The 288,358-nt window shown below is 39.9% G+C and overlaps 4 protein-coding genes and 1 long non-coding RNA gene across 8 annotated transcripts in view; 3 read left to right on the top strand and 2 right to left on the bottom strand.

Annotated features, from left to right (window-relative positions):
- Positions 1-22,635, top strand: part of DYNC2LI1 (dynein cytoplasmic 2 light intermediate chain 1) — a 43,255-nt gene extending 20,620 nt beyond the window's left edge. Inside the window, exons 3-13 of one of the 2 annotated variants that reach the window (XM_082427837.1) lie at positions 621-655; positions 1,999-2,068; positions 4,211-4,299; positions 8,331-8,517; positions 9,451-9,519; positions 10,116-10,193; positions 13,405-13,481; positions 14,082-14,152; positions 18,906-19,003; positions 19,407-19,499; positions 22,329-22,635. In XM_082427837.1, coding sequence (XP_082283963.1) covers positions 621-655; positions 1,999-2,068; positions 4,211-4,299; positions 8,331-8,517; positions 9,451-9,519; positions 10,116-10,193; positions 13,405-13,481; positions 14,082-14,152; positions 18,906-19,003; positions 19,407-19,499; positions 22,329-22,391 — 930 coding nt within the window. In that variant the 3' untranslated portion in view covers positions 22,392-22,635. The remainder of the gene's footprint in view (positions 1-620; positions 656-1,998; positions 2,069-4,210; positions 4,300-8,330; positions 8,518-9,450; positions 9,520-10,115; positions 10,194-13,404; positions 13,482-14,081; positions 14,153-18,905; positions 19,004-19,406; positions 19,500-22,328) is intronic. The other variant, XM_082427838.1, reaches the window with a different exon arrangement.
- Positions 22,636-32,224: 9,589 nt separating this feature from the next.
- On the bottom strand, positions 32,225-66,426 carry ABCG5 (ATP binding cassette subfamily G member 5). Its single transcript, XM_082427746.1, has 13 exons — positions 66,269-66,426; positions 65,455-65,576; positions 57,698-57,834; positions 57,516-57,614; positions 53,256-53,388; positions 51,541-51,680; positions 50,653-50,782; positions 49,597-49,810; positions 49,309-49,514; positions 48,356-48,494; positions 43,067-43,252; positions 33,622-33,734; positions 32,225-32,821 (listed from the first exon to the last, which is right to left on the bottom strand). Exons 1-13 carry the CDS (start codon positions 66,412-66,414, stop codon positions 32,628-32,630), a joined length of 1,959 nt encoding a protein of 652 aa, XP_082283872.1. The 5' UTR covers positions 66,415-66,426; the 3' UTR covers positions 32,225-32,627.
- Positions 66,427-66,777: 351 nt separating this feature from the next.
- Positions 66,778-86,999, top strand: ABCG8 (ATP binding cassette subfamily G member 8). Of its 3 annotated transcripts, XM_082427719.1 has the most exons (13): positions 66,778-66,870; positions 71,278-71,365; positions 73,005-73,155; positions 76,633-76,871; positions 77,337-77,469; positions 77,560-77,829; positions 80,084-80,246; positions 80,336-80,419; positions 81,309-81,508; positions 81,936-82,012; positions 82,681-82,948; positions 83,936-84,063; positions 84,149-86,999. In XM_082427719.1, the coding sequence occupies exons 1-13, from the start codon at positions 66,794-66,796 to the stop codon at positions 84,284-84,286; spliced, it is 2,016 nt and encodes a 671-aa protein (XP_082283845.1). In that variant the 5' UTR covers positions 66,778-66,793; the 3' UTR covers positions 84,287-86,999. The 3 variants fall into 3 exon arrangements, with proteins under 3 accessions (XP_082283845.1, XP_082283843.1, XP_082283844.1); XM_082427717.1 differs by lacking the exons at positions 66,778-66,870; positions 71,278-71,365 and having other exon boundaries at positions 71,452-73,155; XM_082427718.1 differs by lacking the exons at positions 66,778-66,870; positions 71,278-71,365; positions 83,936-84,063; positions 84,149-86,999 and adding an exon at positions 83,829-83,927 and having other exon boundaries at positions 71,452-73,155.
- Positions 87,000-96,292: 9,293 nt separating this feature from the next.
- LRPPRC (leucine rich pentatricopeptide repeat containing) lies at positions 96,293-204,620 on the bottom strand. The gene is made up of 38 exons (XM_082427656.1): positions 204,417-204,620; positions 184,918-185,117; positions 183,491-183,613; positions 177,506-177,627; positions 177,343-177,401; positions 176,563-176,649; positions 175,814-175,940; positions 175,335-175,479; positions 174,876-175,021; positions 174,514-174,619; positions 174,325-174,432; positions 168,520-168,638; positions 166,709-166,802; positions 163,532-163,598; positions 155,433-155,460; positions 153,606-153,663; positions 152,427-152,533; positions 152,135-152,212; positions 151,345-151,389; positions 150,870-150,983; positions 149,679-149,809; positions 148,882-148,967; positions 147,263-147,470; positions 139,138-139,262; positions 138,534-138,640; positions 128,770-128,838; positions 127,876-127,966; positions 120,599-120,741; positions 120,353-120,458; positions 116,600-116,726; positions 110,508-110,596; positions 106,661-106,865; positions 104,441-104,580; positions 104,189-104,304; positions 101,763-101,837; positions 100,417-100,501; positions 98,691-98,833; positions 96,293-96,451 (listed from the first exon to the last, which is right to left on the bottom strand). The coding sequence occupies exons 1-38, from the start codon at positions 204,563-204,565 to the stop codon at positions 96,395-96,397; spliced, it is 4,185 nt and encodes a 1,394-aa protein (XP_082283782.1). The 5' UTR covers positions 204,566-204,620; the 3' UTR covers positions 96,293-96,394.
- Positions 204,621-204,692: 72 nt separating this feature from the next.
- LOC309644270 lies at positions 204,693-222,941 on the top strand. Its single transcript, XR_014254334.1, has 2 exons — positions 204,693-205,870; positions 218,388-222,941. It is a non-coding gene; the product is annotated as an uncharacterized lncRNA (long non-coding RNA).
- The last annotated feature ends 65,417 nt before the right edge of the window (positions 222,942-288,358 follow it).

The following is a 288,358-nucleotide window of genomic DNA, read 5'->3' as shown; positions in this document are numbered from 1 at the left end:
TTAAACCACTGAGCCAGTCCCTGGTTAAGATGTGAAGTTACGTTTCATGATTAGTGGCAGAGATGGGATATCCTATATGCCATCCTATATATCCTGACTCCTAAAAAGAAATTTAGAATAAATACATCTCCTAGAAATAAAACAAACCCAAAAAAGTACTCTAACCTGGTATCTGGATTGCTTACTTGGAACATACTTTCAACATGTCCTTTATTTGTATGTTATCTTTTTTTATTTCCACTTCAACAAATTGGAATTAAAACATTTTAGAAGACACTAATCATCAGCTTAACCAGTAATTAGCATTGATGAGTAGAGAGAAAATTTAAGACAGCTGCCAAGTTGACCACTAAAATGAGGTTTGATTTGCTGGTATTTGTCATCTGCGGGACTTTATAATTATAATAATAGCAGTGTAGTTGCACTCTGATGGAAAGTTGACAGTTAACTTGTTCTACTCATCAAACTTAGGAATAATTCTGAAAGTTTCTAGTTTCTAGTTTCCAGGTAATTTATCATTCAAGTGATTAAAAGCTATTTTGGGCCACAATTATGAACAATAATAAAATTTTACATGTGGATGACATTAACACAGTATTTCTTTCTTTTTGAATTTCCAGGGGAAGACTACTATTATTCTAAGGTGTCTTGACAGGTAAGTGTTATGTTAACCTCTAGACTACATTTGCTTATTCTTGTTGTGTAGGGCAAGTTAGAATCTAAAAGACATATGGAAAGAGAATAATTTTGAGGCCGAAACAAAATATTTTAATTCTTAGTGAATCCTTATTATGGATTTTACAATCTCCTTTAAAGATAAAACCAAGAACAAGCAAAAAGAAATTATACAGGATTAATATTGGATTTCCTTATTTGGGGGGCGAAATTAACATAATTACTCAGCCTACCATAGTATTTGCTTTTTTTGGCTATGCTACTCTGATATTTAAACTTTTTAGTTCTGTCTGGTTCATGACTGAACATTAATTATAATCTTCGAATTGCTCATGGGTATACTTTTTTTTTAAATTAATTTATTTTTATTTTTGGCTGCGTTGGGTCTTCATTGCTGCACATGGGCTTTCTCTAGTTGCGAGCGGGGTTGCTCTTCGTTGCGGTGCTCAGGCTTCTCATTGCAGTGGCTTCTCTTGTTGTGGAGCACGGCCTCTAGGCGCATGGGCTTCGGTAGTTGTGGCTCTTGGGCTCTAAAGCGCAGGCTCAGTAGTTGTGGCGCACGGGCTTAGTTGCTCCACAGCATGTGGGATCTTCCCGGACCAGGGCTCGAACCTGTGTCCCCTGCATTGGCAGGCGGATTCTTAACCACCGCACCACCAGGGAAGCCCTCTCATGGGTTTACTTTTGAAGCACATTATTGGTCTTTAAACTGTGCATGTTACCATTTGTTTTATATACTTTCTAATCTTCTATACCATAGAAGCATGCCACCAGATTAAGATTTAGGATTATGATTGGTAGGTGTTGCAGGAAGTTGATACGGAAAGTCTTGTTTGTTTGTAGCTCTCATTAGCTAAATGATGCCTACGTTTGAACCGTGATTTCAGATTGAGAACTGTATAAAAATCTTTCATTGATGTCACCGTTAAATTGATAGTCATTAGGTTCCCAACTCCCCACATCAAGGCTGAGCACAAACCTGCTGTCAGTGCTTCCCACGTGGCCTGGATGCAGAGAGCTTGTGCCCTAACACGGCCACCAACACTGCCAGCTCCTTCTCCACTCCCCCAACAGTGTTGCTAGGCGCTGCCACTACATGCAGGTGCCATTATTCTCTGCAGTTGCTACTAAAGATGGTATTTTGAAGGCTTATTTAATTTTTATATAAATTCTTAATCATTTTTATCTCAATGTGTTATACAAGGTGTAACTTCTCTACTAATCAAAGTTTTTAAGAGGAAGCAAAAATAAATCAGGTAAGATGATAGCATAAGAAAATAATTCCACCCATGATGGTAATACTACCTGTCTTTTATTGTGCAGGGATGAGCCACCAAAACCAACCTTAGCCTTGGAATATACGTATGGAAGGAGAGCAAAAGGACATAACATAGTGAGTGTCTTTTTGGTGATGCTGCGCTACACATACATGGAGAAGTGAGGATGCTGACATTGTTTTATATTTTCCATCTTACCTACAACCGATGCACATATCCAGCTGTACACTTCATAGCTATGTACTTTTTAACTCAAATGCAACTCAGCACATATGAAGCCAACCGAACTGAGGGGAAATATTTTGGCCTTCTCATTTGTTATGTCTTAAAATGCTTGAATCGGATTCCTTTGTAACTTTATTGTACAGTTTTTTGGCATATTTTCTTCTTTTAAATGAGGATAACATCGTGAGTTATCTTCTGTCTCCAAAAAATCTGCTAAAAATATGAATTTGACCTGTGGAATATTTATGAAAAAATACTGGTCAAAATCCAGATTATTAGCATTTTTACAAATACATCTTGAAGTTGGTAATGCTGTTTGAGACCACAGGCCCTAATTGGCTACAATCCTGTTTTCACTTGTGTTAGTGTATCTACAGAGGAAAATTAGAAATTGTTCAGGGTACAGGGAGAACTTATAGTGTATGTTAGAGGAGTAAAAATTCCTAAATGGAATTCTCTTTTGGAGTTCTCATATGAAAAGAGGTCGTTTTTTAAATAAAATTAGATGTACGGAAGAACAATCTAGAATACAGTAGAAGGTCCCGTATCGCCCATAACACAGGCAAATTTTTATAGATTGATCCAGTCCGAGTGTTTGATCATTAGACAATGTATAAACAGTTAAAATTGGCTGTTGCTGCTTCCTGGATTCACCAATGCCAAGCTGGTTATTAAAACAGTGAAATTAAAAAGGGAAAAGAAAAAAAGTAATATATTAAGATGGGGGAGGACTTTATTTTTGTGACTCACATGAATTTTTGCATGAGTGATAAGCCTAGAAATGGAATTATCCTTTTCGTGGGAAACTCTGAGACAACTTTTCATAAGCTTAACTTTTGAGAAGAGCTCTAAAAACTTTTCTTCATCCCGTTGTGAATCAAGGGAGATTATCCAATGCAAACTTATTTCCCCCACAAACATTAATGATTCAAATAGCAACCGCAAAACAATTTTAATGGTTGAGATAACTTGTCAAAAATGCAAAATATATATATATTCATCTAAAACTGCTTTAATGACCACCTGCCTCTTCCAAGTTCATGGTATTAGACACATAAAAACTCATGTGATTCTTTTTCACCTATTTGTTTCTGCTAAACTTTGTGCTATCAAGTTGGGCTTTTCCATATTCATTCTAGAAGCCTCACATCTTTCTCAGATTTAATGTCTCCTAAAAGTTCCAAATGGAAGAGCTTTATCAGCTCCTCACACAATCTTGGTGTCCTGAAGGTTCCTCAGTATCTGGCCAGAGGCAGAGATGCCATCAGCTAGCCGGTGGTCTAGGAGAGCTGTTATGGAATAGATGGTCTTATTTCCAAGCTACTTGGCTGCCCAGCCCTTTCAATCCCCTAGTGTTGGAGTCCTCTAAAAAGGGAAGCAGTTGTTGAGTCTCTCCTTGTTCCCCCACCTACCGCTTGTATGGCCAGTGCCAGCCGGTCACATTCCGCAGGGAAGTCAGGCACAGACCGGCTGCTTATATACTCTTGCCCGGGAAATCCCGGTCTGCAGCCCGGACTGCCATCTGTTCTTCCCGTTTCCTCATGTCTTGTCTGTGTGTCTGATTTATTTTGTGAGCTTCTGCCTCCCTCGATTAGGATGTTTTCCTGTTCAACTGTTTTATTTCTATCTAAAATTATAACTGTTTTCAAAAAGACAATTCCAAATGTGTTCAATTTGTTAATTTTATTTCTAATTTGAGTGAGTGTCTGCTACATGTGATATTTACAGAATTGGGGCACTGTTTAATGTCTTCTATTAAGTAGGGTAGAATTTGGGCATTTAGTACACATGCACATTCTTAATGTTTCATTGTTGTTCTTTGGAATAGAGGTTTTGATGCATTTTGAGGGATGGAATAGAGAAAGGTAAAAATTTCCTTTCCTTTCCTTTCAAAAAATTGCCAAGAAATGGTCTTGAGGACTATAATATCTTGTATCCATAATTATTACTGGCTGGTACTAATGAAATATAAGAACTATTTAAAATTTAAAAACATCAAAGAACATTAATATGAAAAAACCCTTTTTTTTCAGCCAAAAGATATTGCTCATTTTTGGGAACTAGGTGGAGGAACCTCTTTACTGGACTTAATCAGCATACCAATCACAAGTGACACCTTACGGTAAGTGTGGCCAGCTCCAGGAACAGTTGTTAGTAAGTATCCAGTGGAGGCCACAGGATGAATATGAGTAGGCTTTTGTGAACCAGAATTTGCTGGGACAATTTTATGTTGCTGAAGGCTTACGTTCACTTCCTTTCTATGTGCTTAAACTGTAATGCTGTCAGAGATTTTAAAAGAACCAAGGTTCTGGCCTGTGCTGAAGTGAAATAGTTGGCATTCCAACTAGTAACATATTTTGCAAGCCTGCAAACAAACAGAATACGTCAAATAACACTTGGGCAATGAATTCACTTGGCAAAAATAAATTTGAAAACAATTATTTCTAATACCCATCCAAGCGTGAGCTAATTCAGCCCTGAGTTTTTCCTGCAGCTGGACATTATGTCTACTTTGAATATAATGCGAATTAATACCATTGAAGCTTCATCCAAGGGAAGTCTATGAGTCAGAGGAGGAAGAAAGTCTCTATTTGCTGACCTAAAAGAAACAGAACCTGGGGGAAAACCTCAAACCCTTTGGTGGTGTTTTCCTGACAATGACTCCCACTCGTGGCCAAATCAGATGTGGAAAACTGTCATCTTAGCCAAGGAAAACAAAATCTTTAAATCTGAAATATCTTACTCCTGTCAGCGTTTAACACAAACCATTGCTGCTGCCTGGACCAAATACAAAGAGCTTGACAATTATTTGTTAAATTTCAGCCATTAAGATCTTTAGAGTATGGAATTATTTCTTGTTAGCAGGATAATTGTTTTTCTATAACTAGCCGGTAATGTTGGCTTCATTTGTCCAGTGATTTTTTTTTTCTTTTAAAGAAATATGATTTACTGTCTTTTACTTATTACAAACGTAATGTATGCTCATATGGAAAACTTGGAAAAATACTGAAAGGTACATAGAAAGTAAAAGCATCCTCAATCACATGAAAAAGAACTACTCTCAACATACTGAGGTATTTCTTTCAGTGTTTTCAGTGTTCGTAAATATACTTTGTACAGGTATGGGATATTGTATGTATATAGATTTAGATCTTGCTTTTTCACTTATAACCACCGTTTTCCCCTGACATTATTTTTCAGAATCATGGGATTTTACAGCTGTGTAGTTTTCATTTGTCCTCCTTTAACAGAGACAAATAATCGAAGCTGCCTGGGAATTCGGGCAGCTCACGGTGGTGTGGTTGTGAAGAGATGGCGAGGACTGGGGGCGGGGGGGGGGACCTGAAGGATCCAGAGCTGCCAGCCAGCCTGGCATGAGGCTGACAGGAGTGAAGAGGCCGGGAACAGCTCTTACCTGGCCGTGAGCTGGCTCCAGTGCTGGCCCTGACTTGCACATCACCTTGCCATATTACCTCACTTTCCTTCTCTAGACCTCACGGGCTTGTAGAAATTCTGGTTTCTGCAGGAAGCTAAATCTTTCCAGTTTCTTTAATGTCTCACTTTGTGAGTTCTTGGTCTTCTTTCCCTGGAACCCCAGGGCAGCTGGAGCCTGCTTTAGGCGAGAAGAGGGGTCAGGGTTATGATGAACAGAGGGCAGGGGCGCCATAGGCCTGGGTCCAGAGTGGCTTGCTGAGTGATTGAAGAATTCATGGAAAACATTTCACTCCTCATGTAGCTGCAAATCTCAGAGTGTTTTGTGGCTGGAATTAATTTGACATATAATTTCCTTATGTTGGACAAAGCCCAGCGACCTCAACAGCCGTACCAGTGCTCTTAGATACTGTTTAAGATGCCTGTTCATAGAATAATTATAGATGCACTGAACATTTCCACAGACCTTAGATAATTTGTAATAGAGCATTTCTTGTGGTCCATTTCCCTGTTTTAAAAGGTCGTGTTTTTAAAAAAAATTTTTTCAGCTGTCATTTGCTATGAAGGTAAAAGTAACACAGATATTTCCAGTGCACTGGAAACATAAATTTTAATCTTAGAAAAAAGTTGAATAATCCATTTCTCCTTTGCTTAAAAAAAAGTTATTTTCATTTGGAAAAAATGATAAATTTTATGTTATATATATTTTACCACAGTTAAAAAAAGTTCAACCATAGTCCTCTCTTTTTTAAACATTAACCATACTAAAACTCTGAAAATATAATTAGTTTCCTCACTTATATATATATATTCTGTTACAATTAAGCAAAACTGGTTCTGAGCTTATTAAAATGACATAGATGTAGTTGGCTAGAGAATTTAATGGCACAAAAATTTTATAGAAAATCTTGATAATTAATGTCTAAAAAGACTACTTTCTGGATTTAGACCTATAGTATAGAATTTAGCTACTGTTCTGCTTTAATTACACAACACAGCTGATTTGCTCAGACTAAGCAAAATAACTTGACGATATTATAACTAGCATGTATTATAATTCCTTTCTATATCTACTAGCAGAATGTTTGCCCTGTTGATCAAAAATATATTGGCCCATGATTATGGTTCTACATACTTATTATGACCATTTTCTGAAATACTCCTATATTTGTTTGTTTTTTATTGTAAAATATCATAACATAAAATTCAGTTTTAGCCATTTTTAAATGTACAGTTTAGTGGCATTAAGTATATTCACGTTGTTGTGCAGCCATCACCACCATCCATCTCGAGAACATTTCATCTGCCCAAACTGAAACTGTACCCAATAAATAATAACTCCCTATTTCTCCCTTCTCCAACCCCTGGCAACCGCCATTCTAGTTTCTGTCTCTACGATTTGACTACTCTAGGTACCTTATGTAAATGAAATCATACAATACTTGTCCTTTTGAGTCTAGCTTATTTCACTTAGCATAATGTCTTTAAGATGCATCCATGTTGTAGCATGTATCAGAATTCCCTTCCTTTTTAAGGCTGAATAATAGTTCATTGTATGTATATACCACGTTTTGTTCATCTCTTAACCCATTGATGGACATTTGGGTCATTTCCACCCTTTGGACATTTAGGTCATTTCCACCCTTTGTCAATTGTTAGTGATGCTGCTATGGACATTGGTGTACAAATATCTGTTTGAGTCCCTGATTTCAAAACACTCAGAAGTGGAATTGCAGGATCCTCTAATTTTTTGAGGAACCACTATACTGCTTTCCACAGTGTCTGCTGTACTATTTTATATTCCCACTGGCAATGCACCAGGGTTCCAATTTCTCTATATCCTTACCAACACTCGTTATTTTCTGGGGGGTTTCATTTATTTTTACTTTTATTTATCATAGCTATCCTAATGGGTGCGAAGTGGTATCTCATTGTGGTTTTGATTTGCGTTTCTCTAATGATTAGTGATATTGGGCCTCTTTTCATATGTTTATTGGCCATATGTATACCTTTAAATAGAGAAATGTGTATTTGAGTTCTTTTCCCTTTTTAAATTGGGTTTTTGTTGTTGCTGAGGTTAGATTTACATGAACATGAACACACATGCATGTGGTCACAGTGGTGGTGTGTGTGGTGGCCAGGGGTGTGCTTTCAGACAGGCAGCAAGGTACAGCAGAAAGGCACATGGCTCTGGATCTAGATACCAGCTCTACAATTTACTAGTTATATGAATCTGTGCCTCAGATTTCTTATCCATAACATGGCCACCATAACATCTTCTAGGAAGTGTTGTTGTTAAGAGTAAGTAAATAAGCTAGGTAGTCCCCCTAGCAAGGACCATCAGTAAATCTGTTTTCTTCTCCTTCACCAGGTTGTTGCATTGTTGCTGCTGCTGTGATTATTATTTTTGCTTCCCTTCTTTGGAGCACACAGCAAAACTGGATCTAAACATGGCATTGTTGGACCCAATTGCTTGCCGATTATTTGAACTGGATTATTACTAGTTCAAACAAAAACTTCAGTTGTGACACTTAAATATCACTAGGGAAAAGCACTAGAATAAATAAGGCTATAATTTTAGCATTTTTTTCTTAGAAAATTGCTGGGGTTTTTTTTCTTAAACTATAGTGTTATTTTTAGAAAATAAATTTTGGTATAGTATGGTTTCAAATAGTAATTATTTTGAGTCTTTTTTTTTGAAACATGTTTTTATTTCTTTAGGACATTTTCTATTGTTCTTGTTTTGGATCTTTCGAAACCTAATGACCTTTGGCCCACCATGGAAAATCTGTTGCACGCCACAAAACTTCATGTAGATAAAGTGGTAATGAAACTGGGGAAGAAAAATGCTAAAGCAGTTTCTGAAATGAGACAGAAGATATGGAGCAATATGCAGAAGGACCATCCAGTGAGTTACTGTTGGGATTATCCCTAGAATTCTTAGCCCCATATATAGTTAAAGATAACATCACAAACAACTTCTTTAGATCTTTATGCATGAGTTGAAATTCATTTCATGTAGATGAACCTGTTCACTGGAAAATTATAGCAATTTAATAAAACCTCAGTAAGGGCAAAACAAGGAAAAAGATTTCATATGTCTTCTTGTTAGACATCTACTGTGATTGTTATGGCATATTACACCAATGAAAAGGAATAGAGTTTTAAAGTAGTAGTTCGATACTGATTTTATAATCTCTGTAAAATGAAGATAAAAAACCAGGTTGTACAAATGTCACCTGGCAAAGGCTAGATAAGACTACAATTTTAAGCAAGGAATAGAATTTTAACAGCCTTTACCGTCACTATACTTTACATTCATTTAGTGTCTGTCACATAATCAATATCTTTTTATCATCTGATAATTAATTAAACTATAAACTCACAATATGATAACACAAGTAAGTCCTTTATATACGATCATGAATGTCATCTTCTAGAAAACCAAGAGCAGTATTTTATATTGCCCAGAGTTTATGTGAGTGCGTTTTACAAAGGTAATATCAGAACAAAACTGATAGTTTATGGTTCCCATGTATAAATGTTATTGTAACAAACAGTTAATATGAAATAATAAAAAAAAAAAAAACAGGAAGGTGACATATTTAAGAAAATAAAGGACACAACATGAAGAATAAATATCATAGTTTAGGGAATTGTCATTTCTAGTTTTATGCTTGAGAAATGTATTGATAGTTTAAGAAATTAAATATTGAAACAACCTCTATGTCAAGCAAACAATGTCAACATTATGGGAAGATTTAAAATGATATAAGTAGACATTGATGAATACATAGTAATAAACAATTATAATGAATCAATGAAATATGTTTGTTAACAGGATCGTGAATTAATTGACCCATTTCCAATTCCTCTCGTCATAATTGGAAGTAAATACGATATTTTTCAGGTAAGCTCTTCCACTTCTAGTTGAGCTTGTTGTACATGCATGCCTAGGCTTTATAGGAGAGGAACAAAAGTAATAATGAAATGAGAAAAATGACTGGGAGGGAAAGGTCAAGGGGTCACATATCTCAAAGATTTTGGAAAAGAGGATATAGTTGGGAAAGCGAAAATAGGTAAGGAACAGTAAATACAGTGAAATGGGGATATGGCAGAAGATTTAGAAACTGAATCCAGTCCAGTCACCAAGGGACAGGGCTTATGTCCCAACTTTTAAATCGCAGAAAGTAGAAAACTGGTTTCTTCTTATCTTTGCTTGTCAGAGAATCCTTGGGGTATTCCACACTATAAAATGTGTGCTTATATCTAAATTCTATTGAGCTAAGTGTTTAAACAAGGAAAGATCTGGTAGCTGCAGCTCTAGAAGGCTGCAGCTACTGTTCAGCTCTCTGTAGAAACAAACGCCAAGGTAATGGAATCCTACTCAAGGTATGTTCCAAAAGATAAATAAGAAAATCTATTTCCGTACTGAATAATTTGCACCTTTCTGCTACAGACACTAGTTGTCTCAACTTTTTTCTTTTTAATAACATATTTCTTCAGGATTTTGACTCTGAGAAGAGGAAGGTAATATGCAAGACACTTCGATTTGTTGCACATTATTACGGAGCATCATTAATGGTTTGTACGTTTCCTATCCTTTGGGTTTGAACGGACAGTAACAAATTTGGAAAGATTAACAGCTTGGTACACAGTTACGAATGCTAATGCTTTTACTAATGCATGTCATTCTCTCCTTTCCCATTGCCTCAAAACCCTCTTTTTACAGAGTGTTTATAATGTATTTCTAGAACACACTCTGCTAGATGGCCTACCATTTCTTTGAAGCAAAAGTTCTAAATTTCTAATAGCCATAAACCCCCATCAATCTTAAAGAGATAAATTGGTTGTTTATTTATTCGTTTTAGTTTCCCCTTAAGAATTAGAATCTATGTTCTCTTAAAAGAAAAGAGGAAAAGACTAACAATTTTTTTAAAACTTAAAAAAAATGCTGTTTGTTGTAGAGGTTAAAAATATGAACTTGGGAGTCATGCTGCCCGGGCAACCATTTACTAGATATGTGGTCTCAGACAAGTCACTTAATCTCACTGAAGCCTCAGTCTCCTGGTAAAATGGACAAAACAATACCTTCTTCATAGGGTTGTTGTGGGGATTAGTAGCCCGAGTACTGTGAAATGCTTAGCACAGGGTCTGACACAGAGTTCAATAAAGGCTGGTTCTTATAACTACTGTTATCATTATCTTCCACAGCAGGACCAAATGTTGCTGGATATCCTCTAACGCAATAAAACATAAACGCATTTTTTATTAAAAAAAAGAAAAACTTTCTTCCCATTTGAATGGTCTCTTTTTCCCTCTAAATCAGAGTGCTCAGAGGAACCTGTAGAAAACATGGCCTAGTCCCCAGCCTTCGTGGCTACTATATTAAGACGAAAAGTAATAAATATGATCTGTATTTAAAATTTTTATACTTTTCAGAATGCTCCAAATACATTTTATTATGTATTTTCTTAAATATCATTACCTTTTATGTTTGTACTGTATCTGCTTACATATTAGGTTGACAGAGTACTTTGGAAATATTCTTTTTTTAAAATTCTTTTTCATATTCTTTTCCATTATGGTTTATTATGGGATATTGAATATAGTTCCCTGTGCTGTACAATAGGACTTTGTTGTTTATCCATTCTGTATATAATAGTTTGCCTCTGCTAGTCCCAAACTCCCAATCCAACCTTCCCTCACCACCCCCCCCTTGGCAACCATGAAAATATTCTTTATTGTTTTGAAAAAGATATGAGGAATTTAAAGTAAATTACTCATTCAGAGTACAGAAGCAAAGACCATGGATCTTGTAGTTTCTTACTTTCACCACTAGATAAGGCCTCATACTTACTTCTGGTTAGTTCGCTGAGGGAAATCCCTGTCTTTCTTTAGGAACAGATCACATTTGATGATCCATCAGGGCCAGTCTGGTCTTACAGATACAAATTTAGGTGAAGTCAGGTCAACCCAGGCCACAGCAGGCCTGCAGTTAACCATGGTTCAAAAGACCCTAGAAGGTCGGGGACTAGGGAAAGGATTTGAGACTCCTTCATCTCAGCTTTCAGTAAGCCAGAGGGTTCAGAGGTTGGGGTTATAAGAGCACTCTGGACCACCAGGGGAACCATAAAGCTTTTCTAGCTTCCCACACCAAGAAGAAAGCAGCCAGAGTTATCAAAGCCCCACCTTTCAGTTTCAGTTCCACTCTTACCCTACAGCCCAGACTTGGGTACTGCTTTACAAGGTTCAATGATACTCAGCAGTCTTTTTTTTTTTTAAACACTATAGTTTATCCTTTATAATTCAGTCAAGAATACTGGTTCAGTAGTATGAGCAATCTAATCAAGTTAACAAAAACAAACAAACAAACAAAAACATTGGTAAGTAGGACCAGATTCAGTGGAGAGCCAACAGGATGTTAGGGGGCTTAGAATTATGATGTATGAGGAACAGTATAAAATTATATTCTGGCATCGGGATTGTGATAACACTCTTTAAATATTCGAAGGACTGATCCACGGAAAAGGGATTAAATATATTCCTTGTTCTCTTAGAGTCAATAACAAGGAATCAATAGAGTTTAGTTCAAATTAAGAAAGAAATTTCTAATACTACCATTATCTGAAAATGGAATGAGTTGCTTTTGGAGATTATGAGTTCCCAGGCATTGAGTTCATAAGTAAAAGCTCTACAGCTATTTCTGGAGGATGTTTTCAAGGCAGTTGATGCAGTAGATGGGGGCGGGGGTGGGGTTGAGTTAGAAAACTTCCCATGTCCTATGAAAGACATTTGTGACGAGGCTTTTTTCCTCACCATATAGGGAACATAATAGATAATATAATAATGATGATGATGAAAACTTGTGTTTTTAAAATTCAACTAAAGTTTTCATATTAGGAAATTGTCTCAATAGAAGCCTAAAATTTTTCAATTTTTAAAAATAAATGTATCAAATCTTATATATTCACATGAGTGTTCTCCTTTGAATGTTTTCCCTGGAGCCTGTTCTTAATCCAGAATGAATCTTATCCTGAAAATTGATCTCTGTACTTTATAATTACATCTCATTTTGGTTCAAGATTGTTTTTCCCACTTTTCATACATCTTGGTCATTCTTATTTGGCTGGGTGACTTTGGTATTTCCAAAAACCAAATCAGTCTTAAAAGATTTGTAGGGTAACCATATGTCCTAGTTTCACCTGATTTCTCAGCTTAATGATTAATAGTACCCACCCCGTTTCATTCTCTAAAATGTTCTGGCTATGATCACTCTAGTTATAGACCACCACTGAGAATATTCAGTAGCTTATTTTGCAGGTTCCAAAGGCAATTCAGAAAAGTTAAAAAATCGTTTTAGTGAGTATCAGTATCTGTTGGACTAATCTGCAACTCCCACATTAACTGCTTTGAAGACAGTCATATGCCCTTAGATGAAAAAGTTATTTATGATGCATACCTACCTCCTATTTTTTAACCAACCAGATTGCATTCTGGCAATGATTACGATCCATTTGTGGGAGTACCGGAAATGATCAGTGCATCAACACAAGTCCATTCAATATCATGCACTCATGAAGTTTGAAGAGTAAGTTAAAACGAATTTACTGAGATTTTTCTTTCCCTTTATTCAAAGGTTTTGTTTTGCTTACTGAAACACAAGTATTGTTGGACAAATAGATAGTAATTCTCTCTGCAATCTGTACTTGTTCAAAGCCGTATTTATTTTACCTGTTTCTGTGATTTGAAAGCAGAGCATGTAATTTATTCTCCTGATTTTTTTTCTTTCTAGTTTACCAGTAAATCAGAAGCTCTATTACTAAAAATACGTGGAGTTATTAACCAGTTGGCATTTGGCATTGACAAAAGGTACCATTAAAATATTTTTTAAATATCTTTTTATCTTTTTGTTTGTTTGTTATTGTCTCGTCTGATTATCGTTCTCACACGTCTTTTGTTTCTTGACCAGGAAAGTGCCTCAGATGACTGTTCTTAGAGATAATTTCATATTGTCTCCTGCTTCTTATATTGTTTAAATATTTTCAAATTTTACAACTAAAATGTTATATAATACTTAGTTTGAGACTAGACTAAAATAATACTATTATACTTGTTTCCCTGATTTCTTTTACTTCTTTTCCCTCATTTCAGTAGCTTTCCCGCTATTATCACTTTTTTATATTGATTAGAAGTGGAATGAATCATTTTAGTGTGTATTTTTCTTAACCTTGCTACTTTCCTTGGTTTTGATTTGAAGTAATTTGGGTCTGTCATTTTTTTTCTCCTATAATACCTTTATTAGTGCTCTACTTTAATTTTTAGAATCATATTAATATTCATTCATTCATTTTGAGCAATGCTCTCACCAGTGGCTAGATATAAAACTTGGCTCTTGTATTTACACTAGAGAGTGGCGGGATATTTGATTGTTAAACTAAATTGGATTCTTTTTTCTTCTTATCCATGTAGCAAATCAACATGTGTGGATCAGAATAAACCACTGTTTATCACAGCAGGATTGGATTCTTTAAGTCAAATAGGTTGGTGAACTTATTAAGATTGTTCAATGGTTTTTTAATTGCTTATTGATTTTGTCCTACTCCCTGTTCACTTCATCTCCAACATCTCCTAACGCTAACCATCATTTCCAGTTTCATAATTGTTGCTGTTATTCTTATGTATTTATTTGTATACACAGTATTGATGCAAAATGCATCACATTGACATATTTGTGATGGAAGGGATGTTGTCACATAAGAGACTGATTTCTAATCTATATTCCACTAAAAATTTTGCATGTATTTTCTTTCCCTCACTGATTTCCAGATACTTTTAAATTTTAGCTCCTTGCGTTTACAAGAAAACCAGAAGCACAGAGTGGTCAGGAAATTCAAAGCTATATATTATGGGCAATGATGAAAAATCTGAGATTCAAGTATTGGAATAAATCAAAAAGAACACAGTTGTACTAACTAGGTATGCCTTAATTTTTCATTATGAAAAATTGCCTCTCATCTAATGGGATATGTTTCCTAAACTTACAGATGTCCTAGACTCATGAAGCAAAAGAAATTTCAAGAGTTTATATAGTCAAGCTCCTTATCTTCTCACAGAAGCTATTTTCATTGTGGAGATTTTCAGGCCTAGCAACTCTATATGCTGGGGTTGGCATAGTTTGGTTTTAACACTCTAATGGACAATAATTTTCTTTTTTATTTCCCATCCCCTATTACTCTTACAAGCTAAAGTTGACTTGACTTCAAATGTAGAGATCTTTGTCATGAGATTGTAGATTGAATTGGAATGAAAAGAATAGAGGTGTTAATGAGTGATTATAAAGACTGATTTTTATAATAATTATTATTACCAACTTAATTTCATTAGCAGTGAGAATCACTGTGTGTAATGATAGATAATGCTGATGGAAATCTTTTGCCCACGTAAGTAGTTGGAGGTCAGAAAAGGGTTGAAAAATACTGAATTTAAAAAATCATGGAGGGACTTCCCTGGTGGTACAGTGGTTAAGACTCCACGCTCCCAGTGCAGGGGGCCAGGGTTCGATCCCTGGTCAGGGAACTAGATCCCACATGCATGCAGCAACTAAGAGTTCACATACCAGAACTAAGGAACCTGCGTGCTGCAACTAAGGAGCCTGTGAGCCGCAACTAAGGATCCCGCAAGCCACAACTAAGGAGCCTGCCTGCTGCAACTAAGGAGCTGGTGAGCCGCAACTAAGGAGCCTGCCTGCCGCAACTAAGACCCAGTGCTATCAAATAAATAAAATAAATTTTTTAAAAATCATGGAGATTGGACCTCATCAAAATTAAAAACTTTTGCTCTTAAAAGCCCATGTGAAAAGGATAAAAAGACATGCTACAATCTGGGAGAAAATATTTTCGAACTACATATTTTACAAAGGACTAGTATCTAGTATATATAAATAACAGTAAAAAAAAAAATCCAATTAGAAAATATGGAAAAGAGGACTTCCCCAGTGGGGAAGACTCCACGCTCCAACGCAGGGGGCCCAGGTTCAGTCCCTGGTCAGGGAACTAGATCCCGCATGCGTGCCGCAACTAAGAGTTCACATGCCGCAAGTAAGAAGTTCACATGGGGCTTCCCTGGTGGGGCACTGGTTAAGAATCCTCCTGCCAGTGCTGGGGACATGGGTTCGAGCCCTGGTCCGGGAAGATTCCACATGCCGTGGAGCAACTAAGCCCGTGCGCCACAACTACTGAGCCCACATGCCTAGAGCCCATGCTCCGCAACAAGAGAAGCCACCACAATGAGAAGCCTGTGCACCACAACAAAGAGTAGCCCCCGCTCGCTGCAACTAGAGAAAGCCCATGCGCAGCAACGAAGACCCAATGCAGCCAAAAAAAAAAAAAAAGTCCACATGCTGCAACTAAGAAGTCTGCCTGCCGCAACTAAAGATCCCACGTGCCGCAATTAAGACTTGGTGCAGCCTAGATAGATAGATAGATAGATAGATAGATAGGAAGAAAATATGCAAAAGACATGGACAGATATTTCACTAAAAAGGATATACAAATGGCAAATAAGCACATGAACAGATGTTTAATATCATTAATCATTAAGGAAATGCAAATGAGATATCACCACACACTTATTAGAATAGGTAAAATAAAATATAGTGATAACACCAGATGCTTGTGAAGGGGATGTGGGGAAACTGGATCACTCATACATTGCTGGTGGGGATGTAAAATGGTACAGCCGCTCTTGAAAACAGTTTGATGGTTTCTCATAAAACTAAACTTGCAGCTACCAAATGACCTAGAAATTGCAGTATTGGGCATTTTTCTGAGAGAAATGAAAACTTATGTTCACATAAAAATCTGTACACAAATGTTCATGACAGCTTTATTTGTAATAGCCCAAAAGTGGAAACAACCCAGATATCATTCAACAGGTAAGTGGATAAACTGTGGTATATCCCTACCATGGAACACTACTCAGCAATAAAAAAGAACAAACTATTGATACATACAGAAACTTGGGTGAATCTCCAGGGAATTATACTAAATTTTCAAAGCCAATGAGAAAAGGTTACGTACAGTATAATTCTATTTATATAAAATTTTGGAATGAAAAAATTTTAGAAATGGAGGAAAGATTAATGGTTGTCAGAGGTTAGGGACAGAACTGTAGGTAGGGAGGTAGGGGGAGGGATCGAGAAGGAGGTAGGTGTGGTTATAAAAGGGCAACAAAAGGGATCCTTCTGGGAATGGAACTGTTCAGTATCTTGACTGTGGTAGTAGATACATGAACCTACAAAGGTGATAAAATTCTGTACAACTTAATACACACACACACACACACACACACACACACACACACACACACACAAATGAGGACAAGGAAGAGACCTGGGAAATCTAAATAAGATCGGTGGATTATATGTGTCTTACCCACCAAAGTGGTAAGGAGGCCCTGAAAGATCAAGAGTGAAACAGTCTTAGTGAACAGTGTAGATGCTAGAATAGAAAGAATGACAAATCTCAGACTGTGGGTTGAAAATTGCCAAGAAGTGGCAGCATATTTTCAAATTTTTCATATTAACTTAATTTTAAATTAACTTAAATTATACAAGCAATACATAAAGACATTCTCCTTATAAAATCTTGAAATAGTACATATTAGGATCAAGTTTAATATTCCAGACCATTTTCTATATATGTGAATGTGGTATAGAAAAAACTATTTTTTTGTTTTTTAATGTAATTTTTATTTTATATAGGAATATAGTTGATTTACAATGCTGTGTTAGTTTCAGGTATACAGCAAAGTGATTCAGTTATACATAGACATATATCCATTCTTTTTTTCAGATTCTTTTCCCATATAGGTTATTACAGAATATTGAGTAGAGTTCCCTGTGCTATACAGTAGGTCCTTGTTGATTGTCTATTTTATATATAGTAGTGTGTATATGTTAATCCCAAACTCCTAATTTATCCCTCCCCCACCTTACCCCTTTGGTAATCATAAGTTTGTTTTCGAAGTCTGTGAGTCTACTTCTGTGTTGTAAATAAGTTCATTTGCCTCGTTTTTTTAGATTCCAAATATATCATATGATATTTGTCTTTCTCTGACTGACTTACTTCACTTAGTATGATAATCTCTAGGTCCATCCACGTTGCTGCAAATGGCATTATTTCACTCTTTTTTATGGCTGAGTAATATTCCATTGTATATATGTACCATATCTTTTTTTTTTATTGGAGTATAATTGCTTTACCATGTTGTGTTAGTTTCTGCTGTAGAACAGAGTGAATCAACTATATGTATACATATATCCCCTCCCTCTTTAGCCTCCCTCCCGCCCGCCCCCATCCCATGTGATGACCCCATGCTCTAGGTCATCACAGAGTGCCAAGCTGATCTCCCTGTGCTATACAGCAGCTTCCCACTAGCTATCTATTTTACACATGGTAATGTGTATGTATCAGTGCTACTCTCTCAATTCATCCCACACTCCCCTTTCCCCACTGCGTCCATAAGTCCATTCTCTACATCTGCATCTCTTTTCCTGCCCTGCAAATAGGTTCATCAGTACCATTAGAAAAAATTATGTTTTAATATAATTGTATCATTCTATATCATTTTGAAGTTTTCCTTTTTTACTCAATACACCTTAGTGATTTTTCCATATTAATGCTACATATAAGTCTATTTGGTACTTTGACTGCTGGATAGTGTTATAGAGCATGACTGTGCATAGTAATTTAGTTCACTATACCTCTATTGATGGACATTTCGGTTGTGGCCAATTTTTCACTAATACAAGTGATGCAGCCATGTGAAATCCTTAATGCATGTATGCAGGTATTTCTAGGGTAAACACCCAAAACTGGAATTGCTGGTTAATAGAGTTTGACCTTTTTTAGTATTTTCATAGTATTCACTAGTGCCTTATTACCCTCTGATTTAGCTGCCCCAATTTTCATTCTACTCATTAGCACATAAGAATAACTGTTTCCTTACACATTCATGAACACATGAGAATATCAAACTTTATATTTTTGCCGAGCAGCAATTTAAGTGTGGGGAAAGAGGATTATAGTTTATTCATTACTCTATCTCTTCCTCTGGTACTAGAATCTGCCCCAGTGGCCTTGCTACACTGGGTCGGGGTAAATTTTCATAGTGACTATAGGAGAGGAGAAATGAGTGATCTAAGATTTACATTTTTATAAGTATCTGTTTTATTGATAGAGTTTGTAATGTTTTAGTCAATGCAGTCATTTGGAGTAAAACTTCCAATTTTAGGATCTCCTCCTGTTCCTGACAATGACATTGGAAAGCTTCATGCCCATTCACCAATGGAATTGTGGAAAAAGGTGTATGAAAAGCTCTTTCCACCAAAGGTATATATTTCTAATTCTTTTAAAGCAAGAATTTTCAGCACTATTCAACAGTTATTGGGAAATGTTTCAGCAGGCCTATTATAGTAACTTTGTTTTCTACTCACATGCTCAAAAATCAATTAAATATTTGCTAAAAATCTACTGTATATGAGGCACTGTGGGGCTTAAAAGATGCGTAAGACACGGTTCTCACTCTGCTTCCAAACAGAGCTCTCTCTGATTGTTAGAGAAGGGAGAGGCAACATCTGAAAGACGAGGGAGAGAGGACCTGGGGGAATTTGAACTGACCCTCAGCAGCGATGGCCGGCTGAGGAACGAGAACTTGGCTTGCAGGGTAGTTGATACCCCGCATTGAAGGTTTTGGACTATGAGCATGAAATGATTTGAAGAATTGTGATTTCAGAGTACCAACACACTAAAAGATGTCAGGGACCCTGCAAGAGACCCTCAATATGCTGAAAGCGAAGTTGATGAAATGAGAATTCAGAAGGATCAGGTATTATCCTAAACATTTATTTTATTTCATCTTGAGTTTTATCACAGAAATATCCTTAGAATTCCATAAATTGTTCTCAATTTATTTACTTAATTTTTTACTTTTAAAATTATTTACATAGTACATCTTCACTATATATTAAAAAATTCTGATATTCATGAAGAGGAACTAAAAATCACCTATCATTCTACCACCCAGAGATGACTTAGTGTTCACATATCCTTTTTGGACTTTCCAGTTTACTTTATGTTGAAGATGGGTAGTGATTCTTACCTCACTGTTGGGGAGACACTTCCATAATATTCTTTTGTTTGTGGGATTATTTAAAAGGTTTTGTTTTTTATTAGGACATTTAGATGTATCTATACTTTTCTTGTATCAGAAAAATTAAGGACTGGCTAATCTGAAAGCACACAAACGCAGCTGACAAAACCCAGAGTCTCTCAGGAAAGTGATTAAAAGTGGAGACTGCTTTCCATATATGCCAGATAGCACCACTTGTGATGCACAGTCTAATGTAAGAATGCAAAAGTTGGTAAATTCATCATGATCCAATATTTAGATTTTCCCAGATCTCCTTTTAGTTTGATAAAATGAGACACTGTACAGAACATGCCCTTACTATAAGCACAGTAAATTGAATGCCCTGACCACCTCTCAGGTGGGATTTATAGAGCTGTGTAACTTGGGCAGTCACATTGTTGCAAGGATAACCTGAAAGCAACCACCCAGTGCAAGCGGGGACCAGCGTCTTTTTCTCAGCACTAGCCTTTCACCTTCAGGGGCTCTAGAATAAGTAAGCAAAACATTTAAGTACAGAAGACTTTTGAAAAATAGGTCATGAATATTTAGAGGGTGTTGTAGCTGTAGCAAAGTGAGAGGCATGTTGTAGGGACACTAAAATGACCTCATGTAAACCCTTATTATGTGTGCAGGTTGGCTATAGAGATTAGTTGGAAGTCATCTCTGAATTAATATTTATCTAGGAGTTAATGACTAACTGCCATTGTTGATAAGAGTATCTGTTTATATTATATAGTGATCCCTTTTTTTTTTACACACACACACACAAGATTATTAAAGCACTAGAGTATTTCTGAGCATCATGAGTTTTCACATTCAAATACATCTTCCCTAACTGACCTAAAACCATATGAATTTTGAGTGGAACTGGAAAGCAGCCCCACAATATCTTTCTTTACTCAACCCTTGTACCTCACTAATTCTACATTCTCTTGACTGAGAGATTTTTTTTTAACTCACCTGAAAAGTTATAATATCCTAATTTTGCCTCTTTCATAGTATTTTATTCATGGTATTTTAGTAGATGAATTGATTTTAGTTTGTACATGTAGTACCTTAACATAATTTTATGCTTCTGCTTTAAAAGTCATGCTAATGATTACCAGTTGATGCTCAATTATTTTATTGAGGTCCATTTCCAAATTGTGACATTCTAATATCCAAAACTTTAAATTTATATATTCTCTCAGTTTGCTGTCTGTAGAAGAGAGAAACTACTAGCACAGAATCTCAAAGCAATGCCCTCACCATTAGCATTGGTAAAAATAATTCAATTAAAGAAAGTTTGTGATAACTGATTACTGTTTATTCTTTATGAGCTAACAAACAATCTTTGAAACCATAAGTTACTGGTAAGGTAACTGGTGAACTGAGTTAACTTCATTAGAAGAAATAAACGAAGCTATAAAGACTACTTCAGAGTTAATACTATAAAAAATCCTTCTGAAGTCTTTATACAGTTTTGAAACTTTCAACATTTAAATTTTAATAACTTATAGGTACGAAAGAGACAATCTGCAATTTTTTTCTGAAAATGAGAATGCAATTTTCTTTTCCTAGCAAAAATGAACTTCAGTTACATTAGCCAGAGGGCAGTGATTGCCTTATCTTGCAGAGTAATCACTTTTTGCTTATCTGAAATAATAATATACTTTGTACACTTAGACATTGAACAACATGTAAGAGGCCAGGGAGGCAATCCCCTTAGATGATCCCTTTTGCAGGTCAGTCATCTCATGCAGGATATTCACCCCCACTAAAAGTTATATCTGTTTTATGAATTGTGAAAAGAACATATACTCATTGTGAAAAAAATCAAGACACAGAAGTATATAACATAGAAAATGGAAGTGTCCTGCCCTCTCTCCACCTATTTGCCTTTTTCATGTGGCACATAACGACCACTATTGTTTTTGCTGGCTGCCTATGAAGTCAAGTGTGAATGAGCACTGATGTATTTAATCAGTCCTTACTGGGAGATGTCTAAGCCATTTCCAGTTGTGTGCCAGTACACACATTTCAGTGAATATCCTTCTATTGCTATTCTTCTGCTCTTCTCTATTATACTTATTGATAAAATTCTAAAGGTACAATCACTGGGTCAAACGATATGTACATTTATGTACATTTTAAACATTGATACTTTGCTAACTTCAACCACAATCTGACAAGAGTTGAACAGCAAATATTTAAAAATAAGATCACTTTTATATACTTAAAGTATGTCAAATGCTTAATTTTGTTAGTTGAAAAACAACTTGTATATACTATATAGTGTATATTTTGTCTGAAACTTTAATAAATTCATCTGCAAGTGCTGCTTTGGTGACACAGAAACTCTGAAGACTGCATTTCTAGAAAATAAATCCTAAGTATAATTATTTATAAAACAGTTGTCAAGAAATTTGGAGAATGATAATGTTATAAAGGATACACTGTTATACCCAAAAAAATGCTAAGGCAGTTTTAAGGTGCCTAGTTTTAAAATTTTAAGTTTTTTGCAAGTAATACATATTTTTGTTTTAGGAACTGGAACAGTACAAAAGAAGTTCTTCCAAGTCTTGGAAACAAATGGAGCTTGATTCCTGAACCTAATGCAACTATAGGGTATTTATTTCTTCTTTTCCAAATACAAGTAAGATTATTTTATTACTTAATATTATAGTAATAAGTGAGGAAAGTCTAGATGTGTAATTTGTTAAAGGAAAAGTGGAATTTCTTGTATTAGTGCAACTCCCTGCATACTTTCAAGTCTCTTAAAAGGGAAAAATTTGTATAATTACATGCAATATTTTTTAAAAAATAAAAAGAATCTTGCAGGACCTACCTTTAACATGTTTAAGTAGTGTATACTTGGTTCAGCGTCTATAAGTTTCTGCTTATGTTTTCAGGAATATGAAAGCAAGAGCATTTAGTAACAGTTGTGAGTATAAGGTTGAGCATTTATATTAGACACATTCCTTCTCTAAGGGGTTCTCAGCTGTGTCTGGTAAGAAAAGTAGAATTGGGGTCACTTTCACAGGTGTCATCATTTTACTCTAATTAACGGTGAGGCACAAGAAGTATCTGAAGTACTTTTTTAAAATGCACATTCCTGAGCAGCAATCAAGATGGTGGAGTAGTAGGATGTGAAGCTCACCTTCTCCCACAAATGCATCAGAAATACATGTACATGTGGAACGATTCTCACAGAATATCTACTGAACACTGGCAGAAGACCTCAGACTGCTGAAAGGGCAAGAAAATCTCCAGGTAACCAGGTAGGAAAAATGAAAATGAGAAAGGAATCGAGATGGGACCTGCAACCCTGGGAGGGAGCTATGAAAGAGGAAAGGTTCCTGCACCCTGGAAAGCCCCTTCACTGGTGGGGAGATCTGCTGGGGCAGAAGGGGAGCTTCAGAGACTCAGAGGAGAATGCAGCAGCCGGTTTGTGGCAGCCACAGCAGAGGGAAAACTGCACAGATGGTCTGTGCAGTGCTGCTGCCCTGCACTCACCAGCCTGAGATGCAGGTCCACTGGTGCAGGTGGGGACTGGGTGCCGGAACTCGGGCTTTGGAGATCAGACCCAGGGAGAGGACTGGGGTTTGCTGTGCAGAAACAGCCTGGGGCAGCTGGAATCTAGTGCGACTGCAACTGATGGTGTATGGGGAGGAAGCCTGGGCTGCCTTAGAGGCCAGGTGCCATTGTTTGGGGGTGCACGAGGGAAGGGGTGGGACCGCCATTGTAGCCTTTTTCTCTGTGTGCACTCACAGAGGGCAGGACACCACATGCACTGACTCCAGGAACCACCTGGAGGGAGGCAAGCTGCCGCCTCCCTTACAGACTCTAGGAGCAGTCTCCAGCTGCCTCTGCTCCTGTCACGTGCTCTGGGGGCGCACCTGAGCCACCACTGCTGCCAAGAACCCCAAGACCAGGCACCAGCCGCTGCATCTGCACACCCCTATGAAGGGGATAACAACCAGCACACGCTGAGGAAAGAGTCAACAGGCATCCATACTAAAAACAGACCTTGCACCAAATATATTAAACTCACACAAGCTACACAGGGACATCCCCACATATAAATAGCTCTCCAAGGTCACAGTAGATAATTGTTTCTCCTAAACTCACAGAGTAAGAGAAATATAAGTAGAATGAAGAAGCAGAGGAACCACTCCAAGTTAAAAGACCAAGAGAATTCCCCTGAAAGAACAAATAATGAAACAGACCTCTTTAGTCTAATAGACACCAATTTCAAAAAGGAGATAATGAAAATAAATACTGAAGGAATTAAAGGCTATAAACAGAAATGCAGAGTACTGTAAAAAGGAACTAGAAACTATAAAAAGGAACCCAGAAAAATTAGAAAACTCATTTGCAGAGACAAAAGCTGAGCTAAAGACAATGAATAGCAAAATGAATAATGCAGAAGAATGAATAAGTGATCTGGAAGATAGAATAATGGAAATCACCCAATCAGGACAGCAGACAAAGCCAAATGAAAAAAAAAAAAAAAAATGAAAGCAATATGAGAGACCTATAGGGTAATATAAAGCATTCCAATCAATGCATAATAGGGATTCCAGAAGGGGAAGAAAGAGAAAAGGGGATCAAAAATGTATTTGAAGAAATTATGGCTGAAAACTTCCCAAACATAAAGAAGGAAACAGATATCCAGGTACAGGAAGCACAGAGAGTCCCAAACAAGATAAACTCAAACAGACCTACACCAAGACATATTATAATAAAAATGGCAAAAGTTAAAGAGAGGATTCTAAAGGCAGCAAGAGAAAAACTAAAGAGGTAATTACAAGGGAACCCCCATAAGGCTATTACCATCTGGCCTCTACAGAAACGTTTGCAGGCCAGAAGGGAGTGGCAAGATACATTCAAAGTCCTGAAAGGAAAAACTCTGCAACCTAGGATACTCTACCCAGCAAGATTATTATTTAGAATAGAAGGAGAAATAAAGAATTTCTCAGACAAGCAAAAACTAAAAGAATACAGCGATACTAAACCTATCCTAAAGGAAATATTGAAAGGTCTTCTCTAAGTAGAAAAAAAGTAAGAATCTATAGGAAAGAGAAGATTACAATTGGAAAGTAAATCACTTAAGTAAGCCAATACACAGATTTTAAAAAACATCAAAAAAACTCTGTGAAAGTGATGATAACCACAATGAACAGCAAAAGGATGGAGATGTAAGAGGACATCAAAATCATAAAATGTGGAGGAGGAGAGTAAGAAAATGTAGGGGTTTTTTTCTTTCCCCTAGAATGTGTTTGAGCCTATATGACTACCAGTCTAAGGCAAATAGATATAGGAAGGGGTTCACATACTTGAAAAACAGGGTAACCACAAATCAAAAACATACAACAGATTCACAAAAACCAAAAAGAAGAGAACATAAGTATAATACAAAAGAAAGTCATCAAACCACAAAAGGAAAAACAAAAAGAAAGGGACAAAGAAGAAATATAAAATTAATGAGAAAATGAGGTTTAAAATGGCAATAAATACATATCTATCAATAATTACTTTAAATGTCAATGGAGTAAATGTCCCAATCCAAAGACAGAGTGGCAGATTGGATAAAAAACACAAGCCTACGATATGCTGCCTACAAGAGACACACTTTAGGGCAAAGGACAAAGATTGAAAGTGAGGGGACGGAAAAAGATATTTCATGCAAACGGAAATGACAAGAGAGCAGGGGTCGCAATACTCAGACAAAATAGACTTTAAAACAAAGGCCATAAAGAAAGATAAAGAGGGATACTATACAATGATAAAAGGTTCAATACAAGAGGAGAATTCTACACTCATCAACATATATGCACCTAATATAGGAGCACCCAAATACATAAAACAAATACTAACTGATGTAAAGGGAGAAATAGGAATACAGTAATAATAGATTTTAACACCCATTCACATCAATGGACAGATCTTCTAGACAGAGAATAAGGCAACAGAGATCCTAAATGATACAATAGAACAGTTAGACTTAATTGATGTTTTCAGGACATTACATCCAAAAAACCTAGAATATACCTTCTTTTCAAGTGCACATGGAACATTCTCTAGGATTGACCACATACTAGGGCACAAGACAAGCCTCAACAAATTTAAGAGTATAGAAATTATCTCAAGCATCTTTTCTGACCACAACAGCATAAACCTAGAAAGTATCCACAGAAAAAGAAGTGAGAAAAAACAATTACATGGAGATTAAACAACATGCTTCTAAAAAACAGATGGGTCATCGATGAAATCTAAGAGGAAATTTAAAAAATACCTTGAGACAAATGACAATGAAAACACAACCATACAAAATCTATGGGATGCAGCAAAAGCAGTTCTTAGAGGGAAGTTCAGAGCAATACAGGCCTTCCTCAAAAAAACAAGAAAAATCTCAAACAACCTAACCTACCACTTAAAAAAATCAGAAAAAGGAGAACAAATAAAACCTAAGTCAGCAGAAAGGAAGAAAGAATAAAGATCAGAGAGGAAATAAAGAGATTTAAAAAAATAGAAAAAAATCAATAAAACCAAGAGCTGGTTCTTTGAAAGGATAAACAAGATTGACAAACTTCTGGCCAGGCTCACCAAGAAGAAAAGAGAGAGAACCCAAATAAACAAGATATGAAAAAGGAGACATAACAACTGATACTGCAAAAATACAAAAAAACATAAGGTAATACTATGAACAATTATATGCCAACAAATTCAACAACCTAGAAGAAATAGACAAGTTTCTAGAAACATACAGCCCACCAAAATTAAATCAAAAAGAAATAGATAATGTGAACCACTGATCACGAGAAGTGAAATAGAATCTGTAATTTAAAAACTCCCTACAGGGACTTCCCTGGTGGTCCAGTGGTCAAGAATCCACCTTCCAATGCAGGGGATGCAGGTTCGATCCCTGGTCGGGGAACTACGATCCCACATGCCATGGGGAAACTAAGCCTGCGCACTCTAGAGCCCGCGAGCCACACCTAGAGAGCCCACATGCCGCAACTACTGAGCCTGTGTGCTCTGGAGCCCGCGCACCACTAGAAAGCCCCGCACGCCGCAATGACTGAGCCCATGCACTCTAGTGCCCGTGCGCCACAACTAGAGAAGCCCACGTACCGCAACAAAGAACCCAAGTGCTGCAATGAAAGATCTCACATGCCAAAACTAAGACCCGAGGTAGCCAAATAAATAAATAAATATAATTTTAAAAATAAATAAAAATAAAAACTCCCTACAAACAGAAGTCCAGGACCAAATGGCCAATTCTGCCAAACATACAAAGAAGAACTTGTACCGATCCTTCTCAAACTCTTCCAAAAAATTGAAGAGGAACACTCCCGAATACATTCTACGAAGCCACCATCACCCTGATTCCAAAACCAGACAAAGACACCACCAAAAAAGAAAACTAAGGCCAATATAGATGCAAAAAAATCTCAACAAATATTAGCAAACCGAATCCTACAATGCATAAAAAAAGATCATACACCACGACCAAGTGGGATTCATCCCAAGTTCACAAGGATGGCTCAACATACACAAATCAATGTGATACACCACATAAATGAAAGAGAAGACAAAAACTACATGATCATTTCAATAGACCCAGAAAAAACATTTGACAAAATTCAACATCCATTCACGATAAAAACTCTTACCAAAGTGGGTATAGAGGGAACATAATCTCAACATAATAAAAACTATTTATGATAAACACACAGCCAATATAATACTCAATGGTGAAAAGCTGAAAGCCTTCCCACTAAAATCTGGAACAAGACAAGGATGCCCACTCTCACCTCTTCTATTCAACATAGTACTGGAAGCCCTAGCCACAGCAATCAGACAAGAAAAAGAAATAAAAGGTATCCAAATTGGAAGGGAAAAGGTAAAATTGTCATTTTATGCAGATGATATGATATTATATATAGAAAACCCTAAAGACTCTACACAAAAACTACTAGAACTGATAAACAAATTCAGCATGTAGCAGGATACAAGATTAACATACATAAATTGGTTGCATTTCTTTACACCAACAATGAAATATCAGAAAGGGAATGTAAAAAAAAAATAGCTTTTAAAATGTACCCCCAAAAATAAAATGCTTAGGAATAAACCTGACCAAGGAGGTAAAAGACTTATATGCTGAGAACTATAAAACATTAATAAAGAAGCCTGACGATGATTCAAAGAAATGGAAAGATATCCCATGCTCTTGGATTGAAAGAATTAATATTGTTAAAATGGCCATACTACCCAAAGCAATCTACAGATTTAATATAATCCCTATCAAATTACCCATGACATTTTTCACAGAACTAGAATAATCCTAAAATTCATACGGAACCATAAAAAACCCAGAATTGCCAAAGCAATCCTGATGAAAAAGGACAAAGCAGGAAACATAACGCTCCCAGCCTTCAGACAATACTACAAAGCTACAGTAATTGAAACAACTTGGTACTGGCACAGAAACAGACATATGGATCAATGGAACAGAATATAGAGCCCAGAAATAAACCCACACACCTATGGTCAATTAATCTTCAACAAAGGAGGCAAGAATACACAATGGGAAAAAGACAATCTCTTCAGCAAGTGGTGCTTGGAAAGTTGGACAGCCACACGTAAATCAATGAGGTTAGAACACACCCTCTCTCTCACCATACACAAAAATAAACTCAAAATGACTTAAAGACTTAAACACAAGATATGACACCATAAAACTCCTAGAAGAGATCATAGGCAAAACATTCTCTGATATAAATTGTACCAGTGTTTTCTTAGGTCAGTCTCCCAAGGCAGTAAAAACAAAAATAAACAAATGGGACCTAATCAAACTTACAAGCTTTTGCACAGCAAAGGAAACCATAAACAAAACAAAAAGACAACCTATGGAACGGGAGAAAAATTTGCAAACAACACGACCAACAAGGGCTAAATTTCCAAAATATACAAACAACTCATACAACTGAACAAAAAAAACCCACAAACAACCCAATTGAAAAATGGGCAGGGCTTCCCTGGTGGCGCGGTGGTTGGGAATCCGCCTGCCAATGCAGGGGACACGGGTTCGAGCCCTGGTCTGGGAGGATCCCACATGCCACGGAGCAACTAGGCCCGTGAGCCACAACTGCTGAGCCTGCGTGTCTGGAGCCTGCGCTCTGCAACAAGAGAGGCCGCGATAGTGAGAGGCCCGCGCACTGTGATGAAGAGTGGCCCCCGCTTGCTGCAACTAGAGAAAGCCCACGCACAGAAACGAAGACCCAACACAGCCATAAATAAATAAATAAGTAAGTAAGTAAGTAAATAAATAAATAAATAAATAAGAAAAATAGGCAGAAGACCTAAATAGACATTTCTCCAAAGAAGAAATACAGATGACCAATAGGCACATGAAAAGATGCTCAACATCGCTAATTTTTAAAGATATGCAAATCAAAACTACAATGAAATACCACCTCACACTGGTCAGAATGGCCATCATTAAAAAGTCTACAAATAACAAATGCTGGAGAGGGGGTGGAGAGAAGAGAACCCTCCTACACTGTTGGTGGGAATGTAAGTTGGTGCAGCCACTGTGGAAAACAGTATGGAGGTTCCTCAGAAAACTGAAAATAGAATTACTATATGATCCAGCAGTCCCACTCCTGGGCATATATACAGACAAAACTATAATTCAAAAAGATACATGCACCCATATGTTCAGAGCAGCACTGTTCACAATAGCCAAGACATGGAAACAACCTAAATGTCCATCAACAGATGAACTGATAAAGATGTGGTACATATATACAATGGAAAACTATCAGCCATAAAAAAGAATGAAATAATGCCATTTGCAGAGATTATCATACTAAGTGAAGTAAGTCAGAAAGAGAAAGACAAATATCATATGCTATCATATATATGTAGAATCTAAAATATGAACAAATGAACCTATCTATGAAATAGAAACAGAATCAGGGACATAGAGAATAGACTGGTGGTTGCCAAGGGGGAGGGGCTGGGAGAGGGTTGGATTGGAAGTTTGGGATTAGCAGATGAAAACTGATATATACAAAATGGATAAACAACAAGGTCCTGCTGTATAGCACAGGGAACTATATTCAATATCCTGTGATAAACCATAATGCAAAAGAATATGAAAAAGAATGTATATGTATGTATAACAGTCACTTTGCTATACAGCAGTAATTAACACAACATTGTAATTCAACTATACTTCAACAAAAAATAAATTAAAAAAAATAAAATAAAATATGACACAAATGAACCTATCTAAGAAACAGAAAGAGAATCACAGAGGGCACTGGTGGTTGCCAAGGGGGAGGGGTTGGGGAGAGATGGAGTGGGAAGTTGGGTTAGCAGATGTAAGCTTTTATATATAGAATGGATAAACAACAAGGTCCTACTGTATAGCACAGAGAACTATATTCAGTATCCGTGATAAACCATAATGGAAAAGAATATAAAAATGAATGTGTATATATGTATAACTGAATCACTTTGCTGTACAGCAGAAATTAACACAACACTGTAAATCAACTATATTTCAATTTTTAAAAAAAGAAAAAAAATAAAATAAAATGCACATTCCTGAGTCCCCACACCCAGAGATCCTGAATCAGTGAGTCTGGAATGGGGCTCAGTAATCTGCATTTTTCATCAGCACCTCTGGTGATTCTGACATACTTACTTTGAGTATAACTTTTTGAAGAACAGGCAAATTTAAGGAGATAGTCTATCAATAAGCAGGCCAAGACTGCATGAGTTAGTAATAACTAAGATCATTTCCAAGGTGGAATAGCCTTTAAGAAGCCTTCAGACTCCTGGAGACTTGTGTATCTGCTAGCCAAGTTCAGTTGGAGTAAGCATAATTGCTGTCATTAAACAGGAAAGTAATTTATTCTCTGTTCTTCCATTTCCACTATAAAATATGTTGACTCTAATATGCCATGCACCCAGCTTCAAATAAGCACACTTACTAACCTCAAGAACACCAAGATTGATGAGTGGTATCCAAGTGGATAGCAAACTACCTGGTTATTGCAGTGAAATACGACTTCCTAAACTAGTTACAATGCATGTGGTTCCAACACTCTGGAAAACAGAATTTCACCATGTCTACAAGGAACTGCAGTCTTAGGAGCAGACAGGAACCCTGCTTGAGTGCTGTGGAGAAAGAGCTCCCTTTAAATCAACAGTGAACGTTTTGATCTCAGAAATATCACTGACTTGGTGGGAACAGGAATTTTTATTACATATTTTGATTTTCTTATACATCACTGTCCATTTTTGACTGAGACAAACTGTCACATGTTGAAAGTCATTGTGTTTTTCTAAGATGGTATCACTAACATTTAATAGCTTGAAGTCACGTGCTATGTCAATTTTCCAAATGTTTCTGAGCTAGAATGAAATTCATCTGCATATGAATAGTAGAAAGTGTTTCCACTTACATTGTACACCCATATCTTTAGTAAGTTGAAATCAGTGATTTCAAAAGAGGTTCCTGTGGGACTCTCTTTGAACTACTTTAATAGATTATCATCTCCAGAATTGTCTATAACTGATGTGACATATATAATCTGTAAGACATTATGTAACTATTATACCATAATCATCAGTGTCAAAGACCTTTTATAAAAATTGACAATACTATTCTGGTACTTTACCAATGTCTGCTGATCGTTAAATACTGTTCTAAGAAATAGAATTTTACTGTGGTTTCCTTAATGAAATGATCTTTCCCACTATAATGTGAGATCTTTCAAATACTATAATTTATCATTCATTACAAGTTAGGTCACAGTAACTGAACAAGTTCATGTACTATCTAAGATATTCTCACTCAAAGTTACCATGGTAACATGAAGACAGTTTCATTTCAGACTTGTACATGAATTACTTGAAGATCAGAAAGATCAGTTATTTAGTCCAGAACCCACTTTTAGTAATCTATATACATCATTTAATCCCTAAAAATATGTATTTATCAGCATTCTTTCTCTTTACAATTCAAGAACATGAATTCCTAGTGTGTGACTCTGTTCTTAGTGTAAATGTTGTGTCAATTGAGCATCTTTTCTATGTGGACTTTAAATAACAGCTGCTCTCCAACCTTAAAAATGTCATTTCTCAGTGCCTACACTTTAGTAACATTTACTTTTAATTTTATAAGTAAACTAAGCGGAAAGTGAAAAATAGCAAACTATCTTTTTGTCTAGTGTGCTGTTCTCAGTTCAGCCCATTTCTGCCATTTTTCATTTTAACCATCAGTAAAATGAGTGGATGCTCTGTGTCAGGGGTCTTTATCCAACATCTGTCCAACATCCTCTCCATGTGATCAGTTAACTTATGTAGACGTGTGCACGTAAATAGGGTTTTTAAATGAAAATGAAAGCATTCTTACCCAATTCTGCATGATGCTTTGCTTCAATCAAACCACAACTCTTGTTCTGTTACTTACAATCATTCAAATGTTTTCTTTTTTACCAAAGCCTTTATCAAATGTAAGCATAAGCTTTAACCTATTTTTCTGTGTCTAGAACAAAGAAAACAAATAGTCACACTAGTCTCCCATAACTTTATGAATTATTATTTACATCTTTGGACCAGCTCAGTCACAATTTCCAAATACCACATGTCCCTCCTGGAATAGCATTCAAGGCCTGCATGGATCCAAGGGGCACAGGGAGTCTTAATGGTTAAAAGTCTTACAAGGTACTATTAAGAATCACGTGACATTCTTATTTCAGAAATTCAAAGCAGTCATGTACATCTGGGGGCTTAAGTTCCATTTTGCAGCAATGTTCTTTACTATCTGCTAATGAGATAATCCCTGATTTTAAAAACAATTATTCCTAGGATGACAAGAACTGGGATAAATGAATACAAAATCAGAAAGTTGGCTGTGAATCTGGATGTTGCACCTGGGCAGGTTCTCTCAATGAACTGAATTCCTTGACTGAAGGCACACATTGGATTAGTTGACATAGAACCATTTGAGTTGCCTGCCAGGGAAAAGATTGACAATGTCAAATATGGTACTTGCAAGGTAATTTAATCAACACGTATTTATCAGATGCCCACTAAATGCTCAGCATTCTGCTAAGTACCCTTCTTCATGAAGATACAGGAAATTTTAGAGAGCCCAAATTCATTATTAGATGAAACAATAGTGAGTGTTGGGGGCCTTGAAGATGGAAACGGGTTTGTTTCCATTTTGGGTGTATATTCAGTACCATAGTACTCATAAAAATTATGATCACTTAGCACTGAACATCCCAAGGTTACTAATGTTATCACCTAAAGATACATAAAACAACTACTAAATTCTGCCCTGTTCTTTAGGTGTCTTCAAGAGCGGCCTGGGATTTCCAATGGCCAGGAGGGCCTTGCTGTGCTCCCACTGCACTCTTGTGGGATTAGGGAACAGATTTTTGCCAAAAATGGCTTCACTCGGCTACATACTCTGTACATTTGGGGGAAGAAGAAGCCACTGCAGCCTGCTTCAACCTGTTCAGTAGGTATAGGAACTGATCCATCCAGAATATACTAGAGTTTACCTCAGTATACATTAAGTCTATCATTTTCTAAAAACATCAGAGTGCCCTTAAGCTATTGACCTTTGACAAGTGACTAGCTTGACTACTGCTTATTATTTTAAATATCAGAGAAAATGTTAGACTCTTCAAAACAAAGTTTTAAATCTATTTTACAATATAGCATTTACTTAAAAAATATATTGCCCTCAAGGAATTGTTTTTTTCAAACTAATATGTAAAAATAAATTCCAAAATTGAACACTTACCACAAGTGAAATTCTGTCCATAGAACTCATTGACTACAAGAATCTCAGAGCAATATTTTTGGAATGTAAAATAACTGAAGATTTTAAAAGGAAGGGGCATTTCTTCTGTGTTTCTTAAGAAAAAGCAAAAAGAAAGAAAGATGAACTTCAATAGGCTCTGGTAGCAGTCCTACCAAATGAAAAGAAAGGCAACCCTCATGTTTCCCATCAGGAATATACATAGTTTTTCATCTCTCATTATAAAACGTATGTTCACTAGAAAAACTTCAAACTACACTGAGAAGTGTAAAGAAATACCACTGCCCAGAAATAACTATTGTTAACATTTTGGTGATATATGTAATGTGTATTTATAACATTTTACATAAATGGAATTAAACTCATCCTCTTTCCTAACCTGCTTTTTCAAACAAACGTATACCTCAGACGTCCTTCCAAGTCAGTAAGCATAACACACCATCATTTTAAATCACAGCTTGGTGATCCATTATAGTAGGAACCTTAATTTAACACACCCCTGATGATGGATTGGTGTCTAATTTTACTGGTAAGCACCATTGATATAAACATAAAAGAAAACAAGTAACACACCACATTAGCGGAGGATGTTTGTGGTCAAACAGATTTGAGGGTGCTAATGTATGAAGTGAGAACTAAACTATAATACAAGGGGAAAAGGATGGCGAGAACAAGCAGACATTCGTTGTGAAAACTGTTTCAGGAGAAACTTCATGCTGACCTTGTGGCCTTCTCAGTCCACTCGATAGCTTTTATCAACCAACAAATATGTATTACATTCTATTTGCGAGGCACTAGTTCTGGGTGCTTACGGAATTCGAAAGAAGCATCCTACCCCTGAAGACTCATAATGCAGTTGGGAGACATAAACTATATATTCTCAAGGCTATAAAAAATACACAGTGGTGAGCAATTTGTGCTTAGAAAGTATAGAAAACCAGTACTACATGTCCGTGATATTCTTGTATTTAGTATTTATGGTTTCACCAAGTGATCCCCAAACTCCATGACTTTCGGTTATTGGCAATTTTCTGAGGCACAAAGTTGAATTCGCCACATTGAGAGGCTGCTGACTGGAAAGGACAGATCGGAGTCTGGGGAGGATGTAGGGGCAGAGGAAGGACACTCTAGGAAGGCAGAATGGTATGAGCACAGGCACGTGCGACTGGATGGGCTAGAAAGGCTGAGGATCCGAAGTGGGAGCGGTGGGAGGTGAGGTTGGAATGGTAGCCACGAACCGGCTCTTTCAGGGCCTTGCAGGCAGTTGGCATTGAAGGACCATGATAAAAGTCACATTGCAATCGATGTTTTCAGAAAATTAAAGTGGCACCGGCAAGTAGGATGGACCAGAATAAGAGTAGAGTAGGAACAGCAAAAAAGAGAGCAGGCCACAGCAGAAGTTCAAGGATGCGATGACAAAGGCTTGTAAGAGGATGATGGCCACGAGAAGACGGCTGCCCAGACGGCTAGAGTGTGAGGTAGGAGCCATGTGCCTTCATCTTGTACCCTACCACACAAGGCAAACTCAAAAGCTCCACGTGCATCTGTGATTTGACATCAGAGAAGAAAACCAACGTGATTTGGTGACTGATCCAGTGTGTAGGCAGTCCAAGAAGAGAGAGGAGTCATTCATTTATTCACTCGATCCAAATATTTTTGGCAAACCTAATTGGTTAAAGGCCTTGGGCCGGCCACTGAGAAGAGCTATAATGATGAACGAGACACAGCTGCTGCCCTCAAGAGGCTGACTGCAACGTGAGCAGCATGTGATGGGCTGTGAGACCCAACAAAGGGGCCCTTCAGAGAGAGCTCGCCCTGCCAAGGGAACAACAGCCAGGCTTCGTGCAGGCGGCAGAGGGGGGACAAATGGATCAGTGAAAGACACAGGAGGAGAACTAGGCTGCGTCACGGCAATCCTTGCAGTACATCCGAGAGGGAGGAACCACAGATCTAAATTTACTGATGTGGGACCATCTACATTATATTGTTAAAAGGGGGTAAAAGCACGCATACCTTACTCCTTCACAATAGTATGAGCTCATTTTAATCAAAGATTATATAAAAGTCTAGCAAAATACACAACAAAATTTAACTCTGGGTTGTGATACTTCAGTTAACTTTTACTTAACTTCCTACACATTTCTGTATTGTGTGCATTTTCCCCCCAAAGAACTTGCATTATTTTGTAAGCAAAAAGAACAACAAAGCTATTTCCACTTGTGTTTAAAGGAAGAGGCAGCCGAAAGTGCCCATGCTGCAGGCACTCAGTCAGGAAAGATGATGACTTGAGGGAAAATACATAAACTCAATGACTAGGAGGTTGATGTGGCCTTCAGGAGCACAGTTTCACCCCAGTGATGGAGCGGAACCCAGGTGAAGCCTTGGGATGTTGAGATCTTGCAAAGAACCCAACAGCATTTTGATAATGTTGGCCACTGCCCCCCTCTCAACAATAATCAATCCCCTTTCCTATAAACCAAATACGTGAAATAGTGCCAGACTGATTGCAGCACATAATGTTTCAAATATGAAAGAGGAGATGCTGCTGAAGATTGGGTCTGTAATTTGCTGGCTTGATCCCATGCCATTGGGGTGATCTTATCTGTGCATTTTTCATAGATGCTAACAAGCCAATTAAGCAACACAGACAAATACAATGTAATGGTGTCACTGTAAAAAAATATCCTCCCTGACTGGTCAAAACCGAACTCACTTGGCTTTATAATATCTCACCTTTTAATAACTCACTACAGTTCATGAAGTGTTTCCACGTTGCTGATCTCATTCGCGTCTCATGATCCCTTGAGGCAGGTGGGGCTGAGATCATTATCTCCATTTTATAAATGATGAAACTAATTTAGGTAGAAAAGTAACTTGCCAATGGTCACTTGGCAACTAAGTGGTAGGAGGAAGACTCTGACTCCAGGGTCGGTGCTGTCTCCAGGGAGCCACATGCCTCCTGGGAGAGTCTTTACAGGCGTGTAATCAGAGCAAAGTCAAGTCTGAGCTTAGTTTTCTTACCTGAACGTGGACTGCTCTGAGAGTTAATTAAACAAATAAATATGATTACATACAATAGCTGCTCAATAGCTTTTTTCTTTGAGTTTTTTTAACATCTTTATTGGAGTATAATTGCTTTACAATGGTGTTAGTTTCTGCTTTATAACAAAGTGAATCAGCTATACATATACATACATCCCCATATCTCCTCCCTCTTGTGTCTCCCTCCCACCCTCCCTATCCCACCCCTCTAGGTGGTCACAAAGCACCAAGCTCATCTCCATAGTGGTTTTATAAATTTATATTCCTACCAACAGTGCAAGCGGGTTCCCTTTTCTCCACACCCTCTCCAGCATTTATTGTTTGTAGATTTTTTGATGGTGGCCATTCTGACTGGTGTGAGGTGATACCTCATTGTAGTTTTGATTTGCATTTCTCTAATGATTAGTGATGTTGAGCATCCTTTCATGTGTTTGTTGGCAATCTGTACATCTTCTTTGGAGAAATGTCTATTTAGGTCTTCTGCCCATTTTGGATTGGATTGTTTGTTTTTTTGATATTGAGCTGCATGAGCTGCTTGTAAAATTTGGAGATTAATCCTTTGTCAGTTGCTTCATTTGCAAATATTTTCTTCCATTCTGAGGGTGTCTTTTCGTCTTGTTTATGGTTTCCTTTGCTGTGCAAAAGCTTTTAAGTTTCATTAGGTCCCATTTGTTTATTTTTGTTATTATTTCCATTCTCTAGGAGGTGGGTCAAAAAGGATCTTGCTGGGATTTATGTCATAGAGTGTTCTGCCTATGTTTTCCTCTAAGAGTTTTATAGTATCTGGCCTTACATTTAGGTCTTTAATCCACTTTGAGTTTATTTTTGTGTATGGTGTTAGGGAGTGTTCTAATTTCATTCTTTTACATGTAGCTGTCCAGTTTTCCCAGCACCACTTATTGAAGAGGCTGTCTTTTCTGCATTGTATATTCTTTCCTCCTTTATCAAAAATAAGGTGACCATATGTGCGTGGGTATATCTCTGGGCTTTCTATCGTGTTCCATTGATCTATATTTCTGGGTTTTTGCCAGTACCATACTGTCTTGATTACTGTAGCTTTGTAGTATAGTCTGAAGTCCAGGAGTCTGATTCCTCCAGCTCCATTTTTTTCCCTCAAGACTGCTTTGGCTATTCAGGGTCTTTTGTGTTTCCATACAAATTGTGAAATTTTTTATTCTAGTTCTGTGAAAAATGCCATTGTTAATTTGATAGGGATTTCATTGAATCTGTAGATTGCTTTGGGTAGTATAGTCATTTTCACAATATTGATTCTTCCAATCCAAGAACATGGTATATCTCTCCATCTATTTGTATCATCTTTAATTTCTTTCATCAGTGTCTTATAGTTTTCTGCATACAGGTCTTTTGTCTCCTTAGGTAGGTTTATTCCTAGGTATTTTATTCTTTTCGTTGCAGTGGTAAATGGGACTGTTTCCTTAAATTCTCTTTCAGATATTTCATCATTAGTGTATAGGAATGCAAGAGATTTCTTTGCATTAATTTTGTATCCTGCTACTTTACCAAATTCATTGATTAGCTCTAGTAGTTTCCTGGTAGCCTCTTTAGGATTCTCTATGTATAGTATCATGTCATCTGCAAACAGTGACAGCTTTACTTCTTCTTTTCCAATTTGGATTCCTTTTATTTCTTTTTCTTCTCTGATTGCTGTGGCTAAAACTTCCAAAACTATGTTGAATAATAGTGGTGAGACTGGACAACCTTGTCTTGTTCCTGATCTTAGAGGAAATGCTTTCAGTTTTTCACCATTGAGAACGATGTTGGCTGTGGGTTTGTCAAATATGGCCTTTATTATGTTGAGGTAAGTTCCCTCTATGCCTACTTTCTGGAGGGTTTTTATCATAAATGGGTGTTGAATTTTGTCAAAAGCTTTTTCTTCATCTATTGAGATGATGGTTTTTCTCCTTCAATTTGTCAATATGGTTTATCACATTGATTTATTTGCATATATTGAAGAATATATTGAAGAATCCTTGCATTCCTGGGATAAACCCCACTTGATCATGGTGTATGATCCTTTTAATGTGCTGCTGGATTCTGTTTGCTAGTATTTTGTTGAGGATTTGTGCATCTATGTTCATCTATGTGATATTGCCCTGTAGTTTTCTTTCTTTGTGACATCTTTGTCTGGTTTTGGTATCAGGGTGATGGTGGCCTCGTAGAATGAGTTTGGGAGTGTTCCTCCTTCTGCCATATTTTGGAAGAGTTTGAGAAGGATAGGTGTTAGCTCTTCTCTAAATATTTGATAGAATTCGCCTATGAAGCCATCTGGTCCTGTGCTTTTGTTTGTTGGAAGATTTTTAATCACAGTTTCGATTTCAGTGCTTGTGATTGGTCTATTTATATTTTCTATTTCTTCCTGGTTCAGTCTCGGAAGGTTGTGCTTTTCTAAGAATTTGTCCGTTTCTTCCAGGTTGTCCATTTTATTGGCATAGAGTTGCTTGTAGTAATCTCTCATGATCCTTTCTAATTCTGCATTGTCAGTTGTTACTTCTCCTTTTTCATTTCTAATTCTGTTGATTTCAGTCTTCTCCCTTTTTTCCTTGATGAATCTGGCTAATGGTTTATCAATTTTGTTTATCTTCTCAAAGAACCAGCTTTTAGTTTTATTGATCTTTGCTATTGTTTCCTTCATTTCTTTTTCATTTAATTCTGATCTGATCTTTATGATTTCTTTCCTTCTGCTAACTTTGGGGTTTTCTTGTTCTTCTTTCTCTAATTGCTTTAGTTGTAAGGTTAGGTTGTTTATTTGAGAGTTTCTTGTTTCTTGAGGTAGGAGTGTATTGCTGTAAACTTCCCTCTTAGAACTGCTTTTGCTGCATTCCCATAGGTTTTGGGTTGTTGTGTTTTCATTGTCATTTGTTTCTAGGGTTTTTTTTTATATAAATTTATTTTATTTATTTACTTATTTTTGGCTGTGTTGGGTCTTCGTTTCTGTGCGTGGGCTTTCTCTAGTTGCGGCGAGCGGGGGCCACTCTTCATCGCGGTGCGCAGGCCTCTCACTGTCGCAGCCTCTCTTGTTGTGGAGCACAGGCTCCAGACGCGCAGGCTCAGTAGTTGTGGCTCACGGGCCCAGTTGCTCCGTGGCATGTGGGATCTTCCCAGACCAGGGCTCGAACCCGTATCCCCTGCCATTGGCAGGCAGATTCTCAACCACTGCGCCACCAGGGAAGCCCCTGTTTCTAGGTATTTTTTGATTTCCTCTTTGATTTCTTCAGTGATCTCTTGGCTATTTAGTAGCATATTGTTTAGCCTCCATGTGTTTGTATTTTTTACAGTTTTATTCCTGTAATTTATATCTAGTCTCATAGCACTGTGGTCTGAAAAGATACTTGATATGATTTCAATTTTCTTAAATTTACCAGGGCTTGATTTGTGACCCAAGATATGATCTATCCTGGAGAATGTTCCATGAGCACTTGAGAAGAAAGTGTATTCTGTTGTTTTTGGATGGAATGTCCTATAAATATCAATTAAGTCCATCTTGTTTAATGGGTCATTTAAAGCTTGTGTTTCCTTATTTTCATTTTGGATGATCTGTCCATTGGTGAAAGTGGGGTGTTAATGTCCCCTACTATGATTGTGTTACTGTTGATTTCCCCTTTTATGGCTGTTAGCATTTGCCTTATGTACTGAGGTGCTCCTATGTTGCGTGCGTAAATATTTACAATTGTTATATCTTCTTCTTGGATTGATCCCTTGATCATTATGTAGTGTCCTTCTTTGTCTCTTGTAATAGTCTTTCTTTTAAAGTCTATTTTGTCTGATATGAATATTGCTACTCCAGCTTTCTTTTGATTTCTATTTGTATTGAATATGTTTTTCCATCCCCTCACTTTCAGTCTGTATGTGTCCCTAGGTCTGAAGTGCATCTCTTGTAGACAGCATATATACGGGTCTTGTTTTTGTATCCATTCAGCCAGTCTATGTCTTTTGGTGGGAGCATTTAATCCATTTACATTTAAGGTAGTTATTTATACGTATGTTCCTATTACCGTTTTCTTAATTGTTTTGGGTTTGTTATTGTAAGTCTTTTCCTTCTCCTGTGTTTCCTGCATAGAGAAGTTCCTTTAGCATTTGTTGTAGAGCTGGTTTGGTGGTGCTGAATTCTCTTAGCTTTTACTTGTCTGTAAAGGTTTTAATCTCTCCGTCGAATCTGAGTGAGATCCTTGCTGGGTAGAGTATTCTTGGTTGTAGGTTTTTCCCTTTCATCACTTTAAATATGTCCTGCCACTCCCTTCTGGCTTTCAGAGTTTCTGCTGAAAGATCAGCTGTTAACCTTATGGGGATTCCCTTGTATGTTATTTGTTGTTTCTCCCTTGCTGCTTTTAATATTTTTTCTTTGTATTTAATTTTTGATAGTTTGATTAATATGTGTCTTGGTGTGCTTCTCCTTGGATTTATCCTGTATGGGACTCTCTTCACTTCCTGGACTTGACTATTTCCTTTCCCATATTAGGGAAGTTTTCAACTATAATCTCTTCAAATATTTTCTCAGACCCTTTCTTTTTCTCTTCTTCTGGGGCCCCTATAATTCGAATGTTGGTGCATTTAATGTTGTCCCAGAGGTCTCTGAGACTGTCCTCAGTTCTTTTCATTGTTTTTTCTTTATTCTGCTCTGTGGTAGTTATTTCCACTATTTTATCTTCCGGGTCACTTATCCGTTCTTCTGCCTCAGTTATTCTATTGATTCCTTCTAGAGAATTTTAAATTTCACTTATTGTGTTGTTCATCATTGCTTGTTTGCTCTTTAGTTCTTCTAGTTCCTTGTTAAACGTTTCTTGTATTTTTCTCCATTCTATTTCCAAGACTTTGGATCATCTTTACTATCATTACTCTGAATTCTTTTTCAGGTAGACTGCCTATTTCCTCATTTATTCGGTCTGGTGGGTTTTTACCTTGCTCCTTCATCTGCTGTGTGTTTCTCTGTCTTCTCATTTTGCTTAACTTACTGTGTTTGGGGTCTCCTTTTCGCAGGCTGCAGGCTGCACGTTCGTAGTTCCCGTTGTTTTTGGTTTCTGCCCCCAGTGGGTAAGGTTGGTTCAATGGGTTGTGTAGGCTTCCTGGTGGAGGGGACTGGTGCCTGTGTTCCGGTGGATGAGGATCGTCTTTCTGGTGGGCAAGACTGTGTCCAGTGGTGTGTTTTGGGGTGTCTGTGACATCATTATGATTTTAGGCAGCCTCTCTGCTAAACGGTGGGGTTGTATTCCTGTCTTGCTAGTTGTTTGGCATAGGGTGTCCAACACTGTAGCTTGCTGGTCGTTGAGTGGAGCTGGGTCTTAGCATTGAGATGGAGATCTCTGGGAGAGTTTTCACCATTTGACATTACGTGGAGCCGGGAGGTCTCTGGTGGACCAATGTCCTGAACTCGGCTCTCCCACCTCAGAGGCACAGGCCTGACACCTGGCCAGAGCACCAAGACCCTGTCAGCCACATGGCCAGGTACGTGGGGAGTTTCTTGCCTTTTGGGAAGTCTCAGGTCTCCTGCCAGCATTCAGTAGGTGTTCTGTAGGAGTTCCACACGTAGATGTATTTCTGATGTATTCGTGGGGAGGAGGGTGATCTCCACGTCTTACTCCTCTGCCATCTTGAAGGTCTCCGGGCCCTTTTCTTTGATTTTTAAGTCAAAGAAACAGAGCTGTCTTCACATTTTCTCAGGGACCCATGGTTTACTTACTGGATCCCACTCGCATCACCCACCTGAAACCACTTTCACCCTTCTAAAATTTTCTGCCCTTCCTGCTACTTTTAAAAAATGTACAATATGTATGTATGTGTACATATATTTTTTCTTGGTTATAAAATAATGCTTGTCCATTATAGAAAATTCACAAAATACAGGAAAATATGAAGAAAATTAAAATAAGTATCACCCAGAGATAACTACTGTTTACATTTGGTGTGTGTCCTTCTAATCCTGATGCTTTCTTGTCTTTTATCCTGCAGGCTCTTTTCTTATCTGACTATTCTTACTTTCTTAAAGTAACTGAGAATTGAGAGCTGGAATAGAAACTCAACAGTGCCAGGGAAGAAATGAACTAAATGCATGCTATTTAGCCTGTAATAGGCTGTGAGTATTTCTGGAGGACAGCTTGGTTTTCCTCCTCTTGTTATAATGGCCTATGACATGTGATAACATGCTTCAATCGTCATTTCCTGATTCTCATTTTGAAGACGTTTTATTTAACAAATAATGAACAGTTCAAAGTCTAAGCAATACTGACTAGGAAGCACTATAAATACTCTGGACTGTAAGGTGATAGAATATCACACAGCGCTTCTCTGTAATGCCTTATAATAATCATTATTAGGTGATCATTAACATCAAATCATACCAATCTAAATCGTTTGAATTATTAGATCTTACCTCAGGAATCCAGAGCCCACAAGCACCCCAGCAATGCAGAGCAGGGCCACCATGCTGTTGACCACATTTGGGTTTTGGACCACACCAAGTAGCACAAGAGTTAGAAATTCACCAATTAAGTGGGGGGCCAAGATAGCAGCAGAGAAAAATCCAAATCTGGCAGCCTCAGGGTATAAGGCCAGAGTCCTAGAAAAACATAAGGTCTTTAGTTCCTCTCCAAGGGTTATCATTTAAGAAAAATTCCACACTTGACTTCTGTGGATAAATCCATGGTGGTTCAGTGGGTGGGGAGAGTGTGCAGGACAGGCCAAACTCCCCTTTGAAAGGCCTTTTCGGAACAGGGGCAACATTTGAGGCCATTTAGTCCCTCAAATTGTTTCTGTTGGCCCCAAGTCAATGGAGCCACCTTTTCCTTTTTACAGCTCCTCAGCTCTCACAGAAAAATACTAATACTCAGAGGACGGTCACAACCAACTGCAGTAAGTAGGGCTGAACTGTCCAGGCTTCTCCATAAGCAACCACATTCTGCCTGGCTGGCACTGCTCCCACCCTAGCCAGCCTACTCCCCTAATGCTAAGGACTCACCCACCTGCTTCTCAGCCTCTCCTTCCCTGAACCTCATCCTTGTTACATGGGGTTACTGCCAGAGTGAAAACCCTTCAGTGCTTTCATCCTCCAACGGATTAGCCCTCCCCAGGCCTGTTCCATTCCATTCTTGTCTTTTATTCTACCAACCCCTTCCACTGATTTGACCTTCATGTTCTTGTAAACAAGCTACCCTATATCCGTGCCCCTTAACCTCTTACATTCCTTTCACCAAATAGCATTTCCCTGGTGATAGCACGTCCTCAACAATCCTTAGACATGGCTGCTCTATCTTCCATTTGTAGAGTAAGTAAGAGGAGTTGGCATATCTTACACTCACCCCTCCCTACCACTCTTCAAGGCCATCTGCGTTTCCTCCTATACAAATCAGGAAGTTGGCTTATACTATTAATTCTCTGCCTCAAGGCAGTCCTCTGTGACTTTTAAGACATTCTCTCACCTTTGATGATTTTGTAGCTTTTAGACCAGGGTCAGTTTTGCACTCCTGTCCACCATCATTATCCTCAAGGTTTTTAACCTTGATAATCCATCAACACCAGTGCCTCCTAATTAGGGAACCTTATCAATTCCAGTGGCTCCACCCACCTAATCTTGGTCACTCACCATGTCTTGGATTTAAATGTTACTTGTTACTCAAAACTGTTCCACTTCCAAGATTTCACATTCTGAAAATGCCCTTTCTGATCATGGCCTCCTCCTGTCTCCCATTTCCCCAAAGCCCTCAATGCCTCAGATCCTCATCCCTTCTGCTATTCTTTGCCTTACCAATCCCCACCTGGGGACCTTGCTCTCTCAATTAAGCTGTGCTAATTGGATCCACTCTGCCACTTTGCCTCAGCTGATTCCTGGACCCCCTAATTCTTCCTCATTGCTTATTGGGTTCCAATGTCATGTCTCATCATGGCTAATAAAAACTTCTACTTTAAACTACGCCCTCTTCCCAGGGAATTTCAAACTCTCTCCCCAGTGCTCAGCAGATGGATTTACCTCTCATTTTGTGAATTTCTATCTTTATCTTCCCTACTTTGCATCTCCTCTCTTTCTCCCTGTCTCTATCTCTTACCCCATCTTTGCCAAGCTTTATCCTGTCTACTTGCATCCTTGGTACTATGTTAATCTGATTTTCCTATTTCTGCCTTGGTCTAATCTGGAAACTTGATCTGCGAATTACCCAATTTTTCTGTAGTTTCATCTACTCTCAATCTAATGGTTTTCCCTAATGGTCTTACTTACCGTATTGTAAAATAACCACTCCTTGAGTCTGGTAACCTTTTAAGCAACTGCCCCCTCTTCATCCTCTCCTGTACTACGAAGCTTCTCAAACAGCACCTGCTTCTCCCTTGTTCTCACTCCTTGTTCCCTTGTAAACCTGACTGGCACCCCCACCACTCTACTGAACCTCTTTTTTGGAAGAGCACCAATGACCTCCGAATCCTATGCCTCACCTCCTTGAACCTCTGCAGTACTGAACAGGTTCACTACACCTTCTTGAAACTCTCTCCCCTCTTGCCTTCTCTGATGCTGCCCGACCCTGCTTCTCTTTCCACCTCTCTAACCACCTCTCTGCCTCTCTCACCGGATTGCTTTCCTCTTCCCACCCTCTGAATGTGCCTCTTAAGATATTACCCTCAGACCGCTTCCTCCCTTTCTGACATTCTCGCCTATAGAATCCATTCCCAGGCCTCTACTCTCACTCCTCTTGCCTTTTCTTTCTACACCAACCTATTGTGCAAACCTCAGATTGACATCTCCATTTGGGTGTCCTGTAGCATCTCAGATGCAACATATTCAAAACCAAATCCATTCTCTTTCCTGGCAAACTTGATAAGGATGCTGTCACCTTCCCATTCTCCCAGGCTGAAAACTCAGGCATCATCCATGACTCTCTTTACCCCCAGCAAAGCCATTCCATTTCTGAGTCCATTCGATTCTACTTTCCCAGCATCTCGAAGTGAAACGCCCTTTCTGTTGCCACTGCTGCTCTCTTCACCAGAGCCTCTGCCTTTCCCAGACTCTTACCAAGGCTCCTCCCTGGGCTGTCCAGCATCTCTGCCCTAACTCTCCAGTCTGAGACCAAAGTGATGCCAGCCTCACCCCCCAGAGTCCAACACAGATGGGTCACTCCCTGGGGATCAAAATCCTCTACTATGTACCGGTATCTAATCCACTTCAGCCCCTTAGCCTGGCATTCAGCACCTCGCCTACCAGGCTCCAAGGCTGTCAGTCATATTTTCCATTACTCCTTCCAATCCTCTTTTCCCCACAGCACAACTGAATTTTTTCTCTGGAAAGGTCTTGTGTGTTTTTGCTTCTGAACCTATGCTCCTTCTCTCTCTTCCCCTGAAACGCCCTTGCTCCTCTTCCATCTATTCAAATGTTGCTCATCTCTCAAGTTCTCCTTTATAAAGCCTCCAAGAGCCCATCTCCCCATCCAGCCAAATGGACCCTTGGTCTCCTTTGTAATTCACTGTCATAATGAATGTGAGACGGGGAAGAGACATTCCCCATCGGTGCCTCAGCTTCCTCGTCTTCAAACAAGGATAATTAATAATGCCACCTTAATAGAATGGTGGCAAGGATTACATGAATTGATATATTTAAACCTTTTAGTGCCTGACATAAAAGCAAGTGCTCAGTGTGTGTCAGCCATTATTGTTATTATATTCCTCAGCATAGTGTTTGTGCTTCTTTATAATATTAATCTTACACTTTCTTGAATTAAAGTCATCTGGAGATTTATGTCCACAATCCATCATCTGAAATACTTTAGGGCCAGATGTGTTTTGGAATGCGGCAATTTACAGATTTGGGAAAGACTTCACACTGCGTAGACCGTACTTGCTGCAGTGGGGTCTGGGACTCCACCTGTAACATATCTACTAAACAGGAGTGTTGCTGTGGGAAAAGTACAAAGAACCTCATGTTGGTTCAGATCGGATTTTGCTACTGAGTGAGTTCAGGTCTGATGTGCTGCTAAGAGTCAGAAAACACTCCGGCTTTCAGGGCTGTCTCAGTTCAGAATTGCAGGCTTGAGGGCAGTACCTTCAGTTTACTCCCCTTTAAATCCCCAGCTGCACCTGGCAGTGTGCCTGGCACCTAGTAGGCATTCAACAAACTTTTCTATCATTGAATCAAAGTATTTGCTACATTGCTAACAGCTGTGCTGCCACTAGAAATGATTCTGTGTTTTTGTCAAAAAGAGTCATGACAATACTGAACCTAGTTTAAAACTGCCCTGTTTTCTCAAATCGTACAGAACTCTTTCTCATGGGCAGTTTTACAAATATTATATGGTCTTCAAAATCAGTGCTTTGAGAATTTTAAAGTGCATATAAATCACCTGGGGGATCTTGTAAAATGTGGAATCCAATTCAGCAGGGCTGGGCATGAGATTTTGCAGGTTAAACAAGCCCCAAGGTAACACTGACACTGTGCTTCGTGGGCCACATTCAGGAGCAAGGTTCTAAATTAACAAGGTTCTCAATTTCCAACCAACCTTGGCTTACTCAAAAATGGTCAGTTTTAAAAAATCTGCTACTGGATCATTTAGCCTAAACTAGACGGGCCTGTGGTTTACATCACAGATCGGAGATTCAGCATGTTCCTGAGTGTCAGAGGATAAGGAGGCTTCATCAGGACCAGCAAGGAGGGCCATGTGGTCCCTACCATCGCCCTTGGTTGCGAGAGTCCACCCTCTTGCTAACCAGAGCAAGCAGCTTTGCCTCTGTCACTCCCCAGGGTGACACCAACGTCTAAAGAGTCTGCACAATAAGACCTTCTAACTCTTCATCTTGGAGCTCAAACTAACCAGGCCCTCACTTATCTTCTACTTGTATTTCACTTGATTCATAATAATTATTCACATCATATATCATGGGTCTTTATACTGGTTATGGGTAGGAGCACCTGCACATGAATCCAGTGGCCTAAAGAAAGACAGTGTCTCCAGAACCGCCTGAAGTCCTCTCTTGGAACGACAAGCTGGGCACCTTTCACTACTGGAATCACAGAATGCCGGATGATTCCCCCCATCTTTTCTTAAGGGAAAGCCAGAGGGATTAGGGAAGGTACATCTCCCTATGACAACAAATCAACAAATAACTCTACACATTTTCAGATTTGCATCTGTAAAAAGTTCTATGAAATAAAAAGCACTGTCTACAAACCATCAATCAAAACCCAGCATCAGGGTGCTTCATGGTTCTCCAAAGCCCTCTTCCCACCGTCACTCTTGATTCCTCCACCCCCCATCACCGCAGCCCAACTGCGATGCCCCAGGTCGGTCAAATGGAACCTCAGGCAGCGTTGCTACTCCAGCTCACAGCAGCCTGGGAGCCACGCTGAGCTGGGCGGACAGCCTCGCTGCCTCTGCACCTGGTCCCAGCTACTCCAGAGCCCTCCCCTCAGGCCAGGCCCCGCAGTGAATGTGGGACGGGCTATTCCCTGGTGCATGTAGTCTTGCTGGTCTGCTCTCAGGTCCCATGTGGCCCACAGTGTTCCTCTCTTTGTCCTGAAGGACAGGACGTTGTACTGGACATTGGTGGGCAAAGACAGACTCTCCAGAGCAGAGAGCTCTTTACCCTGGGGCTCTCCCTCCACAGGTCCCACTGGCCATCTGGGACCCCACCATCCGGGAAGCATGGCCCGGGAAAACTGAAGGCCTCTGGACACCCTCTTCCTTACCAGTAGCACACACTGCAGAATATCATGGTGGCAATGACACTGAAGGGGAGCACGTGCAGCACGTAGGCTAGCAGCATCTGCCACTTCTGGTACAGGCCATCCTCGCTCTCCTGATCGCTGACGGCTCGCAACACGGGAACTGGGCATGGAAGGCAGGTTTCGGAACAGCCGGTCACCACACAGCTGGAGGAGGTGGGGTGCTAGCCCAGGCTGAACTTGAGATCTATCAGCGCTGGATGGTGAGGACCAGCTGGGGCCCCCTGGTCATGGAGAAAAGGAACCTGACATCCATAGAACTATAAATACCCCCGCCCCAGAAATCCACACTCTACCTGAATTACAATAGGATTACAAAAGCTGTCACAGTTTATTTCCGTCTCTCTAAAGTGGTGGGGAGGGGTGTCACCAATTCAAGAACACACATGCAAAAGGGACACAGATGAGTGACGTGAGGCACTCTGTCCTCTTTTCATGCAGGGTGTTGGCACAGAACATCAGGCAACTAGGTATTGCTTCGGGACTCCCATTGAGTTTGAAAACCGGGTGTCGGCTGTCCTAAAATAGGCTCCAAAAAGAACGTTAACAGTGCGAAGTTGGCCAGGCATCCGGGCCCCCATGGGCTGTGCCTCCTAATGGATAAGAGAAGATACCAGGGCTGATCTTCTAAAAACCCTGCCCAGACTCTGCCGCATCAGCGCCTCCTAACTTCATGCTTCCCTTAATCCTCAGAGACCCTCAGGGAGATCCACTCGGTGAGCTAATTCCCACTAAGGCGTTACTAATTCACGAGTTACCTTGTCCCAGAGAGAGAACCTGGAGGGGGCCAGGTTGAGCTCAGAGAAATACCCCTATAATGGTGGAGCCTTGCAAGGTGTTGGCTGGAGAAAGGAGATATTCAGGGAGACAGAAGTTCCCCCGACCCCGGGGACCCACCTCCTGGGCAGGGCACTTACACAAGTTCACAGCGTTGAGCATGCCTGTGTATGGGATGGCACCCACAAACTGGTACAGGAGACCCACACGGTCCTGGATGGCACCCTTTAGCACGTCGTTCTGGACCCGCAGAAGGAAGAAAACGATGAACAAACCCATGATCAGATTCTGAGTGAGACGCATAGCCACTGCCAGCTTATTTCTCATTAAGTTTCTCGTCACTCTCCTGAAAGCCAAACAACCCCGTTTTAATTGCTTGTCTTTTATGGGTGGATGGCTACCTATCTAAAATGGGGTGAGGCTCTTACCTCAAGAGAACACACAGTTTAGAAAGGGCTCCAGGAGAATCTTTGGTTTTGAAAGGAATCACTGGTAATGTTTTCAGGTGTTTTGTTCTTTCAATATCCTCCAAGGTTTTGCGATACATTGTTGATTCTTTGTAGGCAGATTCAATCATCTGGACTCTCTTGTAGGTTTCTATTTCCCGTTCTTTGTTTTGGGTATCCACTGATGTCAGGTCCACTGAAATTTTTTTCCCACAAAAAAATGACTAATGTGTTTTTAAATGCACATATATACACAGGGACTAATAATATATGTTCCATCATTGATTTAGGAGTGCTAGCCATAATACCTCATCTCATCAAAATAATACCTGTTGTTAATGCCCACCTATAAAATCAGAATATTTTAAAGCTACCACAGCAGGGCCATGAGGATCCTGATAGGCCTGTCTGGGAAAATTCAGAAGTTCAGCTAATTTTTCTCTGACAAAGTAGAAGTGCACCATTTCAAGAGAGATCCCCAGGACTTCCCTGGTGGCGCAGTGGTTATGAATCTGCCTGCCAGTGCAGGGGACACACGTTCAAGGCCTAGTCCAGGAAGATCCCACATGCCGCAGAGCAACTAAGCCCATGCGCCACAACTACTGAGCCCGTGTGCCACAACTACTGAAGCCCATGTGCCTAGAGCCCATGCTCCACAACCAGAGAAGCCACCGCAATGAGAAACCCGTATACCGCAACCAAGAGTAGCCCCTGCTCACCACAACTAGGGAAAGCCCGCGCACAGCAACTAAGACCCAATGCAGCCAAAAATAAATAAATAAATAAATAAAACTAATTTTTTTAAGAAAGTGAAGAGTAGTGGTAAAATGTTTTCAAAAAAAAAAGATTCCCCCACCTCATTCTGATAGGTCATCTATGGCAAGTTAATTGGCTCGGCCAAATTAATTTTTTGAAGAGTAAAAACACCAAAACAAAAGGAGAAATAAAACCCACTTGTGCTGGTGTCACCTAGGCAGAAATCTGAGATGATAAAGTTTAAAAAACATATATGATGGGGACTGTGAAAGAAAAACTTACTATAAAAATCAAAAGGGTTTGAATGTTCGGGACAAGGGTAACTGCAGCCACTGAAGAAATCAAGCATTTCCACCGGTGTCCCGCAGAAAACCAGCTCTCCGCAGCTCAGAATGGCAATTTTATCAAAGAGCTGATTGAACGACAGGCAGTGTTAGTGTGTAATCAGGTCACCATATCCTTATGTAAAATAAGTCTCAAGTAGTCAGTCCTTTGACTGTCTCAGCCATACATCAGTACTCTTACTGCGGCCAACGGAACTGCTCAAAATGCATCCCTCTTCCTTCCAGCCTGGGTTGCCACTGTGGGTCCTGCTGCCTCCCAGCCTGCACCCTGCATCATGTCTAGGATAGAGGACAGCTCATGGACCTGGTCAGAGGACCTGGGTTTGAGCCCCAGCCGTGCCCCGGAATGAGTGACCTTGGACAGAAAAAATTTTTTTAAATCTCAGATCCTCATCTATAAAAGGCAAATAATAGCTCCCTAAAAGGATCCTAGGAGATTAAGGTGAGATTTTGGGGAAGGAAATCTATATGATTTAGTGGAAAAACACAGCCTTGAAAGCCAACTGGAATATGAATGCCAATTCCAGCTTTTTATTAACTGCGATATTGGCTCAATTTTGTATCATTTCTAAGTCTCACTCCTCCCCTCTGTAAAGTGAAAATACTGGTACCCACCTCATAGGGTTGTTGTGTGGATTAAAAGAGCTAGTGTATAGAAGGTATTTGGTACATGATAGGTGCTGAAAGAACTGAGTGTCCATCCTTTGCCCTTCCCATATCAGGATTGCTCTGGTTTAAGTACTAATCTCTACTCCGAGATCCCCAGCCTGGCACACATATACCCACCCTGGCTGAGTTGAGCGGGAACGACAGACGTCCCCCTCACCTGGAAGAGCTCGGAGCGGGGCTGGTGGATGGTGACGATCACGATGCGGTCCCTGCGAGCCAGCTCTGCTATGAGGACAACGATCTGATTCGCAGTCATGCAGTCCAGGCCTGTGGTTGGCTCATCAAAAAGCATGACCTCTGCGGCAAAGAAAGTCAGACATCTGAGTCACTGCCGAGCCTGGGCTCTGTGCTCTAGCCTTGGAATTTTGAACAGTTCCTTAATGAACTGTCTTATCCCATCCAAACAGTGTGCAGTGAGCAGTACTTTAGCCTGAGCCCAGGAGAAAGCACCTGACCTGGAAGGGCCCAACTCCCAGCTCCAGAGCACATCCCAGCCTTAATCCTTGAAGGGACAAGGCAGCAACCACATCAGGCCTGTCATGGGGCACTATAGACTGTTTGGGCTCCATCCAGGGGACCCTAACAGGGAATGAGGGCTGGCAGGCTGGCACCCAGGTGTTTCTAAAAGGCTGAGAGGAGGCTGGTTAAAAAGACAAAATCTCACAACATGGACAGACCTAGAGATTATCATAGTAAGAGAAGTCCAACAGAGAAAGACAAATATGATATCACTTATATGTGGAATCTAAAATATGACACAAATGAACTTATCTACGAAACAGACTCACAGACATAGAGAACAGACTTGTGGTTGTCAAGGGGGGGTAGGGGAGGGTGGATCAGGAATTTGGGATTAGCAGATGCAAACTATTATACATAGGATGGATAAACAACAAGGTCCTACTGTATAGCACAGGGAACTATAGTCAGTATCCTGTGATAAACCATAATGGAAAAGAATATGAAAAACAATGTGCACATATATGTGTGTGTGTGTGTGTGTGTGTGTGTGTGTGTGTGTGTGTGTGTATAACTGAATCACTTTGCTGTATAGCAGAAATTAACACAACATTGTAAATCAACTATACTTGAATAAATTTTTTAAAAAGACATAATCTCACTTCATGTCTAACACTTTCCAACACCAACTGCATCTTTGCACTGCAAAAAACTCTGACCTGTGAAACAAAGTCTGAGATGGGACAGGTATTTGGATTCTTTAGAGGGTTTAACTGTAGCTTATTTCTACCCAAAAAGTACAGGGGCTCTTAAGAACATTCCTCTTATTTGTTCTGAAAAGCAGGCAGTCTTGGTCTACCCCAATGTGAAGAAAGTATCTAAATGTATCATGTCCTCTTCCAAGTGTATATAAGTGGCAAGGTTTCCCCAGACAGTGGAGAGAATGAAGCCAGGCAGGAGAGGCAGGTGACTGGCTACCCAATCTGGACAGCCCCTCCTTCCAATATATATACTTTCTCATGTATCACTTAAAGTCCTATTTTAATTCCTGCCGTTTCATAAATACTTCTAGTCACAGCAAAACTCCCTGGCTTTCCAGAGTAGACACGGTGGTGCTGCTCTAGTAAGAAGTAAGGAGGGACAGGGCATTCATGGAAGACCCTAACTGAACATCAACACAAACGCAGTGCTTCCAAGTCCAACAGCTGTTTTGTACTTGGATGATGGAATCGCATCAGGAACTACTTAGATTTCCAAAGAAACTGGGTCCCCAGTTTGAGAAACCTCAGTGACTTCAGTTCCCAACCAACCAACCCCTTTCCAAACAGAGACTGTGAAGAAAGGGCTGAAAATGTCTGCAGACACGTGGAAGATGCCAGGCAGCAGCCAGTAGCAGTTCTGGGTCCCACTTACTGGGATCCTGGAGGAGCTGGGCTGCGATGGAGACCCGGCGCCTCTCACCATGGGAAATTCCCCCAAAGCTGTAGTTGCCAATCAGTCGATCTGCCACGTGGCTCAGACTCAGCTCTGCCATGGCTGCCTCCACCTGTAAGAGACACAATGTCCAGGAAGGCTGGTCACTGCTGGGCTGTGTCCCAATTCATGGGCTGAGGATGGCAGGGGAGAGGCAACACACTTCCCTTGAGTGCTTGGGCCACTTCCGGACTCACCACATCCTAGGGAAAGCACGCCTATTACAAGAGAATCCAATTTGGTTTAAATCACAGTATATGTATCAGATTAAAATAAATAATATTGACATGAATTTTTTTTCAAAAGTCCTTACAGCAACAAAAAACTGTTTCAACTTGCTTCAGGGAAAGTCAGCAGGAAACAATGCAGACTTTGTTGGACTCCTGTTTTCAGATGCTACAGTCAGTCCAGCCCATAGACAAAACCCCCCTAAGGCATAGTTACAATAGAGCTTATTTTTTTAGTCTTTGGTTTTTGAAACTTTATTATAATAAATGTTTTACATGTAAAAAAAATCAATTTGGTTTGAACTAAACCTGGCTTCCCCTATGTAACCCAAATAAGTCCTGGAGTCCCAGGTGGCCCAATCTCACTGGGGTTTTGCATCAAATATAATCCAGCTATCAAAAGTAATTAAGAATAAAGCCAATCTTTACTGGAATCTCTTTAAGGACTTTAAAAGGAACCCAGTTTATAACTTACAGCCACACTTTTAAAAATTTCCTTTCCCCTAATTCTCCTCACTTTGCTTATCTTAGACCCTGCAGCTCGCTGAAACCCTCTGCTTACTCCTCAACTCCCCAAAACAATAATCACTAAAAAAAAATTCTTTACTGACTCTCTAATCAAGAAGTTTGGCCTTTTCCCTCCCTCTCCCTCTTTCCTTCCTTAGCTTATCTCCTCACCAGAGGCCCTTTCAAAAATCTCTATTTCTGGCCCTCCCCTGACCGAGTACCCCTATCTGCATTAGGCCCTGGGGAAAGCAGAGAGGAAGAGACTGAGAATACTTGCATACATGGTAATGAGCTTTGTTCCCATACATCTCTAATGAGATTGTGTTTCTTTTAGAATGAAAAAAGAGGACTTCCCTGGTGGTGCAGTGGTTAAGAATCCACCTGCCAACGCAGGGGACACGGGTTCGAGCCCTGGTCCAGGAAGATCCCACATGCCGCAGAGCAACTAAGCCTGCGTGCTACAACTACTGAGCCTGTGCTCTAGAGCCCGCGAGCCACAACTACTGAGCCCACATGCCACAACTACTGAAGCCCGTGCACCTAGAGGCCGTGCTCCACAAGAGAAGCCACCACAAAGAGAAACCCGCACACCGCAACAGAGTAGCCCCTGCTCACAACTAGAGAAAGCCCACGTGCAGCAACGAAGACCCAATGCAGCCAAAAATAAATAAATAAATTTATTTTTTTTTAAAATACCCTATTAAAAAATAACAGCAACAGCAAACTAAATCGGAGTAAAGGAGGGGATGATTTATGGAACAAAGTTCCAGAGGAGACAGGGAGTGGGATCAATAGATGAAGCTTTGACCAAAAGAAAGGGATACATCTGAAACAGATACAAAGGAATAAGGAGGAGGTTAGAAATGCGTAAGTAAACCAGTATGATTGTCTCTTCTTGCCATCAGAGTGGAAGGATTCTGGAATTGAGCGTCACTTGACATGGCAAGGTTTATGTGTTCACCAGCCAGGGCAGATTCCTGAGTGTCCCTTTCATCTGCTCTGCAACAGCAAGAAAGGAGTAAAGCTTGCCCCTTCTGGCTCAGAAGCAATGGACAGAGGAGACCTTCACTTCATCTGTCTCAGATGTCTCTGGCTAGAAGCCCCTCCCATGTTTTGCAAACACTGCTGGGAACAGAATTCACAGAGTCTTGGAAGGGACCACTGGGATCATCAATCCTCTCCATGCTATGTGATTTCACATAAACTGATTTGTTCCTCACATCAGCTCCAGGAGAGACGCATTATTACTCTATCTATTATAGAAAAGCAAACAGATCCTCAGACAGGTTCATAGATTGCCCAAGGTCACACCATTAGCAAATGGCAGAGCTGGGACTGAGAGTAAACCGTGTGGGTTCTCAAGTGGTCCAAGCAGCACAAGGGCGGACAAAGCCTGCCACATCAATCATGGCTTTATGTTCAGGTTCGCAGAGGACAAAAGCAGATCTGCGGCACTCTCTGCTCTGTTATCACAGGCACTTCCTTCTCCCTAAACTACTTTGTCAGGATTTTACATCCTGTGGACTGGATTTGCTCAGAAAGTACTCTCAAGCAGGGAGAACTGTATGATAGGAAACTTTGCAGGACACTTAGGGGCTGCCAGTGCCAGGGAGAGGGACCATTCACAGGGGGCAAATTTGCCATCAACCAACTGCAGGTACCTTGAATTTTCTGAATATTTATGCAAATATGTGCATTTTCAGAGGAAAAGTTTCGGTGGCTTTCTCAGATTCTCTCCCTGGGGTATGTGATGTAAGTGGATCACTATCTCAAAAGAATCTGCTTAAGACTTCATTTCTCCAACTCAAATACCAATGAGATCCTCTCCTACCCATTTTAGACACAAAAATACTAAAGCAGGCAGACAGGAAGCCTACATAGGGGCTCACCTGTCACTTGCTGTCAGGGCAGCTAAGTCATGTGAACATGCCTGTGCCTCCCCGCGGGCTGAATTCCGACCTCTGTCTTCTCAGACCACAGTGAGGCCCAGGGAGGCATGATGGAGCCAGAGGACCTGGGTCCATGTCCCAGCTCTGCCAGTCCGAGGTGTTGGATCTTACTATCCTTGGGGGTCAGTTTCTTGATCTGAAAGTTGGAGATAACGCCTCCCTCATAGAGCTGATGCCAGAGTGAAATGAGATGTGTGTGAACAAGGCCTAATGGATGCCAGCCACATGTGAGAGCCCAGAGAATAAGCTGGTAGAATAGCAAGAACCTCGCAATGCCTTCTGAGCACTCTAAGGTAACCTCCAGGTAGGAACAGGGCTAGTCCTCACTCTGTGGGGCTAATGGTCTTTCTTGAAGGTTCCTCTGGAGTGAAAGCTATGCTCCAACACGTCCAGGACTCTGAAACAGATGAATGCCCTTTCCTGACTTGGCATGACAACAAACAAGCCTGCTGGTACTCTGGACACAGTCCAGACCTAGCTGCACTCGCCAAGCCCTGTCTGAGAGTCCAGCACCAGGGACAAGAGGAGTAACTCCCTGGTGACAGGCTCAGAGGTGCCTGATAAAAATGGAGTAACCTACTGCCCCTTCAGCTGAGATGGAGGATTCCCTCGGAGCCTCAGTGGCATTAAAGAAAGGCTAGCTTTGGAGCCTGAAGTGCAGATGTAATTTGTGTGCCCAGGAGGAACCTTCACTGAGGCCTCAGAGTGGTGGAGCCTCTGAGGCAGATGTCACCAGTGGTCTCTGGCACCTCTGAGAGCCAGTTTCCCAGAGAACTGTGCCTGCTTTGCAGGTGGCACGTTGACCTGTCCTTGGTTGTATGTTTCCAGCCCAGACAGAAACGAGGCAATGTTTCCAGGTAAGGTCCCTGTGAGTTTACTTGCAGCCTCTTCCAAATCAGGTCCACTTAAAGAAACAGATTGGAACTTAGAGTTGACAATTCAATAGTTCCTCCTTCACCAACTGAATCCAGTTTGGATGAGGCACGTTCAAGATGCCTCAAAGAAAGTTGAGAAAAATCTCAACAGGGCTGCAGGGCAACGCACGGTGAGGAAAATAGCCGTATCTGTTCAAACACAGAGCTCTCAGGACAGCGCCACCCAACAGAAATATCACGCAAGCCACATTCAGAATTTAAATATTTTAGTGGCCACATTTTAGAGTGAAAAGAAACAGATGAAGTGAATTTCAGTGGTATCATTTCTTTAACCCAATACAACCAAAATATTTCCAATTTGACCAATAATCAATATCTTAAAAATTATTAATGAGATATTTCACATTCTGTGGTTCCAGACTAAGTTTCTGAAATCTGGTGCGTATTTTACACTCACAGCACATCTCAAGTAGGTCTAGTCAGTTTCAAGTGCCCCAAAGCCACCTGTGACTAGCGGCTGCCAGCGCAGCCCTAGACGCTTAAAGGGTGAAGAGCGAAGGGGAGGAAGGGGCAAGCGGAGGGACGAGGGGGTGCAAAGCCACAGCGGGGTGATCCCCTGGGTGGCCCCGGGGCGGTACCCACCTTCTTCTGGAAGAAGCCCTGGGAGCCGCCGCGGACGGCCAGCAGCGCCGTGTAGCACAGCGTCTCGCGGACCGTGAGGCTGCTCAGCAGAGTGTCGCTCTGCAGGGGAGGGATGTGTCAGCGGCGCCCCCGCTGGCTGCGGGGCCAGCGGGCAGCCGGGCAGGGGCCGGGGACGCGCGCACCTGCAGGACGTAGGAGAAGCAGTCCTGGAACTGCTCCCTGCGCAGCGCCCGGCCGTTCACAAACACGTCCCCGAGCAGCGTCCCCGTGCGCCGCAGCCTCCCGGACATGGCGTCCAGAAGCGTGGTTTTCCCCGAGCCTGGGAGGCGACAAGAGAAGGTCCTGGAGGAGGCCCTGCATGAGGCCTCGCGGACACTTCCCGAGACCCTCGGTGAACCCGCGATCCAGCCCTGACTTGTTCTCTCTTTGGCCTCATGGGACAAGCTCATGGCTGGAATGAGTCCTTCCAGCTTGTCTCCTCAATGAGAGGGGACAAGCTGTTTCCCTCCTCCACGTCAGGACTGGAGGAGCTTTGTCCGCCTGCTTATTTGTTTTTAAAGCTGCTTGAGGCTGAAAAAGAAAATACAGGATCAGAATAAAAGGAAAACCAGGGTTCTTGGAAACGTTTGGATCCTAGGACATCTGAATTTGTTTTTGTGACCCCCTGGGACCCTCTGGTGGTTCCTGAATGTAGGTGACACTGCCCAGAGCCTCGCTGATTTAATCAAGTGGGGTCTGAGACCGAGCAGCACCTGAGAGCTTCTGTTAGGAATGCAGAATCTCAGGCCCCAACTCCTGACTCGGATTCTGCTTTTTACAAGATCCCTGGGTAGTTCTCACGCATATTAGAGTTTGAGAAGCACTAGCTTAGTGAGTCCTCTGGTTAAAACCAAGTTGGCCTCAGCCTACACTGAGAGCCTTGGGCATAACCCAGCTGGTTGTCGCTAAGAACTTGCCCACAGAGGAGACGGGATGAACTAACTGCCCTGTGCTGAGGTGGCTGGAGGGTGAGGTTTCTCCTGGTTTGCTTTTTCTAGGGTGAGAGTGATCCTTTAGGGTAAGACACCAGCCGGCCCTTCCCATACACAAGCTTACATGGGCCCAGAGAGTTAATGGAGACAGGAACAGGAGTCACCAGGCCGTTCCTGACCAAGGCTTTTAAGCAGTTAGAATGAGTAACAGAGGAAATAGGCAGGACGTTCTGGGCTGTCTGAGAAGATGGCAATAGAATTCTATTGAGGATGTGATGACTTGTGCAAAACCAAAGCAAAGATCTTTTGTTCAAATATTTTAAAGAAACTGCTGGTTGCTCTGAGGGGTGCAAAGATGAATAAGCCAAGCTCCTGGAGCAGTGGTTTTCTTATCTAACCCATGACTGACAAAGCTCAGAATCAGCCCCAGTATGTTCAGGTAGAGGTCAGCGTGGGGAAGGGAGCAGAGTTTTTGTAAAGAAACAAAATGTGACTTCACTGGGGTTGTCTTTCAAAATGTGCTCTGAAGTGTCTCAGTCACGATATTAAGCCTTGTCTGTGGTTCTTCTAACTAGCAGCCTCCCTAGCCTTACATTTCTGGGATCCAATCTCAACTCTGACAGACCTTCCAAACCGCCTGTAACCTGGATTCCAGTTCCACCACTATCTCAAAACTAGCCTCCTTCTTTGTTGCCAAATCCAGTAGATGCTTCTCTGTATGTTGTTTGACTTCTCAGCAGCAGTTGATACTGCTGCTTGCCCTTCTCTGTAAATCTCTCTCCCTTGGCCTTGATGCCACCTCATCCTCTTGGTTTAATCCTGCTGGTCTGGCTGCTCCTTCTCAGCCTCTTGTGGGTGGCCCTCAGGGCTCCTCTCATGTCACACATCCTCACTGAGCAACAGTGAGCACCAACTTGCTGGACAGCATGTGAGGGAGCCACTTTGGAAGTAGCTTCTCCAGCCCCATTCAAGCCTTCAGATGATTGCAGCCCCAGCTGACATCTAACTACCACCTCATGAGGGACCCCAGACAGAAGCATCCAACCAAGGCACTTCCAAATTTCTGACTTGTAGAAACACTGAGAGAGAATTAATGATTTTTATTAAGTCACTTAGGTTGGGGATCCTTTTTGAAACATAGAAAAAGGTAACTAATATTATCCTTTTTTGAACGTGTGTCAAATACCTATTAACTCATTAATGATGGTACCAGCAGGATGACAAAAAAGGATTCATACCCTCATTCAAAAAAGGATAGGGCTTCCCTGGTGGCGCAGTGGTTGGGAATCTGCCTGCCAGTGCAGGGGACATGGGTTCAAGCCCTGGTCCGGGAAGATTCCACATGCCCTGGAGCAACTAAGCCCAGGTGCCACAACTACTGAGCCTGCGCTCTAGAGCTTGTGAGCCACAACTACTGAGCCCATGAGCCACAACTACTGCAGCCCGCGCACCGAGAGCCCGTGCTCTGCAACAAGAGAAGCCAGGACAATGAGAAGCCCGCGCATGGCAACGAAGAGTAGCCCCCACTCGCCTCAACTAGAGAAAGCCTGTGCACAGCAATAAAGACCCAGCACAGCCAAATATAAAAACAAATAAATTAATTAATTTAAAAAAAAAGATATAAGGGACTTCCCTAGTGGTGCAGTGGTTAAGAATACACCTGCCAATGCAGGGGACATGGGTTCAATCCCTGATCTGGGAAGATCCCACATGCCGCGGAGCAACTAAGCCCGTGCACCACAACTACTGAGCCCACACTGCAACTACTGAAGCCCACGTGCTCTAGGGCCTGCATGCCACAACTACTGAGCCTGCATGCCTAGAGCCTGTGCTCCACAACAAGAGAAGCCACTGCAATGAGTAGCCCGCTCACCGCAGCAAAGAGTAGCCCCCGCTTGCCACAAGTAGAGAAAGCCCATGTGCAGCAACGAAGACCCAACGCAGCCAGAAAAAAAAAAAAAAAAAAAAGGATATAAGAAATTAGTATGTACAAGCAGTGGAGAAAAGAAGATTGGAATAAGTGGCAAAGTTAGATGCAAAAATGGTTAATGCCCTAGGATGTGACACCAAAGGGACGGGTAACAAAAGAAAAAGTAGAGAAACTGACTTCATGAAAATTTTAAACTTATGTTTTTCAACCTAAGACACTATCCATGGTGCAAAAAGGCAGCCCACAGAATGAGAGGAAAATATTTGCAAACCTTATATCTGATAAAGGATTAATATCCAGAATATACAGAGAGAACTTCTAAAACTCAACAATGACAACAACAACAGAAAACAAACAACCCGGTTCAGGATTGGGTAAAGGACTTGAATAGACATTTCTCCAAAGAAGATACACAGATGGCCAATGAGCACATGAAAAAATGTTCAACATTACTAATCATTAGGGAAATACAAATCAAAACTACAATGAGATACTACCTCATACCCAACAGCTACAATAAAAAAAAAATAGAAAATAACAAGTGTTGGTTAGGATGCGGAAAAACTGGAACCTCTGTGCACTATTGCTGGGAATATAAAATAGTATAGCCACTGTGGAAAAGAGTATAGAGGTTCTAAAAAAATTAAAAATAGAATTACCATATGATCCAGCAATTCCACTTCTGGATATATACTCCAAAGAACTGAAAACAAGGTCTTGAAGATATTTGTACACCCTTGTTCATAGCAGCATTATTCACAATAACTAAAATGTGGAAGCAATCAAAGTGTCCATTAATGGATGAATGGATAAGCAAACTATGTCTCCACATACAACGGAATATTACTCAGCCTTAAAAATGAAGGAAATTTCGCAATATGCTGCAACATGGGTGAACAATGAAGACATTATAAGTGAAATAAGCCAGTTAAAAAAGATAAATACTGTATGATTCCATGTATATTAGGTACTTTGAATAGTCAAAATCATAAAAGCACAAAGAGCAATGGTGGTTGCCAGGGGCTGAGAAATGACAGAAGGGGAGTTATTATTTAATAAGAATAGTTTCGGGACTTCCCTGGTGGCGCAGTGGTTAAGAATCTGCCTACCAGTGCAGGGGACACGGGTTGGATCCCTGGTCCGGGAAGATCCCACATGCCGCAGAGCAACTAAGCCCATGAGCCACAACTACTGAGCCTGTGCTCTAGAGCCCACAAGTCACAACTACTGAGCCCATACACCACAACTAATGAAGCCCGTGCACTCTAGGGCCCGCGTGCTGCAACTACTGAAGCCCGCGCGCCTAGAGCCTGTGCTCCGCAACAAGAGAAGCCGCCACAATGAGAAGCCCACACACTGCAATGAAGAGCAGCCCCCGGTTGCCACAACTAGAGAAAGCCCGCATGCAGCAACAAAGATCCAATGCAGCCAAAAAAAAAAGAATAGTTTTAGTTTTACAAGATGAAAGGTTGTGGGGATGGATGGTGGTGATGGTTGCACAACTGTGTGAATGTATTTAATACCACTGAACTGTACACTTTAAAATGGTTAAGAAGGTACAGAAAAATATACTCAAAATGGCTTAAAGCCTTAAATACAAGACAATACACCATAAAACTCCTAGAAGAGAGCACAGGTAAAACGTTCTCTGACATAAATCGCAGCAATGTTTTCTTAGGTCAGTCTCCCAAGGCAAAAGAAGTAAAAGCAAAAGTAAACAAATGGAACCTAATCAAACTTATAAGCTTTTGCACAGCAAAGGAAACCATCAACAAAACAAAAAGACAACCTACAGACTGGGAGAGAATATTTGCAAATGACGCAACCAACAAGGGCTTAATTTCCAATATATACAAACAGCTCATACAGCTCAATATCAAAAAAACAAACAACAATCAAAAAATGGGCAGAAGACCTAAATAGACATTTCTCCAAAGAAGACGTACAGATGGCCAACAGGCACATGAAAAGATGCTCAACACGGCTAATTTTTAGAGAAATGCAAATCAGAACTACAATGAGGTATCGCCTCACGCCAGTCAGAATGGCCATCATTAAAAAGCCTACAAATAAAAAATGCTGCAGAGGGTGTGGAGAAAGGAAACCCTCCGACACTGTTGATGGGAATGTAAATTGGTGCAACCACTATGGAAAACAGTATGGAGGTTCCTTAAAAAACTAAAAATAGACAACCTAAGTGTCCATCAACAGATGAATGGATAAAGATGTGAGATATATATATATATATATATATATATATATATATATAAATATAAAATATAAATATATAAATGTAAAAATACACACACACACACACACACACACACACACACACGACATAATGGAATATTACTCAGCCATAAAAAAGAATAAAATAATGCCATTTGCAGCAACATGGACACACCTAGAGATTATCATACTAAGTGACGTAGGACAGAGAAAGACAAAAATCATATGACATCACATATGTGGATCTAAACGATGACACAAATGAACTTACTAACAAAACAGAAACAGACTCACAGAAATAGAAACAAACTTATGGTTACCAAAGGGGAAAGGGGGCAGGGGTAGGGATAAATTAGGAGCTTGGGATTAACAGATACACACCACTATATATAAAATAAACAACAAGGAGACTTCCCTGGCGGTCCAGTGGTTAAGACTCTGCGCTTCCACTGCTGGGGGTACAGGGTCAAACCCTGATCGGCTAACTAAGATCCCGCATGCCTCATGGCGTGGCCAAAAAAAATAATAAAGTAGATAAAATAAACAACAAGGACCTACTGTATAGCACAGGGAACTATATTCAATAACTTATAATAATCTATAACGAAAAAGAGTCTGAAAAAGAACATATATATAATTGAATCACTTTGCTGTACACTTGAAACTAACACGTTACAAATAAACTATACTTCAATAAAAAATAAAAATAAAAATAAATTAAATGGTTAAGATGGCAAATTTTACATTATGTATATTTTACCACAATAAAAAAAAAAAGAAAAAAAGGGTTAACACCCTACAGGGCCATAAAACTGTGACCTTTGGGTTTATCCTCTCTAAAAGGACAGAAATCACCTGTAACTAAATAGTCTTCTGCAAGGGAGCATGCAGCCTAGAGTCTAGGTCCTAAATGATCAAAAATAATGAGTCAAATAAAATTACCTTCCCCTGGAGTGTTGGTTGACCATAGGCAGGCTTGCATTATGCAGACCATTCTCTAGTGAGACTCTGAACACCTAAGTCATCTTTTGCCTCACTAGTAAAGATTTGATAAACAATACTGATTTAGATGAGACACCAGTGAAATCATGTTATTTTCTGAAAAACTAAGAGTAATTCATAGAATTCATTTGCTTAATCATTTATCCAGCAAATACTTATTAAGCACCTACGATGTGGCCAGCCCTCTCCTAACTGTTGAGGATACAACAGGAAAAAAAAAAAAAAAGACCAAGCCCCCACCCTCAGGGAACTTGCAGTCTACCTTGAATTCATGTTCAGTATAAAAGGATGGACAGTCATAAAACCATGATAAGGTATAATCAGACACCAGCCCATGAGCCCCTAGAAAAGGGGGCTCCACCCACTGTTCTGCTGAGATGTGCATGAAGATGTACATTGGCCTGTGGGACACACTTCCGAGAAGTGGGTTCAATTCCTTGTTGTGCTGCGTGCCACCCTTTTTTATCCTACACAAGGAAGGAAACAAGTGACACATTATTATAGGAATAACTCAGCTTTTCTTTTTAAAGAAGTATAATTATCAAAAGGAAAATTAGGATGACCCTGGATGTTATGGTACATGCATACAATTAGAAATGGTTAAAAATTGTAAAAAGAAAATAGAAGGAGGGACTTCCCTGGCAGTCCAGTGGTTAGGACTGCCAAGGGCCCAGGTTCAATTCCTGGTCAGGGAACTAAGATCCCACAAGCCGCGTGGCGTAGCCAAAATAGGAAGAAAAAAAAAAAAAAGGAAATCTCAGGGAAGTGTAACCATTCTCGCCAGTGAATTCCTTTTCATTTCATCTTAACAACACTACTGTTGCCATCCAGCTGTCCCCCGACTGCAGCAGGGGAGTGGCTGTGGATTTAACTCCCCAGGTCGAAAGAGGCTAACCATGCTTAACTTTTATCACAGACTCATATTGCTCACCTCTATTAAAGAGAGCAATGCAAGTGAAGACTGGCAGGAAGTGTCAACAATTTGCAAGCAAGAACACCATCAAGAGGCTCCTGGGAAGCCAATTTGTCCGAATCTTTCAACCTTAAAATGTGCAGGATAACCTAGTGTAGTGGACCTTGTGATGTGCCACACAGATGCCCTCTTCAGGGCCAACGCACCCGTCCCCCCATAGCTGTGCATCCTCAGCTGTGACCTTCACAGGGCATTGCCCCAGCCTCAAGGGGCTGCCTCCCCGGAGGCTCCACCCTCCCCAGCAATGACTTGCTGATGCAGGGAAAGAGGAGGGGAAGAATGAGATGGGGAATGGGCACATAGATAGCCTCAGTGGAATCTGTGATATTTAACTCCTTTAAAAAAACAAAATAGGATCTGAAGCAAAGACGGTATAATGTTAAGATTTGATAAAGCAGAGGTTAAGACACGAACATTCTTTATTTCCTCTCTATCGTGCCTGTGTGTCTGAAATACATCATCAGTTTTAAAAGACCAATGAATATGGGGGCTAGATGGGCATCTTCGTGCTTATTTAATTCCTTTTCCCAGCTCCAGGCAGGAAAATCGTGTTTACTGAGCACCCCTACATGCCAGGCACTGTGCTAGGTGCTTTCCAGACTGCAATATGAATTAACTTACACGTTCGGCAGGACTTCGTTTATCTTTCTAAAGATTTCACTTTAGCACCAGGTTCTATTCACAGTCACGCAGGTCATCAGATTTCATTCTAATATCAGGCCTATGGCCTCCTTGATACAACTTAAACCTGTTTCCTCAATGTGGTGTTCAAATCAAGCCACAGCCAATTTTGAGTCCTCGTGGAGAATTTAGGGAACTCCCTCCCCAGCTTACCTGAGCTCCCTAAGATGCACATGATCTGCCCACTCTCGACGTACAAGGAGACATCTTTGAGGATCTGCCTGGTCCACTTGTGTCGGCGAGATGCGATGTCCCACCAGGGCCCCGCGCAGTGGCTTTAAAGGAAACCCCGCGAGGGAAAGGCAGCATGGGGTTCTGGAAGGGCCCAGCCCCTTGTCCCCCAGCACCGATCCCAGCTCTGCCCAGCCCGAGTTGTCTCTGGACAGGTTCCTAAGTGTCTTCTAGCCTCAGTGTCCTCCTCTGTAGACCCTGGCAGGTAGTGACAGAAGATCATCTCTATAAAGCACCTGTCCAGCAGCTGCTCTGAATACCAGCTCTCTTTGGCTGGCTGGCAGATGGCAAACAGGACACTGTTTGTTTATTCCTTCGGTTGACCCTGCGTTCCTTCACCCGGTTTCATTGCACCTCATGCTCCAAGCACCCCCATTCCCCAAGTGCTCGCCACCCAAATAGGGAAGGCCGTTGACAAGGGAGACGCGGGGGGAAGGGGCATAAAGCAGGGGGAGGGGGCAGAGCACAGCCGCTGCATTTGTCGTGTGTCATAGCTTCCAGTCCTGCAGTGGACAGCAGGAGGGGCCGTTCACCATGGCTCCTCACTTCCCTCTGGCAGCCCTTCCCCTCCCCTCTCTCCACCTCCACCCACTAGAGAAGGAGCCCAAGCCTCCATGCATGCCCCCCATGAGTGAGGAAAGCCAGCAGAGGGCAGAGAGGCCCACCCACCTCAGGCCATGCCTGTCCCTGACCACAGCTCAAAGCTCCCAGCAGATGGGAGAGGCCCTGGCCTTACCTGACACTGTAGGAGGCGTGGAGAACGCCCAGGCTGTGTCGAGGCTTAGAAGCAGCTGCAGGAGCCTCCTCGAGGGAGCACGGGGAGCTTCTGTTTACCTGCAGTTCCGAGGACCCCGCAGGGGTCAAAAAGCGGAGTTCACTCATGGCCAGCGGGCAGCAGAGACAGGTGAATTTTCTCGCCTGACCTTCCCTGGGGCGGCCTCAGCCGAGGAGCCAGAGGCAGACAGTCCCGCCTGCCCCTCACCTGGCCCTGGAGGCCCTCCTCAGGCCTTCCCAGTGGCGGGCCTGGGGTTTGGCCGTGGATGCCATTATCTGATGTACCTTTAGCCGGAGTGTGTCTGTGTGTTATCTCGGCAGCGGGCAGAGCACACAGCCCGTGTTTGCGGGAGGGCTTGCCAGAGAGGAATGCTGGGAGCCAGACCAGAGGTTGCCTGGCTCTGGGAGACAGAGAACGTTGGCCCTGGCCGGCAGTGGTGAAGTCCAAAGGAAGCTGCAGAGACGGGCGCAGACGCCACTGGGCCCCATGGCTGAGGAGACCCCACAGGAGACAGGGCTGGGGGACAGGGCTGCTCCCCAGGATGACTCGGTGAGTGATGGGCGGTCACCACAGTGCTGGAGGGAGGGGGCGCATTGGACCTTTCTCTCCCTCAGGAACTTGCGGTCCTAACTCCCCAGCAGGACCACAAGGAGAGTGAGTATGTGACAGCCGGACGCCACTTCCTGGGCATCAGAGGGCTGAGGGGAGCGGACTCAGGGGCCAGGGGGTGGTGGGGGGCCTCTGAGGTCACTTCCTGTCCTAAGACGTGCTCCTACAGGGAAATGATGTCCTTGTTTGCGACCTGAGCTGATCTGGTTTCTTTCCAAATGAGGCTCCATCACGGAAAAGGCGCTCACACCTCCGGGGGACGTTGCAGTGTCTCCTCTGTCCGTGTGGCTGTCAAGCTCAGAGCCTCAGTGGCAGCAAACTGATGAGACAGGATGGCAGAGGACTCTGTGGGAACATCAGAATTTATGCTCCAAATACAGCAGGTGGTCGTAAGATCCCGGAGAGAGCTGGAAGGAATACCTGACACGAGGGGGCCAAGAGGTACAGGGTCTCTGCCCTCATTTTACATGAGAAATGTTTGCCTGAAAAATGGCCTTTGACTGAAATCAGGATGTGGGTGGGGTTTGAAGCGAGAAGTGAAATCGGAAGACAGAAAGGAAGCAGATGCCCACCCCCCCACCCCCACCTCATGCCACTGTCCCATCTGTCTTCTCTGGCTGTGAGTGGGCTGAGGGGTGGAGACAGAAAGACATGAAGGGCTGAGGGCTCCACACCACAGGAAGGGCCACAGGCCACCTGGACTGGCCTTGAGTGGCTAGGACCTGACTTCAGCCAGGGCCCAGGAACCCACCGCTCCCAGCCAGCTCTGCAGCCACAGCAGGTGACCAGCTGTGCTCTGGGACCACCCCATGGGGCCAACCGCTGCCGGGAAAGGATTCCTAGGAGCCGTGACTGCAGTGCTTGCTCACAGCCTGAACAGGAGACAAATTCCCCCATGGCTTCGGGGACACTTTCTAGAAGGTCTGACAATTCAGCCACCACCTCTTGGGATGCAAAAACTGCCCGAATCTGACATCCAGGAATGTGTGCAGGCCCTGCCATTTCCAATTGCCTTTTCTCCACTCCCGTTATTCAAGGTGCCAAGCAACAGTTTGCCCTTAACATTTATGGAGCCTGGAACAAGAGGCTGAGGGCTATGTACCCTATGTCGAGATATTTAAAAGTTATCAGTCAAGTTAAAAGCTATTAAATAAAATAGTTTTTATCCCCTTAGCTTGACATTCCTTCTTCACAACGTGGAAGGCCAGGTGTAAGTTGAAAACTTCTAGGATTTGTGGCTTCCAGCCCGAGCCACAGCCTGTCTCCCTTATCTGCCCACACCCAACGCCACACAGGACCACACACACCCCTACGTGGTCGCCCCATCCTGCCCACCCACATTCCATCCATACCCTCCACAAACAAATGCCCCTCTGGCCTGGGGTGCCCAGGAGGATAGGCCTGGGACGAAGTTCATGCAGCCCTGGGAGTGGGCTTGTGGCCACCTGCACAGGGCATTCTGGGGTCATGGGTACGCAGAGTGGCAGGTGCCCTCGGCCCACAGGCTCCTCAGTGTGTGGGCAAAAGCCTGGCCTGAGGAGGACAAGAGGGACGCAGGCCTCAGTGTGGAATCCTCAGCATGACACTGCTTCTCCAGGGCACGGGCTGCTCATCTTAGAGCAAGGAACTTGGGTTCTGCGCTCCCTGAGTTTCCTTCTCCTCTCTGCTTCTGACTCAGGAATTTGATCAGAAGTTAATACAAGGAGAAATTACAATGTAGCCCAGCAGCAGCCGAGCTGGTTACCTACAAATAAACCTGCTTTTGCTTTTTTGGGTGTCACCTGTCAGAAATTCAAGTGATGTTCTGACAGTCATACTGATTAAGATGTCAGCCGAATAGATATTTAAGCATTCGAAAACTACAGAGAGTTTGTCAAAACCTCAGGAAGGCTCTAACAAATCCTTCCTGGGAGCCAAGGAAAATATTTCAAAATGGAACAGAGGTGGTCCCCAGCCTAGCCACAAATTCTCTTCTTCTGAAAGTTGAGCGGTCTACACAGCTCTGGATGGCACAGGCCCTTGATGGTGGCTGGGGCCCCTGGCTGGCCTGCGCCTGCCAACTTAGCCCAGGGTGAAGGGGGGTTGGAGAAGCTGAGGAGCAGGGAGCATGCACCTCTCTCCTTCCTTTTATCTGTCTTCCCATCTGACACCTCTTTCCCCAGGGCCCCAGCACCCTCCACCTTCTCCAAGCTCCCGCCTGGAGAGTGGAAGCCTCTAGGCTTAAGGTCACCGCCCCATACTGTCCAGCCCTCCTTTCTCAGCAGCACCTCCACCTCCAAATCTAACCTGGGGAGATTCTGGCCCAGGTGTTTGTTGCAGAAGCAAATTCTGAGCTAACTCATACCTTATACAATTGACTAATGTTCCTCCTGCAGATATTTACCTTTTAAGAACAAACAAGCAGGATGCATGTTAGCCCAAATGAGTCTCTCAGCAATGGACAGACTTTCTGATGGTTTAACCAAATACAAGAGGAAAACTAGGCAGTGGGAATGCTGGTTGTGGAGGTGGTGACTGAGGGGCAGGGCTGCAGGGCTGACCCGCCGGAATCCAGAACTGCCCATGACCTCCCCACCAGCTTCATTCTCCATCTCTGAGGGTGTGACCCTCTCTCCTCCTCCACCTCCACCTCCGGCTCCTGCAGCTGGGGGTTGAAGTGAGAGTGGAACTCTGGACTTCTCCTCACAGACACACGCTCTCAACTTGAAAACATATTTTGAAATATTTCAGACAAAGCAGTTGAAAGAATGGTGAACTCCCATACCCATCACAAATTACCAATAGCTTTGAAGCCCATCCACTCCCCCTACCCACCATGGACCCTTCCCTCTTGTAACCCTTCCTATACCCCAAAGACAGTCCTTCTGCTGACTTAGCTGTTGATCTTTCCTATGTTTTTCTATATAATATAGGATCTTTACTGTACTAGTTTAAACATTAAACAAGGTAAGTAGCTATGGTCTGCTGTTTCCACACTCTCCCAGAACTCTGGGGGCTACTCACAGTGAGCCTGCAACAGACTGCCCCCCGTATTTACTTCCCTCCACTTCCATTGGTCTCAATGTCCTTTTTAAGGACCTTTTACCTCCAACATTGCAGGGATGCTTTGACAAAGACTGCTGGATGTTATTTTCACAGAAGCCACAAGCCATGTTGTTTTCACATAAAGCACACATAAACCTGTGGAGACAGTGAAAATATAGCCTGATCGGGTGCTCAAGGTCAGCCCGCCTCTACGTCTGGCCTGTCTTGCTCCATCCTCATCACCTGTCTCATCCACTGAAATCTAAGCTTCTCAAAGACTGTCCTTTTCACAGTCACACCCCAAACTCCAAGACGAAAGCATGATGTGGGCCCCCATAATTATTTGTTGGATGCTTGATTGATTGACTGAAGGAACACATCAGTGGGGGAATGGCAGCTCTGAGGGAAGATCGGAATCAAGAGGAACTTGTTATCAACAGGAACTTATTAATGAATGCGTACTTTCCCCTGCACTACTGCAATGGAAGAAAAATTGAATATGTTAAAAAAAAAAATAACAGAAATCTTATGACGCAGGTTCTTCCTTGCTTGGGCCTCAGTGATTTAAATGACTGAATTGATAAAATAGAAGGAATTCAGATCTGCAGGTGGTTAATATCATTCGAAGTTATCAGCTGATACCATGAAACATTGATTTGTCTGATGTACATTCAAATAAAGCAGCACTCCAAAAACAGCAACAAGATGGTGATGAGGATGAGATGACAACGATGGTGATGACAGGGACTTCCTCTAAAATCTCCCAACAGCATTTTGAAGAGCTTTGTTGTGAAAAATCCTTACCAAGATAAGATGCAACTTTTCTAATGGTAGTGTCTTCACAAGTACTGAGCACTAGCTTGTCGACAGCTGTCTTCCTCTCACATGCTGGGTATGGAAAGTCTGTTTGGCATCAGGAGATACTAAGCCAGATGCAGGGAAGAGAAAGTTAAAGGCCAGCCCCCAGCTCAGGCCTTCCCTGAGCACAGAGGCTCACAAAGCTCTCTCCAGTCCACGGTCTGGGTCTCTTCCACGAGAGACCTGCGTTCAGGTTCCAGCAGCCTGTGGTTGAGCTTCTCTGGGGCCAGAAGCCGTGCTGGAGGGAAGCCCCAAAGCTCTCTCTGCAGGGAAGAGGAGCCCTGCCCCCACGGATGCTCCTGTCTTCTCAGAGCCCTTGGGCTCCTCCTGCAAATCCATCTCTTGTCCACTCGGGATCTCACCTACGCTAGCTCCTGCTCTCACCTCTCTGGGTCTCCTCTCTCTGTTTTCTCCTATGTCCTCCTCCTTCTGAAGGAGCCCCTCACCTGTCATGTCTCCCGGCAAGGCCTCCAGGACAGCGTGTTCTCCTCTGAAAGTGACAACAGCCTGTACTTCACCTACAGTGGCCAGTCCAATACCTTGGAGGTCCGAGATCTCAGCTACCAGGTAGAGGCACACCTGAGTGCAGGTGGGAGGAGCAGGCAGGGAGGGCCAAACAATTCCCCAAGTGGAAGGGAAGGGTGAACCCATCTGGGGGCCTTCTGTCCCTAAGGACAGAGTCCAGGCCACAGTGACACCTCACATTTTGGGTGCAAGCACCACGGAGACTTCCCTCAACTACACATATTGGAGCTGGAGGTTGACAGGCATGAAAAAGAGAATGAGACCTTTGTTAAAACATAAAGCCAACCATGTGAACCCGTGGGAAAGAAATCTCTAAAACTCATTTTTAACTTTATATTTTGAAATAATTTCAGACTTTTGAAAAAGTTGCAAAAATAGTGCAGAGTTCCCATATACACTTTGCCCACCCTCCCCTAATTTTAACATCTTGCTTACCCATAGCACAGTGATCAAAACTAAGAAATTAACCATGATATAATACTATTAACCAAACTACAGACTTTATTCAGATCTCATCAGTTTTATATACATATATATACACATATGTGTGTGTGTGTGTATATATATATATACATATACATATATATGTATATACATGTGTATATATATATATATTTTTTTTCTTTTTGTAAAATGTACTTCCCTGGAGCTAATAAAATATGAGTGCAAGGACTTCTGCCCTTTCAGAGGCTCTCAGGAATCTCCTGGTCAGATTCAAAGACCCCTATTTCTCACACCTCCCCAGGGCCAGATACCAGGTGGCCCAGGCAGAACATGCTGAGACCTGGGATGGTAAACCTCAGAGGCCCAAGTCTGGCTTCCTGGGGAAGTGAGTTAGAACAAGCTGACAAGCCACACCATAACCTTTCTCTGCTCTGCCACTTACTAGCTGTGTGAACTTGAGCAAGGTACTTCACTGCTCTGAGCCTCATCTGTAAACAGGGTTTATAACAGTACATATGTTATAGTAGGTTTGCAATGAGGACTGAATGATAATGGATATAATAAGCAGATGAATACAATGCCTTGCACACAGTAAATGCTCAGTAAGTTATTAGTAAATTACTATTAAATAAAAACATTGTTTTGCTCCACGTTGTGTTTTTTAAAATTTTTTTATGTTGTGTATTTTTTTTTTTTTTTTTTTAGGCTGCATTGGGTCTTTGTTGCTGTGTGCGGGCTTTCTCTAGTTGCGGCAAGCGGGGGCTACTCTTTGTTGTGGTGCACGGGCTTCTCATTGCAGTGGCTTTTCTTGTTGCAGCACATGGGCTCTAGGCGTGCCGGCTTCAGTAGTTGTGGCTTGCAGGCTCTAGAGCGCAGGCTCTGTAGTTGTGGCTCACGGGCTTCGCTGTTCCGCGGCATGTGGGATCTTCCCAGACCAGGGATCAAACCCATGTCCCCTGCATTGGCAGGTGGATTCTTAACCACTGGGCCACCAAGGAAGTCCCTCCATGTTGTGTATTTATTTCTGTTCTGCTATTACACATGCTTCCCAAGTCTTCTCTTCAGACTTGGAAATGGCAGCTTCAGGTTCTCAGCATGGTGGGGTCCACCTCCATGTTTGATAGAACCTGAGTGGGGGACCCCCTCAGGCCTGTTGTGTATCAGCAGGAGGATGTCTCCTGGAGGGAGCTGGACAGAAGTGAAGCTCTCTGAGGAACCTTTTCATGTCTCCCCACAGACGGACATAGCCTCCCAGGTGCCTTGGTTTAAGCAGCTGTCTCACTTCAGGATGCCCTGGACATCTCACAAGGACTCTTGTGAGCTGGGCATTCAGAATCTGAGCTTCAAAGTGAGGAGTGGACAGATGCTGGCCGTCATAGGGAGCTCAGGTACCAATAAGGGCAAAGAGCGGGGCAATGGGTTCTCTCTCTCCTGGGATGCAGAGTGGTCCCTCAAACAAACAGATGCTCTTCATAGAACCCTTTGCTGACCAGCAGAATAATATAGCAGAGTGATAAGAGCACAAGTTCTGTGTCTGACAGCTGGGTTCAAATCTCAGCTCCTCCATTTACTAGCTCTCAGGCAGTCACTGCCCTTATGAATCATGAGTGGGCCTCTTACATCTACAGCCAGAGTTTTGGTCCTTCATTAATATCAAGGTAAGGCCTTTCCAAGAGCATCATGCAGCTTTGGAATTGAATGTTCTTTCCAGGGGACTCCTCCACCACAGGAAGCACTCATTGATTGCTCCCCCTGAATCAGATTCCTGTTTTGGTCAAACAGTGGGTAGGCACACCCCCTGCCGCAATTCACTTCTCAGATACCCCAAGTCTTAGCTCAACCTCCAACCATCTGCAAAGATCCAGATTTTTGGAGTGCTTCAAAAAGTCACTTCTGCAGGCCAAACTTAAAAGTGTAGAATGCCAGAGCTGGAAGGGGGCTTGGAGAACAGAGTTCATTCCCTTCCACTGTATTCTACCTTTCTTTCTCCTGACCAGCCTGGAAGCATCTTTAGAGGAGGGTTTTCAAATTACCTAGTTCTCAATATTGCTAGAGTATCTTCCTGCCCCATACCACTCCCCCTTCATCTGACAGGTGAGAAGACCAAAGTTTAGAAAAGAGGAATGATGTCTAAGGACATACATTTAATGCGGAGCAAGAACTAGAACTCTGGTCTCCTGGTTCTCAGATGATGAAACAAATTCAACTGATTGAATTTTAAAGATCTTATTGACTTTATTCAATGAGTCAGGAATTGGGCAGCAACCCATCTGGCAGACAGAAAGTAGCACTGGAGAGCTGTACAAAATGAAAGACTTTCATAGGCAGAAGGAGGTAGGACAAGGAAGTTATTCTAGCAAAGGGCTGATTGTTTTAGGCAAGGTCACCTTCCTTTGGGGGACAGTAGGGGTCTATCAGTGCTGACCAGGTAATGTCAGATGGGCTGGTTAAAGATTCCACTCCCGGGAGAGATTGAAACTGTAATTAAGTTAGGTATTAAGTCTCAGTCCGGTGGTGTGGGGCTTAGGACAAGTGACTCCATTTGGGGTTTGCTGTTTCTTCCTTCCTTCCTTCCTTCCTTCCTTCCTTCCTTCCTTCCTTCCTTCCTTCCTTCCTTCCTTCCTTCCTTCCTTCCTTCCCTCCCTCCCTCCTTCCTTCCTTCCTTCCTTCCTTTTCTTTCTCTCTCTCTCTCTCTCTCCCTCTCTCTTTCTTTCTTTCTTTCTAACACAGATCAAGGCATATTTCTCCCTTACACAGTGTTAGGGGGAGCACTTTATACCTTTCAATTAATACTTTCCAGAAGTAGAGATTACTCAACTTTTTGAACATTTTAGTCTTTAGTCTTCTGATGGGGAAGTTCTGTTTATTGTCTAACCGAAGATCAAATGCAACGATGTGTGCAAAAGCACTTTGTAACTGAAACAACTCCCACAAATCAAGTCCCGCCAACTTCTGGTCCTGCCCCTGCAATTCGGATCTAAACAAGAAAAATGTGGAAACTTCACAGGCCAATTTTGTTTTTGTCTGTAACACCTGGTGGCTTTTCTGGTTATACCTGCTTTTTCTCATGAACTGAGAGCCGAGCAGACACGTGGGCCTTTCTAGGCACTTCCACAAAGCTGAGAGTCATCACTGTTAATCCTGGCCACACATAGCCATGCAGCTGTTAGCACCCCTGATTTGCAGTTGAAGAAAAGGGAAGTCGGGAGAGGCCAAGCAGGAATCACAATGAGCGTCTCCAGAACTTTCGACTCTAGGCTCAGTGTTGTTTAGCTGCAGGTTTACTTGGCTGAAATTATTTAGATGATTTCTTAGAAAGGTTTACCAATTATACCACCTGTGATCTATATTCTGCTCACCAAAATTATAATAGTAAAATGAAATTAATTAAAACAGCCCCCCAGGCATTTTAGCTTCTTCTACAGAATCAGCAGTAGTGCCAAAGGCGTTTTCCAAAGAATGAATTTACTGATTTGGAGATTCCAGCCATTTTATAAGGGTCTTGCATGCCTGTGGGTGTTTTCTCCTGGTTCGCGGAGGATTTCCCCAAATATACTTGGCAACCTCCCCTGGAAAGGCTGCCCACACCTCCCACGGTTTTGTTTAGGAAATGTAGTTGTCCTGCTCCCTGACTGGGAATCCTAAGGTCCCTATAAATGTTAGCAAAGTCCCAGGCGCTCCCAGAGCCTGGATCCTATGATGTCCAAGGCTGAGCCGGGAGCAGGGCCAGAGATCTCCCCTCTGGTTTCTCTCCTGGCTATTTTGTGCCACCTAAGTTCTCAGATACCTTGAATGAGGTACACCTAGGAGGCAGCGTACAGGTCCCCTTCCACCCTGAGAACCTCCGGTGGGTAAGCAGCAGGATCACCGGGGAGGCCTCTGGAACTCTGTTTATTGCACTGGGGGCAGGGGGCTGCCTGCGGAAGGCCTGGACATGTGGCAAGGAAGCGCTGCTACACTGTGTATTGAAGTTTTCCCTGTTTAAAACTACTTGAAAAATTGGCCCTCCAAAAGGAGTTTGCAATAAGGAAACCAAAACCCCACCTGGGGGAATTGGACTGAGCTATTCCCAGCACCTTTGCAAGGCCTTCTCAGAGCCTGAACCCTATTTGCATTTACAGTTCAAATGGCTGCCAAAGAAAGAGTCTCATGGAATCTCATGGAACCTGATCCAATCTGACACTTACTTCCCCAAATTGATAGCAATCACTATGTCATTCAGAAGTGGATGGTGTTAATTTGCATGTCATGGATCCTTTTTTTTTTTTTAAGAGTGGAAGGTACTACTGAGAAAAATAAGAGTGCAGAGGGTGTAGAGAAATTCAGAACCCATATGTACACTGTACTGTAGTTTTAAAATCATTTCCACATTTATTACTTCTCTATTTTTCTCCCTTTCTGAAAATAGGTTCCAGTTTTGCATTTTTAAAAGACACCCTATTAATTCTCCAGAATTAGTTCTTCCCACAATGCCAGCTTCTGAGCCAAATGATGTTTGAATGATGAAATGTTGCTGGCATGTTTGCCAGGCAAAAAGAGTTAAGCTTCACAGTGCAATTAACACCAGCCTTGCTTGGAGGAGGGGGCATCGCTCCAGGCATAGGCAGTCATGCGGCAACCAGGACTCCAGCCGCCTTCTGTCACGCAGCCACAGGCCTACCGGGCCTGAACACCCCGCACCCTCCAGGATGCTCAAGTTGGCTGCCCCAGGCAGGTCTGAGAGCTGTGCCACCTTCCCTAAGGGCTGGTTACATCTGCAAGGACAGAGCGGTCTGGGGTGGCTGGAGAGTGCACGGGCAGCAGTGGCTTCCAGGCTGGCCCCCGCAGAAGCTCCGCTCTCAGGGATACTTCTGGTGGCTTCTCAGGCTGTGGGAGAGCCTCTTTGCTGGATGTGATCACCGGGCGAGGCCACGGCGGCAAGATTAAGTCAGGCCAAATCTGGATCAACGGGCAGCGCAGCACGCCCCAGCTGGTCAGGAAGTGCGTGGCCCACGTGCGCCAGCACGATCAGCTGCTCCCCAACCTGACCGTCCGCGAGACGCTGGCTTTTGTTGCTCAGCTGCGCCTGCCCAGAGACTTCTCCCAGGCCCAGCGCGACAAAAGGGTAACTAACAGACCCCAGTGACCCCCAAGGAGCCATAACACCCTTCCCCTCCCCGTCCCTCACTCCCTGCCTCAGGGTCCAGCCACAGGTCAAGTTTGAGCAATCCAGCTCACCAACTGTCCATCCGAAAACGTCCACAGTGTGCTCAGCCCTGCCCCTCCATCCCCCGTTTTCCTTTAAAGTCCCATCTTAGCCCCAAATGTGTGATGAATATTCGCTTACTTGTTTTCCGGTTCTCCGTGCGGGCTGAAAGCCAGGGCATGGCCACGTTCCCAGTAAGTGGTGCCGTGCTCGGCACGTAGGAGCTGCTCTGGATGTGTGGAAAGAATCAGGGAACAAACGTTGCATCAGGGAAATGAAGGCTGGCGCCGTAAACCCAGGCGTCTTTCCACTGCGGGTCAGCACAGGCCTGGCGGCGAGCAGGCCGGCGCAGCCCTCCTAAACCCGCAGGCCCCTGCCTCCCAGGTGGACGACGTGATCGCGGAGCTGCGTCTGCGGCAATGCGCCAACACGCGCATGGGCAACGCCTACGTGCGGGGCGTGTCCGGGGGCGAGCGGCGCAGAGTCAGCATCGCAGTGCAGCTGCTGTGGAACCCAGGTGAGGCCGGAGGGGCCTGCACCGCCCGCCTGGCTTAATCCGGTCCGGCCGGAGCCCTGCCCCTTAACCAGGCTTCTCTTTGTTGGGAAGGAATCCTCATCCTGGATGAACCCACCTCTGGGCTCGACAGCTTCACGGCCCACAACCTGGTGAAAACCCTGTCCAGGCTGGCCAAAGGCAACAGGCTGGTGCTCATCTCCATCCACCAGCCTCGCTCCGATATCTTCAGGCTGTTTGATTTGGTCCTCCTGATGACGTCTGGCACCACCATCTACTTGGGGGCAGCCCAGCACATGGTCCAGTATTTCACGGCAGCCGGCCACCCCTGTCCCCGCTACAGCAACCCTGCCGACTACTACGGTGAGCCAGCCGGGCCGGAGGCAAGGAACAGGGCTCCCCTACACCCCGAACCCCGCCAGGAGAGAAACTCTCAGAAGCTTCAGGAGAACAGGACCGAGGATGGAGACAGGGGGGCAGATGGGGTGTATTACAGGCTTCAGTTTGCCAAGCATCAAATGCTAGGAATGGGGGCCTGAAGAAAGCAGCTTCTGACATAGCCACCCTTGTGTGCATGACAGATAAGAACCTTCTGAGAGCTCCAAACCAGAGGAGATATAATCCAAGAGAGTTTGGATCAGTTTCTGGAACTGTGGTCTTTATTCAGATTCTGTAGGGAAACGATATTTGAGGTCGGAAGCCACCAGGAAATCTTAAAGCCGTGCCCTTGTTCCCCCACAAAAGCAGGGAGCCCAGAGGCTCTGGGTGGTGGAGGGGGACCCAGGGCCCAGGCCAGCTCAGGGCTTTTTGGTGGTCTTGGCCACTGAATCTCTAGATATGAAAATTGCGGTCAGCAACAGAGATGCCTTTCTGCTTGGGGTCCTGAGGCCTCAGCATATGGCCCTCAATTCTTGTGGGGACAGTTGCCTTTCCAGATGCCCACCCTGAAAGCAGGTGCCTGGATCCTGAGTGCTGAGGAATGCTATGGCTGCCGGACAGGCTGCGTGGTTGTACCAGGGCTGGGGAAGCAGCAGCTGTGGCTTGTCCCAAACATAGGTCACCTGGAGCCCAGCCTTCCTCCCAGGATGGCCTGGAGTAGCAAGGGCCTCCCCAGTAAACATGATGACAAGGACCAGCTCCTTGAGGGCAGACACTGTGCCCACAGGTGCCAAGCACCAGAGGGTGTCCCTTTGACCCTCACAGCCCTGCCAGGCCACGGTCATCTTCGTCCTTATAGATGAGAAAACTGGAGTCCTTATAGTCAGGTGGCAGAACTGGGCCTCCCACCTCCCAGCCCAGCCCCCCCAGACTCCAGGCCCTGCTGCCCACGCCTTCCTCCCGGTATCTACCTTCCAACCCTCCCCTAGGAGGACAGGCCACTCTCTCTGGCCCACCAGCCCTCGCCCTCTGCACTCACTGCCACTGTGTGAGCTCACCTAGAGGTCACCCTCCCTCCCTGTGCCCACGTGCCAGCTTGGCTCCCTGCCAGTGTGTCATCCTCTGGCCGGTCATCCCCAGATAAGGGGGTAGAGGGCACCTGCCAGCCTGGCCATTGGGAACAATATGCTGTAACCCTAGAGAGAAGTTGCCAGAAGTCAGGTGGCCAGATGTGAAAAAAAAATTTTTTCTTTTTCTTAATTTTATATTATTATCATTTTTTGGTGGCGGGGGGAGCTCTTGCCCACAAACCCTGGGGCAGATGGCCCTCACGGATCCGGGCCGCACGGTCTGGCAGAGAATCTGGCGTTTGAAGCTAGGGCCCCGGACACTGAAGGGAACTTCCATGGTTTACAAGGCCTCTCCGAGACGTTATCCTGCCTTGAGATGTGTCATGAAAATGGGAGGAGGGAAGAAGCAGAGAGGTTAAGAGGAACCCCCTGCCCAAGGGAGGGATGGAGGGAGGAGAGGCCTAGGAAGGCCCTGGCTGTGACTGGCGGGTGTGCCCTTCTGGCCTTTCAGGGGCCCCGGGAGAGGAGGGCTGTGGTCTGGGGCTACCAGGTGCTGCCAGCAGGGTGACATGGAGGTGGTGTGGTCCAGCCTTGTTCTCCAGCTGGTCGTGCTGGCTCCCTTCTCCCGGGGCAGTGAGAATTATACTTAGTATTTGGCCAGACCCTGGCACCCTCCAGCCAAAACATTCTTCCCTTTTGGGCAGGCTGCTTGGGAAGCCAAAGTGACTAATTCACATTGAGAACTAGAGCTGCCGGGAGCCAGACTGCTCAGCCTCCCCGCGGCCGGCCCGCCTTCTCACCGTGGTAGGCACACCCGGGAGGCTGAGTCCTCATCACAAGCTTCTTGGACGGCTGGAGCTGGAGCCAGGGCATAACTGTGCTGTGGCCTTGGGCTCCAAAAGCCCAAAGCCTCCTTCTCTGTCCTGGGGATGTCCCCATAATAAGCCTGCTTGGTGGGACCAGTGCCAGCGTTCACTGGCCCTTCTCCCGAGGAAGGCTCTCTGTAGACATCGGGGACAGCCCTGGGCATCTCTCGGCCTCTCTCTGCTCTGACCGTCACTTCATGGTCCACTCTCAGAGGGTGGGGAGCATGTCCCGGGGGTCCTGGGGGCTGAGCAGCATCATGGGCTGTGAGCACCTGCGGGGCCCGGGTCGCCCTTTGCTTACAGTGGACTTGACCAGCATCGACAGGCGGAGCAAAGAGCAGGAAGTGGCCACCAGGGAGAAGGCTCAGTCCCTTGCAGCCTTGTTTCAAGAAAGAATACGTGGCTTCGATGACTTTCTGTGGACAGTGGAGTCAAGGGAGCAGGGTGTGGGCACTTACGTGCGGAGGTAAGGCAGCCAGGTGGCCCTGCGTGGAGAGCGCCCTGCAAAAGGTGGCCGCCCCCCAAGCCCCCATGACACTCTGTGTCTCCTGACAGCCCGGCTTCCCTGAGGGACACCAACCCCTTACAGACTCCCACTAAGCTGCCTGGCCCCCTACAGCAGTTTGACACGCTGATCCGGTAATTGTCTGCCATTTCATCACACACACACCCACACTCCCCAAAAGTCTTTGTTGTATCATATTAAGCCCTTTGGATCTAAAGTGAATTTGAAGGAGGAATTTGAATTTGAAGAGGCAGAATCATTTGAAAATAACCAGCACCAGCCCTCCACGTGCTACAGAGCACTCCTCTTACTTTGGTTCTTTAAACAAAATCAAAATTTCCTTGACAGCCAGATGCTCATAGAAATCACCCAGAATCACTATGAAAAATTCAGTCGATACAGGAGACCCTCAAGTGGAAAGGGAAGGTTCCCTGATACACCGGCCCTTAGAGAAAACCAGACCTGAGTGTTTGGTGTGAGTCTAAGATGTTTCCATGCACATAACCATTTTAATACATAAATGGGATCATATGTGTTGTTCCATAACCCTCTTTCCCCCCCCCCCCCCCCCCCCACTTAGAATAGCACCTCTGCCTCTCATCTGGTTAGGTCTTCCTCAGGGTTTCCAAATCTAGCCATAATTCATTTACCCATTAAGTCCATATTGATGGTCAGATCACCTTCAGTCATTTGCTATTACAACTAACTCTATGACAAACATGCTTGTACATACGCCTTTACGCTCTTGATTGGTCATTGCCTCAGGATAACTTCTTTAAATTAAATCGCAAGGCGATACATTGGTGATAAAAGTCACAATCCTTGACTGAGTACCTACTGTGTGTGAGACAGATGCGTTCATCGATTTTCTCGTTTGATCCCTCACAGTAACTGTGAGGTGGGCACTGCCCTCCCCATGGTACACAGGAGAAAAATGAGCCTTACAGAGATTCAAGGACATTGCCAGGGTCACAGTGCTGGTGCCTATTGTCCCCTTGGCACATCTTTATTCTGTTTTTTAAGTCGTCAGATTTCCAACGACTTCCGAGACCTGCCAGCCCTCCTCATCCACGGGGCAGAGGCCTGCTTGATGTCCCTGATCATCGGGTTCCTCTACTATGGCCATGGAGCCGTCAAGCTCTCCTTCATGGACACGGTGGCCCTCTTGTTCATGATCGGAGCTCTCGTCCCTTTCAACGTGATCCTGGATGTCATCGCCAAATGTGAGTGTGGCCTGCTCTCCATGACCCACACGTGCAGCAGCGTCGGCCATGCTATGAGCTGGTCCAGGGCCGGCCTGAGCTCCTCTGAGCTCCTGGAGAAGACGGGTTTGCTGAATAATTTCACCGTGACTGTGAAATAAAAGATGACGGTTGTTTTTCAAGTTCGAACATTAGTATTAGTATGCAAATGAGAACAAATTACCAAGGAGTCTGAGGCATTCCTGTCCTAGCAGGAGTTACACTGACAGCAATGCAGAACTCACAAAATTACAAACATCTAAATTAGGATCTAAAATTGCCTGTTTTTTAAAAAAAATACATGACATTGAGGCAATAAAACTATTTTTAATTGTACTAAGAGAGACTCAGAAACAGAGACACTGTAAATTAATTTCGCTTTTTCATTCTCCTTTTCTCCCCTTTCTAGGTCACTCGGAGAGGGCGTTGCTTTACTATGAACTAGAAGATGGGCTGTACGCTGCGGAGCCGTATTTCTTTGCCAAGGTGACTGGTCAGGCCTGAGAGAGAGTGGCCACCCTGGGTGGGAGGAGGAGCAGGAAAAGCTGCTCCACATTGTACAGAAGTTACAGGGAAGCGTTTTGCTGAACTGTGGGGCCGTGCATCATCTGTGGTTACAAATGCCACGTAGCTCAGGGGAGTTTCAGAGACTTGATATTGTTTAAACATTTACCACAAGGCCAGGACCATGGACCAGGAATGACGTTTTTCTGGTCATCAGAAACCTAACAAAGAAGAGGTGGGAAACACCTAGCATACTTCACCTCTCCAGTCTCACCACGTCCCTGGGAAGCGGGTCAAGCAGGTGTGACTGTCCTCATTTCAAGGAAGCGGAGGCTCAGAGAGGTTATGTGGCTGTCTCAAGGCCACACAGCTACCAGGTCTGGGCAGGCAGGGTGGGGACTTGAAACCAGGTCTTAGGAGCTCTGAACTGCCCCAGAGGGAGCACCTGACATCTGCAGGGGGAAGCCAGCAGTGAGCTCATGCTTGAGAGTCCCACACACCCACGCCCACCAGCCCTCCGTGCTGCAACCCCAATCAAACCACCAGGAGGGAAGGTTGGTGTCACCGGGGTCTGCTGCTTTTGAACATTTAAAGAACAGTAGCAGATGAAGGCATTGGGTCCACATCCTCGCAAGGGCTGTCCTTCGCAGATCCTAGGGGAGCTTCCCGAGCACTGTGTCTATATCATCATCTATGGGATGCCTACCTACTGGCTGGCCAACCTGCGCCCGGGCCCCGAGCCCTTCCTGCTGCACTTCCTGCTGGTGTGGCTGGTGGTCTTCTGCTGCAGAACCATGGCCCTGGCCACCGCCGCCCTGTTACCCACCTTCCACATGTCCTCCTTCTTCGGCAACGCTCTCTACAACTCCTTCTACCTCACTGGGGGCTTCATGATAAGCTTGGACAACCTGTGGACAGGTGAGGCCTGCTCCCTTCACCTGGTCAAGCTTTTTGAGGCCTTCTGTGGCTGGATTAGCCTGCTTTCCCCTGGAGATGAGAGCTCATCCCTTAGGTCCAACTCAAAGCTGGCCCTTCTGGGAGCAGGTGCCAAGGGAGTGGCTCTACGCAGGGGGAGTGGGAGGTGGTGCAGATGGCACCTTCTCATACAGCCTGGCCGACACCCAGGGGCCACCCTTGACTCTCCCTCACCCTCCACGTCACCAGTGAGTCAAGTCAATTCTGCCTCCCGTGTCTTTCTGAAATGTCCTCTTGCCTTATCCCCCCACCCTGGCCCCTATCAGCCGATCTTGGGCCACTGTGATAGTCCGGTATCTGTGACCCTGGTTCCTCCGTGTCCCTCTCAACCCTCACCCCTGCAGCGCGAGCTTCCTAAGGTGCAAATCCAGCCACTGCTTTCCTCGAGTGCTCCTGGGGCTGCTCATTTCCTGCTGCCTCACCCAGCTCTTCTGAAGCCCCCAAGACACTCCATGCTCACACGATGGAGCCTGTGCATCCCTTCTCTATAGGAACTCCACTCCCTACCATCCACAGGCCTTTCCTGTCCCGTGCGGTCAGGGTTCGTTCCTTCCTCCTCCTCCCTGAACCATGATGCCTCCGCAGGGTCAGGGTACAGACTCAGTAATCTCTGGTTTGGGGCTGCTGAGTCTCTCCAGTCCGTAAGCTATGTGAAGCTGAGCACATGCTGGACACCTGATGAAATTACTCTCTGGGGTTATTATGGGTCAAACGTGCGGTGATCCTGCAGCCACTAGGTCCCTCTGCCCCAGTCCACGTCCCGAGCTTCCCCTCTGCCCGTTCACCCTTTTGTTCTCACCCCCACCCCTCCTTGCTCCCTCAGGGGACTTGCTGTCCTTGGGTCAGAGCCAGCATGGCCACTCTCCAGGCTCACTTCCCAGGGAGCAGATGATTAGACTGTGTGAGTAATGTGACTCTCACCGCCTCCAGTGCCCGCGTGGATTTCCAAGGTGTCCTTCCTCCGATGGTGTTTTGAAGGGCTGATGCAGATCCAGTTTGGTGGGCACACATATCACCTGGCAGCTGGCAACATCACCATCCCTATCCCGGGAGACACGGTAAGGAGCCAAGGCCTTGGATGCTAAAGAGATGGCAGCCATCTGAGCATGTTCTTAATGAGCTCACTGATGTCTCTGTCCCCAGATCCTCAACACCATGGGCCTGGGCTCATACCCGCTCTACGCCATCTACCTCTTCGTCATAGGCATCAGTGGTGGCTTCATGGTCCTGTACTATATGTCCTTAAAGTTCATCAAACAGAAGTCAAGTCAGGACTGGTGATTCATGCCCAGACTCCTGCCCGCCGGTGGGGGACTCGAGAAGGCCCTTCCGCTGCACTCCCTCCCAAGGAGCTCCTTCCCAGGCACAAGGAGGACGGTGGGAACACAAAGCTCAGCTACATCCTGTCCACAGTGCTGCAGTGGCACAGGCTGGCCACAGGATGGCAGTAGAATAAAGACAGTCGAAAGATATTTCTGAGCCCAGGCCGGAGCTTGCGATTACTGGGAATGTGAAAACCATACTTGGGGACACCTACAATGTCGCTAATTTATTTCCTTTTGATATGTATTTGCATAGGCAACTAATACAAGACAGGAGCAAATTAGGTATGAATCGAGTAGTTAGGCTATGCGGAAACAACAACATAATAGTTAGTGGAATATTTGGCTTCATCTTCCAGGGTCCTCAAACTCTGTTGAGCCATTCTCAGTACAGAAAAGGACCTAAAACATACCAGCAAGGTGCCATCCCTTCTTTTTGTGTGAGGTAATGGGCTCCAAAAGCCAAACTCAACAATTAAATATTTACTGAGCAATTGCTCCACACCAGGTTCAGGGCAACACACTTTATTTATGTGGATCACATCATTAATTTCTGTTAAAACAACCCTTTGTGGTGGACAGTATCCTGTTTTATAGATGAAGAAAGAGAGGCACAGAGTAATTGTTTGCTAAGTAAGGTCACAGGGCTACTATGTGGTGGAGTCATGGGGGGTCAGAAAGGCCTTCGAGGCCTTTAGGAGTTAGTGGGCAGAAGGCAAGTCTGAGCCACTGTGAGGCTTGGAAGCCAAGGAAGGCTCCAGAAGATGAAGAGGTTTATAGACACTGTGTCAGCTCAGCCAGGACTCTTACAGTTGCATCTCACTGGCCCTGGCTGAGTCTCAGAACCAACCTGGAACCTTTCACAGTGGCTCGGTATGGGATGGATCAGGCCCAGGTCACATGCTTCATGCCTGAGCCTTGAGGACAAGCTGACCCAAAACAGGTGCACAGAAAGCAGGCAGGGAATGATCCCCAAAGGAAAACCAGAGTCTGGAACCAAAGGAAGGGGGAAGGTGGATGTTTAAGAGGCAAAGAGTGAATGTTCTCCATAGGTTTCCTAGGCCCTTGCTACTTTGAGTGTGGTCGCTGGGCCAGCAGCATGGGTGTCGCCTGGGAGCTGGTTAGACTGACAGAATCTCAGGCCCCACTGAGACCCACTGAATCAGAATCTGCGTTTTAAAAAGATCCCCAGGAGATTGGAATGTACATTCAGACTTGAAGAGCAGTGCTAGCACACTTCCCTTATACAATACATCCATCAAACTTGGGATATTCATGTGGTGAAACTGTAACACTGCACATGTGTCACTTTTATATCGCCACCATCCAAAGGGCAGACATCATTCAAGACTCACTTACTTTGGCTATTTTGGCTATTGTGAGTCTTGAATGATGTCTGCCCTTTGGATGGTGGCGATGTAAAAGTAACACATGTGCAGTGTTACAGTGCCAAAGCAATCTTGAAAAAGAAAAACAGAGCTGGAGGAATCAGGCTCCCTGACATCAAACTATACTACAAAGCTACAATAATCAAGACAGTATGGTACTGGCACAAAAACAGAAATATGGATCAATGGTACAGGATAGAAAGACCAGAGATAAACCCACACATATATAGTCACCTAATTTATGACAAAGGAGGCAAGAACATACAATGGAAAAAAGACTGCCTCTTCAGTAAGTGGTGCTGGGAAAACTGGACAGCTACATGTAAAAGAATGAAATTAGAACACTCCCTAACACCATACATAAAAATAAACTCCAAATGGATGAAAGACCTAAATGTAAGATCAGAAACTGTAAAACTCTTAGAGGAAAACATAGGAAAAAGACTCTTTGACATAAACCACAGCAAGATCTTTTTTGACCCACCTCCTAGAGTAATGAAAATAAAAACAAAAATAAACAAATGGGATCTATTGAAACTTAAAAGCTTTTGCACAGCAAAGGAAACCATAAATGAGACAAAAAGACAACCCTCAGAATGGGAGAAAATATTTGCAAATGAAACAACAGACAAAGGATTAATCTCCAAAATATACAAACAGCTCATGCAGCTCAATATCAAAAAAACGAACAACCCAGTTAAAAAATGGGCTGAAGACCTAAATACACATTTCACCAAAGAAGACATACAGATGGGCAAAAGGCACATGAAAAGATGCTCAACATCATGAATTATTAGAGAAATGCAAATCAAAACTACAATGAGGTATATCACCTTACACCAGTCAGAATGGCCATTATCAAAAAAATCTAGAAACAATAAATGCTGGAGAGGGTGTGGAGGAAAGGGAACACTTTTGCACTGTTGGTGGGAATGTAAATTGATACAGCCACTATGGAGAACAGTATGGAGGTTCCTTAAAAAACTAAAAATAGGGGCTTCCCTGGTGGCACAGTGGTTGAGAATCTGCCTGCTAGTGCAGGGGACACGGGTTCGAGCCCTGGTCTGGGAGGATCCCACATGCCGTGGAGCAACTAGGCCCGTGAGCCACAACTGCTGAGCCTGCGCGTCTGGAGCCTGTGCTCCGCAACAAGAGAGGCCACGATAGTGAGAGGCCCGCGCACCGTGATGAAGAGTGGCCCCCGCTTGCCGCAACTGGAGAAGGCCCTCGCGCAGAAACGAAGACCCAACACAGCCATAAATAAATTAATTAATTAATTTAAAAAAAATTCAAGTCATAAAAAAACTAAAAATAGAACTACCATATGATCCAACAATCCCACTACTGGGTATATACCCTGAGAAAACCATAATTCAAAAACAGACGTGTACCACAATGTTCATTGCAGCACTGTTTACAATAGCCCGGACATGGAAGCAACCTTAGTGTCCACTGACAGATGAATGGATAAAGAAGATGTGGCACGTATATACAATGGACTATTACTCAGCCATAAAAAGAAACGAAATTGAGTTATATGTAGTGAGGTGGATGGACCTAGAGTCTGTCATACAGAGTGAAGTAAGTCAGAAAGAGAAAAACAAATACTGTATGCTAACACATATATATGGAATCTAAAAAAAAAAAAAAAAAGGTACTGATGAGCCTAGTGGCAGGGCAGGAATAAAGACATAGACATAGAGAATAGAGTTGGGGACATGGTGGGGAGGGGGAAGCTGGAGCAAAGTGAGAATAGCATCGATATATATACACTACTAAATGTAAAATGGCTAGTGGGAAGCAGCGACATAGCACAGGGAGATCAACTCAGTGCTTTGCAATGACCTAGAGGGGTGGGAGAGGGAGGGTGAGAGGGAGGCTCAAGAGGGAGTGGATATGGGGATATACGTATACATATGGCTGACTCACTTTGTTGTACAACAGAAACTAACACAGTATTGTGAAGCAATTATACTCCAATCAAGATGTATTAAAAAAAAAAAAAAAAAAGACTCACTGTTCTGACAATGTCCTTCATAGCAAAAGGATCCAGATCAGGATCAAGCATTGGATCTAGTCATCAATTCTCTTTTAGTTTAGAATAATCATCAGCTTTCCTTAACTCCCATGACCTTGACACATGAAGATTTTGTAGAATATATCTAGATTTGGTTTGTCTGATATATTTTCATGATTAAATTCAGGTCACGCACCTCTGGCAGGAATATCACAGAAGAGGTGTGCTTTTCTCATTACATCCTATCAGTGGCGCATGATTTCGATTTGTCCCAAACTGATGTTGTTCACTTTGATCACTTGATCAAAGGAGTACTTGCCAGCCTTCACCACAGTCAACGATTTTCCCTCCTTTTGTAATTAATAAGCATTTGTAGGCAGGTATTTAGAAACTGTGTAAATGGCCTATTCCTCATCACTTTCCATTAACTCATTTTAAAATCAATATCAGTATCAACTTGCGGTTTCCTGGTTTCTTCCATGGTTGTAATCTTTTACCATCATCATTAACTTGGATGTTCAGATTGTCCCTGATGTGGCAATGGGAGCCCATTCAAGCTGGCTTCTGCCTCCTTTGACAGGTCCCCATCGTTCTCTGAAGACTTTCACAACAAAGTGTTTCAGGCTCATCGTGTACTTTCCCAACCCCTAGTCATGGAAGCAGACGTTTCTCTAAAGAATCTTGGTTCCTTTCAGTGGAAAATGGTATTTAGAAGCCAAGATCTGAGTGATAAGTATGCTCATTGGTACTGGGGCATTACTGCTCCCAGGCCCTCTCAGTGGACAAAGCTAGGGACTATATGCATGCATATATATGTTTATGTGTATACGTGTGTATGTATGTGTGTACAGACATACACACACAGACACATCTGTCCAAATTTTTATATATATATAAATATATTTTTTCCCCACATTGATACATCCAATTCCAATTTTACCACCACAGAGATGAGTCTAGTTTTTTTCCCTTTTTGCAATTATAACTCCCTCCTCCAATTGTAAGAAACCTGGCTTCCACTAGCCTTAATATTTTCACTCATTTAATTAACCTCCAATACGTAACCAATCTCCCAACTCCACTGCTTGCCTTCTCCTGTGTGGACACCTTGCTAAGGCTCTAACTCCCAAATCAAGTTGTCCCTAAGTCTGCAGAGGTGTCCTCCTCACCCTACTCTGGCCCACCACAGTTCTCCCACCCCAGCTCACACCCCACAGCCACTCCCAACCACAGAGTGGTCAGCTAGTGGCTTTAGGCCTGAATGGAGAATGGAGAAGGAGGAAGAAGACTGGGTTTTTTCTTTAACTCTCCAGTGATTCCAGAGTGAAGTGAGAGTTGACAGCCACTGAGGTACATCATGTGACATCATGAGTGTTAGAACCATTCAGTCTTTTCTTCCTTTCTTTCTTTCTCTCTCCCTCTTTTTTCCCTAAGCAGTGGTTCTCTACCTTGGAGCTTTAACAGATGCCAATGTGGACCCACCCCCAGAGATTGGTTCCACTGGTCTGTTTTAAAAAAATGCTCCTCAGGGCATGTGAGGCCAAGGAGAAGAACCACTGTTCTAGAGGCGTGCACACAGTTCAGTGAGCCCTCCCTGAATTAGAAGGGTAGAAATCTGCTTCTGTGTAATTACCACAAACAGGGGTTGTGAAGAGAACATAGGAAAAACATCCTTGGACATAAATCACAGCAGTATTTTCTTGGATCAGTCTCTCAAGGCCTAAGAAATAAAAACAAAAATAAACAAATGGGACCCAATCTTTTGCACAACAAAGGAAACCATCAATAGAATGAAAAGACAACCTACAGAATGGGAGAGAATATTTGCAAATGATGCAACTGACAACGTGTTAATATCCAAAATATACAATCAGCTCGTACAACTCAACGACAACAACAACAAAAAACCCAATCAAAAAAATGGGGAGAATAGTTATTTATTTCGTAAATAATGGACATTATTTACAAAAACAGGGAGCATGCTGGATTTGGCCTGAGGCTGTAGTTTGCAGACCCTTGGTCAACAGGCACATGAAAATATGCTCAACATCGCTAATTTTTAGAAAAATTCATAACAAAACTACAATGAGGTAGCACCTCACACCGGTCAGAATGGCTATTATCAAAAAGTCTACAAATAATAAACGCTGAAGTGGATGTGCAGAAAAGGGAACCCTCCTGCACTGTTGGTGGAAATGTAAATCGGTGCAGCCACTGTGGAAAACAGTATGGAGGTTTCTCAAAAAACTAAAAATAGAGCTTATTTTGATCCAGCAATCCCACTCCTGGGCATATACCCAGAAAAGATAAAAACTCTAATTTGAAAAGATACATCCACTCCAACATTCATAGCAGCACTGTTTACAATAGTCAAGACATGGAAATAACCCAAGTGCCCATCAACAGATGATTGGTTTAAGAGTATGTGGTGTATATGTATACACAACAGAATATTACTCAGCCATAAAAAAGAATGAAATATTGCCATTTGTGTTAGGAAACTGTTGACCGAAACCACCCACCTTGGCCAGGCACAATAATAACTGCTCTATGAGTTGTCTCACAACAGGAGGTCCTGATAAAGAACTCGGTGCTGCCACCAAAAACTAACCAGGAGAATTCAGGAGGGGCCAATAGGAGGGAGGAGATGCCAGTCCATAATATGTCCTGCCAAATTCCTAGAAACCCTCACAATGGAATCCATCTTGGCTGAGAGATGCACATGCCACCAGGAAGCACCCTGAGTCAGACCACATATGGGCACAAGGAAGATGATTGGCTAGAAACAACCCAGAAACTAACCCCATTACCATAAAAACTGAGACTGCGAGTCACATGGCAGAGCAGTTCTCCTGGGTTTCCTTACCCTGCTGTTCTTCACCCAGGCGGCCCTTCTCAATAAAGTCTTTTGCTTTGTCAGTCCGTGTGTCTCCTCAGACAATTCACATCCTAGTGTTATACGAGAGCCCACTCTTGGGCCTCGGAAGGGGGTCCCACTCTGGTAACATTTGCAGCAGCCCAGATGGACCTAGAGAATATCATACTAAGTCAAGTAAGTCAGACAAAGACAAACATTATATGATATCACTTACATGTGGAATCTAAAAAATAATACAAATGAACCTATATACAAAACAGAAACAGACTCATAAACATAGAAAACAAACTTATGGTTACCAAAGGGGAAGGGGGGGTTATAAATGAGGAGTATGGGATTAGCAGATACAAACTACTACACATAAAATAGATAAGGAACAAGGATTTACTATATAGCACAGAAAACTATATGCAATATCTTGTAATAACCTCTAATGGAAAATAACCTTAAAAAAAATATATATATAAATGAATCACTTTGCTGTACACCAAAAACTAACACAATATTGTAAATCAACTATATTTCAATTGAAAAAAAAAAAAAGCAGGGGTTGCAAGCTTTTCGCATTAAGGGTCAGATAGTAAATATTTCCTTTGCAGGCCATATAGTCTGTCGCAAATACCCAAGTTGGCTGTCGCAGTGTGAAGGCGACACAGACAACTCTGAAGTATGGGTGGTGTGGCTGTGTCCCAGTGAAACATTATTTATGAAAACAGGGAGCATGCTGGACTTGGCCTGAGGCTGTAGTTTGCAGGCCCTTGGTCCACAGGTAAAGGTTTTGAAATTGACATTTTAAGCCCTCCAATTTCAAGTTGTGCTACTGACGGGGAAATTTTAATTAAGCAGAAAATAATTACCTATATTAACTCAAATATTTCCTGAGGTGATTTTTTTAAACGGCTTCCGTTCCTATAAAGATTATTTAAGACACAATCATGCCCTTGGTCAAGCTGATCTCCCTGGTCAGGCTCACAGAAGTAGATCTTGCATTTGTTTTCTTCTTTTCTTCCACGCTCTTGTTTTGATCCCAGATGAAACAGCTAGCAGCAGTGCTATTTAAAGCTACACCAATCCAAGTGTTAACTACAGACCTGGGGCTATAGGGGTTTCTACTGAGACGCACATTAGTCACTTGGCAGAGTTTAGCACAGCTGCCCTGAGCCACTCTCCTTTGGGTCCAGTCATGGATCTGGAGCACCGAGCAGACTCCGAGGAAGAGAGCGAGAGAATGGGATGCTAGGATGCAGGAGTGAGGAAGCATCTCACTGGTGGATCTGTGCTTATTTGGAAAATACATCCCATGCTCATGCCTGAAAGAAAGCATCCTTATTTGCAAATAGTCTAAACTAGGTAATTAAAATCTCATCTGTCATTTTTTTTTGATGAAACAATTGGTTCTTCTAAACTGGCCAGGGGATAGAGCAATATCCTGTCTTTTTTCCATGGTCTGCCTGAGACAGCCTGGGCGGAGGCAGGCAGATGGAGCACAGCCCATTTTCTGGTGGTGGCCCGGGAACAGCCGTGCATGTGGTGTTAGCAGCTAATAGTTAAAACAATGATGTTTTAAGCAGTGGGTTAAGATTTTAATACACCAGCTCAAAGGATGGATAACACTTCTCAGCTTTCCATGTAATAAATAGTCCTCACAGTTATCGTTCGTGCGGTGGTCTTGTCTTTTCGTAAAACTGGAGGTGTTCCTTTTCCCCCCAAACTCTAAAAAGCTCTATGGCCCCATGTTAAAAATGAAGCTTTGTTTTGGTTGATTCCACTCTTGCACTGTGCTTGTACTCAGCTTGAGGTTGTCTGATTTCATCACACATTTGAGAGCCCTCTTCCTCCTGGCAGCAAATCCAGAAATGCTAACACGTGGGCACACAGGGTTTGAAAGACTTCTCAGCTCTCAACCCCCAATATCCTAGCTCTGAGCTAAAAAGTGGCACCTCTATCTCCTATAAAGACATTTCTGTGTGAGGAAGAAACCCCCCAATGCACACAAACCATACATCTCAGAAAGAACATGCCTTGGAAAGGGGGACAGGTGATGTGCCCATTGATTCAATCAGTGATGCTCATTGGGCACCTATCAGTGCCAGGCTGTTCTAACTGGTGGGGCTGCAGAGCACTGGGAGAGCACAAGTTCTTGGGGGAGGAAACTACAAAAACAAGTAAATAATTAAGAGAATCTCAGCAAGTGCACACAGGGGGCAGGGTTGGTGAGATCTATTCTCTAGTGAACTCTCGAAACATGGATCCCAAGAGCCAACCATTGTCCAAATGAATGTGCAGAGATGGTAGATCTGAAGTTGGTTAAGTGTTTTTTCTGCTCTACCTGGACCTGATGATGTTTATTTCACGCAAAAAAAAAAAGACAAGTGCCTATTTTGAATTTGCTAATGCAGCTATTTTATTTGTACCAAGGCTGCATAATGTGGGCTTTGTAAAGTCCACAAGCCTGAAAGCAGGATACGTTTCTATTGGAAACACTCAAGCTCATGATTGTACAACAGCAAAGCGATAAATTACCATGATTTTGTACCCCCTACAGCTACTAGTTCGACCATACTTCAAGAATGTTGCTTTCACTTACAGAAACTACAAATATTGGTTTTTCAAAAAGGCAAATATTAAGTGAATATTGTTTGCTCGAAGACATGAGAAAAAATGTGCACAGCACACGCACTGCAGACAGACTGGAGAAATAAATTGTACCGGGAAGAACAATTTGCAATATAAAGCTTGCTTAATAATTTATTGGAACTTGAAAACTCAGTGATTATGCCAGGCACTGGGTATTTGATTAACTGGAAGAAAATACAGTGCTAATGTCCAGAGACTGTGAACACGTGTATTAATGTGAAAGGTTTTTAAAAATTATTCTTATAGTTTAGAGATTCCAATTTGACCATTAATTGGATTTTTAACTGAGTTTAGGCTGGATTCCATCGGTTTTTTTGTAACCTCATAGTAAGTACATGACTCTCAAAGTCCTGGCCGTGTGATATTATCGCTGTGATTCTGGGCAAATTAACTTCCCAAAGTTTCCTCACCGTGAATATCAGGCAAGAGGGGCACCTGACACATGGTAGAACCCACAGAACTGACCACTGACAACTCATGAATGTGCTAAGCTGGGGACACACAGACAGGAGACAAAGAACTGATCCTCAGGGAGTTTACAACCTGTGTGGTTGGTACCTGCTGCACTTTCAAGTGGCTTCAGGTGGGCCCTGGAGAGAGAACAATTAGTATTCCGGGTGGGAGAGGGGACACTGAAGCGGCCTCCGTGAGCATGCACAAGCGAGGACGGGAGGAAGACGGGAGTGTGCTGCAGACAGCCCTGCTGGAGCGGAGCCCGCTCATCCCTGCAGCTGTAAAACGCGCCCGCCGTCCGACACTTAACGCAAGATAAAACCCCCTCCCTTTTAAGTGTCATTCACCACACACCCAACTCTAATTCTTGCCAACTTTGTACCTCAGAGATCTCAGACTGAGTATCTGTCTGTCCTTAAAACAGATAAGCAGTGACTTCCCTGGTTCCCCCGCTCACAACCTGTACACCATTTAAAACAAGGAAATTCCGGCCATAACAGAGGCCACCACACGATTTTTAATTAAAAATTTTAAGACTCAAGTCCTTGAAATGGCTTAAAGTGGTTATATAAAAATTTAATAAGATAAAAGCGAAGAAGCCCACAGGTTGCTGGAATACAATTTATTCAAAGCATTTCACATTAAAATTATTAGGTTTAAATACACGAACATACAATTATATATAAAACACTGTACCTTCCCAAAGTTTATAATGACATTTACTTTTTAGAATTAGCTGTTTGCTTATAATTTGAATCTAAAAGGTACCATTGAGTGCTGCTATAATTGTGTTTATATTTCTATTTATTTCAATTTTGCTATTAGATATTTAGAAAGCATTCGTAAGCTCACCTAGAATATACAATGATTACATGTTAAATATTTACATTCAAAACAGGAAGCCAATACAGTGTTACAGATGCATGACTTGATAGTTCTTTAATGTATGTAATATATTGAATGGTCCAGCCTGCTGTTCAGAATGCTAGAAATGTTATTAAGCAGTAGAAAGCTCATCGAGGGATTTATATCTATTTCCTCTGCACTGGACCCACATTTTACCAGAGTCCATATACAAGGCTGGCTTGGAGTCACTTCATGCAAATGAGATTGTACTCTGAGCTTCCCTAAAGATAACTGGGAAGTCCAGATTATACCCCAAGGTTGTTCCTCATCTTAGAGACCTAATTCAATGACTATCAATAAAATTTAGCTCAACTATCTTATGGTTGGCATAAGTACAAAATATAAAGCCTGCTTCAGTGGAAGCCCTAATGGAGTGAGGTTCATGGTAAATCAGGTAGTGTCAAAACAACACGTACAGGTCCTGCACCTACCTGAGAAGTACACAAAGGAAAGCTTTACTAAGTCTTCTAGGCTGGGACTCGGCACTGGCTGAGCCCTATTCCTTAGGTCTAACTCTACAAAACAGAGATGAAGCATGGTTGATGCCACGATGACATTTATTTTTTGTCTTCCCTCCATCAACCCTCCCTCTCATGCCATCTGCAGGCTGTAGATGCAGAATGGTTGATCCCACAAGACACAGGTTAGCGGCATACAGTGTGAGGCTGGCTTACTCCCCAAGGCAAGGTCTCCCTTCACGTAAATGGTGGGAACCAAGTAACCTCACTGAAACCAAAACAGTAGCTAATCACCGATTTCAAATGAACAAGGGATACACCAAAGTGGGGATAACTCTCAACAAAGCATTTTCAACTTTTTAAATAATATAATCCCCAAATAGGTTAACATTACATTAAGATGGTAAACTGTCTTGACTACCCATCTTAAATTCTTTTATAGTAACTATTTACAGTATAGATATTAACAGGCATGAAGGCCAATTTGAGGATAACTTTGATAAAACTGAATACAAACAGAGGTTTCACTCCTTCATATACTTACTCACATATTCACTGATACGCGGTATGAAGTAACAAGTCCAGTGTAGGGTGTAGCTTGTGCTGATGAAGACCTGAAACCAAGACGAAGGAAATGCATTGCTCTTACTTCATGATCAAACTCACACTCAGATGCAGTTTTGGAGACTCCAGTGAACAGAGGTTTGTGGGAGCCTCCGTGGTAGAAGGGAAGGCATGGAGGGAGCACCTTGACCAAACAAGTCTCTTTGAGCCTTAGCTTCTCACTGGGAAATGAAGAGTGCTGGATTTGATGACTCCTGGGATGCCTTCTGGCGCCAACATTTTACAAAACTGGAAAAGTACGCAGGGCTTTACAGTAATAAAGAATTGTTACTTCATAGAATATTAAGCATTAGAAAGCCCACTAAGCATCATTTTGTCCAGCTCCAAAATTTTTCAGATAAACAATACTGACAAGCAAGTCTTAACTAAAGGAACAATCTTTTTATGAAAATAATAAATGAAATAGAGCTGGGAATCTGAAAAGTCAAATGGGAGAAGAACCTTGAAAAACCATGGCTTTTTACACCAGGAGCCTCAAGGAAAATGCCACAGACCTACATTGTAGGCAAAACCCAAAGAAGTCTAGTGACTTAGTATACACAGTTATTGTCAATAAGATGTTGATTATCATATATTATGAATAAATAAAAGTACATAAACAACGTAACTTTTCATTTGTTTATTTTGTCCTCTCAAATACATTTAAAAAGTAACATTTTAGACACAGAATCACAAATACACACAAACAAAGGAGTGCCGGCTTGCTTCACAAAGGGTTTTCCTTTGACTCCTTTAGCTGCTTTGCATAAAATTCAAAGCTTTCCTGTAGAGAAAAAAAAAAAGGGAGAGAAGTTACAGATAAAAGTTACCAGCAAGAGGTGATGGTACAAAACTTAAAAACATAAAGTACTGCAAACTGGTAGCAAAGACTGCTGGGCCCACAGCAGCTGCCGTCTCAAGCTTCAGCACTCCTCTGTTTCACGAAATCACCAGTTCAAGGGCCCCCAACTGAGAATTAAGGCACCAGGAGCCTCTGCTGTGTGTGTGCATGGGCAAGTGCATGCAGGTACTTACACCTGGGTATGCAAGGTCGAGGGGTTTGAAATAAACATGTTTTAGTGACTTTCAGTTCAATGAAACAATAAAAAGGAATTTTGCGCGCATGATTTCTCTTATTAAACAAAGCAAAGTAAAACAGAATTTCCTAGGCAACCTACTGAATGGGAGAAAATATTTGTAAACATATATAGCTGATAAGGGGTTAATAGTCAAAATATACAAAGAATTTATATAACTCAATAGCAACAGGGGAACTGAACAGACATGTGGCCAAAGAGGAACTACAGATGGCCAACAGGTACACGAAAAGTTGCTCAACATCACTGATAATCAGGGAAATACAAATAAAAAACACAGTGAGACATCACTTCACACCTGTTAGAATATGTATTATCAAAAAGACTAGGAATAACAAATGTTGGCGAAGATATGGAGAAAAAGGAGCCCTTGTGCACTGTTGGTGGGAATATAAATGGTGCAGCCACTACGGAGAACAGTATGGAGGTTCCTCGAAAAATTAAAAATAAAACTAACATATGATCTAGCAATTCCACTTTTGGGTATTCATCCAAAGAAAATGAAAACACTAATTCAAAAAAGATATATGCTCCCCCAGGTTCACTGCAGCATTTACAATAGCCAAGACATGGAAACAATCTAAATGTCCATCGATGGATGAAGGATAAAGAAAATGTCACACACACACACACACACACACACACACACACACACACACACACACACACACAGAGGAATATTATCCAGCAGTAAAAAAAATGAAATCTTGGGACTTCCCTGGTGGTGCAGTGGTTAAGAATCCGCCTGTCAATGCAGGGGACTCGGGTTCGAGCCCTGGTCTGGGAAGATCCCACATACCGCAGAGCAACTAAGCCCATGCGCCACAACTACTGAGCCTGCACTCTAGAGCCCGTGAGCCACAACTACTAAGCCTGTGTGCCACAACTACTGAAGCCCGCGCACCTAGAGCCCACGCTCCGCAACAAGAGAAGCCACTGCAATGAGAAGCCTGTGCACCTCAACGAAAACCCAACGCCTCCAATAAATAAATAAATAAATTTATTTAAAAAAAAAAAAAAATGAAATCTTGTCATCTGCAACATGGATGGACCTTGATGGTATTATGCTGAGTGAAATATGTCAGACAGAAGAAGATAAACACTGTATGATCTCACTTACATCTGGAATCTGAAAAACACAAACAAACAGAACTGAGCTCATGGATACAGAGAACAGATCAGTGGTTGCCTGAGGCCGGTGGGGGCAGGTTTGAGGAGGAGGAAGATGGGTAAAGGGGTTCAAACAGCACAAATTTCCAGTTATAAAATGGGTAAGTCAAGGGGATACAATGTACAGCACGGTGACTATGGTTAATAATACTGGATTGTATATTTGAAAACAGCTGGGAGAGCAGATCTTGAAAGTTTTTATCCCAAGAAAAAAATTTTTCTTTTGTGACTATGCATGGTGGCAGATGTTAACTGGGCTTATTGTGGTGATCATTCTGCTATATATACAAATATTGAGTTATTATGTTGTATAGCTGTAACTAATATAATGTTGTCAATTATATTTCAATTAAAAAAAAATCCTAGATAAAGAAAACCCAACTTACTTAAAATAGAAATGAACAAGTAATTAACAGTGACATAATATGCTTAGCTATTGAAATACAGGCCATTAAACCCTATTTCAAGTTGAAATGAAGAGGGAACTGCCCCAAGGACGTTTGATAAATTCATACCTACAGTTGAAGGTCTGAGACTGACCTTGTATTTTAAACCTCATCCCCAGAGGGCTATGTTCTCCTGCAGCCAAACCCATGGCATGACTGTTCAGTTCCCGAAGCCCTCTCTGGAGGATCCTCCACAGAGATTTAATCCTCATGTAATTAAGTATTCAACTTATTTTTTATACATTATTATGAAGCACACACAAATCTTTAGAGGTATTTTTTTCCCCCCTCTTAATTAAGAAATACTCACAGGGGGTTCAGTGAAAGGGACAGACTCTCCAGCATTCTTCAGCAAAACTGCATAACGCTTTAGAAACAGATCATTCAATTTTACATCCTTCGCAGTCAAATTTTCATATAGTGCTTTAGCAGATGCGACATCACTGTCCAAGACTAGAGAAAAACATATTAATCACAGATAAAGCCAACCTATCTTCTTCTTTTCCCAAAACACTTAGCCATTCAGGGACTCCTGGATCCCTTTATCCCAAAGCAAACGGATACTTAACTACCTTCAGCATTCATAATCTACAAGCTCCGCCCTTCCTTCCCCACACCTCTCATTCAGCATCACCCACTATGAAAGAGAAGGAAAATGACAAATACAGCTATTTTAAAGACCCATGCTAGTTAAAGTGACCACAAACTGAAGTCTTCAATCATAAAGTAAGCACACACCATTCAACCTTCTTCTGCTTAAAACCACACTTTGAAATTAAGCTAATCCAGGGACATCTGTGGTGAGGAGTGTGTAAAATAAATTATGTGGAAGTCTATGTCTACACCAACATCAAGATCAGCAGCTAAACAACACCAAAAGACTTTCCATATATTCTCCTATCCTAATAAACAAAATAAGCAAATGAGGAATACAGTTAGCTACAATGACCAAAAAAAATTTTATATACATTAATATACATTAAAAAATCTACATACATCTATACAAGTTACACTAATATTTCACTTAACTGGATGATGAAGTAGCCTAGGGGCTAAGTTTAGCTGGCTTTCTACTTGTGGCTGATTCGCAAAAATTTTAATATTTTCCCTTTTACTAAAACTTCCTGATTTCCCTGCTCTTCTCCCTCCCAATTCCCAAGTGGGATTACACAATTTAATAGTAATTTTACGCCGTTTTACACTACTTCATCTTAGTTATTATTTAATATCTGCCAATTCCTCAAACGAAACTTTAAGAAACTTTATGATTATAGCAGTATTTTGAAATATATCACGTCCCATTCATAAGGGTAGAAAAATGGAGAATTCTGATTGCTCAGTCTGGTGTCCTGCCAACAATAAAATCGACAAAGCAACTCTTTATTTACCCATTGCCTCAAGTGAGCAAATCAGTGGGTGTCAGATGGACAGGTGATCATAATTTACAAATCCTAACATTTATCTTGATTACTGAGGAAACTTTAGACTGGTTCCCTTTCATGATTGCCTGGCAATCAGGGAGGAAACTGCTTAAAAGACTAGAATTTCAGTTGTGACTGTAGGTAAAACCTTGGGGCTCACTTTTTAATTAAGGTGTTTGTTATTTCAAAGGAGCAGGTAGGCCACTGAAGGAGTAAACAGGCAAGTCAAGTGGCAGTCTCAAATATGTACCCATTTTACATTGTATTGGGTTGGCCAAAAAGTTCGTTCAGGTTTTTCCATAACATCTTGGAGAGACTGGATTGGTTCCCAATGTGTACACCCAAGTGGACTTCCAAGTCCTTCCAGGAACCTGGGATCTTACTCAACAAATCAGGGCCCCTCAAAAGATGCTCAGAGATACTTTATGTTAACACTATATGAATAATTTTGTATTTTTCTTTAATAGTTTTAAAACATATCCTAAGGCTAAATAAATTCTGTACCATAAGCAATTCTCTGATATTTAGGATTACTGCCTTTGAGCTGAAGACTTAGTTGACTATACTACAAATATTTAAATCACTTAAATAATGAAGTCAGATTAAACTTATTACCATAGCTTTTCATGATGGAATTGTATGCTTCTTCCTTTTCAGTTAATTCAGGAATCAATTCTAACAAAGACTTCACAGTTGGTGCCTAGAAAATTAAATATAGGTAACATTACTATGACTCAAAAGAACAGTGAAATAAAACACTGATATATGGACATTATACCCAAAAAACCTGACAATAGCACAACAGAACTGCCTATTCAATTTAATGGACTATTTTCCCTTTTGTATATCTTAGTACAGCCAGCCCCCTGTATCCAGCGGGTTCTGAATCTGTGGATTCAACCAACCACGGACCAAAAAAAAAAAAAAAAAAAAAAAAATCCAGAAAGTCCAAAAAGGCAAACATTGAATTTGCTACAAATATTTACATAGCATTCACACTGTATTGGGTATTATAAGTAATCTAGAGATGATTTAAAGTATACAGGTGATGTGTGGTAGGTTATCTGCAAATACTACACCATTTTATACAGTCTCTTTGAAAGGAAAAAAAAGGACAACTAAATATTTTCTAAATGATGTTTGTTGTAAATAAATACATGAGTCAGAGATAAAAAGTGCAATTAGGTAAATTTTTTTTTAAAGTGTGTGTATGTGTGGGGGAAGTATGTGAAAATTAAGGAAAACTAGACCTCCCAGAGTTGGAAACAACCTAAATGTTTCACATAAAACAAACATTACAATTGGTGCTCAGTTTAAAACTTCACAATATGCCCAAATAAACTAAGAACAGGGTTTCTGGTGCCCACTCACCATGTAAAATCGAATCTAAAAAAAAATTTTGAAATATGCTTTTATTCTTTTTTTTTTTTTTAAAACATCAAAAATAAGACTTGGCTCTGTTTCACACATACACACATACCTTTTAGTGTAAATAAGGTAACTGTACAAACTGAGAACATGAATCTGTGGCACATACCAGTTTTAAAGCTAACGGGTTCATCTACCTCATGGTTTCCACCTGAGCCACCTGACAGGAGACACTCTGCAGTAGGTGTCTCCCTCAGCAGTGCTCTGCACTGTGAAACTTACCCAGTGACCCAAGCTATGGGATTTGTTTCTTACATTTCTAAGGGCCCTTCCTTGGGGCTCAATGCATAACTACAAGGATAGAGAATTCACTGCATGAACTTGTTTTGCATTTCCAATACAACCAAGGAGCCAGAACTGACTCTGCATCAACATCTAAAGAAGTAAACAAGCACAGGCCAGCAAGCGTTCAATCTCTATAGTATTTTTAGAAAAGGTCCTGAACTGACAAGCTCTTACATGATACTCAATACCTTTGAACAAGACTAGCTCATAGCATTATTGATTTGTCAGCAAGTACAATAGCACCGTACCTTTCCGGGTCTCCGAGAATTCCTAATACAGAACACCAAGAAAATTGGGGTTTGTTCAGCAATTGCACCACATCTCTAAAAATTGAAACATTATTTGGTAAGTGAAGGTTTTTGATAAACAAGCAGACAAAGGTGAATATTTCCAGTTAAGAAAGTTCACAATAATACAGTAATGTATCATTACCAATAGGAAGGTCTAACAGTCGACCAATGTTTTTTAAGGCAAGAAAAAAGAAAACAAGTGCAAGCTAGGCCAGGCTTTCGTGCATGTTGTCCTTGGCGCTGCAAGTATAAGGTCTGTTTAAAAAGCAAAGGGAAAAATTCAACCAACGCTTCCACAACCACAGAATGAGGTTTAGGACTGCAAAGAAAGAGGGAAAAAAGAAACACTATTCCCCTCCAATTATACTGCCAAGCATTCACAAGTGAGCTAGGGATCATAAGGTTAATTATACATTTAATAAGGTGTCAGGGAGATAACTGCTCGTTTCTTTATAAAAATTAAAATGTACAAAGCAAGTTCTCTTTAAAGTATAATTACCTACACTTATGCATACAAAAGGACTGATTTCAATCTCTCTATTTTATAAAAGGCTTTCATTGCGATAGACAGCCAGTGCTTGAGAAAGAGACAAAAGTTAAACTCAAAAAAAAAAAAAAGTTTATATGACAGACCAGATAAATCAAGTGTCTATCCCATCTTAGATGCTACAGTAAAATCAAATATGGCAAGACATTATTTTAGTTTACACTCATCACAGATGTCATTCTCTTAAGTTTCTGAAAGCACATTGCTCTTTCAAAGCTTTAAAACACTGTCAATACTAAAATGACTAGTATAAAAAGAACTTTTGGGGACACACAGAACATTTACACTATAAACTGATGCTTTCGACATCTGTGAATAAAGTATTTTTCACTAGAGCAAGAATAATCTTTTACTGTTTGACAAGCAGGTAAAGAATGGGTAAAGGGCTTATCATCTGAAACCTCAGTCTACTGAAGGGATAAAAACGAAAAGACAGCTGTTACAGCAACACTCGGCTGTCGCCAAGAGCCCTCGACAGGCCACTGTGGGTACATGCAGCTCTGTAGGTGGCTGCCACATCCCCACTGTCTCCCACTCTGGACTGCTCGCTAAGAAGAGCCTTGATCAACAAGCTGGTAAATGAAATACCAAGTGTGACTTCCTAAAGAGCTATCACAGTAATGTGTTAAAGCTGAATGAATACCATCACACGTCCAGCTAGACATGCATATACCCTGAGTGGGTACACTTAGGTATGTACACACAAACATAAAGCATTAGAATTTATTCTTTTCAAGGTAAAAGGTAAACATACCAAACCAAACAAGAAAATTCTCAACTAACTAGCATTTCTCTCTCTCCCAGAACAAAAGTAAAAAAGCCTTAGAGGCAGTGCCAATTTACACTTTTTACAAAAATGTTAACACAGAGAAATTTCTCAGGAATTCCTTTAAAAAATGGCTTGGATTCTACTATCAAACTACATGAACCTTAAGGATCAAAAGTAGAGCCCCAGCAAATGAGTACAGTTTTACCTTCCCTATCTACTACTTAAGAGGTGTTGCAGCTTGCAAAAACGTTAAGTGAATATAATACTATTTACTACCAGAAATTGGTCCCAGGCCTCAATTTGACACAGGGAGTCTATACAAACACAGCCGTTGGCGGGATCACGGTGACTGTTTGACTGCCACCTGCTGGGAAGGGGCTCCCCGGCGGTGCCTGTTTGTGTACATTACCAGTGGCAGCTACGATCACCCACCGTTCTCTCGGCACTTGGCGCGCGGCTTTATATTTAGTGCTGTTAAAATGGCATGAATGCAGTTGTCTCCTTCCCTGAAGATTGCTAATTTAACTGAGAGAGTGCGGGCCACAGAGACCTGCATTTGTCATTTAATGTGTCTGTGACACACAAGTGAATAGAAAGCAAATTCTTAATAAATCTTGAATAAGGCACTGAGAATGTTTGAGTATTCAAGAAAAGCTGTACTTGAAAAGCAAACATTTCCTACTTTTTGTTTGCAAACTGTGTTGCCATGGCGATGCACGGTATTTATAGAGCGTTAGAGAAATTAAACTAGGAAATCAAAGGAACTGCTTTGCATTACCTATCTGCACAGAAACATTTGTCTTTAAATCATTTTGGCAAAACATGTCTTCCCCCATCCCCACTCAAATCTAAAGACATTTCTAGTCCGATTTGGCATCTTTAAAACCAGCAACCTGTAACTTACAATCCAGTCCCTGTCATGTAACCTTGATTCACGTTCAAATTTAAATGTGCAGGCAGCACCACACTTCATTTCCGGTATTCTACCACATACCTGAGTCTAGTAATTTCTCAAGTGACTTCTCACAAGCCACAAGCCCCACTGCTCCATGTGTGGTGGGTCATTACCTGTAGGAGAGCTCTGGCATCATCCACCTTGCCTGAATCCACAAGCTGAAGGAAAAGATCGGTGACAGGTTTGTAAATTGCAAACTGATTGGCCATTCTCTCCGCCATGATGCTTACTGAAAAAAATGACAGGTAAGAAAAATCTTTCATTTAAACAGTGGTATAACTAACTCATCCACCAAAGAAAGTCAGTCCAGACTCACTAGAGAGAAAAAGTGCTTCTGTGTTCTTTGGCTAGAACAGCTAACTTACTCTTTTCAAGTGCTGGTTCCAACCGCTCCTCTATGACTTTTCGGAATAAGTATGCCAAGCCGAAGTACTGAGGTTCCATGGTTTGGTTCCCTGAAGTAAGCATATTTTCAATGTTTTCTATTGCACCATCTATGTTATTGCTGTAAAAGAAAGTAAAATAAATTATAAGGAAATATTTGCTTTAGTATTAATGTTGCAGGCAGTTTCAGTATGAGTACTTTGGGATTCACACATGCAAGCACTTTAGGAAAAAAAGGAAATATATTTACAATTAACCAGATAAAAAACACTATGCAAGTTGAACCCAATCACATTTAGGTGGCAAAAGCAATCACCGGGTGCTTCATGCTACAGTAACTGAAGTAGCTGCTTATTTTAAAAAACTGCTCTAGAGACAAGATCAAACAACTATATAGAGTAAGAATTAAAGACGGTAACTTAACAAATTATTGTATCTCAAAGATTTGATTCTGCAGCTGTTTGGATGTAAAATGAAAACTTGTTTAAATGCTATATAACTCTGGCATTATAATCTGCACTGGTCACTACTGCATGAAGTAAAGATAATGTATTACATTCTCAGGATTCTTAAAAATGCTGATGAAAAAAAAAAACGCTGATGATGTCTTCAAAAGGTATATTTTCATGTCTCTCAACCCACAGTCACTACAATTTGTTTTTGTCAGGTAATATATAACATTTGAAAAATATTCAATTTATACTAAAATTCTCAGAAAAAAGTATCTTCACACTTTTCATTTTAAAAAATTAATTACATGGCCTTATGTAACAAGTTATGATAAAAACTTATCTTTATGACTATCTTTTTGGTTAAGGTGCTCTTTAATTGATACTTTAGTTATGATATGGCACTCGAAATCCAAATAATCAATTTTATGTTGGAATTATTACCTAAAACAAGAATTCTCTAAAAATGAGTATGCCATTACAATAAATTTTTCTTACAGGTTTTAGTTAGAGAATTATTTAATAGTGAATAAAAACATATTCTGGGCCTCATATAAAACTCTGTTTATATGGTAACATTTAAAATTTCATCCAGGGGCTTCCTGGTGGCGCAGTGGTTAAGAATCTGCCTGCCAATGCAGGGGACACGGGTTCAAGCCCTGGGCCGGGAAGATCCCACATGCCGCCGAGCAACTAAGCCCGTTCGCCACAACTACTGAGACTGTGCTCTAGAGCCTGTGAGCCACGACTACTGAAGCCTGCGTGCCATAACTACTGAAGCCCGTGCGCCTAGAGCCCATGCTCCGCAACAAGAGAAGCCACCGCAATGAGAAGCCTGCGCACTGCAATTAAGAGTAGCCCCTGCTCGCCACAACTAGAGAAAGCCCGTGTGCAGCAACAAAGACTTGGATAATTTTCTGGATCTTCTAACTTAAAATAATCACATTTTCTTATTAAAGGAAAAGTTTAAAGTTCTATCTGGGGAAATAGTTTTAAAAGGGTGAAAAACAAAACAAAACCTCTTCTCTGCCCAAAGAAAGAGGAACAAAAACCCCTGTAAAAACCAACATGACATTTTCATATCACAACCCATTAAATGTATGTAGGATTAACTGCTAAAGAACATTTTTTTCTAAAAGCATAAAAAATGTCAATTCCATAATTACCCCCCATGAATCTTTAACTTTGCTAGTGAGGTTAATAAAAATCTAGTTCTTATTTACTTCTACAGTAGTGATTCTCAACAAGGAATCTAGAAATGGTGGCATGAGAATCATCTCTAAATACCTCCCTTTGTGTGGATGTGTGTTGACAGGGGTGGATGGGTAGGAGGGTGGGGAAGATGGAAATGTGTATTTTTAACAAGCTTGCTGGGCCTTCCGTTTCACTATGTTCTGGTAGAGGGTCACCTTCAAGTGTTGCTGACATTCAAATGAACTTATTTTTCACTTTTGCAACCAAGTGTTTCAACAACGGCCTGGAATGTATGAATGAGAAAAGTTACCAACCGTGAAGCAAGTTTTATGAATTTGAAAATTTTGATAAATGTTGTTTAAGATTTAATTTAAAGCTAAAACATATTTTGTTAACATATAATTATTCCCTGATAGCTATAGAATAATCAGCAACTGGCATCAATACTTCCTCTGTAGTTGATACGGTTTCTAATACCCTAGTTTTTTAAAAGGTGGGATTTGAGATAATGTTCCTTCCAGTATCCAATGGAGAAAAAGAAAGCTCGAAAATACTCACTTCTTTATTTGTGCCAAAGCAATGTTATTGATGAAAACCATACGGGAAAGTCCAATTGAATCTTCCAGTCCATTTACCAACTTCTGAATGTCTTGTATGCTTTCTGTATCACCCTTCAAGGCACATGCCTGAATAAGGCGGGTCACTGCTACCCTAGAAGGTATCTGCTCCAGATCCAAGGCTGTTTTTAGTGTTGTTACAGCATCTACAATAGAAGAGCAGGTGACAGAGCTTTTCTTATATGAACCGTACTGACTTTAATGTGTTTTGAAAACTAGCTTTTAAATATGAGCACCAAATGACTATACACAAAAAGCTATGAATAATTTATTCTATATTACAGAAAATATTAATACTTTATGAGAAACCTAAAAAAAAAAATAAAGATTTATTTGACTGTAAGATATCAGAGACCAGAGAAATTTCTTCTTTAAGTCACAGAGAAAATGCAGATGTTACTGACAGAATGTGGATTCCATTCAGGGATAACATTTAGTGACTAATCTCAAAGAAGTTGACAAGTTCAGAAAAATATAAATAAGGAAAAATTTTAAAAAATAAAGACCTTCCAAAAGTATGTAACCTCTACCCACATTCATACTTTCCCAGATTTTATTACACTCAAAAGATTCATGATTATCAAAATCTTCTAATACTGCAAAGATTCTTTCTTGAAAACAATGTCTCTTTCTAATCCAAAAAGGACTGATCATACAAGAAGAGCAGCCAAACTGGAACATTCAACTTACACACTAACAAATTTATTTTACACGATTACATATCTTGCAGATATTTTCTTACACTGATTTTTCGGAGAAAATAAAGCTCATCAGATTCCCAGGGAGAAACCCCTCAGGAGTTTTTTTCTTTTTCTTTTTTTTTTTTTAAAGTATCATGTTTACAAGTATGTGATTATGGATAAATATGGAATATCCTTCTGATTTACTGATTTAAGTGCCAGGGTAGCAAAATCATTATATTAAATAAAGTGGTGGACTGCAGGGAAAATGTAATACTTAGCACAACAATCACTGCTACCAAAGAAAACTTCATGGCTCTATAGAAATTAAAGCAGTGTAACCTACACAAAACCAAGACCCTCAAAGCAGCTTTCCAAATAACAGTCTATCTTTAACAGAGAATGGGGAAAGGGTAATAATTAAACACTCTATTAAAAGTGATACAGTAAAAGACATCATGAATTTAAGTATTTATTACTGAATAAACAATTTATTATTACTCCAAATCTACATTCTAAACCAGTGATTCTCAAATGGGGAAAAGGGAAAATAGGCAGTTTAAAAGGCATATTCAATAAAATTTTATAAATACACACGAACATACAGGAAACAAAAAATGTTATTTATACTACTTTAATAATATTATCTATAGAAAATAAACTTGATAAAATCTTAACTGGTGGTCATACACAGATAATATGGAATATTTTTATTAGCCAAGAATATTGTCAGCCAGGAAGGATCTTCCCACACCAGTGGATCAAATGGCAACAAAAATAAGATAACAATGGTGATGACAGTAACTCACATTTACTGAGCTTTTACTACATTTGTTGAGCACTTACTACATGCCAGACACAGTATTAAGCAGTCACACTCACAACTACCCTCTGAGGTAAGTACCAAATTTATATGTGGGAAACTGAGGCACAGATAATTTAAATAATTTCCCCAAGGTCATACTGTTAGACACCAACCCAAGAATCTAACCACCCTAGAGCCTGCATCTATGGGTGCATGTGTGTGTGAAAGAGTGGAGGATAGAGGAGAAGAGATCATTTTATGTCTATGCAAAGGGAGCATGGGACCTTGGAACCGAAATCATATTCCCATACAGGGCTGGCCTTCTGGACAGTTCATGATTTACGGGACACCAAAAGCAGTATCCATCCACACCCTTCCCCCGAGTCCTTATCACACTGTCACCTAATTTACTAGTAATATTGATTATATTGCAAAGGTATGATGTATCAGTTATTAATATTCCAGAACAGCATTTGAACTGGCTTTATTTTTCTGCCTGCTTTAGATGGAACTGAGAAAAAGCAACCTGAATTTTTTTTTTTTTTAATTGGGAGCTCTAGTCAGCCATGGAGCAAAATAAGGAGATGTGGATAGTGCCAACAGCATTCCCATCCTTGACAATGACCACAGTAGGTTAGTCTGTGGCGAGGCATTGGGAGGTGGGTTCATAGCTTCTGCTCTCAACCAACCTCCACGTGAACAGCTGAAAACAGATGTGAAATTATATCATAGTTTCTTGTTGTCTTCACAGGGTACCTAACATACAAGTGGGATAGCAGTCAAGTTAAACACTGATCAGATTCAGCTCAAAAATTAACCCCTTGAAATTAAAAAAGTGTTTTATTCTGATCTCCATGTCTACAAAATGTCATTTACAAAAATGAGCTTATTTATATGGGGAGCGAGTTTATTTTTCAATGTTTTAAAATTGTTTATCAGGGACTTCCCTGGAGGTCCAGTGGTTAAGACTCCACGCTTCCACTGCAGGGGGCACGGGTTCGATCCCTGGTCAGGGAACTAAGATTCCACATGCTGCATGTCGCGGCCAAAAAATAAAATTTTAAAAAGTAGAAAAAAATTGTTTTTAAATATCTACTTGCCAAAAAGCCTCTTCTATTGCAAAGAAAATGAAAGCTTTTAAAGTTTTAATAGCAAGCCCTACAACACTCAATTATGACTGAAGGCTGTCTAACAGGCTGGTCCTGCCTGTAGAATACTGAGGCAGCAATTTTGCATAGGCAGAATCATCACTTACATACTCAGTCCTAACCAATTAGGAAGACGTCCAAAGACCAATATCTCTAGGCATTACAGGCAACATTAAAGCTGCACAATTAGACAGCAACTTTCAGAGATGTGAAATTATTTTATAAGCATGCAAGTGAGGAGTATATACAGAGTGAGGAAGAAACTAGGCAACATATTTAACGGTTAAAGAGCTGTTTCAACCTTCCTTAAAGAGTTCCTAAGTGTGTTTTGTTGTATCGGCAAAATCATGGTGTTACTGTATCGACTAAAATTCAAATGTAAAATTAAATGTGAAAAGATGCTTATCTAAATTTAAGAGATTCATCATTTTTCCCCTTGGGAGCTCATTCATAAGACCATCCGATCCAAATCCATCCCTCTGCAAACCCATAAACAGCCTCTACCAAACAAATGGCCTCATCCCAACCCTCCCCAAAGTCATCTCCACATTTTTCTGGTGTTATCCTCTTAATTCAAAAACTCGAAACTCCAAACAAACACCGTTATCTTACTGCTGTTGGTATTATGAACTATTAAAAAAGTATTAGATTAAGTTTTAAAAATCAATATTATAATCATTTGGTGCACAATCCCACACATTTAACACTCAATTTAACTCATTTGCTAACTCACATACAACCAACACAATATGCAAGAAACAACTGCTGGGAATTGTTACAGATGCTCTAAAGTATGTTAATTTCCAAAGCAAAATGACTTGTGCTGTGAATTTTAACGCACTTGAAAGCCTGTACTTTCTCTCCTTCTGGAACACAAATTTTGCATGTCTGAAGAGCTGTGATTCATCTTAAGAAAACCCATCTTGTGTTAAATGGAATGGAAACTGGACTAAGTGGTCAAATGACAAGTACATTCATATTCAAGCTGTATTATAAATGCATGTACAGTAATTTACGTCTCTCAGCTACCACAAAAGGCTCTTGATAAGCAGGTAATTTGCTAAATGGACTCCTTTATCCAAGTATTCGAAGGGCGTTACAAGAAAAATCTGCAGAGGCATTAATGTGACGTAAAGGTCAAGCATTGTGACATACCTTTCAAATAATCCCGCCTAACTTGCGTTATGATGAGGAGGCTGTTGGCAGCATCGTTCAGTGTGAAGCCCTTGATGTGGGTCTCAGCGCTAAAAGAAGCAGACATTTAGAAAGGAATTACTGACATGCTTCTGATACGATAATAAATGGTTGAGCACCAAGGTGAAATTATAAAAACTACTGTTCGTATGTTAAAAATATTGCTGCAAAATATCGACCTGGAGACAGCTTTTGTGTTATCCTGTCAATGGTTATAGAAGGATAATTTTTTTTTGCATTCTGACAGATGACAAAGTTGGAAATGAGCAACAAAAGAAACAAAGTACAAGATTTTTTTTAAACAATCGGTTCAGATTCTTGAATGCTGACATATTAGATGACTAAAATAACTGCATGCCCTGCATTGTTCTGCTGTATCCTAAGCTGGATACTTTTTCCTCTTTTTTCTACACTCACCATAATTATAAAATATAAAACTATTCTTTCGGCAACAAAAATGAGCATTTATTTTCAGCACTTTATATTTTAAATATAAACTAAAGCATATTACTAACACCATATCATTTGGTTGATTAATTTTCAAATTTCTGTCATCTAGATACATACAATTTTTAAAGATGAATATACTGCAGAACTAAAACCACTGCTACATTAAAATGTAAAATTTCATACAATCTTGTCCCAGCCTTAAATTTGAAACCCCCCAACTTTTTAAAACTCAAGAGCAAAAACTCGCTTTTCTTATGACTAAAACCTACATAATTAAAAAAAAAAAAAAGAAAAAGAAAAAGAAGAAGAAGAAGAAGAAGAAATACCCTAGCCAGAGATGATTTCTGTTTGCTACACTGTTTGCATATCTCCTGTGATGAAATTTCAGCATCCTTAATGCCCCTTGGGTTTATCTCCCGATTAGGAAATCTCCACAGGTCAAAAGGAGCAAAAGCAATTGCTGCCATTTGCCTTATCAAGCTCAGTGATGATCTTGCTGCCAAAAACCTCGGCCTACCAACATGAACATCTTAGTTGAACAGATTGCGAGAAAAGCAGGGTCACTGCTAAATTATTCTCGTCAATCCCAAGAAAATCCTCCAAAGACACAGTGACGTGCCCATCCTCTCAGTCACTTTCAGCCTCTGAGGTTCCCCCCTACTGTCCCTGGGGGAAGGATTTTCTTATCCCCCGAACGATCCTCTTAATCCCACCAAAGCACCCACTGCTCAGTTTGACTTTTTTCCTTTATCCCATCTGTCAAAGCTCCTAAGTCAAAAACTCATACATGAGACTATAAACTGCAGAAAATAAAGGATTTACTTTCTCAATCTTTAGCATGATTAAATAAACAAGGAGACACTATTAAAATTAAGCTCACTTCTTATGCCAACATTATTACATGTATTATACCATATTTACTTGAAAATATTTCCTAAAATTCATTAAAACCATAAGGTAACAAAACTTCTGACATCACACTTGATTGTCAAACCTTTTGAAAATCTCAAAACACAGAACATTTTTCTTTTAATAATCTCTTCCTATCTCAAGAAGGTGTGTATTCAATACACATTTGAAAGTGAGGATAAATAGGAAGAAAACTCTCCCCACCTCTATTACATGTTGAACATATACATGTTTTACATATGTAGAAACTGACCAATCACAACCAAAATATATTCCAAACTGGCAAAGGGAGAAAAACTACAGAAGGTACTGGTGATTTTGCAGTGGACTCATTCATACAATAAAATAAGAGAAGTTTACTTCTGACTCATAATTTTGATCTTTCCTTTTGGAAAAAAAATCTAGTACAGAGATGTCAAATCAAACTTCCTGTGATGATGAGACTATTCTTTATCCATGCTGTCCAATAGGGTAGCCACCAGCTACATGTGGCTACCTGGCTACTGTGATGGAGGAATGGAAACTTTAATTATATTTAATTTTAATAATTTAAATTTAAGTGGGCATTTATGGCTAGTGGCTACTGGACTGGACAGCACAGAATTCCAGACATTTTCTTTTCATTTTTAGAACTGCTAAAATAAAGGAAAAAAAATTGCAGAGTGAAGGGGTATCAATCTTTTAACTTACAATCAGCTGCAAAAATTACTCTGTCTTAACCAAAGAAGATAGTATCACATGGAAAGTTTCATATTAGAGATTTCAGAGCTATGACTGGTCTATGGATTGTACTTATATAATACGCACATAGGACATTAGGCAGTGATTAGAATTTATCTTACTTTGGAAAACAAAAACTGGCCAATCCAGTAAAAACCATCAGTTATTAATTTAGCATTATTTTTAGACAGAATAAAATAAGAAGCTAGTAGGAACAAGAGAAAATGAAGTGCTATTCTTGAAAGATAAAGCAGAGCTAATCACCACATGATTCTCAAGTTTCCTAAGAATACAGTTCAGTGTTAACAGAGATTTAAAATAATAATTTATAACCATTACTGCTCTACGAATAAGCAGTTCCCCTCCCTTGAAAGAATTCACTATACCTATATTTTTATTTTGGAACACGAGGAAATGTTGTAATTCTAACTAAAAATGAAAGAAAGTCATTCTTTTTTTCTTTCAAAAATTTTAAAGGCATCTGTTACTTTTGAGGTTCCTTTACTTGTTGGGAAGGTTAAATAACCTTCTTGATAAAACTGCAGAAATCTCACTAGTAGTCAAGTGAATCTGCAACACATTAGAGACAGCAAAGGTACAGCAAAAACAAAGACTGCATTAGTTCACCGGGAAAACAACTGCTCTTAAGATTGAACAGGTGGCATCATGTAGGTAACTGTAACAGACTGCTATTTATAGAGTAATATGAGAGTAGTAGTGCCAGAATAATACTGGGGGTACCACCACTTATTACAGTAGCTCATTTGGTCACACCATATTACAATAAAGATGCCTCTAAAAAAAAAAGCAACAACTGTTTTTCATTCTGATCACTGATGCAGAGCCAGAAGGGGAAGAGATGACCTAGTGGAACACTGGCAACGCTGGAACCAGGAAACAAATCCAGAGAAGTTATATGACATTCCTCCAGTAACAGAGAACTGGAACTCTAACTTCCGCTTCTGAATTCCCAGTCCAGAGTTATTTTCAAAAGTACCCAATGTAGATCTAACCCAAGATACGATTCTTCATAGTCAGATATAATGTTTTATTGGTTCAAGGAAAAGGATGTGCACAGATCCCCAGATTAAGTGCCTCTGGGCATTCTAAAGCTTGGCATCTAGGATTCTCTTTGGGCCCACACAACTACATGGGGAAGGCAGCTACAAAACACTCCCGGAAGGATAACACAGGGAAGATAAAAGTAACCTCAGGAGTACAGAAAGGTTTCATGAACATCTAGAGAGGGAGGGAAGGAAAGAAGATAAACCTACATTTTACAGGTTGTAGACATAAGTGTAAATAGAAGGGCTGTGCTTATAACCATCTGCTAGGTCAACAGCTTTCACACTTGTTTGATCAAGATTCTCACTCAGACATAGTAAGATGTTTTACGGTACATACCAGTGCACTGATATACAGATGCACATATAACTGAAAGCAAACGTTCACAAAGTATCTTTACTACATGGAATGCTTTGATATTTTCTATTCTATTTCACTAAAAAAGATGTTGATTCTGCCCCACTAAATAGAGTCCATGATCCACTAACAGGTTATAAATGCAATTTGAAAAACTACTCTAGATCAGGGGACTTCAGCAAGAGGTATGCACACTGTGTGAATGCTCTAGGGTGAGGCAAGAAAATGTTTAAGTTTCTATTTTTAAATCTTATTCTCCAAAAAATTGCTATTTTTGGAGTATGTTCTATAATATACTTACATATCGTATACTTACAGTAGTACAGCTCACTGATAATGGTATGTGATCAAAATGTTTAAGACGTCATTCTTGACTCACCTGGGGTGTTTAGTAAAACGCAGATTCCTGGGCCCCACGCCAGATCAGGTGAGTCAGAACCTTTGGGGTGGGCGGTGGGTTATCTGTTTATGCTACCAGAATGTGAGGCTCACCATTCTAGAACAAGCCCAATTAAAATGAAAGAATTATAATCTGTACTTTTGGGAAGTATTTCAGAGGTCTTTGTGACCAACCTCAGGATTAAAAGACTTTTGAAAAAGTTCCTTCTTTGCTTCCATCTCCTCAGTTAATCATACCCAATTCTCAACACAAAATGTTCCTCTCTTTTTTCTGCCACCCTTTCCTCCCAAATCACTGTTGCTTCAAAACACCTTTGATAATTGTGGATAGTGTTTAGATAATAATTTTCCAAGAAAAGTAACTGCAGGAAAAAACCTGCACCTCCTGGATGACTTCAATGGTTATAGATGACAGGATGTTGTTCAGTGTCACATTTTCCAAGTCACTAATTGAGGATGTACTGAGTATTCCAGAGATAGATAATTTAATTAGCAACTGAGTAAAAACACAAATGAGACACAATGCATTAAAAACCTGAACTTAAAAGTCTCAGTGTGACTGTCCTATATCAAGACATACAAGTGATTCAAGATCATAGATATATATGGTGTATGTGTGTATCCATATATATAGTACTTATATGTATATATATGAATATATATATATACTGTGTGTGTGTGTATATGTCAATAGATACAGATATATTTCCCCAGACAAGTACAGTCATACACAACGTATTTTTCAAAATGTACTGAAACATAAACAGTAAACACGGCCCTATGGTGCATAACTTTAACATAACACTAATATGAAAGCCAGGTTTTCCAGTGAATTCCAAGAATGGCAAACACCCATTTTCTATTCAGGATTCTAATATTCCAAAAGTGCTGCGACTTAAAAATTTTGAAGGCCAAAAGTTAGCCAGGAGAGATTATTTCAAAACTTACAATATACTAGGAAAAGGCTGACCTTTGCCATTGAAAATAAAGCTATTGACTCATCAACAGGACAGGTGTACCTTCCAGAGCAGGTGACCTTGATCTTCTCCTTTCTAGGCCCTTTCTGATTAATTACTTAACTTTTGAAGGTAACTCCTTGGGGATAAGACAACAGTCAGTTAACTGACACAACACCAGGGAAGAAAACTTTATTCTCATTCTGATTAACAAAGTATTTTACTCTAGGGAACTAGCCAGAGACAAAACCACTACCGCCACTAACACCAACCCCACTAAAACGATTACAAAACAAGAAGGGGAAAGAGAAAAGGTATTTAAAATGTGTTGAGTACCATATATTTTCTCTACTTCACTCTATCTCCTTCAATAACTAGAAGAAATCATTAATATAAGAGTTATTATCATCTACTCATTATACAGAAGAAAAACTGAGGCTCAGAGATAGGAGGAAATTTTCCCACGAGCTTTCAAGTAAGATTCAAACCCTTGCCTAAGTTCAAAGCCCTTGGTGTCTTCATGTATCAGGCTGCTTCCACCATAAAAGGTACACAGATCGAGTTGCTGAACAAGAAACAGAATATGATTTAAAAAACTACTTTTCTACATATGAATAGAATACATGAGCTGTGAGGTTACATAAGGTAAAATAAAATATACTGCAGTGTGCAGGGCCAATAAAAGTTATATTTTTTTGTAGGTTAAAAACCCCCATAGGGGCTTCCCTGGTGGCGCAGTGGTTGAGAATCTGCCTGCCAATGCAGGGGACACGGGTTCGAGCCCTGGTCTGGGAAGATCCCACGTGCCGTGGAGCAACTGGACCCGCGAGCCACAATCACTGAGCCTGCGCGTCTGGAGCCTGTGCTCCGCAACAAGAGAGGCCGCGATAGTGAGAGGCCCACGCACTGCGATGAAGAGTGGCCCCCGCTTGCCACAACTAGAGAAAGCCCTCGCACAGAAACGAAGACCCAACACAGCCATAAATAAATAAATAAATTAATTAAAAAATAATAAAAAATAAATAAATTTAAAAAATTTTAAAAAAACCCATAAAATTAGAAAACCATTTCATATAATTTTTGTGACTAGTTGAAGACAATTAAGCAACTGCTACTACAATACATCATTAGAAAAATCCTAATGATAGTTGATATTTTGTTTTAAGTGTGAGGTTTAATAGATGAACTAATACTTACAAATCTTTCACTTGCATTGCTTGTGTAGGATTATCCTTCATCAACAGTAAGTTTATAAGACAGGCATAAGTTTCACTATTGAACACAATGTTTTGCTTTTTCGCTTTCAGGAAAATATTAAATGCATCTATGAAGGAAAAAAACAACAAAAAATGAGATGACATTATTCTGAAATGGCAAAAAAGGAGGAGGAAAAGCCCTAAAACAAAGCCCCAAACCCCCATATTTCTGCTTCTTTTAATACTGACTCACTATACCACTCTACAGAGACACACACACTGACCAAGCAAGCAGATGTTATCACTCTTCCAATCTTTAAAAAACAAAGTGACAGTTATGAAAACTACTACTTAATCCAGATGGTTGGTACCAGAAAGGGCTTCGTTTTAAAATTATTTTTCATACTAGCTCTCTAAAGTCAATAATTTTCATGCCAATAAAAACGAAAAAGAGCTCTTCTGAATTTGTTTATCAAAAGATGATCCCAGTTTCCAGTTTCAAAATAAATTGCAAAATGTGTGTTAAAGTCCAAATAAACCAGGGGTATAATTTAGATTGAGGGGAGCAAAAGATTCACTTTAAAGCGATCTTTATAAGTGGGTGGTTACTGTGTTTAACACTTCAACACAACAGCATTAAAGTGAGTATAGCCTATAATTCTAAAATTAGGAGATCAAATTATTTGGCTACGACAGGACTTACACAAAAACATACAATTTTCAAATATACAGATATCTAACAAGTAAACTAAGCAACATTTGTTTGACTGATTAACAGTTTTATTTCACTTGTTCACAATAACTGTCAGTGAATGAAAAGATGTTACCAAAAGAGAAGTAACTACACTTCTCAGTCACTTACTTTTCTGAAATAAAATTGCCTGGCTATAAACATCCAACTGAAACTACAATCCACACTCTGGTGTGTATAAACAAATCACAATAAAGATGGGGCATAACTAACTATCACGTAAGAGCTTTTATGGATATAAAGCTCCATGTAAATAAATATAGAACACACAAATAGGAATGAACATGATATTAATGCTCAGAAGAACATTCTGAGCTACTTTAGAGGTTTCTAAACAAGCAGAAATTATGCTTGTGTTTACAAGTTAGGGGAGTTTGAATAAGCCCTTCAATTAAGCTGAAGTGACAATATCAAAAACTTAGTTAACTTTCAAGCTAAATTCAGAGAAAACAAGAGAAAAAGGTTATGATCTTAATATTTGTATATTAACTAAGAAAAGATAGAATCTATCATTCAGTACATAATGCATATATTTTCCTTTTAATAGAGCTTAGAAGTTATGATGTACTGCAATTATTGGCTACATCCCAACAAGCATATATAATAGTTCACTACTTGGCTGAATGAAAATACACAGTAAGTACAATCTGAATATTTAAGGTAACAAAATAATCTAGAAGAGCTTACTAGTGGTTTTCTAAAACTGTAGTCTTGAATTCAATTTTCAAAGTATTCATATTTTGCCAAGCATTCAATTCTGAGATATACACAAAAGTAACTCAAACCTCTGCAGAATTAACAGAATGAAACCAACTAGATAAGTGTAAATTGTATATTAAAACTAGAATAGGGGACTTCCCTGCTGGCACAGTGGTTAACAATCCGCCTGCCAATGCAGGGGAAACGGGTTCGAGCCCTGTTCCAGGAAGATCCCACATGCCACAGAGCAACTAAGCCTGTGCACCACAACTACTGAGCCTGAGCTCTAGAGCCCATGAGCCACAACTACTGAAGCCTGCGTGCCTAGAGCCCATGCTCTGCAACAAGAGAAGCCACTGCAATGAGAAGCCTGTGCACTGCAACAAAGTGTAGCCCCCGCTCGCCGCAAATAAAGCCAGCGCGCAGCAATGAAGACCCAACACAGCCATAAATAAATAAATAAATAAATTTATTTATTTAAAAAAATTTTTTTTAAAAACTAGAATGGGGTATAGCTTTACATTTATAATATACACTGCATTATATTTAGTTAGCTGGTTAAAATGTTTTTACTTAAATAAAAACAACAATTAAAAAAAGGCAATATATGGAGCTTTGGAATCTTTAAACAGGAAGTATACACTAACCTTACATTCATTTCAATCAAATCAAAATTCCATTAGAATATTTAAATAGTATTGATAATAATGAACTTTATATTTAGGTTTAAGAGATACATGGTGAAAGACTCAAGGATATATAGACTGAATATGCAACAAAGGAAAATGACTCAGAAAGAATAAAAAGTTACTCTGTAGTATTAAAGCATAAGAGCTTAGCTTAATTCCTCCTTCAGACACTTTATGTCAGTGTCACAAAATTTCTAGTTAAGGAATTAAAAGGTTCGGACTTCCCTGGTGGCGCAGTGGTTAAGAATCTGCCTGCCAATGCAAGGGACACGGGTTCGATCCCTGGTCCAGGAAGATCCCATGTGCCACGGAGCAACTAAGCCCGTGTGCCACAACTACTGAGCCTGCGCTCTAGAGCCAGCGAGCCACAACTACTGAGCCCACGTGCCACAACTACTGAAGCCCACACACCCAGAGCCCGTGCTCTGCAACAAGAGAAGCCACCGCAATGAGAAGCCCGCGCGCCGCAACGAAGAGTAGCCCCCGCTTGCCACAACTAGAGAAAAGCCAGTGCGCACCAGCAAAGACCCAACGCAGACAAAAATAAATAAATAAATAAAATTAAATTAAAAATACAATATTAAAAAAAAGAAATTAAAAGGTTCTATAAATTTCTAAATTGATGACTTTCTACTGAAGGGAGCTCAAAACTGTCAATACTAAAATGAAAAGAAAATCTGCTGCATAATGGTTAAATTATCATAAAGCATACTTGAAAATGTACACAAAAACTGGAGGAGTTAAAGGTAGCAGTAGCATTCTATGGAGAAAAATTAACAAAAATGAAGGAAACAAAAGTAATATATGTCTGGGAAGAGTACAACAAAGTCTAAATGAAAACATCTAGAATGTGATAGGCAAGCTTGTATCAGAGGGTTCAAGATGGTCAAAGAAATTTTGAAGTAGTCACAATAGAGGTAGGCATACCTTCAGGAACGTTTACCACTGAAGAAAGGGAAGAAACGCAAGAAACAGGGCTCATGTCCTGCCTTCAACCTCGAGATACTGCTTAACATACACTAGTGTGATGGTTAATGCCCTAATCATTTTTTGCTTTCATGTAAAAATATGCAACAATTACACTTGCCAAAAAATTAATGATAATGCTATTTTCAAAGTGTAATTTTTGAAAAAAATGCACGCCTATTTTAGTTTTTATTATGAAAAATTTCAAATGTACAGAAAAATATAAAGAATAGTATAATAATCCCCTCCATATACCCATCATCTACACCCAATAATTAACATTTTGCCAGATTTGTTTAACCATTTTCTTTATGGCTTAAGCACTTTAAAATAAATTACAGAAATCTTGATTTTTTTCCCCATTTCTCAAAACTTCATTACAGATCTCAAAATTTAAGGACATTTTCCTATAAATCATAATGCTGTTATCGTATCTAATAAAATGAGTGATTCCTTAATGACCCACTCACTATTCAGTTGATATTTAAATTTTCCCAATTGTCCCAAAATGTCTTTGTTAACTTAAAAAATGAAAGAAAATAATTAATACATACAATTTAAGTTCCATCTCTATCCGAGATCACTACTAATTTGTTGGGCTTAGATCCCATGTTGCTATCAGAAAGAAGACGCCAGTGTACACGTTTACCTTTGTCTCTCCTCCCGTGGCAGGCATTCAATAGCTCTTTCTGGAGACTAACTTCTACAGGTGAAGGTGATGAAGTCAGGGAATGTTTTTCATCCTCATACCACAACTTAAAAATAAAATTATTCAATTAAACAAAAAGTGGTAAACACAACAGTGACCTTTTCAGTGTAAAGCTGGGCTAATCTATAACCTAAAGCTATAGACAAACAACAAAATCTGTTATGCTTACAGTTAAAAACAAATTACCTCAGGTACATCAAATGGAACCTCTTGGTTACTGTTCCTAAGGATTTCCGCTAATAACCTTAATGTCTTCCCACGAGGAATAATATTTTCTTCTTGCATTTTATTCCAGACAGCATCAGCTCTTTGCCAGTCACCATTCACTTCTGTAAAAATAAGCAGAAATTAATGAACGTACTAAGTAGAATTCATGACAATATTTAGAACTATTTTTATTTGATGCTGAAGGAAGTATTCCAAACATTGCCTCCAGGGAAAGGACCAGGGTGATTGTGGACCAAAGGTAAGAAGACTTCTTTCTGTATACCTTTTTGTATCTTTTGAATTTTAAACCACAGAAATTACCTATTAAAAAACAACAGAAAAAAAAACCCCACACTTTATTAAGAACTTTGAAAATCATGTTGATACAAAGTTTACCTTTTTAAAGTAACTGAGCAATTGCCCACTGTTAAAATCAAAATCAGAAACAGGTAACAATTCAACTATGACCAGTAGACTTTGGAAAGACGATGGGATACACATATACAGTACAGTACACAGCTGAAGGTCTAAAATGATTGAAAGTGTGCAAATGTATGATTTTTGTCAAAACTGACAAATCAACAAACCTTTTTCCCTTAGTTAAGTAGGGAGAATTCTGTCTCTTCTGTCAACTTGAAGAATTTCTATGTCAGTGTGTAATAGATTTCTCATAATGCCCTCAGACTAAGTAAGATCACAGGAAGTTTATTGGAAAGGAATAGGCAGCTTCCTTCATAATGAAATATCTAGTTTCTTCTACGTGGTAACCTAGTCTTCACAAATAGCAAAGACTTAAGAATCAAGACTTTATTTTTAAACATTCTAACGGGTTTTGAAAAAAGAAAAGATCAAGCCATTTCTGCTTGTGAAAAACTAGAGCAAAATATGAAAAATGTCTTATGACACTAAATTCAATACACCTATTATGCACATAGAAGTATTGTTTTAAATGTGGCCTTTTAAAAAAAATTTGCTAATATGAATAAGGAATATCTTAATGGTGTATGGTCAGCTCCAGGAAGAGGGTGTGTTTCAGGACACAAATATTCCAGAAAACATGAGTAAATTTGTTTCTCAAAAATACCAAAATACTAAAACACATGGAATTTTCCTAGATTTCCCTCCCACCCTAAAACTGAAAAGCTAAGGTTTTTGATAACTGACTCCTGGATGTAAAAAACTCAAAGAACAAAAATGAAACACATTCACACTCCATCAGAAACCTGCAATAAAGAAAAAGATAACAAGTAGAGAATTTCCCAGAGGTCATACAAAGATTGCAGCCCAAACTTTCATAAGGAATATGCTGAAAGGTGGCCCAAACAGTGGAAATTAACCTAAAGTTCAGAGTGATATACATACTTTGACAATAAAAATCAGCCTAATATAAAACCCTTATTAAATTTACAATCAATTTTCAAAGCAAGACTCTCATAAGCTAATTACGCTTTTCCTTCATTAAAATGTTCTCATGTAATGTAAAATTCAAGAGTAATTTTTCAAGTATGTTAATGCATAAAACTTTATACATGAAGGTTATCAAATACACTTTAGTTTATTTGATTAAATAAATTAAAAACAAAAACCCAAGCCCCCAAATCTTTAATTCTGTAGAAGGGGAAAGGGGAACCACTTTCGTTCTGTGCCAAAGGGTACTATGGACTGTGGAGGACACAGGGAAGATTTCCAAGCGCTGGGAACAGCCCTGCTAAGGTATTTTTAAAGAGATTAATGTTTAAGCTAACATAACTATTTCAGACAGTGAAGAGGTGGATGAGGTACAACTCTGCCTTCAGACTGAAAGAACTCTGGGAAGATAATTCTTTTTAAAAAAGCACAAACTATATGGAAAGCTTCTACTTTGGGAGGACAAGACATAGCAGAGATGCACCTGTTCAAATGGACGAGCAGCTTGTAACAAGAAAATTTTTTCAAAATGCAGGTGAGAACTAGACAGTGCACACAGCATAGAACAACTGAGATATACACACTTTTTTTTTTTGGAAAAAAAAAAAATCTTGGAAATATACCTGGATCACAGAATACATAACAAAAATTTGAGGCAATCAAACTAGTCAGTGCCAAAATCTGCAGCCAAGCTCTCACGAAGGCACAGAGGGCCATGCCTTTCTTTCATAATATCCCTCTGGGGCTTAAAATTCCTTCAACCAAGACAACAATATACTTGTTATTTGAAGAATCAAACAGCCACAAACCTGGGCTGTGACCAGGGAATGGACACTCCCTCAATAATTCCATCACTCTCCTTGAACTCACCGTACCTTCTTTAAAGAACAAGAGCGCTGACTACTAAATGATTTGAGAACTCTTAAGCTATAAAACCAAAGATTTTTGACACTATAAGTGAATTTTACAGGAACAGACATAGTTATGGGGCTTCATTTATGGCTATCTGACCAGTGTGTAACAACAGTTGGCACTTCACACGGGGTTTCTATGGTATTTAAACTAAGAGATGAAGACTTCTAGAGATCAGGATTTTAATTATAAAGCTGATAAATTTTTACATATTACTGATAGGATGGGGCAATTTCTAAATTCCCCATGTGTCAATCACCTGATTATGGTCTCTAAATATCATTCCCCTCTAAAATAAGGACTCCAGGTTTGGGACAGGAATTATGTCACGTAAGCCTGGATGGTCTTGTTTGGCCTGAAAATAAGGACCTATCAAAGACTAATGGGGTTATGACCCAGCAATCCCACTACTGGGCATATACCCTGAGAAAACCGTAATTCAAAAATAGTCATGCACCACAATGTTCATTGCAGCACTATTTACAATAGCCAGGATATGGAAGCAACCTAAGTGTCCATTGACAGATAAATGGATAAAGAAGATGTGGCACATATATACAATGGAATATTATTCAGCCATAAAAAGAAACGAAATGGAGTTATTTGTAGAGAGGTGGATGGACCTAGAGTCGGTCATACAGAGTGAAGTAAGTCAGAAAGAGAAAAACAAATACTGTATGCTAACACATATATATGGAATCTAAAAAAAAAAAAAAAAAAAAAGGTTCTGAAGAACCTAGGGGCAGAACAGGAATAAAGACGCAGATGTAGAGAATGGACTTGAGGACACGGGGAGGGGGAGGGGGAAGGGTAAGCTGGGACGAAGTGAGAGAGTGGCACTGACATATATACACTACCAAATGTAAAATAGCTAGTGGGAAGCAGCCGCATAACACAGGGAGATCAGCTCTGTGCTTTGTGACCACCTAGAGGGGTGGGATAGGGAGGGTGGGAGGGAGATGCAAGAGGGAGGGGATATGGGGATATATGTATACATATAGCTGATTCACTTTGTTATACAGCTAACACAACAATGTAAAGCAATTATACTCCAATAAAGATGTCAAAAAAATTTTTTTCTTAAAAAAATGGTATTTCAGGAAAAAAAAAAAAAAACTAATGGGGTGTGTCAAATGACACAGGAGCTGATGCGACGGGGTTCCCAGTGGCCAAAGATGGGACAATTTGAGCACCCAAAAGAATAATGGCTGCAACAAACTGAAACACAAATATACAAAAAAAATTTTAAAAACTTATTAAAAAAATCTTTAATGATCAACTTAGGAGGTTCCAGGGACACCAGCACTTGAAATTGGTAATTAAAGGGAGAAAAAGCAGGGCTTCCCTGGTGGAGCAGTGGTTGAGAATCTGCCTGCCAATGCAGGTGACACGGGTTCGAGCCCTGGTCCAGGAAGATCCCACGTGCCGCCGAGCAACTAAGCCCATGCGCCACAACTGCTGAGCCTGCACTCTAGAGCCCGCGCACCTAGAGTCTGTGCTCCGCAACAAGAGGAGCCACTGCAATCAGAAGCCCACACACTGCAACGAAGAGTAGCCCCCGCTTGCCACAACTAGAGAAAAGCCCCCGTGCAGCAAAGACCCAACACAGCCGTAAATTAATTAATTAATTAATTAAAAGAAAAAAGAGGAGAAAAAGCAAGTATATAGCTTTTCCTGTGAATTTATTTAATAATAATTTTTAAAAAGCCACAGAACACAGAGCATGAAACATGCAGAGCATTAAACAATCAAAATAATAGGTGTATATGTAAAAAAATACATGGATAGAAATGTAGAGAGAATGAATTGGAAGGATGGACACTGACAAGTGAACTCTGAGGTGTGGACACACAATGACATTTCCAAAGTTTGCTCTGTACACTACTGTACTGCTTGAATCTTCAGTAATTTAGAATATATTCATGTTGTGTTTGTGTAATAATGGAGGGGGGGAAAAGACCACACAACGTAAAAAGAAATGTCAGTGGTCATAAGTACTTGAAGAAAATAGCACATAAATAACTTCTTAGGATAAATGCTCAGGTTTTAAATGTTGGGGTTTTAAAAATACATTCAAAGAATTTTTATTACAAAATTATGAATGTAAGGCAGCTTTAGTTTTGGCTAGAGTACTGTATGTATACAAAGAATAAACTGTCTTTACTTTGTATATGTAAAGAAACTGAAGTGTTTCAAATATAAGAAAATGCTAAGAAGGTGAAAATACTGTCATTTAGAAATAAAATATTCCTTATAGCATTGTCATTTAGAAATAATAGTACATATGCAGGTGAGGGAGTTGTTTCATTCATGTAATGTTTAGGAACTAATTTTACAAGACTATCACAATGAAAGGTCAAAATGTATTAGAAAGGACAGAAGTGAAGTTTGAATTATGGCAGATTCTTGTAACAGACCACCTATGAACATCATATTATATGGAGTAAGTAGAAAATGAAAGCACGTTTAGGTCAGCTAGTATTTAAAGGAATGAAAAGAGTTACATTTGCTATTCCTTAATCTAGATTATAGTCACATGGATGCTGCTGTCATAAACCACGGAGCAATGTATCTTTGTCTTGCGCAGGTTTCCGTAGTATGTTGTGATTCACAACAAAAAAAGTGTGTATACCTGTGTGAAAGGTACTGTTTTAAAATAAACAAGCAAAACTGCTCTTTAACAAATAAACCCAAATAATTAAATGAACTCCTTTCAAGGGTGAAAATTACATCACGAAAAAGAATGAGCTCATAAAAAATTCCAATAGATGAAACAAATTGTTTTCTCAGAAATCCACAATCTAAAACATGGATTTTTTTCACGTGCTACAGGGCCACATTTCATATGTCATTCCAAACTGTATGTTCCTTTTCAAATAAATTGAGTCCACAGTGCTTTATTTAACATATTTAAGTAGTGGTCCAAGTCAGAGGGCAAAACGGAGGGGGCCAGGTCGCAGGAGCAGAAACCTTGCTTTTTCTTCAGAAAGGGAAGGATCAGGGTTATCACAACCACATTATTGATTTATAGCAGTACAGAAGTTGGGACATAAACAAACTGGGTTAAAAAGTATACTTCCCTATAATGATTCCCCCAGCTTCCAGTTCCATGAGAGGCCACCCTCATGTTACCTCAGCCTCACAGGCTCCTCAGCTAAGGAGAGGAGAGCGCCTGCGACTACTGGCTCAAATACAGAGCTGGAAGTGGGGTGTCCATCAGAACAGATAGAGGGGATTAAAGAAAAGAAAAAGGGTAATAAACCTCAGAGTTTATTTATAAGAGTTCCTGCTTATCCCTAAAGGAAATTTTAAGATGAACTTCAAAGTTGTTTTTTCTTTTCTTTCTTTTTAAAAAAGCAACAGCAAAAGGTCATCTGCAGAGGAAAAAGAAGTCTGTAAGGCTGACTGCCTCTCATCCTTCCCTGGACTACAGCTGTACCTCATGCATCCTTACAGCTGTTCTTTCACCCCAAGGTACTGTCAGTGTTGGTTCGGGTCTAACTCTTCTGAAGAGCACTACCTTTCTATCTGCAGTGCCCACCTCAAAGGCTAGCACAGTAAGGGCTTCAGAGTATTTCTGAACGAAAGTTTATATAGTCTTCTTATGGGGATGATTTTAAAGACTGAGACTCATTTGGACATGTAAGTTTAGTACTTCTTTTTTAGTTTGCATAAAATTAGAATTTAAGCAAGAAACAGTTCTTCAAAAGTAAGAAAAAGCAGTGGAAGGAGGGAGAATCAGCACTCAAATACAGGTTATAATCCACTAATTAAGGACTAAATACCTAAAACCTAAGTTTTTAAATTCTATACATTCAACAACAACCTCAGCACTGTGTGCCAGAATCTGATCATATTCAAGCCAAAGTTTTAAGAATTACATTGTGGTATGTCAATGCAACCAATAAATGAAATGTAAATTTTACAGCAAGTCTTATTTTACATACACCATCAAGATGTAAGACAAAGCTTCCAATGATAATAAATACAAGTTCAAAAAGACAAATGAAATCACCTTATTCATTTCTATGTTTGGTGAAGGAAAACTTCCCAAGAGAAAAAGAGAAGAATAAATCTAGATCAAATATCTATGAAGAAAAGGAAAGAAGGAAAGGAAGGAAGAAAGGTCACTGACTATTCTAAGTGTTGTTCCTCTCTACCCAAATACCCTAAGAGACTGCACAGTTCTAGAGTACTGTTTGACAATAGAGATAAAAGGTTTCAGAAAAGTTCATCACTTTTAACCCTTAATATAAACACAAATTCAGCCTAGGGAAACAATTAAGGGTGTGAACAAAGATTAGATGCAAAGGTGACTAATGCAGTGTTATTTTATAATATGGAAAACTGAAATCTATTCACTTGTCTAGGAGTAGGAGACTGGTTGAGTAAATTCTAGTATATCTGTTCATTGTAGCCATTTGTAGGTGATAAAATGTAGAAAAACGTTTGTAATATAGAACTGAGTCAAAACTACATTATAATACAATCACATTTTAAAAAGTAATTGTTCAGCAATGAGTTTGTACATCAATATGCATTTTTCTGGAAAAAGATCTATATACATGAACATGTCAATGATTACTTATTTATAGAAGTGACTGATAAATCTACTAAAGAAATTAAATTAAAAGAAAAAAAAGAATAGTCTCTCCTCAAAAACTCCTATTAAATTCTGTGGCTCTGATGAAGATTTTTCTCACCTTCTCATTATTGCAGCAAGAATGTCAGAAATTATGAAGACTGTAGGGTGTCTAGTGATACAATATAACATTTTGTGATAAAATTCAATCTGGCCTCTACATGAGCCTCTGTTGAAGACTCCACATTTGACAACCCCTGGAGCTTCCTCATAGCCTGATATTCCTTTCTGGCCATTGCCTTCCATAGAATAAATGTCTCAAAATGAAAACATGAGGAATAGTCAGATTACTTACTGTATAGTTTTAACAGATTGTAGTATAGCTGGTCTCTATCACATTCAAATAGCTTCTGTGTCAGCTCCACTAATTTTTCTAGAGTTTCAACCTTAAAAATAAGATTAACAGATGGATCTAGATTGTGTAAAGGACATATTTTATAGTTGACAAATCACAGTTGAATAATCCTTCAAATTAACTTTACCCAAAGGGCAGATTAACTTCACTTCAAAAGTTAAAGGACTGAGTACAACATCGTGAATGTACTTAATGCCACTAAACTGTACACTTAAAAACAGTTAAAATGATAAACTTGATGTTATATGTATTTTATCATAATTTTTAAAAAATTTTAAGTTAAAGGGCTAAAGGACTCTTTGGAGTCAAGAACACATGAATAATTATCTAGTTGAGGGAACCTCCACAAAGGAGCATTCTGTAGAATTCAAAGATATTTACGGTGGAGAACTCAGTGAGTATATCTATATTTGTTAATAGGAATATTCCTCCACCCAAACTTTAAACTGCTCTTTCCCTGTGGCATTTTCTTGGCAGGATGTGAACAGATATCTGTGCTGGAGTAGAGGTAAAGTAGAAACTCCAGTGGGCTCCCATCAAGTGACTCCTCTGGTCACTAACGACTGAAGCAGATTTAAATTGCCAAAGAAACAACATTAGCCTGCTCAAACCAACAAGTAGAATGAAGCAAGCTAAAATGTTCAGAGCCCAAGTTAAAATTTTTAGGGATTCCACTGGACTTCAGAAACCAGAATTAAGCTATTGCTTATTTGGAAAACAACCAAGATAAGCAATGCTGCATCTCCTAAACTCCCCAAACGCTCACAGGACATGTAGGACACTTGCTTTCTACTCACAGTTTTAGGTGAGTGAGACCAGAAATTAAACACAAACCTGAGTACTTGCAATACATCTATCACAAAACCACTGAAGTCTTGTAGGCCGAGCTCTAATGCCTGGAGTCTGTAAAATAAAATAATCATACAGCACACAAGGTAAGGCTTTAACTAAACGTTAATCTTCCCTCAAAGACAAATAGTTCTCCTTCTAATGACCCTGCTTCCTCCCTGCCAAATGTGTATACTAAAAGAAACCTATAACTTAATCACACAGTTATCAAAGACCTTTAGGATTAAAACAACCTATACTTAACCAGGGTCTAGAAGATTCGGGTTATTTCAAAATGTTACTTTGTAGGTCAATTTTCATTCCATAAATCTTTAATCATTAAAAATGGCTAAGCTTTCTGTAGCTCAAAAAGAAACCTTGAAATGATGGACTAAATCAACTCCAAAATATGTCAAATTAAACACACACACACACTTCAGAGATCCCAATAGATTCAGGAAGCAAAAATTATTAATATGTTATGTAGACTTACTAACAATTGTCACAATGGCTTTTAAAGAAACATGCTTTGTAAAACTCAGTGATAAAAGTACTCTGATTACCACACATGCTTGCCTAGTATCTAAAACTAAACGTTTAAAGAGCTAAGTACTAAAAACAAGCTAAGTACTTAAAATTAGTTCATAGTCTTAGTTTATTTCAGTAATTGAGATGTGTGTTACAGCCTCAATTAGGAATTACTAAGGTTTAGTCAATAACTCTGGCTTCAAAACAATTACTTTACAATTTTGGATACTGAAATAAAAGGCAAACCACTTCACATATAATTCCAAGGATCTGTCACTCTACTTCCAGTATTTTCATCATCTGTAATAGGGCTTCCCTATTAAATACTACATTTCAATCCCAGCATTATGATAAGAAAACAACATACTCATTACCCTGGCTGCTCCAGTCCAGAGGACGTACGTTTACTGCTTTTTCCACTCAGTTTTGTGGATGACACCAGGCAACCCTCAAATCTGATCTCTTATTTATAAGTCCTCATTACTTTTTATTTCTTAAAAATAGTATTGTAGGGGTTTCCCTGGTGGCGCAGTGGTTAAGAATCCGCCTGCCAATGCAGGGGACACGGGTTCGAGCCCTGGTCCAGGAAGATCCCACGTGCCGCAGAGCAACTAAGGCCGTGCACCACAACTACTGAGGCTGCACTCTAGAGCCCGCAAGCCACAACTACTGAGCCCGCGTGCTGTAACTACTGAAGCCCACGCACCTAGCACACTTCTTGTGTGCTCCGCAAAACAAGAAGCCACCGCAATGAGAAGCCCGCGTGCCGCAATGAAGAGTAGCCCCCGCTCGCCGCAACTGGAGAAAGCTCGCGCACAGCAATGAAGACCCAATGCAGCCAAAAATAAATAAAATAAATAATTTTAAAAAAAATAGTATTGTACAATGTTAAATTAAAAACTGACACAAGAACTAACATCTCAGAGCTCTGGTAGAATGACAGAAAAATTGGTACAGAAGAAGTTGTATAAGTGTTCTCATTCTAACTGTGCAAGTACCCACATTTTCCGATACACGAAATAAATGTTGAATAAATTAACTGTTGATATATATTCTCAAACATCATTAATATTTACATTTGCACCCAACTTCTTCTCAGGGATTTTCTCACGTTATCTGTTTTGTTTCACATGCGTTACATTGAAAATGAAGTTAACATCAAATGTATACAAAAAGCCCTTGAAAAAATACTAGATAATCCTCTTTAGAACATGGCAAAATGCAAGAGCTACATTCACTTATAACTTTCAATATTATGGCTCATCCAAATGCCAGTGATCTGACTAGCACAACTTTTATGGCAAACTCTTCCTTTTTGTGGCTGATTAATCTGCCTGTCACTGGCAGGACAACTGACTTATATGGCAGATATTCCTATGCTTCATTTTGAAATTGAGAACTGTTTTCACAAATAAATCTCAATCATCAAAAGAACATCTAGGTCAGATTAACTAAATCTCCTAGGCTTCTGTAATAGTCTACATTTCTGGCTTATCTCTTAACATCTTATTGAATTTTAAACATTGCAAGTTTAAAGTAAAAATGAAAAATGTAATAAAATATGGAGAATAGAATTCTAATTGGGATGCTAAATATAACTTATCCAAAACCAGTTACTGCTTAATTAAAACAATGAACTCAACTCTTAATCTTTCCTGTTTTTGTTACATACAATCTATTTAATAGACAGTGAGGATAAAGTAATTACTGTAATTAAAAAAAAACAAAAAGGGACTTCCCTGATGGCGCAGTGGTTAAGAATCCGCCTGCCAATGCAGGGGACATGGGTTTGATGCCTGACCCGGGAAGATGCCACATGCCACGGAGCAACTAAGCCCATGCACCACAACTACTGAAACCCGTGTGCCCTAGAGCCCATGCGCCGCAACTCCTGAGCCCATGCGCCTAGAGCCGGTGCTCTGCAACAAGAGAAGCCACTGCAATGAGAAGCCTGCACACTGCAATGAAGAGTAGCCCCCACTAGCCACAGCTAGAGAAAGCCCGCACGCAGCAACGAAGACCCAATGCAGGCAAAAATAAAAACAAACAAACAAACAAAAAAACACCAAAACCAAAATACAGCATGTTTGTTTCCACCTGGGTTACTGTGCTTCAAAACACTCTTTGTGCAGTTCCAATTCAGTACTAGGTTCACTTATATAAGAAAAAAAGTAATCCAAAATAAAAAAATAATTTTCATTAATTTCATTATATTACTCTGATGTAAATTTGCTGTTATCATAATAGGCTTCGATGTATACTAGTGAAAATAGGTATCAAGTAATTATTACCTTTAAAGTGAAAACAGATGAAGATTCTTCTACTTCAAACTCTATCTCAAAGGTGATCATTTTAAATTTAACTAAAATAGTGATTTTTACCTGCTCTGAGTTTTCTTACCATTACTGCTAGAAATGGAAAATGGAAAACAAACAAGTACTCTGGCTTCATGTCCTTTAGCTGGAGTAGTCGGAGGAAAATCAAGTGCACGAGGTGGATGGGACAAACAAAAACAGCAACAACACAACTATTTATCCCGATAGCCAAGAGAGCAAGGAGAAAAAAACTGTTAAACCTTTCAATAATTGTCCTTTTCTGTAAAATCTCCAGAGACAGACTTAAGGACCATGGTCTAGTAAGGAGGAAAATATGTCTAAGCAAGTCAAACTAACAGTCTAACTATCATTAACTAAATATGATCCAGGTGTTACAGAAGATACTAAGTAAACTAACTCATGGGAGGCGGGTATGAATTTGCATGAGAACTGACATCTCTTGAAATTCGAGGGCTGGAGGGGGAAACTAGCTCCAAAATCCTTCTTTATATGTAAGATCCATTCAGGCTTATTAAGGAAGGCAAATTAGGATAAAACCCTGTATTTGATCTATTAAAGAACAAAGGGAAGAGGAACAAAGGTTGGGAGATCGCTGTAATCCAAACTTTTGGTCCTAAAGGCAAAGTCATAAAAAGAAGGGTTTTGCCCCCTGAGAAGACAGCAAATTTACTCTGGCTGAAGTGTGATGGAAGGGTAATAGCAGATAAGACGAGAGGGAAAAGTCAAGAAAGAGTAAGTTTGGAGAAACAATAAGTTGTTTTGGTGGTTCAGATATTAAGGGTCGAGAGATCATGGAGGTTGTATTGAAATACATAAATATATCAAATAAACACGTCCTACACCTTAAACTTATGAAATGTTATATTGTATCTCAATCTTTAAAAAACAGAGATCATGGAGGTAGAAATGGTGTAAGGGAACCAACAGAAAATGTGAAATCAGGATGTGATTTCAAATTCCATGACTACTACTAACTAACTAAGCTCCACACTCGCACCCTGAACTGAAGTTTCATTGCCCTAATTACTTCTCAGAGTTGTTACATGAAGCTCACATGAAGATGTACATGAAAATCATTTGAGAAGTATAAAAATGTTACGAATATTTGTTATACTGCTTAACTTGTAATCTAGGCTTGAACCTCAAGAGATGAGGTTAGAAAAAGAAATGCTAAATAAGTTTAAAGCAGACTCTTACTCATCTTTGTGTTTGTATCCTGAGAACTTAGTGCCTGGCACATGGCAGGCAATCAGTAAGTGATTACTGAACTGCTCAAAGGGTTAAGAATAAAATTAAATAATATAATTCTTTATAGAAACCTTTAATATGGTTATTTAACATTTCATGTCATTATTTAACTTTTTGTACTTGTTTTTATCATCTCTCCCTGGACTTAATCTCCAGTCTTAATACACAAAATGAATGATCTAAACTGTTAATTTATTTAAATGACCTGCAACACTTCTTTCCTGGGAGGTGAATGAAGTACCTTAGAAGACACTTGGCTGAAAGAATGAAGTCATTTTTTTAAAAAAACAAAGAAATACAACCCTATTTTATCATAATTTCTAGCAAAAGAGCATGGAACTAGAATTCAGGAGGCCTGGGTTTTAGTCCAAATCTTTGCTACTATGAACCATAAAAGAGGTACCATCTATAAAAACGTAACAAAATTTCTCAGGCCTTTGCAGAGACAGTGCCCTCTAAGTGAAATGCTTTTGCTCCCACTCTTTATGTGGCTGGCTCCCAGTTCATCCTTTAGTTCTTATCCCAAACATCACTTCCTCAGAAAGATCTAGTCTGAAACAGATGCTTTCTACAGCACTTTCTGTTACAGCAATTATTGCATTTTATGGATTCATCTTTTTAAGGTCTGTCTTTAGAACAAGACTGTAAGATGTGAGCCATAATTATTTATTGAAGGGCGGGAGGGAGGGAGGGAATGAGGGGAAATTGGTCAAACTGGGAAGCCACTCAAATATTATCAACCACCTTAGTTAAAGGACTTCATCCACGAAGTTTTAGGTGATGAAATCTGCCAATGCCAACTTATAAGGGTTCATGATGGGAGACGCTGTATCAGATCTAAGTTAGAGCTTAGTTTATCTCAAGTCAGAGCTTAGATGATCTTATGCCTCTGTTAATTCACCATACCTTCTGCTAATTAAGGTCACTATCCTTCAATTATTAGATATCATTTAGAGATGACTAAGTAAAGTATCTTAAAAATATCTACAACCACAATCCTAATTCAGATCCTATTAATCTCACTGTCCCAAACCCCCTTTCATCTATCACACATTCTTCTGCTAATATAAATTTCTTTCTAACACTGCTGAGAGTTCACTGTATTCTGCATCAACTCAAGCCTGCGTATTCTGATATTGAAGCGTCTCTGGGAACAATCTACCCTTACAAACAAAATACTTCCCATAAATCCTATACCCCAGGATGAAAGAACTATTTAGGAAATCAGAAAGAAATAAAACTGTCTTTGTTTGCAGATGACAAGATATTATATGCAGAAAATCCTAAAGACTCCACCAAAAAACTATAGAACTAATCAACGGATTCAGTAAAGTTGCAGGACACAAAATCAACATACAGAAATCAATTTCATTTCTATTCACTAACAACAAAATATCTGAAAAAAATAAAACAATACCATTCACAAGATTATCAAAATGATTTTTAAAAAAACCTAGGAATAAATTTAACCAAGGTTGTGAAAGATCTGTACACTGAAAACTATAAGACTTTGATGAAAGAAATTGAAGACATAAATAAAAAGATATCCCATGTTCATGGATCAGAAGAATTAAAATTGTTAAAATGTCTATACTATCCAAAGCTATCTATAGAGTCAATGAAATCCCTATCAAAATTCTGAATGGCATTTTTCACAGAAATAGAAAAAACAATCCTAAAATTTGTATGGAACCACAAAAGATCACAAATAGCCAAAGCAGCCCTGAAAAAGAACAAAGCTGGAGGCATCACACTTCCTAAAACTATACTACAAAGCTATAGTAATCAAACAGAACAGTACTGGCATAAAAACAGAAGCAAAGACCAATGGAACAGAATCGAGACCAGAAATAAACCTTCACATGTACAGTCAACTAATATTTGACAAGGGAGCCAAGAATACTCAACAGGAAAAGGATAGTCTCTTTAATAAATGGTATTGGGAAAACTAGATAATCACATGCAGTAGAATAAAATTAAACCCCTATCTTTTACCACTTACAAAAATTAACTTGCAATGGATTAAAGACTTTAACATAAAGCCTGAAATCATAAAACTCCTAGAACAAAACACAAGGAAAAAGCTCCCTGATACTGGTCTTGGCAACAATTTTTTGGATAAGACACAAAAGCGTAAGTGAAAAAAGCAAAAATAAATAAGTGGGACTACATCAAACTATAAAGCTTCTGTACAGCAAAAGAAACAATCAACAAAATTAAAAGGCAACCTATGAAATGGGAGAAAATATTTGCAAGTCATACACACACACACACACACACACACACACACACACACACACACTATTCAGCCATGAGAAAGAAAGAAATTCTGCCATTTGCAACAATGAAGATGGACCATGAAAGCATTATGCTAAGGAAAATAAGTCAGACAGAGACATGAAAGACTGTATGATATCCCTTACATGTGAAATCTAAAAAAGCTGAACTCCTAAAAACAGTGCATAGAATGGTGGTTGCCAGGGTCTTGGGGTGGGGAGAAATGGGGAGATGTTGGTCAAAGGGTACAAACTTCCAGTTCTAAGATGAACAGGTACTGGGGATCTAACGTACAACATGGCAATTATACTTAACAATACAGCGTGCACGTACACACACACACACACACACACACACACACTCATATACCTGAAAGATGCTAAGAGTAGATCTTAAATGTTCTCACCACAAAAAAGAAATGGTAATTACATGAGGTAATGGAGGTGTTAACTAACACTACAGTGGTAATCATTTTGCAATATATAAGCACATCAAACCAACAGGTTGTACACCTTAAACTTACACAATGTTAAATGTCACTTGTATCTCAATGAAGCTGGAGAAAAAAAGGAACTACTTAGAGACTTCCCTTTTCTACTTCTTTGTTCTACCTCTAATACCTTTAATACATGCCCAACCCTATCAAACTCCCAAATGTGAACAGTACTTACCACATCCATCAAGCCACACCCTAAACCCCATTTTCTCAATAAAGTCTTACCTAATTTCCTACACTGGGAATAACTTTCTCTCTTGAACTCTCAGAACTATTTGTATTTTTCTTACAGCAGTCAAAACTTCTCAGTCTTATATAGACATTATCTTCATGTATTAATCTCACATTAACTCCTTGAGGGTGGATATAAGTCTTATTTACTTTTCTCTCTTTCTTTGTAGACAATAACACTCTTTCTGAGTATATATACAATAAGAATACATATGCTCATTACTGAAAACTCAGAAAATACAGAAAAGTATATAGCAAAATACCAGCTATACTTCCACCCTCCTGCAATAATCCATGGGTAGAAATGAAATATAACTATGTTAAAACGTATTATACATATATATATATGTACACCAACTCATTTTAAAAACACAGGTTGTATTATACACTGAATCTTGCCTCTTTCTTCATTTAATGAGACCATTTTTATGACTTGGTTTATCTTATCTCCCACAGTGTTTCGAATACAAAGAAGCTTTATTGTATATTTTGCTTTGGAAATTCAACCCTAGTGAATCTACCCATTGATAAGACACTACTGCATTTTGGGGAATAATAAAAATGTTGCTCAGTATTTATAATATTCTTTCATATGGTTATATAGTCCTAGTTTATTAATTTTCATTACTTTTAATATTTCCAATAATCCTTAGAAAACCACAAGTGAGAACTCCAGGTCTTGAATTTTAATAGTCAAAAAATCAAGTTCCCACTTTAATTCAACTCCAACTAACCATTAAAAAAAACAAAAAAAAACCTAAAAACGTGCTTCAGTATATTTCCATATATTGCACACCTTGCTGTCCTACCCTAGGGTATTGCAGAGGGATTCTGTAAAGCTATTCTTTATCCTTTAAGCAATTCTGTACACATTCACTATAAAAACTGTGTCATCAGTAGACAGCCATTCCTAAATGATTACACTCAATGATGTTGTACACTGGCAAAGCTTTAAAGTAATTAAGATGCAGCCTCCTCTCGCCTATTCACGTGACAAACATGCACCTTATGCTAAGCATCATATTGTGAATTATGTGGGATGAAGAAAACACAATCTCTACCTTTAAGGGGCAAAGAGAATTAATAATATTGATTACTACCATAATCCAGGAAACATGCAAGCTGCTTTACATACATTATGTGATTGAATCTTAAAGAAAGATACTATATTCCCTTTTAGAGATGAGGAAGCTTAGAAAGGTTTAGTAACTTATTCACTATCACACTAGCAAGTAGATGACAAAAGGAGAACCCATTCTTATGCCTTTTGCGCTTCCTATTATGTCTTGCTTATTACACAAAGAGAGGCACGTGATTTCCTGCTGCAGAACCTCTAATCACTATTATCTGAATACCTGAGCTTTATTTCTGCTCTGATCAGTGCCTTACTAATACTGATAACATGCATACAGAGTACAGAACTCAACAGGCAGACAGCTTCCCTCATTTTCAGATACATACACTGTGCACTTTCGATGAGAGAATTTATAACATTTTCTAGAAAATACAAATGAACTACTTGAGCTACAGAAGCACCTGTCCAAGACAGCATGCTCCACACTTCCCTCCGACAGGAGGACAGATTGAGTTAAAGACAGACAGAAAGATAAGAAAGTTCTGAATTAATTTCACAGTCCTCCTTTTTCATACTAGACTTTTCTCTTCTTTGAAAAATGTCAAGAGAAACTAATAATTTTCTGGGATGTGTGCCTGTATTTTCAAATCCATTATAAGCAGTCATCAACATAAAAACAAGGAGGCCAAACGCCACCTTTATGTCTCATCCACCATGGGCACTTCTGGGAAAAGACATGGAGTAACAGTAAAGTATATCTGAGAGAAAAATGATTACTGATGTATTTACAAGTTTATTTTACTCACATTAAAAGTAATATTTCTTAAGGCAATGGGTCCATCTTCTCTGAAATGATTTTTTTTTTAGGAGATACAGAATTGTTTAGTAGTGAAATTAATCACAATTTGGACAGACTTTATAGTTGCCCTTTGACTTATCAATTTCAGTAAGCAAAATTTCAATCAAGCCTAGAGAAAATATACTAATCAATTTCAGTAAGCAAAATTTCAATCAAGCCTAGAGAAAATATACTAATCCTAAATAGCCCAGGTTTGTCACCTACCATTTCCCGTAAGCTGCTTACCATAGTGAAAAAAAAGAAGAAGAAATTTTAAATTAAATGCCAAACACTTGCAGACAGCACTTGTTTGGCTGATTAACTTATAGACAAGCATTACAAATAAATCTGAGCATGGTCTGCAGCAAATTAAATTCCACTGCTTTTAAGAACAAAGAATTCCTTGGCAAAGAGGATTAGCAACTTTACACCCAGGAATGCCAGTTTAATTTAATTGTTCCACAATCCAAGATTTAATATGCAAATATCATTTTGATATATAACAGTGAATTTAACAAAGTGAAGAAACAAATTCAATATACAACCAGGCTGCCTCTTCTGAACTGTAATTATATACAATAAAGAAGCTGGCCGAGTCTCCCCCTCTCACCCCACATTATTGGGACTGAATTATATTAACATGAATCAGAACATGTGTAATTAAAGGTTAAAATTTTTAAACATATTCTAATTAAGAGTCTAAATAGCTGTACAATTAGAATACTGTAGTTAAAATCATACCTCAATGATCTTCTTGGCCTCTTTGTAATTTCCTGTTTGTAGGAAGGCAAAGAAGAGATCATACAGCATAGTCATTTCACCTTGTTCTTGGCTCACAAAGTCCATTGCTAGAGAGGAAAGAAGGAAATATATTAGAAGACAAAATATAGACTAACACTGTATCACTTGAAGAGTTCTGAACAAATACAAGAAAACTTTAAAACAAATATTTAGAATAACTTAAAGGTTATAGCTTAATCAACCAATTTTCTGTCACATTCCTTATCTAACAGCATACATTTATGACATAAAGTACCTGTGACTAGCTTCAAAGAGAACTGGTGAGGATAAGGTTGAAAATCTCACAAAGGCGGATCATCAAGAAGCGGAGCAAAAAATAACAGAGGGGTGACTTTTCAAAATGAACAGTTACTAAAATCAAGTACATTTATAATGTTAAAAATCTACATGATATTTTTCTTTTCAACTCAGAAATGTAACAAAGTTTCTCTGGATGTGCTTGCCTTCCTGTTAAATTTTCTCTTCACAGCAACACATTAAGATTAAATAAGCAAGAGGGGAAAAAAGAAAACTAACAACACTAACGTATTAGAAGGTGACTAACCTTTCTGAATTAGATCAGTCTCGCCTTTCTCTATCAGTTTACATAGGACATCATGAATCCTTGGTAGTATCTTATACTTTTCATAGCAGTCAATCATGACTTCAAGAGCAGTAGGTAAGTCATCCCTTGGAAACATCAAAATATTAATAATGAATAAAATATATCTAATTAATTTGAGAGCTATACAATGACCAGTCAAAAGGTACACAAGCGAGTTTTATTTAAGGTAGAATACCACGAAGCCAAATTGGAAAAAAAAAAAAATACAAGAAACAATTCTTATATAAAAATCAATGTTCAGAGTACAGACATCATAAGTGGTCCCGTTTTCCCTGCTTCATCTTTTATTATTTCGCTTGCTAAATGGCACTTTTTAAAAAGTCCAAAAGATGAAGGCATTCTCTAAGATTATATATAAATTGCTATAAGAATGCATTAGTCTAAAAACAAGGACTACTGTCAAATATTTTTTCCAACCACTTTGTGTTTATGGTCCTCAATAATTCCAGATTTGGGAAACTTTATTAAATGTCCATCAACAGTCATCAAGAACTTTTCAAGCACTTTCACCTCTCTCATCATATGTTTCATACTGCTGCCTCTCCAGATAAGGAGGAAGTAACTTTTTTTTTTTTTAATTTACTTTTGGCTGCGTTGGGTCTTTGTCGCTGCGCGTGGGCTTTCTCTAGTTGTGGTGAGCAGGGGCTACTCTTCGTTGCAGTGCGTGGGCTTCTCATTGTGGTGGCTCCTCTTGTTGCGGAGCATGGGCTCTAGGCACTCGGGCTTCAGTAGTTGTGGCGCACGGGCTTAGCTGCTCCGCGGCATGTGGGACGTTCCCGGACCAGGGCTCAAACCCGTGTCCCCTACATTAGCAGGCAGATTCCTAACCACTGCGCCACAAGGAAGTCCCAGGAAGAAGTAACTTCAGGATTCATACATACAGAAACTTACTGTGGCTAAACCTAGGATATTCTTAGGGTTGGTGAATTCTAGAACTCTTTAGAAGTTTTTCATTAGAGCGTAAGCTTTTAAAAATTATTTCCAATTATAAAATCAAAGCTTCTCTTACGTGGTTAATTAATTAAAATAAAAAGATATTTTCATTAAGTCAGTTTATTAAATAAGTGTGGAAACACATTCTGTGGGTCCTCAAAACCTACTGTTTCCCTTGGAAAATGACAGTATGAGAAATTATTAAGACCTTGAAAAAGCTGTAGAGATTATGTGATTCAATTCTACTTGCCACCTTCCTTTATTTTTAAATAGATGAGGAAATTAAGGCATCTAGAGATTGACTGATTAGCCTAAGGCCACCAGGTAAACAGAGAAAGGCACCGTCTTCAGGTCCCTGGACTCCCCCCTTTGAGTACATCTAATTATATATTATGCTCTATTAAAAGCAATGTTGTTTGTTTAACCTAATAAGGTGGTGTAATATGGAATAAGAAATTAAAGATTTTTGAAAAAAAAGTATGAAATGTATTAAAAAAAGAAGCATGGTTAGAGACATGGACCAAAGTACAAGTAGTGACAACGGTGACAATCTTTGTGGAGAAAACACATTTCTCTCACATGTGCAACAGTTTTCAAAAGGAAGAAAGCCTTTTAAAATTTTCCACTGAAGCCCTAACATTTTGGTTCATTATACAAATGTTATGTTGCCCTAGATTGAATTACTATTTTATCTAGATTAAGATTTTAAACTGTACTAAAAAGTAAAATACCATGAAGAAGCATTAATTTTACTACAATAATACTGACACAGTGAAAATGAGCCTATCCTGATGGAACTCTACCTTATCCCCTTACTAAGCCCTGTTTACAGTGCATCTTCCGGCACCCCACAGAGTCATTTGAATTTTTGTCATTTGGGGTGAAGACTAAATTACAGGTTAATTTCAAAACTGCAAGTAGATGTTGCAGGCTAGATTACTGTCATACAAGAGAAATGCTACAGTAGCTACCACATATGATATAAAGCTTTATATAATCAGTATTTTCCCTTGCTTCAGATACAAGTTCAGTTATTACCTTTTTACAATTCCATTTAATGGAAAACTACCAAAATATTTTAAGAGAAAAACTAACACATACTGATTTTTAAAAAGCAGTATAATTTGCTTTTTCAGATCAATTCCCAAACTAGGATAATACTGTCTCAATTGTATTTTCCCTACATTAGGTCAAAGCTATCAATAAATGAATGAATAATTGTTCTGTCAATCAAATAGACATGTTAATAGTCTTCGGTCTCCAAATATATGCTTCTGAAGATTATACATGCTCAGAACAACAACAGAAAAGTATAGCAAAATGGAAATAATTCATATATATTTGTTAGTAATTTTAAGTAACAATGTCACTGACCCCAGGTTGCCAACAAAATGAATTAGAAATCTATAGTGAAACATTTCGTACAAAGCGTGCTTACTGATGATAGAAATGAACTAAGGTCTAGTCGTTTCTTTTCAGTCCTTATTATCTACATTCTGACTTGTGTTTGGTTGGATCACGTCACTTTAAAAAGAGATAAAAATGTCCACTCCTCATATGATTTGATGTCATCATTAATCTTTCCTATTAAAGCTTGAAAAGTTTGGGTGAGGGAAATGAAAAATATGAGAAAGTATATAAAATTCACATTGCTGTGAAAATAGTTGTATACTCATAGGACTTTTGAATTTCAATCCCAATTGATAAGTACTACATGAAGCTTGGCTACAGCAGTGTGACACATTTCTAGAAGTGGTGATGAAAGAAGATTATCACAACAGTTGAACTCAAGGACCTTTGGGTTCCCTCCCAGTTCTAATACTCTAACGTGAAGTTCTATGAACTTGAGCTTGTTAGGTTCATCATCTCAAATGTTTCACACCAGCAGAAAAAATCATCACATGAAAATACCACTTTTATTAGGCAGGATGAAATCAGTAAGTGCAGTAAAATATCAAATGGCAAAAGGTGGAAACTGCCTTATACCCAAAATGTGGGGGAAGACTTTATCAATCAGTGTAATTCTAGTTTCTGTGACCTAAAATGATTCTGTGATTTCCTTTGTACACCTTAAAACACTAGAACTGATTTAAAACTCTACTCTAAAATAACAATAATCCTTTGAAGAAATTTTGTTGAAAATATTAATTCTGGATTCAAAACTTACTCCATGCTTATTTCAGTATACACACATAATTCCTAAAGCTTTATATACAAACGGGTCACAAATTTTTAAAAGTCCAATCCTGATAAAAATTTAGCCACTGCTTTCACAAACCTCAAATAATACTAAGTGAAAATCAACTCTATAACATACTATTATCTCTACGAAAAATCCACTGTGATATTTTCAACGACTAGACACCCCCCCAAAGTATTTCAATGATATACATAAAGTGATTTTCATCAATAAAACTATATATGCTAATAAAAAGTAATCAATCATTTAAAAATATTTTTGATTGATGCAAATTAACTCAACATAGCCTTTATCAAAATTCTGGGAGCCTATGAAATAAAAACAGAACAGTGGAAAGGAAGATTCCATAATTCTAAATTTTAAGAACACACATATATATAATAGACTGAGTCCAATAAGAACATGGCAATTCTGATGTTACCTCTTGTGTTAGTCCTTATTATGAAATGAAAGTATGCTTTATGTCACTGACAGAAAAACAAACCCTGGACATAACATTTATATGAGGCTGATAATAAAAATATCTACTTAAAGGTACCAGAAAACAAAGTCCTCCTAACTCAAATTCCTTTATAAATAACTGTAAAAATCACAAATGTGTTTCATACAATCTTGAACAAGAACAACCAGTGACAGCTATCTACCTATTGGTAGCTTTAAACTTAGTCTCCTTACCTATAGTAAATAACTTCCAATTTAATCAAAATTTTAAATGACAAATATTAATTTTTAAATTGGAATAAAGTGTTTCAACATTACGCATAAAGTGTTAGTGAAGTGGTGATTTACCTAAAGAGCTTACTGACTGAAAAGCTCTCAAAATCTGAAATCACTGGAGAAAAGAGGGGCTTTAGGGAAGAAAAAAGTTCAAAACAAGGGAGGGGGAAACAAAAAACACCTTAACACTCGAAAAACTGACTATTCTATAAATCTTAAGCAGATGTTCAGTGTGGAAAGAAATCAATTCAGGAGAAACCATCGACTTCACAAAAATTATTCTGTGAAGAGAACCAGCCCTTGAAAGAGCTAAATGTTTTTTTTTCTGTTCATCATCTATAAATGCGGAATCTTCAAGGAGACTGGTGTTGCAATTACAACTAATCCTCCCCAAAAAATTAACTGTGTTGAAGGCTTTGTAATTTCCCTAGGTACAATTTAGCTGTCACTTACTTTCAAATTTACTCAAACATGCGTTCGGAACAGCACTAACTTCACATGTCAAGTGCTTTCCAGCCAATTGAGTCTAAACTGGAAGTCGGTGTTAAACAACTGAATGATTAGACAAGATAGCTCATTTCCCTGCTCTTTTGTTCAGAATAAAATGCCACATTTACATTATCAGGCTCAACAGGATTTTCTGACAGAGGGAGAAAAAACCCTACTGAACACTGTCCGTACTAAGCACATGAAGCCTGTCATTTACCAATCATCCTTCAAAAAGCAATAGCCATGAATGTAACTTAATTACGACCCAATGATCCTTGACGAAAAATCATCTTATCACTGTCCTGTCCCCCTAGGGCAAATGAACCACTTTTGTCCTTTGGCACTGATGATGCTAAATTCTTAATTGCAATAATGGAGTAAAAGAGCCAAACCTCCTTAATTTCCTTTCAGCACATAAAGAGTTTTACTCTAGAAGGCGAGCATTCCCATAAATAATAAAAGTATCCAGTACAAATGAAGATGCCAAAATTGAAGGGGAGTGTATATGACAGAATAACCAGCATTATAAAAAGTGTATTTCCCACTTCTGCAACATATTGAAGTGTTACAGTGAGTTTTAAAACGTATTGGTATAGGTTCATCTTACAGAAATTGTGACCTTTATGAAGAACTCAAGATTAATTTAGCAAGAGTTCTGGGAGGATTATATGGACAAAGTCCATGATTCACTTAAATGAAATGCATGTGGGTATATACAGATTAAAGCACAAATCAGCACAGAAAAATCCTAAATGGAAAGCAGAAATTAAAGCTTCTTTGATCATTTGCACTAAATAATCCAGTTAAACAGCTTCAGATATTTTTCATATGAAATGAAACCAAAATGGATCAGCTATACAAGTGAATCTGAAACTGCATCATACAAATTTTTATGCTTTTAAAACTAATGGCCCAGATTTCATTAATTTTATTTCCTTTATCATAGCATAAAGACTAATCAAAAGCTCTTTTAACCTATTTTAAAGCATTTCTTTCTTCCTTAATATGGAGGATCCAGGTCATCTTTCTGGATCAGGCATGATTTCAATTAAAAAAAATTATTTTTAAGTAGTTACAAAGGAAAATGTAAAACATTCATGTGGACTACATGTAGACATGTGTCTTATAGAACAGTCCCAATGTAAACGAAACACATGAAAATTTTGTTCAATTCAGCATACTTCTTTTCTTTTCAGTGCAAGTATTATTTTGATGATACAAATCAGATTAGTTTAACAACTTCAAAATTTTGCAAACCTGTTGTTATTTTGGATTTCCTTTGGCAAATGAATAAAAACAAAATGTATTATTTTTCATAACTGTAAAGCTTTTAATACAATATCCAAGTAACAAACTGATACAGTATTAAATTTCTCCTGTGTTTTATCCAATGCTGGAAAAGTCAGTCCAAAATTAAGATCTATTGAATCTTAAAGATCATCTTTCTAAGGAACTCAACCTTGCAAATTTGTTCCAGAAGTACAATTTGTAAGTGACAGCCTTCTTCAGAGTCTTTGCAATGACTTTCCAAAAAGATGCTTGCCTTTGAAAGGAGGAAGATTTTGTAAAGTGTTCTGAAATGTTTCTCATAATTCTACCCCAAGTTTGAATAAAAGCCTCCTTCTCCAGATGAGCTCATACCTGCTGAGGCCAATTACCTGATATTATTGAAGATTAAACATATTTAATCAAATCAAATACATGTAGACTTTTGGGCAGGCTAGTGTAATTAATCCTAGTACTGCACTTGTCATGATTCTGAATTAATTAGCTATCTTCCATCAGTTGGGAAAACACAATTGAAAATAAGTTGCAAAGTCAATGTTTTCCTCCAACTTAGCCCCGACCAGGAGTGCTACTACTGTTTTCTGCTAAACATGAAATTTCCTTTATCTCCTTTTAATTATTCTCCTGACTCTAAAAGAGTCAACAAAACCTTTTTATCATGACAGATGAAACTGAAGATCTTGTCATGGAAACTGCCTCTGCAAAGCAAAGATAGCAAAAACAAAAACAAATTCAGGCAAATAAAAATAGAAGGTAATTTCTCTTTGTATCTGAAAGTAGTAAAAAAAATCATAAAAGACCCTAATTTAGATTTCTCTAGCCCAATTAACAGGGAAAGTCAGATTTTACTGAAACACACAAATCTCTGACTGTACTGTAAAATCGGAAGCACAGAGTACGCTCCACATTAACATCTGAATCCCATGCTATTTCCATTTTCCCCTGGGGGAAGTTCTCCTTGGTTCATGAGCCCCATCTGCAGACCTCTTCTGGAAAACTTTTGTATCTCCTCTGTCTTCAAAGTATTTCTATTTGTAAGATATTTTTTCTACCATGGCTTCATTTTCATTGTTAATTATTTTATTTTTGCCCAATGGTGGAGGAGGGCCTAATTCTTCTGGGCACTGGGCCCATTTCTTTCAAATCCCTATGCAGAGCTCCACATGCAATTTGCAGAGACGGGTCTTTTAAACAATCAAAAAAATTCTAGGAGGAAGCATATTAATTATAGGATTTCTATATAAAGTTGGCTGTGAACATGAGAACTCAATAACACAATAATTGTTTGAATCACTATTTCTTTAAAAAGATGTAATGCTGAGATTGTGGAGGTTAAGATTTAGCTAAATCATGTAAGTTGATAAACTATTTTTTGATTGGATGGCAAAGAAATTATTTCATAAAACATTTATGTGCATGTATGTGTGTGCATATATATATATATATATGTATACACATATTTCCTAACAGAGTTAGTTAAAAGAGATGTTTTTATTCCACATTTTAAATTCAATACTAAATCATTCATTATAGTCAATTAATTATACCCCCTAATAAATAAAGAAAAACTACCAGAAATGTGGGAAGAATATGAGAACCGTTAAGATTTATCTTTTACTTTTCTCCTGACACTGATACGGCAACATCCAAACTAAAATTAGAAAATCACAATCACAAAATAAGCAGATTAAAAATTGCATTAAGCCATGGAAGAGATGACAAAGAGGTAAGATCTGAGAAATTTTTTAAAACGGAAAAGAAAAACAAACACAAAAAGAAAAGAATAAAGGATACTTTATCATCTTACTAAAATGTTTCACTCATTACAAGAGAGTAGGCTGACTTTATGATTTGCACTGGAAAAAATACCTTAAATTGGGCACCAACATGAACATTCCAAATGTAAAAATTTTCAAATTCAGTAAATCTCACCCTATTAACAAAATTCATCTTCTTCCCACAAGACACAGAGACATCTTCTACAATATTTATCAAAGCTAGAATAACTACTGTATTGGTACATGCAATTAAAATACTACATGGAGGAAAGGAGCAATGAAGAGACGCTGCCACATCATTACCTGAATAACAGTCATGAAGCATAAAAGCCCTAGAGAATCCTTCTTTCTTATATTTGTTAATAATTAACACTTACAAGGCTCAAAACTGGGAAAAACTAGATTTGGCTTCATGTAATATCATCACATGCCCCACACAAAAAAAATCACCATAGATCATTCCATTGAGAAGTAATCCACAGGACCACAGGGCTGCTGGTGATTTTAAAGGTCACCTACTCCACAGAAGTCCTCTTATTCTGTGGCGAATAACCTCCAAGGCTTCCACAGCACCACAGAGAATTTACAAAGTATAATCCCCAAATGATTAGATTCATTCTTTCAATGCCAACATTTAAAACTGAAAATTCAATTAACTTACTTTTCCAGATACAGGGTGACCAATGGGGAACTTAAGGTGGTAGATGGTTTTGCTAACCCTAGAGTCACGATGGCTTCATGCAACTGTTTTACTGTTTCGGTTTCACCTCTTAAAGCTGCGCCATTTAGGATGTGGAAAAAGGACAAGACTGTTGCATCTTTGATAAGAACATCCTTCTCTTTCATCTCCTTTAGAATGTTAATAGCATCTACAATGAAGCAGCACAAAAGACCCTTAGGTAATTTCATGTAGGGAAAACAAACTGCTATTAAAACAGCATTTCAAGCCCGGCAGGAATGTAAATTCTAGTGTATAATGCCGATTTCAAGTTAATTACTACTTGCATTTCTAAACGAGACTACAATTATAAATCCACAATAGCATGGTTTTATCATTTCCCTGCAACTTTGACTACAAATTATAGATAGGGACTGTGTGCCCACTCTGCACCACATAACCCTGTACTGTCTGCCCTATAGCTGTAAGATCCTCCTAAATGGATGCTTTTATCGTTCAGAGCTAACATCTGCTAAATCACACCATTGTTTCTTCAGCAGATGGCTTGTCAGGAGGCCAGATAATAAAGATGTGTTTACACTGTATATACAGCCAGACTAATGGTCTGATACCGATAGGGCCTGTTTGCTATGTCGATACTAATTAGCCAAGCAGAGCCAATGAAAGCTTTCCAAAAGACTGCATGTTAATACATTAGATTCATTAAGCTTCATTAGGAAGGCAGAAACAAACATTTTAGGATATGGAATAAGTGCATTTTTATAATGTTGTTCTTAATTATTGCACAGACAAAATGTTTTGACCGCTTTACAGAAAATGATTTTTAAAAAGCAGGCTAATCGTCATAAAGAATTTTCTGTGTTAGAAGGGTTTCCTAGGAAAAAATTCAATGTTCAAATATTTTCTCCACACATTTTTCACTATAAAGATTTTTTTTAAATCTTCTCTAGGAATAAAAGGAAGAGAGGGAGGTTAAAAAAAGAGTTTCAAAATAAAGCCCAATGAGAAAGTTAAGAAACAAGCAAAGAGTAAGAATAAATTATCAAGTGTAATTATATTAGCCTTAGCATTATCTCAACTATGAGAAAATTAGAGTATGTACATCAACAATATGATCAGCTAGGCTCTCCCTGCAAACTTCTATGTAAAACCTTATTAAAGTATACATTTTGTTAATGTTATTAAAAGTGAAGACAAAGACTCCTGCAAAATTCATATTCTTGAATAAAGGTTATATTTATAGGTTTTAGGTTCAGCCTTCTAACGTTCTTAAGCAAAAACAAAGCCATTAGTGCAGGCATATAGGCAAATTGTGCCGTAAGTCATGATCTTCAAACTCAATCCAAACAGCAATGCTAATAAAAACTAGCTGCAGAAATGCAAAAAGCACTGAGCTGTGCAAATGTAAATGACAAGCTTGCCAATCCATTAAAACTAATGGCCTACACTGTCCACGCAGCTCTGGTTGGATTCACATGCAAATTTGTATGCAAAGTGTTCAAGCACTTTGCAAGACATGATATACCATTAATATCAATTCACATGTTATTCCAGTGGCAAGATACTTGCATCACACGTTTCCTTTATGTGCTGACTCTTACCTTGGAGCTTGCCATGTTTTCCCAATACTTTTACAAGTCTTACATACTTGCTGGTATCAAGGACAGCAGAAGAATCTAAACGGTCACTAAAAATTAAAGCCATATTTATATTATGTTAGAAGTTGTTTACCTGTTAAAAGGACTGCAATATCTACTTGATCACTTTTCAGAAACTCATCAGAGTCTGAACTGTTATTAACATTGGCCTCTATAATTTAGTTAAGGTTTATTTTTGAAGCCATATACAAATCCACATGTAATTATATTCAAAGTGACGAAGTAAAAATCTAACACTACATATATATTGCATCTTTCCATCTGCAAATGACACTAATACGGAACTCTTTTGCTTCATGGCACTTAAGGTGATTCTAACTTTGTCATGAATACTGAAATACCCCCGAAAGACATAGTTTTATTTGGTAAATCTATCAGGATGGGAAACCAAAGATACCTTAGAAATGGACAGAATTTTGTTTACACTACAGTACAGAAAGTGGAATATTTAACAAGCTTTATAAAATAGTTACCATCACCACTGCTGTCATATGCAGTTGTATAATCAAGAGGAAAAAAACTTTGGCTTTAAGGAATAGAACGTCTTATCATACTTAAACAAAGACTCCTTGCTGAAAACAAGCCATAATTAATCATTCTTATAGTATGAAATTTCAAAAACACAAAAGAGAATTTTTTAAATTCACATTATATGAGAGTAGTATTCAATCTACATGATCCATCAAGGTCTGTATATCAGCATACATGCTGATGATTTGTTTCAGTGCCAGGGTACTCACAATTCTCGTTTCAGGTTCAATGCCTCTTCTGCATTATCGTGTCGACAGCACAAATTTATTAAAGAGGCATAGCCACCGATAACCATATCTGATTCATATTTTGCTTTCAATTCAAGAGCTTTTTGCATGTTCTAAAATAAAGGACGGAAGTGAAAAAGAAATAAGAAATTAATATAAGAGTAAAATAAAATTTCTAGTTGCAATGTTCAGAGTGTAAAAAAAGTTAATAGTACTTTTAAAATAAATGGATTCATGTTATTAACTTCATCTTGCTCCCTGAAAATAAATGGATTCATGTTATTCACTTCACCTTGCTCCCAGGTATTTTTATTTGCCTTTTGAAAAGCAGGAAAAGATATATATATGTGGGGTTTAAAAGATTTGTTATCCACACTGCAAAACAGGCCACTATGCCAAATTTGATGTTTTAAGGTTTGGGTATTGTATTATAAAAAAAAGACTTCCAGATTAAATATGTACCAAGTGAGCCCTTACTCACCGTCCAATTTCCATGCATAGAAATATCTATCATTGCAACGTTCCTCACAGTCTAGTTCAATATCCAAGTAATGTAAGGAAATATTTTAGAATTTAATAGTACCATGTTATAACCTTAAAGTCAGCTGTTATTTTTGTTCCCCTAGAAACACAGACATAAAACCAAATGATACTGAACTAGAAACTGAAAAAGTCTAGTGATATACCACAAATTGCAGACGCACACTAAAATGAACACAAAGTACAGCTGGACGCCTGATGAAAAAAGGCAAGAGACCCTTTATCTCAGAAAGACTTTTTTCCAGCAGGAAAATGGAATTTCAATCCCTGCATTAACAACCCAGTAATATTTGACTTGCAAATGACTACTGCATGTATCAGTTGCTTGACAATCTAGATATAAGAGACCGGAGCCATGGCTTGAAAGGACATTTGGCATGTATGATAAACCTATCATGGCTGTTACTATCATTCACTTTGCAGGTTATTGTAAACAAACTACAGCAACTGGAAAACATGCCATTCAAGGTGTAGCTGAAATTAGCTAACCTTTCATTTAATTGCATTCTTCACAGACATGATGTATAATAATTAATTGTAAAAATCATAAATATTATATTTGGCTTTGCTTACTTTTCTCTATAAAGAATTTTTTTTTACCTTAATAGCATATTTGAAATAGTTAAAAGTTACCTCTTCTGAACACAGCATTAATATGAGTTGCTTTAGGACATCTCCTATAGGTTGATTTTCAGCTTTTAGTTTTTCAAGTTTAGACTCCAAATCAGATGATGTAGGCTGCGTAGTCTACAGAAATGCAAAGAAAAAAGAAGGAAAGAAATTTCCTATAAAGAAAATGCACCCTTTGTCACTCTTCCCTTTAAACTGACCTTTCCTAAATGTCATAAATGCTATCATGGATATTAATCTGGGGATCTGGGGATGGACTCCAGGGGTTTATAAAGCTCCTGAGATTATACGTAAATTTCTTAGATATGTCAATTTTTTTGAGATATGCTGATTTTTCTGAAATAGCTTTTACCAACTTCTTAGAGGTACACTGATGACAAAAATGTTAGGAACCACTGGTTTTATAAGGACACAGTCTAGAACTCTCATTAAATGTGGTTATTATAGCATGTAGAATCTACTCAAAAAGCCTACTTACTTTTCGAGAGTCTGTCTTCTCTCTTTCAACCAACATATTAACGTCCTAAAATTGGGATTTAAATTAGAATCAGAAAACATGTGGAAAATATATTAGCAAATGTCAAAAGCATATTTTGGAAATTTCATTTCATTTTACTGTTATTTTTCCATCTTCCAAAATTTTCCAGAAATTCTGTTCATGCTTTATAACCACTGTAATAAATACTTGAAACACGTTCTTCAATATATAAACAGCATTTACCAGCAATCAATGAAAAGCCTTATTTTAAAGGTTGTCATTTAAATAAACTTTTGGCCAAAAGCAACATATTTGGGCTTCCCTGATGGCGCAGTGGTTAAGAATCTGCCTGCCAATACAGGGGACACGGGTTCAGGCCCTAGTCCGGGAAGATCTCACGTGCCACGGAGCAACTGAGCCCATGCGCCACAACTGCTGAGCCTGCGCTCTGCAGCCCGCGAGCCACAACTGCTGGGCCCGCGAGCCACAACTGCTGGGCCCGCGTGCCACAACTACTGAAGCCCGTGCGCCTAGAGCCCGTGCTCCGCAACAAGAGAAGCCACTGCAATGAGAAGCCCACGTGCCACAACGAAGAGCAGCCCCTGCTCGCTGCAACTAGAGAAAGCCTGTGTGCAGCAACGAAGACCCAAAGCAGGCAAAAATAAATAAATAAAATAAATTTAAAAAAAGAAAACAAAAAAAACAAAAGCAACATATTTAAATAAAATTTTAACATGCTTTTATATATAAATTAAGCATTTAAAAAAGTTGATTACTGTTTCACACACACCTTAATCAATTCAGGAACATGGTAGCTATCCAGCAGATTACGAATGCCTCTGTAGATATTTTCAGGAATTTTTACATTCTGTGCAAAGGGAAGGGAGGAGAAAAAAAAAAACTGAGTTTTAGACAACCAAACTGAGATTTGTCTAACAGAAATTATCTCAGACATAATTTAAGTCTCCAACTCATCTATGTCATTGAGAAGTGGTCTGGTTGCACTTAAAAGCAGCAATTTCAAATCTAATAGATACATGTCAGGCAGGACAGGCATTATATAGCAAAAAATGAAATGGTACCATCTCCATCAGCTGATGGAAGTATTGTCTCAAACGCTCCTCCTTGGCCTGTACCTCTGAGTCACTCATGCTGTCAATCAAGTTATAAAGAAAATAGCCAACAGCTTCTGTGGAAAAAAACAAGAGAAAGCATTCCACTAAAATTACTGAGACTGTCATGTTATCAAGATTAATTTATAAGAAATCATTTTGGTGTGAGATGTCACCCTGATGAGAGGCTCTGAAATGGCAACAATGATCACTGAGGCATAGAGATTATGTGGTTTGGGAGCACATATCTAACTGGTGAGTGAAAGGAATATTAATTATTTTCAGACCGAGTGACAGCTTTTCAGTACTGAATCTTACTTCAATCTATTTTTTTCCACCACTCTGTGACAGAAGTTGTCCTGCCCAAGGCCTTACCCCTTTCCTGTCCAAATCACAAATAGTGAGAATAAATAAATGCCTTGTACACATTTCTATACTAATTTTTTGGTGGGCAATACTTAGGGAAACATAAAATTAGAGAGGATTGTTAAATGTTGAGTATAGAAAGTTAAATAATTTTAATAAGCAGATACAGTAATCCTGTGGAGAGCTGCCTATTAACCAATGAAAAACTGAGATTAACAAAGATGTTTTGTAACAACAGTAATTTTCCTATGCATTCAAGCATAAAATGTATAGGGCATGTGTTAATACCTAGGATAGAAAAATACGAACTTTCAAGAAGGGTACCTTCTTACAGAAACCCATATATTCTAGGCTTTATTACGTAAAAACAAAAATCATTAAATATCAAATAATATATTTTGGGTAATAAATTATATTTAAGTGGAAAAATCTACAAGACCGCTTTACCATTTTATATGTTTGATTATACTGGCAAAACATTAAAATCACATAAACATGAAGGATTACTAATTTTTAAGCCTATTTTGATTGATTCTATAAGAAGCATTTCCTCAATGTCTAAAAAAAGAGCCCTCCCAACCCTCCCTTTAAAAAAACAATTATGATAAAACCAAACACCTCATAGATCTCAAAATGTTGTGGTTATCAATATAAAGATTTATATCCAAATGTTTTCAAATTTCACTTTCAAAAAGAAAATGTTTACTGTAATCCTTCTAGTCCATCATTACATAGAAGAATGGATTTGTGGATAAGTTACAATCATCGAAATTGAAACGCTACCCGTTGGTCCTGGAGGCTCCTGGCAATAACGTCCATCCTTGTACAACAGTTCTGTTATCTGGTAAGACAGAAAATGCGTGCATTGCAGCAAGAGAAGCAAACAAGAGCAAATACAATCTGAAATTGAATTCTTGAAATAGTAAAGCCTCTCCCCAGTAAGGTGTTATTCTGTATCATAGTAATTCAACACCATCCCCACCTGCCAAGGAGATTGTTTCGTTTTTAAATAATAGGTTTGTCTTTTAAAAACAAAAACAAAACAAATCCATGTTGAAGGAAAACTGCAATGTTTCATGAAATGTCACTAAGAAAGCCTCTAAACTGATCTGTTTATATACTGTTTTAAATAAACTGTTATAATAGGAAATAGCTTATAGAAATTATCAACCAATGTTATTTGTCATTGTATTGTTTTTGGTCTTGTTGAAATTGGTCCAGTTTCCTCCTTTTAAATGAAGTTTTACAGAAATAAGAAAGTAAAATATCCTGAACCACTAAATAACTTTTTTTTTTTAAGTTTTTCAACATTTTCCCAGTCATTTTAATGGCATTAAAACAAAAGGGGGTCGAAAGTTCTAACATGTTTGTTCTCATTGATTCTTATCAACTGAATACACAAAAACTAAAGACTTACTCATCAACATTAATTCTGCCCACAAAATTTCAATTTAAAAAATTCAAATATGTATTTTATGATGAAAACGATTACAAAACCTACATACAGTACTGACATCTAACTTTTGAACACAGTACTTGACTATATATCCACAGGCAGAAGATAATAAGAAAGGAACATAGTTTTCTGAAGTGATATGAGTTAGGAGTTCTGAATTACTTCATATGTATACTACGACTGAATTTATTTGTTCTTTAAATAGTGCCTGGCACATACCGTTAAGTATTAACAACTCAAACTACAGCAGCTTCTTCAACTATTTATTTTCTAATATGGAAAATTAGGCAAAACTGACCATACCCCACTTCACTCCACCATGAAATCATGCTGCTGTTAATAGCAATTCAAAGGTTAAGGTAGAAACTGTTCAAAAGCAAAGCAAAACAAAACAATCCTTACCTACAAACTGTTTTTTAACCAACACAGACATGTGTAGAAGGTAGACAATAAATTCTACCAGAAGTTGTAGCCATACATCAGACATGACAGCCAAATTTAACACCAAATTTTGAACAAAGACACATTTAATAAACCAATGAAAAATCTTTCTAGTCAAAAAATTAGTTCTAAATATAAATATCTCAACCATATAACTGATTATATAGTTTGAATGGCAGTTTAAGTAATACTAAAAACAGAACTGAATGAAAATAAGATTTTTAAAAATATTTAAATTGGGAATTCCAATCAATAATGTGCATTCTGATTTTATTAAGCTACAAATATTCTTGTAATTCAGCATAAGGATTATTGTACTTCCTGCATAAAAGCAGTTAACTTCTTAAAAAGATAGCAGTTTAAAATTAATTTGTATATCATTCATATATATACATATAGACTACACTTACACAAACATATACACACATGTATATATTTTTAAAAATAATTATTAAATCTGTATGGTTACTGCAATAACGTTAACAGTTGTTTTTTGGAAAAGTTGAAAACCTTAATGAAGAATTTAGGACAAAGTAAAGGATCACTTCAATAATAAATTTCATGCTCCAGGAAAGCAGTTTTAAGACTAAAACGACAAACTTCAAGATTCTAAATTCACTTAATTTATAATGATACATGACAAATATATGAAGCTATTATAACTTTTGCTTTTTATATACCATGTTATGATTTGCAATATTAGGAATACTTACCTTGCTCCAAAGATTTATATTCATAGACCTGCAGGGGGCAGCAAAGGATTAAAAATAAACCCAAAAGTTTAAAAAACATTTTTAAGTTAAAAGACACTAGCAATTATTATATGCAATGCATACAGATCAAAGCCCTAAAAAATATAAGTAAATAAGTGTTTCCAAAATCAAGGTGAATTTTCAGGGCAAGGTTACTTAGAAAGATTGACTCTCATTTACTTTGAACCCTCAAAATAAAGAGATTTACTGATTCTTGCTCTTGCTCTGATTCAAGAACAAGAATCAGTAAATCTTGGGGTCCCAGTTTGATGGAGCAGGATATTTGCATGGTCTCAAGTGTCTACCCAAGACTGCTTATTACTTGTAATGGTAAAGACAGTAACCACATAATGGAGAAATCAAACCAGTATCTTCACTGAGTGATCAAAATTAACACCACTAATGAGATGCTGATGGACACATTTTAGATTTAATTCCCTGAGAAGGACAGAACATCACTCCTGCGGTATTCCAATCAGGGATGTAACATGAAACTAATCATGGGGAACCATCATGAAGAACATTCTAGAAAATAACCGGCCTGTATTCTCCAAAACTATTAATGTCACGCAGCCAAAATAAATTAGTTAAAAAAAAGAAGATAAAATGCTGTGCAGTGAAGAATAAGATACAGTAAAAATTTATATTGATAAAAAAATCAGGCATCTTTTTTGGTTAGGCTAGAATCTGCTTTAATTCCAAGAAATCTGAACCTGTAGATAGATGCTTCCCACACCTAAGGAATTGGGGTAGGGGGTGGTGGTGCTGGGGAGGAAGGTGGGGATAAGGAGAGTAGGGAAATCAGTTTGCAAGGACTTGAGAAGCCAATGCCCAAAAGTGTACAATATTAAGTGGCAAGATTTGCAGTGGTTTGTCATCTGTCCTGTACCATGGACCCCTTTGGGAATTTGGTGAATTCGTTTTCTCAATTACTGTTAGTTTTGTCAGGTGTGATAACATTACAGTGGTTGTTTTATTTAAAGTAAGTTCTGAGGTATATACGAGACAGAATGACAAGAGGTCCATAATTTTAAACAGTCTAGGGGAAAAAAGGGGGGTGGGGGTGGTGAAGGAATAAATGAAACAAGACTGCCCAAATCTTAACTGTTGAAGCTGGGCAGTGGCTACTTTGGAGTTCTACTTTCGTGAATGACTGAAAGCTCCATAATGAAAAATAAACACATACCATCTCTGGTCTAAATTCTACATCTCTATTCTAACTCTCAGCATTAATAAACTGGGCTTTCTTTTTAAGAAAAGCTACTTTAATCATATCTTTCATCAAACATCAACTTAATGTAGAACAAAAAATATTCCTAAGATAGTAAATTGCCATCAAACCTGGCATGAAGTACCTAGGGAAGGCATAGAGGCAAACTTTCAAAATTGTACACATATCTAAAATAACTGAAAATGACTAAAAGCACTACCTTGAACATGAAGCTTCATGACAGATGGCACAGGTCCAGAAAAAACAAACTAAAAAACCCCATACAGAATCTTTTAAACTAAGCTGTGTGAAGGATAGTTAACACTTCTTCATCACACACGCAATCCCTGCAATCTGGCTTCTGGCCCCAAACCTCCACTGAAAGTACTCTTACTATTACCACTAATCTCAATTCAAAATTCAACTAACACCTTCTGGTCCCCTTTGACTAAGTTTTGAGATTTGTGCTGTTGATCATTCCCTGCCATTCTTCCAGTGATGCTACTCAATCTGCTACCGAAATTCTCCTGCCCTAGGTGCTCCTTAAAAACAATCCTCTGTACTAGCTTCCAAGTGCATTATATTTTTTAATTTTTAAGACAATCCTGCAAGTAGGTATTTAAATTCCTTGTTTCACAGAAGAAGAAATAGACTCAGAAAGGCTAAGTTTAGAATTATCTTCACCGGAAGTTCCACAGGCACCTAAAAGGATCCCACGAATTGCTGATTATCTCTTGCTGTTGTCCTATTCCCCCACCTACCCTTATGGTCCCCTTTTCTCCCCGCTTCAAATATCCATTGTCAGTCTTATCTTCATTATGTCAATCTTTCAGCGGCTGAAAGCCATGACTCAAGGTCTAAACTTCATAACTTAGAATGAGATCATTTGTGAAGAGCCCCAGGCTACCATTTTGGCTTTATTTCTTGCCATTATTTCATGGGCAACCATTATGTCAATCTATCATCAGGTTCCCAAATGCACTGTTCTCTCAGCTTCAATGCCTTTGCCTGGAATGCTTCCTTCCCCTGGGCAAATGCTTATTCATCCTTTAACCTCAGTTCAGCACCTTCTCTACACATCTTGCCCTGACCCATCCCTCCCCTAACCTTGGCAGAAAGAGACAGTGATTCAGTTATATATATATATATATTCTTTTTCGTATTCTTTTTCATTATGGTTTATTACAGGATATTGAATATAGTTCCCTGTGCTATACAGTAGGACCTGTTGTTTATCTCTTTTATATATAGTAGTTTGCATCTGCTAATCCTAAACTCCTAATTTATTCCTCCCCCCATTTCACCTTTGGTAACCATAAGTTTCTTTTCTATGTCTGTGAGTCTGTTTCTGTTTTGTAAATAAGTTCACTTGTATCATATTTTAGATTCCACATATAAGTGATATATGATATTTGTCTTTCTGACTTACTTCACTTAGCATGATAATCTCTAGGTCTCTCCATGTTGCAGCAAATGGCACTGTTTCATTCTTTTTATGGCTGAGTAGTATTCCATTGTGTGTGTGTGTGTGTGCGCGCGTGTGTATACACCACATCTTCTTTATCCATTCAGATAGTATCTTCTCTATATATTCATAATTATCAAGACAAGTTTGCAGTTGCTTTCCTATTTTCTGGTACCTAATTAACAAGTTGGGGGCAAGAAGATTCCTATTCATTCTTGAATTACCTATTACCTCACAGTCCCAGCCCTTTACACACACTAAGAGCTAATATTTCCTGAGTACTCACAAACTGTACTTCATGAAGTACTTACCTTCTCCTTGTAAAAATGTCATGAGTGGGAGCCTCACTGGCTGACTGAAAAGAGGAACTTAACACCTGGCACTTAACTTGGTTGACTGTGACAGGGCTAGTGTCAGAAACTTGACTTTCGTCAACATGTGAAAGGCAGCTCTGCTCCAATGGTACAGATTCCTACTTTGTCAAGTTCAAACTCTTGCCACTGGGTCAGAAAAATCTCTCCTTATATCACAGAACTCTTTATCTATGGACTACGAAAACTTAAGTGCCTCCAAGCCAATTCTCAAACATTTCTCTTTTTGGTATTTGCCAACCAAATTCTGAACTATCTTCGGCGACATTTTGTCTCTTAGAAGTGACTCAATATTTCTGGGGTGGAGTTTTCAGTAATATACAAAATGTACACTGCCTTCTTTCTCATTTGAACTTTGTTCAGCTGGTGCTATTGTTAAGAGGAAAGAAACTCATATTCATACTAAACATATTCTTGCCCTGGATTTGACGGAAGAATTCACTAACTTAACCAGAGTAAATGCCCTTTCAAATACTTTAAAATAGCTTTATTTTTTTTAAAAAATTTGAAAGTAAAAATTCCCTAATAACCTTGAATAATCTCACCCTAACTAATAGTAAAACTGAATTTTAAACATTTTATATAGGTGACTTCGCCTCTATAGGCTACCAATTTGGTTTATACATTGGGAAACTTTGGGAAGGCATGACACTTAATTGGTATTCAATGACCATCTCCTGAGCTTATCAATTTACAGAAACACTAGCTTGCCACTTAAACACCACTCAAACACCACTCCCAGAATATATGAAGAAAATAGTGTTGGTCTTTCAAAAATATTGTGGGATAGCATAAAAAATTAATCTGGGCCCAAACAGGTTACAGAACACATGGGAGGAACTACTGCCTCTTGGACCATGGATCTACCACTATTAGGCAGATAATACTAAAGGCAGACAACTTTCAAAAATTGCATTCCAATACCAAAATGCACATCCAAGTTTCCCTTAGAATTAGCTAAAGTGACTATGCTATCTCATTTAATGTTTTATAACTATGAATAATTTTTTTGGTAACTTTAAGTGAATCTCTTATGGGCTAATCCTTATAGGAGCTGCAGGACTCTACCGGCAATACCAATCAGTTTGGTTTTCAGAACAGCTTTCAGTCACTCAGCCAATTCTAAAGTTGCCAGAAGAGTACAACAGGACCCTGAGAAGCATGTGATAGGTGACCGTTTCAAAAGCTGTACTCAATGTACTGACAAAGGGATTTGAAAATATATATACTATTTGGCTCAGCATCGAATGAAAGAATAGAAGGCTACATTAATGCCAAGATAATGGATTGTAATGACTATGTTTTGAATTTTTAATAGTTTTGGGGGTGGGAGGAAAAGAAAGAAATTACTTCTAGTCAAATACTTCAAATTTTGCACATTCTTATGATTAATGCCAAATTACCACAACCTGAAACTTTTCGGTATCTACAATAAGAAAAATTCATCAACATAATATAGTTTTAGAACCTACAGATTTAAAATATTTCTCTGGACGGGACTAATTAAAACTTGTTTTTATAGGGCAGACTATCAGAGCAGAGAGACCTTGACAAATAGAGAGCCCTGGAGAACTGCAGAGGGTTGTCCTCAGGCTTCAGCTAAGTACTGATAAGCATATTTGAGTGAAGAAACAATCTGAAGTCCAGGAAACTACCTGAGAACTTTCCAGAAGCTCAAAAAAAGACATTTCCCAGAACCCACACATGGAATTGGAATAGTTCACATTCCTAATAATCTCAAAATACATGGGCTAGCAGACAGAATTATCAGTATCAGGAGGATACTACCTTAATAGCAGGGCTTGACTAATTTAGTGGGAATAATCCTAGACTAAAAGCTGCTCTCGTCCTACCTAACAAGGCACAGAAGCAAGCACTAAGAAAACTGTTCCAAGTAACTTAACACTGTCTCAGAACAAAGCTCAAAAATATTTAGAGGAATTGAAAAAAAAATCCATATCCACCAGCATAAAATCCACATCTGGCATCCAAACAGAAATTATAAACAAGCACAAATGTATGATGCCTGAAAAAAAAATTAATTAACAGAATTAGTAGGCAAGAACATCAAAACATCTATCATTAATATCTCCATATAGAGAAGAAGGAAGAAAGAAGCATGAACGTGATAAGGAGACATGGAAGATTAAAAAAAAAAAAATCTGAATTTCTAGAAATGAACAATATAACGTCTGAGATTCAAATACATCCTAGATCTATCTCTGCTTCAGCCAGCCTCCACACTGCACAAGTTAGTCTACTTTCTTCAGAATAAAGGACAAGTTCCTTCATGTTTTTAAAAATATTTTACAATTTGATCCTAACCAACATCTCCAATCTCAGCAATAAATACTTGTTGAATTAAAGGGAATGCTCAAAAACAGAGGCAGAAACACAGAATATATAAGGCCTCGATAATTAATTCAACAGTGCTAATCATGTGCCAGGTATTAATATCTACGTGCTGAAGATAGTGCAATAAACCAAACAAACATGGAACTTATGTTCTAATAATCAAAATAGCTACCACAAAATCTTTGCCACAAAATAGGAGCAAAAAAAGATAAGCATGCCCTTATAGGACATTTTATTTTTCCAAATTGCAATGCATTAGGGTAACTAACTTCCCAGCCCACAATAAACCAGAAACAGCAAATTATTTTAGTGTATGTAGGTTAAGGTAAGTACACTGAAAGTTGTCAAGAGGGACAGTAAAAAAAAAAAAAAAATCTTACAGCAAAGATGACACAAAATTAAAAAGTAGAAACAGAAAACACAGCAACCAGACACACTTACTGGAGAGGTGAGCAGCTCTCCATACTATAATCTTTAAGCCACTAAAAGCTCAATGACTGACCTAGGTATATATCAGAATATGCAATTAGGTTTTTTTCATCATAATGAATCAACTTTATAGTCCAAGCACTTTGTTTAAGAAGTCTAGGATTGGGCTTCGCTGGTGGCGCAATGGTTAAGAATCCACCTGCCAGTGCAGGGGACACGGGTTCGAGCCCTGGTCCGGGAAGATCCCATATGCCGCAGAGCAATCAAGCCCCTGCGCCACAACTACTGAAGCTCGCAGGCCTGAAGCCCCTGCTCTGCAACAAGGGTAGCCCCCGCTCGCCGCAACTAGAAAAAGCCTGCGCTCAGCAATGAAGACCCAACGCAGCCAAAAATAAATAAAATAAATAAATTTATTAAAAAGAAAAAAGAAGTCTAGGATTTGTGAAATATAACAACTGCCTTTCAAACTGAAAAAAATAATAAAGGTAAAGAAGGAAATACCCATGATCTGGAAGTTTGTATGAAAAACTTGTTTTCAAGTCTTTTGTCAAGGACAATTATATGAAAAGTCACTATACTACATATACTTCATAATGCATTATGGGTTCTTGTTTTAAAATCTGGCTCTACTAGCATTTTTATCTACTTGATTATGTGTTCTGTATTTTTCAAACTTTATTTTAAAGGCATAGACCTTGGTTGGTTTTTTTTTTTTTCTTAACTTCAGGAAAACAGCAATTATTTAAATGTATGTAGGTGTATGAGAGGAGTGGAACTGTACTGGCTAAATAAAGAATGGCAACAAGAATCCCTCCTACTTGTTCTGTCTCTTCTTGCCTGCAATGGAGGTTCCGGAGATGTCAACAGAAAACCTAGGGCTTCCATCAACAAACAGTCCAAAAATTACTGGGATCAATATCAGAAGTCATTAACATTATAAACACAGAAAGAATGACAATATTAGAAACTCATCCTTTTGCAACCACCTCTGCTAACAACTGATTCAACAAGGATTACCAACTGCTACTATCACCACTGAGTGAAAGGTGCTAGAAAACAGGGTAGACACACTATCTCAAAGTATCACCCCACAGACGCCTTACTAATTACAAAGGAGATGAGGTTCCTTTGCAAGGAAGAGAAGTGGGGGCCACCAATGTAAGCAAATGATCAAAATTAGCTGATGGCACCAAATTTGGACACCTGACATTATATTCCTTAAGAACTGCCAATCACCTATGAAATATACTTGCTAAAAATGTTCAATCTGAGTCTGATCATGAGGGAAAAATTAGGTAAACACAAAATATGAGAGGGACATTCTATAGAGAAAGAAGCCTCGACTCTTTCCCCACCACCACCAAAAAAGTAAGGAATTGTTTTTAAGAGAATAAAGAGATAGCAATCAAATACCGTGCATGAACTTAACTGAATCCTCAAAAAGTAAAACAGCTATAAAAGAATTTTAGAACAGCTGGAACAATCTTAACACACACTATGTATATTAGTTGATATTACAGTATTGTTAATTTTTAGGAGTGATACTGGTATTGTGATTACATAGATGATGACCTTATTCTTAAGAGAGATATATTGAAGGATCCAGTATCATGATGTCTACAACTTGAAGGAGTTCAGCAAAAAAGGAGAAAAAGTGTATATATGTATATGTATATGTCCATATGTATATATCAGAGAAAAAGTGTATGAGAGAGAAAGCAAGTCAATATGGCAAAATATCAACAATTGGTGAATCTACATAAAGGGTATGTGAGTATTTCCTTTACCACTCTTTCAACTTGTCTTTATGTTTGAATATTTTCAAAATAACAAAATTGGGAGAAAAGGTCATTAACATTCCCTGAGCACACCGAGGAGGAGAGTTGTATTACACTGAATAAAAGTGCTCTTGTAATTAAACGCTCAAAGTATAAATCAAATATACATGCAAATTTGTCTATAACTCCAACTCGCCATTTTCAAAGAGTACTTTCTTTTTTTGAAACAAGACCTCTACCAAATCAGTATGAATTTCTTGGAATAGATGATAAAAAAAAGGCAGCCTAAACTCACAACTACTTAGTAGGAAGAATAAAATAGATAAGGTTATTTCAGGTAACTAGTATACTGGAAGATAAGAATATCCGTTTCTTTCCTCACACAGTAGGTCAAAAAGACAGGAGAAATCAGTCTATATTCAGGCAAAGATTATATAAGGTGATCACCTTACCTCCTAAAGCCTAGAATTAGGCTGCCTCTCAATGAAGCAAATGAGAAAGGCAATGTATTTGATTCCACTGCAAAAGAAAATAATCATCATGAAACCCCAGACCAAAACCAAGAACTTAAATTATCAATTTATTTGAAAGCACATTTATACCAATACCTTTCAATTTTCATCTGGGAAATATTATTTTTAAAATGGAAAAGTTTTCATACAAAGTTATTTAGAAATTGCAGAAATACATATTGGCAATATAAGCTATCCTTTTAAAACACTTTACTTCATTTACATAAATCTATACAACTAATGAATTTATAAATATTCTTTTGTATAAATGGCAATAACTAATCTACCAGCATACTCAAAGTCAGTCTGGTACACATACCAAGGCTGTATGTTACTGGACAACATGGCACTATGAAGGGAGAGACTGTAACTACCCTTTAAAGACAGAAGATGAGGGGGAAAGTTCTTTTCTGAGAGTGGTGTTGGATTCTGTTGAACCACTCACACTTTCTCATTCTATTTTCCACATGATCTATGACCTGCATTCATGCAAGAGTGACAACCTAAAGTCATAATAACCTCTTTACCTCTGTTATGTAACTGATTTATACTGATCTTTCACTTTTCTGATGATTTGTTTGCTCTACTATTCATTTTGGTATTTAAGTCTACAGCCTTGTATGTTTCAATGCTGACATTCTAAGCCTGATTTGCCTTAGTATAAGAATCAGGTCTTAATGCATAAGACCTGATTCTCCACATAACCCTTGCCATAATTAGCTTGGGATAGAATAACAGTAGGCATATCCTGAATTTATTTTTCCCTGTCACTATATTAAAATAGTGCCATGTTATAAGTAATTGTTTTAATCTTTTCAGTATATATGCAAAGTGGCTACTGAATGACTCAAGAGGGATGGAATTAGATAGGAACTCATAGTGGAGGCAAATTCTGAAGACAGAATTAATAAATACAGTTTAGGTAAAGATTAAGATAGCTGGTTAACTTAAAAAACAAAAAACTCATGGGAAAAATCACAGTAGGTTTTAAGATTTGCTCATCTCCCTAAATATGAATAAAAATTTAACCCGCACACCTAAGGAGAAATACTTTAGACTGACTGTTATATCCCTTGAACAGGAAGCATAAGTTTTTCAGTGGTTTCATGTAGCATTTAAAACTCTAAAAATCGTCTCTGGAATGAGCTGTATTTAGTCACTCAGGAATTTTAAAGTGGATACACCACATGCTTTTTGGTAACCTTTAATTTTGCTTGATCAAATTAATTTCCACACCTACAAAATCAAATGGGAAAATGTTTCTTACTACTCCACAAACTTGATCAAAATAAGCCATTTAATAAGTCAGGGGGATGGAATGTACAGCATGGTGACTACAGTTAATAATACTATATTTCATATGTGAAAGTTGTTGAGAGAGTAGATCTTTGAAATCCTCATCACAAGAAAAAAAATTTTTGTAACCATGTATGTGGACGAATGTTAACCAGACTTACTGTGGTGACCACTTTGCAATATACAGAAATATTGAATCATTATGTTGTACACCTGAAACTAATATAATATTGTATATCAATTATACCTCAATTAAAAAAAAAAAAGACAAGCCATTTACTTTTCTCTACTACCTGCCATTCCTTGTAGTAACCAAAAGTGCCTATCTATAAGCAGCCTACAGGGAATACCAGCAATTACAGAACTAACTGCTCTTCAAAGATCTGTAATTCAAAGGGTGAGGGAGCTGAAATCTTCTTTAGTCTTTAAGTTCATGGCATTTTTCTTTTTCACATTTAATAAACAGCCTCTTGGAAACTTATTTCTAAACTATTCAGATTAGTATTTTACAGAATATTATCAAGTTTTTATTCATTAAAAAGGTGACCAGAAACATCTCAGCAAGCTGGAAGGCTGCTGACAAGAAGCATCTAGTTTCCTTAGCAACAAACAAGTGTGAAAAAATTCAAGAGGTTGACAATGAAGTGGAATGGATGGTATGATAAAGGGAAAAGGCAGCTCTCATGTATCCACCTTATGCACCCAGATTCCTCAGCTAATGCTTCTCTGTTTTCATCTTGTCAGTACGGAAAAATCTATATATTATACAGAGTAGAAGGCAAAATCAATACTCTCGGATAGCAGCCAGCATTAATACTCAACCTTACACTCAAATAACTACACCTCTAACAGTCAACGCTTTCATACTGAACACTTCGCCTTTCCCTTTATAATAATACAATAAACTATTTTAAATAAACACAGGTAATATATACCAGTAATCTGGTTTTTACAAAGCTTCCACTTAGACAATTTGAATATACGTTAATAAAAGCTTAACTTTTAACATTTCAGTGGGCTAGAAGTTGATGTTTGTATATTTATTTTTAAATATCTCTTTCACAAGATCTGAAACACTGTCAAGACAATGCCACAGATATGTTAAAAAATTAAAATTAAAAAATGTCTAATTTATTAAAATTAAAACATAGTATAGTGGAAAAATAAGTTTAAGATTAGATGATCTTGGTTCTGACTCAATCACTAACTTTGGGCAAATCATTTAACATCTCTATGCCTTTCTTCATCTATCAATGATGGAAGTTTATTAACATGTGATGAACGTTGTAAAGCACCCTATCATTTATAAGTGTTTGGAAACATTTACTGTGTTTTTAATAATGAGGACTGGGAGATGGCTTCGTGTAACTTAGGGCCGTAATAGGCATTAGTTTAGAAAACACTTTCAAAAACAAGATCTAATATGATTCTCACAACTCTCACAAGGTAGACAGATAGGCAATACTATCCCATTTCATAAAATTGAAATAAAAGAACGATACGGATATTTGTTTCAGGTCCCATAATCAGCAGCTTAATTATAAATAGGACCCAAGTCCTCTGGATCCCCAGTCCAACCTAACACCATGTTATCTCCAAGGTCCTATTAACTTTAAAGTTACTTCCAAATTATCTACAAGTTCAACTCATAAACTATCTTATAAGGCTAACTTAAATAAAACATATAAAAACTTCCTTGCTTTTGAGGAAAATACTTTGAACTACCTGAGGCAGGCAGTGAGGGCATGAACCACCCTGTATGCCCTCAAAAGTAACTGAAATTAACACTTGTCAAGCTTACTTCTAATGCTGCATACTTACAAAATGATAAAATATAGTCTAAGTTTCCATTTACTGCTTCAATTCTCAATTCAGCTTGAGAAAATATACTATCTTCATGTAGACATCCATTTTCCTAGGGATAAAGCATATTTCAATGATAATACACCTCAGCTAAAAATATTTTGATATGTCATTCAAATTTCCTGTTTTCCCGTTTCTTTATATGACCGTATTCTGATAATCTTTCATTTAAAAAAGATCGTTTTCTAAAATAATGCAAATAAACTGAATAACCAAACTTCAGCAAAAGCTCTGAGATACAGCCCCAACATCCCAAATTAAATGCTATCTTCAAATTCATATAATCTGTTACCCTTAGAGTGCCTTCCTTCTAGGAAGAGTTTACTATTGAAGACATTAGAACAATTCTCTAATTAACAACAAAATAAAAATTGAATGCATTGATCTAAAATGATATTTTAAGACATATAATGAGGTAAAGATCAAATTTATTTTTATTTAACTCCAAATGGCTAATGACTTATCTCAACATCATATTTAATAATTTAAGTATATGGGCTGAAATTTAGCCAAACATGTTTACTGAACCACTTTATAATAAGAGCACAATATTAAAAATTCACTAATCAATAATAAGAAATGAATAAAGATAAATTACAGTATATCCACACAATAAAACATCATACAAGCATAAGCAATCATTTGTGGAATTACATACTATAATGTAAAGGTGCCAAGTGAAAAAAGTAGGTTTTGGGGAAATAAGAATATGTGGGAAAATTACTTTTTTAAATATATTTTTTAACAGTAAAATATGTATAGCACAGTGTCAAAATACACTGTTAAATACAGGGAAGAAAGGTAAAGACACTCAAGACATAAACTCTCCCTTTAAGAGGTGTAATTATGAAATCATTTCAAGGAAAGAAAAGAACACTCTAACAATATTAGAAAAATAAAGGCTTTATGTGAATAACCACCTAGGAAACAGGTCTTCTGAACAAACTATTTCTTACTAAAATGTGTGGTACTCCGCCACGTTGTTCCTAATTGCATAGCACTTTATTCTGAAAATGGAAAGTGTAACCATTGCTGACCCAGTGCACTGGGTCAATTTTTCATATGCCCCTTTATAAATGCCTTACTTATTCTGGTGGGGACAGGAATTATATGGCAGGAAAACAATGCTCTGGGGTCAAACAAAAGATTACTTAAAAAAAAAACAAAAAAAAAAACAGAATATAAATATACTAAGAGTTTATTATGAAAATTCATACAGAAGTGAAAAGCAATATTCAAAAATGAAAGGTGCAGTTGCACTGTAGAGTGGGATTAAAAAGTGAAACTGTTTCATTTAAATTTTGTCTGATATTGGCATACTGTCTTTTCAACACACAAGAAAAATACTACTTTACCTTTATAAGACTTTTAAGTTTAGTAACTACAGATGCTAGACTTCCCTGGTGGTCCAGTGGGTAAGACTCTGTACTCCCAATGCAGGGGGCCCAGGTTCGATCCCTGGTAGGGGAACTAGATCCCGCACGCATGCTGCAACTAAGAGTTCACATGCCACAACTAAGAAGCCTGAATGCCACAACTAAGACCTGGCACAGCCAAAATAAATAAATAAATAATAAATAAATAAATATTTTTAAAAAACTACAGATGTTACACTAACCAATATTTTTACAAAGCTTCAGAAAATTATATACCAACATAACCATTTTAGTCCTCAGCTCAGTGACTTTTTATATTTTTGATTACCACGAAACATCAGGGAGGAAAAATGTTCTCTTCAATTATGAAATTAAAACCACACTTGCACTCACCTGCAAAATAGCACGAACTGACTTTACACTATCAAAGCATGGAAACACGTAATTTATGTATGTTTCTTGATCAGGAGTTACTCCTATTTCATGCATTCCTTTGAGGACTTCAACTATACCTGTAAAGTCAAATTTAGAAGCACAAAGATGAGGAACTTGGAATAAATTAACAAAAAATCAAAAAGTTCAGTTCATTTACTTTCTGAATTATAATATAGGAAAAGTACTCAGCATTTTGTTTATCTGAAAGAGAAAGAACAACAGAACTGAATAATAAGATGATAAATGAAAAAATTTTATTGCCCCTTCCTTCATCTCTCCCTATTAATTCAGGAGAAAGTGCTAAGGAAATACCCTAGAAATTATAAGAAAAATGAAAACAAGCAAGATGCTTAGTAATTTCCAATATCCCAATTGAACAGAGATCATAAAACAGCATTGCTATCACAGAGCAACATGGATCTACAAAATAAAACTTTACATGACTAAATACTGCAGAGAGAAGGGATTAGAGGAATGGGAAGAGAGGAGATCTTTCCAAGACAAAAGTGTTTTTAAGTTAAGCACTTACGAACACTTTGTCTCAGGTATGGGACTCAGATGGGATGGAGTAGGCAGAGGATGGCTGCTTTTGTTATAAACCTTGCAGTATACTTGACTTGTAAAACTATATATGATTCTTCTGAGTGATTACTTTGATAAAAAATTAAAAATAAGTTTAAGGAAAAAAAAAAAGTTAAGCACTTACGTAAAGAATTCCCTAATTGTGACCAACTAGTGATTTCCTATTTCATAATACAAGAACAAAAAATGAATAGAGAACAACTGATTCTAACGAATGTCTCATTATATTTTAAACTATAAAAGTCCTTTATCTTCACCCATTTGTAAAAATATCTTTTATTAACTTCTTAAAAGTACAGTTCATGCTTTCCAAAGCTACAGTTAGCTTCAAATAGTACAAACTGATTTAAATCAGACCAATTAATTCTAGAATATTGTCAAACTACTCAGGTATTACCTATTTTTGACAGAGGCAGCAGTTTAATAAAAGAAAGGACTCATTTGTTTTCCTCTTTAAAATTTACTTCTTTAGCTTCATTACTTTCACAGTATTAAAACTTCCCCTAAATGTCCCTGTTTTTGCCCTATGGTATCATCTACAGAAAAACTGTATTTCCATATATTTGTTATGTAATACACTCTAATACAAAAACTTGACTGTAAATTCTCACTGAATACAGAAACATACATGCAAGTCCAACTACATTATGAATATTTGCACAATTCTTTTAGATAAAATTTAGATTATGGATCAAAACATTTTAAATTTAAACAGTTCATTATGTTTAAAATTACCTAATATCTTCAAAACCTTAGATAATTAGATATATTTCTCAAGTTGTAAAAATAACAGAGGGAAAAAACCCTGAAAGACAAAGCATGTGCTTACTTATAAATTTAAGAGAACATGCATGTAGAGATGGTCCATATAGCACACACAAGTCTAACAATAATTGTAAGCAAAATTTAGAACTATTCCTCTAACAATTTCCTGGGAATTAGTACTAGTCACCTTCATATCTATCATAAAAATGGCAATCACACTGTGCTCTTCTTCATATGCAAAGATTACTAAGCACCTGACAGGAAGACATAGCTGCTTTTCTTTTCTTTTCTTTTTAGCTGCTTTTCAATTACTAGTAAGAGACTTGTGCTAATCTAATGTCCTCAATGTCCCTTCTGGTCAGTAATGACTGCTTTCATGACCATGGCTTAAAGTACGTAGCTAAATGTCTGATAAGACACTACAGTGAAGTGACAAAACAAAAACAGGTTTTGCAATTTAAAGAGACCTACCTTTCAACCCTGTTCTTCCACTTAATGGCAGTGTAAATCTGAGCAAGTAACTCCACTTTTCTGAGCCATAATTTCTTAGCTTACACACTAGAAATGGCAATATGCCAGAACCGTGCCTTCTAGACACTTTAACATGTACCTTTTGGCTTGATCCTTCTACCCACCATCCATGGATTAAGCAAGGCAATACGAGTCAAGGCATTCAATAAATAGAACAATTTTCTGACCTATAAGAGTTCATGCCTATTGAATGGATAGAAGCAAAGTAACAAAAATTGTAAATATTACCCACAGGTATGGAAGAAATTCTGTGGTCTAGGCCTACAGGAAGATGGAGGACAAGAGGAAAAAGAGAACATACTGAACAAAAAAAAACTGCAGTATTGCAACTCAGTTTAGATCAATATATCAGGTTCATAATAACAAGGCTTTCGTTTCAGCCTACTGGGTGGCCGGGGAGAAGGGGGGTGTATATTTCTCTATTTAAATAAAGCTGGAAATGCCTTTAGAAGTCCAATAATCTGTATTTTAACAAAAGTGTTAAAGTAAGCGATTTCTTCAAGATCAGAGACATGTCTTGAAAAAGAAACCTTGTCTCCTAATTGCTGGCAGGTGCTTGTAACACTACAAAAATGCAAAAACCTTCACTTTTCCCTCCAATCAGAAGGACTTGGGATCAAGTCATTTTGCATACAGGAATGATAATAAAGCTGCCTATTTACTTCTCAGGGTGGTCATTAAAACTAAAAAAAAAAAGTGTGAAACCCTAAAAATACTAAACAAATGTTAACAGTAACAATGATTTAATTTTTTTAGCTGTCTTAAAATACTCTATTTCTAAAATTTAGCATAAGGTAAATCTATTTCATTTTCTAATGTTTGAAAACAGGTCAACAAATTGATTGGAGATAGAAGATTCCTATTCCTATACAAACACTTCCCCTCATCATCTATGCCTCAAATACATTTTATTCTTTTAATTCATTTTTCCAATAATGTTTTTCAGGGAGAGGAGTGCATTCTGCTCGTTTAGATGACCTGGGTTGGTAGCATTTGTAACTTATGTATCTTTCCAACTGAAACTAAAGCAGGTTTAAGAAAACCTGGGTTCACACCATTGCTCAGCCAAGTTCAGTCACTCCCTCAAGCACTCTGAGGAAGCACACAAGGATAGTCCCTTCAGTAACTATAGTTGGACAGGAAGAGGGAAACACGTCTCAATAAGGAGAAAGAAAGGTGATGGATCTGACATACCTACATACATCCTCCTCAAAAATACAATTCATATTTCTTTTTAAAATAAAAGATTAAAATAATCATATATTAACTTAGATAAACGAGGATCCCAAACCTCTGTGAACTTAGAAAATCTAAACAATCTAGTAAAAATATTTCAAATGTAGGCACAAGAAAGTTTACGAATCTAAAGGAAAGTCTCCATTCAAAAAGTTTTATAAGAATTAAAGTAGTTCAAACTACTGGGAAAGATAATGGTTTTCCTGAACAAATTCCACCAACTAGGACTGTTTACTGCACATAATTTTAGACTCTACCCAGAGCGCTCACTTTATGAGGAGACAATTTCTTACTTTTTAAAAAGTATCATCTACTCAACCATTTCACTCAACTGACATTTAGGTTTTCATACCAGCCCTTCCTTTTATATTTTACCTGTTTTATATTCTTATTTTCATGTTTCCTAAATATACCAAGGGATGTAGATAATCCCTCAATCATTCTGCATTATTTCCTCTCACTTGGGCCAATTTGCTAACATTCTAAGAGAGGACTTTTCCATTTGCACAACAGAGAAAAGTACTAGCAAGATAAGCCATGAGGAAGTCATTATAAGAATCTTTTTTAAGGGTTGGTGACGGCCAAATTTGCAGCCAGAAAAATTCTAGAATTCAATAAAAGTCTGATCATCCTATTGTTCAGTCTGATCTGACCTCTACATACCTTTCTTTGATTTCCTGAAGGGTTTTATTTACTCCTTATGAAACACTCCTCTACATCCTCCATCTCTGCAGCCATTATTTTCTTCTGTTAATTATTTATTTCTACCAGTTTATAATGACTTTCCCCAGACAAAAAACAAATTCACTGCACTAAAAAGAATCTTACTTTCTTATCTTACACTAAAGAAACTATACAGAATATATACAGCCATTTCCCTGTTACATGAAGAAAAGACGGTAGAATACATACTTTACTCTATTTCAGGACTTCCTGCAAAGGAGAAAGTACTTTTTAAAAACTGTAAAACAGCTGACAATCTCTTGTACTCTCAAGTTAACTTTCCAGCTTTCCTATTTTTCCAGTTAAAACCTTCATTGATTAAAAAACTTGGTACCACTTTTTAAATATGTCCTTAATGCCAAAATCGATACCTAATTTTTAACCAATAGCTAAGAATTTGTATAAAACAAGTACAGCATATTTACAAGTGTCTAATATGGAGGTGTTATGGTATTAAAAATAAGTATTTGAAACAAGAGGACAGAAATCCTAGTTCTAATCCCAGCACTACTGACAACTAGATGTGGAACCTAAGATCAGCCACTGAATCTCTCTGGGCTCTCAGTTCCTTCATTAATATAATGTGAGCTTTCAACAAGGCACCTTTGACTCTAAGATTCTAAGAAAAAAATGGCTTCAAGATAAAGTCCATTTTTCTACTAGTTTGAGTTACAACTATGGAAAAGAATTACCTGAATTCTTTCATGTTTACTAAGTAGTAAAAATGTAGTAACCAATTCAAGTCTAGATACCATGATAGGTTGAGAAAAGCAAATTTACCTGATGAATAAACAAACATTTCAACAGGAGTACCAAAAGTATTTTCATATCTATGTATTGTGGACAATACTAACATGGCCAAAGATTTTCATGGAATGATGTAAACTTTCTGTGGTTCAAAAATACTAGGGTTAAAGGTTAACTCTTAGAGCTTTCAGAACTGGAGGATATGCAAAGAGTTAATCAACTACCATATTGTTTTCACAAAAATTTTTCTAAAAAGGATTCAGAGACTTTTACAGCCAGAAACAATTAGGGAATACTTGTTTCACTATTTCCTTTAAACCAGAAGACGGCTATATATTTAAATAAAATTGCAATATGAAAGTCTGCTAAAAGCACTTTTTTTTGTTGTTTGTGCATTTTGTTTGTCACCCAATGTCATACTAACAACTCTGCATCTCATTCTAAAGCACATTATACAGCGAGATAAAATGAAAAAGACCATTTTTTGTTTCCCCAAGGGGGAAGTACTTCTGTTAAAAGCATCTTTTTATGAGACTACTCTTTCTGAATTACCAATAATGCAAACCAAAGAATTAGATACTGTACTCTAAAATTTAATATTTGTTCAATTCTTATTCATATCCTATAGACATCCCATGTGTACAGGGAAAAGTATGCTAAATGCTTAAACGTACTTAAGAACCTGAAAGATTGAACATTTCTGTCCTTCAATCAGTTGGCTGTCAGGTCATGAGCGTTCATTCTGCAATAAAAGTTTTCCTGCCTTTCCTATTATTTTAACTCAGCTCAGTTAAGAAGAAATAGACTGGTCCACAAAGAAAATGGTCTGATTGTATATATTTTATCTTTAATAAGGCTAAACTAATTTCAAACACTATATGTATGTAAAATCAAGAACTAAAGAGTTTTTTGAAAAACTTAAAAATAATGAACTATATAAAACCACAATCACAAGTCTGAATATCAAGATCAGAGATGAATTAAGAAATGCAATTAAGATGAAAGAAATCCATTATGTTTGTTTTTTAAACGTTTACCTAATACTTTACTATGACTTAATTCTATTTTCTCATAAGATCTAATAAGCATGTTTTCCCAAATAATTCAATTAGATGTGTGTAGAAACTGTTATACTGGATATCTAAACCACTATTAAATCTGTAAAAGGTAAAACCTAACCTTGAACATTTTTCTCCTTCTGATGTCCAACTAGTAATGGCCAGAAATAATGAGTTCTGATAGGAAAACCTTCTTCCTTCAGAGCCTTCATTAGAGCTTTTGCCAAATCTGAAAGAGACACCATAAAATATTACAAAGCTACCTCCGCAAAACTTACTTATGTGAGTTTTAATTACGAGAATATAGTACCGAATTTTTTGGCTAGTAAAGCACACTGGAGTGTGAACTGGAAAGGAGATGTGTGCATCTGGGCTTCCTTTAACTTCTTACAGTAGTCTTTAAGCTTCTCTGCAGGCTAGAAAAGAAAGGCACCACATCAGCTGAATCTGCAAATATCCTACCATTTGACCTTCTGCAAATATTCTACCACTTTTGAGATAAAAAATTTGAACCTCTCACCCTCTTTCTATCCAATAATCTTCCAACACAAAAACAAAGTTCTCTTAATATTTATAGTTGGTCTAATCTCATAATATGTTCTCGTATTTTAAAGAATATTATTTCACTGCCGATTACACTGTCTACAAAGTAAAAATGGACTATGTAAATACCGTATTCATAGTCACACAGTGTCGTAAAAAGAAACTGCCAAAGTCACTCAGACTGTTTTCCCTTGATATAGGACATGCTAATAAAATATGCAATGCTGTTTCTTCCAATTTTTCAGTGACCAAAAGCAAAATGAGGTTCATTGTATCTGGAAAGAAAACAAAGACATCTTTTGTTACTGATTTGAACAATATTTCTACACTGCTACCAATATGAAAGACAAACTTATGAACTACAAATACCAAAAGGATTTACCTGCCTAAATAATAGTGAAACACTTCCAAATCAAAACATTCCCATGTATTCATTCACTCAAGTTTTTCAGTTTATTAAGCTGACTTTAAAAGAATCCTATGTTCATCTACCACAATACCCTATTGTTAGAGAATGCCCTTTCCATCATGTAAGAATAATAATTCTTATTTTTAGAAAAATCATGAAAATAAAAATTGTAAAACTACCTGGAATATATCTTCTTTCATATGTAATTTTTTCCAAAATTTCTGAGACATATTGAGGATACCCAGCTTTACTGAAGCTAAAGATAATTTGCAATATATCACGATCCATAAGGTAAAGATCAGACTTCTCCACTTTCTCCAGGGTCTATAGACAGTTCCAGAAATTAGAAGAACAAGTTAGAAACAAGTTTTTTTTTTTATTAAAGCTAAATAAATTAAAATACCAAGATTTTAAAAAAGTAGAAACACATACCATCTAAAGGTTTAATACTTCTTTTACAAAACAGAAAAACATTCTATTCCAACACTAACTGTAACATTGACACCAAAGTACTGAACTATAGTAAGAATTCTCCTTCAAGACTGTCTACAAGAGATATCTTTAAAAACAGATATAAACTACATTTTTCTGCATCATGCAAAATGTAGCACAGTTTATACAAATGATTTTAAAGTATGTTTATTTATATAAGTCACACCTGTTTAACATGGTCAATGTCACCCTTCTCGGCATATGCATTCAACAGTGCTAGGTATGTGTCCGGACCAGGCTCAATTCCAGCCTCTTTCATCACTGTGAGAATATTTTCTGCATTCTCCATATCTCTGTAAGTTAATTCAAAGAAAATAAAACAGATTACCATAATACTGCCAAATGTCGTATCATTTAATCTAGAATGTATTACTTACGCTTATTAAAATTAAAATTCTTAAGTACCATTTAGAATCGTAACATCAGAAAAGGATAAATACATATTAAACTGGTAACAGGTTTCTGAAATAATAAAGATCATAAACATCTCACATTTTTATAGGTAACTTTTCCAAAAGAGAAACCAAATTAAATAATAATTACATAGACATTAAATAACGTGCCCTCTTTCACTTGGTATGTCGTGACTCAAATTTACCTTTTTAGGAAAGAATAACATTTGGTAAATTATTCTTCAAAAATAAAAATATTTTCCAGGTCACTAGCAGAGCAGTTAATAAACTTTACAAAGTCAGTTACTTTGGATCAAGTCCAATTTTTAAAACTGAAATCTTCAAATATAAGTTTGATGAAACAGATAAATTTAAGAATAATTTATTTTAAGATGTGCATGTTCTACCACACACACTCAAGATTTTTTTTGAGAGGGTAGATAAACATAGTTTAAGAATTTTCCACAATAATTTTCTGTAATTTAAATCTCACTTGAGAATAAAACCTTAGGTGGAACATTACCCAGCTCTTGCGTGCCCCGTAACAAGAGCACTGAATACTGCCTCTGTGACTGGAAGATCCTTAGTTTTCATAAATCCAAGAATCTTGCTGCAACAAAAGAGAAATAAAAATACTTCTTGGAAATACACATGAAAAACACTTTTTACAACATGTGCACACAAAATTCCACTCCCTGAAGTTATATCAATAGTCTTGAAGTACTCTCGTTAAAAATAGTAGGTAAGTTTTAAAAATCTGATTGTTTCTTCTGTACTAATTAACCTTTAAAAAGCGTAAAGTTTAATATGATTCATTTCATTAAAAATGAGATTGTACATTTCAATTTATTCCTTATTTCCTAAACCCTCCATCCAAAAGTATTAATAAATTTTACATGAGCAGAGAAATGTCATAACTAATTTTATACAAATCACTGAAATAAAGAGAATATTATCAGTTTTATAAATGAATACAGTGTAAATGGTTAAGAACATTTACTTTTGGAAACAGCAATTAAAAAAAAAAAGTAAAGCCAGCTTTGTACCTCAACAATTTTCAACTTCTGCTCCAGTAAATGAAATTTTTAATTAAAATAGCAATTTTCAATTACATTTCCCCTTTTACAAAATTTTACATTTTATCTAAGTCATATGACCAAATTTGCTAGGTTAAAATACTTCTGAAATAATTTTCTTACTAAGTAGAAACTTAAAAAAAAAAGAAGAAGAAGAATGAAAATATTCTAGGTTTACAAGACTTACAAATTTGTTTGCTTAAACATACATTTATAGAACTACATACCTGGCACCTTCAATGTCTCCCATATTACAATAAGCAGCAATCAGCCTTTGGTATGTCACCTGTCAATAAAATGGGCCAGTTAATATTTCCTAATAAATTTTTTTTTCTGGGTAAAAATAAAAGTGGATATGACCAATAAACATTTATAATAGCAACTACTTACTCGATTTGGTTGAATGTTTGCTTTCTCCATTTTTTCCAAGAAGTCAGTTGGTGAAAATTTATACTCATTTTGAAGGTAGACTTTAAGCAAAGCATTATAGTGACTTACATCATACACAGTACCTACAAATGAAATTTAAATCAAATTTTTAGAAGAGCACTTAAAAGTCATACCCTTTATCACAACTGAAATATGTGCACTTAAATGTAACAAACAAACAAGGAGGGTAAAATGATCACTTCAGCGTTATACCCCATATTTAGACCCACCTATATAGAAATCCTGCCAGAACAGAGGAAACTAAGTATACAAGAGAGTAATTACTGAATTAATGGACAGTTACAAGTAACTGCCTATTCAAGGAATAAAAGTTCTCTTACTTATGAAGCATAGTATTCCCTTCCTGTTAGAAAATGCTGACAAGACCCCTGTATTTTCTTTTTTTTAACATCTTTATTGGAGTATAATTGCTTTACAATGGTGTGTTAGTTTCTGCTTTATAACAAAGTGAATCAGCTATACATATACATATATCTCCTCCCTCTTGCATCTCCCTCCCACCCTCCCTCTCCCACCCCTCTAGGTGGTCACAAGGCACCAAGCTCATCTCCTTGTGCTATGTGGCTGCTTCCCACTAGCTATCTATTTTACATTTGGTAGCATATATAAGTCCATGCCAATCTCTCACTTCTTCCCAGCTTACCCTTCCCCCTCCCCGTGTCCTCAAGTCCATTCTCTACATCTGCGTCTTTATTCCTGTCCTGCCCCTAGGTTCTTCAGAACCATTTTTTATTTTATTTTTTTAGATTCCATATATATGTGTTAGCATACGGTATTTATTTTTCTCTTTCTGACTTACTTCACTGTGTATGACAGTCTCTAGGTCCATCCACCTCACTACAAATAACTCCGTTTCGTTTCTTTTTATGGCTGAGTAATATTCCACTGTGTATATGTGCCACATCTTTATACATTCATCTGTCAATGGACACTTAGGTTGCTTCCATGTCCTGGCTATTGTAAACAGAGCTGCAGTGAACATTGTGGTACATGACTCTTTTTGAATTATGGTTTTCTCAGGGTATATGCCCAGTAGTGGGAGCGCTGGGTTGTACGGTAGTTCTATTTTTAGTTGTTTAAGGAACCTCCATACTGTTCTCCATAGTGGCTGTATCAATTTACATTCCCACCAACAGTGCAAGAGAGTTCCCTTTTCTCCACACCCTCTCCAGCATTTACTGTTTGTAGGTTTTTTGATAATGGCCATTCTGACTGGTGTGGGGTGATATCTCATTGTAGTTTTGATTTGCACTTCTCTAATGATTAGTGATGTTGAGCATCTTTTCATGTGTTTGTTGGCCATCTGTATATCTTCTTTGGAGAAATGTCTAGTTAGGTCTTCTGCCCATTTTTGGATTGGGTTGTTTGTTTTTTTGATATTGAGCTGCATGAGCTGCGTGTAAATTTTGGAGATTAATCCTTTGTCAGTTGCTTCATTTGCAAATATTTTCTCCCATTCTGAGGGTTGTCTTTCCGTCTTGTTTATGGTTTCCTTTGATGTGCAAAAAGCTTTGAAGTTTCATTAGGTCCCATTTGTTTATTTTTGTTTTTATTTCCATTTCTCTAGGAGGTGGGTCAAAAAGGATCTTGCTGTGACTTATGTCATAGAGTGTTCTGCCTATGTTTTCCTCTAAGAGTTTTATAATAGTAAGACCCCTATATTTAAAGTGGCTGGAAGATTTTTCCTTATAAAGCAGTCCTTGCCACATTACAGATACCCTGAGATGGATGGATTGTGACTGCAGTTGTTATATACAGGTAGGACTGTGCTAACAATTTTGCTTATTTACTAACCAGGCTCCTCAGTGTTTGAAGGCTCCATTTCCAGTTGCTGAACACCATTTCTAGTCTGCTGTTGTTAATTACCTGTATTCCAAGGCCCTTTGTTTTCTTTCTATGTTCATCTTGCCTAAGGCCATATCAGTTAAGGTTACCACTCAGCCTTACTATACCAACACGCAACGCACAACATGACATCATGGTTACCATATCAATACAGTGCTAACATGTTTTACTAAATTGTCGGGAATTAAATTTTATATCTTTATTCAACTGCCTGTGGCTACACAGGCCTGTGGTGTCAATTTGACATTCAAAGCAGTAGAGTCCTGTTCTATTAAATTAAAACTTGTTTTTAACCTTAGACATGCAGTGTACTTACTATGTTTCAGGCACTGTACTAAGTGCTCTGCATACAGAGGTTGAATTACTCTTCACAACAGCTTTCAGGAAGGTACTATTATCATCCCCATCTTACAGATTAGGAAAACTGACTCTTCCATTTACCCAAGGCCACAAGGCTAGTATGTGACCATAAATTTGAATGTAGGTAGTCTGCCTTGAGAGCTCAATCTCTTAACCATTGTAATACTTCATACAGGGCCTTATAGGGAACCATGTGCAATTCCACATCTGTAATATAATTATGCAACAAGGTTACCATGTAGTGTCTGAGAACTTTCAAAAAACCATCAACTCAAGCTGAACTCTAACAATGGTTGGCTACAGCTCTAAGGCTGAGGACGGTATATTCTATAATTTTATAAAGGTATTTACTCTAGTGTGCTGGAAAAGCTGAGGAAACTGCTGAAAATCCAGATAAGTAACATCTATTCTTTATTTTCATACAGATTTTAGTCAAGATTAATGTTAACATAACTCAACTGGGTCTCATTTCTTTATTTCTGCCACATTGACATGGTTCTACAGATGACAAAAACGTTTCTGTGAACTTCAGTAAAAATTTCATCCCCATATTTACTGTTATGTCTAGTTAATTTCATGGGTCATTTCTTGTAGAGGATTTTTAAAAAATACATAGTGTATCTTTCATAGAGTGAATTAAAGTCTTTAACTGTCTAAAATTTTAATTAAAAACTCAAAGTTTAGGGACATAATCCTAAAATATCTTACTTTAATAATCAAAAGCTATATAATAGCATTTCCTTACGTACCTTACCATATACCCTTATACCTCTAATACTATCTCATGGCTCTGGCTCTGCTGTCCATTACTTTTCATGTTTTAATATTATGTTCTTGTTCAATCTCGTCATGTAATAATTTTGTAAATTGTCATCCACTTACATTTATCTTACACTTATTTTGTTCAAACTTGAAAGAATATCCTAAAATATTACTATTTTAGATAAAAGCCAGGTGTCTTGCTAGATTAGTGCTCATCCATTGGTGTATTTTGGATAATTATTCTCTCCTCCATGTATTACCTTGTGCTTGCCCACAGTAAAAGTTACCTGCCACTTTTCTGGCATCTCACAGGGCTTTTTATGTGTAGTTATATTAATTAGCTTGGCATTTTACTGTTCAAGAAAAATATGGTGTCATCTGAAAACTTTAAGATGTCATTATATAGTTCCCTTCATTAAAATTATATAAATATATTAAATGTGGACCTGCCCTAATACCAATACTTAAAAACATGTTTGCACTTTTTTGTTCAGAGTAGTTTTTATCCCTCCTTACCTCTGTCTCTAAACCAGAGTTCTAGTGATCAAGGTTTTTTGCAATCCCAAATAGATTAACAGCCTTTGTAAGAAACAGTTTTCTAAAAAAATTACATCTATATTTTTCCAAAATGTGATTATTATCTTAGAGAATTTTTTAAAGTTAGATTTGACTGATTGCCCCCAAGAGTGGAACTGGGTGTCTGGGGAACATAGGTCAAAGCCTTTCACTATAAACTTTACTGAACCTTTTGCATTTGAACCATGTTAATATTAATAGATTTACTATTTAATGAAGTAGAATTTACATTTTTTTAAAGTCAAGTTAAATTTGCTTGAACATTTTCTACAATTTCAACTATTACTACTTTGGTACCCAACATGTGCAAAACACTGGAAGGTTCATGACAAAGATCTAAATATGAATAAGATAAGATCATCAGCCTCCAAGAGAAGAATATCTATTAAAAAGACAAATTCAGGGACTTCCCTGGTGGCGCAGTGGTTAAGAGTCCACTTGCCAGTACAGGGGACACAGATTCAATCCCTGGTCCAGGAAGATCCCACATGCCGCAGAGCAACTAAGCCCGTGTGCCACAACTGCTGAGACCATGTGCCACAACTACTGAAGCCCACGTGCCTAGAGCCCGTGCTCCGCAACAAGAGAAGCCACCACAATGAGAAGCCCATGCACCACAACGAAGAGTAGATGTCACTCACTGCAACTAGAGAAAGCCCGCATGCAGCAACGAAGACCCAACGCAGCCAAAAAAAAAAAAAAAAGACAAATTCACAATTCTAATGCAGGCAACTGATGAGACACTAATTGGGACTGGAGGTAAAACTCTAGAAAGGAGGGATTTAAATTATAGCTTGAAAAATGGATTGACTTAAAGAGTAAGAAACAAAAGAACACTCCAAAAAAGATAAATAACCTGAATAAAAAAACTTAAGGAGACATACATTATCACGATGTGGCCAAGAAGTACACTAGAAGTCATTCTATTTTTAAAAATTTAGCATATGGCAACACTGAAATGAGAGCCTATCATTTCCAGACTAAAGGGGACTAAAGAATCCCCTTTAGTCTGGAAAACTCAGTTCCAGTCTCGGATCTGTCACAGCTCATTCTGTAACTTTGGACATATTACCTAAGCCAAAAAATCTCTTACAGCTTTAAAAGTCTGTGAACAAGAGTCACGGTGGCAATCTACCAGGTTTCTAACAATATTAATTCAACAACTAGTTAACAAGTGTAATAAGTTCAAAGCATTATTCTACTGGCAAAGAGAAAAACAAAGATGTTATGAATTCTACTCTCACAGAGGATATACAGTACAGAGAAAAGACATGTCTGTGAACAATTATAATAGAAAGTAATGCGTGTCTATCTTTCTATTGAGGTGTTTAATGTTATGACTACTATGTAAGGGCTCTTTTCTATTTTAGAATATAACCATTCACACAAATATTTCTCCCAGTTCAACATGTGTTTTTAAATTATGTGACTTACTAACATATAGACATTTCTAGTTTGCTTTGTTAAGATTTTCTTAAATCAGGAATGAACACTGAATTTTATCAAATGACCTTTTAAACTATTTTATTTTTTGAATAGGTACTATTCATAGCCCCAAAATGAAAAAGTATAAGAGTATAGGGTAATCAACCATAATTTTTTTAAAAGTATAGAGTAAAAATTGTATCTAGTGTTTATCATCCCTCCAGAAATATTTTAATATTATATGCACATACACATATGCATATAAACATTTTTCTTCAGAATGGTATCAAACTATACACTCTGTTCTGCATCTTAATTTTTAATTATATTTTGGAGAAAACCACACATTAGTATATGAAGAACTCCATTCTTTTAATGGTTGCACCGTATTCCATTTTACAGACACTCCATAATTTATTTAACCAAACCCCTAGTGAGGGACATCAGAGTTGGTTCCAATTTCTTACTTTTGCAAACAAGCTACAATGAAGAATATCCTTTTGAACATGTGAGTATATCTATCTAAATTCTAACAAATAGACTATGTTGTACACCTCAAGTTAATATAATATTGTAAATCAACTATACTTCAAAAGGAATTTTTTTAAGTATAAACATATTAAAACACTGAAATGCTTGATATGTTAATAAATTCTAACAAATAGAAATGCTTGGTCAAATGGTATGTGCATTTATAACTTTGACAGACTAAGTGTCTTTCTATTTTGTTCTTTTTAACTTACCCTAAAAGTAATACTTGTTATGAAAAATTATTTTATTCTTAATGCCCCTAGATGTCACTATAACTCACCAAATAAGTCATATCACAAAAAAATATGAATCAAGTAAAACCCTTCCATAAAACTGAATTACAGCATTTATGCAAAGAAATTCTTTTTTACTAAAAGAAAAAGTATCTACACCCTTTATACACACCATATATTCATACAATCATACCCAATTTCTGAAGTTTGTCCCATATCCTATGAGCAAATTCTGTTCTCTCTGAGAGCTTTAGTTCAGGCAAGAGAGAACCACAGCTGCGCAACAGAAGCAAGGCTTGATTACCACCTGGGCTACCTATGAAAACAGGTTAACAGATAATATTTAACATAGTATCAGTACCATGCAGATAAATATCAAAACTTAAGTTGAAATCTGTAAATATTTTAAAATCTCCTGCCTCACTAAAGATAATATTAAAAGAGTACTCATAAATCAGAAAAATCCTATCCCAATCAACAAGTATCATTTACAATGTTACTACAAGTTTTTAAAACTGATGTTTTCTTAGGTAAGCTAAGGTTATAAATCTATACAATCTGCAAGACTACAAATACAAAGAACCTAGTGCTTACTGAAAGGCTAAACTTCTCAGTATCTTATGAAAATAGTACAAAGCAGTACAATTAAAACCCAAGAATATCCAACTTAGGTTTATAATCCTCTACAAAATATTAACTTCCTTCTCCCTTTATCCACATGTCTCTGAAAGCTGACTTTAAAACAAAAACAAAAATAAACCACTTATTGCATGATTCCATTTATATAAAGTATCCAGGATAAGCAAATCTACAAGGAAGACACTAGTGGTTGCCTAGGGCTGGAAGGGATGGGGGTTTGGGGACTGATGTTTAGGAGTACGGAGGTTTATTTTGGGGGTGATAAAAATGTTCTAAAATTGACTGTGATGATAGCCGTACAACTCAATAAATCAAAGAGAGAAAATGATAAAAACTGTCTTTAAATGCAAGTTATTACTGATACTTCTTTAGTATCCCTCATCATTAGATTCTACAGCTTCTTAATGTGACTGAAATCATGGATGGGCTTTGGGAAGCTGGTGAATGCTCTCAAACTATATACAAAATATGTGTGTGGCTTGCACGTGGGCTTTTGTGTGAGCATGTGTGGTTAGGTTTTTTTGGGGGGGGGGAGTGTTGAGGGCAAGTTTCTATCAGATTATCAAAGTTGCATAAGTGACTCAAATAAATTTTAATAGCTAAGTGAAAATGAAAGGGAAATAGTGATTATCAGTCCTTCTGGGAATTTGTCATATGTGACTATCTTAGGGAAAGCAGACACTATACAATAGAAGATAAGAAAAACTAATATCTTCCATGAAAATTTACCACTGAAAGTGATTCCTTCATAAACTGTGGGAAAAGACAGTTTTTATTTGCTGATTTTGAAATAAACATGCAAAACAAAATGTTTTACTCAAAACTTTGCTCTGATGAGTTGGAAAAACAGAAAGATCATAACATAAAATCATGAATAGAAATAACAAAATTTAAAGTATCAAGTAATGTGCTCTATAATGAGCTTACCACCAAACCAGTACTTAAGAAGTTCAACTTTTTGAACAGAAAATCTTGAAATACCTGAGTGGCAGATGTTATCAAAGACTTTTTGTAGAAGAGTCTTAGGGATGCGGCCAGTTCTTCGTACAGAATTATCTAGCCTCATTAGAGCCCAATCAAACTGACCGGCATTCCTTCTATGAGAAGAACTGGGCTCCTCTTGAAGATAATTCTTTTTTTCAGCAGCAATGGCATATAGCCTGGCTTGGCTCAGTAGCTCTCTACAAAATGAAAGACAATTAGAAATAAACTATGTAAACTACTAACCACATAGGTCATCTTTGTGAGTAAAATTTATACAAAGCTTTCTTATTAGTTACTAAATACCTAAATTCATAGCACAATAGCAAAAATGCGCAGAGAAGTATAAATTGGTAGGGAAGAAAGTTTTGACCTTTGCTTTAAATAAAGTCACATGCGCATAAATTGCATGCAAATTAACCTCTTGAATAACTGACAATGTCTCGATAACTTTTCACATGGAATCAACTCAAACTAAGACAATAGTATGGTATGTTTTAAGTGTTTTAAATCTCCCTTAACCAAAACCAAGTCAATGAAGGAAAATGAAGATTATGCTACAAAGCTCTTCTCACCTCTACAAATGAGACAAGAGATCTAAAATATACGTAAAATTCTGAAGAATTCTAAAGTATTCTTCAAATGCTTTCTAGGTGTTGCTTCTTATGAATTATTAAGAAGACCAATTTCCAAGTTAAAATTATGCTGTTTTTTAAAGGATCATTAACGACAAAAGAATTTCCCATCTTTCTAAATAAATCTGAAACATTTTATAGTGATGTTTCAACTCCCAATTCATGTGTCAAAATGCTAATTGTATACTTTTCTAATCATTTTAACAACTGCAACCAACAAATATAAAACTAGATTTCTGCTGTTAAACATCATTAATTTGGGGAAAGTCAAAAGAAAAAAAATGCTTATAAATTAAGGTCAGACTAGTACATGTGTGTTTACAAAAAGCAAACAACCTTTAAACCATTCAACATTTTAATAAAACAGGTCTAGCATGCAGACCAAATGCTCCAAAACATGAAATCAGAGGTACTCTACGCTGTAGAAATAAGGCTCTACCTGATTTACAAACATCAAACTTAGAAATAATCCTTATGTGTGAAGGAAACCCTGTCATAAATCTTTGAATTGAATTTAAACTCTTTCTGTGCATTCAAATCTCACACAAAATTATCTAATTCACAGAGATTTACATCTTTATCCCCAAATATCTTAAGACTTTTCAGAAGTAGCCAGTAAGTATAACTAAATAATACACACTAAGTATATAGTAACTAAGTATAATGTAAAAACACTCACTTATTAATTTGAGAATGCCTTTAGGATGACAACCACATTTTTCTAGCATGTGCACATTTTTTACCACAATTACCAAAATAAATATTTACATACTAGTGAGTTTAAAAATAAAATTGTTGACTTCCTATCCTATGTTATTAACCTGGAAAACCAGTCACAAAACTGAATGATTAAGTACGTGATGTTACATTAAAGAAAGCTACACCAGTAGTTTCACAACAAGGTTATGTAAAACACAGAGGCAGTAACCGATACTCGACTAGAAATTCTACCACTGTGACCTGGGACAAATCACAACCACTCTGGCCATCAATGATTCCACCTATGTAAATCAGTAGACTGGAAAACAATGGAAAAAATCAAAATACTAACTAAACAAGACAATGTCTTATCCTGTTTAGTTAAGAAGCCTAATGATCAGCACTTGTAGATGGCTAATTGATTAAAGTTAGTTAAATGAACTGAATTAATTAAATGCTAGATTTTTACCTATAAACCACAGAAGATACATGCCTACATATATTTATCCCTTATTTTCAAAAGTTTTCTCTGGCTGTTTATCTGGCTGTTACTAACCTATGCCCTTGTTAGTCAGGCAAACACAAAATATTATTTTAAATCACCCAGAACAATGTGTCAGGTTCAGGTGAGTGTGCAATATCATCGTTCAACAATGAAAGCTAAATAACATAAGAGATTTCAAAATTGTAGTGAAGTGTATTTGTCAATGTTTTTTACACAACCCAAATCTGATAAACTGTGAAGGGGCATAAAAATAAAACCTCTGCTTAAAATGCAGTTTTAAAATGTAAGATCAGGGACTTCCCTGGTAGTCCAGTGGGTAAAACTCTGCACTCCCAATGCAGGGGGCCCGAGTTCGATCCCTGGTCAGGGAACTAGATCCCGCACGCATGCCGCAACTAAGAGTCCACAGGCCGCAACCAAGACCCTGTGCAGCGTAAATAAATAAATATTAAAAAATAAAATAAAATGTATGATCAAACAAACACAAATAAAATTCAGGCAGAAAACAGAGATGTTAATTAACCAGCACTGCATGCTGAACATTCTAAAGCTAATTTTTCTCACAAAATAAATCTTTAATGCTGCCAAGTCTCCTTCACGTGTGTTTGGCTTTAATTAGTTAAGTCAAAATATGAATCTACTATAAAATAAACTGGGGAGGGGAAGGGTTACATATTTAAACCAAAGGATTCTTCACTCTTCAAAAGGATTCTCCAGTGCTTCCTCACATGTCAGCGCTTTCTACATTTCTTATTTGACCCAGAATTTATTTTTAAATTCACTTGAACACACCCTGAAGGAAAAAGGGTATGTTCATAGCCTAGAATGATAGGTATGTTGTGATAGAAAGGAAAGGAAAGAACAAGTGCAGGGGTTAAGGTGGGTCCATACAAGGCAGGAACCTAACCATCAGGCCTGCACTAGCTGGAATGCACTGCCTCCAAAACCTGATGACCAAGTGATGTAAACACATAAGGGAAAATTATTTTATCATTTCACCCAAGTGTCATAAATGGTTCCTTTATATTTTTGAGTTAAATTTCTCAGGTTCCCTCCTGAGACTCCAGCACTCACAACCAACTTCCAGGTTACCCATGAATTTTCTCTGGCAAAATCTGGCATTTATAAAGTTATTTTTCTCAGGTTTTGTTGTTTTTTATAATTGGTGCTAGTGTTTTTTGACTCTTTAGTGAAAAAAATAATGATTTTATAGTTTAGCGTCCATATTTCAAAAAGATACAAGAACTAGATTATTATATTATTATAAACAGGCTTCCATGGGTTCCCTAATTAATAGGCTCCCCTATTAAGCCTGTCACTTTTAAAAATCAATGCCTTACTTTTTCAAGGCGTTTTTAAGTTTACAGAAAAACTGTCCAGAAAGTACGGAGTTCCCATGTATTATACCCTCTTCCCCCTCCACCTAATTTCCTCTATTAACATTCTATATTAGTGTGGTACATTCGTTACAAATGATGACCAATATTGACACATTTTTATTAGCTAAGGTCTATAGTATACAAAAAGGTTCACTCTCTGTGTGTACATATCTATGGGTTTTGACAAATACATGACATGCATTACAGAACCACACAATATTTCACTGCCCTCAAAATGCCCTGTGTTCCACCTACTCATCCCCTTCCCCCTCCTCCTGAACCCCTAGCAACCACTTTTTACTTGTCTTGTTTTGCCTTTTCCAGAATGTCATATAGTTGGATCATACAGGATGTAATCTTTTTCAGATTGGCTTCTTTCACCTAGCAATACACATTTAAGGTTCCTGTGTGTCTTTCCATGGCTTGATAGTTCATTTCTTTTTAGTGAATAACATTCCATTGTAGGGATGTACCACAATTTGCTTATCAGTTCACCTACTGAAGGACATACTAGTTGCTTCCAATTTTGGGCAATTATGAATAAAGCTACTGTAAACACTTGTGTGCAGGTTTTTGTGTGGACAGAAATCTTCAACTCATTTGGGTAAATATCTAGGAGTGTGACTGCTGGATCATATGGTAAGCTTATGTTTATTTATCTTTGTAAGAAACTGTCAAACTATCTTTCAAAATGACTGTACCATTTTGCATTCCCACTAGCAATAAATGAGAGTTCCTATTGCTCCACATCCTCACCACAGATGCCATAGGTGTTTTAGCCATTCTAACATGTATGTAGTGGTATCTAATTGTTGTTTTAATTTGCAATTCCCTAATGACATATGATATGAGCATCTTTTCATATGCTTATTTGCCTTCAGTATTTCTTTGGTGAACTGTTCAGATCTGCTCATTTTTCAACTAGGTCATTAAGTTTTCTCATTGTTGAGTTTTAAGAGTTCTTTGTATGTTTTGGATAGTCTGTGTTTATTTCTTTCAAGCAAACTTTTTATTGAACTGTTATTCATTCCTTTTAAACTCTGAATATACACCAAACTAATCACATACATTTTTAAAACTCTCCCTTCCCTACTCTCTTCTTCCTTTTTCACTGCTATTATGAGACAATTTGGCATCACTTTAGAGCTATCAGAGTTTAAAGATACAGCGATAGAACAGGTATAGTCAGTAGCTAATGTTTATTATGCATTTAAGACATGCAAGGTAATAGAAAATTACGACTATAATCTTGACTTTACAGATGAGAAAAGTGAAGTAACTTGCCCAAAGTCACAGTAAAAGCTAGTTAACTGACAGGACCTGTACTTGTACTTGGGTAATTTCATTCTGAAATGAGCTCAACATGGCGGAAGGGCATCAAGGAAACTAATCTGGCTGCAACAGGCAGTTCACACTGGAAAGTGGTAAAAATTAAACCTAGGCAGGGAATGTGAGACGAGATAAGGGAAAGTCTACAATGGCTGATAACTACGGGATTTGGATTTTATGACATGCTTATAAAATACAAGACTGATTTTCACAATGCTGCTCTCACAGCAGCATATTTTGCTGAATTATTCTGTAGGCAATAGGTATCCAAATTTCTCTTATGTTCTCACCAATCCCTTATTTTAGCTATTCTACTTAGGTTTTCTTTAGTCTGTTGATATGGCTGATAACATCAATTGACTATTCAAATGTTGAACCAGGCTTGCACACCTGGAATAAACCCAACTTCGTTGCAGTATATAATTCTTTTATACATTTTATGTATATACTGATCCCAATTAAGTTTTAACATGCTGAAAATTCAAAAAACAATGACTCCTCCTAAAAGCGGCTGGTATTCCTTTCAAATTTCTTCACTGCTACTGACTACACCATCTTTACATTGTTCCCTCACGCTCAAAATCTTATAATTGCTCAATCCCTCTCATCCTTCACAGTGCATCTGTTGAGCCCTCAGATACCTCTTTATTTCTGAGTCCCTTGTTCAATCCAGAACACATGGATTTTTGCAACAAAACTCATATTAGTTTCTCAGGCTTCAGCTTTTCTTCATACAACTGCCAGATTAATCTCCCCCAAAACCGTCTTCATGTCACTACCTCTTTAGGATCCTATAACTGTTTTTTTTTTACTTGTATCACAACACCTAAATTCTTTCATTTATTGATTCAAAGATTTATTAAGCACCTTCTATGTATAAAGCACTGTGCTAGGATCAGCCTTTCTACTTATCTAGTAAGTAAACCTGATAATCAATTAGTTAAACTTAAAAAACAAAACAAAACAAAACCCACCAGTTGTGTTAAGTTCTATGACTCCAATGAAATAACAGTAGGGTTATACTTTGGATTAAACATACAAAGATGATGACACTCAAAATTTCTAACTAAGGATAAAAAGCAGCAGCCATACAGATAGCAGAGGATGAGTATTCTAGGCCAAGTAGAACAGTCAGCAGACCAAGTGCGTGAGCAACAGATGGGATGAGATTGGAGAGGAAGGCTGGGCTAGATCATGGAGGACTGTGAAGGTAAGGAGTCTGGATTTTATTCTAGATACAGATTTCATTCCAAGTACAAAACTGTATAGAACCCTACTGAAGGTTTTGTAAGCAGGGGTTGTGGTATGATCTATTTCTGTTTAGAAAAGATCAGTCTAGCTGCAGGGTAGACCATAAATTAGACAGCAGCAAGAATTTAATAGAGATACCACTTAGGAAGCTGTTGCAGCAGTCCAAGTGAGAGACTGAAGCTTAGAGGAGGGTGGGCGCAGAGATGAGAATCACCAAGGCTCCCACCTGATTTAACTGCAAATTCCAGGCAACAAGTCTTGCCAGTACAATTTGTTAATTCTCACTTCCACGTAATAGAGAAAAATGCATGTAAAAGAGCCCTAGAGAGTCTTAATTAATCCTCTGTATATATCTTAACGTATTACGTATCGTTTTCATAACACTTGATAAGCACAATCTTAGAGACAAAAACAGAAGGCTCCATGGCATAGTGGAAACACACCAGCTTTCAGAGTGTGGGCTTGAATGTAAAAATGTAAAATGGTTATTGGGATAAGGAGGGGAAATTTTGGCAATTACTCTTAATTTTGGTCCTTAAAATTCTTGTTTAGAGTCAAATTTAACATGAATATTTTATGTGTTTAAAAAAATTAAGAATTTCCAACATGGCCCCTAACTGTAAAGTCTATATTATAAGGAGAAAAGAAAGAAGCTTAAGAACAGAAGAGCTTGTACTGAAAAGTCTAGTATTCCAAATTTGCTAACACCAGACTCAATAGAAACCTAGATTCCAATAAGAAATGTCTAACATATTCTTTTTATATCTGTTGCCATGTTTCCTGGGAACTATCACTAATTATAAGCCAAAAGTCTCTAATTATATAAAAAAAAAAAAAAAAAGGATAAACGGTTAGCCATTATGCAAAAGTTAGGTCATTCAAGACATTCTCATTGGAAGGGAAAAAAAAAACCAAAAAAAACCAGTCTGTCCTGATTTCAGGCTCTGCCATTTCTAAGATATGTAACTTTGGCCAAGTTACCACAACTCTCTCTAAGTCTGTAAAATCTCAGAGATAATAGTACTTACCTCACAGGAATATCACAAAGACTGAGATAATGCAGATAATCTCCCAAAATATTGCACTTCTGCCAGGAAAATGATTTTAGATAGCATGTAGACAAAGACTTCCTATTTCTGTAGTTTTATTTACTTCAATAGTTTAAAGTAACTACTGCATCTAGCTCTTTATCTTCCTAGCATTCTTGCTTAAAACAAAATTAAGTTATAAAATGTCAGTTTAAACCTAAACCCAATGAAAAGAAAAATGCTAAACTTAAATAATAGTTTAGGTAGTACTAGATTTGGCAAAAAATATGAAGGCAGTACACAAATGCCCAAGGTCTGGGCAACACTGAGAAAAGTATACATAAAGGACCCAGCGAAGTAAGCATAATAAATATCAACTACATTATTTCTTCTTTTTAAAATGTCTTAGCAGAAAGTACAAGACTTATTTTAAAAGGCCTACTGAAATCCAAGCTATGCTATCTAACAGGTACGTGACTCTGGGAAAGGTATTTGGTTTAAGCATTAGTTCCCTCACGTGAGAAAAAATACCTACCTTGTAAAGATCACATAAAAAATAAATACAAGATTCCTAACAAAAAGAGTGCTCAATAAATAGCTCTTATTATAGAAGGTACTCAATAAATATCTGCTGTTTGATCTTTTAAAAAATCTTTGTAAAGCTGTCACAATGAACTTTCTCCCTGAACTATTTTCTCCCTGAAAAATTCTCCCTGAATTTTGCAAGACCTCAATTCTCCGAAAACTCTTGCCCAGCTAAGCTGTCCCCTAAACACTGCTTTATGCTTTACAGTAAGTCACAGAACTTCAGAATAAAAAAGTCACTAGCAACCCTTCTACACTTGGTAACAGTCTTCTGGCTTGAAACACCAATGCCATTCCTTTCCACCTATCCAGATGTCCCCTCCATCTCAGGCTCTTCCAGTCCAAAGGGATGTTTCCTTTGTCTCAGCTATGACAGGAAGTAATAAGAGTCAGTTAACCAGGCTGGGACCTTTGATGTAATGTGGAGCAAGATACTCTGTAGAATCTATCAATATAAATCAAGAGTGGCATAGACTAGATTATTCTAGAGATGCCCTCCAGAGTTTACATTCTGAGATCTTATGATGTACTTACTTACTTGTGATAGTCTCTAATTTCTCAATTTATACTGTATTATGTATTGCCTTTTTAAAAAAATGTTTTTATGTCCATAAGTAATCCTTTCAGCACCTAAAACACAACATATTCAAAGCACTTGGGAACTTAGAATCACAGCATCTGCAGTTGAATCCCAACTGGAGATCCTGGATAAATTACTTCACCCTTCTAAACCTCAGTTTCCCTAATTTGTAATATCAACCCACAGAAGATGAAACGTGTGTGTGATAAATTCATACACAGTTTGACAACGGTAAAGATCTACCCCAAAGGTACTATTATTTATCCTAATCTCCAAATCAATTCTTCCTAATTCTAACATTCTCGCCAAGCTCCTGTTCTCTTTCTCTCAGAAAAGGAAGTGTCTCTTCTTCAGTTCTGCACCACCTAGTTGTGGCCCTATTAACCCTCATCTGCAGTATGTATCAATGTTGCTCCTCACTGGTCTATCTATCCCCAGCCCCTATTTCTCCTAGGGTCTTTGTAAACTTTGTCAGGACCTGTACCTCTCAAAAGCCTCCAATGGCTTCCGACCAACTTTCTAATCAACCCTGGTAGCTTTAAGAAATTGACTGGGGACTTCCCTGGTGGCGTAGTGGTTAAGAATCCGCCTACCAATGTAGGGGACACGGGCGGGGGGGAGCCCTGGTCCGGGAAGATCCCACATGCCGCGGAGCAACTAAGCCTGTGTGCCACAACTCCTGAAGCCCGCGTGCCTAGAGACTGTGCTCCGCAACCAAGAGAAGCCACCACAATGAGAAGCCCGCGCACCCGCAACCAAGAGTAGCCACCGCTCGCCGCAACTAGAGAAAGCCCGCACGCAGCAACGAAGACCCAACCTAGCCAAAAATAAATAAATTAATTTATTTAAAAAAAAAACTGATTGGCTTTTGCAGTATCAACTTCCACTACATCCCACCCCACGTAGACACACAGGATAGAAGTATGGCCTCCAAGTTTCTTCCTCCTCTTTCTTCCCCTGGAACATTCTGACTACTCATTACCACATGGCCTCTTAAACTTGAGCGATCCCCTACCACAAAACAAATGTTTCTTTCCTTCTTCTCTCTGAAATGCCGCAGTATTATGTTCCTCTCTATGGATAGCACATATATAATATGTTGTACACGTGCCTATCATAGTCCTCTGTAATTGATAAACTCAAACCCACAGGGAGCAGAGGCTGAATCGCAACTCCGAAGGACCCAGACAGACTTTTAAGATGTGCTGAGAAAGTTTTTTTAATGAGAGGTAAACAAGGAAAAGTTTTCTCTTCTTTCAATTTTAGAAGTCACATCATTCTGTCATAGGGCAATATGTGCTCTTCACCTTTAAGATAATCATCAATCCAGATCCACTTCCAAACTGATTTAGCTCAAAGCTTACCTTTCCTCTGAAGCACCTAAGGATTAATAAATTCTAATAATTTCACTCAATAATACTCATCTGTCCTTCTCAGACATTCCTGGAAATCAAGATCAGGGTGAATTTGTGGAGATCCACTGCACTACATGAATGGGTTAAGTACCCCTTCAAACTCCTTTGCATCCCACAAACATTCCTTCCTCAATGTCTAAGATTTTCATTGATTTACTCAACAAACATTTGACATCTACTATGTGCCACAAAGTCAGACATCAGGGGAGGCAAAAAGAGTAAGACAAAGTCCCTGCCTTCAAGGAACCTTCAGCCAGGTCTGGAGTGCTGGTGGGTACACATGCAATAGTGTTAATGGGTGCTTTAGTGATTCCAGATCTGAGAGAAAGCACAAGAAGGGAGTGGTCAAAGGGAGAAGCCAGCAACAGAGATTAAACAGAGAAGAGGAGACACATCCCAAAAGTGAACATCACAATCAAAGGTAAAGAGATGTGCAACATGGTCCATCAAAGCCTTGCTGGTTCACAGACCAGTAGCACCTTTATCATCTGGGGGCTTGTTAAAAATGCGGAATCTCAGTCCCCTACCTATACTTACAAAGTCAGAATCCACATTTTCAGAGGATCCCCAGGGAATTCTTATGCGCATTACGGTTTCAGAAGCCCTGCTATGGAGGACTTTGAAGTAGAGTTTGATATGGCTAGGACAGAGGACACCATGGGAATGAACTCACAAGAAGTGAGGCTCCAAAGGCATCTCCAGATCATGAAGCACCTTATCCTGGAACAAATGGGAGCCACCACATTGTCTAATTTTTAAGTAGGAAAAAGACAAGATCAAATTACCAGGGAAACTACAGAATAAAGTGGGGGTTGGAAGAAGAGGGAAACCATTCCAGATGAAGTAGCTCTAACAGAACTTAATCATTTGTGCAATCAATACATAGGAGGGAGGATGGGAACAGGGAAGTGTCAAAGAAATATGAATGAAAAATCTCTAGAAAGCTGACAGAAATAGCAACATTCACTAAAACAGGGAACGCACGAGGAACAGATTTGGGAGGAAAGATGAATCCAGTTTGATATTTTCTTTTTTTTTAAATTTTTAAAATGGAAGTATAGTTGACTTACAATGTTGTGTTAGTTTCTGGTGTACAGCAAAGTGATGAATCCAGTTTGAGATGTATGGGTTTGAAGTACCTATAGTTCAACCAGTGGAGGTGCCTAGTAGCAGGCAGGCACCTCCAGGAAGGAAAATATTGCCATCATCAGATAGGCAGGTATGGGCTGATGCCCTAAAAATGGAAGAGGTCGCCCAAAGGGAATGAAAAAAAATGAGAAAACAAAAGGACTAAGGACAACCACCGCCACCCACCAAAGATATCAGCATTTAAGAGATGAACACAGGAAAAAGGATGCAACAAAGTGAGAAAAATTCTAAAGAGAATAAAATCAAGAAAGAGTGGTGTCATCATCAATGCCAATAAAAGGGTTTCATTAAGGGGGAAATAGGAGACAGTAATGCCAGAGATCAAGGCCTTAAGAGTGGATCTGGGGGCTTCCCTGGTGGCCCAGTGATTAAGAATCCGCCTGCCAATGCAGGGGGCACGGGTTGGAGCCCTGGTCCGGGAAGATCCCACATGCAGCGGAGCAACTAAGCCCGTGCACCACAACTATTGAGCCTGCCCTCTAGAGCTCGTGAGCCACAACTACTGAGTCCGTGTGCCACAACTACTGAAGCCCACGCGCCTAGAGCCCGTGCTCCGCAACAAGAGAAGCCACTGCAATGAGAAGCCCACACACTGTGACGAGGAGTAGCCCCCACTCGCCGCAACCAGAGAAAGCCCGCACACAGCAACAAAGACCCAACGCAGCCAAAAATAAAAATAAATAATAAATAAATTTATTAAAAAAAAAAAAGAGTGGATCTGGTTATTAAGAAGTCCCTTAAAAAAATTAAATGAAATAAACTTACATCTCACACACACCTAATTTTAAAAGCACTCTCTCTCTCTCTTTATATATATATATATATATGTACACACACACACATATCTCAATGGCTCTCTGTGGCTGATAGAATTAAGGGTGATTTTTAGTTTATTGCTTTCCCCCCCAATATTTTGCAATTGCTCCTGAAGGCACATAAGTTCTAAAATTTAAAAATACATAATAAAAAGTTAATAAATAAAACAATGATGGCTATTCCCAGTGGTGTGACTGCAGTGGGTCAAAGAGCGAATTCGAAGTGAAGAAATGAAGGAGACAGGAGTACAGACAGGAAGAAGAGACTGGGGAGCATGTGGAGTTAAGTCCAGTTTCAGGAAAGGTTTTGTTTTTCAGGTGGGAAAGATGTGAGCATGCTTACAGGCTGTGGGTAGAAAACCGTATAGAAAATGTTCAGAGTCCAGGAGAACAAGAAAACAAATACTTCTTTACTGCCTGCTATGAACTGAGCACACAGTGGTGAACAAGACAAAGTTCTAAGGAAACAAGCAGCGAGCAGATAAATAATATCAGACAAGTGAGACATGCCATGATACAACTAAAATAGGGTTTGCACTGAGTGTTGAGGTAAGGCCTCTCTGAAGAGATAGCATTTAAGTTGAGTCCTGAATGACAAGAAATGAGCTTTACAAAGAAGGGGGAAAGGCCTTGTTACCTCTACTTCACAGACAACGAACTGAGGATCAAAAAGGTTAGGTAAGGTTACGCAGCAAGTAAATGGAACCCAGGTCTGATGAGCAGACCAACACCCTTTCTACTAGATTGTGTTCTCCCTACTGTTTTCCTCAAATGCAACAGCGAAGACGAACTGTAACACTGACCCTCCCCTGGCCTCACGGGGATGTTAAGGACTAGAAAAATATAAATAATTGGCACAACTTTCTCAAAAGAACCTCTCTGAAAGCCAAGAAGTGTAGATCTGTGAAAGCAGAGGCACAACTTCTAAAGGTTAACTGTTCAGGCCTAATGAGAAAATTGAGGTAGGCTCCAAGTCATAAGCAGACTACATTCCAAAGATGTATAATTAAGTTGTTAAGAAGTCATAAAGATTAACCAAGATGGCGGAGTAGAAGGACGTGCTCTCACTCCCTCTTGCAAGAACACCAGAATCACAACTAGCTGCTGGACAATCATCGACAGGAAGACACTGGAACTCACCAAAAAAGATACCCCACATCCAAAGACAAAGGAGAAGCCACAATGAGACAGTAGGAGGGGCGCAATCAGAGTAAAATCAAATCCCATAACTGCTGGGTGGGTGACTCACAGACTGGCAAACACTTATACCACAGAAGTCTACCCACTGGAGTGAAGGTTCTGAGCCCCACGTCAGGCTTCCCAACCTGGGGGTCCGGCAACGGGAAGAGGAATTCATAGAGAATCAGACTTTGAGGCCTAGTGGGAATTGATTGCAGGACTCTGACAGGACTGGGGGAAACAGAGACCCCACTCTTGGAGGGTGCACACAAAATAGTGTGTGCGTCGGGACCCAGGGGAAGAAGCAGTGACCCCGTGGGAGACTGAACCAGAACTACCTGCTAGTGTTGGAAGGTCTCCTGCAGAGGCGGGGGGTGGCTCTGTTTCATCGTGGGGACAAGGACACTGGCAGCAGAAGTTCTGGGAAGTACTCCTTGGCGTGAGCCCTCCCAGAGTCTGTCATTAGCCCCACCAAAGAGCCCAGGTAGGCTCCAGTGTTGGGTTGCCTCAGGCAAAACAACCAACAAGGAGGGAACCCAGCCCCACCCATCAACAGTCAAGTGGATTCGAGTTTTACTGAGCTCTGACCACCACAGCAACAGTCAGCTCTACCCACCACCAGAGCCTCCCATCAAGCCTCTTAGATAGCCTCAACCACCAGAGGGCAGACAGCAGAAGCAAGAAAAACTACAATCCTGCAGCCTGGGGAATAAAAACCACATTCACAGAAAGATAGGCAACATGAAAAGGCAGAGGGCTATATACCAGATGAAGGAACAAGATAAAACACCAGAAAAACAACTAAATGAAGTGGAGATAGGCAACCTTCCAGAAAAAGAATTCAGAATAATGAGAGTGAAGATGATCCAGGACCTCGGAATAAGAATGGAGGCAAAGATCGAGAAGATGCAAGAAATGTTTAACAAAGACCTAGAAGAATTAAAGAACAAACAAACAGAGATGAACAATACAATAACTGAAATGAAAACTACACTAGAAAGAATCAATAGCAGAATAACTGAGGCAGAAGAACGGATAAGTGACCTGGAAGACAGAATGGTGGAGTTCACTGTTGCGGAACAGAATAAAGAAAAAAGAATGAAAAGAAATGAGGACAGCCTAAGAGACCTCTGGGACAACATTAAACGCAATAACATTCGCATTATAGGGGTCCCAGAAGGAGAAGAGAGAGAGAAAGGACCAGAGAGAATATCTGAAGAGATTATAGTCGAAAACTTCCCTAACATGGGAAAGGAAATAGCCACCCAAGTCCAGGAAGTGCAGAGAGTCCCATACAGGATAAACCCAAGGTGAAACACGCCGAGACACATAGTAATCAAATTGGCAAAAATTAAAGACAAAGAAAAATTATTGAAAGCAGTAAAGGAAAAACGACAAATAACGTACAAGGGAACTCCCATAAGGTTAACAGCTGATTTCTCAGCAGAAACTCTACAAACCAGAAGGGAGTGGCATTATGTACTTAAAGTGATGAAAGGAAAGAACAAAGTGATGAAAGGGAAGAACCTACAACCAAGATTACTCTACCGGCAAGGATCTCATTTAGATTTGATGGAGAAATCAAAAGCTTACAGACAAGCAAAAGCTAAGAGAATTCAGCACCACCTAACCAGCTCTACAACAAATGCTAAAGGAACTTCTCTAAGTGGGAAACACAAGAGGAGAAAAGGACCTACAAAAACAAACCCAAAACAATTAAGAAAATGGTCATAGGAACATACATATCGATAATTACCTTAAACGTGAATGGATTAAATGCTCCAACCAAAAGACACAGGCTTGCTGAATGGATACAAAAACAAGACCCATCTATATGCTGTCTACAAGAGACCCACTTCAGACCTAGGGACACATACAGACTGAAAGTGAGGGGATGGAAAAAGATATTCCATGCAAATGGAAATCAAAAGAAAGCTGGAGTAGATATACTCATTTCAGATAAAATAGACTTCAAAATAAAGAATGTTACAAGAGACAAGGAAGGACACTACATAATGATCCAGGGATCAATCCAAGAAGAAAATATAACAATTATAAATATATATGCACCCAACATAGGAGCACCTCAATACATAAGGCAACTGCTAACAGCTATAAAAGAGAAAATCAACAGTAACACAGTAATAGTGGGGGACTTTAACACCTCACTTACACCAATGGACAGATCATCCAAAATGAAAATAAATAAGGAAACAGAAGCTTTAAATGACACAACAGACCAGATAGATTTAATTGATATTTATAGGACATTCCATCCAAAAACAGATTACACTTTCTTCTCAAGTGCGCACGGAATATTCTCCAGGATAGATCACATCTTGGGTCACAAATCAAGCCTCAGTAAATTTAAGAAAACTGAAATCATTATCAAGCATCTTTCCTGACCACAATGCTATGAGATTAGAAATGAATTACAGGGAAAAAAACGTGAAAAGCACAAACACATGGAGACTAAACAATATGTTACTAAATAACCAAGAGATCACTGAAGAAATCAGAGAGGAAATCAAAAAATACCTAGAGACAAATGACAATGAAAACACAACGATCCAAAACCTATGGGATGCAGCAAAAGCAGTTCTAAGAGGGAAGCTTATAGCTATACAAGCCTACCTAAAGAACAAGAAAAACCTCAAGTAAACAATCTAACCTTACACCTAAAGGAACTAGAGAAAGAAGAACAAACAAAACCCAAACTTCGCAGAAGGAAAGAAATCATAAAGATCAGAGCAGAAATAAAGGAAATAGAAACAAAGAAAACAATAGCAAAGATCAATAAAACTAAAAGCTGGTTCTTTGAGAAGATAAACAAAATTGATAAGCCATTAGCCAGACTCATCAAGAAAAAGAGGGAGAGGACTCAAATCAATAAAATTAGAAATGAAAAAGGAGAAGTTACAACAGACACTGCAGAAATACAAAGCATCCTAAGAGACTACTACAAGCAACTCTATGCCAATAAAATGGACAACCTGGAAGAAATGGACAAATTCTTAGAAAGGTATAACCTTCCAAGACTGAATCAGGAAGAAACAGAAAATATGAACAGACCAATCACAAGTAATGAAATCGAAACTGTGATTAAAAATCTTCCAACAAACAAAAGTCCAGGACCAGATGGCTTCACAGGTGAATTCTATCAAACATTTAGAGAAGAGCTAACACCCATCCTTCTCAAACTCTTCCAAAAAATTGCAGAGGAAGGAATACTCCCAAACTCATTCTATGAGGCCACCATCACCCTGATACCAAAACCAGACAAAGATACTACCAAAAAAGAAAATTACAGACCAATATCACTGATGAATATAGATGCAAAAATCCTCAACAAAATACTAGCAAAGAGAATCCAACAACACATTAAAAGGATCATACACCACGATCAAGTGGGATTTATCCCAGGGATGCAAGGATTCTTTAATATACGCAAATCAATCAATGTGATACACCATATTAACAAATTGAAGAATAAAAACCATATGATCATCTCAATAGATGCTGAAAAAGCTTTTGACAAAATTCAACACCCATTTATGATAAAAACTCTCCAGAAAGTGGACATAGAGGGAACCTACCTCAACATAATAAAGGCCGTATACGACAAACCCACAGCAAACATCATTCTCAACGGTGAAAAACTGAAAGCATTTCCTCTAAGATCAGGAACGAGACAAGGATGTCCATTCTCACCACTATTATTCAACATAGTTTCGGAAGTCCTAGCCATGGCAATCAGAGAAGAAAAAGAAATAAAAGGAATACAAATTGGAAAAGAAGAAGTAAAACTGTCACTGTTTGCAGATGACATGATACTATACATAGAGAATCCTAAAAATGCCACCAGAAAACTACTAGAGCTAATCAATGAATTTGGTAAAGTTGCAGGATACAAAATTAATGCACAGAAATCTCTTGCATTCCTATACACTAATGATGAAAAATCTTAAAGAGAAATTATGGAAATACTCCCATTTACCACTGCAACAAAACGAATAAAATACCTAGGAATAAACCTACCTAGGGAGACAAAAGACCTGTATGCAGAAAACTATAAAACACTGATGAAAGAAATTAAAGATGATAACAACAGATGGAGAGATATACCAAGTTCTTGGATTGGAAGAATCAATATTGTGAAAATGACTATACTACTCAAAGCAATCTACATATTCAATGCAATCCCTATCAAATTACCAATGGCATTTTTTACGGAACTAGAACAAATCACCTTAAAATTTGTATGGAAACACAAAAGACCCTGAATAGCCAAAGCAGTCTTGAGGGAAAAAAACGGAGCTGGAGGAATCAGACTCCCTGACTTCAGACTATACTACAAAGCTACAGTAATCAAGACAATATGGTACTGACACAAAAACAGAAACATACATCAATGGAACAAGATAGAAAGCCCAGAGATAAACCCACGCACCTATGGTCAACTAACCTATGACAAAGGAGGCAAAGATATACAATGGAGAAAAGACAGTCTCTTCAGTAAGTGGTGCTGGGAAAACTGGACAGCTACATGTAAAAGAATGAAATTAGAACACTCCCTAACACCATACACAAAAATAAACTCAAAATGGATTCGAGACCTAAATGTAAGACCGGACACTATAAAACTCTTAGAGGAAAACATAGGAAGAACACTCTTTGACATAAATCACAGCAAGATCTTTTTTGATCCACCTCCTAGAGTAACGGAAATAAAAACAAAAATAAACACATGGGACCTAATGAAACTTCAAAGCTTTTGCACAGCAAAGGAAACCATAAACAAGACGAAAAGACAACCCTCAGAATGGGAGAAAATATTTGCAAACAAAGCAACTGACAAAGGATTAATCTCCAAAATTTACAAGCAGCTCATGCAGCTCAATATTAAAAAAACAAACAACCCAATCCAAAAATGGGCAGAAGACCTACATAGACATTTCTCCAAAGAAGACATACAGATGGCCAAGAAGCACATGAAAAGATACTCAACATCACTAATTATTAGAGAAATGCAAATCAAAACTACAATGAGGTATCACCTCACACCAGTTAGAATGGGCATCATCAGAAAATCTACAAACAACAAATGCTGGAGAGGGTGTGGAGAAAAGGGAACTCTCTTGCACTGTTGGTGGGAATGTAAATTGATACAGCCACTATGGAGAACAGTATGGAGGTTCCTTAAAAAACTAAAAATAGAATTACCATATGATTCAGCAATCCCACTACTGGCCATATACCCAGAGAAAACCATAATTCAAAAAGACACATGCACCCCAATGTTCATTGCAGCACTATTTACAATAGCCAGGTCATGGAAGCAACCTAAATGCCCATCGACAGACAAATGGATAAAGCAGATGTGGTACATATATACAATGGAATATTACTCAGCCATAAAAAGGAACGAAATTGAGTCATTTGTTGAGACGTGGATGGATCTAGAGACTGTCATACAGAGTGAAGTAAGTCAGAAAGAGAAAAACAAATATCGTATATTAACGCATGTATGTGGAAATTAGAAAAATGGTACAGATGAACCGGTTTGCAGGGTGGAAGTTGAGACACAGATGTAGAGAACAAACGTATGGACACCAAGGGGGGAAAACCGCAGTGGGGTGGGGATGGTGGTGTGCTGAATTGGGCGATTGGGACTGACATGTATACAATGATGTGTATAAAATTGATGACTGATTAAAAAAAAAAAGAAGTCATAAAACATTTCCTCCATGTAATTCTACACATAAAGTAGGTTTCCAAGGAGGACCACAAAAAATCCATGCAATCACAGCTATTACTGTTACTATTATAGTAACTAATACAGCATTTACTAGGCACCAGGCCCTATGTTAAGAGCTTTATATAAATAACCTCATGCAATATCACCAACACTATTACCACTCCCATCTTATAACTAAAGAAACTGAGGCCTGTCAACATTACGTAACTTGTCCAGTGGCACAATGCAAACAGAGAAGCCTGCAGTCCAGCCCTGGCCTATTCCAGACCCTCAGCTCTTAGTCTTTATACTGTCTCCCAAAGTACCTCTATTCATAAACACTAGTCTTTCAAAATCAGTTTTTCTTCAATTCTAAAATCTCAGTGCCCACCTACCCTTCTCAGGTGATCAGAATACTACTCTAATTAACACCTTCATCAAACTTCCTTATCCTCTCCTTGGCAAAGTCGATACCAAACTTACCTCCTGATAAACCTCAATCCATGAGAGCATTTATTCACACATTTGACACCCACTGAGAACTTAATTTGCCTTTGCACCCCCAGCTCCCACAGAGTGCCTAGAATGTGTCCACATATCCATTCACTGACACTTACAGAGCCTACTGTCACAACTCCCAACCCGCTGCACATCTTCATAAATACTGAGAGGTAAACTCCACTGAAGAAAACGGAGGCAAAAGCCCAAACTAATGATAAACAATTAAACTGCCATCTCTAAGCTACCCCTAGCTCACCCAAAATTCCCAACCTATCCTCCCTCCAAAAAAAAAGCTCTCGAAACTTAAGTCCTAGATGATTACTAAGCACCAATAACGCTTGCACGTGGGACAACACCCGAGCCGGTCAATCATAGAAGAGTAACACCTGACCCCCGGCAGCAGCCTTCAAAGCCCCTCTCAGCTTCTTAGGACGTCGATAACCCGAGGGCAGGAAGACCAAGTCCGAGGCGGCGATGGCAGAATCCATGACGGAAGCAAGCCACGTTCGTGGCCGTAACCTTCTGAAGGCGACCAACCCTGTCACCCTAAACACCCCGGAGAGGAGCGTGATACGAGGCCCGGGGACGCCTGGCCCTGGAGCAGCGAGGAGGGTGTAGAAAGGGCACAGGTGGGACCCGGCCCTCGCCCACGTCCACGACCCCGAGGAACTGCCGCGCTGCAAGCGGGCTGAGGAAGCGGCCGGGAACTCACCCGGCGACGGGCCCGGCGCGAGCGGCGCGCGGACAGAAGGCGGCGTGCGGCCGGCTCGGGCCGCCCGCTAGAAGGCGCAGGGAGAGCGGGAGGTGCGGGGCCGCCCCGGCGCGGAAGAGCCAGCGGGCCGGTCTCAGCAGGGCCGCCATGGCTCAGCCGTCCCCACCTTAGGCTGCACGCCGGGCAAGGACAGGGGGAGCATGTGACCGCGGGGTCGCCCGGAGCGGGAGAGACCAAAGGCCGGGCGCGCCAGACGTAGGGGGAGGCACATGTTGTTATAACTTGGAAGACGGAAAAACCTGTTTCTCCCAGGACATATGATCCCCACGAGATATGTGCATTACAAGGTGGCTTGATATATCATTCCAGAAGCGTCTCTTTCCGTTCTCTTTCCTTCACGTCAGCATGTTCAGTCCCTCCACCCCTGCGCTTTTCAGTTGGTAGAGTCGGAAGAGGTCGACTCCTCCCAGGTTCGCGCAGGGGCTTGCGGGGGGCCAACTAGCGAGAACACCCGGGAACCCTCGAGAAGAGCCGACTGTGAAGATCCCGGAGTGTGGGACATTTCTCTGCGGAGTGCGGGAGTGGTGGCCGACGTTACGCGGTTCCCGCTCCAAGCCCAAGATGCCGCGCCTACTGAGAGGAACGTTCTATAGTCAGAAGTGTGGGACCTGAAAAACGTTAAGGACCTTTGCACTGTGCTAGTGGCCTACAAGGTTAAATATGTGATTTGTGTGCTTGGGGCCAGGGGACAGTGTAAAGGTATACGGAGGTCCAACTTTTAAGTCCATGAGCAGTGCCTTGCTTTATGAAATGGATGGATTCTAACGAAGGTCGTATAGTTTTAAAGCTGGCGGTGAACGCATTATATTACCCAACTCCCACCCCACCCCTTCCTTCAGTAAATGCGCCAGCAAGATAACAGTATAATTAAGAGTCCTGAAAAAAAAAAAAGTCCTAAGCCAAATCTGGGGATAAAATAGGAGGCCCCCAGCCTTACGACTTGGAAGGGTACCCTGTGCATGTAAATCAACTTAAAGATTTTTTGCATATTATATATGTATATTTGGGTTACAAGTTCCCAAGTTACCCAAAGGTTTCGACTCATAAACATAACTCTTTTAAAACAGTACTGTGATATCTTGCCATCTCAGTTTGTAAAAACACTAATTGATAGTCAAGTTATGTATGTATTTTCAAACAGAATTCAGAGCAGCTTTCTCAGCAAAGTTTTGCCCGTTCAGTATCTGTTGGGGCAATCGGAGTTATGTGGGAAGCCGAGAACAGGCTTCAAGTATAGACAACTCTCCAACGCCCTCTCCACCTAGCTGTATTCTAAGCATTCCCAGGTGAAAGCTCAGAAGTTTTTCCCGGAAGCCCGACGAGGAGCTCCTTGAAAGCAGGAACTGTGAGACCTCTTCCTGTAGCGGAAGCACGTACCCAGTGCCAAGCACACGGTAGGTTGCATTAAATAATTACTGAATAAATGTGTTTGGAGGTTATCCAGCTCATTTCTCCTTTGAGAGATGAGAAAAATGAGATCCAAAAAAAGGTTAAATGATTTACTCTGGGTTATACTACTAGGCACTAGGATATAATTTATTTATTCACTCATTCAACACCGATTTATTGAACACATATTCAGTGCCAGACACTATTTGAGATGCGGATACAGCAGAGAACAAAACAGACCAAGTCTGGATTTTGATTCGATTGGCTCCAAAGTTTAGTTTAGGAAGACAGATAAGAACTGTGATGTAAAATAAATAAGGGGAAAGGAACTGAGGGTGGTATGCTTAACCCCCTCGGAGAACAATGAGGACGGTGTGGATGAGAAGAAAGAGCAAAAGGGGTGGCGGGGACCGTGGGCGTTGGGATCTGAGAGATAGTTCGGGGCCTCATCATGCAGAGCGTTGTAGTAAGGACTTTGATTTTTATTCAGAATGAGATGGGAAACCATTGGAAAGTTTAGTATGTTGTGATATGAATCCATTTGCATTTTTAAAGGATCACACTGGCTGCTGTTTGAAAAGGTGATTTTAAGGGAATAAGGGTAAATAAATGTAGGGAGACCAGTGAGGAGGCTGGTCTCCTTGCAATAATCCAGAGTACAGATGGTAGTGGCTTGGACAAGGGGGGTGGCAGGTGAGAGAATGAAAAGGGGTCAGATCCTCACTCCATTTAAATAGTAGAACCAAGAGGATTTACTGATGGATTGGCTATGGGATGTAAGTCAAAAATGACTCCAAAATTTTTGACCTGAGCAATTAGAAAGACAGAGATGGCACTGATTAAGAAGGGAAAGACAGGGAAAAGCCGATTTAAAAGGTGAAATCAAAAGTAGTCTGGAATATTAAACTTGAAGTGCCTGTTAGACATCCAAACGTCAAGTTTGAGTAGGGGGTTGGCTGTATGACATACAAGTCTGGAGTTCAGAGCTAGAGATACACTTGGGAGTTTACAGTCTGTATCCATTATTTGAAGCCATAGAAATGGATGAGAAATGGATGAAAGCACCTAGGAGGAAAATATGGATAGACAAAAGATGAGGTCGAAGTACTGAGGTTTATGACACTTCAGTATTTAGAGGTTGCGAAGATGAAAATCCAGCACAAGAAACTGAGAAGAATAGTCAGAGAGGTAGGGGGAGAACCAAGAGAGTGTAGTGAGTTCACAAATAACAGAGAGAAATCTTTCAACCATGGGAATTATCAACCATGTAAAATGCTGCTGTTAGTTCTGGTAAAATGAGCACTCAACATTGACCATAGGATTTCTCAACTCAGAGGTCCCTGGTGATGCTTAGAAGAGCCATTTTGGTGACATGTTGAGCTAAATGATTGAGTGAAGCAAGTTTAAGAGTACATGAAGGAAGGGGAAGTGGAGATTTAAATTTAAATAAATTTTAAAATTCAGTTCCTTAGTAATTAACCACATTCAACCACATATAGCTAGTAGCTACCATATTGGACAGCACAGAGAACATTTTCATCATCATAGAAAATTCTACTGGACAGTGCTGCAGTAAGGGGTGAAAAATTGATAATGCAGCATAAGATGGAGAAACAGTACATTGAATATGCAAGACAGGATGGGATCCAGTACAAAAGTGAAGGCATTGACTTTAGGTAAGAATCCAGACAGTCCAACCAATGTCACAGAAGGAAAGACAAGGCATGTGGTTGCAGAACCAATGAGGCTGGTAGAGGTAGTAGTGAGAATGAATGCATATTCTTTTCTACTTGCTTCTAGCTCTGAAACCCTTAATCCCCAACCAAGATTCTCTCTGTTCTTGTACCAGGCTTCCTCTTGAAGTATGAGGCAATACTGATGAAATTTGTCTAGGCATTCATTTATTCAATCATGAATGTATTCACTATTAAACCCCTAAGTTCTGCCAGGCAGCAAGTTAAGTGTAGAAAAAAATATGATGGGCAAAAGCAGGCATGGTCCTTACTGTTATGGAAGTTACATTCTAAGGGACAAGGCAGATATTAATCAAATAATCACACTAAATGAATTAAACACTGAAACAGGGGTTCTGAAGGAAAGAGACATGTTTCCTTGAGCGAGTATGCCTCACCTGGGAATCAAAAAAGTTTCCAGGGAAGGGATCTTTAAGTTTAGGTCTGAAGGATGAATAGCTGTTAACACACGCAAGGCATGTGCTGTGTGTGTGTAAGAGAGAAAGAGTGGTTTTGCCTGTTTTTCTGTTCAGACTTAACCAAGTTGTTCTCAGATTTCTTTAGTCTCCAAAGATGTGACAAAGTGGAAGAGAAGCCCAGGTTGAGCATCCTTGGTTTCTCCCTCAGTTATTCTGAACTATGAAATGCGTTCAGCTGTTGGTTAGAAAATTAGGGGTCCCCATCCCAGTAAATAGAATAGCCTCTGAACAGAATCTTAACAGTTTAGAAGCCAGACTTTGCGGAAGTACTTAACTGCTTTTTTTTTTAATATGTAAAACTGGTGATATCTACCCTTTCCTCCCAGGATTATTTGGGAATATTAGTGACGTACTTACAGGTGCATAGGAAACTGTGAAAAATAATGTTACTACCATCAATATTGTTGTTGCTTTTCATAATCAAGTCTAAACCTCATGAATTTGGGTTCTTCTCCAGTCTCTCCTTGGGGTCCAGTTTTGACACCAACATCTTTACTGCCTAATAATCTATAGCCAGTGTCCCAAATTCCTAACTCAGTTTTCTAGTTGCTAAATGCTTAGTGTAAGCAAAACACGGGGCAAGTTACATCTCAGGGCAAAGAAATTATTCATACTACATTTGATGAGCTTAATTTATAGGAGAGGATAAAACACATATTGTATACAGATAACCATTACATTAGGCAGTGTGATGAGTAGAATGAAGAAGAGACAAGCCAAATGATAGCCAGGCAGGAGAGCAGAAGAAGGTTTCATAGTGGGAATGATATTTCAGCCCTCGTAGGCTGGGGAAGATGTTAAGTAGTAGACATCATGGCGAGAGGACATCTAGTCAGAGGGAACAGTAAAGATACAGAGCTCTCCTTTCTGTATATACATCCCTTCTTAAACTACAGAAAGTGTTTTTGGACACAGAAGTCTGCCCAGAGCCTATCGAGTAAAGGAGAGGATCTCTAAACCAGTGGGTTCACGCTTCCGTGGCTATGACCAATGGTAAGAAAATACGTTTTATAAGTGACATAAATACACACATACCAAAAAATTTTATAAAACAATAATGAGCCTTGCTACATGTGATGCCATTAGATATTTACTTATCTATTTTCTATTTCATTTTTTAAAATGCTGATTGATCCTAATTCAAACAAACCAGCTATAAGAAGACATTTTTTAGACGAGTATAATGCACAATACAAGAATTATTGCTTTTTTAGTGTAATAATGGGCTCTGTTGCTATGTAAGAAAATACTTGTATATTTTTAGAGATACATGCTGGCATATATAGAAGTAAATTAACATGCTGTGTGGAATTTTCTTGAAGAAACCTCCCCAAGGAATAAAAGTTAGAACAAAAGGACATAAGAAGCAAGTGTGAATATCTTGCTATTTTTTAAATCTGGGTGGTGGGTGTATAGGAGTTCATTTTACTATTCTCTCTACTTTGTATATGGTTTTAAGTGTTCATAAAGAAAAAGATCTTAAATGCTGGTTGTATTTTGATTTCACTATTCATTAATACAGCATGACTTGGAGTTTGAAAAACACTGCACTCAATCATGTCAATATAAATGCAGGGTAAACAGAAACAGGCAGATAAATGTTTCAGACTGTACCTCTTCGAACTGGAGACGTGCTCATGGGAACAACATGGTTGATTGACTTCTCCAGCAAATAGCTGCTCAAACATCAAAACTTGCTGTTGTTGCTAAGTCATTTTAAATAAAACATGAAATATCTGAGATTGTAGCTAATACAATCTAAGACAAAGATTTTCATTTAAGATCAAAGTTTAAAAAAAAAAAGATTTAACTTCAAAATTCTTAGCTGAAAGTATGGTACTCAACGCCCTGAATGGGAAATTTACAAGGCAGTGGACATTAATCTCACTTAGGTCAAATTAACCTTTTCTTGGCCTCATATAATTTATGAGGAATCGCAAAGAATCAAAAACTAGAGCTGATCATTCATAATTGTTTGTTGGCCTTTTTGGAGTCTCCTCCAATTTTCACACAAATACATCCAAACTAGTGTGAGCAAAGAACCAAGTGATTGCCTTGAGTTTAAAAGCCTGGTTTGCTTAAAAGCCTTAACATATTTTAAGCAACAGATTTAATGTTTAGTTATGATTGTATTTTTTCTTAAGGCAACTTGTCTGATGAATCAAGGGCTTTTTTCATCTGTGACTACATTTTTCATATCCAAATTTAGACATGTATGTAATTCCCAATTATTCAAAAAATATTCTGCTCAGACCTTTATTTGCACACAGCCCCGAGATTCTCATTATAAGTGGAGGTCCAATTTGTCATTGTTACACCCTTCAGCAACACTTCCATCAAACAATAATTCTTTCTTAAGTGCACAAACCAGGAAGACAGATGCAGGGTCATTTACTATAAGAAAGTAACCAGCATTGGCAACAAGGGGTTATTGCTGATATTTTCCCAGTGTTACCATGTGTGAAGGCTGAAAGTTTATGTGTTTCCCACAGGGCGGATAGTGTCTGGATAAATCAATATAGAATAGTAGTCAAACGTAATTGGCATTTCAATGTACTATACAACTGAATCCCTTCAAGACAGAAAACAGTTATCATCCTTGTAATAGCTGAACATAAACTTTAGGAAGTCTTTATTAACAGTCATTGTTAATTCCCAAAATGTGACATGGGTCTCTTAAATTTCCTGTTTAACTGAAGTTTTTTTTGTAGTTGTTGTTTTTAAGGAACTAGAAAATATATTTAATTTTCTAAGAGCAATAGGTAATATGAAATTTTGTTTTAGCTTATGTCTCTCTAAGGGTTGGAAAGTAATTTCTTTTACAAGTTGGATACTTTTATGCAACTTACCTTCTGATAATTTCAGTTTAAGCTGGAGAGGGAAACTAATGGAGTTTACTTGTGCTTAGTAAAGAATATATGGATTTTTCATTGCATTAAGTTGCAAAGACATTGATATGGCTATTGTTCTTGGCTGCCCATCTTGCTTTCCAGGCCTGACTAGGAGGAATGCAGATCACCTGCAAATGTGGCACAGCAAGCAGGATGTAGAACCAATGTGTGTCTTGGGGTTGTCTCCCACTGGAAAGTGAGTGGTGTGTTTTCGTTGAGTGTGGGACAGTTGAATTACATTATATTAAAGCACTTTTTTGAATTATATATGGCAAGAAAGATAGGTGTTTATCGCTGCATGTTAGAAGGAGGAGACTGTCAGCATTTTTTTGTCGTTGTTCCACAATGTTTCCCCTACATTCATACTTCTAATTTCCAATATTACACCCCACTAGTGGTCAAGGGATCAGCACATGAGCCAGGCCTAGCCTATGAGAGAATCCCATCTTTTTGGCTAGAGTAATAGGGACCCAAAATAAGGCAAATGGCATAATTCATTGAATTTTTAACGGCAGCTGGTAGGAAAGACACCTTATCCTAGAGTTATCAGCCGTGAAAACGTGAATCAGCAATTGCTGGTGGCCATTCTCCCTGCCCCACCAAGACACCTGTATGTAGTAGGAGAGAATGAGAACAACACAGAGAAGCAGAGCCAAGGTCTGGAGAGAAGCCTGATGACTTTATTGGTGTTTCCGTATCCAGTTGTGCTTGAAGCCAGATTTACCCCTGGATTTACCAGGTACATGAGCCAATAAATCACCTTTGTACTTAAGCTGGTTTGAGAGAGCTTTTGCTGTTGCACTAGAAAAAGGCCCAACTTAATACATACTGACTTTGGGTAGTACCATTATTCTCCATAGTTTTAGGTTTAATTCTTTAACAGCATGCTTCCTCTAAACATCAGTAAGTTGATTTTTAAATTATTTTTACTGTTTTAATTCATTCTCTGTGTTCTCATTTCTTTATCATTTTGTTGATTATAACTTCATTACATTAAAAAAAGATAACACACTGAAAATGTTGAAAGATTAAAATATAACTAAGCTATACTCCAAAGTTTCAACAAAAGGGAACAAGTCAAGAATAAATGAATGTTTTAAAAAATCGGATATACTCCAAATTGAAACTAGCACACCAAAAATATTCCACAGCAAAATTGTGCAAGAGGTTGAGGAGAAACACCCTAGAACAAAGGTGAAATGGTCTGCTGACCAAGTGGCTTGGAAATAAGACACTCAAAGAAAAAAGTCTCCACACTATACTCTACCACCATCTCCCCAAATATAATTAGCTGCACTAGGGAGCTTAGTTTCTTTAACTTCTACAGACCCCATATTTTACATAACTCCCCAGGTGATTCTGATGCACACCAAATTATAAATTCATTGCGTGAATTACATACGTTAACTCATTTAACGTTCCTAACGGTTCTATAAGGTGGGATCTGTTAGTAACTACATTTTATAAATGAGAAAACTGAGGCACAGAAAGGCTAATTTGCTCCAGATCACACAGCTAATAAGTGACTGAGCCAGGTTTGAAACCAGGCAGGCGGGTTCCAAAGCCAGTGTGTATCTAACCACTATCCTACACTGTTTTAAAATAATAACCACAATGCAAAGGCACAGCAATGATGGTGACAATTGCAGGCAGGCCTGTAGAAGAATATGTCTGGGTTTATTGGGGGTCTTTTGCTACTCTGCCTCCCAGGAACTCTTCCACCCCAACCAACACTGATTTCTGAACTTATATTCAACTTAAAATCAGTATCACACAATTTGGCCTTTAATTATGCCCCTTTCATTCTGTTAGTTTGGCCTTCTCAACTGGATGAGAAATTGAGAACTCAGGTCTAGTCTTACTTCTCCCCTTGCTTGTAGCACCTGGTGCAGGGCATCGGAAAGTTATTTGTCGACCAGATTTGTAAGTGCTAAATTGACTTTAGAAACTTGTGACGTGTGAATTTTAGATTCATTTAGGACTGAATTCATGAGATTGACATTACATTTAATCAGTTCCTACCCATTTGCAGTTTTAGATGTTTAACCACAGATTTCCTTCCTTCAGTCACACCAGATATTCTTTTGTTGATCCGCACTGCTCAAAGCCCCGATTTATTTTGCTGATCAAATTGGTGTGAGAACGTTCCCTTCCTGCAGCTGAGAGCAGTTCTTGAAAGATTTTCCTTTTGAGAAAGTTTCCAGCAAGCTCTTTCTTCTTTGACTTTTTTTTTTTTTCCTTTAACATCTTTATTGGAGTATAATTGCTTTACAATGGTGTGTTAGTTTCTACTTTATAACAAAGTGAATCAGCTATACATATACATATATCCTCATATCTCCTCCCTCTTGCGTCTCCTTCCCACCTTCCCTATCCTACCCCTCTAGGTGGTCACAAAGCACTGAGCTGATCTCCCTGTGCTATGCGGCTGCTTCCCACTAGCTATCTGTTTTACATTTGGTAGTGTATATATGTCAATGTTATTCTCTCACTTCGTCCCAGCTTACCCTTCCCCCTCCCCGTGTCCTCAAGTCCATTCTCTACATCTGCATCTTTATTCCTGTCCTGCCCCTAGGTTCTTCAGAACTTTTTTTTTTTTTTTTTAGATTCCATATGTATGTGTTAGCATACGGTATTTGTTTTTCTCTTTCTGAGAAATTTTCAGTGCTTGTGATTGGTCTGTTCGTATTTTCTATTTCTTCCTGGTTCAGTCTTGGAAGGTTGTGCTTTTCTAAGAATTTGTCCATTTCTTCCAGGTTGTCCATTTTATTGGTGTAGAGTTGCTTGTAGTAATCTCTCATGATCCTTTGTATTTCTGCAGTGTCAGTCGTTACTTCTCCTTTTTCATTTCTAATTCTGTTGATTTCAGTCTTCTCCCTTTTTTTCTTGATGAGTCTGGCTAATGGTTTATCAATTTTGTTTATCTTCTCAAAGAAGCAGCTTTTAGTTTTATTGATCTTTACTATTGTTTCCTTCATTTCTTTTTCATTTATTTCTGATCTGATCTTTATGATTTCTTTCCTTCTGCTAACTTTGGGGTTTTTTTGTTCTTCTTTCTCTAATTGCTTTAGTTGTAAGGTTAGGTTGTTTATTTGAGAGTTTCTTGTTTCTTGAGGTAGGATTGTATTGCTATAAACTTCCCTCTTAGAACTGCTTTTGCTGCATCCCATAGGTTTTGGGTTGTCGTGTTTTCATTGTCATTTGCCTCTAGGTTTTTTGGTTTTTTTTTTAAACTTTGGGTTTATTTATTTATTTATTTATTTATTTATGGCTGTGTTGGGTCTTCATTTCTGTGCGAGGGCTTTCTCTAGTTGCGGCAGGTGGGGGCCACTCTTCATCACGGTGCGCGGGCCTCTCATTATCGCGGCCTCTCTTGCTGCGGAGCACAGGCTCCAGACGCCCAGGCTCAGCAATTGTGGCTCACGGGCCTAGTTGCTCCGCGGCATGTGGGATCTTCCCAGACCAGGGCTCGAACCCGTGTCCCCTGCATTGGCAGGCAGATTCTCAACCACTGCGCCACCAGGGAAGCCCTCTAGGTATTTTTTGATTTCCTCTTTGATTTCTTAAGTGATCTCTTGGCTATTTAGTAGCGTATTGTTTAGCCTCCATGTGTTTGTATTTTTTACAGTTTTTTTCCTGTAATTGATATCTAGTCTCATAGCGTTGTGGTCAGAAAAGATACTTGATACGATTTCAGTTTTCTTAAATTTACCAAGGCTTGATTTGTGACCCAAGATATGATCTATCCTGGAGACTGTTCCATGTGCACTTGAGAAGAAAGTGTATTCTGTTGGTTTTGGATGGAATGTCCTATAAATATCAATTAAGTCCATCTTGTTTAATGGGTCATTTAAAGCTTGTGTTTCCTTATTTATTTTCATTTTGGATGATCTGTCCATTGGTGAAAGTGGGGTGTTAATGTCGCCTACTATGATTGTGTTACTGTCGATTTCCCCTTTTATGGCTGTTAGCATTTGCCTTATGTATTGAGGTGCTCCTATGTTGGGTGCAAAAATATTTACAATTGTTATATCTTCTTCTTGGATTGATACCTTGATCATTATGTAGTGTTCTTCTTTGTCTCTTGTAATAGTCTTTGTTTAAAGTCTATTTTGTCTGATATGGGGATCGCTACTCCAGCTTTCTTTTGATTTCCATTTGCATGGAATATCTTTTTCCATCCCCTCACTTTCAGTCTGTATGTGTCCCTAGGTCTGAAGTGGGTCTCTTGTAGACAGCATATGTATGGGTCTTGTTTTTGTATCCATTCAGCCAGTCTATGTCTTTTGGTGGGAGCATTTAATCCATTTACAGTTAAGGTAATTATTGATATGTTCCTATTACCATTTTCTTAATTCTTTTGGGTTTGTTTTTGTAAGTCTTTTCCTCCTCTTGTGTTTCCTGCCTAGGGAAGTTCCTTTAGCATTTGTTGTAAAGCTGGTTTGGTGGTGCTGAATTCTCTTAACTTTTGCTTATCTGTAAAGGTTTTAATTTCTCCATTGAATCTGAATGAGATCCTTGCTGGGTAGAGTAATCTTGGTTGTAGGTCTTTTCCTTTCATCACTTGAAATATATCCTGCCACTCCCTTCTGGCTTGAAGAGTTTCTGCTGAGAAATCAGCTGTTAACCTTATGGGGATTCCCTTGTATGTTATTTGTTGCTTTTCCCTTGCTGCTTTTAATATTTTTCTTTGTATTTAACTTTTGATAGTTGGATTAATATGTGTCTCAGTGTGTTTCTCTTTGGGTTTATCCTATATAGTACTCTCTGTGCTTCCTGGACTTGACGATTTCCTTTCCCATGTTAGGGAAGTTTTCGACTATAATCTCTTCAAATATTTTCTCAGACCCTTTCTTTTTCTCTTCTTCTTCTGGGACCCCTATAATTCGAATGTTGGTGCATTTAATGTTGTCCCAGAGGTCTCTGAGACTGTCCTCAATTCTTTTCATTCTTTTTTTTTTTTATTCTGCTCCTTGGCAGTTATTTCTACCATTTAATCTTCCAGCTCACTTATCCGTTTTTCTGCCTCAGTTATTCTGCTATTCATTCCTTCTAGAGTATTTTTAATTTCAGTAATTGTGTTGTTCATCACTGTTTGTTTGCCCTTTAGTTCTTCTAGATCCTTGTTAAATGTTTCTTGTATTTTCTCCATTCTGTTTCCTAGATTTTGGATCATCTTTACTATCATTACTCTGAATTCTTTTGCAGGTAGTTTGCCTATTTCATCTTCATTTATTTGGTCTTGTAGGTTTTTACCTTGCTCCTTCATCTGTAACATATTTTTTTGTCGTCTCTTTTTTTTTTTCTCTCTCTCTTTTTGATGGGTGGTACTATATTCCTGTCTTACTGGTTGTTTGGCCTGAGCCGTCCAGCACTGGAGTTTGCAGGCAGTTGGATAGAGCCAGGTCTTGGTGCTGAGATAAGGACCTCTGGGAGGCCTCACTCTGATTAATATTCCCTGGGGTCTGAGGTTCTCTGTTAGTCCAGTGGTTTGGACTCGGAGCTCCCACCACAGGAGCTTGGGCCTGACCTCTGGCTTGGGAACCAAGATCTTGCAAGCCTCATGGCGTGGTTAAAAAAAGAAAGAAAAAGAAAGAAAGAAAGAAAAAAAAAGGATCAGTACAATATCAAAGAATAAAAAACAAAATAAAATTAGAAAGATAAAAAATATATTAGGAAAAATAAAACTGTAATTGAAACAACTACAGGGTAAAATAAAACCACAACAGAAAAAAGGAAGGGGGGGGAACAAGCCAAAAGGAGAGAACAATAACAAAGTATAAAGAATAAAATAAAATTAGAAAAATAAAAGATTTATTAGGAAAAATAAAAGTTTAAAAGAATCAATAAGAATGAATCAACAAGGTAAAACAGAACCCCAATCTAAAAGAGGAAAAAAAAAGCCTTGGCTGTGGGGGCGGAGTTTAGGCAGGGGGGCGGGGGTGTGTGTGTTTGTGTGTGTGTGTGGAACTTAGGCAGGGGTGGGGTTTAGGGTGGAGCAGGACCTAGGAGGGTACTGGGACACGTTCAAGGTCGGGCAGGGCCTCTGCTTAGGACCTGTGCAGGTGGGGAGAGGCAGCACGTGGAAGGGAATGCCTCTGGAGTCTGGGGTTCTGGAGTTTGGAGGTAGGGCCCGGAGTGAGGGTGTGTGGGTGGGGTTTAGGCCCAGTGCATTGGAGGGGGTCTCAGAGGGGGTCTCCGAGTGTAGAGGTGGGGCCCTGGGTGGGGGCGTAGGGGCGAGGCTCAGGTTCTGAGCAGCAGGAGGGAGGCTCAGAGGGCAGAGGATTAGGCCCGAGCCTAACAGGCTCCCTGGTGCCTAAGTGGACAGGCAAAGCACTGGCTGCGTTCCCTTCCATTCCTTCGTGCCCCTCCCCCACCGTCTCCCCCAGGGTGTCCCCTGTCACCGCTGGACCCCTAACCGCGGGTGGGTCCCACTGGCTGTAGGAACTCCCCTCCCCCAGCCACCCCTCAGGGGTGCCGGTCCTGGAGGTCCGGCCTTTGCTTTTGCCCTCCCTTCCCTCCCTCCCACTCCCTCAGGACCCGCGTGGCTGGAGGGGGCCGGAGCTCAGCAGTTTCCTGGGGGCCCAAGTGGGCAGGGGAAACCTGGCCATGCTCCCTTTTGATCCTCTGCCCTCCCAGTGGTCCCCCAATTTACCCCTTCCGACATGGGTTCCCTTCCCCTCCCCCAGCTGCCCCTCAGGGGAGCCAGTCCAGTCCCGCCTTCACTTCTCCTCCCCCTTCACTCCCCCCACGCCCCACGTCCTACCTGGTCGCTGGGGGTTCCTCCCATCGCCTGAGGTGTCCGTGGTCCCCCACCGGTGCCTAGTAGGTGCCCTAGTTGTGAGGAGACGTGAATTCTGCGTCCTCCTAGTACGCCATCTGACTCCGCCCTCCTCTTTGACTTTTGTTTGCTTCCTAGAAATGCCTATGCTGGGGCAAAATTACTTTATCCAGATGCCAGTGATTGAAAAGACATTCTAATTATCTGTTGATGGTAAATCATAAAACTTTTTTGGAAACCCTTTTGTCTAGCCTGTAAACCTTCAGAGGAAAAAGTGTTTTACCTGGTATCACTAAAATAAGCTTGGTGTTTGGAAATGCTGTAGGCTTGATTGCGTTGAATTATAAATTGAATCATTACTGACTTCTGAGAGGTTTTCAGGGATTGTTTTATTCAGCTTTGCTGACTACGCTGCCCATAGCAACTCTGGCAGTGATTCCCCTACTGGCACGAAGGGGCTGCCCCGCTGCAGAAATTCATGACGGCTGCATTTGCCTGCAGAGTTTGGAAAGACCTAAGGTCTTTGGAGACTAGAAATGTGTTTTTCCCTTGTCTTAACTGGCAGTATGAGCCTCTGGCATTTCAAAGTGCAAGTCATTAGTGTCCACCGGGGTGATGTTAATCTGTCTGTGTTTCAGTCCCAGGACATTTTCCAGTTGCTTCTGCCACAACGATCTCTGCCATCTCAGTGCCTCTGATGCCCCTTGTGAATTCAGGAAGCTCTACAGTGCCAGCTGGACTTCACAAAAGCCAGTTGCTACCCGATCCTCTTTCTCTTCCATCTTTCTGCCATCTTCAAAGAAATCTCAAAGCTCATTTAAAAGGTATAGCTTCTGCCTGGCATTTTCAAACTTGAACTGAGAGAAACCTGTTCTTGTTCGGGTTTTTTTTTTTTAATTCTCAATAGGAAGGAGACTTTCCTTTATTTTGAATTTAGGGCTTGAGTCATACTTAAGCTGACTTTGATCACATTCAGGAGAAATAGAAGACTAGCAGACGGAGAGGAGGGAGACATGAGAATTGCCAGGAAGCAAACAAAAACAAGGCCTTTGAATGGTTGGAAGGGACTCAGGAAAGCCAGAGGGCCCAGGTGATGCTCGAAATGGTTGTGTGGAGTTGAAACTGTCAGGACATCCTGTCCTCCTCCATCTTCCCAGAAAGACTAAGCTGAACCCCTGCTGTCTGAGCTATGATTTGGGGGAGGACCCAAAAGGGGGAGGGTGTGCTCCTTTCATCAGATTGTTCCAGACTTCCCAGTGGGTTAATATGACATGGAGCCAAACCACACCAAAGAGCTAGTTGACGGTTGTTAAGAGCCTTGGCCTTTTATTTAATCATCAGGAAAACCAAGGCTGTAGGTGCTGATAAAATGCCAGATTAATTATTCAGAAACAAGTGTCTGGGAATGGACCAAGCGTTGTCTCATTAGCATGCAGTGTCCATGCTGGAGTCTGGTTAGAAAAGCCACAGAGGCTGCAGGAGGGGTCAATGGCAGGGAACCAGGAGAAAAACAAAATTACCTTTCCCAATGTTGTGTGGTGAAATATCATACTGTAGAATGCCCCCATCCCCGATATAGGGTACTCTCCAGTAATGCGCTTTGGCCTAGGCCTGGTTCTAGAATATGCGAGGCAATTATTCTACCAGCCTCCTGAATCTCTGCTCATAAACTTGGCTTTTTTTCCTCTTACAATTCACTGTGTCTAAGGCCAACCCTCCCACTTTTCTTCAGATCTCACCTCCTCTGGCCTACTCAAGGACTTCACTTCTGAAATTTTCTCTTCTTTTTCCTGCACCATTAATTTCCCCTCTCTACTAAATCATTCTCATCAGCATGCATTCTAATATGTTTTCCATCTTAAAAAAAAAACTCTCAAGACTCTACTTCTCCTTCCAGCTATTCTCTCTTTTTTCCCCTTACAATAAAATCCCTGAAAAGAGTTGCCTATACTGTTATTTTTTTTTTTCCCTCCATCAGTTTCCATTCACTCTGGAACTTATTCACATCAGGCTTTTGTCCCCACTATTCCAGTTACCAATGTGTTTGTGTAGCTAAATCCAGGGATGAATATTCCTCCTAAGTCTCTTTTACTGGATTTCCTCCTTTTCCAGCCTCTAAATGTTGCAGTGCCCTGGGCCTCAGATCCCTTCTGTCTCTACCTTGGCAATCTCCTCTTCTCGTGGCTCCATATACCATCTTTAGGATGATGACATCCAAATTCCTATCTCACTTCTACTCTGAGGTCCAGTCTCCAATTCCTACTTGGATGTTTAATAGGTATTGCAAACCTCCCATGCCCAAAGCAGAACTCTTCATTCCCTGCCCTCTCTGACCCAAACTGCTTCTCCCACAGTCTGTCCTGTTTCATGGCTATTCCATTCTCCTAATTCCTCAGTGCAAAACCCTAAAAATCATATTTTTCCTCCCCTCTCTCTCGTACGATGCGCCCAGTCTATCAGCAAGTTCTGTCAACTCTACCATCAAGTCATACTGCACTTCAGTACACTTCTTGCCATTTGCATCATCATCTCCCACCATTATCAACTCTCACCTGGACTCCTAAAGTAGCCTCTAACCACTCAACCACAGTCTGTTTTCTACATAGCAACCGAAGAAATATTTTTAAAACATAATCGAAAAATTTTATTCCCCTAATCAAAACTCTTTATGGCTTTCCCATCACACTGAGAACAAAATTCCAAAGTCCTTACTGTGGTTGCACGAGCTCCTACCTGATGTGGCCCCTGCTCACTTCTGCAGCCTCACCGACTTGTTGGTGCCTCTTTCCACTCACACTAGCCTGCCTGTGGTGTCTCCAACATGTGAAGTTTGTCTCTCAGGTGTCATAGTCCCAGGTTTCATTTATAGTAACAGTATACGATTTATGGAGCTCCTACTGCAGGCAAGCCAATACATAAGGCATTTTTACCTATATAATTTTTAATTCTAACCATGACTCCTCAACATAGATATTATTATTATCTCCTCTTTACAAATGAAGAAACTGAGACTCAGAGAGGTTAGGTAATTTGCCCAAAGTAGCAGAGCCAGACAGTGGTAGAACTGGGATTCACATCCAGGTGTGTCTGGTTTTAAAGTCTAAACTCTTCCCACTGCACTCTGTTACTTCTTTGTGATCAGGATATACCAGTGCAGACTTAATGCCCTCAGTAAAATGTTACTTTTTTGGTGGGGGCGTGGTGTGTGTGTGTGTGTGCATGTGTGCGTGCACTCATCTCCTGGTGCTCATTATAAAGTTGACTTAACGCTTTTAAAAGAGGTTACTGAGGAAATTGATCTTGTTTGTAAACTCCTTAGATTTCCAGAAGTGTGTGTGTGTGTGTGTGTGTGTGTGTGTGTGTGTGTGTGTGTGTGTGTGTGTCTGGAATATAGCATCTTCCCACCTGAGTGATAGAACCTGTAGGGCTGGGGAACAAGCCCCAGGGTATCAGCTGCAGTGAAGGCTCTCTTTTGTCTCCAAATGCTAATAGTTCTGGATTCAAAATCTTTTCTCTCCTTGACTGGACCCAGAGATAAAACAAAAAACTTAACAGCATATAATTTGGCATTTTACTGGTACGGTAGGCTCACAAAAATTTTGTTCTTCCTGACAAGGCTCAGATAATTCTATCAAAATAAATCTCTGAAGGAAAAAAGCTTTCTTTTAAAGTCTATGAGAAGCCTTTTCAAGAACAAAAATAACACTTAAAACTGATATTCTATGTATCTTCTTTTTCTTCTCTTTTTCAGAGAAATTCTGCCCTTTCTGATAATAGAAAATAAAAATGTCAGGGGGAAAATGTCAAAATTTGGCAACTGTAGAGAGTACAAATTTCCTCCAACACTGTACTTTGAATTTTAAAGAGTTTTGGGCACAGGTTGTGCAGGAGTCAGATTTTCACAGCTACATGTATCCTTCACCAGTGCCCACGTCCATGAGTTTTGTACTTGGTCATCAGACCTTGACTGAGAACGACTGTGTTAAGGTTCTCCAAAGAAAGAACCAATAGGATATATAGAGATATATATAAAAGGAGGTAATATTATAGGAATTGGCTCACAGGATTATGGAAGGCAAGAATTCCCCAAATCTGCCATCCACAAGCTGGAGAACTGGGAAAACTAGTGGTGTAATTCAGTCTTACTCTGAAGGCTTGAGAACCAGGAGTGCTGATGTCCAATGACAGGAGAAGATGGATGTCCCAGCTCAGGTAGAGAGCAAATTTGCCCTTCCTCCACTTTTTTGTTCTATTCAGGCCCTCAGTGGATTGGATCATTCCCACCTACATTGATGAGGTCAATTTCTTTACTGAGTCTACCCATTCAAGTGCTAATCTCATCCAGAAATACTCACAGACACACCCAGAAATTATGTCTAACCAACTCTCTGGGCATCCCTTTAGCCCAGTCAAGTTGACACATAAAATTAACCATCACTATTACCATTTCAAGAGCCAAGTAGTTTAACGTCTACTCTAATGGTCTCTCTTAAGTTTGCTCTCTCAGGCCTTGTGGACACTTCTCTGCCCAAAATGTGCTTGATGAGAGATAGCCAGTTCCTTGCAGGTAGATTTCACAGAAAAGCTGAGTAGTCAAACTGAATTTTCTGTGCATTTCAGTAAAGTCACATTTACCATATGTTCAACATTGTGCTAGGTAGTATGAAGGCTACAGTGGAGAGGAAGAGAGAGCAAAAACTCATTTACCGAGGGCCTATTGTGTGCCAAATAATTTATAATGCATATATAATTTCATGATACATAGGTTAAACATTTTTCTTCATGATTAGAGAAGAAAGGAGTCTTTAAAAGGTTAAGTACCTCAACTCAAGCTAGGGAATGGAGGAGTTAGAACTGAAATTAAGAATTGTCTGAGGGGCTTCCCTGGTGGCGCAGTGGTTGAGAATCTGCCTGCCAATGCAGGGGACACGGGTTCGAGCCCTGGTCTGGGAAGATCCCACATGCCGCGGAGCAACTAGGCCCGTGAGTCACAATTACTGAGCCTGCGCGTCTGGAGCCTGTGCTCCGCAACAAGAGAGGCCGCGATAGTGAGAGGCCCGCGCACCGCGATGAAGAGTGGCCCCCACTTGCCGCAACTGGAGAAAGCCGTCACACAGAAACGAAGACCCAACACAGCCATAAATAAATAAATAAATAAATAAATTAATTAATTAATTAATAAAAAAAAAGAATTGTCTGATACTAAAACATATGCACTTTCCACTGCACTGTGTTGGCACAGGCATGGAACTAAAGTTGAGGTTCCCTTCCAAATGTGCTGTGATCCCAGATGCAATGCCAGATTTTCCAAATAACAAATTCTGAAAGAATTTGGTGAAGAGGAAGAACAAAGTAATTGGATTATCAAAGAAGGTTACACGGAGGAGGCAGGGTAGGAGCTGAACATTGAAATCTGGGTAGAGTTTTTATGAGAAGGAAGGAAAGTCATAGAGGGGAATTACAGTCTGGGAACCAGAATGAGTCAAGAAATAGTGGGGATTGATAGTGGCATGTGAGGGGTGAAAAGGCAGTTGCTCTCTGCTGCTGAGAGTGTGTGCTGAAAGCAGGAGATAGGGATATACAGGTATTATGATCAGATTGGAGAGTACTTTCAAAGCCAGGTAGAGTTATAAGTAGAGAGATATGGGGAAGAGTGGATAGCCCATATGCCTTCCAGAGGGAGATATTTTATCATCAACGGAAACATGGTAGAACTCTCAGTGTATGTGAATCCTCTACCTACATTGGAAAATGTAAACCATACTTTTGTTATGCAATATAGTAAAAAATAAAGTTACTCTTCAGATAGAAGATAAAATACATACAACTATGACCATTTTGACATAGTGCACACAAGGACCTTCAATTCACCATCAACAGTGTCTCAGAAATAAGAGAAACAACCATGTCTTCTTAGCGCAACAGTGGTTGTCAGCACCATGGACAGCGATACTGTGGCGGCGCGCTGCATCTCTAGGCAGAGGAATTTAGACTTGGTGAGGTAGATCTGTCAGTACCAAACAAGTGGAACGGAATCTTTCAGGAATTTCAAAGATGAATCTTTCTACCAAGCTTCCCTTTCTTTGGACTCCCACCAGGGGGAGGAGAGCCCCACATGTGCTCTCTTTAGAGACTTGATGTACAGATGTGTACCGATGTACAGAAAACTCAAAGCTTTCAGAAAATTAAAACTAATTGTTTTTACAAAGATTAAGGACCCTGGAAGAAGAAAATGAGTAGTGGCACTTTTACCCTTCTGAACTCAACTTTCCCTTATTACCAAGACATGGAACTCTGTTGTCTATAATAGCATCCTAAGACCAGCCAATCCTCCCTAGTCTGAGGCCCCCAGCTTGCCTCCTGCTGAGGCCCAGGATAGAAAAGGACAAGAAAGCTGCAGAAGCTGGGTGGTCTAATTCTAAGAGTATAATCTGAGGGTTTTTTTTTTTTTTTCTGGTTTCTTAATTCTCATCTGCAAACTTCTCATTCAGGCTTAGCTTGAGGTTTGACATCTGAGGGCTGGAGCCAGGGTAGTATTCTTTGATCAACAGAGAAAAAAAAAGGAAGGAAAGATAAGTGTAAAGCATCTGAAGTACATCTATTTTTTTTTAAAGGGACAATTCTGTCACTAAGGGGCATTATCAGGTTTGTTCTTGCTTAGAGATGTTAACATGACTCTAATGGGACTTCTTCCTGATAACAAATCTTCAATGCATAAAGCATTCTTATTGTTGTAAGTCTTCAGCGTGCCATTCATGGGGTCTTTTTCCAGTCTTTCACTCCAGGCTGACCTCGTACTAATGACTGTCACGCATTGGAAAGTTCTACTTCTCTTGTCTAGTGCTTTGCCCAATTCAGACCTTAAGGGCCTCCACACCATAGTTCTTACTGTTCGCTCTGCCTGCCATACCCTAAACACTCCTCACCTTTGTCTGTTCCTGAAGATTTTGCCTGTTGTTTAAGCCCTGAATATTCAGAGGCTTTTCCTAATCTCCCAACTAAATAAGGAGCCTTAAGGCTCCATGATATCTACAGTGCATAGCTTTGCATATTGGTACTTTGTGCCTTTGGATTATCTCTCTTCCACTAGATTGTAAATTCCTTGAGAGCAATAATTGTGATTTATGTTATATGTACCACAAGCAATCCATAAGTATTTGTTGAGTTTAATTATTTGGAAAAATGCTATCTGGCTACATTTGTGTACCAGTCCTTCAATTAGACCTTCAAAATAGACTATGAAGGCTGAGAATCTCTTAGAAGTGAAGGAAAAACAGACAGGACTTAAGTGGATTGCCACCAGTCACCTCCTCCCCTTGCCTCTCTTGAATTCCTTTGTAGCAAAGAGAATGCAGTGTTGGCTTCCTCATTTAATCATTACTGTGGTTTTTGAGGCTCTTAAAAATTAACTTTAATGCTTTTTTAAAATGCCACTTGACAACAGTGTACAGGTATTTTACATAACTACTGTATACCAGAGGTGTCTTCAAAGAACATAGTGATCAAAATCCAGATCAAAATTATATCCCGTCAGTGTTTCCATTATAAGCTCCTCTCCAGAAAGGTTTGTTACCCATTTGTTTAATTTGTATGAGGCTTCACCCTGACATGCAAGTTTCTCAGTCCCACTATAATGTAGGGAATCTTTTTCTGCCTCAAAACATACATTTTAATCAGTACAGCAGTTCTGTATGTGGAATACTGGGTTTCTCTGCTGGGGAAGCAGACTCAATTACCCACACTGGACATTCATATCAGCACTGGATATTCATATCATATCTGGGGCAACTCTGATGGTCAAGGCTGCGGCCCTGCTCAGGGTCCCCTGTGAGCCATCCTGTGGATTGGGTGTCAACCCTGAACACAAGTGATCCAAGGGCTCTTGGGAACATGAGTCGCTTGTGAGTGTTTATCACCCTGAATCCTCATGTTAAAATGCTAAAGACAAGGGAGAACTCAAGGCATTGCTCATCCAGGATGCCTGGCCTCCTGTTATCTGCTGACCTGGACTAGCAATGGATCTTCAGGAAAACTGGAGGCTCTCTGATCCCCTCCCCCAGGAATCTGTCTTGTTTTCTTTCCTCTGGGTTTGCCTCAGCCTTGGAGACCCAAGTTTGTTGCCCCTTCACTCCTCCTAATTCTGAGAACTTTGTACCTGTCAGGGTCAGGGGTTAACAGGGGAAGTGCTTGCTCCTCACAGTTCTATTCTGGGTGGAGGACATTCCTGCTCTTCTCTTTTTCCTCAAGTCCTATTCCTCTTGATATTCTATTTGTTTTTAGACATCTCTAGTGGATTTTTACCTTCCTTATCTTTGCACTGAATTTTCCTGGGGCACTTCTGTGATATTAAAGCGTAGAGAGAGGCAGGGACTGGAAGAATAGAGGGAAGGTAAAATTGAAGTTGGTTCTTTTGATTCTCACAAGTCTGTTGTGGGAATTCCTCCTAGAAAACTTTCTATTTAGAAATTTCCTGCTTTGGGAATTCTACCAAAAGACTCGCTCTGGAGCTCCGGCCAATTACTTATTTGATCTGTTTCCTTAGGTGTCTGGGGTGGGGATTCATTATTTAATGCACTCAGCAAACACTTACTGAGCAAGCAGGAGAAATACAAGCCCTTTCCTTATGCTGCTCACAAGCTAGCTGAAGTAGTAAACAGTTAAACGAGCATGGACAATATGAAAAAAGGAAATATAGGTCCAGAGGGAAAGATACAGGAGCTCTGGACTGCAGAAGGTTTAAAGGTGGTTTCCCAGAAGTATCACTTTAGCTAAGGCCTGAGCATGAGTAAAGGTTACCTGGCAGGAGAAAGAGAAAGTGCATTCCAGGCTGAGGTCCCAAGGCAGAGAGAGCCTGGTCTGCAGTGATGCACCTCATATGTTGGATACTCAGAGCAGATTCTTGTTAAATACTCCCTCGCTATTCAACACAATTATTCAGTAATAATCATAGATGAAACAAAGGAATAATGAAAGTCATCACAAGAAAAAAATTTTTTGTGACTGTGTATGGGAACAGATATTAACTAGAGTTATTGTGATTGCTTAGCAATATATATGAATATGGAATCATTATGTTGTACTCATGAAACTAATGTTAATTAGTTTATAATTAACATTAGTTATAATGTTAATTATACCTCAATAAACACACGTACACACACAAGAATAATGGCCAGTGAAAAATGCAGATAGTGAAAATCTTTTGCTGAATATCATGTGTATAATCGTGCCTGTAAAACTTTAAATAAAACAAAAAGATATTATTATACAAAAAAGAAAAAGGTAATAAAATGATACTTTAAATTTAATAAGTATTTTATTTTTTGAAAAAGGTGAAAAAACTTATACCTACTTATTGGTCTGTAGCTGAACAAATACTAACATTATAGTTTCTGGTTTTGAAATATAGCTTCTGCATCTTTGTCATTGACTATATCAAAACTGCTTTTCTTTGCACATTCCCATTCAGTAGTCGGTATAGCCAGATTTGTCAACGTGTCTTCACTCATAGTTGATCAAAAACATTTTTATTTAATTGTAATTTTGATAAGTTTCTTTCACATGAGGCAACAAATATGCAAATAATTAGGAAAAGTTTGGTAGAGATTCATAAAAATTCCATTTCACAATAAATTCCAGAGACTGCAATATTCTTTTCTTTTTGAATTTTATTTTATTTTTATACAGCAGGTTCTTACTAGTTATCTATTTTATACATATTAGTGTATATATGAGACTGCAATATTCTCCTTGTCTTTATTTCCTCAGGACTGACTCTAGAGACTTTTAGATATTTCCATTTGGAGCTTGTATTTGTGTTTAAAATTGTGTTTCTTTACAATCACTGTTTTGTATACTGTTATTGTTATTTTTAATCGACTGTCAAGTGATGTTTGTGCTTTGTGGACTTGGATGATCTCTCCTTCCACTAGAATATGCAGTGGAATACACGTCCACAGGAATATGTAGTATCATAGGAGCTGGAGACGTAAGAGCAAGAACCATCCCAAACCGTTACAAACTTACTCTTGAGCTAAATGCACATAGCTGAATTCATATGCATGGGACACAACTGTATAACTGAGTGTTCCAAATTAACTTTCACAAAGAATACAGTGTTTATTAAAAGTAATAAAAATGGCCTGATTTGAAGGTAGCATATGTTTTATTAAAAATCAACAGATACTACAGCAATTGTTTAGATGTTAGAACTACCAAAGAGGCTTTTGTATTTTATCAATGCCCTTCAGCCAAACACGACCAGGGACACACCTGTACTGTAGTTGAACAAATAGGGTTTATTGTTGCAGTGAGGGAGCGCACACCCTGGGGAACCATGGGATGTCTCAGTAAGAGGGTGCTGGAAAGAACCTATTTGGTTTGGATTTGAGCTGTGGTTGGGTAATTTGGCGGAAGGTCTAAGGAAGCAGGTCTAAGAAATACAAATTCCCAGACCTCTCAAGAAATGTCAAGATCCAATCTCTGATGGCATGGCCCTGTCTATTTAGATCCAGAGCAGAGTCTGCTCCAGTGTTTGCCAAACTTCCTGGATAATAAGAATCACCTGGGGGTTCTTATTAAAATATATAAATTCCTGCACACACCCCTGCCACATTAATCAGAGTCTCCTGGGTAGGAGCCTGGGAACTTACATTTTAATATGTGCCTTAGGGGATTCTTGCCACCAGGGAATTCTGGGAAATATTGATCTCTTCCTTTTCCTTAAAAGGGAAGCTTTATATTAGATAATTTAATAAAGCTTAAGGGTACCTGGCTAGTGTTTGGAGGAAAGAATACAGCTGATACATCAAGATAAAATTTGGATGAGTCTACGATTTAAACATAAAAATGTAAGTCCATGGTGGTGCAGTAGTTAAGAATCTGCTTGCCAAAAAAAAAAAAAAAGAAGAATCTGCCTGCCAATGCAGGGGACACGGGTTTGAGCTCTGGTCCAGGCAGATCCCAAATGCCACGGAGCAACAAAGCCTGTGCGCCACAGCTACTGAGCCTGCGCTCTAGAGTCTGCGAGCCATAACTACTGAGCCAGTTTGCCACAACTACTGAAGCCCACGCACCTAGAGCCCGTGCTCCGCAACAAGAGAAGCCACCGCAATGAGAAGCCCGCACACTGCAATGAAGAGTAGCCCCCACTCGCCGCAACTAGAGAAAACTTGCGTGCAGCAACAAAGACCCAACGCGGCCAAAAATTAATTAGTTAATTAATTTTTTTTTTTTTAAAGATTAGTTTTGTTTTGTTTTTTTTTTTTTAATACTTTATTTATTTATTTTATTTATTTATTTATGACTGTGTTGGGTCTCTTAGTTTTCGTGTGAGGGCTTTCTCTAGTTGCGGCAAGTGGGGGCCACTCTTCATCGCGGTGCGGGGGCCGCTCTTCATCGCGGTGCGCGGGCCTTTCGCTATCGCGGCCCCTCCCGTTGCGGGGCACAGGCTCCAGACGCGCAGGCTCAGTAGTTGTGGCTCACGGGCCTAGTTGCTCCGCGGCATGTGGGATCTTCCCAGACCAGGGCTCGAACCCGTGTCCCCTGCATTAGCAGGCAGATTCTCAACCACTGCGCCACCAGGGAAGCCCTAGTTAATTAATTTTTAAAAAGAGCGTTAAGTCCATAAAATTGATAGGGAAAGTATAGGTGAATTTTTAAAATATAATCTTCAATAGAGATTTTGAACTTTCTAAATTTCAAAATACAAAACCATAAGATATTAAGGAAAAGACTGACATGTATGCTTGAATGTGACAAATTTCAAAATATGTATATTAAAAAATGACCACAAGGTTAAGACAAACTTAGAAAATATTTGCAACCCAATGGCAGACCCAAGTTGTGTTAAGTTGATAAGAAAAAGATAAACAGTTCTGTTAGAATGGTGAAAGGATAGCATCGAAAGATAGTTCACAGAAAAAAATAAAAATGTGAAATCTCACTCTGAATTAAAGAAGTTAACTAGGGTTTGGGGTTTTGTTTTATTTTTTCCTTTTTGTTTTTTGCCCACCAGAAAGTTGTATCACTCAAACATTTAGGCATCTTTACTAATAGTATATTTTTAAAGACCAAGATGACAACAATGTTTTAAGATTTTTCTTGTTTTAACATTTATTGTTGCCATTTTAAATCATAGCACTTTAATGCCTTGATTGCTCTGTACATCTGAGTTAGATTGTATTCAAAATTATATTTTGAGGAATATTGCATACCTGCAATTGGATACTCTGGGTAGGTGAGGTAGCCACCTTAGGTTTCCCTAAGTTTCTTGAAGAACGGTGGTTCTCAAAGTGTGGTCCCCAGACTAGCGGCATCAGCATCACCCAGGAATTTGTGAGATATGCAAATTTTCAGGCTCCTTCTCAGACCTACTGGAGCAGAAATTCTGCAGGTGGAGTGTACCAATCTATGTTTCAACAAGCTTCCAGGTGACTCTGGTGCTAGCTTAAGTTTGGGAACCATTGCCTATGAGAATCCTGATCCTATCTGCAACTTGGCCAATCATTTCATCATGTGGATCTGTATTTAAATGGAAACTTAGAATACTTACACGTATTTGGGAATATAACCTTGAACTCACTACCACTTATTGCTACTTTTTAAAGGTATTGCCAAATTGTCTTCCAAAATAGTTGTGCTAATTTGCTTAGTGTATTGATGAATAATTGTTGCCCCATGTCCTTAGTCATTACTGATCCAAAGTTCAGCTTCGGGGTATAATTACAGAGAACTGTCTAAAGCATTTCATTCAAGATGTGATTCTCTGAATTTACCCTTGAATCTAAGTCAGGATGGTGGCTTCCAGAAGTTGTTCTGCTGAACCTCAGAGGTTCTCGGGCAGGTGGGGATGGATAGGAGATGGAAGGACAAGGGCGCTGCTTTCCCTTTCAATCAGAACTGTTCCAACTGAATTGGTTTTAAGCGTTAGTACTCCGCATGAGATTTCCTTTTTAACAAAGAAGCCTGCTGTTAAAATGTTTGAAAATATGGGCTTGGTTGTCAAAGACCAGAGTACCTGGACTACATTGTTTTGGCCCTCCATATGTTTACTTAAAAAAAAATCAAATTCATCAATATTGAGAGACATTATTTTTTAAAAAAAAACAGCTTGTAGAAAAACATCATTGTATTTACTATACTAATATATTTTGAGAACACACCATAGCACGGTGCAATGTCCCCTTTATGAGGACTTTATGGGACCAAAAGCTTGTGTCTCAGAACCATGAATTCTGTGCTTCTATTGAGCAAATAGTGAAATGTATGTGTTATTCTGTTTTCCTTTTTGCACTGGCTACAAGAAATCTTAGAACTACATTTTTGTGTTCTACCTTATTTGTAGACCCCGACCACCACCCTTTGCCTAGATTTTCTCTGTTAATTTTTTCACTGTGTATCTTACTAAAATGTCTTAAGTTCATTTTTTAATAAGGAGGGGTATAAATAAATAAGTAGGAAATGATTAACATCTGAGTGGTAGTGGAAATTGAGGCAGTGAATGAGATCACCCAGGGAGGGCAGGCGATAGGAGGAGAGACCAGGGCCAAGGATGGAACCCCCAGAATGGCAAATTTATGTGGTTGGCTGAGGAAGGAGAAATCAAAGAAAGAGAGCTAGCAAAGTAGAGCATTTCAGGAAAGAGGAGGTGGTCAGTGGTGTCTGAGAGTAGAAACAGGTCACATAAGATAAAAACGGAAAAAAGTCATTGGATTTAACAACCAGGAAGTCATTTGTGACCTCAGCAAGAGTTTCAGCAGAGGGGTGTAAGCATCGGCTAACTGACATGGGTTGACAAGGGAATGGGAAATGAAATAATGCAGACAGACCTTGCAAAAGGTTGGCTAAGAGAAGAATAAGAGAAGAAGATGGCTAAAGAGGGAAATAAGATGGGAAGGGGGGCAGTTTGTATTAATTTTTAAAGATAGGATAGATACAAATGTGTTTATATGCTGAAGGAAAAGTTCTAGTAGAGAGGGAGGGGTTAAAAGTACAGAAAAAGAGAAACGACAGACATTGGAGAGATCAAGACCCTGGAGGACTGGGGAGGGTAGAATCTCTGAGTCAGTTCCTGGGAAGGGTCCTGGGTGGAGGTGTGTAGAGAGGAGTGAAGATGAAGGGCACTGAGGCTGGGGCATCAAGGAAATATTTTCACCCCAAACTAAAAGCCACTTAGAAAAAGATGCTCATGAAACGGATGAAAAGAAGGTCCTAATATTTCAGACAAGCTAAAAGAAACTTTTTAAACTGATAGAAGATATAAAAGAATGACAATGTAGAATCTGAATATTTTGGAAATGAGGTGATAAACCCAGGAAAGGATTCGAAATAAAGGGAAAATTTTATTTCAGAAATGAAGACTAAATTAGGAAAACACAAAAGAGAATAATAAGCTCAATAGATAAATGAGTGACTGAAGAGAAATAGCGAGTAAAAAGGAAAAAAGAGATTTTAAAAGGGCTATAGGCCAAAACAAAGTAAAAACATAAACATGTTTCTTAGGGGAGAGGGAGAGAATAGAATAGGAGGATCAGGGATAGTTAGAATTCTTTGACTACATTGTTTTGTAGATTTGACTTTGAAACCATGTGAGTATGTTACATAGCTATAAAACAAAATATTTAAAAAGCAATCCTGAAAGTAGAACACACACACACACAAACGCACACACACACACACACACACACACACACACACGGTAGTCTTATTTAATCTCTAAAGATTTCAGTATTCTTCAGTAATCCTAGCCAAAGTCCTTTCTGCTTCAATCTTGTTTGTTCCTATGGGAAGTCAAGGAAGACTTGAACAGTTTCCTCACAATAGACTTTTTCATGGGAAGGGAGTTAGTAGAACTTCCCTTATCCTGGGCCAAAAATCTCAATTCTATTTCACTTTTCTCTGAGGTCCAATTTTAGCCAGATTCCCAAACTTTCCCTTGATACTTTTACAGTTTATTTTAGATTTGCTGCAATAGAGACAGGGGTCTGATTCATGACAAAAGCATTGTAAATTTGGCTTTCTTTCACAATTACCATGACAGCAGCATTACCAGGAGATTAAAGAATATTTAAAGAGGTTTGGAAATTGCCACAGAGTGATTGGGGAGATCCCAGGACATGTAATTTTTATAGGTATTGCTTATTCTCTTATCAGTTTCTTTGTCAACACCCCCAAGTAATTTGGCAAAAACACTCCCTCCAAGGCTAGATCTTGTGGGTGACAAGAGATGATATGCTACTTGCCCTCATAGAACTTACAGTTTAGTGGGGAGAAGTGGCTGCCATACATGAAACCAGGAACAGAGCCCAGATTTAAACAGAAAATAATCACTCTTCAACAATGTTGAGCTGTCCCCTGTATTTTCCGAATGCAAAGTGTTGTCAGTTCCCAGGGAATTACAGTGAGGTGCCCTCACCTCCATTAGAACTAACAGGTATGGACATCTAATTGATGAGACCAGCTGTCTCAAGAGAGACTTCATGGTCTGAAGATGGGTGAATGAACACCTGAAATGGAATCTCCAAAACACCAGTGGAGTAGATGAACTCAATCAGAAAAAAAGAAAAGCAGTGATTTTCCTGGAATCTGGAAAACAGGGTGAGGGGGATGGAGGATGTACAAAAGAGAAATAAACCCTTGGTAGGATTTGGGATCAGGCAACTGACGTATATCATCTCACTTAACCAATAAGCTTGTGAGGCTGATTGTACCTGCTCACTGTGCAGATGAAAAAAACTTCAGAAAACTTAAGTAACTAGGCTTAAATAATTTAAGATCACCATGCTTTTTAAAGCTATAAGCCTTTCATCTGTGATAGCATTGATCTCTCTCTTTTGGAATGATCCTTGACATCTCATAGAGCATCTGTTGGTAGGCTTACTCTTGCTGTAGGAGTAATGTAGAGCTAAGGAGGCACTGAGTTGGGAGCTTGGCCAATTCATTTTTTCTATCTGGCTGTTATTGGATCAATAGTCATTAGAGACCTCCATCTCACAAGTGAGACTTTTTGTTTTTTTTAATGGTTGTTCTTTCTCACCATCATTTTTTAAAATTTTATTTTACTTTTGGCTGCGTTGGGTCTTCGTTGCTGTGTGCAGGCTTTCTCTAGTTGCGGTGAGCAGGGGCTACTCTCCGTTGTGGTGCGTAGGCTTCTCATCATGGTGGCTTCTCTTGTTGTGGAGCATGGGCTCTAGAGCGCAGGGTCAGTAGTTGTGGCGCACGGGCTTAGTTGCTCCGTGGCATGTGGGATCTTCCAGGACCAGGGCTTGAACCCGTGTCCCCTGCAGTGGCAGGCGGATTCTTAACCACAGGGCCACCAGGGAAGTCCCCGTAAGCAGATTCCGAGAAGCAGTTTAGCAGTCAGTTTGTTAGGGAATCCTCTTGTGATTAATACCCATAGGGAGGAGAAGAAATTAAGATTGGATAAGGGAGAAATTGGGCTGCGATACTCTCCCAGCAAAGGCCTTCGCCAACCCCCCCAGGGAACTCCAGCATCAGAATGACCCCCTTGGAGTTGTACCAAGTCAAGCCAGTCTTTATACCCCCACATTGATCAGTAAATGGGTGCCAGCTGCCCCTGGAAGGAAGCATGACCTTGGAGGGGCAGTTTTCTTCACTCAGTGCTAACAGCTGAGGGGCAAATGCCAGCGGCACTCCTAGCATCTGGAGAAATAAGTCCTTCCTACCTGAAGGGCATCTGGACCATGCATCACAACATCCACTAAACCTCCCAAAAGTTGTGGAGGCTCAGCCAAAGTGAAGACTTTAGCCCAAAGGATTATCCTGTTGTTCATTTCCCATGATTTATTAGTTCACACTTGCCCATCTCAGTTCATTTTCAGGGTATGGCAGATCTTTCACAGTAATTGATGTGCAAAGAGGAGAGGTGTTGTCTGGAAGAATAAGCCATCTGACTAGAGGGAAGGACAAAAGGCAAAGTTATACAAGAGTGACCCTGTTGTCATGGTTGGTGGGAAAGAAATCAGAATGGCATGATAGATCCGCCAGAGGTCATTGAGAATGGCTGATAAGCAGGTGCCATACTAGTTCTGAATCAGATTTAAAGGTCATGATGCATGGTTCCTCCTCCGTCCACTGTAAGACTTTCTTAGATATATTGAGAAATCATCGTGGGAAAAAGCTTGACCAGCCTCATTCTCCCTAGCTGCTCCTCTGGGTCCTACTATTCTAACCCAGGGCCTCATGTACAAGCCCAGAGATGAGAAAGAGGAAGAAAATATCTTTTTAAAATGATGATAATATTCCCATTCTCTGCTCACCCTGGAGGCTTATTTTGAAAATCACAGTGATTTAACTTGTTAGCGGTTTAATTCACTTTTAAAAGATTAACCAGACTAATTACTCATCAGATTTCACCACCTTTGTCAGCCTCAATAAGGATCCTTTGTTACAATGATTAATGTGTTTTAATTGTAGCTTCTCTCAGAGCAATAATTCGATCGCACAGTATTTGCCGAATCTATGGAAATCTTGGAAATGCTTTGACAGCTGAGCTATTCTTGGGAAATGAAAGTAAAGGAATATATGTAACTAACAAAAAGTGTTTTATAGCATATCATTAATATGGATTTTCCCTCTCTGACAGACCTTGCTCATCTTCAGTCCGTGAAGCTGCTTGCTGTGCATGTCAGTTTGCCATCCAGGAACTACCAGGAGGTAGAGATCAATTAACACAGGTGACTGGATTTTCTCCAGTTGATGTCCTCAAACATATGTTAATCGTAGTAATAATCATAGCAAATATACATCGGTCACAGGGAAAGTTAATTAACTAGCCAGTGTCCATAAATAATCATCCAGTTAAGAGAGTGGATCCTGTGTTGATCATTCTATTTTCTACCCAATGCTTCATCTTCATTCATTTAACTGGTGTGTGCTTTCCAAGTTAAGGATTATACAACATCAGAAAGATGTCTGTAGAACCTGGTAGAGAGATGAATTGTACGCGGCCAATACTAGTCTCAAGCTTACAATGTATTTTAATGGTATTATTTTTAAAAGCACAGTGGTTCTAAGACCTTTGGAGTTGATTCTTGGCTCTATCACTTATTAGCTATGAGACCTTGGGGGAAATGAGCCGTATCTGGCCTCCCAGCCTTCAGTTTCCTCATCTCTAAAGTAGGTATGATAATACCCACCTGATAGTGAGGATTAAAATGAGGTATTACACGGAAGACCCAGCACACCACCTAGAATATAGTAAGCATTCATTAAATTATTTTTGAAAAAGCTATAAGCCTTTGTACTTTAAGAAAACCATATGAACATGAGAATCAGGGATCTGATCTCACAATAACCCAGAGACAGGTAGGAAAGGTGTGCTACTTTGTTGTTTTTCACAGAAGAGGAAACGGCATAGGGAGGCATGGTGATGTCAGTAAACACGTGATATATGTCCATCAACTCACTACTCAATCAAGCAAAAAGGGTGCTCTAAAGCCCACAGATGCTGAGTCCCATTGCAGTGCTTTTCCTACTGCCACCTTGGAGGCATCAAGGTCTCTGAATGAGTAGAGTAGTTGAGAGCAGAATAACTAACTCATTATTTGTTGACAAATATTAGCCCCTCTGTGGGATATATGCATCAATAATAGCTAACAGAGCCAGGAATTACCTCATTAATTCATATAGCAAGCCTAGCAGGTAAATATCATTATTGCCCCCATTTTACAGGTGAGGACACTGAAGCTTAGAGATATTAAATAACTTGTTTGACAGATTTAAACCCAGGTCCGTCCAACTGTAGTGTCTGTGTTTTAACCATATACAATTCTGCCTCCTGCCAATCCCACTTTATAAGATGCCATTTTAAAAAGGGAAAGTTTTAAGTAAGACCTACCTGGTCTATTTGGTAATTAATCAGCATGCTTTAAATTTCCATCCTAGTGGTTCAGGCAACCACGAGTTAACAATTTTCTTTTTTTTTTTTAAACATCTTTATTGGAGTATAATTGCTTTACAATGGTGTGTTAGTTTCTGCTTTATAACAAAGTGAATCAGTTATACATATACATATGTTCCCATATCTCTTCCCTAACAATTTTCTTAACTTCTGAATCAGAGGTTGTGAATACTGTTGTTCCTTCACTTGGGGAATGGCACTGGCTGTGAAAAAAATTAGGAAGTAAATTCTTCCTTGGATATTTATAATACACATTTGCATGGGGAAGGCTCTGAGAAATACTATGGTTTAAAAAAAATTGTTTAATTGTGTTAAACTTGATTCATAAGCTTATCTGACCACAGAACTCTTCTTTTTCTTTTTAGTTATAATCATTAAGAACCTATGGGAACCCATTTAGATTCATTTACATAATAATCATGGGTAAAATTTATAGAGCACTTAGTATTTCCCAGACACTGATCTCAGAACTTCACATGTATTCACTGATGTTATCTTTTTAAAATATTTATTTATTTATTTATTTGGCCACTCTGGGTCTTAGTTGTGGCACATGGGATCTTCGTTGCGGCATGTGGGATCTTTTAGGTGCGGCATGTGGACTCTTAGTTGCAGCATGCGGGATCTAGTTCCCTGACCAGGGATCGAACCCAGGCCCCCTGCATTGGGAGCATGGAGTCTTAACCACTGGACCACCAGGGAAGTCCCATGTATTCACTGATGTTATAATACTCTTATGAGGCAGGTGTTTTCAGAATAACCTTATGAGGTAAATGTTTTTCTTAAACAATTTTCCCAAGATCACAAACTATTAAGTGGCAGAGGCAGGATCTGAATTCAGGGTGTTTTTCTCTAGAACCTGTGCTCTCACAGCTGCCGTGGAAGAGCTGATGTAGCAGGTCATACTCAAAAGCACGTCATATGTTTTTCTAATTTAAATATGGAATAAGTATGCTATATCAAATTTCCATTTTGATTAAATTGACCCAACCAAGGAGGAAAAACCTGGCAAAACCACCTCTTTGAATCAGACACTCAACACAATCAAATTTGTCTATCCGATATTGATAACTACATTTTTTCCCCTATAGTGCTGTTTCATTCTTAAAATACTTGATCCAGTTTTGGGCATCTGCTTATATTTTGTGACAGACACAGAGGTAATATCCTCTTATCACCATATCTCTTACCAGGTAATAATCACTTCAGGTTTCCTCCAGGACTAGTACGCCAAGATCAGACAAATAAGAATTCTCACTTAGGGACTTCCCTGGTGGCGCAGTGGTTAAGAATCTGCCTGCCAACTCAGTGGACACGGGTTCGAGCCCTGGTCCAGGAAGATCCCACATGCCGCGGAGCAACTAAGCCCGTGTGCCACAACTACTGAGCCTGCGCTCTAGAGCCCACGTGCCACAACTACTGAAGCCCGCGTGCCTAGAGCCCGTGCTCCGCAACAAGAGAAGCCACCGCAATGAGAAGCTCGCGCACTGCAATGAAGAGTAGCCCCCGCTCGCCGCAACTAGAGAAAGCCCACGCGCAGCAACGAAGACCCAACACAGCCATAAATAAATGAATAACTAAATTAAATATATGATCGCCTTTAAAAAAAAAAAAAGAATTCTCACTTAGAGACAGTGAGGTGGTCACCCATCTCAAATCGGAAAGCTGTTGTTTACTCCAGGAGGGCAAAGGCACAGGAATTCTCTTTTCTCTTCTTTGCTTTTCCTTTCCTTACTTCTCTTTTACTTTATTTGGTTTTAGGTGGAGCAATGGCTTATGGATTGACAAAGCTTGGGACTCACTCACTTAACTGAAGATACCCCAGCCTAGAAGAAGGACCAGGAGAAAAGGCAATGGCCCCAGAGGTGCAGAAAGCCCAAAGAAAGCTTCCAAGTAATGTTCTTGCCTTCTTTTTCTTTTGATCCTCTCTCCCCGTAGGGTGGCTTTTTTTTTTTTAAAGCACACTTTTCCAAGTTGTTACATTAACAAATTTGCACTGATTTCTTTATCCTTGTCATCTAAAGACCACCTTGTTGGCAGATGGTGAACTTTTCCTTTATGCCAGGCCTGCTGCACTGTCTAATGTCACAAGTGTCTGCTCACATTAGCTCCCGGAGACTGGAGAAGATTCTGCATAGTGCCTTTCCAGCAAGTTGATTTGACAGAATGAGTCCCCGTGCTAGCTCATGGCACTTATCAGTTAGTCAGCTTTCCTCGGGGAGGAGAATTTAGAGTGCACCATATTCAGTTTCCAAATCAACTGCTGTCCCCTCAGGAAGCTGTGTGTTGCATTATTAAAAGAGATGCCTTCAACTACAGCACCATACTTAAACATTCATCCACATTAAAAAAAAAAAAAGAAGCAGGAATGAGGCGGGCAGCACCGCAATTCCCCACACTCTTCACTGTTAACTCTTTCTCCCCAGGTTTCAAGTCTCCCTCTATGAACAGTCCTGTAACTTTTATTGGTGAGCATGAACAGTGTGATTTTGTGACTGTTACCTTTACATAAAGTGGGGTGTTTTTGCATTACTTAGGCTGGCTATAATCCCTGAGCTCCAATAGCAAAGTTAAATCCAAAAATCTAGCTGCCGGCAACGGCAACAACTTTGATTTATCTGTTACCTACCTCTCCCAGGAGTTCAAATGAAAAGCAGGAATTAGTTCTGAGTTGAAGATGAACAGATTCGAAGCTCACACTTTCATAATTATAACCTCAGGTATTTCTAATTTTTTAAAAAAACAAAATTTGTGGCCAGTTTATCTTTATCGTTCCAAAAGAGAAATCGACAAGATTGCTGGAGAAAAGGAGGGATCCTTTTTAAAGCTGCATGTTGATATAAATATGAAAATGGATTAAACTCTGCTTCCAATTTCCAAACTTGTGTACTTCAATGAATATTAAATGGCAGAACCCTATCATCATCATGACTTATTTACTCAGCAGAGTTTTTATCAAAAAGGGACTGGAATTGCCTGTGGAGCCTGAAAGTCTCCTGTAATTGAGTTTAGAGTGGTAAATCCACTAAACAGGCCACGGCCCCAGAGACACCCCTGAAACCCACCTGTCAGCTGGTGTTAGATCACAGCTCAAACAAGGCATGGCTGCCTGCTCCTGCTAAACACTGATGTGACCCAAAACAAAAAAAAGAGAAGTGATTTCCCCAGGGATGAGGGAGGGCTGGGGGCAAATCATGGGGGTTGGGAGGGCAAGAGAAAAACTCTCATCTAACAGCTGCCCGATGTCAGCTGGAATCATGATCTGAAACTCAGCTTGGGAGGGGAACTGGCCAGGGCCTCATTCGGTAAGGTGTCATTTCTTTATTCCAACATCCGTTAGGTAGGCGTAATGGAGTGGACAAGAAGCTTTTTCATCACGGATGAGCCATGGAAAACAAAGCCCAGAGTTTCAGTGAGGATAAAGATACAACAGGCTTAGGACTGACGCAGAAAATTTCACATCTGAAAATGGAGGAAAGCGTCCAAATGAGACCTGCTGGACCAGTCAGGGATGGGAGCAGGAACATTTTAAGCCAAAGAACCATCATTCAGCCAATAAATATTTGTTTACTAGTGCTAATTACTGTATCAGTTGCTGAATATATCAAAAGAAATAAGACATGGAGTTCACGGGTTTTTGAGCACGAGCCACCCTGTTCTCCTTGCTTGGCCCTGCAATAAACCTTTCTCTGCTCCAAACTCTGACCAAAATAAATGAATAATTAAATAAATAAGACATAGTCCTTGCTCTGGAGGAACTTAAAATGTAGTTGGAGAGACATGCAGATAAGTCAACTATTTCAATACAGTGTTTGTCAAGGGCTATGAGAGCAAAAATATGTGCCTAAAACAATAAGTAAGGAGAAGGTGACATTTAAGCTGGGTTTTTCAGAATAAGTAAGGTTTAGCCAGGCAAAGGAGAATAGGGTGTGTGGGGACGGCAGTAGGAATGAGAAGCTCTTGCTGTATGGAGGAGATACATGATCAAAAGGAACAGAGTGGTAGTCTTATAGGACTCCCAGAGGCTCGATGTGACTGGATCATCTCTCAGGACTAATGGATTAGATGCTGAGAGAGATGGGACTAGAGAGGGAGAGAGAGAAGCCAAAAGATCAAGGACTTTTGTCAGCCTGGCTAATAAGTTTATCCTAAAAGCCATGGGGAGCAATGGAATGAAAGAATTTTAAGCAGGGGAGTGGTGTGGTCAGATTTACCTTTTAGAAAGACTAGTTTACCTGTTGTGCACAGCATGAATTAGAAGGGACAAGGCTGGAAATAGGAAGGCCACGAAGGAAGCCATACAGGAGTCTCTGAGAGAGGGGGTGATGGCCCACACCAGGGAAGGCGCAGTGGAGGGGGAGGGGACAGATTGAGAAATACTATAGAAAAGAATCAGCAGTATTTGGAAGACAATTCAAAATGGGAAAAGAGGGAGGTATTCAGGATGGCTTCAAGGCTTCTGGCTTGGGTTTAGGGTTGCTAGATTTATCAAATAAAAGTGTATGCAATATTGGGACATATTGATACCAAAAAAATAATTCCTTGTTTTTTTTTTTTTTTTGGCTGTACCACAAGGCTTGTGGGATCTTAGTTCTCCAACCAGGGATTGAACCTGCACCCTCAGCAGTGAAAGCTTGGAGTCCTAACCACTGGACCACCACACAATTCCCAAATGATTCCTTGTTTAACTGAAATGCAAATTTAACTGGGAATCCTTTATTTAATCTGGCAAACCTACTTAGGTGACTGGATAAATGTTGGGTCATTTATCAAGCTGGAGATTAGAGGAGGAGACATAGATATGGGAGAGGGGGCCAAGAAGATGAGGAGTTTACTTCTATTTATATTGAGTTTCAGATATCCAAGGGATATATCTGACTTCTGATTAACCCCCAATACCTTTCTGCCCTTCTTCTGCAAGGATAGTGTTAGCTGGCACATGGCCACTCAGCTAAAGACTTTACTTCCCATCTTCCCTTGCAGAAAGCGGCCATGTGACCACACTCTGGCCAATAGGATGTGAGAAGAAGTGATGTGTGTCTTTTTTTTTTTAAAGATAATGCATATAATTTGTAATTTTATTTTATTTTTTTAATTAATTTTTATTGGAGTATAGTTGATTTACAATGTCGTGTTAGTTTCTGCTGTACAGCAAAGTGAATCAGTTATACATATATCCACTCTTTTTTATTTTATTTTTTTAACAAACTTATTTATTTATTTATTTATTTTTGGCTTGTTGGCTCTTCGTTGCTGCATGCGGGCTTTCTATAGTTGCAGCGAGTGGGGCCTACTCTTCATTGCAGTGCGTGGCCTTCTCATTGTGGTAGCTTCTCTTTGTTGCAGAGCAAGGACTCTAGGTGCGTGGGCTTCAGTAGTTGTGGCACGTGGGCTCAGTAGTTGTGGCTCACGGGCTCTGGAGCACAGGCTCAGTAGTTGTGGCACCCGGGGTTAGTTGCTCCGCGGCATGTGGGATCTTCCAGGACCAAGGCTCAAACCCGTGTCCCCTGCATTGGCAGGCAGATTCTTAACCACTGTGCCACCAGCGAAGTCCAAGAAGTGATGCTTGTCTTAGAAGGATTGGGCATGAATTCTCTGGGCTCTTTTCTCCTTTCCTCTGGCTGAAAGATAACCAAAATTGAAATAGCCACCTTGGACTCAGAGATGAAAAGCATATGTTGAGGATGGCAGAGCCATCTAACTTGCCCTGGGCCATCTACCATATGAGAGAGAAATAAACTTAGCCTGTACCTTAATTACCAAGAGGAAATGTTCAATGAGCAGCTGGAAATACAGGTCTGCAGCCTAGAGAGAGGTGTGCGCTAGGGAGGGAGAATTGGGAGTGATTAGTACACAGGCACTGAATGAGGCTTTGGGTTAGATTTCCTAGAGGAAAAGTGTGGTGTGAGAAGAACCAAGCACAAGAAAGTCAAATGCTATCTTTTTTCTTTTGACGTGTTTTTTTTTTGGAGACACGACTTTAAATTTACCCTCAAGTTAATAGAGATCTTCCAGGAGTACTAGGACGGATGTTTGAGAATTTTGTTTTCATTTCCAAAGCTTTTCCACTCTATCTAGCCATGCATTAATATTCAGTACTACTAAATTTGTTTGTTTGGATTTGGATTTATATTTCAGCACTGTCTGGGAAGGGGTAAGTTCTCGTGTCCTGTGAGTTATTTGGACACTTACACACGTCCTGGTGGCTGTGCTAGTGTCTGTGGTAGGGTCAGTATACATGTGTGTAGTTTGTGCCTTGAGTGTGTCAGCACACGTGTTCATGTGTTCCTCTGTGTTCTCGCTTGTTGTTATGCCCTAAAGACATCTTTGCTTGTTTGTCTGTGGGAGGTGCTGGTTATATTGGCTAAGTTAGTAGCCAGTCCCCAGCACTGCCAAGATACAGCGTTTTAGATTCTTCTCACATGGAAGTCTTCTGTCCATTTTGGAGACTGTAGAATATTTTTTTAAAAGATCATTTCAATTGTCTTTTTTTAAAAATAGACTTTATCTTTAGAGCAGTTTTAAGTTCATAGCAAAATTGAATGGAAAGTACAGGCATCTCCCATGTATCCCCTGCTCTCACACATGCATAAGATCCCCCATTATCAACATCACCCACCAGTGGTATATTTGTTGCAATTGATTAATCTACATTGGCATATCATTATCACCCCAAGTCCATAGTTTACATTAAGGTTCAGTCTTGGTATTGTACATTCTGTGGGTTTGGGCAAATGTATAATAACTTGTATCCATCATTATAGTATCATACAGTGTGGCTGTACCATTTTGCATTCCCACAAGCAAGGAATGAGTGTTCCTGTTGCTCCACATCCTCGCCAGCATTTGATGATGTCAGTGCTTTGGGTTTTGGCCATTCTAATAGGTATGTACTGCTCTCTCATTGTTTTCAATTGTCTTTTCAAATCCAAAATGTTTGAAGGAAGAGTCTCATAAAATTCTCCATGGTTATTCCTTGCCGCTTCTGTATAAGTCTACCTATTCTTCTCAAATCCCAAACTGAGGCTGAATTTTACATAATATGATATGAACTGAGATCTGCACAGGGGTTAAGGACACCACAGTGTGTGTGTGTGTGTGTGTGTGTGTGTGTGTGTGTGTGTGTATTTTGGAAATTTCTAAACACACTCAAAATTAGAATAAAAAGAACCTCCATGTACCCATGACCCAGCTTCAATTATTATCAACATTTTGACAATCTTGTTTCATCTATCCCTCCCTTTTTTCCTGCTACTGTGCTTTAAAGCAAATATTAGATAGCTGAAACATTTCAGTTTGTACATTTCATTCAGTTTGTATCTCCAATTGATAAGACTTTTTCCATTCCACAGTGTCATTATTACCTAACAAAATTAACAGCAGTTCTCAATCTCATCTAAACCCAATCTGTATTCAAATTTCTTGATTATCTCAGACACCTTTTTAGAGTTGGTTTTTTCAAAATCCATGTATTGCACATAGTCATGTCTTTTTTGGTATCTTTTATTCTAAAGCAGTCCACCCTCACCATTGATTTGAGGAGGAACCAGGTAATTTGTTCTGTATAATATCTTGTGTTCTGTATTCCTCTGATTGCTTTCCTGTGGAATCAAGTATGTAATATCAATGTAATATCAAGTGATATCAAGTAATATGTTCCTCTAGCCTCCATATTTCCTATAAACTGGTAGTTATATCCAGGGTCTTGATTAGATTCAAGATCAATATTTTGGCACCAATACTTCGTAGTGTGGTGCTATTAGTATGAGGCATATAGTATCTGGTTGTTTCACTTTTAATGATGCCAAGATTGATCACTGGGTTTAAGTAGTGTCAGCCCACAAAGTTCCCATTAACCTTTCACCTGATGGTCTTAGCGTCTATTGATGATTTTTACCTAGACCCATTATTTCATTTGGAGTATTAGTGATTTTTAAAAATTCTTTTTTTAATTAAAATGCCTCTTTTTTAAGACTTTTTTTGATGTGGACCATTTAAAGTCTTTATTGAATTTGTTACAATATTGCTTCTGTTTTATGTTTTGGTTTTTGGGCTGCAAGCCATGTGGGATCTTAGCTCCCCGACCAGGGATCGAACCCACACCCCCTGCGTTGTGTGAAGTCTCAACCACTGGACCACCAGGGAAGTCCCTAAAAATTCTTTTATTCCTTCTGCATTTATTAGCTGGCACTCTTCTAGCTCCAGAATATTGCTGATAAAGGCAATAATGTAAGTGCCAGGGGCTCAGGGTCAAGTGAGTGTCCTGTTTTCCTGGCCTTGTTCCATATTAAAAAAGATCAGTTAACTCTCCTAACTACACTGGTGGTCAGGCCTGAATTCCAGGCTCATTTCAACTGAAGTGACCCTTTGTGCTCAGATAATGTTGAAGTCAGCAAGTATCCTAGAGATGGGTCCACCCTGTGCTCCAGGAAAAGGGAGCTCTAGGAGTTGCAGGGGGGCCTCTTCCTAAGACACCAGGAGCTGAAGGCCTCTCAGAACCTGAGGCCTGACCACCAGAGACTGGCTTTGCTGGTTTGGAGAGGGCTGTCTTTAGCCTCTCCCACCCGAGTCAGGCTCAGTCTTGGGCCCTGGTTCTCCTGCTTTTCAAGGAAGCAGCAGCCATTCAACCACTGGCCTTAGGGACCAAATGTCTGAGTCTCTGGTGCTTCCTCTGTGTCCTCAGATGGACTCTGGGCCCTTTTCTCCCCTGGTTTGGACACTGGGCTCCACACCTTCTTTGAGAAATAGAAACAGAGCTGATCTCCTGCCTCATGTACCTCCATTAGCCCTTTCCCCCATCAAAAGTCTTTTGAAGAAAGCCCCAGGATGAATGGTCCGGCAGGCAGAACCCAATTCTGGGATTAATACTCAGCTCTTAGGGACCAGGATGTGAGGGGAGACTGGGATCCATCAGGTTGTATAGACAGCTCCCTACTTAGCAGCTGAGTAAATCATACAGACCATTCTTTCCTTAGAAGGTGAGCCTCTATGGAAAAAATGGCACCAACATTCATTTCTGGGGGAGATGTATTTTAAATTCTGTATAAAAATGTACCGTAGTAGGAGTTCATGGTACACATTGTTGGGTTTTAAAAAATGAGACTTTTAGTCCCCTCGAGACGCTAATTTAAAAAAAAAAAATGTATATTCTTCAAAATAGTCACCTGCCTTTAGATGGTTACAAACCACAGAGGAAAACCTGTGTTATTCTTCATATTCCCACCAATAACCATTTGGCTTTGCATGACTTTAAGCCGTTTCTAAAAAATCAAATCCACTCTGAAAGCACAGTGGTTTGCCTTCTTGGAGGGCGGCCAAAGAATATGCTGCACGCTGAATGCAGCCCCCAGAGCGAGGAAAGCGTTTGCCCCTGCGCTACCCATACTTGGACACTAGATGGCAGGCTTACCTTCTAGATGGAAGTATCTGGCCCTGGCAGCCCTGCCTCTGCTTCCGGCAGCCGCACCCTCGGGACAGATCCCAAAGGCATTTAGTGGGCTCCCCAGGGAAGGTGTGACCAAGCCTTGGTGTGAGGAGAGGGGAAGAGGTGTCTGATTTGGGAACACTTGCCTGCCTGTCTGCAGTTGCAATGGGGTCAGTGTCGGGGCCCACAGGATCCCAAAACTCATGGTTTGTGGCCATTGTGACACCCCTGCGGTGCCAACTAGGCCCTCCTCACATCTGTTTGTCCCAGGTGTGGGACTTAGAAATGTCTCCAGCTTTCCTCGGATTGGCTCAAGGTGCAAGGTCTTTCAGATGTCCCAAACCTGGGAGGTTATACTTTATGCAAGCTTTTATCAAACAGAAGCCCCTGCTGAGTATAAGGACTGCTGAGGGCCAGGAAGGAAATGTACAAGCCTGTGCTGACCCTGGGCGAGGTCTGTGGTTTCACTAACATTCAAGACTCATGGCATTCTTTTTTTGTTCTTATTTTTAATTTGCTAGATAAGTTTAGTTACCATCTCTCACCGTACAAAGTTATTACAGTATTATTAACTATAGTCCCTATGCGTACATTACATCCCTGTGACTTACTTACGTATTTATTTTTATTGAAGTATAGTTGATTTACAATATTGTGTTAGTTTCAGGTGTATAGCAAAGTGATTTGGTTATACATATGTATACACACATATATGTATATATATATATATATATATATTCTTTTTTTCAGTTCTTTTCCACTATAATTGATTATAAGATATTGAATATAGTTCTCTGTGCTGTACAGTAAATCCTTGTTATTTATTTATTTTGTATATGATAGTGTGCATCTGTTAATCCTCTACTCCCAATTTATTCCTCCCCCCTTCCCCTTTGGTAACCATAAGTTTGTTTTCTATGTCCGTGAGTCTGTTTCTGTTTTGTAAGTAAGTTTATTTGTACTGTTTTTTAGATTCCACATATAAGTGATATCATATAATATTTGTCTTTCTCTGTCTGACTTACTTTACTTAGTATGATAATCTAGGTCCATCCATGTTGCTGCAAGTGACATTATTTCATTCTTTTTTATGGCTGGGTAATATTCCATTGTATATACATACCACATCTTCTTTATCCATTCCTCTGTTGATGGACACTTAGGTTGCTTCCATGTCTTGGCTATTGTAAATAATGCCACTATGAACATTGGGGTGCATGTATCTTTTTGAATTAGAGTTTTCATCTTTTCTGGATATATGCCCAGGAGTGGGATGGCTGGATCATATGGTAGTTCTATTTTTAGCTTTTTAAGGACCCTCCATACTGTTCTCCATAGTGGCTGCACCAATTTACATTCCCACCAACAGTGTAGGAGGGTTCCCTTTTCTCCACACCCTCTCCAGCATTTATTGTTTGTAGACTTTTTGATGATGGCCATTCTGACGCATGTGAGGTGATACCTCATTGTAGTTTTGATTTGTATTTCTCTAATAATTAGCAATGTTGAGCATCTTTTCATTGCCTGTTGGCCATCTGTATGTCTTCTCTGGAGAAATGTCTGTTTAGGTCCTCTGCCCATTTTTTGGTTGGATTGTTTGGTTTTTTGTTATTGAGCTGTATGAGCTGTTTGTGTATTTTGGAAATCAATCCCTTGTCGGTTGCACCGCAAATGTTTGCTCCCAGTCCATAGGTTGTCTTTTCATTTTGCTTATGGTTTCTTTTGCTGTGCAAACCTTGTGAGTTTAATTAGGTACCATTAGTTTATATATTTATTTTATAACTGGAAGTTTGTGCCTCGTAATCTCCTTTACTTGCCTCATAGCATTCTTAACACGCCTTCTTTTGGTTGCTCCTGCTTTCCTCCCATCCAACCTAACCCTAAACCCAGGGTTTAGACATCATTATAAGTCCTCCTTGAGGACAAGAACCTTCACTGGTTTACTTCTGGATTCCCTGTGTCTGGCACAAGGTGAAGGCTCAGTGAATGTTTTCTAAATGAATGGTTGATCAAATGAATTAATGTTGAAACTGAATAATCATTTAGTTTAACCTCCTAATTCTGAAAAGGGTCCCAAATAAATGGAAATGTATTATATTTTCTAGATTGCCTGTTGAGATTCCGCCCCAGGATCTGAACTTGGGATATGCCTGAACCTTTCTTACATCTAGCTGAAATCTCTCACGCTGCAACTTGAGACAGTTCTTTTTGCTGTGACCTCAGTGCAAGCTGATTATGGGATTGGGGAGTAATATTCTTACGGGCTGAATTCTGTCCCCCCCAGAATTCATATGTTGAAGGTCTAGCCCCCAGAACTTCAGAATGTGGCTGTATTTGGAGATAAGGCCTTTAAAAAGGTGATTACAGTAAAATGAAACTGTTAGGATGGGCCCTAATCTAATCTGACTGGTGTCCTTACAAGAGGAGGAGATCTGGACACACAGAGAGACACCAGGGGTGCATGCACAGAGTAAAGGCTGCGGGAAGAGGCAGCAAAAGGGCAGCTGGCTGTGTGCAAACCGAGGAGAGAGGCCTCAGAGGAAACCTAACATGCTGACACCTTGATCTTGGACTTCCTGCCTTCAGAATGGTGAGCAAATAAATATCTGTTGTGTAAGTCACCCAGTCTAGGGTATTTTGTTATGGCAGCCCTAGCAAACTAATATAAAGTGATATGATATGATATGATATATGATATATGGTTATAATGTAACAAAACATGATATGATACATCATGTTTTGCCCCTTTTGTCAGCATGTCCAGTGTCTAAATGACTGTCATCTAACTGCTGTTCCATATAACATCAGGTAGGTGAGGTTTTCACCCTACCTCTGGCCCCTGGCTCTTACCTGGCAGGCAGGAGGGCTGAAAGACATCCTAAGAAAGGAGAGATGTTCACAGCTTTAGTCAACATCAGCATGGGCTGCCTTCCCAGGTCCTTTTTAGAAAAAAATGGGCTCAAATGTGATGCAGAATAGGCTGATACAGTCCTCAGGAGAGGGGCTTCCCAAGCATCACAAAAGCCGAGCTCCCCAAGGAGGTCAGCATGGCCTCAGTGGCCCAGAGGTCGACACATCAGGATAAATCAGGTTTGTCAGAGAGAAAAAGCAGCAAAAGAGGCTGCTTGTTGGAGATTAGATTAGATCAGAGAAGATTTCATAACGGCTCCACATCTTGAGGATTGAGGACTTGGGAGGGCAGGAGGGAGGGCACAGGGCTGGCTGAGGACGCAGCAGAGACTCTGAAGCAAGAATCAGCTCAGTGAACAGGGAACAGCCCAGGGTCAGAGATCACTGCAGTGAAGCTGTGAAAAACAAGGCAGTGCTGTCTCCTTCCAGAGTCACGTTTAAGTGGTAGGATTTGGTCTTGTGAAAAGTGACTGAGGGTAACTTACTCTCTCTAAGGTGGAAACTCTGGGTCAAGCTAAGGGGGAGGGGCCGGGATGGATGGAGGAAGCTAAAACTGAGACTCAGCTCTCCTGGGCACGTGGCCACTAGGACGTCTCTGGGGCATGTCAACCCGACTTCCTTACGCTGATGGAGACCTTCTCTCTCCTCTCGGAAATGCCACTGTGAGTAGATACCACTGGAGAGAAGAGAGAGACGCCCCAACAGGAGCACACAGAGAAGGAAGATCATCATCCGTAAAGGGTTTCTCCTGCCTTGGCACAGACGTGCAAGAAGGGAAGTGGGGAAATGACCTTTTTCCTCTGTCCCTAATTTCCAACTTAGCCTGGCTCAGATTTGGGAACTAAGACTGGACCTTGGTCCTTCCTCTGTTAGTGCCCTTGGCCTCTTGGTCCTGGACTCCAAGGATTAGCCTCCCTCTTCCCTCTGCCCACCCCTCTGTCTCACCACATTCCTCCCTCCAGGTAGCTGGTCCTGCAGCTCCAACCATGTGTCTGTGGGTCACAGAGCTGGGTGGGTGCACTTCAGTATTGGGTAACACTGGGCCTTGAAGAAAGAACAAATCATGAAGATATCATCATCAAATAGATGATGATATCATCAGATAAACACCCCCATTTTTCTGATGAGGTTGTTGAGACCAAAAATGGGGAAAGGATCTGCTGAAGGTCACATAGAGCTGATCGAATCTTCTAATAGACGTTACCAGAGACATATGTCAAAGCCATGTGAGTCGTTAAAAAACACATCCCATAGAGAAATAGCTCAATTCCAGTCTTTTTTTCTGCCTATGTACCAATCCAGTCTATTTTTAAAAAGTCAGTCCTCGAAGCACTATATTATGCCCCCAATCACTTTATGTCAAATAAAATTCTAACATGAAAATAGATGGAGCCTGCTCCCATGAAACCACATCTGGGAGAGTGGTCACTTCTGGGTCCTGGGTTCTGTAAGACGCATCAACATGGTAGACGAGGGACAGGCTGACTCTGGTGGTGAAGCATCTGAGAACCAGGCCAGTCAGAGGGGGAACTAGGGAAACTCAACCTGCAGAAGAAAATACTAAAGAGAACCAGGACTGTGAGCTTCGGTCGGTGAAGGATGAAGGTGGGAAGGGCAGAGGTCACATATGTATTGTTCCTTAGGGCAAAATTAGGACCTAATCCTGCTAGAAGTCAGATTGAGGTCAAGAGAAGAAAGAACTTTCCAGGCTAGAACGGGATTTTTCTTTCTCCTCAGTCCTCTTGGGAAAGCGTTGTCTTAGCTTGGGCTCCTATAACAAAATACCAAAGGCTAGGTGGCTTAAACAACAAACATTTATTTCTCAGAGTTCTGGAGGCTGGAAGTCTGAGGTCAGGGTGCCAGCATGGTCAGGTTCTTGGTAAGAGCCTACTTCCTGGTTTATAGACAGCTGCCTTCTCCCTGTATCCTCACGTGGCAGGGAGAGAGAGATGGATCTCGTGTCTCTTCCTCTTTTTATAAGGGCATTAATCCCATCAAGAGCCCACCCTCATGACCTCATCTAACCGTAATTACCTCCCAAAGGCCCCGCTTCTAAATACCATCATATTGGGGATTAGGGTTTCAACGTATGAATTTGGGAGAGACACACACGCACATTCAGTCCATGACAAGGGTCTTTGCTCAGACATAATTGATATTAACAAGAGAAAGGCTATTACCTTGTAGATGTTTCCCTCTGAGAGACCAAATACCTCCTCAGGGACCTCAAGGAACTGAGTACTCTCCATGATGGAGCCAGCATTCTGCAGAGAAGGCAAAATTATAGGAAAAATCCAAGGAGGCCGTGGGGGAGGAGAAGAGAGGAGAGAAGGGGCTCCTGAGTGCTGGGTGTTGTGGTACTTCTCAAGCAATGGGAGCTGGCAATTCAGCCTTGGCTGGGGGTAGGCAGGACACGGGCTCTCTGGCTATCACGAGGTTCTGGTGCTTCCTGTGTGGGGACCTGGGAGCCATTTTTCTGAGCACACTGGAGTGGAGCAAGCCCACAGTTGTGTTGTGGTTTCCTTTGTACATGATGGTTGCAAACCCACAGTCGACATCACACGTGGGATATTTTTGAACAGCATGATGACAGTGGCACATTGAGGGCCCTCAGTCCTCTCCACTGGAATGGAGCAGAGAGGGACGCAGTGGCAGTAAAGGCAGGACCATTGTTGGATAAGAAACTCCAAGTATTTGCACTCTGTCGTTCTCTTCTTCCACCCATGCAAGCTCTCTGCCGCAGAGCTGCAGCGTATAGTTGTGTAGGTACACTGTACAACTCCTGAAGGTGTCATTCACAACCTGTGCAACTCTGACTGGCAGCTCTCTGTGAAGTCCGAGACCACAAGGAGCCCAGGAGCCACCCCCAAATTGCCATTTCAAAAAGACCTGTCACCTTGAGAGGGGCAGCTGACCTTTTCACAAACGTTGGTATGAGATTGACAGGATTCCAACCACACAGCCAGTGAAAGATGAGCGGCCCCTGGTTATCTCCCTACGGGAGATGACCTTCAGGAAAATTACAAAGTCAGGGGTTCTCAAGTTTTCACACCAAGTTGGATATCTTTCTTTTCTTTTTCTTTGACATCGCACAGAAGCGACTTAACCAGTGGAATATGCTGATGGAAAATGTTGCATATTTACATCCCAAAGTATAAGTTATAGGCTTAATTTTAGCCTAATGTGATTTGAAATGGGAAACCATAGTTGCAAATAGCCCTGAATGTGATTAAACTCCAGGGGGGGTTGGGAATAATGGAGACATGACAGACCACCTCACAAAAGCTCGCTCCACACAACAGGCTAATGAAATTACGTACCTGACACACAGTGTATTTTCTGAAAACTGAAAATGCACTTAACATCTCTGCGGTTGATATGCCAGAGATTTTTTTTCCTATGGAGAAGAACAATACATTTTAAAATTATTTGTTATATCTTTTTAAGTTGCCAGGAAAACCTCTCTGATTTGGCAGTGCAACTTCCTAGAGAACATGTGACTCTCCTGAAAAAAATCCCCCTTCCTTCTTGGTTTTAGAAGAGAAATTTGGGAGGAAGAATGATAAATTGGTCATGATGTTGGGAAGGAGAAAGGTTGATGTGGCCAGAGTCACAGGATTGGGTTTAAAATAAGAAAGAGTTATCCTGGTTTCCAGAGAAACTTGGGATGGGGATTCCTTCAATCACTGAGAGCTGAACTGTAGACGTTATTTTGGTCAATCTTGAAACGTTCTCCGTCTCTGGGTGAGAGGAATAGAAAGGAGCAGAGGGTGAGGGCAAGTGTTTTTCTTTTTAATAAATTTATTTATTTATTTTTGGCTGCGTCGGGTCTTCCTTGCTGCACGCAGGCTTTCTCTAGTTGCGGCGAGCAGGGGGCTACTCTTCGTTGCGTGCACGGGCTTCTCGTCGCCGTGGCTTCTCTTGTTGCGGAGCACGGGCTCTAGGCGTGTGGGCTTCAGTAGTTGTGGCATGCGGGCTCAGTAGTTGTGGCTCATGGGCTTAGTTGCTCCGCGGAACGTGGGATCTTCCCAGACCAGGGCTCGAACCCGTGTCCACTGCATTGACAGGCGGATTCTTAACCACTGCGCCACCAGGGAAGTCCCAAGTGTGTTTTGAAGACATTTTTTTTTTCCTGTGAAAAAATTCTTTTTTGATCCCTCTACTCCACCTCATTGATCTGCTTCCCTTTATTGCAAAACTTCTTAAAAGTTCACTAGTCCCTCTTGAAACCACTACACTTCAGGCTTTTGCCTCCACTACTTAATAAAACCACACTTGCCACTTGTCACCAAAAGCCTCCCCATAACTCGGTACAACAGTCAGCTCCTAGTCCTCCTCTCACTAGGCCTATTGGCTGTTTTCAACACGACTGATCATGCTTTTCTCCTTAAAATAATTTCTTCCAGGAAACCACCCTCTTCTGGTTTTTTTTTCTCAGTCTTGACCTCTCTACTTGGATACCTAATAGGCACCTTAAATATGTCCCAAAACTAGACTCCTAATATCTACCACTGAAATTTGTTCTTTCCTCATGCGTATCAGTTAACGCTTAGGCCAAAAATCTTGTAATCATCTTTAACTCTTTTTAATATCCCACAACCAGTCCCTGGGCAATTCCTTTCAAATGTACCTTCAAAATATAACAGAATATAACCTTTGCTCACCACCTCCACTGCTGTCCCCCCGCACCCCGGTTCCAATCATCTGCCTCCCTCCCCTGGGCGATTTCAACAACCTCCAAACTGCGTGCTGCTTCTGCCCCCCTCCCCCAACTCGGAGACTGCTCTCAGCACACCAGCCCCTGTGAGCTTGTTAACATGAAATCAGATCCCAGGATCCAGACTTGGGTTCTTTCTCTGTTATCCTGCTGTCCTCCTCCTTCCAAGAAGGGCATGGTCACTTCTAGGTAGGGGGGCAAGGAAAGGATTGGGGGAATTAGGACCTGAGTCGAGCCTGGAGGATTTGAATGGGTACGGGGTGGGGGGGGGGGGACAATGCACTCTGGGGAATGCCACAGGCAAGGTCCTTAAAGCAGCCGGTCTCCTGATGCATCCAGAGATTGGAGAAGGGCCCAGGGGGGTAGACATCCAACATTCATGTTAGGGAGTGCCTGGAAAGGTTAATCTGCGTCAGCTGGTGGAGGGCCTTGAATGCCGCGCTCAGGAGTTTGGTCCTTATCCTGCGTTTTCCAGCAGGCTTGGGCAGATGGTGAGTGGGAGCGACTATGAAATTCACTTAGCATAGTTATCTCAGCTGCCTGCCAAGTAGACTATTTAGTCCAATTCACAGGCAGAGCTTTGTTGAGCATTGAGAAGTCACTTGCTCCGTATGAATCCAATCACCACACCTCAAAGAGGGAACACACAGCCGCCTCTGAAAAAGCCTGCCCCACACTCTGGCGACTCAATTCATGAATATGCTTTTCCAATGTCTGACACTGCTGCTTAGCAAAGATATTATGGGACAAATCCTTGATTTGACCTTTTGTATCTCTATCCATCCCACTGTGCTAAAAGCAATTACGTGCATCTTGTGTGTGTCTGCTGGAATGGGAAGTCACTTAGCCAGGGTCCTTTTCACACTCCAACTGTCCTCTCGCTCATTCCTTCCCCCTCTCACCGCAGCAGCACAGCAGGCCTCCTCCCGCTGCTTGGCAGGGTCTGAAATGGCATTAGGGGGAGGTGAGCAGGGATGTAAACAGGTGGAAACAGTTCTGTCATGGTGATTAGCATTCCCTCAACCAGGCACAGCTCCAGATGAAAAAACGGGGCTACAAGGGAACAGGGAGGAGAAAGCTGGCAGTGGAGCAGGAGGCAGAGGAGGGCTGAACCCACTGTCAAAGGGCAGCCAACCTTCTACACAAACTTCCTATGAAACAAAGCAAGCCCAGTGTCAGGGTGGTGGTAATGGTCCCTGTCTAGGGATAGGTGACCCATCAGCCACCTTCTTTGCCTGTAGTAGATTTATGTGTGCTAGTGTCTGTGGGATTAAGTGTGTGTGCAAGTATCCACATATGTGGGTGTGAGAATGCACAGTTGTCTGTGGGTGTCTGAATGTTGTTGTGTGCTTTCCAACACCTGTGTGAATGCCTGTGTGTTATCTATGTGTATGTGCTTATAGGTCTGGATGCCCAAGAGAATGCATGCTGGTGTCTGTATATGTCTGAGGGTGCATATATGGAGCTTGCATGTATGCATGACTGCATGCATGGCACAGTATGTTTGTCTGTGTACAGTCTGTGTATGGGGTACTTGTTGGCCTGTATGAGAAAAGGGCTGGGTGCGGAAGAGCGCCCCATCCTTTGTTTTGATGGAGCGGCTCGGCATGACCATGGAAACCACTCCAATCCTGGCCAGGAAGAGGAGCCTTATTTTGCTAAATAGCCTAAGGGTCTGGTCCTTCGGGAACTGATACCCTCGACTCAGTTCCCCAATTCCCCCAAACTCGAGCCCTGAATGTAGTTGAAAGACAGACTCAGAGCTAGGGAAGATGTGCAGGAAGACAACAGAGGGAGAGGGTTAAAATGCTGGAGGCAAGACCCTGGAGAAATTGGGAGGAGAAGATCGAGGATCTTTTTTCTGAGTTTTTGTATATAAATAATTTACCTTGGAAAAGTGAGCTGGCCCCTTGGGCAGGAGGTAAATGCAGACAATAAAATAATGGTGAGTAAAGTGATCTGCTCCCAGCCCAGGCTCATCCCTGATGGAGTTGAGGCTAAACTGGAGAAGGAGAGGAAACAAAACTGGCAGGTGGGGGAAGCTCATCAGAGCTGATTTGGACCATCTCCGCTGCCTGGAAGGGCTCTCCGCTCCCAGCCCTAGGTACAATCACCTAATGGTGCCGCCATTGACTCTGGAAACTAGGGCAGAAAGGAGAAAATTAGCAATGCCTGCAATCAGAACTATATATTGTTATCCAAAAAGACCTCCTAAACACAGAAGATTTTACTACAGTTGGCGGTTTCCTGCCACTCCAACTTCCAATCAGCAACATGTGACCCGGAGTGATCTTATCACCCATTCCAGGCCACCTCTGAGCCGCTCAGATTATTCTCAAGGTAGGGAGGGGTTGATGAAACCCCAGGGTCAAGTTGTCTGCTTTTAAAATCATCCAAGAGTCTCACTCAGACCTTTTATGATTACTCATTGATTGCTCATTGTATGCAAGTTAAGAATAGAGATAAAAAACAAAATTAAAATTATCTATGAGGATACAACCTGGAAATAACCAACATTTAACGTTTGATGTGTATCTTCCCAGGCTTTTTTTCCCTTCTGTATGTCGCTATATCTATATATATCTACGAGCTGTTTTATAACTTATTTTTTCACTTATTAATATGTCAAATATCATTTCATGTCAACGAAAATCTACACCATCTTTTTGTAAATTTATTTATTTTTATTTTTGGCTGCGTTGCGTCTTCGTTGCTGCAAGCGGGCTTTCTCTAATTGCGGTGAGCGGTAGCTACCCTTCATTGCGGTGCGCGGGCTTCTCATTGCAGTGGCTTCTCTTGTTGCAGAGCACAGGCTCTAGGTATGCAGGCTTCAGTAGTTGTGGCACACGGGTTCAGCAGTTGCGACTTGCAGGCTCAGTAGTTGTGGCGCACGGGCTCAGTTTCTCCACAGCATGTGGGATCTTCCCGGACCAAGGCTTGAACCCATGTCCCCTGCATTGGCGGGCGGGTTCTTAACCACTGCGCCACCAGGGAAGTCCCTACACCATCTTTTTAAATGGCTGCTAAACATCTCATTGCATGGGCATACCGTAATTTACTTAACCAATCTTTGTTTTTCAGATATTTAGGTTTTTCTTTTTCTTTTTAGTCCAGATTTTACATTTTGAGATCATGGTATTCAATGAGTTGTTTTTCTTTTAAAGTCTTTCATGGTCCCTTTGGTGGTGCTGGTAGCAAAGGTGATATTAAAAGCAGAGAGCTTGACCCTAGGGTTTCATCACTCCCTCCCCACCTTGAGAATAATCTGAGGAGGCCCAAAGGTAACCTGGGGTGGGTGATAAAATCATGCAGGTCCCACTCTGGAGACTGGAAGCTGGAGTTGCAGGAAGCTGCTGGTCGTTACGAAATCTACAGTGTTTGGAGGGCTTTCTGAAGTGATGTGTGTGTATTATCTGACTGCAGGCACTGCTAACTTTCTCTGGGAAGCTGCCTTTCTGTCCAAGTTCCAGACACGATGGCAGCATCACTGGGGCCCCTACAGGGAACAACCGCTCTCTGCCCTCAATCCTTCCAGACAGCAGAGAGGGCCAGAACAGAGAGCAGAGACTTCCAGCAGAACTGCTCAACCTCAGCAAAGGGTTTTTTCCTGTTCTGCATCACTCACTCTGGTTTTTATTTCTACCTGGATTTCCTAAAAGTTTGTTTTGTCTGCTTCTGCTCCCAAATAGGAGTTCCTTACAATCAATTCTGTTTAATCAGTTTACTCATTCATTTAGTCCATATACATTTATTGAACACCTATTATGTGCCATTCCATTGTACCAGCACTTGGGGAGACAAAGATAAGTAAAACATAGTCCTTGGCCTTCAGATATTTCCTGAACAGAAGCAGGAAGCAAAGAGATAAAGCCTGAATCACAGCTCTCATTTTCCAGACTCAGGTGAACGCCTCCCTACTCCGTAAACCCTCCCCAGGCAGGGGGCAGGGCTTCCCCATCGTGACTCCCACATCTCAGCCACCACAGCCCTGACCACAGGACAGTCCACACTTGAGACTGAGAGCCTCTCAAGGCCAGGGGCTGGATTCTACCTACCCCCTGTGCCCAGTGCCTGACCAGTGCTGGATACACAGCGGAGAAAATGCTTAGTGAGTATTGCATAGGAGAATGCAGTGTGGTCACCACCAACAACCAGCCTTAGCCCCACTGAATCATCATTCCAGTCATTTGCACTGATGACCAGTCCCCTCCACTCCTGCCAAGGATCTCAGCTAAGCCTGGGGGCTCTGAAGCCAGAGTGTGTGGGTTCAAATTCTTTTTTTATACTTACGGTGTGATCCTGGGTTAGTCACCTAACAGATCTGTGCCTCAGGGTCCTCATCTAGGAAATGAGGGTAAGAATAGGACCCACCTCATCACCATGCGTGGTGAGGATTATATAGTTAATACTTGTGAAGCACTGAGAGCAGAGGTAGACACATTGTAAGCTCTCAATAATGGCCAGCTGTAACCATTACCATGATTCATGTTTCAGCCAAACTTGCAAGGCTTGGCTTCTTGTGATTAACTCTTTTGATTCTTTAAAAGTAGCTCTGCTCTTTCAAGTTTCTCTCCCCAGAGACCTGGACCATGCCTCCTGGAAGCTATTAAGCATAGCTATTAAGCATAGTAATGCCCTGCGTTACTCTCCTGCATCAGACAAAGTTCTTGGCCTCTCTCAAGCACATGTCTCAGGGATTAAAGGAAGGTCTCTGTCCTCCCACCTTTGTATCAATACAATGGAAATCTGACCATTGGCTCCAAGATGGCCTTTATAACTTTTCCCAGGATCTTGGAAGCCCCACTCATGCTAATGGGGTGTTGGTGGTCTGCGGTGATGTCTAAGCTTCTGAGGTGGGCACATAAACTCCCAGGCACAGTGGCACATTGTCTCCCATCAAAAGAAAATGATGTGTGCTCCAGGTTGTACATCTAGGCTTGGGAATGGGTTGCATGGAATTATGCACATTCTCAGAGTCCTTTGTGATTGATCTACAGTACACTTTTTAGCAGGGGCTTGTCTGGAGTTAGGAAAACTACGTGGGGCTCAGGCAAGGCAATTCCTTGATGTGAAGGAGGTGAAGTCTGTCCCTTGTACACTCATCTGTCCAATCGATGAATTATTGATTCACTCAATGAACATTCTTTGAATGACTACTATATACCAGGCAGTGTCTGGTGCTGGGATGGTGCCAAGTCCAACATAGAACCTGTGCCCTTGGTGCTCACAGTCAGCTGGGGATACAGGTGATAAATGATCATATTATACAGTGCATTATGTGCTACGATTTGGGAAGCACAGGGAGCTATGGGGATGCATGGCAGGGGCATCAAACCCAGACTGAGATGAGTAGGGAAGGCTTCCTTAAGGAAACAATGTCTGAACTGAAATTTGAAGGGTGAATAAGAGTTAAGACAGCCAAAGACGTGAGCACAGTATGTCTAAAGGCCAGAAAGCAAAAGAGAGCAGGGCATGATGAAGGGTATGAAGTTAGGTGCCACAGGATTATAGCCTTACAAAGGCAAGAGTGAAGAGAGATAAAGCTGGGGAGGCAGGTAGGGGCCAGATCCTGACGGGTATTCTGTCTTGTTGAGGAGCTGGACTGTGTTTCCTGCCCCCAAGCACTTATCTCATGTCCCATTCCTCCTGATTCCCAGGTATGATGTTTGCTGATAAGGCCTAATACCCATGGGGAAGGTGGAGAAAGGGGCTGCATTTTAGAAGGGACCTCAGAGGAGGAATAAAAAATTTTGTCTGAGAGAATGACAGCCAGTGGGATGGACATTTTGGAAGTGAGGAACCCAGCCTAAATCCTCTTCAAACTGCAACTTGTAAGTAGCTGCTTGCTTCTAAACTCAGGGAACAAGTTCTTTTGTTTCTGTTTTTCATAAGAATCAGGTGGACCAATTTTTGCCCCATGAGGACACATAAGCCTTAATCCTGTGCACAGTGCGAGGAGAGAAGCCAGTGAGCACGCAGGAGCAGTTTAAATAGACTTAGTGAGGTGACCTGTGTGACAGGGCCTCAAACAGCAGACAGCACATAGTGGACATTAAATAAATAACTGCTTAACTTGCTGACACCATTTCCACTAACCATCCTCAGATGTTCACCCTTCCTGAGTGCCAGGCACAGAGTACAGTGAGGGGGCAAAGAAGTACAGAAGTACAGTGAGGGGGCAAAGAGCACGCGGTCTAGCCCAGCAACTCAGACATCTCCACTGTCGGTGCTCATGGCACGTAGTGTAAGTGCACATGGCGGCACACAGTGGTACTGAGGCCTGACCAGTGGATGTCTGAGACAATTAGAGCTTTGGAGCTCTCTTCTGGACAGTTTCCTGGAGGAGATAGGACTAGAGGAGGGCCAGAGAGTATTACCCAGGCAGAGAAGATGGGAGTCAAGGATGGGAAGGTGGCATGGGTTTTGCTAAGAGCTGAGAGGAGTAGGGGGAGAATGGGAGAGGGAGTGGGACCAGGGTCAGCAAAGGCATGGGCAGAAAAAGCAATCCCAGCCCACCACAGCTAGGTTCTGCAGTCAGCTGGACCGGAGTTTGAACCCTAGCGTCACCTCTTATAAACTGGGTGAATCTGGATAAATGACTTACATTCTGTGAGTCGCAGTTTTCCTCATCTTTAACACTAATAAGAACTCGACTAACATGAGGAGCAGCATGGCATAAGCCCTATGCTACAGAGGTTAAGAGCAAGGATTTAGGGGTCAGAGAGAACTGGTTTCAGCTCACACTCAGCAAGCTACTATTTATGTGGATTTGGGTAAATTAATTGCCCTCTCCAAGGCTTACTTTCTTGTTGGTCATGGGGATTGTAGTAGATGTCAAGATGAATGAATGAGGTAATGCAGGTAAAGGACACAGTGCTTGGCATCTCCAGCATGATTGGGTGCTAATTACTAGGTAATAAGGTGAGAAGAATCCATCTCCAGGAGGAGGGGAGTGTGAAAGCAGTGCATTGCAACTTCTGCAATTGCTCTTCCGGGCTGGAGGGTCCAAGCCCAGGGGCTTCCTCCCATCTGTGTTACCCAGTGGCTGGAGGCTGCCTTAAGCAAAGCATACGATCTACCTGGAACTGCCGAGCGCCCCTAGGGCTGCCAAACCAGACATTACCATTCCCATAAGAACAGCATGGGTCCCAGATTGACAGCTGAGTGCTACCATCTGTGTTTCAAAGGACAGGAAGAGAATAGTCTACCCAATCAGCTAGAAAGGGGTGAATGTGACCGCAGATGCATGGGTATGGTAAGCAGTGTTGAGTGAAGAGTGGGGAAAGAGGAGGTGACATCAAGATTCATTAAGTTCTATTGACCTGGAAGTGGTGAGAAGTCAATGCTGGTTTCTAGTGGAAAGTTTTATTGTGGATCAAAATCTAAAGAACAAAAGGGTTTGATGTTTTCCATCACAGACAGCTCACTGCTGTGTAGGTTTGGCTATCATTTTGTTTTGCCTCCTGAGGCAAGTTAATTTGCAAGCAGAAACATATTCTTTTCCCTACCTGGAGTTGGATCAGGTCTAGCTAGATTAGAGAGGGTCCGTCACATGGGAAATGGAACACAGGGCAACCAGGGCCCTGGTCCCAGCCTCTGCCTCCTTTTGCCCTGCACTGCTTTGAAGCATACCCATTCTGGCTGTCTTTATTTCCCTAGCTGCCGTTTCTACCTCCTACTTAAAAAGGATCTCTTTCATTAACAGATTTGTTTATGTTTGTTTTTTACCCTAAATTGTTGAGTGCCTTTTAATGTGCTAGTGTAGCATCAGGTTTTCACACTCTGCTGGGAAAGGCAGACACATACGGGGTAACGTTTACCACAGGTGATAATTGTTTTCATAAGGGAATGAGCAGTTGCCATAGTTGCTTAGAGGAGAGGATGTAATAAACATTTCAAAGTGCAGTGCCAACGCCCACTGCCTCTCTCTGTCCTGAGCCCCTCACTGGAGGGCAGAGCAGGGGTCAATATGGAGAGAACACCCCCTCCAGGGGGACCTGGGAGTACTGGTACCCTCAAGCTCAGTGACAAAGCCTGGGCTAAATGTTTCCGTCAATTGCTTTTTTGTTGTTGTTTTTGGTTTTGTTTTTTTTGGCCACACTGCACAGCTTACGGGATCTTAGTTCCCTGACCAGGCCCATAGCAGTGAAAGCGCCGTGTCCTAACCACTGGACCACGAGGGAATTCCCTCCATCAGTTGCTTTATCTGCAAATCTTGGCTGCATGTCTTCTGTGTGCACAACTGCATGCTCGATGTTTTTGTGTCAGGAACTTGGGTAAAGAGATCGTATGGACGGTCTTCAAGGGGTTTATAGTCTAACTAGAGAGTTTAAAAACTAAGATAGCAAACAGATGTGATGGGAAGGGATTTTTTTCTCCTTCCCTTTTGTTCTTGGATTTGGGTGCCTAGCAGGGTGGGATGACAGAGGAAGAGAGACCCTTTTCTAGCACGATTGGGTACAGGCTACTCACGGCCCAATTTGAGGGAGAGCCATTCACATAGACAGTGGGTGACCCTGCAGGAGGAGTTCCGGGCAGTACAGAACGGCAAATATTTTTAGAGATTCCATTCCCTGACAGACCACTATGAAGCCCTCTTTCTCTACTTGCCAGGATCCAGGATCCAGTGCCCTCTAGAGTGGCTCTATTCAATAGAACTTTCTGATGATGTTCTTTATCTGCATTGGCCCATACAGAGGTCACTAACCATATGTGCCTAATGAACGTTTGAAATGTTGCTAGTGTGACTGAGGAACTGAATTTTTAATATTATCTAATTTTAATTAATAATCTAAATAGCCCCATGTGGTGTGTGGCTAGCATTGGACAGCACAGCTCTAGTGTGAATCTGTGTGGATTGAAGGGTAGATAGCCTAACAAGAACTAAGACCCCGGGCATGAGAGCAAAGAGGTAAAAAGACTCATGGGCTGTTGAGGGGGAAGAAGATGTAAGTAGTTCAAGCGTGAAAAAGTTTCCTCTGCCAATCACGAGGGAGCAGACTTCTAAACAGGACTAAGAAAACCAGTGCAAAAAAACTTAAGTGGCAGGTCACGTATGTATGATTTCGTTTATATGAAATGTTCAGAATTGGTAAATTCAGAGTCAAAAAGTAAATTAGTGGTTGTCAGAGGCTGGAAAAAGGAGGGAATAGGGAGTGACTGCTTAATGGGTACAGAGTTTTCCTTAGGGCCATGAAATGCTTTGGAACTAGACAGAGGTGGTGGTGGCACAGCAGCATGTAGTACTGAATACCACTGAATTTCGTACTTTACTATTTTTATTTTATTTTATTTTTTATTTTTTCAGAATTTATTTATTTTTTGTTTATTTATTTTTTGGCTGCATTGGGTCTTCATTGCTGCGCGCGGGCTTTCTCTAGTTGCGGCGAGTGGGGGCTACTCTTCGTTGTGGTGTGTGGGCTTCTTATTGCGGCGTCTTCTCTTGCTGCAGAGCATGGGCTCTAGGTGCACAGGTTCCAGTAGTTGTGGCTCATGGGCTCAGTAGTTGTGGCTCGCGGGCTCTATAGTGCAGGCTCAGTAGTTGTGGCACCCGGGCTTAGTTGCTCTGTGGCATGTGGGATCTTCCCCGGACCAGGGCTCGAACCAATGTCCCCTGTATTGGCAGGCAGATTCTTAACCACTGTGCCACCAGGGAAGCCCAATTTTGCACTTTAAAATGGCTAATTTTATGTCATGTAAATTTTGCCTCAATTTAAAAAAAAAAAAACCAATTAGGTGGCAGGGCATGGGAAGGTTGAAGGTTATTACTGAGAAAAACAGGTGAATGCTTCTACATCAGTAACTCTCCTTGTGGTCTCGAAAGAGATGATGTATGGTGAACACCCAAAGTAAAGGACTTTTATACATTCTTCAGGATTCTGTGTGAATGTGTGTGTGACCACCAACATGTAAGATCATTTAGAACCTAGGCTATCCTACGTCTTCCTATCCAGGACAGAGGTGTATGCTGGCATGGTCAAGGAGTATAGTTAGCAATGACCAAAGACTAGACTATGAAGGGGAAATGACATCAATATGGCTTGAAAGAATACAACCTCGGTCATTTGTCTGCTCTGATTTGGTCATTTGGGTTTTGTTAGGTTTTATAGATTTGAGGGCTTGAAAGGACTCAAAAAGAGATCATTCGGCCATTCCTCTTCCCTTGGACAGTACCACTCTCAAGTGAAGATGACCAGATGGCCCAGACTGGCAATTATAGAAGTACTAGTAGTAGTAATGACTTCCATTTATTGAGGGCTTACTCCATGTACAAGCACTGTGCTAAGCACATCACACATATTTTTGTGTTTAAATCTCTCCACAAGTACGTACTTCACAGGTGAGAAAGCCAGTCCAAAACACTCATTCAAACCAGAAAGCATCAGAGCCAGGATTCAAATCCACAAATCTCTGACCCCAAAGGCTATGCTCATAACTGCTACTCTACATTGCTTCTGATGTACTTTACTTATTTCATTATGTTTCCTGGGTAAAAGTGACATCCTAAATGGGAAAAAAAAATCATCCCTTGGCCATGCCTTATACATTTACTCTGCCATAACTTTGTTTGATTCTCCTCTTTGTCTCTCAGATTCCACTCACCCTTCAAAGGCCAGCTCAAGCCCACAGTCTCCGTGAAGCCTTCCCATTGTCATTTTAGATCAGAACGGTCCCTCCCACCTCTAGATTCCTGTGGCACTTTCTTTAGTTTTTTTGATAGATTATATTTTAAGTGTTAAACTATAATAAATTTTACTGTACAGTTCAATAAATTTTTGTGTATTACCTGTATAGCCATCAGATCAAGATATCAAAGGTTTCTAGCACTCAGAAGATTCCCTTGTGCCTTTTACCAGTCCATAATCCTCATTAGACTTCTATTACCATCTGTTAATTTGTCTGTTCTTAAAATTTATATAAATGGATAATATAGTATGTAGTTTTGTATCTGGCTTCTTCGCCCTGTGATATTTGTCTATGATACCTATGTTGTCATTTAACAGCATTTTATTATTTTTATTGCAATGTAGTATTCCTTTGTATGAACGTACCACAATTTATTTATCCATTTTCCTGTGGATAAATGTTGGGTTTGTGATGGTTAGTTTTATGTGTGAACTTGGCTAGGCTATAGTACGCAGTTATTTAATCAAACGCTAATCTAGGTGTTACTGTAAAGGTAATGTGCGCATGTAGTAACATCTTACAATCAGTTGATTTAAGTAAAGGAGATTGCCCTTGATAATGTGGGAAAGGCCTTACCCAATCAGTTGAAGGCCTAAAGAGCAAAAACTGAAGTTTCCCAGAAAAAAAGAAGTTCTACCTAAAGACTGCAGTGTTGGGAATTCCCTGGTGCATGGCTCAGCCAAAAAAAAAGACTGCAGTGTTGACTCCTGCCTGAGTTTCCTACCTGCTGACCTGCCCTACAGATTTCGGACATGTCAGCCTCCACAATTGCATTATCCAATTTCTTAAAATAAATTTCTTAATATATGTATGTATATGTCCTATTGGTTGTTTTTCTAGAGAACTCTGGCTAATACAGGGTTGTTCCCAGATTTTGGATATTATGTATTCATAATATATATGAATATTCTTATATATGTCTTTTGGTGGACATATACACTAATTTCTCTTGGTTATATCCCTAGAAGATAAACTGCTGAATCATAGAGCTTCTTTTCCGAATCACACACATGATTATTACTGACTGCCTGGAATAATCGGTTACATATAAGGTAAATTGGTTAGGGCTAAAAGGGACTGTAGAATTTGTTTTGTCCATATTCTTTACTTTCCATGGGAGAAAAGTGAGTTATCTACCCATGGTGATAGAATTAGTTAGGTACATATTTAATTATTGCTGGTAGAATATCTTGGGCTGCAAAGAACATAAAACTGAATTCAAATTGGTTTAAACAATAAGGAAATGTATTACTTCATACAAGAAAAAATTCACCGGTATGGGAGCTTCAGGACTGGTTAATTCAGCAGCTCAACAATATCATCAAAGATCCAAATTCTTTTCACTGTTCTGTCATCCTCAGGATATTGGCTCTGACATCAGGCTGGTCCTTGCTTAGTCAAAAATTGAGTACAGAAGTTCCAGGCATCAGGCACATCAATGTCCAAAGGAAGAAGAGTTTGTCTCTTCTTTTTGTCTCTTTTGGAAGCAAAGAATCTTTCTCTGAAATCCTCCAGCACATTTACCCCCATATCTCTTGGTCAGAACTGGGTCAGATAGTTACCCTCATGTCAATTACTGTCAAGGGGAATGAGAACCTCATGACTGAGTTAAATCGATCAAGATTTATCCCTGGATCAAGGACAGGGTCTTTCCTTCTGGACTCATGTGGGAAAGAGGTGGATATTTGGACACAACGGGGGTTCTGCCAGCAATGGAAGAAGGGAGGATGGATATTGTGGAGTTAAGTAGTAGTGTATCCTACATTAGTGTGCCCAGGTAGCTTAAAACCTACTTGAGGACAGAAACAGTTTTGCACTTTCTTGACTCCTCCACAATACCCATGAAGATAGTCAGGGGCCTCTAAGGATTTCTCTGCTAGTAGAGGACAGATGATTTCATTTTATTTTATTTTAAATTCATGTCCCATTTTACATATATAGAGTAAATAAATGTATATTCACTCAATCCTTAAAGGTTCTGAGTGTAGTTTTCATTTTTCTTGTATTTGGGATTTATTGGGTTTCTTGGACTGTTGGGCTTGTAGTTTTTATCAAATTGGAAAATTTTCAGCCATCATTCCTTCAAATAGGTTTTTCATCCTCCCCCCCTTTCAGGGACTGCAATTACACATATATTAGGCTGCTCAAAGTTGTCCCAAAGTTCACTGATGCTCTTTTTATGTATTTATTTTTATTGTTTTTCTCTATATATTTCTTTTTGGATATATATTTTTCATTTTTTTGGCTATATCTTCAAGTTCACTAATATTTCTTCTGTAATGTCTAATAATCTGCTGTTATCCCCATCCAGTTTTTCATATCAGATGGCACAGTTTTCCTTCCTAGAAGTTTGATTTGGATTTTTAAAAATATCTTCTGTTTCTTCCCTTAATTTTTTGAATATGTGGAATACAATTACAGTAACTGTTTCAAGGTCCTTCTCTGCTAACTCTAATATCTGCGTCAGTCTGGATCAGTTTTGATTGATTATTTTCCTTTTTATGGGTCGTGTTTTTTGGCTTCTCTGTGAGCCTGGAAATCTTTGATTGGGTCCTAGACATTGTGAATTTTACCTTGTTGCCTACTGGATATTTTTGTATCCTCCACCCAGTAATGCCAAGCCATCATCTAAGGCTTTTCTCATTGTCTAGAGGTTTATGTTTATCTTCTTTTTGGTAATTTTGCTGGGAATATACCTTGGAAATCACAGTAGTTTGTCACTCAAGTATCTATATAAAATCAGCAGTGCTTATTGCTCTAACAACTTGTAAGGGATGAAAAAAAATTTTTTTCATCCTACCCTTCTAGGTTCTTGGCTGGGGCTCTGAAACAAAAGACATTTTAACAAGATAAAAGCATAGACATTTATTTAATATAAATTTACATGACATAAGAGTTTTCATAAGGAAAAAAAGACCCAAAGAAGTGGTGAAACCTGAGCATTTTTAGGCTAGGTCTGATAAAAAGTGGAAAGTTGTGGAAAAATGTGATGGGACAAAAGGGTATGAGCTAAGAGTAGTAAACTATGGGAAACTTAGCAAGGCCTGTTCATTCAGATTTTTCTCTGTGTCCCTCTGTCTTTGGATATAAAAATGCCCCTTACCATGTTTTGGGGTAGTGTGTCCTGAACCCCATCAAACTCATTTCATCAGATTCAACGAAAGTTCAGATGTTCATAGATTCCTTGTTGATTGGAGAGTGTGTGTTGCTGTCCCTCTACAGAGATGGAGAATTATGATTGTTTTCTGCCCTCATAGGTAAAATGTGTTCCCAGCTTTGGGAGAGCAAGGAGCAAGGAGCCACGGCTTCAAGTTGCCCCTAAAGACTCTTCTCATTCTGGGCCTACACTATGCTTCCCCTGGTGGGCTGTGGAGCTTTCTTCCTTTAGGGCAGCAAGACAAGTTGAATGAGGGTGGAGGAGAAATAGATCGTTCCTGAAATCAGACTTCCTTGTCATGCAGCAACTTCTGTCAGGCCTAGGAGAGAAGAACATCTCAAAATTCATCTGCAGAAAGGGAAAAAAGAAAGTCCACTCACACTGGGAAAAATGCCACAGTTATCACTGACCAACAAAAGCTCTGCCTGAGTTAGGAGTGCAAAACTAGACCCTTTGGCTTTACCACTGACTGAAATCTCTGTAGTCTGATCTCTTAGTAAACACACACACACACCACCCTTCTGACCCTGGTCCTCCCCCTTACATCAAGGGGAGGGGATGATTGCATCATGGTTCTCCCTGGCACACACAACACACCAAGTGTTTGTCTATATTCAGCCAACATGAAGTCACTGAAACCCTATGCCCACTAGATGCAATCAGCGCTTTGTTATTTGTTGCTCACATGGCTTCTATCCTGACTGCTCTGCATAGTTTGCATCCTGAGATGAATTTAAAAGGACTGGAAAACCTTTTGTTGCTGGGAAAACTGTTCCGGGAGTAGGAACTGAAATCCCAAGTCAATGAGCCCCCTGGAAGGGACCCTGAGGTGAATACTAGATGTCTCCCGTGGGCCAGGGAGACCTCAGTTATTCTCCTCTTTGATGGCAGGCTGAGGAGGGGTTGTTGTCTATATTCTATTCAATTGGCAAAAGCAGCCCGTCTGGTCACTGACTCCCAATAATGGTCCCAACTCCACTTTCCTTCCAGCAATCAGGAATGACACATGGAACATAAAACACAGAGCAGCAGGGCTGACTGCAAGTGGACGAGGGGTGGGGTGCTGCCTACAGGGTGTGGTTTCAGAGGTTCAGCCTGTTGGCTATTGCCTGGGCTTTACTCTTGGGGCCTCCTTCCTCTAGTTTAAGGCTCTGAATCTTGTGTGTGTGTGTGTGTGTGTGTGTGTGTGTGTATCAGTGGGAACATTAGCTTAAGAATCCCAATTCTCAAATTTTTGTTTCTCACACATTTTCCTCACTTTGGATGACAAAAACTTACTCCTATCAGAGAACCCAGTTTTGTTTTATTTAACAAACAAAATAACTTCAGGGGAGTAGGCAAAGAAATAAGGCAAACACTATTGAAAATCTTTCTCAAGTAGATAAGGTATTCATAGAAGTATTTTACATAGTAAGGTAAGATATTCCTGAGGCCAGGGATCCTATACAATATTTAGAAGCCAGTTGCCACTTCTTTATACCTTCAAACATTACCAGGCTCTTGTCCTCTGTGTCTTATTTCATCAATTAGGACTTTTGTTCTGCTCCTAAAAATCGATATTTTTATGATGAAAAATACATTAAAATAACTTAAAAAAATCTTAAACTCTATTTCGAAAAACATTTTCTGAAAGTACTGTTTTTATACCACAGATTTGATTAAAAGTGAGTAAATATTTCAGAAAAGGATCAACAAACCCTATTTTATTTATTAGCCAAATAAACACAGATTTTAGTAGGTTTAAAATATTCATTTATTCATTCATTCAACAATATTTACTGAGTACCAGTGTGAATAATAGTGGCATGCATTTCATTTGTGTCATTGCTTTATGTCTTTCATTAAGTAATCATAATTTTTGTAACTTTAGTAACAAGTATGTTTCCAGTATCGTACTTCCTCCCTTGCAATAGAGATTTGGTGAACTTATTAAAAATCTATCCCTGGACGACATTAAAAAGAAAATGAAAGCAGCCATATAAGCTGAACTCACCTCATATGGCAACTTGAAGTGGCCTCAGCTATTAATGGCACATCATTATATCCCCATGGGCTGTGACAAAGAGGTCCAGACAATGACCAACACAACTTTTTCTCTCTCACAAAAGAAGTATGCAAATAAGATCAGGTGCACTCACTTCCATGGGAACATTGAGTCAACTTAGAATTATTAGTTAGTAAAATGCCTCAAACTTCAGCATTCTGTTATTGGTCACAAGTTAATTTCCACATACCTCACACTCTAGTGGGAATAGCTGTGTTGGCTAGGAGCCAGTCATCAACACCTCAGTGTGAATGAAGATCTGAGAGGAGATTCTAAGAGATGAAGTGAGGTAGAGAGGAGCGGAGAACAGTGGGTACTTGGAGTGGGGAGGGGGCACCCTGGGGGGAAAATGTCTCTAACTTGCTAGTTTCGCACAGAAACCCTGGTCTCTGGAATAACCTCCCTAGGTCCTAGTCCTACTTTCTCCAAAATCATACAAACTTAGTTCCTTACAAGTACGATTCCTATTTTATTTCTACTAATTGCTATGATTACCACTACTAATTAGCATGACAGAAAAGGGACGTCTGCTCCTTTGAGAGCTTTTATATATTGACACTCATTAGAGTGACCATTTCTGGTTAAGTTTTTAAATGCTTTAAAACGGCTGCATTGAGGTTGGGAGTAAATATTGTTGCTATAGTTTTAAAATATAAATAAATAAAAATAATAATTCCATTAGTAAAAGAGTTAAAATATGCCATAGAAGAATTGGCAATAGCTTTTACTACTATAAGTATATAGTATATAGTATATATACTTGAAATTTTTAAAAAATTTCATAAAGATGGTGTATTTCAAATCTGTGTGAAAAGGATAGATTACTCAATAAACAAGGTACCTATTTGAAAAGAAAATAAAGGTGAACCTCCATCTCACCTCTTATATAAAATACATTTTAAAAGATCTACAATTAGAAATAAAATAAAGGGATCCATTAAAATTCCGAAAGATAAACTGAGTGTGTATTTTTATAATCTTGGAGTAAGGAAGATCTTTTTAAATAGAAACCCTCAGGAAAATATTGTCAGTTGGGGCTTTTATTTAAGTCAAAATGTCCCCACAGGGGAGAAAAAGTCTCTTTATTCCACAGAAACAAGGATGAAACAATAAGATGAAATACACATACAACATTTACGTACAGTGACCATAATGTTTTACGTATTAGAACAAATAGTCCTATTTAAAAAAAAATGGGCAAGGACTTGAACACAAATGTCCCTGAACTGTTGAGCACAGTAAGATGCTAGATGAAGACACTTTCGAGGTCACCAGCCCAATGCCCCATTTTACACAGGAGGGAACAGGCTCAGAGAGGTTCAGTGACGTGCCTCATGTCATCCAACACGTTCGTTAGTACAGAATTCCACTTTACCTTGACAACCATCTATAGAGATCTTTATACATCAAATGTAAACAAAAGAAGATCAAGTTGCGGCCCTCCCCATTCAGACCTGCATGTGTGGCCCCTGGGAAATCATCACCGAGAGCACTGGAGAAGCAAAGGGACATCCCAAGGCTCCATTTGCACTCTTGGCTGCAGAATTCCAGGGACCCAGCTCATCTAGCTTGGCTGCTCTTACAGCAGCCTTCAGAAGCTTGGGAAGTGGGGCACTGAGTTAAAAAGACATTCCAGGTCAGCCCCCATTTGTTTGGATGACAACCTCCAGCCCAGATCCATTAAAGGTCACTGCCTGCAGGGCCAGGCCTTGCCAACAATGGATGCAAAGATCAGACCTGCCATCCAGGAGTAGACGATGATACAATCTGAATGGGAACCAAGAGGAGGGCAAAGAAAGCAAACTATGTACAAGCCTAGTGGCTTCCGTTCTCACCCAGGTCAAGGGTTCCCTAAGTCTAGCCTGCCCACAACTGAAGGCCTGGGAGATAAGTGTTATTAGGGAAATAGGTAGTATACAGATAGATTAAAATTTTCTAATGGCCTTGTATTTGTTATTGAAACAAATGTTTGTATAAAAAACATAAATGGAAAATCACAATCATGATTTCATTGTATGTTTTTTAAGGATGAGCCTGCAGTAAATATTTGTGTAAAAAAGTGACTTCAAAAAAAAAAAAGTGACTTCACTTAAGAACAATAGTAAGCAATTAAGGGTGCAGAATTATTTGAATATGGCAAAAATTCTGAATGAGATATGTAAATGACTTAAGTTTGAGAAACACTGATATACTCCATTTTTAATATTTTTTTTTACCAGCCCTGGAAAGAAATACATTTTACAAAGACTGCCAACCCATACATACATACATTTATGCAGCTGTAACAAAGATTTTGAGACATGATATTTAACTCTATTTGTGCGATAGACTCTGGACCCTAGATTCATCTTAGACTCCCCATTTCCTTTCTCTTTCCCTTTCTCTTTATGTTTAATTGCCTTGAACTCCTTCCTGTCAGTTCTGCTTCTAAAGGCTCTTTCTTCATCCCCTTTTTCCATCTTCAGTGCCTTTTTCCTGGTCAATGTCCTCATCACCTTTCACCTGGACTATATCCTAACTTATCTCCTTCCCTCCAATCCAATTTTTCTCCTTCGATCCACCCTCCACACTGCTGCCAAAAAGGTTTTGCCAAAACTCTGATCTAACCCTGTTGTGCCCAGCGCGCAGGATTAAAAGTCCAAGCTACTCAGTAAGGCTAATTTAAAGGCACCTGGTTGTTGGTTCCTGCTGACCTTCCAAATCGCAATACTGGCAAAATCAGGACTAGAAACCCAGGTTCTTCTCCACCTATTATGCTGCCTCCTCCAGGAATCTCTCCTTGTTGTTTTCATTCCACAGGTGATACTTGCATGGGTAAGTCCTTGCCTTTCTGGCACAGGGAGTTTTAAGGAAAGCCTGTCATGAGACAGAACCACATAATGTCACAAGTAGACAAGACGTGCACAAGGGTACTGTGTCCCTTGTCCATTATGAACACTGAATGTCATAAGTGTAAGGCATAGAAGGAGATAGGGATAGAAATGAATAAAAAGGAAATTAAAGTGTCTATTAGGCAATATTGAATTCATGTTGGAAACCACCAATACTGCATAAGGATTACCTTGGCCATCCTCACTTTGCAATTCTCCCACAAGAAGCAGGTGTCTCCAGTGAGCACACAATGACTCACTGGTTAAATTCTGGTGTGGATCAGTCTAGGAGAGTAGAGTTTATCCCCTCCGCCCCCCCACGCCTCCCCCAGGTGATGTTGGACTTGCCTTACTCAATGGAATATTAGCTGACAGGACACAAACAGAGGCTCAAACGTGTTTGTCTATTCTGACTTGGCCTCTTGAACTGACCACCCTATGCCAGGAGAGGAGCATGCCTCAGATAGCCATTCGCCTTCCATCCTGGGTCTGGAAATGGAACTAAGAGGAGCAGACCTGTGTCAGACCATAAGCCTGGAGTCTAGCCTAGCTCAGCCAGCCCAGGTGAGCCCAGCTGGGATCAGACCAAGGCTGCCTTGCAGACCTATTCACAAGAAAAATAAATGTATGTTGTCCTCAGCTACTGAGATTTTGAGGTGGTTTAACAACGCAGCAAAAACCAACTAGTCCAAAAGTAAAGCGGTTTTTATTTTCATCAAATTAAAAATCAACTCTTTGTTTTCCTTTTGTGGATCCTCTACAGGAGGAAAGTAATAAGGACGCGGCTGACCTTTTCCTAGCCCCCAGCACATTTCTAGGGCATCTCCCAGCATGCCGATTGCATAATAAGAAAGCTCCGCAGCCTCATTCTCACATTAGCCTGACGAGAAAGTAAATTAGGACTGTTACACTCCTGCACTCCCTCCCCCACTCAAGTCACGGTGACGCTCAAAATAAAACAGAAAATCCAGTGGCCCTTTGTTTTTAGAATATCCACGCCACTGTCTCTCCTTTCAGAAACTGGGGATTGCTTTTATCAAGGGTCTCCGGCGCTGGAGATCCTATCCCCACGTAGTTCTAACCATAATTTTTTCTAGCGAGAGTTCATGATGCCGAGTCCTTTTATAAAAGGAATGTTCCCAGGAGGAAGCCAGCAGGGTCAACGCCACAATGTCCTATGGCCTGGATTACACAGACCTAGTTTTCCTCTAGCTGAGGTCGCGGTGCAGCTTCTTTCCTGTCTTTTTAGGCCCCTCTGTGTTTTCCTTCCCCTGCCCGCGTCTCTACAGCTCGCGCCCGTTTTCACCGGTTCCTTCCACCGGCTGAGGACCACTTCCCCGCACCACAGAGCCTCCGCGCCATTGAGGACGCTGTCCTCCAGGTGGCAGTAGAGAGCTGCTCCCTGCCTAGCCGCTTACGTCACCTTGTTTACCCGGCTCCGGGTCATTTTTAGATCTAAGATCACAGGATGTTAATTGGGCCAATGATTTCCCATTCATTTTGGCAAAAGGCCCTTCTTGTGGGCGTCGGGACAAGGATGATGTCCTTCTTGACAGTGAGATTTTGCTGCGGGGAGTATTTATTTACAAAAACTTGGAATTTCATCTTTAGGAGATGGGAAAGTAGCACGTTGGTCTGTGGTATGGGCTTGTTTTGGGGTCACTGTAGTTTTGGAGCCGAACCAGGGTGGTGTTAACTAGGGACAGAGGGGAGTCATCGCCAAAGCCAGCTGAGAGCCCTCAGACAGAGTCTGCCTTTTTACTTCCCCTTCTTCCTTGTAAAATAACTACTCAGCAGGAAAGCATTTGGACTTTGGAACTTGGAGAAATAAGGAAAACGGCTGATTTGGTCAATTTGTGTCCTGATACACTGTGGGGAGACGCCTTGAAGCTCAGGGACTGGGAGGCTCCTATTTCAGTTGCCTTCACCCAGAAATTGGATCTGAATATCTCATTGTTATAAATCACACGTTTCACGGGCTGGAACTTTTCATCCTAACAACAACAAGCATCACTTATTACTCCTTATTTATTACTTCTACACTACCCAGCTAATTGTGAGGAAAGGTGAGGCACAGAGGAGCTGAATGGCCTAGCTCACTCATGTCCAAGTTCTGTGTAGGTTTTGCAAAAGTAAAACCTTCAGAAGCCCTGGGATCTCTGCTCTTTCCATACCAGCTTTGGTGGGTAGGGGATGGAAGGAGCTGGGAGTTTGTCTGTGTCTGTACAAGAGGTAAAATAAACGAATAGAACTCCTTAATCCCTTACAAGAAGAGAGTAGATGCATCTTATGCTAAGGGAAAGAAAGAAAATCTATAGAGTAACGTAAAAAATAAACGAGCTTCCAAGTTTCTTAAGTACCTGTTTTCCCCAGCCACCTCCCATCTCATCCTTTTACACACTCCTGCTGCTGCTGCTGCCAATAAAAACCAACTCCCAGAGAGGGCAAAGTCCCTCTCTCTCAAGCAGTGTGCAATCCAGCGGAGTAATCACACTGGCCTGGAGAAATAGACAGTTTTCATGCAGCCAGGAAGGGAAGGAAAATTCAATTCGGTTCCCTTCAACGACCATTTCTTGAGCTCCTAATCTGTGTCAACTACTCAGGCTATATAGGTTATAAAGACATGAAAAAACATGGTTCCTGCCACTGTGGAACTTCAAGTCTAGTAGAGTTTATAGTCATAGGGCGTTTTTTGTTCTGTTTTGAAAGCCCATAATGAAAGAAGAATTGAAAGAGACAGAACAATAGAAAGGGAGAATGCCAGGTAAATGGCTTGGAAAAACATTCCTCCGCTTTGGCGTCTACTTGAGAGTGGTGCTGGGGACAGGGCCTGGCAACAAAGGCAGAGAAGCTCGGTGGAGAACAGGAGCCCCCCACTCCAGGCACTTGGAGGTTCTAAGGAGGCCAAGAGAGGCAGAAGCGGGAAGCCTCTTGCTCAGGGTCAAACAGGGCATCTAAGGTCAGGGATGTGGAGCCAGTCAACCAGAATCATGTAAACCTCCCGGTATACATCCAGGGCAAGCATCTAGATCCAGCTTCAGTTTCTCACACTTGTGAATAGGAAGAGATCTGTGACTAGGAAGACATAAGTGGCTCCAGGTCCACTTATCACCAGTAAAATCACCTTTTTAAATGCCTTTTGTTAAGAATTTGGTGATAATTCAGATCCATCCTAATCACAGGGAGGAGCAAATGAAGAGAAAGCAAACAATTAAATTTTTAAATTTTTTACAGTTATATAAAAATGTTAAAAGATTTTTTTAAACTTTTAAATTGTTTATAAAACAAATACAGACAACAGCATAAAACAAATGTACAACTTAATACATTATAGGGCAAATGCCCTAGTAACCTTCTAACAATTCAGGAATGGAGACAGAATCATGTCAGGAAGAACTTTTTTTTTAAAGATTTTGTATGCATTTAAATTAATTAATTAATTAATTTGAATGTTTATTTTACATTGGAGTATAGTGGATTTACAATGTTGTGTTAGTTTCAGGTATACAGCAAAGTGATTCAGTTATAAATATACATATATCCATTCTTTTTCATATTCTTTTCCCATATAGGTAGCAAGAACTTTTTAAGCCACAGTAACTGCTGCAGCTTCCAAGGACAGAGTGGACGTGTCACTTGCAGGATGTTCTGAGACCTCCAAGGAAGAAAAGGGCCCTTCAATCATCAATCAAGCAATATTTATTGAGTGTGTATAATAATGCCACATAGCAAGTATAGGATCGCATCCCCACACATTTACCTGAAGGAGGTGAGAGAAGAAAGAAACCAGCATTTAGTGAGTGCCTACTGTATGCTAAGTGCTTTACCTATGTTATCTCTAAAAGGGATCAACTAAGCGTTAACCCTCACTACAACTCTGTGAGGTTGGTGTTATCCCCCCTTTACGGTTGAGGATACTGATGCATGGAGAGGTGAAGTAACTTGCTCACAGTCACACGGTAAGTAACAGGCAGCTGGCACTGGAACCCACGCAGCCTGGCTCCAGAGCCATTTTCTTTACCATCTCTCTAAATAGTATGCTAGAAACTTCTGTTTGCCCTTTTAGGTCACTCTCCACCATTCTCCGCCCTGCTCTGTGCTGCAAACCGTATCAATGGGCTCCCTTACCCTTAGGCTTCTAGTTGGGTTTAGCAGTGGGTAACTCAGGCAGGAGAGCAGAGGGAGGGGTAAGCACCCGTAGGAGGGCTGTGTCCCTTGACGCATGGTCAGAGCTCTTATCAGGTGGCTCTAAGCACACAGGGCACTCTCTCCAGGTTCTGGTGACCACACCTCTGCTCCCCACTTCAGGCCTAGGGGTGGTCAAGTAGCTGTTACTTATTGCACTGCCTCTGTGGTTTCCCTACATCCTGCCCACACCTTTGTAAATAGCCCCTTTATTCAACTCTCCTCAAATTACCCAATTTGAGTTGCCATCTGTTTCCTGCCCAGGTCTGGCCTGATATAAATAGGAAGTCAGGAAAGCAGCAGCTCAGAGGCCCCTGTCCCTTTGTGGGCAGCATTCCTCATGGGTATAGGACAGTTGCAGGTGAATCAAGACCTGTCATTTGAAAGGCTTCAGAATGTTTGTGTGTGTGTGTGTGTGTGTGTGTGTGTGTGTGTGTGTGTGTGTGTGTGTGTGTGGCCTGGCACTGCAGAGGGACGTTACCCCCAAAACTATGGGCTTCCTGAGTCAAGACAGACCACAAGCGGTTCTGTTGGTTTAAGGAATCCTAGGCCTTCTGGGAGAAGAGCTAAAGGGAGGAAGCAGACTGTGTGGGGAAGATAAGGAGAGGGGCTCCCATTGCTGTACTGCCTGAGTTCAAGTCCCAGCTCCTCCCCTTACCAGGCGTATGACCTCTGGCAGGTCATTTAACATTTCCATGCCTCAGTTTCCCCATCTATAAGGTGTGTTCGTAACGGTAAATTACTCGATAAATGTAATGTCTGGCCCACATTAAAGGTTATATTGTTGAGGGAGCTCAGGAATAAATTTTTTGACCTTTGAGAAATTCAGGGCAGATTCATCTTCCCCAGCCCTTGGGAATGATGCAGTGGGAAATCAGGAAGCGAACTGTGTGAAGCAGATTGCCATAGCTGGGATCCTGGGAGAAGTATGGAATCCCAAAGGAGACTCAGAGCATGGAACCCTTCCAATCAGTACCTCTTGGCCCTGTCCTGGATTAGGCTGCTACTTAAGAGCACACGGAGCAGATGTCCATCAGAAGACCAGAGCAAATAAAGTTACTAGAAAGATCTCACACTAAGAGAATGAAGAACCTTCTTCTTCTCCCCTTCCCTAAAGCTTCCCTTCTGTAAATATCACGTCTCTCTCCTGCACTGTCAATTTCTCTGTCTCTAAAGGACTGTTCCCATAGGTATATAAAGATGCCCTAATATCTCCTATCTGAAACTCTCCTTTGATTTCATATCCGATTCCATTTCTCTGATTCCATTCACAGCAAAAGTTCAAAGAGTTGTCTGTAGATACTTCTTCCCCTCCTATTCTCTCTTCAGCACTATCCATTGGCATTTCACTCCCTACTGCTCCCCCAAACCTCTCTTCTCATGGTCATCCAGTAAGCTCCACATTGCTTCAGCTAATGGTCACCTTACGATCGTCCTTGGCTCTCAACCGCATTTGGCCCAGTGGGATGACGCTCTTTACGTCGACGTATCTTCCTGCCTCGGTTTCCGTGGGTCTCTCCTGGATCTCCGCCTTCCTGTCCAAGTTTGTCAGCGTGCAGTGGCAGCAAGCTTGCTACCCGAGAGCTCTCGGGGTGTATGGTGTGCAGAGATTAGCTCATTTATCGGTTCGTCACAGTGCCTCAGGAAATGCGAAGAAACTTCCGTCTTCAGTAACCATTAGATGCATGAGGCTGATAGGAGTTGGAGAAAAGATGGGGAGCCAAGAGGAAACACTGGAGTCGGTGCAGGAATGACCTTTAGTCTGTCTGACCTTGCAGCCCTGGGAGCTCCCAGCAGTCAGATGCTGACATTCATCTCTGCATTTTTATGGTCCACTGGGCCTTATTATTCCTGTTTTACAAGGGAAGGAAGAAATGGGATTTATTCATCTTCTTGGACATGGACATATAAGGAGAGGTAGTGCCCTGATAGGGTCCTGGGCAGAAGAAACCCCCACCCTTCCCCATCCATGTCCTGCAGTGTCTCCAGAAAAATTAAACCCAGTCTACAGCACTTTCCAAACCTTTACCAGAATCAGTCCTCTCTTGAGCAAACTGGATTGGACTTGGGACCAGAGCTTAGTCCCAAGAGTTTAGCACCAATAAGGAAGATTTATCATCTACTTAAGAAATCCAGAGGTAGCTTCAGGGATGGCTGATCCATAGCTCAACAGTGTCAGAGAGGCCACACATTCTTCTGTTTCTCTGTTCTGCAGCCCCAGCCTGTCTGTCTTGTCCGCAAACAGTCTTCCTCATGTTTTTAAGATGGTGGGCACAGTTCTAGGTGTCACATGGAAACACAACAGCATCCAATAGCAGAAGAGGACTGTCTCTTCATGTGCCTTTTTAAGCAAGGAAATCTTCCTGAGAATTCCCTCAGCAGACTTATCATTATATCTCATTGACCAGAATGATCTCATGTGCTTATGTTCGACCAAGAAGAAGACAATCACCAGAGTTGGTTGTTTCAGTCAGATTTTATTCCTGAAGCAGGAAGGATGGTTATTGTCTAGGCAACCAGCCAGTCCTCTGCTCCGTTGTTTGTTTAGCAACATCCCAAAAAAGTCATCTTCCTATTATGTGCGGAGACTTTGGAGGCACCGACATCACGGTTTAATGTCAACCACTGCAAATGTAGAACCAAAATGCTAGAGATCTTGACTCCCAGAGAGGAGGTGTTCAGGGAATGTCCTCTGAAGCAAGGCAGAGGTGCCTGGGCCAGGTTCATTCATGGCCAAGAAGCAGCAGTCTTGGAAGCAGGGCTTGCCAAGGAAGTGAGGGAGCTCCCCAAGCTTCAAGCTGGCACTCAGCTCCCAATTACGATTCCAGAATTATTAGCTTTAATTCTGTGAGAAAGGAGCACGTCAAAGCCAGAAACCTATGAATTAAAATGTTGACTAATCGAGCTAATTATAGTTCAGTCATCTGAATTTTCACACAATGAGCCCGAGTTCTCATGAAAGCCTTCTCTTGGGCAGGAGGCTTTGATGATGAAGCAGCTATTTATGTCCCAGATCCAGTCCTCCTCATTCTGGCCAGGGAATCCTCACTGGAGTGCCTTTTGCCCACTGAAAACCCTGATGGGTTCTGCCCCAGGTTTCTTGAAAGCTGAAGCAAACTCAGTTGAAGCAGAGATTATGAAGATGTTGGGAGAAAGAGTCCCCTCCCTGGAGAAAGATCTAACCAGTGTGTCAGGATGTCATGATGGGATTCTTTTCATTTTCAGTTTTATTCCAGATTTTAAAATACTTAGGTAATTTACATAACCTAATTATACTTTAGGGAGAACCTCTTCTCGCTTCACATGTCTCAGTTATCAGATGCAGAGTGGTATAATAAATTTTAATCACTGTTTAGATGTTCTTTGCTGCAGAGTTAATAATATAGACTAAGCCTAAATCTTTGATGAGCTACGGGAGACACTTTTTGGTTGTCACAACTGGGGAGGAGGGGCGTCTAGTGTGTGAGGCCAGGGACGCTGCTAAACATCCTGCAATGCACAGTTTAGACCCCGACAACGAGGAACTATCTGACCCAAAATGTTCATAGTACTGAGTTTGACACCCTGTGTTAAAGGGTGAAGGTTCACTCAACACTGGTTATCCATTCAAGATGACAGCATTTTTACTTCAGTGGTGTTACCTGACACCAAGATATATTTGGGCAGATTCCTTTACATTTAGCATTTCTGAAATAGTGCTAGGAATAAAGAAACAGATTAAATCCATGACAATCATAGTCTCAAGTCTTGCAGAAGATGATTAATTCCTCCTAGTCAATATGCTTGCTCTTCAGGTAGCTGGCACTTGATGAATAACAATGATGTTTATGGATGCGCAGACCCACTAGTTAGGAGTTCTTCCTGTGTGGATAAAGAAGTAGGTATACAGAACATGATCCACTCAGTATGTTCCTGTCCCCAAACTACCTCTTTTTAAAGGAAGTTTTAATTAATTATATCATAAGACTTCCCTGGTGGCACAGTTGTTAAGAATCCGCCTGCCAATGTAGGGAACACAGGTTCGATCCCTGGTCTGGGAAGATCCCACATGCCGCAGAGCAACTAAGCCTGTGTGCCACAACTACTGAGTCTGCACTCTAGAGCCTGCAAGTCACAACTGCTGAGCCCGTGTGCCGCAACTACTGAGCCTGTGTGCTGCAACTACTGAAGCCCACGTGCCTAGAGCCCGTGCTCTGCAACAAGAGAAGCCACCGCAATGAGAAGCCCGCGCACCACAATGAAGAGTAGCTCCCACTCACCACAGCTAGAGAAAGCCCGTGTGCAGCACCAAAGACCCAACGCAGCCAAAAAGAGAAACAAAATTCTATCATAAATATTATAATAGATAAGCAATAACAAGGTTTAAAATCATGTAAGATCTAGGTACAAATTAAGTCCTCTTATTACTAAACTTAACTGTTATTAAACTTAACTGTTATCAAACTGTGAAGAGCACCATAGGCCTTACTCTTACTTCCTAACTCTTTCCTATGTTATCAACTGCATTTGGAGCTTGAAGTAATTTGCTTTTTCAACATACTTTTGACTGTAAAGATGTTCTGTTCTGTCTTGACCTTTTGGAGAAAGACCACTTAAAAATTGTTTTAAAGAGCACATCCACATAATTTAAAAAATCAAATAGCCTTAAAAGGCTAATGAAATTCAGCAGTTTCTTTCCTCATTCTGTCCCACCCCTCCCAGTCTTATTTCTTCTGGCATTCACTCATTGCTATATTCAAAATAATATGCATGTGCTATTCTCTTTTGGTTCAACAATTTTATTTTATTTATTTATTTTTTAAAAATATTTATTTATTTATTTATTTGGCTGTGCAGGGTCTTAGTTGCGGCATGCGGGATCTTTGTTGTCACCTGTGGGATCTCTCGTTGCGGCCTGTGGGATCTAGCTCCCTGACCAGAGATCGAACCCAGGCCCCATGCATTGGGAGTGCCAAGTCTTAGCCACTGGACCACCAGGGAAGTCCCTGGTTCAACAATTTTAAATGTATTAACTTCCTGTTTTGGTAAATGAGGATTTAGCACTCTTTTCAGCTATCCCCTCTGTTTTACCTCCCTAGCTCTCCCTACATATTATATATTATAATTTTTGGTTAAATTAGTATTTGGCTTTTACATGATTATACACATGCAAGGAAAGCAGAGCATTGTAGTATACTATTATTTTTCATTATTACTTTTTGTTTTTCATGATGTTAATAATGGCCTTTTTTTTTTTTTTTTTTACTAGTGACTACTTTAAATTTCCTCTTTTTCAGTACCTTTGGTCAAAAGTATTGCACTTATGACCTACTTTCTCTTTGCAGGGGCCAAATTTAGCTGGCATTCTGAGTTTTCAGCCCTGGAATGCCCTCGACCTCATGACTTATTAGAAAGAGACTCCAACCTACAGGCACAGCCTGTTTCCCACCATCAGTTTTATTTTTCCAAAACAGGTCATTCTTCCATCAGAGGTTTTTATCTCCATTTAAGAGCCTAGCTCCAGCTCATTTTTTATGGCTTCTTGCTAGGAGCCACGTAAAAGTAAATATTTGAACCCTCATCACTATGGTTTCCTGAGTCACACATCACATATTATTAAACAGCCAACACTGGTTTCTTCAGAAGGTCCCAGGGGCATTACTGGTTCCAACACAGGTGAACACAAATTCAGTAGCTTTTAAAACTACTGGTGGGCAGCATTTATAGATGGTGGCCTCTAGGACCTGTTTTCTCCTTTTTGGCTTTATGCTGTTGCTAGCTGCCCTTTGGATCCAGGATCTTTAGGATGCCTAACTCAATAATCCTGGACTGTGAACAATCCAGGTGTTTATTTAGAACGGCGTGGAACAAGTAGCAACCATCTTTTGGCTTCTGCTTTCACTGAACATGGTCTATCATATCGCCAGGTTCCATTGCCCTGTTCCTAGTCCTCTCTATAAGGGTCTATGCTGTTGCCAGTACTTATCCCCAGGATCCATTGCCCTGTTCCTAGTCCTCTCTATAAGGGTCTATGCTGTCGCCAGTACATGGAACCCTGGTATACCTGTCCCCAAGCGTGAGTGGGTTTGCCATAGAAGATGAGAACACCAATGTTGAGGAGAGCAAACCTCACTAAAACATATGCATGGTTCAATTCATCCAGAAAAGACCTCATTCAGCAGAGTGTCTCCATCAGAAGAGCTCCTTTCCTGAAGTATGCTGGCCTCTCAAAATGCTGATAGCAGCTTCCTGACTTAGCTAATTCAGCCCTGGTCTGCCTGCTCTTGGAGGATGCTTGATCATGTCAGCTTCCTGGTGATAACTGGCCTGAGTCTATCATGCCTGTGTCTATTCCTATACCCTGTCTTATAGACTTTCTTTACATCCCAAACTGAGCAGTTGTGGAGGGAAGTCAAACAGTACATGCTACAAAACCTTGAAGCATCTGGATCTCTCCCCAAACTCAATGACCACTACTTCTAACAGAAAGATGCTCTCACAGATGCTGAAACACTGACACAGTATCTTTTCCTCAAATGCAGCCTTGGCTTTCTACTTCTGTATTTATTTTTAACCAGAACTACATTTAGAAATATATGACCAACTATACTAGTAATAATAAGTGGAAGAAGAGAAGGCGTGTGTATGGATTCATCTTCCTAGGTATGTGTGGGTCCAGTTAATATTTAAAATGGTCTCGAGTTCTCCAAGCACACATTGACTGTCTGATGGGGGAGGTGGTGAGGAGAGGGACAGGTGGCAGTGGGAAAGCTGACCTAAGATTAAAAATTAATGTATTCAATTTTCAAATTAGATCATTGTTGGCAGATGGCTATGAATTTTAATATAATTTCGTATTTAACTTTTTTGGAGGAGATTTAGACTCTATTATTCACCAACTAGGCAATTTATGAACTCACATTTCAGCTTTAATTCTACCTTATCACAAGGAGAATTATAGGGCTGGAAAAACTCCACCAATCATCCTCTATTGGAAAGAACCACACCCAAAGCCAGCCAGGGCAACAGGGATCCCTAACACATTTTTCTGAGACTTCTAATTTAAGGTATTCCACAGCAAGTTTCCTTTGGGAGCAAAGAGTGGTGTGCCACTTTTCCATTCTGTTCACCTCTGCTGTGTTTCTTCTTCCCATGCTCCATGCAGCTGGATAGACTGAGGAACCCCACCCCCACCCCAGGCTTCATCCATCAGTTTCAGCCTCAGTCTTAGTATCTTCAGGAGCCTGCATTCCTGTTCCATGGGCTGTGAAGTTAGGCATGTTGGATCAGGCCACAGCCTTGGGCCAAAAGGGAAGGAGAGTAAACCCCACTTAAGGTATGGGATTTGGTCTGGAAGGAACTAACCTGATTCCAGAGGCTGGCCCCACAAGAGTGCTTGGTCTATTCAAGACACAGTGCCCAAAGGGAAAAGAAAGCTTGGGCAAATAGTGGTCCTGTGGTGTCCTGTTTGGATGGTATGTAGCAGCATGGAGAGCTTCCAGGCAGCAGCAATCATGCAGGAATTAGATCCAGCAGAGATGTAGTTCTGGAAGAGCTGAATGTTCACAGAGGGTATCAGCAAATGGGTGTGGCCACCAAGAGGAGTATGTTTTCTTTCAGGGAAAGAAATTGGCCAGAAGGCTGCGTATCGGGGCCTTGAATAAGCAGTCTAGGGATCAAAGTAAGGCTCAAGTTCTAGATGGAAGGTGGGGTCTCTTCTAGTGGTCATTGCTGATGCAGCCCTCCTCACCCCACCCACTCTCTCTGGACACCGAATTATATCTTTGGAGTCAGTGACCACCTTGATGACTTCCTATTTTAGATCTCCGGTCTAGACACCTTACCTGGACTCCAGACCTTCATAGTCAGCTGCCCATTGGACCCCTCCACTTACATGTTCATAAAAACCTCACCAGCTTTCCCCAACCTACACCTCTTCCTATGTTCTTTATCTCAAGGAAGGGGCTCGTTCTTGACTCTTCCTTCTTCTCATCCACCATATTTAGTCTTTCATCAGTCCAGTTGCATCTGCCTTCGAAATAGCTCCTAATTTTCTTCGCTCCTTGCCATTTCACTGTTAATGTCTTAGTTCCGGTCACCATCACCTCTCACGAGAATCTGCACCATAATCTCTTAACTGTTCTCCCCGCCTGTAGTCATGCATGTCCTTTGCCAATCCTTCCCCCTAAATACAGCTTTGATTTTAATCTCTCTTTTGCTTAAAATCCTTCATTGGTACCCATTGTCCTCAGAATAAAGTTCAAAATTTACTAGCATGACTTAAAGGCTCATGACCTGCCCTGCCTGCCTGTCCATCTTCATCTCTTCCCCTTTCCTCCACATCCTCCTCCCACCGTGTTGAATTTCTTGCAGGTCCCTGAGGAAGCCTTGGTTTCTCTGGCGTCCTCAGCTGTGTAAGAGGGGTTCTCACTCTCTTCATCTGAGTAAATTTGACTCATCTTTTAGGGTTCAGTTCGAGGTGTTATCTTCTTGAGGACTCCTTCTCTGGGTAGGTGCGCCTCCCACAGCCCAAATCTCCTCCTTCCCTCATGCTTGTCGCCACTGTGTGTCTTCCAGACCAGACTGTGAACACTTCCAGGCAGAAACCAGGTCTCTATCAGTGAGGGGCAGCACAGCAATGTGGAGACCGCAGGCTGTGGAGTCAGCCAGACTTGTATTTGAAAGCCAAACCTGCAGTAAGACACCCTGGGCAAGATTTTTACCATCTCAGGATCTCTGTCTCATTAGCTGCAAAAACAATACTTCCTCATAAGCTGTCATAAGGATTAAATGTGGTAATAATACAAAGCAGCTGGCACTGAGTCTGACACATCATGGATGCTCAGTAAATGTTGGATGAAGAAAGTGCAGGAAGAGAAGCTCCAAACAGAGCTTGTGGTGAGCTGTGAGAGAGCCTTTGTGGGTCACCATGGCCTCGGCCATCCTGGCAGAGATGAGGCAGAGCCGAGTGGAGTTAAGGCCAGACTCTGTCTCTAGAGGAAGTGCTAACTGAGCAGGAGGAAGGTGACATCCAGGGCTGGTGGAGAGCAAGACAAGGAAGACCAGAAGTGAATGTGGGAGGTCTCGGTGAGATTGCCTGCAGCATTGGGCTATGACAGGGCCATCACTCCAGGCCCAGCTCCAAGGGGCAGACTTGACAAGTGCCTGAAGCTGCCATTGGACAGTAGGAAGCACATCCTCTCTGACTCGGGAGCTTTAAAAACACACTTGCCTGGTCCCCACCTCCAGAGATTTAGTTTCAAGTGCTCTAAAGTAGACCCAGGGCTGAGCATTTTAAAAAACTCTTCAGAGAATTCTAAGGCAGGGAAGGCTGAGAATCACACTCTAGAATAGAGGAGGTGCCATACCTCATAGGCCATGTAAGGACTAAGTTTGCACCTATACCCCCAGACTGTTCCTCTGAGCATCACGGAGGTGACAGGTGATAGGTGATAGGGAGGTGGTAGGTGGCTGCTACTTGCTTGCCTGCCCTGGTGAGGACTGGCTCAGTACCAGAGCGGGCCCATCCACAGGCCAAGTGGCAGGGAGCAGGGAGAGACAAGGGTAGAAAAACATGAGGCTGACGGACATAGTCTTTCTGATCTCAAAATCCCAGCCTGCCTCTCCAGCCCCTCCCCAGAGGAGACCAGTTGCTCTTTGGGAGAGGGAGGTCCTTTGGGAGGTGATGGGGCGGAGGAACACCTTCTCTTCCTTCATATCCACTCTGATGGCACAGGGGAAACCAGCGGGGAGCTGCTGTTCACTTCTCCTGGGGGAAAAACTCAGTGATGGAAGCTTAGAACTCATGGTCATTCTAAGAATGTAAGGAATTTTTTTTAGATAAGAAATAAGTCCCCAGCCAGCTGCAGAACCCTCTTAGTTTGAAGAGGTCATAAACAAGGATGAGAAAAAAGGAAGGGAGGAACTCATGAAAAATTAGATCTGCTGGCATTTGTTTGAAAACTGCCTAGTTCTCCACTCTGTGGATTTCCACGATCTGTATATGTAAAAGGTAATCAGGATGATGACACCTATTACAGTTCACAAGGAATAGACCCACCAAGAAGTGGTATCATGAAGTGACTTCTAGTAAAAGCTGCCCTTTATTTTATCACCCAGGTCCTCACTAGACCCTGCAAATATTTGATCATGCAAACCCTATCAAAAGTTATTGATCATTGGGCTTCCCTGGTGGCGCAGTGGTTGAGAATCTGCCTGCCAATGCAGGGGACACAGGTTCGAGCCCTGGTCTGGGAGGATCCCACATGCCGTGGAGCAGCTGGGCCCGTGAGCCACAATTGCTGAGCCTGCGCGTCTGGAGCCTGTGCTCTGCAACAAGAGAGGCCGTGATGGTGAGAGGCCCGCGCACCGCAATGAGGAGTGGCCCCCACTTGCCGCAACTGGAGAAAGCACTCGCACAGAAACGAAGACCCAGCACAGCCATAGATAAATAAATAAGTAAAAAAAAAAAAAAAAAAAAAAAAAAAGTTATTGATCATGAAGAAAGAATATATATATATATATTCATATATATATAAAGAATATATATATGTGTGTGTATAACTGAATCATTTTGCTGTACATCTGAAACTAACACAACATTGTAAATCAACTATATTTCAATAAAAATTTTTTTTCAAGTTATTGATCATGAGTCTGTGCAATGTAAGCAGTCTCTTTCTCAGCTTCTTCCTGGAAGGGAATGAAAAAAAGATGGCCATGGATCAGTTAGAAGTAAAAGTGGCATCTCCTCTCCTCGACTTTGAGTGCAGAGGCATAGCCCAGGGAAGGAGAGCAGATGGAGTAAAAAGTAACAAAGGGCAAGAGATTTACCTGTTCCTGACCTTGATGTGCTCCCATCTCCCTAGTCCCACCCCACCCTCATCACCCTTCACCTATATACACCTGTATATACACCTATACCTCTTATCACCTTATTGTAATTTCAGTGCTGTACAAAACTAAAGCTTTTGTGTCAACAAAGTATTCCCTCCTTCCCCCACAAAAGAGCATGAAATTTTGTAAAGCGGTTCATTACCTTCCTGGAACTTACCTCATTGTAGAAAGACCTGAAATTAAAGGGGCTTCCGTTCCCTATGGGCAGAGACTCGACATAGACTATTTTAGTTCAAGCATCTCTTCCTTTTTGGAAATTAACAGCTCAAGTCTCTATTGATTTAACATGCTGTCCCTGTGATGCAGTGGGGATTTCACACAACTAATGAGGACAGGCCGTTCTGTGATTACTTAACCCTTCCGGTCCTTTGTTTTTCATATTTTCTTTAAAATGAAAACAACTCAAATACAGGAATCTCTTAGAGGGAACAAGACAGAAATCTGCCCTTCCTCTTGTATTTTAAATATATATATTAAAATATACTGTCAAAATAAGGGAATTTCAGTCTGTGTCTCTGCAATGTCCTTCTGATTTTTTTGTAAAAGAGCAGGCTCCATGATACATTAGGACAAGAAGCAAGTGACTGGGCAGGGGAGGGAGGGAGGAATGAATATAGGCCTTCATTTTCTTTCTTGGGTCTCTGTCTCTCTGCCTTAGAGTAAGTCTGGGGCTGTGCTTGCTTGCGATGATATCAGCTTGCTGTGGGTAGAAATTATGATGGTGGACTAAATTAGCAACCATGACCTCAGTGTAGGAAGAAGGAGGAGGAGAAAGGAAGGGAGGCCGGAGCTGCTGTTTAAAGTACAGTTAATGGAATA

Source organism: Balaenoptera physalus (genome assembly GCF_965194825.1).
Source record: "Balaenoptera physalus genome assembly, chromosome: 15".
NCBI classification, from domain to species: Eukaryota; Metazoa; Chordata; class Mammalia; order Artiodactyla; family Balaenopteridae; genus Balaenoptera; species Balaenoptera physalus.
Note: the sequence above shows the minus strand (reverse complement) of the source record. Positions and strands in the feature narration are given on the sequence as shown.

Bases quoted from the DNA above. Each gene is read 5' to 3' on its own strand.
- ABCG8 (XM_082427717.1), top strand. From the start codon at position 72,588: ATGGGCTCTAGGCGTGCCGGCTTCAGTAGTTGTGGCTTGCAGGCTCTA. The intron at 77,470-77,559 runs GTGAGGCCGGAG...TTTGTTGGGAAG, and splicing joins GCAGCTGCTGTGGAACCCAG to GAATCCTCATCCTGGATGAA. The intron at 84,064-84,148 runs GTAAGGAGCCAA...CTCTGTCCCCAG, and splicing joins TCCCTATCCCGGGAGACACG to ATCCTCAACACCATGGGCCT.
- LRPPRC (XM_082427656.1), bottom strand. From the start codon at position 204,565: ATGGCGGCCCTGCTGAGACCGGCCCGCTGGCTCTTCCGCGCCGGGGCG. The intron at 185,118-204,416 runs GTGAGTTCCCGG...TTCATTTTGTAG, and splicing joins CGCGCCGGGCCCGTCGCCGG to AGAGCTACTGAGCCAAGCCA. The intron at 101,838-104,188 runs GTAATGACCCAC...TTCAATTTTTAG, and splicing joins ATGCCAGAGCTCTCCTACAG to AGATGTGGTGCAATTGCTGA.
- ABCG5 (XM_082427746.1), bottom strand. From the start codon at position 66,414: ATGAGTGAACTCCGCTTTTTGACCCCTGCGGGGTCCTCGGAACTGCAG. The intron at 49,515-49,596 runs GTAAGAGCCTCA...TTTGGCTTTCAG, and splicing joins AAACTGTGTGTTCTCTTGAG to GAGAGTGACGAGAAACTTAA. The intron at 48,495-49,308 runs GTAAGTGCCCTG...TTCCATGCCCAG, and splicing joins GCTCAACGCTGTGAACTTGT to TTCCCGTGTTGCGAGCCGTC.